The 260,528-nt window shown below is 42.7% G+C and overlaps 2 protein-coding genes across 3 annotated transcripts; both read right to left on the bottom strand.

Moving 5' to 3' along the window:
* Positions 1-37,090: 37,090 nt before the first annotated feature.
* On the bottom strand, positions 37,091-214,219 carry BIRC6 (baculoviral IAP repeat containing 6). Of its 2 annotated transcripts, none has more exons than XM_056853593.1 (74): positions 213,879-214,219; positions 201,139-201,320; positions 193,620-193,757; positions 191,921-192,114; positions 191,495-191,606; positions 188,534-188,616; positions 186,848-187,070; positions 186,600-186,760; positions 184,593-184,651; positions 181,337-182,731; positions 177,895-178,044; positions 177,264-177,489; positions 169,592-169,752; positions 168,284-168,415; positions 166,931-167,062; positions 166,532-166,710; positions 164,552-164,682; positions 163,419-163,580; positions 163,205-163,336; positions 161,120-161,217; positions 160,827-160,974; positions 160,188-160,321; positions 159,478-159,624; positions 158,398-158,585; positions 156,910-157,224; positions 154,824-154,923; positions 152,974-153,188; positions 152,653-152,861; positions 151,186-151,532; positions 147,569-147,788; positions 146,917-147,050; positions 145,211-145,348; positions 143,833-143,960; positions 143,067-143,198; positions 141,657-141,872; positions 139,709-139,892; positions 138,757-138,912; positions 137,198-137,331; positions 135,423-135,576; positions 134,659-134,775; positions 133,203-133,357; positions 131,781-131,907; positions 129,815-129,925; positions 128,728-128,861; positions 128,016-128,143; positions 125,994-126,556; positions 124,598-124,773; positions 123,263-123,359; positions 122,312-122,506; positions 120,848-121,048; positions 118,010-118,289; positions 115,688-115,944; positions 115,251-115,359; positions 112,774-112,995; positions 111,468-112,248; positions 108,095-108,238; positions 105,524-105,653; positions 103,809-103,940; positions 103,079-103,246; positions 101,458-101,631; positions 100,288-100,484; positions 98,166-98,466; positions 95,296-95,513; positions 91,155-91,319; positions 89,231-89,399; positions 56,462-56,672; positions 51,684-51,829; positions 50,951-51,061; positions 49,047-49,264; positions 47,996-48,157; positions 47,615-47,692; positions 44,805-44,993; positions 41,056-41,190; positions 37,091-37,946 (listed from the first exon to the last, which is right to left on the bottom strand). In XM_056853593.1, the coding sequence occupies exons 1-74, from the start codon at positions 214,123-214,125 to the stop codon at positions 37,767-37,769; spliced, it is 14,577 nt and encodes a 4,858-aa protein (XP_056709571.1). In that variant the 5' UTR covers positions 214,126-214,219; the 3' UTR covers positions 37,091-37,766. The 2 variants fall into 2 exon arrangements, with proteins under 2 accessions (XP_056709571.1, XP_056709572.1); XM_056853594.1 differs by having other exon boundaries at positions 159,490-159,624.
* A 6,486-nt stretch (positions 214,220-220,705) lies between these two features.
* Positions 220,706-232,293, bottom strand: YIPF4 (Yip1 domain family member 4). Its single transcript, XM_056852822.1, has 6 exons — positions 232,191-232,293; positions 228,740-228,902; positions 226,792-226,963; positions 226,175-226,252; positions 225,459-225,572; positions 220,706-220,899 (listed from the first exon to the last, which is right to left on the bottom strand). The coding sequence occupies exons 1-6, from the start codon at positions 232,291-232,293 to the stop codon at positions 220,762-220,764; spliced, it is 768 nt and encodes a 255-aa protein (XP_056708800.1). The 3' UTR covers positions 220,706-220,761.
* Positions 232,294-260,528: the final 28,235 nt, after the last annotated feature.

Raw genomic sequence — 260,528 nt, 5'->3', positions numbered from 1 at the left:
GCGTTTGTTTCCTTCATTTCTGACATATGTTGCATGCAAGCATGGCTGGGTAAATTCTCGTAGAGAAAGTGCTCCAATCGGGTTACACTAATATTACATAACCCCTTTCCCAATTTTGCCATCCCAATGTCCCGTTTTTGTCTCAAGGAAATATGGTCAGCCTACTCTATGTGTGTGTGTGTGTATGTGTTAAGTGCCGTCAAGTTGCTTCCGACTCATGGCGACCCTATGAATCAATGTCCTCCAAAATGTCCTATCTTTGACAGCCTATAGTCTATCTCTTTGACTCTATAGCGGTTCAATTTATTTATGTTCCTAAAGTCACGCTGACTTCCCAGGGAGTGGTAGGCGATATTTTTTATGAGATACAGCCATCCTTCCTTAGGAGGATATTGCTGGTTTCCCCTCCGAAAGGCACTTCGCAAAAGGCTTCGTTTCAGGCGGCGGCAATGTACGTGAAATTTACCCATAAAGGCTGTGGTGCCACTTGGGAGTGAGACCCATTGGAGTCCAACTTGCTTCTGAGCAAAATAAACCCTGAATTGTATGTGCACATTGGAAGATCAACATTGTATAGGGACTCGAAAAGCTTTTCTCCATGCATCTATAATTTTCACACCAGCAGCAAACTGGAACAGCACGGAAAGTAAGGACTGAAAGACAATAGAGATTGCAGAAGGATAGTGGATGGCATTACCATGACCTGCTGCTTAGCCCTTTGATTTTTATGCTATGGGATCCCACAGTGTTCCATCTTGTCCCCCATGCTGTTTAACATCTACATGAAACCTCTGGAAGAGATTGTCAGGTGATCTGGAGTAAAGCGCTGCCATATGTGAAGAAGAAAAAGAGTTGGTTTTTATATGCCGACTTTCTCTACCACTTAAGGGAGACTCAAACAGGCTTACAATCACCTTCCCTTCCCCTCCCCACAACAGACACCCTGTGAGGTAGGTGGGGCTGAGAGAGCTCTAACAGAGCTGTAACTTGCCCAAGGTCACCCAGCTGGCTTCGTGTGTAGGAGTGGGGAAACAAATCTAGTTCACCAGATTAGCCTCTGCCGCTCATGTGGAGGAGTGGGGAATCAAACCCAGTTCTCCAGATCAGAGTCCATTGCTCCAAACCACCACTCTTAACCACTATACCACGCTAGCTCCACACAGCTCTGTTTCTCCTTAGCACCTGACTTGGATGGGTCTGGGAAGGGCTGAACAGATACCTGGAGATGGTCATGGGATGGATAAGGCCATTAAACTGAAGCTCAGTCTAGACAAGAAAGACTGTGGTGTTACTATTCAGTGACAAAGCTACTCAAGGATTGAAGAGTCATCCTGTCCTGGAGGGGGTTGTTGGCCACATGGTGGCTATTTAGGTCACTGGAATCCAGGGAAAAGGAAAGGGCTCACAATCACTTCTGTCAAAGCATTTGGAACTATAACAAAAATGTTAACTTGATGTATGGTGGGTAATTTGGACAGGAAATTGGAATAAAGCTGTCAGCATCATAATGCTTTATATCTGGAATGCTATGTACAGTCCTGGTTGTCCCATCTCTAAAACCATGTGACAGAGCTGCAACAGAGCAATCAAAATAAACAAAAAGTTGGAGCACCTCCCTTACGAGGAGGGTTTGGGATATTTTAGTTTAAAAAAATGGTAAGGGGAGTGATATGATAGAATTTTATTTTTAAGTATGCTATAGCAAATGTGTCTCTGTGTGTAAAATGCTGTCAAGTCGCAGCCGACTTATGGTGACCTCAGCAACGGGTTTTCAAGGCAAATGAGAAGCAGATGTGGTTTGCCATTGTCTTCTTCTGCAGAGTCTTCCTTGGTGGTCTCCCATCCAAGTGCTGACCCTGCTTAGCTTCAGAGATCTGACAAAATTGGGCTATAGCATGAATAGTAGATTCAGGACAGACAAAAGAAGGAATATGATGGATTTAATTGCCACAAAATGTGGCGATAGCCTCTCGTTTAAACAGCTTTAAAAAGGAATTAAACAAATTAATGGGAGAGGTAGGTCCATCAACAGGCATTAACCATGGTGACTAAGTGGTACCTTCATATTTCGAGGCAACATGCTTTGGACTCCCAGTTGCTGGGAAGTCACAGCAGTGATATCTGTTGCCTTCTTGCCTGGTTTATGGACTTCCCAAGGCTATCTGGTCAGCCCCAGGGGAAAACAGGAAGCTACATTAGATGGACATTTGGTCTCATCCCACAGGGCTCTCACGTTTTTTCTAATGGTTTTGCTTTTGTTATCCTTTTGTGCACTAAGATGATAAATGACTCTTATGATCATAGAGAATAGTGGGCATGAAGACTACATATTAATCTTCAGGCTTTGGTTCCCCAAACCAACTATTGAGTGACTCTTCAGCAGAGTTTCCCCCCCCCCCCACATTTTTGGCCCAAGAACAAATTTTTGATCCATGGTTTGACAATCCCATAAAAAATGTTATGCTTACCCCAATTCTCTAAACAGTGAGCTGTTCAGGAGCTAGTGTAACCAGTGCAAAATTTCCACTGACAGAAGGGTGTGTGTGTGATTTTTTACCAATTCCCCTTTTCTGTCTCCCCTTTTCATGCTGTTCCTGCCCCACACAATCTCATGGGACATTTTGGGGTGCAGTGGGAGGGGGGGAGGAGAGAAATCCAGCTCCCTTGATTTTCCTTCCATCAGTGGAGGGGGGGAGAGAGAGAGAGAGAGAGAGAGAGAGAGAGAGAGAGATCCCACACAACCAGGTGCTTCACAAATGCTCAGTAGAGAGTGTTAGTCTCTCAGTATTCAGCTGATAGAGGCCAAATGTACTGAACATAACCATCCATATATGCCAAGCTCTTTTTAATAGATTTAGTGCAAAAGGACATCTGGCAATGCAACCTTTCCCGGCACTGTGAGGATCCAGCCTAGGGTTTCAAACTATGCACTGAAAAAGCTTGCTTTAATGTATATGATTTGGTTCTCCTCAAACCCAGCTGTGTGTTTACTGCCAACCTCTGAACCCCAAGTCATCTGAGGAGTTAAGGTTACAAACTACAAGCACTGGCAGCAAGCCAGCTTTATTGATACTGAACCGCCCCGTTAATCAATCAAAATTTTTATTTGCCTTTTTAAGTGGACCAAATAAGAGAGAAAAAATGTTCTTTTACTGATGGTTTTGACTCCATTCTAAATGAGTGCATCTCAAGGTTGGCTGTCTTATAACATTGACTAATGAGCCACATATTCATTGGGGGCGGGAGAAGAAAAGAATCTTGAACGCAAAGGAGGTCACAGTCCCTTTTCCAAGGCTGCCCTTCTTAAAGGTTGTCAGGGTCTTTGGTAAATGAGGACAGCTCATTGTCCTTTTTGCTATTAGACATGATTACAATTTGGCTAGAATCTGCTGCTGTTTTGACACTGCACTGTGGAATTCTTTAATATTCAATCTTAATTGCTTTGGGTGTTTTGTGTGCAAGGCAATGGTGTGTTACCTTCTTGGACAAATTATGCAATATTATTTTGTTAAACAAAGTTATAATATCTATCCATTATGCAAAGATTTTTCTGATATGAACTCAAATTTGAACAGAATCAAATTTGAACAGAGTGTGACAGAGTCCCAGTGTTGTGGACAGATCCTTCTCTGACGTAATTTTTTCCTTGAAGCATAATAATGGCCATTTCTATTTACATCTCATTTGAAGATTCTTTGTTAGCTGATTGCTTGTTTAAAATACTGGTTAATATTGAAGACTAATTCTGCTCAGATTATATTAAAAGACAGTGGCATCAAGATTCCCATAATTCTAGTGGAGCACATATCAATCAACCCACCAACCAACCAACCAATCCATCAATCAATCTTTATTAAAAACAGTCATAGACCAGCACAGCTCTTCACAATTTACCATTAAAACCCTTAGTGTTACGCTCTACCCACAGGTTAAAACAAACAGTAAAAAAGTTGTTTGTACTCTTTGCAAATTTTATAAACCATATAAACTACCCATTAAAATTATTGACATGCCGGTGTTCTCAGCAGCGTCTGACGAATTCTACAGGCCACTGCATAAAACTTAGCCGTTTCTAATGTAACCTGTGGATTTTCGTCTATAAGCAACATTTTAGTATGCTCCTGACCTGGAATGCCGACTAAGCCAGGGGGAGATAAAGTTAAAACGAACATCTTGATATAATGGACAGCGCAGCACATATAAAAGTTCAACCCAATGTCCTTCCTTGTCAGATACAAACAAACAGAGGCATATAATAATTACTTCTGTACTGAGGCACCTGTATACTTCTGTACTAAGGCACCTGTACTTCGGTACTAAGGCACCTGTATAGCAGTGCAATCCTAAGAACACAAACATCTTTCTGGAATACACCTGAGAAGGTTTCTGACTAGGTCTGCTTCATAGGACATGCATTTTCTTCCCATGGGAGGGCTAATGAAAATGGCCAAGGTTATGCCGGCACCCCACAGGGAAATGCAAGGGCAGGGCCAGGGACCGTGGGAACCTCTGGCCTGCAGAATTCATCACCAGAACCACCAGTTGCAGGATCGATGCAGGACAGCAGCAGGATGCCTCCAGGACATGGAACCTAACCCCCAGGAATGGCAGTAGACGATAGGGCCGAGCCCCATTTGGGGCCACAGGATGCAGGGAGGCCCCTCCACGCAACTGCTGCTTCTAACATGTCCCCCTCACCCACCATATACCCTGCACCAGGATGGTGGCTCTTCCACCTGCCACCCCCACCAGGGATCTACCTCATGCCTGTACTGTACGTCTGGGTGGCCAAGTGATGCCGCATGAGGTACTGTTCTAAGTGCTACCGTGAGTGTATCAGCACCCTGCAGCTCCCCAACAACACTTGGCACTACACTATAGGGCCAAGTGCCTGCCCCCAGGGCCACCCCCATCCTGTAGAAGGTGCTGTTGGGCCCTCACCTTGGGCTCGTTCCAGGCAGTGGTGGTCTTTGGAGAGCTGCTGCCTCCACAGCTTTCTGGATGCCATTCTGCTGTGCCTGCAGGAGCACATGTACTTCCCTGGGGGAATTGGAGCTGGCTCCATTCAATGCTTGCTTCTTTCCATTTGTGGGTTTCACCGAGTCCGTGGGCCTGTGGACTGCACTCATAGCGCTCCCCGCCCAGGGTGATCCACAGATCTACCCAAACTGACACCACTTCTATAGTTTGAATATCCAGGCCAGCTGCGACCACCAAGATGTCTTCATGGACTTCATGGCTGAGATTCTAGGCAGCATTCTTGATTCACAGATCTTTGCTATATCTGGCCTCAACTACTTGCTGGTTGCAAGTTGGTAAGTGCTCTGTTGGGGGTGGGGGCGCTCACTTGGCAGGGCCCCCCAACAGCTGTCCTTCTTCCTGCCGCAGGTGACCAGGGCTATCCCCTACTCGCGTGCCTGATTACGCTGTATGCCAGGGGCAAGCCAGCAGATTGTGCTACGTCTATTGTCTGCACAACTCAGGGAGCCACAGGGCCATGCAGCCCCTGGGCATTGCAAAGCTCTTTGTTGTATGTGCCATGGCCCACAACATGGCTGTCCACAAGCAGCTATCACTGCCCCCATATGGGGGGAGGGGAAGTCCTTTGGGCTGGGGGCATGAGAGGGGCAGGCTACCGTTTTTGCTGGGGAGAACTTTTAATCAAGGGCTGAGCAGCTTTTCTATCTGTTCAGTTCTACCCCCATGTCTTGTTGGGTAACTGATTGACTGTTTCTGTTGTATAAACTTTCCCGCGTTGTCCTGCTGCACTAGGATTCTGCAGTTTGCCCATTTCTGCTACTAGGCCAAATCTTCTGCATTTCTCTTTTTTATTTCTATTGTCTTGCATCTAAACATTCTGGACAAAGTTCTGTTGATCGGTTTCTGTTTATTTAAATGTTTTCTGTGCTGTACTGCGAAGCTTGTTATCTCCCACGTTTTAAGGGATAAAAAAGATAAGTAAGCAAGGCTCAAGTATTTGTGATAGCCAGATGCTCCTTCATTTGGTATGCAGGATGCTTCCAACCCTTGTCAGCTTGACAAATGAACTTCGTTCTAAATGTGTCCCTTGTTTACTTTAACCATGGAGTGTTCCTGTATTCCAAACTGTGTGTTCCCTTTTCATGCTGAAACCTAGCAGATCCACTATCAACAAGACTGCATATTTATTCCTTGCATATTCACTGTATTGCAGTTTACTACTTTCAATAATTGTTAAAATGATTGCCATAAATCAGGACATGATTATGGTAGTTTTCTGTGCCTCACCACATGCATGAACAGTCTTCTGAACCAGCTTTAAATAGGGCACTGACTCAGATTTTGTAAATAGGGTTGCCAGGTCCCTCTTTGCCACCAGTGGGAGGTTTTTGGGGTGGAGCCTGAGGAGGGCGGGGTTTGGGGAGGAACTTCAATGCCATAGAATCTAGTTCAGTGCCGGATTAACGTATAAGCTAAACAAGCTATAGCTTAGGGCCCCACTCTCTTGGGGCCCCCAAAAAAATTTAAAGAAAAAAAAAACTGGATGTGCATTTCCAAAATATAAGATAAAAAACAAATGAAATAAAACCTACATACAGAAACAGTGTTTTGTGTTGTGTAGGCTCCTATGATGTAAGTAATGGGCCCTGCCTGCTAGCCTGCTCCCTAAAATATCACTGGTTTGCTCATTTCTATATATAGGGTGCCTACATTCTGCATGGACTGGTTGCATGGCAACATGTAGCATGCAGCTGCAGAGTGCAGTGCAGCACAGTTGAATGTAGGCAACACAAAAAACAGTAACAATTTGTTGTTGACAAAATATTGTCGAAGGCTTTCACGGTCAGAGTTCATTGGTTCTTGTAGGTTATCCGGGCTGTGTAACCGTGGTCTCGGAATTTTCTTTCCTGACATTTCGCCAGCAGCTGTGGCAGGCATCTTCAGAGTAGTAACACTGAAGGACAGTGTCTCTCAGTGTCAAGTGTGTAGGAAGAGTCAGAGAGGGGTTGGGTTTGAGCTGAATACTGTCCTGCAGACGTAATGTGCTAATCATTGTCCTGTAAGTATCAAGATAATGTACTAATGAGAGTGTGGTATGTTAATATGGAAGCATTGTATCCTGAAATGATCTGGTAATGTGTGAAATCCAAAGCTAATCTGCATGGCTATTGTTGACTGTAGCCTTTGTTAGTCTGGAGGTTTTTCAGGGCAGGAGGCCAAGCCTTATTCATTCTTAAACTCTCTTCTTTTCTGTTAAAGTTGTGCTGATGTTTATGAATTTCTTTTTTTTTAATAATAATTTTATTGGTTTTTATAATACACATTTTCCATGATAGTAAACAACAATAAAAGCAATATGAAATTCAAATTTCTAACTCTATGTTGTTAAAGTTTCTTGAATTCATAACAAAAAAAACAAATTAGAGGAAAATTTATGACTTCCCCATCTCCTCTCTCCGCCTCTTAATAAAGTATTCATCCCATCGTAATTAGTCTGATCTTAACTATCATAAATTCATTTAACTTTCATAAAACATCTTCTATTAATATAAATAATTATAACTCTTAATATTAATTGTGTCCTTTAGATCAGATTAATAAGTATTCCTCCATTTTCCCCAGTTTTAATTCATATTCACAATATTTCATCCAATCCTCCCATTCCCCTAAAAATCGAACATTGTCTTTTTCATTTAAAATGGCTGTAAGTTTTGCCATTTCCACCAATTCAAACATTTTCCCAATCCAGTCTTTTTTCTCGGGAATTTCTGCCCCTTTCCATTTTGCTGCATAAAGCAGTCTCGCAGCTGTTGTAGCATAGATCAAAAAAGTTCTTTGCATTAGCAAGTCATCAGGTATCATACTTAATAGCATCATTTCTGGTGTTTTGGGTATATTTTTTTGTACTATTAATCTCAGTTCATTGTAAATCATATCCCAAAAATCTTTAGCTTTATCACAAGTCCACCACATATGATAAAAGGAACCAATTTCCTTATTACATTTCCAACACTTAGGGGATGTCACTTTATATATCTTTGCAATCTTCTTGGGTGTTAAATGCCATCTATACATCATTTTATAAATATTTTCTCGAATTGATTGCGCATTTATTCCTTTCAAATCTTTTGACCATAGTCTTTCCCATTTGTTTAAAGCAATATCATGTCCCATGTTTTGAACCCAGTTGATCATAGTTGGTTTAATTGTCTCCTGCTCACAATATATTGTTAAAAGTAGATTGTACATTTTCGAGATCAATTTCAAATTATTATCTAATAACATCTTATGGAAAGGGGACTTTTCTTTAGAAAATCCATTTTTCATATCTTGTACAAAAACTGATTTAATCTGACAGTATTGCAACCATTGTAGATCCTCTTTGAAAAATTGGAATTCTTTTAATAAACATTTTTTCCCCTCCCATTTAATTAATTCCTGGTAAATTATAAATTTGTCCGGTCTAAGTGGACGTAGTGTTAACATTTCTTGCGGTGAAATCCACATCGGCGTTACTGGTTCCAAAATATGTTTATATTTCATCCAAATACGCAATAAAGAGGACCTGATTATATGATTCCTGAATGATGCTTGTATCTTAATTTTATCATACCATAAATAGCCATGCCATCCACTAATATTATTAAAGCCTTCAAGCTCCAGTAAACGTGTATTTGATAAGGTTATCCAGTCTTTTAGCCATGTTAAGGCTACCGCTTCAGCGTAAAGTTGAAAGTTTGGTAATGCTAAACCTCCTCTAACTTTAAGGTCCACCAAATATTTATAAGCAATCCTCGGTTTTTTCCCTTGCCAGATGAAGTTTAAAATGTCCTTCCTCCAAGTATCAAAGTATTTAACATGTGATATTATAGGCAAATTTTGGAATAAGAAGAGCATCCTTGGTAACACATTCATTTGGATTATTGAAATACGTCCCAGTAGTGACAACTTTTTATTTGACCAAATAATCATATCAGTTTTTATTTTACCCCATAGTTTAAAGTAGTTGTTGGTTAACAATTCTTTGTTCTTCGCTGAGATCCAGATTCCCAGATATTTAACCTTGTTGGCCTTCTCCCAACCTGTAAACGAAATAAATTCCTGTTGCTCTATTTCTGATAAATTCTTGAATATTGTCTTTGTTTTTTCTTGATTAACTTTAAATCCCGATATTTCCCCAAAGTCGTCCAGTGTCTTTTGTAGTATCTTCATTGATTGTGTTGGGTTTTCCAGAATTAACAGGAGGTCATCCGCGAATGCTCTCAGTTTAAATTCATGTTTTTTAATTTTTAAACCGCGAATGTCCTCCATGCTCCTTAGTTTACAACATAATGTTTCCAACACCAACAAAAATAATAACGGAGACAAAGGACAACCTTGTCTAGTTCCTTTCTTAATTTGACAATTTTCCGACATTGATTCATTCACCAAAATTTTCGCTTGTTGGGATGTATAAATAGCCGATATACCTTTCAAAAAACGGTCTCCAAAATTTAATTTTTCCAATGTTTTTTCCATAAAGTCCCATGAGACCATATCAAAGGCTTTTTCCGCATCCAAAAATACAAAGGCGGCTGATCGTTGAATATTATGATCATAATATTCTAATGAGTCCAATAAAATTCTTATATTGTCTTTAATTTGCCTTCCTGGAACAAAGCCCGCCTGATCTTCATGTATAAGGTCTTTAATAAATTTTCTTATCCTATTCGATAAGACCGAGGGATAAATCTTATAGTCCACATTTAGCAACGAAATAGGTCTATAGTTTGATGTTTTTTCTGGATCTCTTCCTTCCTTGGGTATCAACGATATGTATGCATGCGACCAGGTTTCTGGGGCTACTCCCTTATCCAAAATTGTATTGCAAAGTAATACAAAAAAGTCTGCTAAGTTGTCACTAAATGTTCTATAAAATAGTGCAGTAATTCCATCTGGTCCAGGTGTCTTATCCGGTTTTTGTTTCATTATTGCTTCTTGTATTTCTTCCCTTGTAATTGGAGCATCTATCCATTCTCGTTGGTCTATTGAAAGAATATTCATCTGTATTGAACTTAAAAACTTATCTATTTTCTGTTTTGAAATATTTTCTTTCTGATACAGCTTAGTGTAAAATGAAACAAATTCTTTTTGTATATCTGTAGTTGAATGAACTGGTCCTTTAACAGTTTGAATTTTTGTTATAATCTTCTTCTGAAATGAGTCTTTCAGTTGTGTTGCTAAAAATTTCCCAGGTTTATTAGCATGTTCAAAATATTTTTGTTTGGCAAATTTTAAGTTTTTGTTCATTTCCTCCATTATAACCAAATTTAATTGATGTTTAGATACAGAAATCTTCATTTGTATTTCGTTTTTCTCATCTTCTTGTAACGCCATAACAAGTTTTTGTTCCAAATTTTGTAAATCCCAAAGTATATTATTGGTAAATTGTAGTTGAGTTTTCCTCCACGCTGCATGTTTCTGTATCATAAATCCTCTTAGAACTGCTTTAAACGCATCCCACACTATATTCAGCGTAGTTTCTCCATTAAGATTAACTTCAAAAAAGTCTTTAATCAGATCATATAATTCTTTTTGAATCTTCTTTTCCTTTAAAAGTTTATCATTCAATCGCCATCTAAATGCTTGTTTATTGTTCCACTCAAATGTAACCGGATTGTGATCAGAAAAAGTTCTTGGTAAAATATGTATTTTGCGTAATTGCGTAAAAATTGATTTACTAGACCAAATCATGTCTATTCTGGAGTGTGAGTCATGTCTCGCTGAATAAAAGGTGTATTCTTTGGCTGTAGTATTCATTGTTCTCCAGATGTCTTGTAATCCCAATTCTGTAGCCATGGTGAAGAAAGTTTTGGGTAAACATCCTTCATTTTCGTCTTTTGCTTTTGATTTTTTATCCAAAATTGGGAGAATAACGCCATTTAAGTCACCCATCAATAAAATCTGGTCATTGGCATACTGAGAGATCAGTTCATGCAATTGTCCATAAAATTTTGTTTTTCCTTCATTGGGAGCATATATTCCTACCACAATCGTCTTTTGCCCCAATATTTTGGTTTTTATAATTACAATTCTCCCTTCATTGTCTTTATATAGTAGTTCAGGACTAAGGCTAGAATGAGCATATATTACTACTCCCTTAGTTTTTGTTTTAGCCGATGCCACAAATGCTTGTCCAAGCATTTGCCTATTTGCCTATTTGCCTATTCTAGCCCTTTTAGTTTTTTCATTCAAACCATTCACATTCCAAGAAATTACTTTTGCCATGGTACAATGATTATTGAAGCAAAATATACAGTCTATAATTTAATTCCTCCTGCTGCTCCCTGTGATTCTTCTTCTTGTTGTTGTTGTTCTTCTTCCTCTTCCTTTTGATCCCCAGTTAATCCTTTAAGATCCGATTTATATTTCCTCAGAAATTTTCCCACATCTGCTGTAGATGTAATTGTCATTTTCATTTCTTTGTAGGTAAAAGCCAAGCCTTGTGGCATAATCCAGCGATATTTGATACCATTAGCTTTCAAAACAGACACAAATTCTTTGTAATTATTCCTCTGTGAGAGTAGATGTCTTGGTATGTCCTTTAATAAAATTAGAGGAATGTCTCCTGCTGACACCGGATTGTCATAGTGCATCTTCATGATCTTATCCTTAATCCTCGCATCATAGAACACTATCATCAGGTCTCTTGGCTTAGATCTTTTCATTCTAGCAGGTAATGGTATTCTGTATACTCTGTTAATAGCTTGGTTCAATTCTTGTTCGTCCATCTGAAACAGATAAGCCAGGTTTGGAACTACAGTTTCTTTGTTATCACCCATCATATCTGGAAGATTGCGTAGACGAAGGTTGGTCTCTCTCACTCTCATCTCCATCATGGCTATTTGATCTTTTACAGCAGACTGATTTAATTGTATTGTTTCAATCTGTTTTTCTTGGCTTGCTAATTTTTTCTTTGTGTCCTTATGCTCTTCCATCACTTTCTTTATTGATAAATCCATTGCTTGCATATCTGACTGCATGGTACTCATTTGAATTTTTACTTCTTTAAGATCTCCTGTTACTCCATCCAATTTGTGGTTAATAGCCTGAGATGCTTGACCTAGATTTGTCATCATAGAAGTTAACTGTGCCATCTGTGTAGACATCTGTGTAGACATCTGTTCAAGCTGCTTGTTTGTTGCCTCTGTTTGTTTGGCTAACATATCCTGTAATTTCTTATCCATAGCTGTAACTTGTGCTGAGTCCTTCAGTTTAGTATAGGCAGGGCTATGCAGTGAGCCAGAACGGGGTCGGGTTCCAGACATTTACATTGGAATAAGGCTGGTAAAAGTCATGTCCTCAGACAGGGCCCTCCAGATGGTAATTAATAGAAGGTAGTTCAGTGATCAGCTTAGTAAATTTTTCTGGTTGAAAAGAGCCAAATTTGGCTTTAAAATAGCTTAATAAAGTTTTGAAATACCAGCGAGTTTTAATGGACGCTCTAGGTCGGATCTACCAGGAAGTATTCCGGAAGTTGAATTTGCCAGGGACCTTCTACTGCCTCATCTCGATGGTTGTTTCCTTCAGGAGTTATTTCTGTGTTACTCAAGTGCGACGCGTATCCGGTCCTCCAGCTTACTTCCTGTTGTTGTGACTCAGATGATAGAGAGGGTGGTATAGAGGGTCTTCCGGTCTGATGAATCCCTTGCTGCTAACGTGGCAGGAAATTCTTTTTCACCAGAGAATCAGGAAGAAATTCGCCCTCCCCTTCCCTCAGAATTGCTTCTCATTGGTAGAGATTTTAGTCCGTCATCTAAGCGTCCTTCCAACTCTTTGTTTTGGTTTAAGCTGATCTATTTGATAAGGCTCCTGCCGCTAATCCTGATGGAATTTACAAATCAAACTTTCCCGATTAGGATAAGGGAGGAGCAGAGGTACTGGGAATATCTTCATCTACCCCCCAGTTATTCGAAAATGCCAGTAAAAGACGAAGGGTTCTTTGTACTCACTTAGGCATCGAGAGGTGAGGTTCTTTTCTTAAAATAGTCCTTATGTTGGTGTTAAGATGGTGGAGGGTAGAGCCTTATGCCAAAGTTGCGTTGTGGCGATTCCTTTCCCTATTTGCCCTCGCAGGACCGGCGTCCAGAGCTCTGGGGGGCTTATAAAGCTCCCTCAGAGTCTTTGGGAGGTCACACTGCGTTTGCGGGCTGCAGGGAGTTCCTGCTGTCTGACCCACTTGCAAGGGTCGGATTGGGGTGCAAATATCACCCCTAAATTAGCGCAAACTTGGATTTCCCCTAGGACAACCTGAGGGAACGTTTTGCTCGTCCCAGCGCACCACCGGAAGCCCCTGATGTTTATGAATTTCAATGGCTTCTCTGTGCAATCTGACAAAATAGTTGGTAGAATTGTCCAGTCTTTCAGTGACTTGGAATAAGGCCCCTGTGTCCTGTTTGTGTCAGTCCATGTTCAGCCACTGCTGATTTCTCAGGTTGGCCAAGTCTGCAGTATCTTTCATGTTCTTTTATCCTTGTTTGTATGCTGCGTTTTGTGGTCCCGATGTAAACTTCTCCACAGAAAAATAGTTGTTTAGATTTAAAAAAAATGAACTGTATTGAAGCTTTCTGTCTTTCTTTCTCTCTTAAGAAGGTTTTTTTTTACTTATCCAGCTGTTTGAATCTGCCTAGCCCTGCATAGCCAGATACATGCTGTAGGCGCTGGAGCCTTGGGGTGCGGGATCCCCTGCTCCTCTGCCACCTCCCCCAGTCGGGCCAATGGAGCTTCATCGGCCTCAGACCATGCGGAGGGAGAATCTGAGTCACTTTCTCCCTCCGATGCAGCCAGAGTCTCTCCACTGTCAGACGCCAGTAAAGGAGACACCTGACCTTCTTCCTCCCCGGCCTCCGCTCTTATGGCCTTTATAAAGGCCTGGCTGTGCTCCACCCCCCCTAGGCCCCCCCCCGAGACCTTATGAGGGTTGAGGGGCCCTCTTCCGGAAGCAGGTCGCCATCCTGGCCCTGCTTCCGTGCCTGCCTCTGCCTCCCGGCCGGTGTCTCTCTTCCCCTCCCCCTTGTTAGGGCTGAGGGAGATCCGCCGGCACGGGGCGTCACGGGACTGCCGCGGCCACGCCCGGGCCGCGCCCGCACGCCCGTCAGCTGTGCTGCGGGGAGGTCCTCCTGGCGGCCCGCGGGGGCGGCAAGACCCCCGTGCTCCCCGTGGCCGCCCGGAGTTCCGGCGCCGTCCCCCGTCCGCCAGCCCCGCTCTCCCTCTTCAGAGTGTCGGCCGCCTCTTCCCTCCCGGCCCGCCCCCCCGGGCTCGGTCTTCCTCGCGGGTTGCTCCGGCTCCGGCTCAACCCGCGAGGAACCCGGCCGCTGCGCCTGTAGGGACAAACATACGGACAGGTAAGACTTCAACTCCCGGGGTGTCACCCACCCCCTCCCGAGTCCTCCCCTCCTGCGCTGCCCTAGAGGCAACGAAGCTCTGTAGTCCCGGACGGACCGGGCGCGGGTCCGTCCCGGGACACATGCCTTCCATAAATCACTTCCCCCCTCTCTCCCTCCTTCCTTAGAACAAAAAAAAAAAATGCAGCCTGCTCCCTGCTAGGGTGCCGAATCCCGACGGGAGCAAGACACAAGGTTGGCTGCTGGGAAAAGGGAAAGGCTCATTGCTTGTGCTTGTTCTGTTTGGCTTCTTTCTCTGTGTTTAGTGTTTTGTTTTGTGGTGATGTAAAGAAAATAAAACAATTAAGCATGTGGAATTTCATATGGTGGCTGTGAAAGTGTAAACAGCGTAAGTTCTAAAAGTGGACAAAGGGGGGCTGTCTTCATGACAGACTGTTGTAATTTATGGGTCTTGGTTTAATAAACGTTGAAAAAGGTGGTAAAAGTGGTTTGTGTATTGAAAGCAAAGGAGACAATGTGAAAGGGTTATTAAAGATGATAGTCAGAAAGTGTTGCTGTGCAAATAAAAACAGGGAGGGAATGAGAAAGTAGAAAGGTGAGTTGTGTGTATTGTGCACGGAAGGTCAGGAAAGGTGTACTAACATAAAAGAAACCTATGTTTAAATTTTATAATTTGCTTTGCTAAAGAGCAAAGAGGTTAAACATTATTCTCTTATATTTTAATTAAAATTTCTAAGCTTGTTTTGGTTAAAAAGGACTCAGTCTTGGAGGGTTCAATGTAGGTGTTAAACTTAAAAAGTATTAAAATGTTGCTGTATATAGTAAAACAAAATTATTATAAGATTGTGCTTCTCTTATCTGTTGCTGGGTCAACAAAATGTTTTTTTTATTGTTTTAAAAATGTTTAGCTAAGAGTAAAAATAAGCTGTCAATTCCCTAATCACCAAACCCCCATCCTGCTCTGATGATTATGTTAATTTTGATGTTAAAAGTGTTGGTAAAAATAGTGTCTTTTGTCTTTTAAGCAGGTACCCACAGTATTCTTTAATTGTTGATGAAAAATAAAATGCAGGTTATCTTCAAGTTGAAAATTAAAATGCCTAAAGGTCTTACAAAGGGCATCATGAATCCAGCATTTTATAAGGCGGTAATATTTGTCTATTTTTGTGAGTTTATCCAGACTTTCATGTATGTCTTTTTAAAGGTTGGGAAATAATAATAATAATAATATACAGGTTGTTTAATTATAATGTCTTTGTTTTCTGTATAAATTACTGCATATAACAATTGAACTTGCAGTTTCCCCTGCCCTGCAATAGAAAAGGGGGGGCAGAAGCGGGTTCCTCTTTTTATTTCTAAAACTGTTGTTTACAGGTTAAGGATTCAGGGAATGCAGTTTTAAATATTGCATCAAATATACGTAAGGCTGTACATGTTCCCATTCAAAGTTGGCAAAGTGCTTTTCATTCTAGTTTTTGGGATACTTTGTTTAAAAAGTGATGGTGGAGGAAGTTTTTTTTTCTAAGATGTGCAATTCCTAAATTGTTGTTTCTGCCATTTATTATACCATGTCTTATAAGGTGTCTATGCTCTCCATAAATGCTTCTTGTCTAATTACATTGCCAGCTCACCAAAACCCTACTGGGGCTCCTGCTAAGTCTATGCTTCTTCAAACTGTCTCTCCTGAGTTTGTCCACCTCTGGGACTCTTAAATAAAGCAGTTTTAGAGAATCTCCAGGAATCTCCAGGAATCACCCTGAAGTTGACAGGAATGTCAATTAACAGGAAAAGGGGGGGAAATGAAGTGCCCCCAATAAAGGTCTTTTACCTGTGGCACTATAAACTGCCCCTGTGTACATAAACAGGTGCAGGTTTCCTCCTTTTAAACGTGACACATGTGTAGATAAACGCGTGTCAAGAACCCCCCCTCCGTTCTCTTTTTTTATTCTTTTCGTTTTACTTAAGGAAATAAGTAATAAAGCATAAAGCACCCACACATTCCTCCAACTGTAACAAGTAACAAATGCCGGCATTTAGCTCGTTATCTAGTTAAAGGAAACTCTGTTCGGACCTAATGCTTGAACAATTAAAAAAATCGCTCACTGCCAAAGTTGCTGAGTTGTTGTTAGACTTTTATTCCTAGGGGGAAGACTGGATCCTGGACAAAATAAGACATCAAAAGAGAAGCTTTGTGTGTTTGGTGCAGGAAAGTTGTCATGTGAAATAAATCTACCCCCACAAGCGGATCAAACAATGCAAGGTTGGAACAACCCCTCCATCCAGCCTTTAATGCCAGAAGTGTGGCGTTCAGGTACTTTTACTATTGCAGTTTATTGCAGGGTCTTCATCAAAGACAATGACCCCTTTGCAAAGATGTTTTTCCTGAGTCAAAAAACGTGGTTTCCAGTGCCTGACCCTCTTTCCAGCCTCTTCATCATTACTCTGGCTCTTATCCAACACTCACAAAAACAGACTCCTTTTTAAAAGTAAGGCTCGGACTTTCTTACTGCTGCAAAAAATGTTTGTTTTTACTATCTTTCTTAAAACAGGTCAAGTAATTAAAACGCCTAAAAACTCCTGAGGGCCTGTGCCAGATATAATGTCATTCCAGGCAAATGGGTACTGATACAGGAACTCTGTGGAGCTGATGGCCTACAACTGAGGTAGAGCAAATGTTCCAGGTACTTCTCAAATACCTTTTACAGCGGTCAGTCGCAGAAAAGACAGGGTGGGAACATGCTAGTCATGTGGAAAAGGTATCCCAAATGCCTGTTGCTGAATCAACAATAAAAATCTCAGGCCCTAAACCCTCACTTTGTTCTGCAGAGAGGGAACACAGCACCTCTGGACAATGGGTGCCCTTTCCTGAGTGTTTCCAGTGTGATTTCTGGAGGCGATTGACACTGACAGTTACAAAAAGACTAACTTTTGTTGTTTAAAAAGTTTGTGGAAACACTAAGATTGTGTTTGATTTTAATACGGACTTTGCCTACACACCTCCATCTTTCAGACTATACATCAAGAGACTAATTATATGGACCTTGCCCACATCTACAAGGTCATGTGTCTGTCAGCCCTGTGTTATCAGAAAGTGACTATTAAACTGAAACCATCAACTCAGGTGAACTAAAAAGATTGTGAAGATATCAACAACAAGTGTTTTCTAATCATCATAACCAGGACATATTTGGACTTACGAACCACTTAAAGACATTTTGCTTGTGACATTCGGTTTGATACTCTAAATCAGGGGTGGGGAACTTCAGGCCCGGGGGCCGTATGCGGCCCCTGAGGACATTTTTTGTGGCCCTCGGGAGCTCCGGGAACCCTGCCGCGGAGGCGGGGCGCAGGGTGGCCCTCCCCGAAGGTGTTCCTGGGGCCACGGCTTACAGCGCGCTTGTAGCGCCCTTTGGACCTCCTCTCACTGACTGTTGGTTGTTGGTCGGCGAGAGGGGAGGGGGAGGGACGCTTCCCCCAAGGCTGCCCCCTACAGTTGCGGCGTGCAGGAACACTGCGGCACATTGTAAGCCCCTCTCGCTGCCTGTCGACTGTTGAGCAGCGGAGGGGAGGGGAAGAGGCAGGCGGCTCCCGGTGGCAGAGCATGCATGCAGGAGCCAATTGGGCTTGGTTGTTTTTTTTTCATGGACTCTGGGGGGGAGGGCATGGAGACTGGGGCCCGGTTGCTTGGGGCTCCGTGCGCCGCCGGGTGTGTGTGTGGGTGGGGGAGGTGGGGAGGCTGGGGCCCAGTCGCGCAGGCCGGCATGCGCGGGTGTGTGTGTATGTGGGGGAGGCTTTTCTCTCTTTTCTTCCTCTTTTTCTGTCACTCTTTCTCCTTTCTCTCCCACTCTTTCTCCCTCTTTTTCTGTCTCTTTCTTTGTCTCCCTCCGTCCTTTTTTTCTTTCCCTCCGTCCTTTTCTTTCTTTCTTTCTCCCCCCTCTCCATTTCTTTCTCCCTTTCTCTCTCTTCCTCTCTCCCTTTTCCTCTTTCTCTGTTTTCCTTCCTCCCTTCCTCCCTTGCCAATCGACTGTGGGCTGCTCCCCCCTGGTGCCTCGTTTTCTGGGGGTCACCGCTGGCTGCCCTCCCACCTGGGAGGGGGGAGCGGGGGCGCCCTGCAGGCCTTCTCTGTGTGGCCTCTCCTGGGGTTGCCAACCTCCAGGTGGTGGCTGGAGACCTAGCAACCCTAGCCTCTCCCCACCCCCACCGGGAGATCTACACCTGGTATGGCCCCCGAAAGATGTTATAAATGTGTGAATGGCCCTTGGCAGGAAAAAGGTTCCCCACCCCTGCTCTAAATGAACAATGGACAATATTATAGGTGCAAGTGTTTCATGATGCATGTCAAATACGAACTGGGGATTTATGGGGGGGTTCTTAATATGTCTGCATACAAGGTTGTTTATTGCTTAATGATCCTTTTTGTTTTATTGTCTGCTGCTACCTACAGAACCTGCCCTCAGGTTCTGCATATATTGACACTTTAGCTTCAACTCTCATGCCTGTAGTTGCTCTCAGCACCAATTGTTCTATTAACCTGCTGATCCAACGCGCACTGTTGGATTACTCTGAATTACCTTCATCCTTAGGAATGTGTTTTCTACTTCCAAGATCACAAGACCTACTTCCAAGATCACTTGCTTAGAGACGCCTTCGGGCAATATCTATAGGCTATGCTAATTAGAGTGAAGTAGACACCTAATGTGCATTGGTGCTTTTGTGTATCAATCTGCTTGTCAGCAGCCACGGGCCTGCCCCATGTGAATCCATAAATGATAGTAAGCTTCCTTTGTTTCTCTGGTGAGTAACTCTGCATCTTATTTGTGGGTTATTTCACCCCAGGGTCTCTGTTTAGCTAAATAAAAAACTGTTGCTTTTAACCTCCTCCTAGTTGGCTTTATTGGACTCTATAAGACAACCAGGCACTTCACCGGTGGCAAAGAGGGACCAGGCAACACTAGCGCTGAAGTACTTGAAGGACTGCCTCCATTTGTACGGTCCATCGTGCAAGTAAATATCTTTTCCCTAAGCTCTGCTTTATGTATATAAATGTGTTGAGAACTGCCTGTGCAACCTGGACTGAGCATTAATATAATTTATCTTTTGTGCTTTTTATAAAATGGAAATGGAAACAGTTATTCCTAATTATGCAAATGTTTATACTTATATCTAATAAGCAATTATGCCACCCACTTGGGTCTAAAAGTTTGCCCGATGGGGCCTGCTAAGCCCTCTTAGGTTTGCAGAAATTCTGTAAAAAACAAAAAGAAGAAAACCTTCAATCAATCAATCGACCTTTACTGGCATATAAAAACCTTCAGTTAAAAGGGAAACATTTGACCCAGTGCCTGAAAGACAGTAAAGTACATACCAAGCAAGACTTAAAGGGAAAGGCATTCCATAGGTGAGGAACTATCCTGGAAACAGACTTATCTCTGGTTGCTTTCCTCCTCACCTAGGACTGCAAGGGTTCAAAAAATAGGGTTTAGATGAAGAATCTTTACTGGCAGGCTGGATGGGTATGAGTGCTTGCACATAGAAGTATATGATTTTGTTATTTTTCTCTTTGGTTTCTGAAAATGCAGTATACTTGAGATGTAAGTTGCCTGCTACAGTATAGGAAGATTACTGGGCCAACATCTGCAGAATACTTCAGGTTACTATCCAAGGCCTTACAATTCCATAGGCCTATTCTGTATATGTCTGTAATCAATGTATAAAATTCTAAAAAGTTATTATCAACTGACTAAGAAATTAACCAATATAAAATGTGAGGCATTTAATTCAATACTTGCATCATAATAGTATTTAGTATGTAAGAATACAGTGTAGGGAATAATCCCAGAGGGCTAACCACAACCCAAATCTCTTCCTAAGTATAGTATGGAATGGAGCCATTTAAACTCTGGGAAATGATCCAGCTGGAGCCCTGTACAGAGGGTGAAGACTTTCTGCCTAAATATCCTTCTCAATTCACTTGGTTAACACAAAATCACAAAAACGGATTGGTCTCACATTCCAAAGGACATAATATTTCTGTATCATTAATTCTATTTTGTTAGAAACAGCAATGGAGAACATAACTAGAGATGCAGGAATGGATAGTATTTGTTCAGTTTTCAGTCCTCAAGAGTGAAACATCCTATGAGCCACTGCATATAGTTTTCCGACATTGTGGCCACCACAGGTAGAAGAACATACATATGCTACAACATTTGAAGAAAGACATTAAAAAGTATAAAGTTTTTGTTAAAAAGAGGCAATGTAGTGATAAACAAACCTTTGCAGAAACTATTTTGATGAATTGTGTGGAACACCTTCTTTACAACAACAAAAGAAACTTGCAATGGGCTTTCAACTGTCATTGAAAATTCCTTAATCCTTGATAGTTAATACAAAATCAGAGAATGTGCTGAGTATTATCAGAACTTTAAGATGTGGGAGGATGTTTGAAAGTTATTTGGACAAGATGTCTACCTTCTGAAACTTACTGATTTTAATTATATTTACATTTCACTAGCAAATAAAAAGGGAATGGTTCTTTCTGACCCATGTATTGGGAGAGTACCTTGACTCACGTAAAAAGGATCAGGGCCTACAAATATTAATCCTTAGATATCTCCACAAAGAGCTTCTATAATTTTTGTACACATGATTGAATTCCAAACATCTGTACTCTAAATGGATTTGAGAACGAGAAAGTAAAATTAGTTTGATCTTTAAATAAAGCTAATGCTAGATCTCTCTCAACTGACATTGAAATGTTTTGAAGATGTAGATTAGTAGAGTATATGTCCTTGGAATATCTTTATTGGCACATTTCATCTAAAAGGTTTGCTACTTTTCCAACTCTCTAAAATGGTGCCTCAGATCATTAAGTCAAATAATTTCTGAGTCATCTTACTTTGTGGAGGAAGATTATTATTGTTATAATATGTGTTTATTTGTAGAGCAGGTGGGAAGTAATGAGGCACACAGATACACGCTGCTATTCTTAAAGTAGTATCTGTCTCCTAAAATCAGCAGTTCTAACTAACAAAAGACTCGATTGCAGAGTTGGGTGAATGGAGGGTGGATAAAAGGTTAGTCAATCCTTTGATAAAGACTTTTGATTCAGGTTGTGCAAAGATAAACTTTCCTTTTATGGGAGCATGGGATGCAGATATAACAGTGAGGTGCACCTTCACTAAAGAGTTAGCTAGGCTTTTATCTTTCAGACTAAACATGTAATCAAAAATTGATGAGACAGGGCAAAATGATAGGGTAAATTCCTACTTTAGCAATCCAGGCAAGGAATCTTTTCAATTTAGATTGGTAAGACAGTCTGTACATGTTTTCCAGCTTTTTGGCTATAGTTGGGACTGATGCTGGTCTGCCCCAAATATCCTTTGCCCTGTCCAGCATCTTTTGCATGACTGAGAAACCCACAAGAGTCACAGCTGCTGAGAGCAGGACCTTAAAGATATGATCAGTAGAAGTAGGAGCAGAGCAAGTAACCTCTGTCTTCTGGGATTTAGCCATCTGCACAAACTGTTCAGTGGACAGGCAAAGGTCTTCACTCAGAGAGATAGCAGTGTCTCCAGCAACCTCTAAAGGAGATGGTTTAGAGGCAATATCTGAATCACACTCAGATCTATGGTTACTCCAGCTGCATGGCTCTAGTGCTAGGCCTTGGTTGCCCACAGCCGTGTCTGGTTTACTTTGCATTGGAGATGGTGGTTGATGTTTGGATCTTAGTTCCGAGTGAGAACGAGGATGGTGAACATAATCAGAATGGTAAAAGTAATGGTGGTGTGGGTAATGATTGGAGGAACCTTAATAACCATAGTCATAGAGTGACAGAGATCCATAAGGTATCAGAACCATTGGTGATGTTGCTAAAGACAATGGGTTCCTTCACTGAATTGCTCTTTCTTCTGTTTAACATTAATCAATTTGCCCATAGTTTAAAATCGTTGTGTTGTGTTTGTCACATGATGGCTACAATAATCCATACAATAATCCAATAATAATTGTATCCTTTGTTATCTATTACTTCTGAAACACTTTGGGAGATTTGAAAACTGCCAGCCTTATGTCCTTTTGTCTTTTCTCTGTGGCAAGTAGACCTTGTTCTTTCATCCTGTCTTGACACAGTTTGCCTTTTGGCATTCCTCATGGTGTTTCTCTTAAACCTTTTTAGCTTGTGTGCAGTTCTTTCCTGCAAATGCCATCTAACAGAGGTTCTTTTAGACTGGTTTTCTCTAGCTGAAACATCAGTGAATTTGACAGAAAATGATTAAAACCGGGGGGAAAACTAGAGTGTTAAAAAAAAGTGCCCGAGCTTGCACTATGCAGAAAAAACCAATTTCATATGGCTCTACTTATTTGATTTCAAGCAGTTTTCCAGCTTTGTACTGCTGTAGCAAATGGGTCATCTTGTGGGTTTCAAAGTCCATTACATTTCGTCACCATAAAGAACAACAAAAGCTTGCAGACTCAGTTGCTGTTCCAAAACACAAGGCTAGGAATGGCACTAGGATGTAGCAGCTGCCACCTTCATTGAAGATTGATTTCTGGCAATTAGATTTTCCTTTCCCCCTTCAAGCTCTGCTTGAAAATAGTTCAATGAAAAACACTGGGCACGGTCCACCAGGGAATTCGCTTGCAAAAGCCTCATTACAACAAATGGCAATAGTGCAAGAGCATGGCTATCTTGGCGCTGACATTGTCAGTGCAGTCCTGAGCAGAGTTACACCCTTCTAAGCCTATTGAATTCAAAGGGGTTAGAATGGTGTAACTCTGTTTAGGATTGCACTGTGAATTGACACTTCTGATTACGGCTAGAAGCAGGCATTCTGCCCCAAATTGTAGTGTTCTCCCTCCTTTCCCCACAGCGTATAATGAAGGAAAGACACACCTTTCTTTGCTCCTGCTCCCCATAATGTGATGGTGCCATGGCATGCATCTCCTTAATTACACATTACAGAGAATTTAACATGGGGTTACTGATCTTGCTGGCATCACATCTAATTCCAGTGATAACAGCTTATTTGTTCTCTTAGGAGCATGACAAATGTTTACAAACAACATCCTTATAAAGAATGTAGTAGAATATTAGCGATCAGTGAACTCTGTAAATCTCACTGTTTTGCCACATTCTAAAACATAGCTTGGATCAACCCAAAGGTCTACAACGTATGGCATCACCTTTATATATTTATACATCTTTATCTCTTTAGCATCGAGGGCTAGGTTCTGGCAATTGCTGCTGATTGTATTCTGATTGTATTCTGATTCAGGTGTTCAGAAGTCTTGAAACAATTTTGGCACAATTTACCAAGCTCTGTGTGGGTTCCCCACACCTTATTTATTCAAGGGAGTTGCTCAAGAGCAGTACTGAGTGGGTTGTATTGGATCACAGAAGGTCTTTGTGTTTTATTTAAAGTGGTTGATGTGTTCTGGGAACATCTTGTTCCAAGTCTTGTGTTGTGACCGTCTATCTAGACCGTGTATGTGTGGTTGGGTGTGTGTGTGTGAGAGAGAGAGCATAAGCGTGTGACCCATCTTGATAAGCCTAGGATGTATAATTCTGTAGAAATTAAGGCATATAGCTCGTGCCAGCTATTGGCACAAAACATACCCATCCTAGCTAACCTTCAAAGCAAACAGTGTTCCCATAGGGATAATTTATTAGCATGTCTATTTAGGTGATCTGACATCAGACAGGACAATAAAGTGATTTACATGGAACAATCTATTACTACTGCTTTTAGGCAAAATGAGTTTATGGTGATTAATTACTTTCCTGTAAGGAAAAAAAGGTGCTTGAGTATAGCTAGCCATTTAAATGTGCCCTGTCTTTTTACATTCTCCCCACTGTTCTCTTTTAATTAATTCAAGAAATAACCTATTTTATTATAAGATACGTGAAGGATGTTTTAACTCAGACAAGCCCATTCCCTAAATTGAATAAGTGTGGCCAGAGATAGAAGATGCATAAAAAGTATGTTCCGTGCTCTTTCAGATGCCAGATTACATTTAGAAAACCTTCTTCTCTTGTACAAAGATTTCCACCCCCTCTTCCAATCACCCTAAGGATCTCTGGGGACCAATTCAAATAATAATTGTGAAAGAGTTGTGAGAAGAGGGTTATTCCCCACTATTTTGGCCTGATTGCTTATTAGAATGTACATATTTCATATGTCATTGATATTATATTTGTTATGAATGTTAGCTGTGAACCAGGAAGTCCTTGGTTCACATTTCACCTCACAGGTCCATCCACAGACTCACCAGGTGTTCTTAAATGAACTAGTGCTCTGTCTTCTGTAACTTTTCTTTTTGGACGATTGTATGTGAAGTGCCTTGAACACTTGAAACATGCTCTATAGAGACTACTATTTGTTTTTTTGTTTTTTGTTTTTTAAAGATATAGTTGTTGTGATCCTTTTAATTCCACAGATTTTTGTTGCCAGCATTCATGATTTGCTTGATTCTTTCATGGAATTTTATTGGATTTATATGCTATTTATAATAAGAAATTGTTGTAAAAACTAATGTTTTTAGTTAATTTTAACAGGAAAATTTGGCACATGGAAACAGAACCTGGCATGAAGTAAAGACTTATGTGTTCGGTTTGCATATGGGAGAATCAAAATGGAACCAGCTTTTTAAAGTTGAACCTCAGGGATAGGAAATTTGATGTTCAAGGACTAGTTTCTATTTTTTTGTATTCATTTCCAGTCTGATGTTGGAAAGGATATAGGGTGCAAAGGCACACCTGCCCGTGAAAGAAGAGGACATTTTTGCTGTTTCCCTTCTTCTACAGACAGCCCCACCCCCTATGCTGTTCCCGACAGTCCTAGGACTCCGGGAGAATCACTTCAGGAAGCTGAGTTAGCTGCTACAGGAGAGGCAGGTGGGAAAATTTTGTTCCCTCAGTGAAACTCCACTGATGGTATTTTGAATCCAGCCCATCATTTTTAGCAAAACATCTGTTAATAATAAAATAGTGTTTCCACGCATTCTGAGAATATGGATGAAAGGCAAGCTGTATCCATTGTCTCAAAATGTACCTACTTTCTGTAACGCAGTGAAGCAGCTTCTGCAGTGGGCCAAAGCAGGACAGAGACATGCTCTAGTTGGGCAGAAGTGCTCCCTTTGGTCGTGTTTAATAGTGATTGTCTTGCAAGCCAGAGTTCAGCACATCATGTCTACAAGACCGCAGGGAGATGCATCTGTCTGGAAATGAGAAGGTAAAGTTGAACATACAGCTTTTCTCTGTCTTTGGAAACACCCAAATCAACAGGTAGGTTGGTTTTATATAGAGTGTGGACTCTGGAAGAAAAAGACCCCTAGATTCATAAGTTTGTCTCAGCTAATATCGTAAACATTAATGATAAACATGTAAAAGGCTGAGCAATTGGTTGGTCTAAACATTACATTCATCACAGGAATCAGCATCTACGATAACAGAACAGGTCAGGAGGGTTCTTTCACTGGCCTCGTTTCTGAGGCCTTGTAATGCCTTTATTTTTTGGTTCTTGTAGGTTATCCGGGCTGTGTGACCGTGGTCTTGGCATTTTATTTCCTGACGTTTCGCCAGCAGCTGTGGCAGGCATCTTCAGAGGAGTAACACTGAAGGACAGTGTCTCTCAGTGTCAAGTGTGCAGGAAGAGTAATATATAGTCAGAAGGGGGTTGGGTTTGAGCTGAATCATTGTCCTGCAAAAAGTATCAAAGGTAATGTGCTAATCATTGTCCTGTAAGTATCAAGATAATGTGCTAATGAGGGTGTGGTATGTTAATATGGAACCATTGTATCCTGAAATAATCTGTTAACATGTGAAATCCAAAGCTAATCTGCATGGCTATTGTGGTCTTTGTTAGTCTAGAGGTTTTCAGGACAGGAAGCCAAGCCTTATTCATTCTTAAACTCTCTTCTTTTCTGTTAAAGTTGTGCTGATGTTTATGAATTTCAATGTCTTCTCTGTGCAATCTGACAAAATAGTTGGTAGAATTGTCCAGTATTTCAGTGTCTTGGAATAAGACCCTGTGTCCTGTTTGGGTCAGTCCATGTTCAGCCACTGCTGATTTCTCAGGTTGGCCAAGTCTGCAGTATCTTTCATGTCCTTTATTTTTTGTTTGTTTAAAGGAGCATTTGATAGATACAGATGCCATTTCCCCCCTGTTGCTACTGGTGTTTGGGGTGATTATAGATAGGGCAGGTTGTGTTTTACTTTTTATGATTATGCTTTGTTTTGTACCGTGTTTGGTTAGCATGGTTTTGTAAGCTGCCTTGAGCCAATATGGATCGTGGGAAAACTGGGGTTTAAAATATTTTAGCAAATAAAGATAAATGAGAAGCTTGGTTTCATAGGCATATTGTTTTTGCTCAAGCAGGACAAGAGTTAATTAACGCATGAAAACAGCCAGCAAAAGCACATGGACACATGAAGCTGCTGTATACTGAATTACACCATCGGTCCATCAAGATCAGTACTGTTTTCTCAGGCTGGCACTGGCTCTCCAGGGTCTCAGGAGGAGGTATTTTGATGGAATATTTGCAGAGTGCTCAAGGCACATGGCACCGTGGAAGTACCTGGTGTGTGTATACTGCTAAGGAAATAAAGTTACACATGGAGTCTTTATTATCTTAGCAAACCAATAAGATTCTAATATAGTCTAACTAGGATGGGATGGAGATGCAGGAGGTGTGTCCTGCGGTCATGGTGACAAGATGGAGGGGGGAGAGAGAAGGTGTTAGCTGGAAGGAAGATTGCCTGAGCAATCTGCCCATCAAAAGGATAGCAGTAAGAAAAGGAAGGACACACAGGTCCTGACCCATCTGTCTCTTTCTGGCTCTCTATAATGCCCTTCTGAAGTCCTTTACTTCCAACATCTTTCACATCACCTACTACCTGGCTTGTGCCAGGAAAGGGGAGGGTAGAAATAGAATAAAATAATAAATAAATACCTACTCCTTTTTTTACTGAAGATGTCAGGGATTGAACCTGAGCCTTCTGCATTAAAAGCAGATGCTTTGCCATTGGGCTTTTAAAATTCAGCTGTGAACACGTGACCCTGGTTGGTGGGATGGGCTAGCAATTGCACAAGTCGTCTTGTTTTGGGGCTTCCTAGAGGCACCTGGTTGGCCACTGTGTGAACAGACTGCTGGACTTGATGGGCCTTGGTCTGATCCAGCAGGGCCTTTCTTATGTTCTTATATTGCATCCTCCTCCTACACACATTGCATCCTCCTCCTGCACCTAGCCAGATTTGGTTGTCTGATCTTGAAGACAGCAGTACTTCCTTTATTATGGAAGAAACCAAAGGATTTCCAAATGAAACCAATACTTTGAGTGCATACTACAAGCAGATCAATTTCAGGACTAGATGATGAAGTTACAGGAAACGCTATGTCATTATATAAATTAACGACACAGCCAAACTTACAGCCCCATCCCAGCCAATCACATCCTTCCCTAGCAGCCAATCAGAGCCATCCCCAGCACTATATAAACCCAGCCAAGGCACTCATAGCTCAGATTATAGGGCACTATGGCATGAGGCTATATTTTTCCCGAGCCCATGTCATGCATGCTCTATGCATACAGCCTTGCACTTTGGTAGTGGGCAATGCACTTAAAGGGCATTTGATGCAAACAACTAACACCCTTTCCTCACTCACCTGACAGGTGTAGTTAATCCTGAACCCAAGGGTAGCAGACATCCCTTTCATCCAGCAGGTAAGGCCAGTACACCTGGCACAGGTGTATCAGGGAAGGGGAAGAGAGGCCCTAGCCTAAAAAGGGAGCTGCCCCAGTTCCAGATAGGCTCAATGTGCCCTTATCAGGGGTCAGCTATCAACCTGTATTAAACACAGGCCAAGTGTTTCCCCTTGCAATGGTGCCCCCCAGCCCTGAGCAGCACAATCAGAAGGCCAGACCTTAGTCCAACCACAGCATACCCACTGGAGCACACATAATCATAGTTAAGTTTACTTTGCTAAAATGGATCACAGTAATGCAAGTCCAGAAGAAAAGCCTGGTTCACAGAGCCCCCACAGAGGAAGGGCCATAGAGGAACATACAACCTCCTGCCTCACTAGGTCTGAACTGTACAGGGGCACAATTAGGTAGACCCCACAGTGAGAGGGGGAGCAGTGGCAAGGGTCAGAGTGCCCCCTGACCCCATTGATGGACTCATCCCCATAGTGTGCTCCCAAGTTAGCAGGCCAGGACCAAGGCCTGACTGAGGGGGGCAACCTGAGGTAAACTGGGGATAAACCAGACCAGCCAATGTTATCCCTCTGTGATGCTGGGCACACAAACAGTTGGGGTACCCATTTCCTTGGTCTTTGCAAACAGCAGCCAAGAACATAGGTGCATAGAGATCTATAGCTGTAGCAGCAATTTTCTTGAAGGACAAATGTGGTCTGGCAACACCCAGCAACTTATAGGTATGTGTACTCCTGGCTTTGGTACCTGTTCCCGTGTGGTTTGGAAAACATAGAGCAGCTTCCCTGGAAAGGGGCTGGGCAGAGGTCCGACACCACAGGGCTGGCTTGCAGCTGAGCCTTTCACGTATCGTATCACTTACAATGCATCTGTGGTGTACAACCCCCAGGCAGACATCCAACAGGAGCAGAGGGCAACACAGCCACTAGCTGTACCACTCTGCAATCAATCAGGACAGCGTAGCCAAGGCGCCAGAGGAGTCAACAGGCATAAGAACACAAGAAAGGCCATGCCGGTTCAGACCAAGGTCCATCAAGTCCAGCAGTCTGTTCACACAGTGGCCAACCAGGTGCCTCCAGGAAGCCCACAAATAACTGCAGCAGCATTGTCCTGCCTGTGTCAAGAGTCCTGTATTGATGCTTGGTGTGTGGTTGCCACTGCCCAGAAGGAACCATGACTCTGGGCCTGTGTGATGCTGCAGTGACATGTTCCTAGCCTGCCACATCGCTCCCTGTCACAGACACCTCTTGCAGCCAGCCTGAAATCTGTTATTTCACAACCCTGTAGCACAGGAACTGGAGCCAGGCCTTTGCTGTTTTGCCATCAAGTCACAACTGCCTTATGGTGACTTCATAGGGTTTTCAAGGCAAGAGATGTTCAGAGGTGGTTTGCCATTGCCTGCTTCTGTGTAGCAACCCTGGTGTTCCTTGGTGGTCTCCTATCCAAATATTGTCCCTGCTTAGCTTCTGAGATCTGATGAGCTCGAGCTATCCTGGGCTGGATAGTCCAGGGCCAGAGCAGGCTAGTCAGTTATAAGCCCCAGTAACAGGGATAGATACCAGCTGCTTCCCCTCAAATTATTTCTGCCATGTTAATTTATAGCTTTGTAAGCCCCTAATACCACAGATTCTACATTAATCAAATAATGAGAGTAACTTGCAGATAGCATCAAACTGCAAGCATGAAACACGATAACTGCAAGGAACATGAGGTAATCTCAGCTGCAGGATGTTTCTATGGTAACAAGGTTTTGCTAAATGACATCTTTCACTCTTGAAACCAGTTCGTTCTACCTCAGCCACGATCCTTCAGAAGGGTACTTGTTACGAGGGCGACGCCAGAAAGCCCAGCTGGTACAAAAGGCCCTTTACAAAAGGCCACATGGTAGGTAAAAAAGGCTGAAACGCCAAGCGAGAAAAACCCAACAGAAGGATGATTCTGGTAACAGTTTATGAAACAAGCGTGAACCTGAAAATGCCTCAGGCTAAGCAGCCCTGAGGTGACTGAAGTGCTGTTTTCAAGGCCGGGGATCATCAATGAGTGGAAGCTCGAGATTCTCACACACACAGGCTCACCACCTAGAATTAAGGCTATAACAGACACAGCCCAGCCTCTTCTTGGAATACTGTGTACAGTTCTGGTCCCCACGCCTAAAAAAAGATATTACAGAGCTTGAGACGGTGCAGAAAAGAGCCACCAAAATGATGAGGGGACTAGAGCAACTGCCCTATGAGGAGCGGTTAAAACGCTTAGGGCTGTTAAGCCTGCAAAGAAGGCGGCTGAGGGGAGACATGAGAGAGGTCTATAAAATTATGCATGGTTTGGAGAGAGTGGACAGGGAGACGTTTTTCTCCCTCTCCCATAATACTGGAACACGGGGTCATCTGCTGAAGCTGGAGGGATTCAAAACAGATAAAAGGAAGTATTTTTTTCACACAACGCATAAATTGTGGAACTCCCTGCCCCAAAATGTGGTGACGGCTGCCAACTTGGAAGGCTTTAAGAGGGGAGTGGACATGTTCATGGAGGAAAGGTGTATTCATGGCTACCAGTTAAAATGGATACTAGTCATGATGCATACGTATTCTCTCCAGGATCAGAGGAGCATGCCTATTATCTTAGGTGCTGTGGAACACAGGCAGGATGGTGCTGCTGCAGTCGTCTTGTTTGTGGGCTTCCTAGAGGCACCTGGTTGGCCACTGTGTGAACAGACTGCTGGACTTGATGGGCCTTGGCTTGATCCAGCAGGGCTTCTCTTATGTTCTCATACATAGGACCAGACAAACCAGAGGAAGATGGAAGGTGGTAGACTTTAAGGGAGAATCCTCCAGGTTAAAAAAAAAAAGATAAAAAGATTACACAGCTATTCTATTGGATCTCATTTTATGTGGAGGCTGAGAACTTTGTACAGGGAGGATCAGACCAGCAGGTGCTGACCAAATCTGGATACATTAAAAATGTACTGGTTCAGAAGGATTTGTACCCCTGGCACCTCAGAAACCCGGGGCTGGTTATTCCTTGCCTCTGTCCGCCTGGAAATGGCAAAGTGTGGCTTTCTTCAGTGCAACAGGACTTCTGCTTGTGAAAAGAACTCATGAATCTGATTTATACAACCATTTGTTTCTCTTGCCTCCACATATAATTCCTTACAGGTTTTTTTTTTTTTTTTTTACTAAGTTTCTGCATGCCAGTGAAAACAATTGAACTCTATTCCCCCTAATTCCTTTCACAGTGTCTGTTTTATTCACCGCCTCCACGATGGTTTAGGTGAGCATGTCCTTCATCAGGCTTTGTATCCTTTGTCCAAATTTCCAGTTATCAAATGAAAATTCCTAGACAATCACTTTCTACACTGCAAATGTATGAGGTCATTTCTTGGCTCCAAAGATCCTTTCTATGAATAGAAGGCCTAAGGCAGTCACTGTGACCACATGTGAGGTTTCAGAACCTGCAACACAGAATATTTACAAAAAGCTTATCATTGAAAGGAACAAACACCTGCCATAATACCATTATGCTCATCCACTCCCCCCCTCTGCTTTACTATAATCTTTTCGGAAAGAACACAGACCGATTACATTTGCAGACCACCTGGGCATGAAGGTGCACATTTTTTAAGGTCCCATCCGTATCAGCATCAATTTCCTTTTATCAGCCCCTCAGGCCTGTGTTATTGTCCCCATATTTAGCTTACCTATAGCCACCAAAGCTATTATTAGGCCCATTAGTGTTGAAGAATTCCATATAACACTGGCAACTAACCACTGTCTGAGCTAAGTTGTTAAACTACACATCCTCTACTGAAGGGGGAAAGTTTGTTCACTTACTGTGAAGTTCCCTTTTCAGTGGTCCTAGGGCAGGGCAATCATGACTCATGGGTGGAAGCTCCCCCTGGAGGCATGCAGGGTTATCAAACTTTTACTGTGGGCTTCTCCCACAATGCCCAGTTCAATCCAGAAGCTGTACTACTCTCATCACTAAAACTTATTAATTTATAATCTCCCAACAGTCAAAGATTATACTGAAAACAGAAAGAACACACAAGAATAGTAAAGAACAGGAGAGAGGGTAAAGGGCTGTCTCTGAAAGTTCTCTCACCAGGACTCCTGACAGTAGGGTGGGACTGTCTACCCCACCCTAGGACCACAGAGAAGGGAACTTCATAGAAAATGAACTAACTTGCTTTTCTCCAGTAGTCCAGGGTAGAACAGTCATTACTCATGGGACGTGAGGCCATGGGCTCGAAGAGAGCCTTGGACAGCGCCTGTAGGATGGTGTTTAAATTCCATGTGGGTAACCCTGTGGGCTACTAGTGGATTCAGAAGAGATGGTCTTCTAAGGAACAACATGAGGATGGGAGGAGAAACCGCGGCCTTTTTATTTCCACCACAGTAGAGATGGCTGCGCCCTGACCTGGATGGCCCAGGTTAGCCTGATGTTGTCAGATCTCAGAAGCTAAGCAGGGTCAGCCCTGGTTAGTATTTGGATGGGAGACCACCAAGGAAGTCCAGGGTTGCTGTGCAGAGGAAGGCACTGGCAAAACCACCTCTGTTAGTCTCTTGCCTTGAAAACCCCCAAAAGGGGTCGCCATAAGTCGGCTGTGACTTGACGGCACTTTACACACAGAGAGAGATGGCTGCCACCTGATATTTAAGGGTGGTAGTACTCAGGCCCTTATCCAGCCTCAAGTGAAGGAATCCAAGAACATCTCCCATTTTGGCTCTAAGAACTACATTCCTCTCCTCATACCAGGACTGGGAGACTCGCCAGGTGTTATTATACACTGTGTTAAGAACATAACAACATAAGAAAGGCCCTGCTGGATCAGGCCAAGGCCCATCAAGTCCAGCAGTCTGTTCACACAGTGGCCAATCAGGTGCCTCTAAGAAGCCACTAACAAGACGAGTGCAGCAGCACCATCCTGTTGGTAGACTTCCTCCTGGAGGTCATCAGGGTGCTGATTATCTGAGCTGAATAGCCTACTTCCTTGAATTGCTGCCACTCAGCCTCCAGGCTGGGTCTGTATGAGGATGGAGCCCAGGGAGAGAAGGTCCCTCCTGTTGGAGATGTGCCGGGGGTGGTGGTGGTCTGGAAGGCCATCTCACCAGGTCCTGGAACAATGCCCACTGAGGGCAGAAAGGAGCTTTGAGAACCACTACGGCTTTGAGGTCTCCTACTCTCTATCACCTTGTGGAGAAGTTGTACTGGAGGAAAGGCGTACAGGAGTTGGTCCAGCCACTGGTAGTTTGGAGTGTCCACTCCCAGATTCAGCTTCTGCTCTGACTGATATTGCTTTCTTCCACTTAACCAGTCGGCCACCATGTTGTTTGTTCCGGCCATGAGTACTGCCTTGATGGAACCTAGATGATTCTGCACCCAATGTAAAAGCTAGGCTGCCTTTGAATTTAGAGGCTTCAATTTGGCACCCCCTTGGCAATTTCACCATCATGTTGTCTTTGTAGATCACCACATGCTTCCCTTCCAGCAATTCTTGACCAAAGCATGGAGGCCCCATGGCATTCCTCCTATCCCAGGGAAAGAACCTCGGAGTGAAGGGGAAGGTATGCCAGAAAGGAGCCCCCTAATCCTACTCCAGCAGCAATAGATGGAGCCCCTCAAGATAGGCAGAGAGGTGAAGACAAAACAAGAAAACTGTGGAGAAAAAAGGAGTCACTGTGCTCTTTGAGCTTGCTGACAGGTGGTCATCTCACTGCGTTCTTTGAACACAGTGAGATGACCACCTGTCTGCTCTCAGTTCAACCGGAACCGGAACCTCCTCGCCTTACTTTTCCAAGGTTCTTGTCCACGTTCTCAGGTACAGTCAACCGAAACCGATCCATATCAACCTCCCACCTGTCTGCAAGCTGAACAGAGCTGAAACTGGGGATTATGGGAGAAACCATGCCCTCTGGGGCAGTGGTTCCCAAAGTGGGCAGTACCACCCCCTGCTGGGCAGTGGGATTACCTGTGCGTTAAGTGCCATCAAGTCGCTTCCGACTCATGGCAACCCTATGAATGTCCTCCTAGGGGCACTAAGAGGCAAGAGGGAAGCGGGTGGGTGCTAGAGGTAGGCCTCTTCAAATGTGTTGTTCACTAATTTACAATAGATCAAGCTATGGCACCATGCTGGCAAATTTGGTGGAAATTTCAGAATTTTTTTCCAGATTTTGAAGAGCTGGTGCCACTGGATCAAGTTCATCAGTTTGTTAATACATTTCAACTAAAAAGTTTTAATTTGATTTTGAATAGATGTGCAATTTATTGTTACTGTTCTGAAATTTTATTATCTTCTTTAGCGCGTCACGTAAACATTTTGAATAATGCTTTTTATAGGGTAGGAAGCCCTGGGGTTGAGTTTGCGGAACCAAGGGGGCGGTGGCCTGAAAAGTTTGGGAACCACTGCTCTAGGACAGTGGTCGGCAAACCGCGGCTCGCAAGTCGCATGCGGCTCTTTGGCCCCTAGAGTGCGGCTCTGCCACAAATGACCACATGCGGGCACGTCGGTCGGTCGGGTGAAGGGAAAATAAAAATTAAAAAAGCACGCTTTAAGCCAAAAGGCAAGTCCCAGTTCAAACCGAAAGCCCGGGCAAGCGGGTCACGAGCTCTATGGAAGCTGCCCCGCCCCCTGATCGGGGATTGGTTCTTAGCTCTTCAGGGGCAGAGCTTTCTTCTCCCGCCTATGGGAGTTAGTGGGGAGAGAGTGAATGGCGTCTTCCGGCTCCCTCCCCTCTCTTAAGTAGAAGAGGAAAAAAAATACTACGCCGTGCTTCTCAACCAAGCCTGGGTACCTCACCGTCTGGCTTTCCCGAGCCTGCAATGGTTTGAAAGGCAGGCAGGCTCTCCAATTGGGACGCGCCCCCCCAAGGCTCCAAGCGGCCTAGTGCCCAAAAGTAAGCGCACTCGCTGCTGCGCTGAATGAAAGCCGCCGCGGCTGGCGGGGAAAGGCGGGCTAGACGGCCGCGCCAGCAAGTTAGGCTGCCGGTGCCTCCTATTGCTGCTCCTGCTGCTGAAGGGGCTGGAGATGGGGATGGTCCACGCAGAGGCGCCGTCACGTGTTTTTCTCCTTGGAGTGAGACAGAGTGTTTTGTTTTGTTTTGTTGGCTGTGAGAGAGAGAAAAAAGTCGGCGGAGTGGCTGCTCCTGCGGCCACCCGGGGGGAGGCACGAGCCAAAGTCCGCGGCCGCCTCGCCCGCGCCTCTTGCCCGCCTTCGCTCTGGGGCGCGCGAGGAGGACAGGGCGCCGCCGCCGCCACCCTCCGAGACTTTCCCGACTGGAATGAACAAGAGGAGGAGGAGGAGGAGGAAGCAGCGGCGGCAGCAGCAGCACCCCCTCTCCTGAGGATGTCCCTTCTTCCCCTCCGCCTGGGCAAGGTCTCCTCTCCCCGACTACCACTCCGGCAGCTGCCTGCTGACGTTTGGTGTGGAAATGGCACTTTTCTCTCCCTAGCCCCTATATAGTTTAAGAAATTTGGCTCTCAAAAGAAATCTCACTCGTTGTACTGTTGATATTTGGCTCTGTTGACTAATGAGTTTGCCGACCACTGCTCTAGGAGAACCCTGCCTGCCTCCAGGGGGAGCTTCTACCCATGAGTCATGGTTGCTGTACCCTGGAGCACTGGAGAAAAGCGTGTTTTCTGCAAGATGCCCTTTGTTGACTGGACTGTGCTTTCTTCCCTAAATGACATGTGGAGTGGCAATTGCCTCTTTCAAAAATTCAGGTGGGTAAGTAGGGCTTGCTTAATGTTCATGTGTTTTCAGTGTTTTTTTCAGGGGAGGGTGTTTGTGTGAGAGCCTGTTGCAAATAACCCCCTCTCTCCCTGATTTTGCTTATCACCTGGTGCTTCATTGTAAACTGTTTTTGCCTTTTCTCCCAATTGGAAATAATCATGAATGCAGTGACTTCATGACACTAAACTAAAAATAGAAAGCATTGCCCTCATTGTAGATTAACTTTGATGATATCATGCGGTGTAGACAATCAGATCTGGTTAGCTGATGATGCCATAAAGCCCATTAAGAATGAGGGCAATACTTGACAAAACAAGTATGGGTTTTTAGCCATGTTTGCAGAACTTTTGCCTCACATTTCAGTACAGCCTGAGGTTCTCTTCTATATGCAAGGGAGAAGGGAAGTTTGGTCACCACAATGCTTCAAGTTAGCAGTTTTACTTGAGCTGCTGTGGCCATGTGCTATTTGAAAGCAGTGTGTATGTGGCCATGTACAAATCTATCTGTTGCTTCAACCACCTTGACTCCCAAGTTGCGTAAAAACATTTTGCATCCCTATTTCAGGCAACACCAGGAAGCAACACACACTGCAATAGCCAGTGTTATAGGCACAGAAGGAATATTAAAAAAAACTTGCCAACACATTAGGAAGTTTCTGCTTCTGTTTCCAATGCAAATGTACATCCATTTTTCCAATATTACACAAATCCCTGCTAAACTTACAGTAGCTACCAGCTTCTCGTTCACATGCAGGAGGATCCATATGCCTAAAAGCTTTGGCTCCACATAGGAAGCAAAGTATCCAAGTTCCCACCAAAGCCAGCTGGTACCTGGAGATACGTGGAAGAGAACAGCCCAATCACTTTATTGGAGTGCTACATCAAACCCTTCAAAATAAATACTTCTGGAGATTGGAGACTCTCCAGCTTCTTTTTTCCCCTTGACTTGAAGCTACACAAATTAGCTTAGACACAGGTAAGAAACTTTCATACTTATTGTATTGTTTCTGTACACCATTTTGTATGCCAGGGCCAATGAAAAATTAACCGACGTATTGCTCTAGGTACAAAACAGGTAGTAATCAAACATTCTATATTTTAATCATTATGCATGAATAGTTGTTAGTCATTAGGATGTGCCAGAAGGTAGCAACTCCCAGTGGAGTTATCTTTCATTATTAACTGTGTCATAAAATCCTTTGTCAAGAAATGTTGCTTCTGTTGCTCTTCTGCAGAAACGACCCGGCTGTTAATGGACACCTTAGAAAGACGAATTCAGCAGTCCACATTTTGGCTGAGGTAAAACCAGGTGCATTTATTTTCATCGGCATTTTAGAATTAGTAAGCATAAAATTAAATATGTTGACTGTAATAAATTCAGTCATACAAGTGCAAGTCTCCAGCTATAATGAATTTATGGCAGATTTTGAAAAAGGTACCAGTAAATCATAAGAGGGAGCATGTCCATTTGACCTTTATTGAAGTATACAGGAGGTTTTTCTTTAGAAATCAAATATGAGAATGGAGATATGGCCAAACGTAAAATCTATCAAATTCAGTGAAAACTGTCTGACTTTAAATAGTAGCTGTAAGAATGACCAATATATATTCTTTGTTACAACCGCCCTCACTCTACAAGTAAAAAAAAATAATAAACATTCAGTAAACATTCTTTCCTAAGGTAGTTTCCCTTATATATCAGTGATTTATCCATTCTTGTATACATAACTTTTTAAACATACCGATCAGTGGTTCTCACAATTTGAAAATAAAAGCACAAAAAAGTTTACACTCTTGTACAGGTAAATAAAAGATCATCTTGAATTAAACTGTATATCCTGAAGGGCATAGTATAGTTTCAATTTCATTACCTATTACATAATTAGCTTCTTAGATACAAATATTGACATATTTGGCTTGTGCTTCAAAGCCTTGTGTGTCTCTTAAGTCCATGTCAATGCAGCTCATAATTTGAAGTCACTCGGGAGGTCTTTGCTGCCGCTTGGCTTGACTTGCTCGTGCAACAGGGTGTCCTCAGCACTGGTCATGGCACTGCATTTCTCAGCTGGGTCATCAGCATCCGGGTCCAGGCCTTCCGGGCAGGGCAGTTTCTGAAGCTCTTCCCGAAGCTGAGCTGTGTGACGCTATGCACACATGGGAGATAATGGTGAATTCTCTTTTTCAACATTACTTTGGGGGGGGGTAGGGTTGCCAGGTCCCTCTTCTCCTCCGGCAGGAGGCTTTTGGCTGTAATTGCACTTCCAGTTTAGAACCAGAAGTGCCGCCTCGCAAGGGGCCTTATACCTCTTAGTTTGAGTGGTAAAGCGGCTCTTTACCACTCAAATGAAGAGGTACAAGGTGGAACTTCCAGTCCTAAACTGGAAGTGACGTGCACGTTTGTTCGCTACCCCTCAGGTGGTCGGTGGGCAGAGGGGTCAATAGCCGGAGGTTTACCCGCCACGAGCAGGCATCTGGCAATCCTGGGGGGGGAGGGAGGAAGTCATATTGTGATACTTTGTACACGGCAAAATGAAACCCATCTGTAATAAGAGCTTTACAGTCTTCACCTGGTGGTAAAAGGGTCTGCTTTTCACCGCTATCTCTGAGGACTAGGCATGCTGCAGCCTGCAGGAACATTCTTAATTAAGGGAGTAATTATGTACATATCACAAATTAAGAGCCAGACTGGGGAAACAGAACTGAGCAGGGCTCTTCTTGTATTCTTATTGATAAGAGCTCAGTCACACATGGAAGTCACTACTTGATGCTGCAGTCAAAGTGATCAACATGGACACGTGATCCCAGCCTTCTATCAAGAACACCATTATTCTTGACTGTTCCTTCCACTGTGCAAGTTGACATGGAATCATTTACAAGTGTTAAGGCAGTTTAATGTGATGTGTAGGCTTAAGCCAGAGGGTTGGTGGAGTTTTAAATGTTACATTTTCAAGTATTGTTAACTGAGCGAGCTAGGAAATATACCGTATTTTTCGCTCCATAAGACGCACTTTTTTCCTCCTCAAAAGTGAGGGGAAATGTCTGTGCGTCTTATGGAGTGAATGTGTGTGAATCCGGCCCCCAGGGAGAAGGGCAAAGCTGCAAAGGCCCTGGGAGCCACGGCCGACCCCCGGCTGAGGCAGCCCAGCGCAGAGCCAGCACGCCCTGGGAGCCGGCTAGGAAGCAGCCAGCCAGCTGGGGGGCGGGAGGCCCCTCCCAGCCGCCCAGCGCAGCGGCAGCGGGGTGCAGAGCCAGGCCACCCCGGGAGCTGGCTGGGACGCGGCCAGCCAGCTGGGGGGCGGGAGGCCCCTCCCAGCCGCCCAGCGCAGCCTCGGGACTGGGAAGCACTGGGGGGAGGTTAAACTCCTCCGCGCTGCCATCCCAGGCAGCACAGAGCACTTTCAAGACCGCCCCACCCGGCTTCTAGGGACTCCCTGGAAGCCCGGCAGGGGAGTCTTTAAACTCCGCGCTGCTATCCCAGGCAGCGCAGAGCACTTTCAAGACCCCCCCGCCTGCCTTTTCCCGCCTTTAAAGACCGCTTCGCCCGGTTTCCTTGGAGTCCCAGGAAACTGGGCGGGGCAGTCTTTAAACTGCTCCGCGCTGCCTGGGCAGGCAGCGCAGAGCAGTTTAAACCCCCACCGCCCTCCTTCCCGGGACTCCTGGGAAGGGAGGCGGTGGGTCTTTAAACTGCTCTGCGCTGCCTGCCCAGGCAGCGCAGAGCAGTTTAACCACCCCCCTCAGCTGAGCCTCGGGACCGGGAAGCGCCGGGGTGTGTGCGGAGGTTAAACTGCAAATACCCCCCTGCCCGGCTTCTAGGGAGTCCCTGGAAGCCGGGCGGCGGGGGGGGGGGGGTCTTGAAAGTTCATGCTGCCACATTGCTAACCCAGGCAGCGCAGAGCAGTTTAAAGACCCTCCCCCTGGGGTTCCAGGGACTCCCTGGAAGCCGGGGGGGGGTGTCTTTGAAAGTGCTCTGTGCTGCCTGGGATGGCAGCGCGGAGGAGTTTAAAGACCCCCCCCCCCGCCGGGCTTCCAGGGAGTCTCTAGAAGCTGGGCGGGGGGTCTTGAAAGTGCTCTGTGCTGCCTGGGATGGCAGCGCGGAGGAGTTTAAAGACCCCCCCCCCACGGGCTTCCAGGGGCAGTACACCATTTGATTCAGAATATATTTTTCTTGTTTTCCTCCTCTAAAAACTAGGTGCGTCTTATGGTCAGGTGCGTCTTATGGAGCGAAAAATACGGTAACTAGACTGATGACCAAAGTAAAACTACTGACATGACCATTGAAAGAGGCAGACTACTCATCTTTCCCTTCCTCTCTCCCTTTTAACATGTACTAAAGCATGTTGTGAAGGCTGGAGGGGATGGGACAGAATCCCCCTACAATGCTTTTTCCTCCTCCAAATTTTCCAATGGAAGAACTTGAAATTTGGGGGGAATAAGTGAAATACGTTAAATACAAGATTTTACTTACGTTAAAAAAAAATCTACATTTTGAGGAAGACTATTTATAGTACTAGATAATGCTACTTCCTGCATATACTGTAGACATATACACCATAATTTCAATGCTATGTTGATTGTTTAATTATAGAAAAAACGAAAGAGAAAAAGGTCCTCCAAAAATCTAGTCTAGGGACCATCCAGAAGGTCCACAAGTCAGGAATAATCAAATTATTGCCTTTGTTTACTATTTGCTTTGTAGTTGACTGCTCTGTCCAAAGCAGCACAATGAAAATCAAGTAAATATTGCATTTCCCCCCAGCCCCAGCCTTCAATGTTTCTGGAAATTTTACATCGCAACGCTTGATGCAATTACATTTCAGTGTATTGGCAGCTGTTTCGGGGGCAAGGAAACCTGCAATACAGTGATGTCTCCATACATGCTTTAGAGTATTAAAAGTTCGTGGTGGTGGAGAGGCAGGATTACGGCTTTTGCCAGTAGCTATATGCTGGCCTGACAACAATGCATTTGTAATATGTTTTGACAGCAAGAACTGGCACAACTGTGGAAAAAGGGAGGGAGGAAAGTTTCTCAATTTAAAATGTTTGGACTCTGAGGTTCAGCCACCTTCAGTGCGTCTCAGACCAAGCTTTTGAAATCTCCATTCACCACCTACTTTAGTGTACTGCAGACCTGGGAGCTTGAAATCTAGATTCCTTAATTATTATTTAGATTGTACATTCCTGTATTCAGGAATGTGAGAGTTTTTACTGAACACAAACCAGTACTAAGCAAGCAATTCCAAGAAGGAACCTCACCTTTAGAGCTGCAGCATGATGAGACATAGTCCTGCCTACCCGTTTGTCACTGCTATACTGCTGTATGTCTGCTATCCACTCTTCACACTGGGCCATGATCTCTACTCTCTTCAAGTAGAAATGTTTATGGATAACCTGTGAGAACAAATAAAAGGTTGGGGTGGGGGAAGGATCAATCTACAGCTTTCAAATTACTCAAACTGTGCAGCCTGTGCTAACAAACCAACAGGAATGTCACTATTATTCTCCTGGTGCATGAATGATAACCATGACACATGGCTCCCTTCTGCAGGCACCACAATGCAATGTTTTTTTTCTTTTTAGGGCATTGCAACCTTCTTTAAGAATTTACTCAGGAAATTATTTACTTTATCCTTCCTTTCCTTGCCTCAATCAAAACTTTATTTGAGTACATGATGCAAGCACAGACCTGGGAGCTTGAAATCTAGATTCCTTAATTATTATTTAGATTGTACTTTTGTAAGTCCTATAAGTTGGTTTAAAGGTGGACTAACAGTGCAATCCTGAAGGAAGTTACCTGTCTAAGCCCATTCAATTACTGGAGTAACTCTGCGTAGGATTGTACGGCAAGTTGTATGCTTTAAGAAACTACTTTCAGTATCTGAAACTCTGTATGCCTGAAGACTTTTTTAGTAATGAGAAGAATTGGAACCTCTGCATTTCTACAATCGTAGAATCAATCTCATATTCCAGTAACCACATGCTTTTATGCACCGCTGTTTGAAGTCTGATATTAATGTGATTTTATAATTAATAAGTAAATGTTGAGTGACTTCAGAGCATCTAAACGTCTCCCACTGAAAATAAGCAGCTAAACGACAGAACTCCTGTGTAAATAGTAGTGGTACACATCTGGCTTCCCCTAATTAAAGTCTGTTGATTTCAAGCTATAAAATCAGTTGGCACCCCAGGCAAATCTCCTGTAAGGGAGATTTAAAACATCACACATGACTGCAAGTTATGGTTCACTATATGAGGGGAAAACACCCTCCTTTTTCTTTGCTACGTTTCCTTCTTTTATGTAAGATTCACTATTATCATACATGTCAGAAAAGATTTAACAATGGGTGATCCTCCCAAAAATGTGTGAACAAACTGAGACAACTGGCAAAGCATGCTGTCTTTTCTGAGACCCGCCTTGAATTTGAGGAGTAAAATAAACTATTACATAGGGAATCTTGCAAGGGCTGAAATGCCCTTGGGTAGAAACTCAAGTGAGTGATTGTCACTTTTAATGAAAAACACATATTTATCACACGTCAATGGCATAATCCCCACAATATCATATCAAAAGGCAATTTTCTTTGTGGATTTGAATCACACTGAAATTGTGGCATTTTGCCAAAAAGAAAAGAAAAGAAAAAGAATCATCATATCTATTAAATGCAGAAATAAACATTACCATTGACACAGGTTCTAGCTAAGACCACACTGATATTACAATGGACTTGCTTTTTTCCCTTTTCTGCTCAGAGCGAAATACTCTAACGAGTACACAGTTTTCTTCAATTATTCAAATATTTCAAAAGTTAGTTTTCTCCTTTATACTTGTGTGCAAATAATAGATCCGTCAAGATCATCAGTAGTACTTCTATCATATGAACTAGCTCTCTCTCTCTCTCTGCATAGTATTATCTACTATAATAATTAAGAACTAAACAGTGTCCCCAAATCATACCTTTTTTTGTTTTTAGAAAAAAACTCTAATAATGATAAGTTATCCTTTTGATCTTTGAGAAATTTAATTTTACATGATTTCATAATGATAACTTTAAATCAAACTAACCAACCCACTCAACTTAAACCATTTTTAAAATTTCATCTGACCAAGAACATTAAGCTGCTTCAAATGCTTCCTGTGCATCTACCAGTTTTGATAACTGATTAGATAAACGGTTACTTTTAACCAGTAAATGTATTATTTGAGGTAAAGCATATGCTTCTGGCCCTTTATACAGTTATGGCCCAGTGTACTTGTAACTACGGTTAAGTTATGGGGTGGGTAAGGCCACAGGATAAGGCACTATCCCCCCCATATCCTTTGCCTTTTTACCAGGGTAAAATATACTTTCCACAGATACTTATTGAGTCACTGTTAACACTAACCTAGGCCCAAAACCAATTGCTATCAAACTATTGGTTAATAGTGAACCCTGATGCATCAAGTTGGCATCAAGTTAATATGACCTCTGAAAATATTATGCAGTGTGACTTTATATTCTCAAGACATCCTAGATAATATCTATTTATTAATCATTTTAGTATTTTAAACAATAAATATCTTATGAACAATGAAGGGAACTTGCCTTGTGTCCCAGAATATAACACAGAGTTATCTAAACATTACGGAATGACCACAAGAATTAGAGTGTGTACTATTTAGCATCACATGGACGGCAAATAAATGTGGAAAGGGATAAGATAATTTGTTACTGGGGTCTTGACAAGCCTAAAGGTAAAGGTAAAGGTAAAGGTCCCCTGTGCAAGCACTGGGTCATTCCTGACCCATGGGGTGACATCACATCCCGACGTTTCCTATGCAGACTTTGTTTACGGGGTGGTTTGCCAGTGCCTTCCCCCAGTCATCTTCCCTTTATCCCCAGCAAGCTGGGTACTCATTTTACCGACCTCGGAAGGATGGAAGGCTGAGTCAACCTTAAGCTGGCTACCAGAAACTGACTTCCATCGGGATCAAACTCAGGTCGTGAGCAGAGCTTGGACTGCAGTACTGCAGCTTACCACTCTGCACCATGGGGCTCTTCAGAATTATCTACTTCTGCCACAAATCCTAGCTTGCAAGGTCACTTCTAAATTCAGCCCCGAGCCAAGAGACATTACAGGGAGACTAAGAGCCAACTATGTATTTCATCAGAGTATCTTACGTATCTTTATAGCCTTAAAAAGCAGAAAATAGTGCCACTGGCAAGCCCTTGCTGTGCTGTTAAGGGTGGTCAAAGATATAGTTAGTGTAATACTGATGTTCCTAAAGTGCTACTTATAAAACAGTGATTCAGCTCCCCACTGCCCCCTAAAATTACAAATGCCTCAGGGAAATATCACAATATCACAAAGGAGGAAATCACAAGGGAGTGGCAGCGGACAGTGTGGTCTAATTACTTCTTCAGCAAAAAAGTAATACTAGAATTCTTGTAGTGCCCCCTCTGGCCATAAAATCAAGACCCCTTTCAATGTAAACTGACTTCTAGTCTAGAACACTAGTACAAAATTCAGACATGGATGGATAGGTTAAAATATGTAGGCAGCAATATGGCACCTTGAATCAAGATTTACAAAACAGGAAGTTCAGGAAATTTTCCTGGATATGTCCCCATCATTTAAATAAATAAATCCCTCTTACTATAATTTCTAAATCAGTTCTGGCCAAAATATTACATCTCCTACTGGAAAACAGCCTTAATTTCTCACATGCACACCTTTGATAATTCCGTGCTTCTAAATGACTACAAAGAAATTTTATGACCAATGTCAGAACTCTTGCTTGGCTGCATTATTAGCCAATTTATAAGCCATATTAAATATCATTGGGAAGAAAGTAGATCACAGTTCAGATGACATCTTAATTAAAATGCCGAAATAAAGGGAGATCTAGATGAATAGCCAGAAGTCACAGAAACTATATTTTTCTTTTCTTTTCAAATCTTTCTAGCATTGTACATTTCCAGCATTGTCACAAGCATGCAAGTCAAACTGTTGTACAAAACACAAACCTCTTTAAAACATGGTGAGGGATTTCTGATTTGTTCGAGCATAGCCCATTTGACTGTCGCTTGCCGTATATTTCCATCATATTCTCTGGAACTCTGTGTGCCACTAGGAGTCCCTCTAGAGCGTTCGTATCCTGGCTCATTGAAATAGGGCTCTGCAACTAATATGAGAGACTGCACAGACACCAGCACCTGTGGAGAAAAACGAGTCAGAAGGTTTGTAAATAATCAAAGGAAGTACATTACAAAGCATCTGAACATACCAAGGCAGTAAAAAGTACCCTGACTTCTCCTCTTAGTGCAGATGGTGACCCGCCGGCAATAGCATGATGCTGTATCCAAACATAATGGAATGTTTCAATTGTCAGGTAAGTTAAAGAGAATACACTAGATTTGCAGAGGGGACAGCATGTTTGTCAAAGAGCATAAAAATAAGTGAGCTCACACAATTGATGTATGGGTGGAGCTTGCCCCCCCTTTTTTGAAGGGGCCTGTATGTGTGTGTGTGTTCCTGCCCTGGACAGCCCAGGTTAGCTCAATCTCATCAGATCTCGGAAGCTAAGAAGGGTTGGCCCTGGTTAGTAACTGGATGGGAGACCACCAAGGAATACTAGGGTCACTACACAGAGGCAAGCAACGGTAAACCCACCTCTGAACACCTCTTGCCTTGAAAACCCAATGGGACTTGGTGGCAAAAAAAGGTGTGCTCCTGTGCTTGCTTGGTACAGAATTCAACAAGTTTTTTTAAAACAGCAAGAGTGGATCACAGATTAAGATCACTTATAGAGACGTTTTCAACCAAAGATCTCCAACATTACAGAATACCTCTGAAACCAGTTAATTATAGAAATGACCCAAACTTGCTCCAACAGCTGTCAAAACCAAATCAGAACAAGAGAAGGGGGCGGGGGGAGACTGACAATGTAAAGCAGCTCTAAGAATATTACATTCAGTTTTTGCTGCTGAAGAGGGGCAAGCTGCTCTTTTCTGGCTTGCTTTTTCAGCATAGGTAATTGTTGTGACTCAGATTCTCAGGCTCACAAAAGCTATTAGATTAACGTACATTTCGTTTGTTTTGTGTTATCAGTTATGGGAATCCCTCTTGAACCCCCATTTACCAGCTGCTGAAGGCTGCACAAAATCAGAGGCAAAGCTGCAGCTGTCCTGAACATAGTTGTACAGTACTAAAAAGAAGACCAGCACAACAGATATTGAAGAAAGTGACAAATATAAACACTCTGAAGCATGTAAAACCACCTCATTTAACTGGTGCTCAGGTCTAAGTTCATTTCAAAAGGCTAATTAGTTAATAGTGGAAAGCTGTTCGAAAAACTGAAATTATAGTGCTCTCCCTAAACAATTTAATATATAAGGCATGCAGCAGCAAAAGCAATTTGGAAGACCTGCTCAAGAACAAAACAGGTTAAAGAATCAAACCAGCTTTAAAAAATATATTAGAAGTCCAATAATATTAGCACACAGAAGCAGACAGAGTGGCTATCTGTATTTCAGGACCTGCTTCCTTTCCGCCAGGACCCTCAAGGTTTTCTGTTAGGGGTTTCCCATTGCTTCCAACACCTTATGGCCAGTGGGAGTGACCCCAAAAGCAACCGGCAAAAATACATGGGCGGTTGCTACATGGCTATTGAGCACTCTGTTAACTTCACACTTTTTATTCTCTAAAACAGACCTAAAGCCTCATACAGTCTGGTTATTTCAATTTTTATTGTAATAACGCAATTTTTAAATCTATCCACTATTTGGATTTTTATATTTATCACATGCAATCTCTGCGTGTGATAAATAATGAACCTAGAGATTAACAGAATGGTAAGACACGAGTCAAAAAGTGACCGTAATAATTGCCTCTTTAAAATGTGAGCAATTCAGTGTTTTCTTGCACAGCAATCTTTTGCTTAGATCTTTATCTGCTGTATTAAAAGTAAATTGAGTTGGCTTGCTGATTTACACCCAGATATAGAATTTTATCCATATACAGTTTCTAAATACATTTCTTTCATCCAATAAGTGCAAAGTATCACTTCAGCAAAGTATCTTAAGAATCTCCGACAAAATTTAGCAAGTGACAGGCTATCAAAGACAGGAATAACCTTTCTTACATGTATTATGCCTGGCCTGAATCGTGAATTCTTCTATAACTTGCCATTCATGATAAAAGCTCTTAACAAGTGCCCCAGGCAATCTGTATATTAATATTTCCCAAAGCAAACATGTCTGCAAACCACTATAGCCTATTAAAAAAGCCTACTACCCCTCATACATTCATTTTAAATGAGTAATCACATAGTATTATGCCATGACAACAGAACAAGATTATTATTATTTCCAGAATTTAATAAACAAATATGATAAATCCCACCTGGTTCATAAAGGTTTTGCTGTTGAGGTTCAGGCAAATTCATTTAAATATTTTATTTGCCAGGACTGTGTTTGCTAAATAAATTGGATGATTAAGCACATTAACATTAATAATAATAGCACCTAACAGCAATTGCAGTTGAACCGAAGGATTATGTTTACACAAAAGAAATTAATATTAGGCAAGCATGACTCTATGCTGAATATTTAGTAACTATAAATATCAGTGATGAATAAAGCAATGACCAGTGGATTTTATTCCAAATATTTAGATCAGTGATCTCCAACATCAGCAGTATCTGATCTCAATTTCATTAGCTATAGTGAACTTCTTGCCATTTTAATATATTCTCGAATTGGAAACATTACTATAACACCTTGCTTATATATATACACAACAGCACCTCCTTTGCTGAAGAAGTAAAGTCACATACCTGTAAAAAGCTTGATGTCTGAGGATTCCATTTCTCTTCCGGTCTTCCATGCCAAGTGTTAAGTATACTTAAACAGACCTAAAAATAAAAGTTCTGAACAATTAAATAAATCCTTCAGTACAAGATCACAAAACAATACATTAGGGTTCCAGTTCAAAAATCCACTCATGGAGGCCTGTTCTCATGCACAGGCTGTCCCGGCCAAGATTAGAGCATATGAATATGCTCCTGACTGTTAATACGCTTTTTGCCTGACATTGCCAGCAACCAGTACAGTACAGTACACCAGTTGGTTACCAAACTGAACCACTCCTATCCAAGACTGCCACACAATTTGTTTTCACCACATCGTCTGCAATGAGATAAAACCCAAATGCTTACCTTGCCATCATTGTAAAGGTTTGGATTGAATCTCACACTGTGACCTCCCGTTGTCTCCAGATTCACAAGTGGAGGTGAATTAGGATAATCTTGCGGAAAATAAACATCAAATTCAAAGCAGCCATTTGCATACGGTGTGTCTGCTGGGCCAGTTATCAGAACCTTAAAACAAATTATAATTAGAAGCTTAGAAAACTACTTCTCTGTATACAAGAAGCTAGACCTGCAGGCATCCACAGGGAAGTCTCTTGCTCTAGCCGTAAGTTTCAGCTACTGAGCCCAAAGCTCATCCTTATTTTTCTACTGCTTTTCTGCCTGTTTGGCTCCAGAGTCCAACAGCCCTTAACCTTCAATGCCGCAGGCACACTGACTCCCTTGGAGTGTACAGACAGTTTATCGGTCCAAAGACCACATAAAAAGTTTTCTTCCCATCTCTCATCCCAGCCTCTTTTCCTTCTTTGTTCCATCAGGCCACTGCCGCCTGTACCCGTCCTCTCTTGAATCCGAAAACATGGAACTGTTGATAAAACCAGGATTGCATGTATCTCACAATTCTGGAATTGGCAACGCATACAGTCAACTTTCGTATTAAAAAAAAAAGAAACAAATGTCTACCCCAAAGTATTGGGCAGCCCACAGGCCAAGTCTGGTCACCAGAGTTGCCAGCCTAGCAGCTGTTGCAAGTTGATCTGCCAGGACGCGACTTTGGAAGGAGGGTGTTTGTCTCTCCATTCCCACCCCCCATCCTGTTCTCACAGTAACTGGCCAAGTCAGTTGCTAAGCAGGACTTCAGCCCTTATGGCTGCAAACACAGGGTGAAAACCTCAGGAACGGATCTAGAGGAGCCTTCATGGGTCCCAGCTGGGCCGCTTGGGAAAGGCTCGAGTGATGGAACAGGATAATTAGCAGCCAAGGGGTGATGCTTCAGTGCCCTGCAGAGTTCCTTGTACCACAAAAGCAGAATAAAGCAAGCAAAACAAGCATTCGTCATAGTTAATTAGCATGATTTATACAAGTGGCCATTCTCCATTTTCTTTGCAGCTTGTTTTACCTTCATGATGTCCAGTCGCTCCTCATCACAGCGGACAAAGACGCTGGAGGAAGAGGAGAGTGGCAGCGATGTGGAAAGCGTTACAGCTTCTTGAGCCAGACGCCGGGCTCTAGCAGCACTGTTTGCATCACTGGCATTTTTCACCTGAGACATGTAGTGGTAATTTACTTTAAAAACCAGTTTTCCATCGTCATCTTCCGAAACCATTTCAAAAGTATCTAGAGAGAGCGATAAGTGTTACATTTGAATGTAGCAGGGGAAACTGTACCTATAAACGGGAAAAAGTAATGAAATTAATGGGAGGGAAGGCAGCATGGTATAGGCCGATCCCGTCAGATCTCAGAAGCTAAGTAGGGTTGGCACTTCGAAGGGAGACCTCCAAGAAAGACTCTGCAGAGGAAGCAAACAGCAAACCACCTCTGCTTAAGCCCTTGCTTTGAAAGCCCCTCGCTGGGGATGCCACAAGTCGGATGTGACTTGAGGGCATATTACAAAATCACAAAATCACACAAGGTTGGAAGAGACCACAAGGGCCATCCAGTCCAACCGCCTGCTGTGCAGGATCCCACAATCAATGCACTCCCGACAGATAGCCATCCAACCTCTGCTTAAAGACCTCCAAAGACGGGGACTCCACCCCCTCCCCGAGGGAGCCCATTCCACCGTCGAACCGCCCTCACCGTCAGAAAGTTCTTCCTACTGTTTAGGTGGAATCACTTTTCTCTTAGTTTAAATCCATTACTCCGTGTCCTAGTCTCTGAAGCAACCAAGAACAAGCTAGTTCCCTCATTAACATGGCATCTCTTCAAATATTTAAACATGGCTATCATGTCACCTCTCAACCTTTTCTTCTCCAGACTAAACAAACCCAGCTCCTTAAGTCTCTCCTCATAGGGCATAGATTCCAGACCTTTGACCATTCTGGTTGCTCTCCTCTGGACACGCTCCAAGATTTACGCACACAATTAAATTAATACCATACACGTTCTATCATTTTCCAAAAGACAAAACAATGGACTCGATGGCTCAGAGTCGAACCAAACTCCTCCTTATCACTTCAGGCACACAAAATGGCTCGTGGTCCTTGCTTATAGGGGCACTGTTCCAGATGCCCCTCATTCAAGAGTAAACAGGCAATAACGTGTAATTGAATTCTGGTTATGATGTTCACGCAGCCACAAGAGAAAGTGAATGATTTACCACATTATATTTTTAGATAGAAGGTTTCACCCGATCTCCTGAACAGAGTTTTTTTTGTCCTTTTCACTGGCAGAACAAAGCTGATTTGCTTGGCAGGTACTTGCACCTGCCTTGAAACAATGCTCGTGATTCCCTCCCTCAAACATAGAAGCAGTTGTTTCATATAATCCAAAACAAACCACTTCTAATGTGGACTGAGAGTGTGTGTGAAGCGTCTGAGCCTGAGACCCTGGAGAGCTGCTGCCAGTCTGAGTAGACAATACTGACTTTGATGGACCAAGGGTCTGATTTAGTAGAAGGCAGCTTCATGTGTTCATGTGAGCCTTCTACAAAAAATCACCTATTTGCTGTTATGCTTAACCAAATGGAGTTTTTTTTTTAAACAAAATAAGCAAATTTAATTACAAGGCAACGGACTTTCATAGATGTAGTTACAAAAGGATTTCTGGCTCAGTTTAAGCATGTCCCCTTGTTTGCTTTTCTGTTCAAACATTTTCTACAGATTATACAAGGTTAATACAGATAGAATGGAAGAGAATTATATATAAATACCTGGTTTTGACACATTAAGCTCCCAGTGTTTAAAATATACAAAAATATATATGCACTCCTAAAGCTACTCTTGAAACACTTGTTTGTGAGATCATTTCCTTGAAGGTGAAAGGCTGATTTCACAGAATTGAACAAATTAATATTAAACTTACCAAACTGGAGTTTTTTCATCACGACCACATATTTTTCTTCAAGGGATCTTAATACAGACAATGGCTTGGGCTTCACTGCAGCTTTTTTACAGAATTCAGCCAATTTTCTCTCTGTTGTAATAGTTTTAAGAAAACAGCACATTATTATTAAAAAGGTAAGGCAAAAACAGATTAATGTTCAAAACAGATTGATATTCATAAGGCGAAACAGATTAATCCAACTCCCCCTTAATGGATGACAATAATGCAAAATCTACGTCAAAAGTATATGCTCACAATGTCAGTTCAAACGTGGAATTCCCCTGAATTTAAAGGCATTTTTCCGTCTTGCAGGTGCAGGAGTCCCCGGCTTAACCTTGGGCCACACTTAATATGTATCTACCTTGGTCTAACTTCAGCCCACCCATCAATGTAACAGAGTTCCCTCCCCCCCAATGAAAAGCAATAGCACCTGGGTTCCCTCCCTCCCTCTCAGCATCCTATCTGGGGTGCCCTTACAAAAGTTATAACCATGTTAGTCCAGACAGGAGCAGGAAGGAAAGGCTACATGCATGTGGAAAAGAAATACTGGTATCTCTGTCCAGATGTGCAAATGAATGCCTGTGCAAAAGTTAAGGATGCATTCCTAAAAACAAGCATGTTCTCATTTGTTCTTGGATGCAGCCTACTACCAATTTACACATACGGTAGTTATGTTTGCTCTAACGATAACCCTGTCACTGAGCTACTTTACCATGGTTTGCTTGGCGCAAGCTTGTTGTAGCAGCGTAAACTATCTCAGCAGTCTTCTGGATATCTGGCACCAAAAGCGTCAGTCCCTCTGGTTCTTGATCTGAGGAATCTGATTTCACTCCAGCTTTAGCCTTGTCCTTTTTAGACCTGTAAAATAATGAAGTGGTCTCATACATTAAGAAAACCAACAGTTAAGTTTAAAATTAAAAGTACCATCAACAAAGACCATGAAAATGAAGGGTAGATATTTTAAAAGAGTCTCAGCTGGAACAGTGTGGTTTTAAAAACCCAAGTTGGATTCTTTTTGTTAGATTCAGACTAGATATTTCTGTGGCTGCAAGGATTTCTACTCACTAAGTGTGACCTCCCCTCCCACAGCCCTAAATGCTCCCTGAAATCCTGCTCTTGGGGGAAAGGATACTCCCAGGAACAAGATCTGAAGGGGGCATTTGGGGCTGCTGCCTGAGGGGGGAGGCAGTAAAATTCTGCTCCTTGAACAGAAATTCTTGCCAGCTGACATGTTAATCTGCATCTACCCATTGACCACATCAGTGTTAAAGGGGAACATGTTTGTTGGTGTAACCCCTCCTTCCAATTAACCTTCGAACCCCCAACAGGCGGGATTTTCCTGCCCAAATTACCTTCCCTTCACCTGTTTAATGGGTTGGGTGGGCTTTCAACTATTATACTGTGGCCATTTCCCCTTCTTATTTTCTTTAACATATTTTTGAGTATTATACTATGTTTTGTTTTCCCAACTTATGTTCATTGTGTTATGATTGACTGTCCCTCTTGGGCACTGTCTACCTAATCTTTGAACTTTAGTCTGTCCGCCTGTTTAGTTCTTCTGTTCCTGTTATTTGGAGGGATTTTAACATCCACACTAATTAGTCTCATGACCCCTCCTGAGGTATTTTTGGAGTATTTTCTTTCCAGCATCTTCTGTATTGAAGGCCATGTGTTGGATGTAATAATAACTTCCTTGCTTACCTCTGATGAAACAAAGTGGAAAAGGAGAATTAATAAAATCAGACCCTTTTACTAAACGTGTAGGGCCTCTGCATGCTAATTCCACCAGTGAGGCTATTTGAATAGCCAAGTTTAATCAGTCTTCCCTATTCATAACATTATTTCCCTCTAAAAAATGGACCCCAGGGGAAGTTATAATAGATTAAATATTCCACAAAAAACAAAATTACAGTAGCTCTGCTCTTTCTATTACAATTCATCCCTTCATTTTTATCTCATTATTTGGTAACAATGAAAAAGTTATTTAAAAATTCGACCTTATTTCCATATTCAGTATTTAGCAGACACTACTTTTCCTTCATTCCGTTTATCTGTCTGAAAAGGAGTGATCAATATATCGAATTCTCACTGGGGCCCCATCTGTGGTTTGCAGAAAAATCTGAAATCTAAAAAAGTGGCATCTGTACCTTTAATAAATGCCATCTGAGATCTCAGTGGTGGCACAGTGGTTAGAGTGTGGGAGAGCCGTGTTCAACTCCCCACTATGCAATGGGAGCTTATTGGGTGATCTTGGACCAGTCGCTCTCTATCAGGGTTGTTGAGAGGGTAAAATGGAGAGAAGAATTATGTCTGCTTCTTTGGTTCCCCATTGGGGAGAAATGGGGGGATATAAATGAAATAAATGAAGCTGAAGACCAAAGAGCACATCACACAAAGATTGGTTAGTGAACTGAAAGGAGGGAGGCAGGCGAAGGAAAGAGCATCTTGGGGTAGCAAGGACAGCTAGAGAAAACAGTATGGGGAAGGGGGATACAGGGCAAAATGAAGTGATCCGCACAAGTCACTCTGGGTTCCCTGAATGTCATATCCTGTTCCTCCTCTTGATCTTTTTGGGGTTTTCAATACTGTTAACCTCTTATTTTTAAACTCCTTCTGTGTGGAACTCTTTAATCAAGCCACTTTTCATTCAACTGATTCCTCCTCAAAAATATTTAAGACATATTTATTTCAGCTGTTGAATGTAGGGAGGAGACAATGGCAACTATGAAGGTGACAGCAACTGGGAAGATCAACAAGGGTTTTTTTCAATGGGGGGGATAGGATTTTTCTTCCTCTACAATTCTTGGTGGGTGTAGGAGACATAACACACACACAATATAAAGATGCTTCTTACCAGTTATATTCATCTTCAGAAATGAATTAACACAAAAATGTACTTCGGTTTATTCATTATCATCAGGGCTGGCATCAGCATATACTGAAGTAGAATAGCTGCTGGGGCTCAAGACTTCTGGCATGGCCCATACCTGCCAATCCCCTACCCAAATTCCTCTCCTGCCACCCACCCATGCACCGCCCCTAAATCATTCCACCAGTGCCACCTGCGCTTCTGGCTAAACATGCTCCCCAGCACCACCAAGGTGATGGTACTGAAAGCCTATGAGAGGTCAAGGAGAATCAACAGGGGCACACATGAAGCTGCCTTATACTGAATCCGACCACAAGTCGCTAAAGGTCTTTCATGTCACCTACTACCTGATCCTTTTAACTGGAGATGTTAGGGATTGAATTTTGGACCTTCTGTATGGCAAGCTGATGTTCTACAGCCCTCCTCACCACCATTTTACTGGCAATGAGCATAAATAGGGAGACCAAGGCTGTTCCTGTCCCAAGCTAGGCCTGAATCTGGATTAACACAGGTGTAGAAAATCTGCCTCCTCCACATAAAGCTGCCTGCTCGAACACCTTGCCAAAGAATGGAATGTTGGGCCACTTCTGCATGAGGGACTACACAACCACCTCTTTCAACGTGACTTGAACTACAATGTGCCTGTACATTTTCCAGGTCTAAATCCTCAGTTGCTGGGGATAAAAGCCCAAGGCCTGAGTAGCATCCAGGTTAGACTGTTGTAATACACTCTACATGAGGCTCCCCCTGAAGACAGTTTGAAAACTTTGACTGTTTTAAAATGCTGTAGCAAGAGTCCATGCCAAAGACTTATAAAGTCACAATAATTATATAGAACCAGAATTATTCAAACTATATTGTCTGCCAATTTGTTCCTGAGACCAATGATAGGCTCTGGTATTGACCACTAAAGCCCTAAATGAATTAGGGGCATGTGTACCTGAAAGTCTTCCTCCAATCATGCCAACCTGTCTAAGCCCTGAGATCCCTGAATCCTCTCCAGCAGGAATCAGCAGTAAGGGAGGTAAGGCTGGCCATGTTCCAGAGGACCTTTTCAGCAGCTGCCCTGAGATTTTTGAAAGCCTCTCCCCTTGGAAGTGAGACTGACACTGTGCCTTCCGAAAATGGGCAAAGATGTTTTTCAGAAGGCATCTGAGTTGTACTAATGGGTAGCAGCAGCAGATCTGATTACAGATGTTACTAGACCTTGAGACGGGAGATTTATTCTACTCATCAGTGACTATCTGCTGTATGGAGAATCCAACCAAATCTGGAAACAAATGTCTCAGCTAGAGGTGTCCTCCAGGATTAATGCCACTTGACTCCAAATCTAGTGAAGCCAATGCAGTAGCAGAAGAAAGGGCTTAATCAAGATGCTCTGGCCAGGAGGCAGTGGGAACACTGGTCCTATATACTAGGGATTGACAGCAAGAGACGAGCACCTCTATTTCACTTTCTTCTTCTTGCCTTTCAAAGAGATCTTTCAGGAGACTTCCCAACTTTACAATCTGCCGAAATAAGATGCAACATCCAGTTGGACTGTAATACTGTCTGCCAAATGAGGCTTGTTCTAGATTCTGTCCTTGAAGGTTGAAAGAGCCAATGTGACTGCTGGCGCTTCAGCTCATACAGGCTTGAATTGGAGCCAAAGAGTGTCACATCAAAACATCTTGGCTCACTCCTGCTTCTCTTTCCCAGCAACCCGGGGGGGGGGGGGATACAACTGAAATCAAAAGCAGTGCTGGGTTGATGGCTGCCTCAAGAGCCTTACTATTAGCTGTGGCTTAGGGGTGAATATGATAGTCCCCACTTTCTAGCTGTTTGCCAGACTTTCTGGAGAGGATGCAAGATGAAGACAAAGGAGACCACACGAAACAATGTGAAGTGTCCTTCAGCTACTGGATCCTATACCGCTCTGTTTCGCAGAATGGTGAGGCAGAAAGTCTCAAAGGGATGAGTCAAGAAAATCGGCTCCTGCGCTGGACTAACAGGGGATCAGAAACAGAAGGTCACATAATGAGAAGCCTTCAAGGCTATTTCCTCAAAAATCTTCCTTTTCAGTATCTCCCTGACCCCAACCCCTTAAGAACAGGAAGGAAAAGTTAGGAATACAAGTAATTAAAGAGAACCCCCAGCTGAAGATAAGAACTCAGAGGTGCTCTACAAAAACCTTGTTTCCTGACCAAAAGAAAGGGCAGGTAAAAGAGAATGGGAAGGTCCTCCCCTGGTAGAGTCAGAAGATGGTAGCTACTTTCCAATCAAGAGGCAACACTAAAGCAGATGTAAAGACATCTGGACACCTGTGAAAGAACACGGTAAATCTGTGAATGGGTGGAACCAGTTTGAATTGCAGATGGAAGCTCATATGACAATGCTCCTACACAGAATAACCCCACCATATAGAACACTGGATGTTAGTGAAAACAGATCTAGCCTAGGAGCCTCAAAACAAATATTTGAACAAAGACAACTAGAAGAGAAAGGAAGAACATTCAGTTAGGCAAGTTTCCACTTGCAACCTGAAGTGGTACAGTCTGGACACAACTTTAGCACCTCAGTGAGGTCACAGTAACATAGCACTGTAGTATTTCTTAATATTCTAGAATAGATTAAGGACATACCTTAGTCGATTAGTGTAGGTATCCACACATGTCTTCATTTTAGCCAACAGAGTACCGACAGAAGCTTGAGATTCCAACTGCTCTTCTTCCTCTTCTCCATTTTCCCCAGATAAAGGCAGCAACAACGGCACCATAGATGTGCATGAGGCAATAGCACGGAGAAGCTCTAACAGAGCTCTGTAGAGAGGGACATGTCTGGCCATATCCAAAACTATGCAAGAAAGAAAAAGAAAGAAGCTTTACTCATTTAGAGCCAGCTACCCAAAAGAGATCCTTACAAAGCAGGCACAATTACAAACTTGATCAATGCAAAGGTTAACTGGTACATTCTCATAGGGAAATGGTGTGGTTTTGTCCTTTACCTTGTAAAAAAAAGGGTATTTTTTAAATAACACTTGGAAATATTCGTTTGTCTCTTTGTCATACTAGGTAATACTAGTAAAGCTGGTATCAATTCATTTACATACTCTATTCAAACAACTGCAGTTAGCAATTAGGTTATCACACACACATTAGCATTTTAAAGCCATAATGCCAGCTTAACATAACAAAGAAGTAAATCCATAACAGAACTTCTAATTACATTGTTGTTTTTGTTGTTGAATCATTCCTTAGACTATGGCTATTAGGTGGATGCTGCTATTCAAACTTCTAAAGAAAGCCATGGAAGATCACCAAATGCACAAATATAAGAACAGGGAAAACTAATTAAGAGCAGCACATCCAAGATGGATTTTAAACTGGATAAATTTGCAAGTCAACAAGATAATAATACTGTAGCTCAAATGGCTGACGGCACTATAGGCTGCATTACCAAAAGCACCATTTGAAAGACCTGGTATACAACCGTGCTATTCCACTCACTGCTAGCAAGACCTTAAGGACAGTGTTCAGTGCACCTCTGCTGAAGATGTTGGCACTGTGGATTTAGGGAACAGCAGTTCCAATGAAGAGGGACTAGAAGCCATAAGATATGAGGAATGGCTTAAATAACTCGGTAAGCAGGAAGAAAACGTAATTAAAAGAACAAACATGAGCAAATGCAGAATTCTATCCACATAGGATAAAAGACACAGTAATCTCCATGGGGGGGACGACGACTTCTTAGCAGTTTATTTTCTTCTTTTATACCCGGTTTTCCTTCCTAACGGGGACCCAAAGCAGCTTACATCATTTTCCTGTTTTCCGTTTTATCTTCCCAACAAACCTGTGAGGTAGGTTAGGCTTAGAGTGTGTGACTGGCCCAAGGCCACCCAGCAAGCTTCCATGAGAGTGGGCATTCGAACCTGGGTCTCTCAGATCCTAGTCTGAGACTCTGAATCACTTTACCAACACAGCACACTGCCTAAGAACATGGTGGAATCTCTGTGCCTGGAAGTTTCCAAGAGGTTAGGTAGGCAACCCCCCCCCCCCAAAAAAAAATCCTTGTTGGATTTCTAGAAACACAATTTCTAGAAACAGTTCTAGAAACACAATTTAGTTTTTTAGACCTAGTATATAAGCACATTATGCATTTGAACACTAACAATCCAATCAGATGAGGCAGACCAAGGTAAAATCAAGCCTTGGCATTCATAATTCTTAACGTACTTAACATGCACCAGAAATTCAATCTTTCAGTACAGAAGTTCTGTGCATTGACCTGAGGCGTTTCCTTCTCATGATGGGTGAACTGTTCTAACTGAACAGTTGTAGATATCCTATTAATTGTGCTGAATACCTGGGTGACTGAAAAATATCTAGGGATATTCTGTTGCACAACTCAAACTTACCATTTTACAGTATTTTAAATATCGGATTTTTACCAGCAAGGGAACACAGTGTTCATTAGAAAGTTAAAAAACCCCAAAAACTTATACATGGGTCTACTTTAACAAAGAAAGTATTAATAAATCCCCATTTGCACACACTTATTTGTCATTATAAGTCTAGTGGTCTTTATAACACTCATCTTCACGCACACTGACATTAGCTTTGGTCACAGACAACAAAGCCTTTAAAGGAAAATTATTTTAGCGATACCTACAGATATATCCATCCACATATAAAAATCAAATAAGACTGGGAAGGAGTTCATGAACACTGAAATCAAGTGGGAGGCATCACTAATTACAAATGTTTGAACGACAGATAGTTTTAAGAAAATAGCAAGTCCCTGGTAATTTGAATGGCTCACTAAAAAGATTCAATGTCATTTCAGTTACCATACATACCATTAAATAAGTCTGCAAAATGTTTTAATACTCAGAAATGTTTCACAGTTGACTCCTCTGTCCCTAGGACATGCTATTTTTAACAACATTGCAGAGACAGACTGCTCTAATTCAAAATATTTAAAGGTGAATGAGTTCATAACATGTTTCTGCCCTTCTTACCAATGGGAAAGAAAAGCCAATAACGTACATTTTAAGAGGAGCAAAATCCCACAGGACTAAGCGTGTTTCACCCTTGGAGCTTATTTATAGCCAGCAGCTCTTCACATTCCGTTTTACATTGTGTGTAAAGTGCCGTCAAGTCGCAGCCGACTTATGGTCACCCCTTTCAGGGTTTTCATGGCAAGAGACTAACAGAGGTGGTTTGCCAGTGCCTTCCTCTGCACAGCAACCCTGGTATTCCTTGGTGGTCTCCCATCCAAATACTAACCAGGGTCGACCCTGCTTAGCTTCTGAAATCTGACGAGATTAGGCTAGCCTGGGCCATCCAAGTCAGGGCCCGTTTTACATTGTGTGTGTAAAGTGCCACCAAGTCGCAGCTGACTTATGGCGACCCCTTTTTTTGGGTTTTCATGGCAAGAGACTAACAGAGGTGGTTTGCCAGTGCCTTCCTCTGCACAGCAACCCTGGTATTCCTTAGTGGTCTCCCATCCAAATACTAACCAGGACCAACCCTGCTTAGCTTCTGAGATCTGACAAGATCAGGCTAGCCTGGCCCATCCAGGTCAGGGCCCATTTTATATTACTAACCCTTTAATTAACAAGGGGTGGCACACCCATGTCAATGCCTACTACTGGTTCATCCATTACATCTACACTGGTGCCAGATCATGCCATCATTTCATTGTCTTTGTGCAGGCTTAAGCAAATGTGACTGAACATGGGCGAGAACACATTACAGTGCCTACTCTGTGGTGGTAATAGCAGCCAAACAAGCTCACCTCACCACCATTGCTTCAGTGCACTTTTTCCAAACATTAACTAGGGCTTTGCCATATACATACCCACCAGTGTAAAGGGTGGTTCCCTCCAACCTCTCTTACCCCTGCAAGCGTTCATCTTTTTGTGTGCACATCTTCAGAGTGACCTGCTAATCCTCCAGTAGCATTTTCCTCGCTCTGTTTAAGTTTTTTTTGCTAATTTCCTACACAATTCCAGCCAATCATGGATCAAAGTGTTATATGATTAAGTTTAATTTTGCTACACAGCAATGTCACTGATGACACTGACCCCGCTCAGAATGAGTTTTTTTTTGGGCGGGGGGCAGCAGAGGAAGATGAGTCTCCATTATGGAGGCACTCAAGCCAAAACTTGCTGCAATGGTTTCAGTGCCTGCATAAAGCATAACATATTAAAACATGGGACATTTGCTTTGCTGCCTTAGTAAAAGGGTGGTAATCATGGAACGTTCTTCCACACAATGAAGAACAGTTCTGCTCTTTCAGAGAGCCCTAAGAGGGGAAAAAGAAGGGAGGGGGAATGATTTCAAAGCAGATGAAAAGTGTTCACCCAAATGTCTACCTGTTTTGGCTCAGTCCTAGAGTTGATACCACCTCCGGCCGGGAGGCGCAGATCAGTTTAAATGACAGCCCGAGCCTCTCCAGCGGAGCCCGCTGAAGGGGGGCGGGCTGCCCTTTAAACTGATCTGTGCCTCCCAGCCGGGAGGCGCATATCAAATGACAGCCCGAGCCTCTCCAGCGGAGCCCGCTGAAGGGGGGCGGGCTGCCCTTTAAACTGATCTGTGCCTCCCGGCCGGGAGGCGCAGATCAGTTTAAATGACAGCCCGAGCCTCTCCAGGGGAGCCCGCTGAAGGGGGGCGGGCTGCCCTTTAAACTGATCTGCGCCTCCCGTTTAAAGGGCAGCCCGCGCCTCTCCAGCGGAGCCCGCTGAAGGGGGGCGGGCTGTGCTTTAAACTGATCTGTGCCTCCCAGCTGGGAGGCTCAGATCAGTTTAAAGGGCCCCCGCGCGCCTTCAGGGAATCCCTCTGAAGGCGCGCTGGGGCCGAATTTTCCCCCGAACTCCGGATCCCCCCGAATTACCGGGGATCCGAAGCGGGGGAGTTCGGACTTCGGCACGTACCGAACCCACAAGGGTCAAATTCGGCCAAATCCGAACTGTACCGAATTTTTTTTTTTTGACAGCCCTACTGGAGAGTTTCAGACTGTAAGATGCTTACCAGGAAGCTGAAACTATAGTTTTTTGTGCCAAATGGCTTCATACCTCTGTCTGACCTTTTCCTAATAAACTGGTCAATACCTTGTTGAGGATGCCATATGTTAATATTTCTCCTGATTAAATGCTTGACCAGGATGGCCCAGGCTAGCCTGATGTTGTCAGATCTCAGAAGCTAAGCAGGGTCAGCCCTGGTTAGTATTTGGATGGGAGACCACCAAGAAGTCCAGGGTTGCTGTGCAGAGAAAGGCACTGGCCAACCACCTCCGTTAGTCTCTTGCCATGAAAACCCCAAAAGGGGTCGCCATAAGTTGGCTGCAACTTGATGGCACTTTACACACACACACAAATGAAAATAGTTAATCTAAATCATTCTTGATTATTCCAAGCAAACAAAAAATAATTTGGGATAAATTCAATTTCCCCCAAATTAATTTGCATTGCTGTTTTTTAAAATTAACATGTTGCAAAGATTAAACTTTAGGCTGCCTTGTTCTTTCAGAGGGTAGCCAAGTTGGTCTGCAGTAGAACAGTTCTTGATTTGAGTCCAGTGGCAATTTAGAGCCCCTGAAACTCTTGTTGGCCTCTAAGGTGCTACTGGACTCAGATCTAACTTGTTATTGCAGCCAGACAATAGAAAGACATTTAAAGGCTGATGTGTAATTCCATATGGTCACACTAAAAAGCCTGAAATTAGGATATTCAGAATACACAAACCTCTCAGAAAAGAAAGTAGCTGAGATGCTCAAGGATTATTATATAACAGCTCCGTTAACAATGCCGTTGGATTGTAAGGAAATGAGATGATGGAAAGGAAGAGATGCACTGACTCTGATAAACCAGAGCAAGTTCTTTTTTGTCGGCTGAAGCGTTTTTTGCTTGCGGAGAGCTGACTTCACTGTGTTTGGGATCCAGTCTGCACATGGGGAGCCACCCTTTGTGCTTCATGGATTGCTACTCTGGAAGAACTTTTGCATTCCCAGAAGAAATTTAAAGGTGTGTACTAGAGAGGGGAAGCGAGAAGACTCTGTGCACACACTGTAGCATGTAGGCTTTGGATCTTGGCCACCTCTTTTCAAAGCTGTACATCTGTCTTCCTGTTCAGTGAAACGGTTAGAGCAAATTCATAGGAGAGCTGCAACTAAACATTACATTTTCTAGGAATTTTGTCCCTGGTGGATTTAAAGTAAAGCAACCTTCTCTCTTTGCTGATGCTCTACCTGTGACCACCATAAAGCCCCTTTATTTGGCACGCTAACAATTGTCTTTATTTTCTTCATACTTGTCCTTGAAGTTCTTAAAAGAAAGCATATTGCGTTGACTGCCATTGACAGCATACTGTGTGCTTTTCCGTGCCCTCTGAAAGTAGATAAGATGCTTTAAACTTTTCCACTCTATTTACATGTGATTTATGATACTTTTTAAAATTACATGAGGCTCTTCATATCTAAGATATTGTTTCTGGTTGAATCATTATTGCCAAATGACAGGTCTCTAAGATAAACATAGCATCCCTGTCCACATCTGTTGCTTGCTAATCTGTCTCCCTCTTCACGGTTCTGCCCGCTACACCTGCAAGTGTCAAAATGAAAACTGCTGGATTAATATAGAGGTTTTTGAAGCAAGACAGTCCTCAAACTCAGTATGCTCAATGTCAAACTTGCAGGAGCCCAGATCGCAGTCCCCGTCCCCGTTTTGTGTTTGTCAACTAATTAGTGCTTATGGCATGGAAATTGTGATTTTAGATACATTTTAAGTTCCATAATTTGGAAACACATGATGATGGCAACTCTGCATTAAATCAGGTTATAAAACCCAACAAGAGAGGTAAGATAATACAATAAAAACTTTTCAAGAAAGCAAGAAAATGGATAAGATTTTGGGCACAGATCTGGTACATGAAATCAATCAGATATGGACACGATGGTCTTCCATAAAAACAGATTTACCCCCATACAAACCTATCCAATTCCTTATGACAAGGCTCCCCATCCTTGATGGGCCTGCAGGCATTTTTGGAATTTGGAATGACTGCCATGGAGGACCATATCCTTTCCCCCTATGCATTCTTTCAAAATAAAGGTTCAATTAAATGAAGCAGTCAGAGGAAAAACAAAAGATATGAGCTTTTAAAGGGGACCCAAAAAAGCTTACAGGTAATATCTTTCCAGTTGAAAAGCTATATGGTGGATTGTTGGTCTTACCATTTGAAAGTGATTGTGGGTCTGGCCGCAATTTGATGCCCCTATGTAAAAAGGATTTGCTTCAACAGGATGTGGTATATGCTGGTGTGTGTTAGTGAGAAAGGAAGAGAGAATTCTGGATATTGCCAGTAATTAGGGTGGTGGGATGGAGACTCAAGAAAGAGGGGGCAGAAGGAATGTGAATGGTGACAAAGGAAAAGAAGGAAGTGCGTGTGAATAAGTGAATGAGTACAATGAAAAAGGAAAGAATATGAAAAGGATCAGGAATCAGGATCATTGCCTGCATGTTCATATCAATTCTCAGCATTGTTCCATCTATGGAAACTTAAATCCAGATATCAGAGCCATGAACAGACAAGACAGATCTTTCAATAAACCATAAAAATTTCACAGCTTTGTAGCAAAGTCTGAAAAAAATAGATTGGGGTTTAACAGCCCCATACTAGAAACAGCACCCGTAGCTTTACAAAATAAATGCCCTCAGTGGTCACTGCCACGCAACCTCATGCTATTACCAGCCTTCAAGCATTGGCTTCTGTTAGTAAACGCCAGGGGGAGGGGCAGGGTTTTTGAGGGAGGACTCATCGGGGCTAGGCCTTGGGCCAGTGAAATATCCTCAGCCTAATTTACCTTACAGGGTTATTATGAGGATAAAATGGAGGAGAGCAGAATGATAGAAGAAGAAGAGTTGATTTTTATATGCCGACTTTCTCTGCCACTTAAGAATCAAACCAGCTTACAACTCCCTTCCCTTCCCCTGCCCACAACAGACACCCTGTGAGGTAGGTGGGGCTGACAGAGTGTGACTAGCCCAAGGTCACCCAGCTGGCTTCAATGTGGAGGAGTGGGGAATCAAACCTGGTTCTCCAGATTAAAGTCCACTGTTCCAAACTACTGCTCTTAACCACCACACCACGCTGCTTTGGGTCCCCATTGTGGAGAAAGGTGGGGTATAAATGAAATAATAAAAACAGCTGAAGTTGGGGGATGGATAAAAGGTAGGAAAGTTTGGTTGCTGGGCAGGAAGGAGAAAAGGAAGCAGCGAAGGGTGATGATATAGGGGTTGCTAGGAGGATGAAAAGAGGATATAGTGTGGGGAAAGGGATACAGAGGGAAATGACACCCCCCCACAAGCCATTGCGGTTTCCTGCTCAAACAATTTTAATAAACAACATGGCAAGTTGACTCATGTATTCCAAACCAGGATGTAAGCTGACGCAAGACGCATGGAAAACTATTTTCTGCTTTATCCTTTGTTCTGTTGGCTGGTTTATTCTTTGGATAAAGCAAAGCAAACTTTATCAGAACAACCGAGACTCTGCCAGAATTATTATTTATTCTCCCAGAAGGAAGGAACACTTTGGTAGAAAGATACAACCATGTGAACGTGCCCTGCTTTCTGATCTGTCTAAATTATTGCGAAAACGGTATTTTCATTTATACTTAAGGAATCCTAAAAGCACACTAAAATCTGCTTAAGTATGCAAGCAAAGAAACATTATCAGATTTGAATATATCCATTCAATCATGAAGTCTTAATCGTAAGAGATGTTAATAATATTTATCTCCCCAAGTCCGGAGATAGCATTGTTACAGATATAGCCATATCAATAAACTATTATTAGTTGCCCTAACACTGCTGCACAGAATCTAAGCCGTCATGGAAAAAAATCTAGTTATGCAAACACAGCACAATCATTACTAACCTAAGCATTTGAGTTTTAACATTTTAGCTGGAGGGATGAGGGAGTAATAGAATAATCTCAAATACTACAACTCAAAAGACTACACTGTAAACCCCAGAAAATCAAAAGCAGTAGATGGTAGGTATGGCAATCATGCAAGCACTTCTCTCCCCTGCCCCAGCAGCACAGCATCTCACCTTGATCAGGATAGCCCAGGCTAGCCTGATCTCATCGGATCTTGGAAGCTAAGCAGGGTCAGCCCTGGTTAGTATTTGGATAAGAGACCACCAATAAATACCAGGATTGCAATGCGGATTCAGGCAATGGAAACTACCTCTGAATGTCTCTTGCTGTGAAAACCTCACCAGGGGTTGCAATAAGTCAGCAGTGACTTAATGGCAATAGTAATAATAATAATAATAATAATAATAATAATAATAATAATAATAATAATAATAATAATAACAGGTCCAGCTCCTGGAGCAACAACATCCATAAATATTTTAATCCCAATGAAGAAAGACAACCTTTTAGTGTAAAAGCATCATCAGTATTTTTAAAAGTTTGCCAGCAAACATATTCAGGAATTGCTGCAGATCATTGAAAATCTGAGCCAAAACCATACATTAAATACAATTAACACAAATATTTATGGTCTTGCCCAACATAACTATTCCTTATTTACTGCAGCCTTGAAAACGCTTCATATAATTTTTTATTATTTATACCAGTCTTGACACATGTATTATGGATGTCTCTCGAACAGAAGCACCGCTTAAAATTATACATTAAAAGGAAGCATCTTTAAGATTCCTTTGCTCTCCTTTACTGTTCCAGGATACTCCAAACTAAGAATAACTAAACCTAATGGACCATTAAATAGATAATATTGAGCAGCACTAAATTCTTTTTCCAAGCCATTTAACATTCCAAATATAGCTTAATTGGCTACCGATGACAATATAAAAACCTTTTGTTTCCACTTATATGTATCTGAAAAGAACAACATGAATGGAACATATGCAACCATACTGGAAAACAAGGCTAACATAGGATATTAAACAGCATCACCTATTTATACCTAAAAACAAGTGTTAAGTAAGAGCTGGGTGGAATGGGCTACCTAATAAAGGTTATTTAAACAATAACAACTTCCATCAGTTACACTGGAAATTTTGGGAGATAATTAATTCATAAGGTGACCATAAATCGGGAACGGCTCGAAAGCACTTAACACACACTTATTTGTTTATTTATTTACATTATTTATAGTCCGTCTTTCAAATTTGGGCCCAAAACAGATTACACAGAATGAGTTAATCCAATCCACATGATGAGCTAACACAATCAACATGATTCAATAAACAATGAGACAGGATTTGGGTTGTAGAACCAACCAGAAGTCTAAAAGCAGAACTGTTAACATGACACATTAAATGATGCAGAATTACACAACAGGATCCAACCCACAGCAAACTATACACAGTAGAACAGACCACAGTCCCCAATAATGTATTCAATGCTAACCCTGTAGCCTGAATAGAAAAACCCTCTTGAATAATTCCGTTCTGCATAGTTTGTGGAAAACCAGGAGAGCTGGAGCCTTCTTGACAACCTCAGGCAGGCCAATCCACAAGGGAGGCACAACAGAGAAGGCACATGTATGGGCAGCTGTTGATTTTTGCCCAGTTGCAGATGAGCAAAGCGGTTGTGGCAGAGCATAGGGGGGACATGGTTTCACAGATATGAGGGGCCATGAAAGGCTTCGCGTGTAACAGCCTATACTTTAAATTGAGCCTGGGAACTGATGGGCAGCCAGTGGAGTGAATGTAGATGGGAGTAATATGCATGCTCAATCTGGCTCCCGATAATAGCCAAGCTGTGGCATTCTGCACCAACTGGAGTTTCCAAATTGATTTTGAGGCTCAGACCTTTGTGCACATTCCCCTACTTTGCGATTCAGGCCAACTCTGAAAGCAAAACTAGATTTTATAGTAAGTGTGAGGCTCTCGTCCAGAACTCACATGCCTACACAGCATATGGTAGGAAATAGTGATGTCATAACACTAAGAAAGCAGAAACGTGACTATTATAGGCTCATGTATGCATTCTGGTGCCTAGTATGGCCACAATACCCTGGGTGAATTCTGCCCACGCCACCTGTCCCTTGTTCTCTTTTATTTTCAGGCTTGAACCTTTTCTTATAACGGTTTACGGCAAGAGCTATATTGTGGAAAACTATGATATTGCCAGCCTATCATATTTGAGAAAATGCTATTTTTTTTACCATTCCTTCATTAAAATGTTAAGTATTTCCTTAAAGCAAAAGCAGCATTAATCTTTTGCACAAGAATATTCATTCAGATCATTGCATTCATCACTGAGTTTTGTGCTTCAACATAAATAATTGTACTGAAATTGAATCCAATCTGTCAACCATTTTATGCTGTAGAAGCAACCAGAAAATGTTCAGTGAACAAATTTATCTTTGTAACACAACACTCACACCCGGGTAGTTCTGAAGGATGACTTTACATATGAGGGAAGCTTTGCCAAGGAATGAAAGAACCTGAATAAACCTTTATCTTTTCCAGAAATCTGAACAAGCCTGAACCATTACATAAAAGTCTACTGATCCCAAATGGGAACTGATGTGGTAGCACACTTTCTAGACTTAACCAAAATGAGTCATAATTGCATAAAACCAATATAAAAAGCCTTCTATATATACCGTATATACCCGTGTATAAGCCGACCCGCGTATAAGCCGAGGTGCCTAATTTCTCCCCAAAAATGGGGAAAAATTAGGCACCCGCGTATAAGCCGAGGGTCGGCTTATAACCCCCCCCCCCGCAGACTTACCTTCTGGGCTCCTGGCGGTGGGAAGCGGCGGATCCGGCGGGGGTGGCCTTCCTGCAGCTGCAGGAGGCCCCCCCCCTGCCGCAGAGGGGCTCTAGAGGCCTCTCCCGGCTGAGAGAAGGCGGCGGGGGCGGCGGAGCGCCCTCCCCGCGGCCGCAGGGGGCCTCTAGAGGCCTCTCCCGGCCGGGAGAAGGCGGCGGGGGCGGCGGAGCGCCCTCCCCGCTGCCGCAGGGGGCCTCTAGAGGCCTCCCCCGGCCAGGAGAAGGCGGCGGGGGCGGCGGAGCGCCCTCCCCGCGGCCGCAGAGGGGCTCTAGAGGCCTCACCCGGCCGGGAGAAGGTGGCGGGGGCGGCCAAGCGCCCTCCCCGCGGCCGCAGAGGGGCTCTAGAGGCCTCTCCCGGCCGGGAGAAGACGGCGGGGGCGGCGGAGCGCCCTCCCCGCGGCCGCAGAGGGGCTCTAGAGGCCTCTCCCGGCCGGGAGAAGGCGGCGGGGGCGGCGGGGGTGGCGGAGCGCCCTCCCCGCGGCCGCAGGGGGCCTCTAGAGGCCTCTCCAGGCCGGGAGAAGGCGGCCGGGGCGGCGGAGCGCCCTCCCCGCGGCCGCAGGGGGCCTCTAGAGGCCTCTCCCGGCCGGGAGAAGGCGGCGGGGGCGGCGGAGGGCCCTCCCCGCTGCCGCAGGGGGCCTCTAGAGGCCTCTCCCGGCCGGGAGAAGGCGGCGGGGGCGGTGGAGCGCCCTCCCCGCTGCCGCAGGGGGCCTCTAGAGGCCTCCCCCGACCGGGAGAAGGCGGCGGGGGCGGCGGAGCGCCCTCCCCGCGGCCGCAGAGCGCCCTCCCCGCGGCCGCAGAGGGGCTCTAGAGGCCTCTCCCGGCCGGGAGAAGGCGGCGGGGGCGGCGGAGCGCCCTCCCCGCGGCCGCAGAGGGGCTCTAGAGGCCTCTCCCGGCCGGGAGAAGGCGGCGGGGGCGGCGGAGCGCCCTCCCCGCGGCCGCAGGGGGCCTCTAGAGGCCTCTCCCTGCTGGGAGGCGGCGGGGGCGGCGGAGCGCCCTCCCCGCTGCCGCAGGGGGCCTCTAGAGGCCTCTCCCGGCCGGGAGAAGGCGGCGGGGGCGGCGGAGCGCCCTCCCCACGGCCGCAGAGGGGCTCTAGAGGCCTCTCCTGGCTGGGAGAAGGCGGCGGAGCGCCCTCCACGCGGCTGCAGGGGGCCTCTAGAGGCCTCTCCCAGCCGGGAGAAGGCGGCGGGGGCGGCGGAGCGCCCTCCCCGCGGCCGCAGAGGGGCTCTAGAGGCCTCTCCCGGCAGAGAAAAGATGGCGGCGGTAAGTTCCCCCCTCCCCCCTCTACCGTATTGACCCGCGTATAAGCCGAGGCTGGCTTTTTCAGCCCTTTTTTTGGGCTGAAAAACTCGGCTTATACGCGAGTATATACGGTATATATATGTTACGTTTTCCAAGTTTATGTACTATGCCATTTCCAAGATCTGGAAATAAGCAGGAAAGACAGAAACCTGTTACTTTAAGGCTGCAATGCACAGCAGCAAATTATGAATAAATTATACATACATACACATACACACACACACACTGAAAAAAGAAGAGGATAGCATTATCATCCTCTTGGAGTAGTACTCATCTAGTCTCTGCAGTTGTGTCAGTTGTTCAAATATCTGTTTCAGGGCCAGAGTCCTTGCAACCCCTCTCACCTAAGGAAATGTTGACCTTGACCACTGACCCTGAGGAATGACTTTTCAGGGGTGTAGGGAGCTGCCTCTGGAAGACAGAAATTAAAACCTCTATGCACTAGCCCTTTGAAGTCAAACTATGGTTGCCAACATTTGATTTTAAAAATATTGCTTGCAGCTGGTACTATATTTTCAGTGGGCTAACTCCATTTTTTACTACTTCCTCCCAGAGTGTCAAGGATACAACTTGATAGCAGTGTCTTTCTAAATCTGCCATGTCTGCTCACTGTTTTGCAAGATGGATGGGGGAGACTTGTCTGAGCAGTAGTGTGTCTGAAAAGGATCTTGGGGTCTTAGTTGATCAAACACTGAACATGAGTCAGCAATGTGATGCGGTAACTAAAAAGGCAAATGCGGTCTTGGGCTGAATCAACAGAAGTATAGTGTCCAGATCACGCAAAGTGATGGTATCGCTTTACTCTGCTCTGGTTAGACCTCACCTGGAGTACTGTGTTCATTTTTGGGCACCACAATTTAAGGAAGATGTAGATAAGCTGGAATGTGTCCAGAGGAGGGCAACGAAGATGGTGAGGGGTCTGGAAACCAAGTCCTATGAGGAAAGGTTGAAGGAGCTGGGTATGTTTAGTCTGAAGAGGAGAAGACTGAGAGGGGATATGATAAGCATCTTCAAGTACTTGAGGGGCTGTCATATAGAGGATGGTGCCGAGTTGTTTTCTGTTGCCCAAGAAGGTCGGACCAGAACCAATGGGTTGAAATTAAATCAAAAGAGTTTCCATCTAGACATTAGGAAGAATTTTCTAACAGTTACAGCGGTTCCTCGGTGAAACAGGCTTCCTCGGGAGGTGGTAAGCTCTCCTTCCCTGGAGGTTTTTAAGAAGAGGTTAGATGGCCATCTGTCAGGAATGCTGATTCTGTGACCTTAGGCAGATGATGAGAGGGAGGGCATCTTGGCCATCTTCTGGTCACTGGGGGTGTGTGGGGGAAAGCAGTTGTGAATTTCCTGCATTGTGCAGGGGGTTGGGCTAGATGACCCTGGTGGTCCCTTCCAACTCTATGATTCTACAAGGTCTTGGAATCACAGCCTAAGACATCCGTTTTTTCTGCCCATCCGCTTTTTATTTTTGTAATATCCAACCTTAAAAAGAGTTCTGGAGAACATGAGAAGCTTGCACACTGTTTTGTGTTGTTTTGATTGGCCCTAATCAAAGGTATTACATGGCTTTTGTTCTTGTATATTTTCTGGAGCCACTGATGCTTCCTATGATCTAGCATTTTTGATGCGGAGATCAAAGACACCAAAATCACTCTCTGTACTCGTGTAAAGCAACATGTAAAGAGGAAAATTAGTTCTCCCTCAAACATTCCCATTCCTACACACAGATTACTAGTCTTGTCTCTGTCTGGAAACAGCTACTGAGGAACACTGTGAGATGTGGAGGTAAAGAGAAATCAGCCAAGTCCAGAAGAAGAAAAGGTCTCTCTTTCGTGGTCCCTGGTAATAACTTGCTTCCTACAGCCAAGTCAGCATTACTGTGGAAGGGCAGCAACTGAAAATATATTCCTTGCACACATATAATGGCATGTAGGGTTATCAATCTCCAGGTACTAGCTGGAGACCTCCTGCCATTACAACTGATCTCCAGCCAATAGAGATCAGTTCACCTGGAGAAAATGGCTGCTTTGGCAATTGGACTCTATGGCATTGAAGTCCCTCCCCAAGCCCCACCCTCCTCAGGCTCCGCTCCAAAAACATCCCGCCAGTGGAGAGAGGGACCTAGCAACCCTAAATGGCATATTCCCCATATTCACTAAAGGAGACTTCTTGCAAATTCCTCTCTCTTTTTTTGAAAATTTCAGTGTTCACTCCTAACACTTCAACAATACAGGAATATGTGCCACGTCATAGTAAAAAGAAAAGAAAAAAGAACAAGTCATAAAGCATCATACTGGAGCGTATGCACCACAGAATATGTAATAATGTTAGTAGCTATTGAAACCCACTCATTCAAAGGCTTTGAGCTAACACCACTAACAGGTATGAAACTCAGGGTCTGCAACTTAATAGCCATTTTTAAAATTTCATTCTGAAGATTTAAAATAGTAACTAAACTAGTTAAGAAGCTTCTTAAAATATCTAATAGCAAACTTGTTGCTACAGAAACAGCCAAACATTTAGCGCTCCAGAGAACATTGCTTTTAAAAGGTCAAAGATTTTGTTCCCTGTGTTTCTAAATAATTTAGAATTGTCAACTGTCCTCATCTCTACTTCCTTGGTGCACTCTTCTGAACATACGATATAAGAACCAAGTCCACGCTGGAGGCTATAGTGTCAGTTCTAAATATTTCATACTCTACTGCCTTTTGGTTTTCTATTTAAGCAACACCCAGAGGCAAGTCTGATAAAATGTCTAATTATTACTTTATATTCTGCTGCTTCTGAAACAAGAGATCACCCAGAGAAAGCTGCAGAAGATGAGCAGGACACCATTTATCTAATCAGGAGCAACCTGGGAAGTGAAAACAGCCCCGGGATAAGCCTAGATGGGCAGCCTCTACCAGCCAACATTTCATGGACCACTGAACTCAGTGGCACCAATAATGGACATCAGCTCACACTAATCCCACAAAAATGGCAGTAGTACAAGAGGAAACAATTGGTGATCTGACACTGATTATCAATAAAGGGTCTGAGCCAAGTGATCTGTGAGTAGGGTTGCCAGGTCCCTCTTTGCCAACGGTGAGAGGTTTTTGGGGTGGAGTCTGAGGAGGGCGAGGTTTGGGGAAGGGTGGTACTTCAGTGCCAAAGAATCCAATGACCAAAGGGGCCATTTTTTCCAGGTGAACTGATTTCTATCAGCTGGAGATCAGTTGTAATAGCAGATCTCCAGCTAGTACCTGGAGGTTGGCAACCCTATCCGTGAGGCGCTGACAAGCATGGTGGGGCTTGGCCACCAGCAGCTCTCTAGGGCAGGGGGGCACTGGGAAATTTCTCTGGAAGTTCAATAGCCAACCTAGGGGACCTTCCAACACTGGCCTTACCAGGTTAACTCTGCGTATGTTCCTTTATAATTTTTTCCTTGTTACCCCTTCCCATAATTTGTTTCCACTGTCGCTATGTCTTTCTGCCAGACTGTGTGCGCTTGCCTGGCTGGTTCTCTCACTCCAGCTCTTTGAGCCCCAGGAGGAATGTCAGAGAAGAAGTTTAACTCATAGTAAAAATGTGTAAACTTGATAGAATAGTATAGTACAGATACTCAACAAGATTAAATGTATTTGTATGGAGAATTTCTGGGCCAAACCTACTTTTACATACATAATTTGTTACACATATATTTTAGAGCACCATGATGCTTATACTGTAGCCTGACAGCAAAACGAAAAACAAAACAAAAATCCAACAGAGGAAAACTGCAGGCAGAACTGCAAGCTGTAACAGCAGGTGTGCTATTCACTTTTAAACCCCAGAGAAAAATAGAGAATCCTTACCTTATACTCAAGAGGCAGAAAATCACCTTTGAATATGTTTATATCAATACGGTCTATACACTGAGTAAAGAAACATGGCAAAGACAAACGGTGGCAGGTTTGGAGACATTAACAGATGAGCTGTTCTCATTCCTCTTATTCATCAACTGAATCCAGTAATACTATGTTATGTTGCAAATGTATCCATAATTTTGAATTTAAAATCAATTTTTTCTCTAAGTGCTCCAGAGATTTTTTAAATGGTTATTATGTAAAATTCTGAAGAAGCTAAAAGCAAAGTGATAATCAGGGACTGCTCAGTGCAAGTTTAGTTTTGGCACAGGTAAGCTCAGGAAAGAATACATCCATCCATCTACATTCTCCTTAGCTTTTTAGGTATCGCAACTATTAGCCAGTTCCACACCCTGTCGTTTACATTTGCCTCTTAGGGGCAGGACTACAGAGTCTAATACTCTGCACCAAGGAAAACCAACCATTGTGGATGTCTGACGCAAAAAGTTGAAATTTGCAACCTGTATGGAAATTATTGTTGCAAGTTAAGCAAATTGGCTTTTAATTCTGCTGTGTGTTGCTATTAAATTTATCCAATTTTTATTCATGTGGAAGAGAAGAGGCCTTGAAGCCCCTCCTGATAATAATTAAAATGGCACTGAGTAATTTCTGTAATTTCCAAGATTTCATCAGCCAATGCCCATTCAGTTTCAAGCAACCATAAGGTCTCGAAACTTGATAATAAGGTTAAGAAAGTGGAGGTGCTTAGGAAACTGAATACTGTGTTCCTCTGGAGTTGCAGTACATACTCAGCTCTTCCACAAGGGTTTTGTATAAAACTTCCTTTTTATGGCAACTATTTCTTTTCACAGAGTTAATAACTGTTCTAAGCCTTTTAAGTCCTCTTGCTTAATTTCACCACCCTCTGCAGTAAGGCATGGCTACATCTAGATTATAAAAAGTAACAGGGACATGAAATATTATAAATGCCGAGGTTATTGGCAAGCAGGTACTTCAAGATACAGGCCGAGAAGGTAACTGCTTCTTCCGTGATGGTTATTTATCCTACTTAATTACACTTCTGTTTACAGCTTAATCCCTTCTAGTCCCTTACACACAGAAACACACTTGAAAGATTTATGATGGGATTTACATCAAGCTTCTCTTTGCCCTCAACTATTCCCTTTCCGCCCGCCCCTCTGGTAACTTTACACATAAAAAACGTGGATTTTTAAAAATTCTTTTTCATAACCATCTGAAGAGGTGAGCTCTGACACACAAAAGCTCATGCTGGAATGAATGTTGCCAGTCTTTAAGGTGTCGCTGAATTTCTGACAGGAGAACGGCAATCACTTGAGCTGTGAGGAATGGCTGCCCAGAGAGATTTAAGATGAACAACAGGAGCGTAAGAGTAACTATGCTTTATTTATGCCTTCACTGTTTTTTCTGTGATTCTCAGAGACAGGCTCAATTAAGTTAGTAGAAAAGAAGAAAGCAAAGCCTTGTTCTAGGAAGTTTAATTACAAGGTTACGCATCTGTATTGCAGCTTCAAGTTCAAAGGTTCCGGCTATAATAGGCTGCCCGATGTACTTTCTTAGCTCTTTAGTTAACGCAGCTTAATCTCAGTTCTACCCGCCACTCTTTACACCTAGTCCCTACAGATTCTGGTGTGACTCCTATGTCCTGAGGTGCAACTCCGGTAATTTATTTTCCCTCTACACAGAATGTAAAGCAAGCATGTCTTCACAACTGTTTAATGAAATAATAGTCAGAAAAATATTTCAGGACCTCACATGTTTTTTCCACTTCCCTTCTCTTGTCATATTTTAAACAGTTCTCCTAATACTCCCACGTTTAACTAAATTGTGCAATGAAAAACAAGCAGTTCCATATTAATATAGGGCCAATGGAAAGTACACACTGTCTTTGAATGCAATATTCAAATTCCCAGCATATCACACCAATTGCGTGGTGGGGAACCTGCAAGGACTTGTGGGGAACACCTCGCTTTCCCCAGTATTCACCCTTCCCCATAGTATTTCCTCTTTCCCTTCTCCTGGCAGTCCCCATATTCTCTTCCCTTTCCCTGCTTTCTTCTCTCATCCTATCCACCAACCATCCTGTTTTTATCTGCCCCTCATCTTCAGCTATATTTATCATTTACTTACTACATTTACACTCTGCATTTCTCCACAATGGGAAGAAAGCAGCTTCCCAACATTCTCCTCTTATCCATTTTATCCTAACAACCACCTTATGAGGTAGGTTAGGGGGGGAGTGTATGGTGGGCCCAAGGTCACCCAAGGTAAGAGTAGGGATTCGAACCTGGGACTCCCACATCCTTGTCTGAAACCTCTAACCACTATACCACACCAACTTTCACAGGATGGCTGCTGTAGAACAATAACAAGAAGCCAAGCCTTTGTGAGTCATGGAAGTCACATGGTCTACTGGTGGTTGGTGTTGGGCCTGGCACCAACGACTCCTGCCTCAGAAGTTAAATAGCCTTGGATAGGGCCTTGCCCCCTCCCCCTGCCTTTACTGGCAGAAACCAAATCTCCACATTTAAATATCAAAAGATGGAGCCATGTTGAGAATTAGATATATTTATGAAATGGTATTAATTGTTAATGGTGGGTGTAGCACCCTTATATCAAGTGTATCAAAGGGTAAATTACTAAACTAACTGTTCTGATAAAGCAAGTCTAGAAATACAAGTTACATATCAGCACCTAGAGACTAATTCAGCATTATGTCATAAGGATGATTTCCTACATTTCTGCCAAACTTAAAACAAATCTAAAAACATGGCTTCTAGCAAATTAACCCAAATATCCCTATTTTTGGTAACATTATGTTTGCAAAAAGGTCCATGTATTTGCCAGAGCTGTGTTTTATCATTAGCATTCACACACAGATAAAACTGGAGACGGTTTCAGCATTCCGTCTAAAATTATCAAGCACCTTTGTTTTAAACAGTAACATTAAGGGAAATTACTACTAATATAGACTGAGAATATTTCCAATTTATCATAGATACCCCTTGTCCTCCCTCCTGATGAAACCTTTCAATCTGATCCCCAATCCCCTCTTAGTTGTTCTGAAGGGCACCCCCTTAAAAGCCTAAGTGCGGTAGGGAGTCCTAGGAAGTGTCTCAGAAAGAACACCTGTTCTGCCATGACCAAGGCACATTCTATCATGGAGGCATGATGTCAGTGTTATGCATAAGGCATTCACCTACCCCCCAGCTCCAAGGCAGGTGTAATACAAACATACCCCTTGATTGAAAGAATGCTTCATCAAAGAAATATGAACCATTTCATGTCACCCTTAAGTGTCACCTCCGATCCAACCACTGAACAAAGCAGTCTAACATCTGATCCACTCAGGACGATCCATCTAGGGGACAGTTTTACCACCGTTCCACACCAGGTTCTTTATAACTCCCCCACCTTGGAATGTTAGGGGTCGCCTCCTAATCTGCCTGCCAGATCTGGCCAGCAGTTACCTTCAGACTGCCCAGTCAAATTCACTACCTGTCTTCCCCTACATCCACTTTGCAGGATCCTTTTCCCTTTCTGCTTAATACTCTGCCACCACAGACTTCTGATGTACAGACTTCCTTCAAATCGCAGCCTCTCACATACCTTGGATCAGGTACTATCGCTCACCTTAACGTCCTCCCTTCCCTCCTCCTGCTTCATCCCTTATCCTTATCCCATCCATACAGTGTTTGTGTGTGTATTTGGGAAGGAGAGGGTGGTTTAGTGTGGATTATTGTGGTTCACTTCTAGTTTAGTTGTGGTTCTCAGGTTGTAGTTCTGCGTATAGTTCGCTTAAAGTAGTGTGATCAACTGTTAGTGAATAAGGGTTCCATTTAGTTTAAATCAGCTGGTCTACATTACTTTTCCCCTTTGAATATTGCTCTGGAATAAAACCTCCATACGCATAGACAAAAGATCCCTTGTTTAAACTTCTAGAGCCCCTTTTTACAGCTAATTTCCCCTCGCTGGGTCCAGTTCAGGTAACACCACTATTGCTTAAACAAATCTTAAACACCAACTGTGTTTTTAAAACATATATGTTATGTAATGGTAGCATTGCCTTTAAAGAAAAAATCCAAGCGCGCATAATATTTACCTGGGAGGAGGTAATTAATTTTATTGAATAAAACAATATTCAATGAAAGTAAGCATTGGTAGACAGCAGAACCCATTTAGCCACCATGATACTTATACTGTTCATAAAAAGCTGTCTTAATATGAGAAAACTATGTATTTGTAAATGAATACTAAAATACCTTTAAGTAACAAACACCTGCAAAAGGTAATTATAATCACTCACCTGTTATCTGAGCAAGTGTTGCACAAGTTCAGCACAACAACCTTCAACCATAACTCATGCACAATTATTAACTCCGACAATAGTTGACTGCGAACATTTCTTCTGAGAACAGGATGGATATTAAAAAGGTAATTCTATCCTGAAGAAACAGCCTACAAAAAGCAACACAATGGGATAAAAACCCCAACCCCCTAGCAACCCTGTTTCAGCTCAAATTCTTTAACGTTACTATTTGTTACACAGCCCTTGTTAACTTGGTTTTATTCTAGTCAGCACACTTTTCACAGTCGTTACCGGATTAAAATGTGCCTGGCCTGACAATGAAACAGCGGCACCATTGCAAATTGTTATGCAACTCTCTGTCTGTAAGGGTGACTTGTAGCTTGCTCTTTATTCAGCAAGTGCCAACTGCATGTTTAATCAATGTCACCACTCACTACAGGGTGCAACCGAAGCGACCATCATTCCACTCCTCAGATTTGACTGGCTGCTAAGTTATGCAACGCTCTGAAGAATGCCTTGAAATCATCTGTCAGATGCTTTGAATGCAGGTGTGCAACGCTCCTAACCCTACAGCACGCACTCACCCACACATACAAAGAACTTTGTTTTTTCTGGACTCAATTGTAAACAAACAGCTATCTGCTACCATTTGGATTTACAACCCAGCGACATGAGAAGAATATCATCTCCAGAGTCCACAAGATACAGAGCATGTTAAATGATCATTTAACTGGAATGTCTTGGGAAACAGCTACATACACAGGAGAAGCAGCAGGAGATTTTTAACTGCAAGACTGAATGGCATATTCATGGCCAATACAGAAAATGCCTCATCTTAAGGAAGAATTCAAGACTTAAAAAGGGAAGAGACATACAAACATGCGATGGATAAACCGAGCAGGGCTTCTTTCCTAACTAGGAGTCATTTCAGTGGATAACCGGACTAAGGCCTGCATCTGTTGGAAGATTTCTGTAACATTATTGTATCCTCATCTTAATTCATCAAGAAATTGTTCATGCATGCATACAATTTCTGCTCTGAGGGAAAAGAACAGCCCTCCATGAAGATAAGGCTGTTTCTCCACTGCAGTGAGGAGTAAGCAGCATGTCTGATGAGATTTTATTCCTGATGCAATGTAGGGTAAGAGAAGCTTTAAACAAGTCTTTATGCAAAACCAATGTATTAATTTAGATTCTGACCAGCATTCTTTTTGATATAATGAGCAAAAAAGCCAAACGGCACGAGACTTCCGGAGATATGAAAACTGCTGTAACATACAATGTCTTTCTGAATGTTGTGTGTAAACTAGCATGTCTGCTAGATGCTAAATTCTGATTAGATTAAGAACAGAATTTTTTACTGGCAACGTTTAAATGCAACAGACAGCAAACACCCAACACCAAAACTCAACTAACGGTCTACATATTTGAGGCAAATGCTGTCAGATGTATTTTGATGCCACAAAAGAAAAAATGTATATTCGCAGCAGGGCTGACAAAACATGTAAATCATATTAACAGTAATTACTGCTGCTGCTATACTACTCTCTGTAGGTATACTGCATGTAAACATCTGTATAACTAAAAAATAAAAAAAATCCTTCCAGGTCTACACTTTATACATTTTTAGTTATTATGCTAATATACAACAGTAAGGGTATTCATTCTCTCTCTCTCTGTCTCTCTCTCACACACACACACTCTCTCACACACACAGTTATGGATTCACAGGCATGAAGCCACGTTTTCACATGGAAGACCAACCAATTCATGACTTCCAGATGAAAATATGCAACTCAGTTACCTTCAACATCCCATCATAAACACCCTGGGTATTTCTGGTATATCAATTATAAGATCGTCCTTTGAGCCATATATTGTACCAACTTTGTTTTAACACAGGAGCTATACCTTTGCTCAAGTAGGATACAGGTTGCAAAAACATTAATGAAATTGGCTATTTAAAACAAACCCCACAAGTTTAAACCTCTCTGCAATAAACCCTGGGTGGGTCTGTATTAATTTTTTTGTTCTTTCCAGCCAGATGCCGGAACACTGGTGAAGATAGTTGCAGGAAAAATGAGGAGCTCTGCCATCACAACACTCGAAGATGTAAAAAAGCAAGAAGAGAGTGAAGAAAAGGAAGAATCTGTTTTAGCCCTGTTGGGAATAGTTGGAACAGTGCTGAACCTCTTTGTGATTATTTTTGTGTACATCTACACAACGCTTTGATGGTTTTTACAGCAACTCTGAGCATTCAGTGGAGACACCAGCAGTGGCAAGACAGATTTGTTAACACTACCCAAGAGGAATCAGTGTCTCAAAAAAATCAAACACATTCCAGAGTGAAGTGCCTAGTTAGAGGCATCACACCAGTGACGGCAAAAGACATCTGCGAATCCAGCTAAGTTTAATTATGTAAATGAAGACAAATATTCAACTGACGAAGCTCTGACAGAGGAAATGCATATGGTATTCTGTTGCCCATGAATATGCAAGACATTATTAATATAAACAAATTAAAACACAACAGATAATGGTGCCATAAAACCTTCCTACAAGATGTTTTATTTACTTGATCCCCATTATGTTTTTGGATTTCTGACGATGTACCACTGTGGAGGTGACAACTGGAGCGGAAAGGAACCTAGTTCATTTTTAAACCATCACTATGTGCTAAAATTTCCTCAGTTGTATAGTAAGTGTAGAAAGAAGAGCACTGTTAAGTACTGTATTATGAGCAAATAAAATTTTAATTGACTATCTTATGCAATACCTTTAAGTTTCATTTTGCTAAAAGATTTGTCAGATCCCTTTAAATAATCATCTAAATGTAAAATATTTTCCGAGCTAAAAACTACATTTAAAAATTAAAATATGTATTATAAAATATAAACATCAACAAGACATTTGGCATGGACGATCCAAGTCCTAAATTCAACTTGGTTTAGGAAAGGAACATGCTGAGATTAATTAGAGTTATAAGCTAATGGTTGTGGGGGGGGGGGGAACTTAAGCCATTTTATTATTATTCTGGTTCCAAGTGTCTATCATTAATGGCCCAGATTCTGCATGATCTTTAACACCTTCACTTAAAATTCAATTGCCCATCTAACTGCTATTTGTACCCATTTACTCTAACAAGATTATTTTCCACTTTTGAGAAAACATACAAACCCGTGTTCTAGTAGATGCATAAACAACTATTTTTTTCACATTCTACTTGCAAACCTAAGCTTTTATTCAAGAGTCATGATCTCTACTTGCAGATTTTAAACCCCCCCACAAAGGTTTACAGTTCAAAAATGAACTTTTGATACTTCTACTCCAACTTAAAAAAAAAAATCACATCTGAACACTGACTACTTTTGAAAAATAGTAATATTTTAACACAAACCAGCAGTCTTGGGGTTAAAATTTTAAGCATTTTTCAACAGTTAATACTATATTAAAATATAATCTTGATATGTAAGCATACACAAGGCAGTTTTCCTCTACTACTACGTAAACTTTTACATAGCAATTTCACTCAGAAAAGCACAAGATTACATATGAGGACCCTGAAATCTAGAGACAAAGGTAGGCTGGCCTTAAGTACTAGATTTAATCCCATTTCTCTAGACTATTTTCATTTAAACCATTTATTGTTAACAACTAATGTTTGGGAGACAAACCAGGGGCTTGAAGATATAAAGGGATCAAGGAGCTTTACTTCCTAGGCATGTAATGGAGAGGTCCCTATTTGGCATTATGGCAAGGAAGAGAGAAGAGGCCCCTGGAAGAAGACACAAACAGAAGCTGAATGGAAAGAACCCAAAAAGGAACCATTCTCATCAAAATGAAGGCAATGGGCATAAAAACACAAGAACGCAACAGCCCACTGTCTTGGAAATGAAAAACAGGTAGGCATATAAATTCCCCAAATAAATAAATATGAACTGCTGAACCTGAGGATATGATAGCGTAAAGAGTGGATGAGAGGAAAAGAGGACACATAAGAAATAATTTTTATTACTAGTATTTTATAAGCTGTGGGCTGTGAGAAATTGTGGGGGAAGACAAATGATTTTCAGGTCTTCAAAACTACAGGCTTTCAAGGGGTTCGGCAAGCCAATTCTCATCTCTCTCTACTTCCTCCTTTTCACGAGACTCAGCTGCTCTCAGCATTCTATGTCAGTCCTTGAACTGGTTTTGGAAACCCCTCTTTCCCCCTTTTGATTAATATTCAACCTTTTCTAGCTTGTTTGTGGATGGGCAGTTGTTCCTGCTTTTGTAGTTGGCACAGGCAATCCATTATTATTAGATACAGTAAAATAGTATGAGATGAGAAAGCCAAAAGGGCAGCATATGGCGAAATCCAAAAACCCGGAACATGATACACATAATACTTTTTTTAGACCAACCAAATCACACATAATAGTGTGTGAGCTTTCAAGTTCACCAGAACTCTTCCTTGGACTGGATGTTACAAATTTTCTTTTTAAAAAAATGTTTTTTAAAAAGGAAAATTCCTTAAGACATGAGGGTGAGTTCTTTTCAAGTCTGCACTGTGGGTTAGATGCAAAGCTGCTTGAAGTGGTGCTAGTTTCAAGTTACAGCCAGCTCTTTTGGGGTATGGTGAAGACATTAATAAAAAGAACAAGGGCATGCATTGATATGCACCAATTTTATAATTCCATTATTAGAGAAGTCTTAGGAAGCATAATCGGATGTATAAATTTTGGAATGAATATTTGGGATTCGCCCAAATATTGACAGTCCTTCCTAGCTACCTCTTTAGCAATCCTACTGCATTTTGCAATTAAAAAGAGCCCTCCTGGATTAGATCAAAGATTTACTACTATAGAATCTTGTTTCCCACAGTGGTCAACCAGATGCCCCCGGGAAGCGCATGAGCAGGACATAAAAATTCTCTTGCTGGTGCATACCCCCACCCCCAAAGATATGAGTTCTTTGGCATGGGCTTGTCTGGGTACTATAAGAAGATGTGTACAATATGCATATTTATTGAACTGATTATTATGTTGATTTGAGGTTTTCTTTTTTTAAAGAGCTAACATCTGCCAAGATTGGTAGCAATACACAGGAAGAATGGATGGTGCTGTGTGAAGTTTAATCAGGCAGGGTACAGAAGCCCCTGAAAGTTTTTTATTACTGTAATCTGTTTTCTTCTTCAGCAACTGAACTTTGAGCAGAAATTTCCATATTTGAATGCATGTTCTACAATTAAAAGAAATTTTCTCCTTTACCAGGACTTTAGAACACCCATTTTAAGAAAGCAAACTAAAATACATTCTGAACTAGAGCAAAAAAAAGGCATGTTTGGTGAAATATATCGACCCAACAAACAAGGCTTGGTGCGGCACATATGGGAGGTTGCACGCTTTCTTGTAACTCAGGCTAATATTTAGGGCTTTACAGGTCTGAACTGAGTTCTAAAGCCAACTAGGTTAACATGATTTGATTATTTGACTTCAGAATGAACGTAATATTATGTTTTTAAAGAGACAAATGTATTCATAGTCTTCAAATAGTTTAAAAAGGATAAACCAAGATATTACAATTGCGATTTCCTTCAGTCACTTCTGAGCCAGATCTCCACTATTATAAATGCTACTACTATTATTATACCACACTATTAGCATATTTTTACCCAAGAAACCCAAGCCAAGGCATCAGCAAAAAGCAGCAATTGTCAAACTTCTACCATTCTCGCCGTAGTTTCAATGTATGCAGTACCCACATCCACTGCTTCTGCTAAGCCCTATGAAGAGACTAAGTTTTCCTCAGCTCTCCAACAAGGCAGAGGACCCCAGTGTAAACAGTTAACAGTGAAAATCTGTGACCTGGACACTAATTGTGTCATAAACCTTTAGATGAAAAGCAAGTACTGTAAATGTGTTCTGGTTAGTATGTCAGTGGAATGAGCAACAGCAAACAAATGGAACACACGTACGTTAAACATGGAAAAAAATTGTAGTCACTTAGCAGCCACTGGAAAAGTATATATCTGGGAGTCTTTTAGGATATTTCTGCCAAAGTTAAAAAAGAGCACTGCCTTACAACTGAACAAGAGGGCATGAATCATAATGGCCATTTATAATTTAGGAATACAGGCTTTGATTAATTTGTGCAATTAATTGATTAAGCCACTTGTCGAAATGGCCAATCGCTTTGCAGGACAGGTGTTTAGAAGTCATTGCTGCAGTTAACTGATGCCATCTACAGACCAAAAACATTAATTTGTTTCTTTGTCTGAAAGCAATTGTGTTGCTGGTGAACCAAAGGCAGCCTTTCAGGTGCACATCTTTAACCACAGTGGGCCTTAAATGCAGCATGCACATCTGATGCAGATGTGATTAATGGATGTTGTTAAGTACAGGGGCTGAATTCAGAGAAACTCACCACCACCATCCCCTTTCTTGATACAACCATCTGCCCCACCTGAAACAACATCTGAGAGTTAGGAAATTCCTGAGAATGGCATCAGATGCGACACTGAGCATGTATTTTTTAGATGCCCCCTCTACAAGTCAGCCCACTTTAATATTATTGACCCTTTGATTAGGGAAATGGGCTCTGGTGATGAGGGTGAATGGACCAAAAGGTTTCTTCTGGGAGACAGCTCACCAATCACCACCCAGGTCGCAAAATATTGTGCAGTAGCAATGAAGCTACGTCGCCTTAATGTACATCCGTAATCTGTGGAAATGTAAAATTGGGCGATTCCTAATTTTGTTGGCCTTGGTTGTAAACTTCTACTCAGTATGGTCAGTTTCTGTTTTACCTGTTTTATCTGACATACTAGCCGCAAATAAAAGTTATTTGTTTATATTTAGGGAACTATAGCAGGAAGGAGACACTGGTTGCTCCTCCAACTCCTGCACAGAGTAGAGACTTCTTGAAGAGCTGGGATGATTTTTCCACCCAATTTCCTGCAGTGCTGCATCCCAAGCCATTACTGATGGTTCCCTAGTTAGCGAGGGTCACAGGGGCTGCAACATAAAAAAGCAAGGCGGCAATGATCCATTCCTTGAGTAGAGCTCAGCTTGCATTTCTCTGGATCCAAGCCAATAAGATGTCTCAGATGTAATATAATGTGATGTAGATATGAACGGTAGAAAAAGTTACAAACATTTGTAGTAACACCACCATAACTGTATTTTTACTCTTTATGAACAGCGTTTGCACGCAAAACAAATGCAGAAGGAAATTAAGGATTTTTTTTTTAAAAAATGGAATAGCAAGAACTTTTGATTACCTTGCCTATATAAGAGGACACAATAAGTGACAGAATCCGCATGGGTTAAATAATACTGTCAAAAACTATGTTTCTGATACAGTTTCAAAGTCTGGTCAGTAAGAAGATAAAATCTGAGTGATAACTCATGTATTTTTTTAAAAAAGCACTCCAAAATCCAAAAGGAGTCAAAGCACGTTATAATCTTAAGGAAACACATAAGCTTTTTTTACGGCACAGGATTTGTGATAAAAAAGCTTACATTTGAGACACTGGAGGGTGCTTATTAAGCATGCAGTTGGCTTCTGATGTTCTTTTTATTCTTTTTGCAACCTAACACTGCCTTTGTAAGTCGCTTTCAATACTCTGAGAAAAGCAGAGTATAAAAATTTCTACCAGTCATATCCTTCCTACCATTTTGCACAAGAACTTCTCTGCTTTGTTGTTCTGACAGTAATATATAATGCCTTCAAGAAAAGAAGAGTGCCTTTATATAAAGATTTATAAAATTTTATGCTGTGAACTAAAGAAATCTCTTTCATTCAGCAGCATTTAATCAATTCTGCTAATCTTGAAAATTCAATTAATATTCATTTGTAACCTGGGATCAGTTGCAATGTAAAAACTATTTTCTGCTTATGGTGATTTTAAACTGCTCAAATCAGTAGTAAATTATACCATTTTGTCTCTTCTGATGGCTCTGGGCATTTGAAGATACAAAGGAAGAAGGGGCCGGGACAGACAGTAAGCATTGTGCTGCTTTGTGCTGCCACAGACGTCTGTGAAATCAGAACTTCTACACCTTACTTCTATGTAAAACATGTATGCTGTCCTCAGAGTTGTGGGAGAAGTTGTGTGAAAGAGGAACGAGAGAGTTTACCATCACTGTTTGCAACCCAATTATCCTATTCGCACTAATCAATCAGCCCAGGTGTGTGTGCATTAAGTGCCGTCAAGTCACTTCCGACTTATGGTACTTATTTCTATTTGATTTTCCAACTTTAAAAAAATAGAAGAAAACCAAACCATTCAATTATAGAGTGTGGCAGGTGTACACAGCTATCTGTTCAAGTGTCAAAGTCTCCTTTCTTGAGTCTATGATCTTCTATGATCAAACTGTTGTCTCAAGATTCACACCTAGGCCATGTCTTGCCCTAAATGTAGACCTCACCAGCAGCAGTGCCATCACCTGTTTTTGTGTTTAAAACATTTTTTTTTGTAAAGAAAAGAACAGAAGGAGGAAAGAAAGAGAAGAAATACAATATAATAGATAGAAAAACAAAGGCACAAGAGTCGGATTCTGAATTTTAGTTTAGTGTTTAAGGTGATCGGAAAAGGCTGAAGATGAGTCCTTCAGTGTATCGATCTCAATAAAGCTTGCAAGAAATTGACAAACTTTCTGTAGAATTGTTTGATTTGAGTTTGACTTTAAACAACTGCTTGAATTTTATATAAACCTTAAAAGTAAATACTGTGGAATGCATAGCAAATGCAAAACTGCTCATACGTTACTGGCTTCTGGACAGTTGCTTTTGAGTGTGCAAAGGGGCAAACGAAAACACTGCAACCTGAAACACACTTAATTGCAGACTGCATGTAAAACAAATGTAACATGCTTTAGGATCAGGCTGTGCGATTTAGTAGAAGCCTAAGATTGTATATTAGATAAAATTTCACTTAAAATGAGTAATCTATGACTGCAAGGGCTAAAGTAGGAATGGTACATGCTTTCTGAAACATACTGGTAAGGGACTAATTGCAAACTGCTTTGGGCAAAATACACTAGTTCTGTAACGATCACATGGGAAGCATGGAGTGAACTGGGAAGAATACTGCCAGAGAACTGAAGCAGTTCCATTCCATGGAATGGAATGAAACACACAATCATGAATCAACCTTAAAAGCAGCTAGAGAATCTTAGCAAAAGGCTTGGGTGAGGACAAAAAGCCTCAAAAAACAACAGAATACATCATGAGGTACATACACAAGCAGAGAAATCTTGAAGCTAGGTACATAAGCTTCAACAACACATTCTGTTCCCAAATAGAAGACTGCTTCCCTTCAGGATAAAGGAAGACTAGATATAACGTCAATAAAAGATTAGAGCTACGTATGCTGTCTGAATTCAGCTCTAGCACCGGAGGATTCTGAGCCTGAACCTGGATTTTCTTAGGCCCACAACAACTTACCTGAACTGACGCACATAGCCCCCCTGAAGCACTGAACAAGAATAAAAGGCCAATTAAGGTGGAATACTTTCATCTCTGAATGGATCTTAATGGTTCAAATATTTTACTTAATTAGAGTTTAATCTCACTGCATCCCAAAGCTTGAGAATGGCTTACTATTGCATGTCAGTCCATTGCTAGATGCTTCTAAGGCTCCAGTTGTTGCACACTAGTTATTTATTCAAAACATTTATATCCTACCTATCTACAAACCGCAACTGTAACAAAAAATAACTGAAGTACCTAACATCATCATTTACATCAGCAGTAAAAATCAACACAAATCAAAACCATCAGCAAATGAACATATCAGATTACCGTATTTTTCGCTCCATAAGACACACTTTTTTCCTCCTCAAAAGTGAGGGGAAATGTCTGTGCGTCTTATGGAGTGAATGTGTGTGAATCCGGCCCCCGGGGAGAAGGGCAAAGCTGCAAAGGCCCTGGGAGCCACGGCCGACCCCCGGCCGAGGCAGCCCAGCGCAGAGCCAGCACGCCCCGGGAGCCGGCTAGGAAGCAGCCAGCCAGCTGGGGGGCGGGAGGCCCCTCCCAGCTGCCCAGTGCAGCGGCAGCGGGGTGCGGAGCCGGGCCACCCCGGGAGCTGGCGGGGACGCGGCCAGCCAGCTGGGGGGCGGGAGGCCCCTCCCAGCCGCCCAGCGCAGCCTCGGGACTGGGAAGCACTGGGGGGAGGTTAAACTCCTCCGCGCTGCCATCCCAGGCAGCGCAGAGCACTTTCAAGACCGCCCCACCCGGCTTCTAGGGACTCCCTGGAAGCCCGGCGGGGGAGTCTTTAAACTCCGCGCTGCTATCCCAGGCAGCGCAGAGCACTTTCAAGACCCCCCGCCTGCCTTTTCCCGCCTTTAAAGACCGCTTCGCCCGGTTTCCTTGGAGTCCCAGGAAACTGGGCGGGGCAGTCTTTAAACTGCTCCGCGCTGCCTGGGCAGGCAGCGCAGAGCAGTTTAAACCCCCACCGCCCTCCTTCCCGGGACTCCTGGGAAGGGGGGCGGTGGGTCTTTAAACTGCTCTGCGCTGCCTGCCCAGGCAGCGCAGAGCAGTTTAACCACCCCCCTCAGCTGAGCCTCGGGACCGGGAAGCGCCGGGGTGTGTGCGGAGGTTAAACTGCAAATACCCCCCTGCCCGGCTTCTAGGGAGTCCCTGGAAGCCGGGCGGGGGGGGGGGGTCTTGAAAGTTCATGCTGCCACATTGCTAACCCAGGCAGCGCAGAGCAGTTTAAAGACCCCCCCCCCCGCTGGGGTTCCAGGGACTCCCTGGAAGCCGGGCGGGGGGGGGGGTCTTTGAAAGTGCTCTGTGCTGCCTGGGATGGCAGCGTGGAGTTTAAAGACCCCCCCCCCGCCGGGCTTCCAGGGAGTCTCTAGAAGCTGGGCGGGGGGTCTTGAAAGTGCTCTGTGCTGCCTCGGATGGCAGAGCGGAGGAGTTTAAAGACCCCCCCCCACGGACTTCCAGGGGCAGTACACCATTTGATTCAGAATATATTTTTTCTTGTTTTCCTCCTCTAAAAACTAGGTGTGTCTTATGGTCAGGTGCGTCTTATGGAGCGAAAAATACGGTAATAGCACTGATTATAAATATCTTGAAGCTAACATTAAAATGAGCCTAACATGTCGGCATGAAAATATATAGCAAGGACAGGGTAGCTTGGTGTATCTTTCCTGTCTCTCCCTCCGCTCTCCGTTGGACTGAATACCTAAGTACAGCTCAGCACTTCTGAATGACTTCAAGTGTTACAGACTTCATCAGCCCAACATCTGCTCAGTGGTAGAGCCTCTGCTTGGCATGCAGAAGGTCCCAGGTTCCATCCCCGGCATCTCCAGTTGAAGGGACTAGGCAAGCAGGTGATGTGAAAGACTGCTGCCTGAGACCCTGGAGAGCTGCTGCCCGTCTAAGTAGACAGTACTGACTTTGATGGACCGAGGGTCTGATTCAGTATAAGGCAGCTTCATGTGTTCAACACTGGCTTCGTTATCTGTGAACCTGCAACTGAATTCAGGTTTCCTGAGGTGCAACTGACAAGCCACTCCTAACCCTATAAAGCAGCTGTAGGATTAACATGCGTATACAAATATAAAGACCACAATCGAGAACTTTATTTCATGAACATTCCATATAGTTTAATTTATTCTCTCTTACACCCACAATCACATGCAATAACCAAAACGGTCCTATGCTGAAGAGCCTTGATGCACAGAGAGAAACATTCCCATTTTCATTTCTTACTGAAACTTCTTGCATGGTTAGACACTATTCCAACAGGTCCCCCTAACTTCCAGAGCAGATTTGCAGGGGAGCAAATATATAACCTGCTGACAATTATAGACTAGAGATTGGATCCTGATACCCATTAGTACTGAATATGTAGCATTCCTGGAAGTTTTCTGTGTCTATCACTGCATAATGTACTTGCGATTATTTTATATAATATATTCTCAGAAGATAGATTTTTTTGAAAGCCCCAGCAACTAAATCATACTTCTATCCCTTCCCCCTCCAGTCAAGCGCATTCAGCTTCAAGCTCTCGTATTTCTCACACATTTTACAGAAAATTTAAATGCCCCGTTTGAACTTGATGGAATTCTTGGAAGCAGCTTTCATAAACTTCTAATTTTAGAATGTGCAGTTTTATAAAAGATTAGCACACTACCTGAATCATTGCGGAGATAAGATGACATTGCTGGAATAAGACATGATTGACTAAGTAGTTCTAGCAGAACTGATGGAAGGGCATTGCTGTTTTGTCCTCTGCTTTCATGACTGGACTGGACATCTTCATTTGATGTGCTGCCTGCAGGATTTATGTAGCTAGCCAAAACCTGAAAGTTGAAAATCGCACAACAAAATTATATTAATAGTGAAAAAAATTCCATTTGTAAGCTGCTCACAGAACAGAAAATGAGCTGACAGATTTATTATTCAGGGCTCTTGCTACATTGAAAAACAAACGCTCCTTGCTAGAGCTACAAACTCTTGCTCACCCTTAGCCCTTGGTATCTTTCCGGCTCTGGGCTCACTACCTAGCTACTTCTGCACCCTGACATCCCCTTTTTTGAGACGTCTTTTTATGCAAGCCCGTCTAAATTTTCTCCCCATGGCCTGGACCACGGGCAGATATGCCAGAGTCCCCTATGAGAAAAGGCTGTGTTCTTGTGCCTCTGGACAGGTTGAAACCGTGGCCCATGTCTGCTACACTGCAAGCATGGCTCACCTTTACGGGAACAGATTATTGAACCCCTTCTGACAGATTGCCCCGGTGGCACTGATAAGGAGTTAGTTCTATTTCTTTTAAGTGATATTTATTCCCAGGTTACTGCAGGGGTTGCTAGCTTTCTGGGACTTATATTAAAGTTTTAATTTTTAATGTTGTAAGGAGGAGATGTCCGTTCAAAGTTTATAAATCTCTTTTTAACCTCAATATGTATTTACTGTTATGCTAATAAAGGTGTGATTTGATTTGATTTGGCTCTTGCTACAAGAAAAATGCAAAATATCTGAAACTAAAACGGCAAAATCTTTTCAGTCACCAAGTAAGTCAAATGTTTAAAAACCGAATAAACTATGCAAATATCCTCCTGTATCGGGTGAATTTAGGAACTGGTACCGCATAAACGAACTTACATAAAACTTCTGATTTAATTCAAACTGTAAATAGGTAGTTCACATAGCAAAAACAACCTCAAAAAACATCCAAGAATCACCAGAACCCCATCTGGCTTCTTCCACTGATGGAACAACAGCATACTTGCACACACACACACACACACACAAATACACAAAAAGCAAATTAACGTCTCTTTCCTTCCAACCACGCCACTCCCCCAAATGCTGTAAATCCTACTCCCCCACCCACAAAAATTAGGTCCCTGTGAATTACTTTTTAAACTTTCAAAAGTGGCATGTCATGCAGAAAAGAAGCTTGTCTGAAAAGAAAAGGAGCAAGGAAGCCCAGAGGCATAAACAGAGATACTCTGAACACCACTCAAGTAAGGACCTTGCTTTCTGGAAGTGCCACAGAACTAGACAGAACACTTATTGCAAGGGAGACAATGAGCTATTTCACAAGTAACAGCCCGTTCCTGAGATTCTGGGCCGAAAGTCCTCAGGAGGCGTGCAAGACTGGCACGGACGGCAGCGTAGGGGCGCTCACACTGGCCTCCCTGGACTGCCGCGGCAGTGTGGCCCTGGGATGCTGGCTCGGCCTCACGCCATCGTCCCGATAGCACAAGTCTGTGCGCAGTCGTCCAGGGGGGGGGATGTTCTGGGGGGCGGAGCTGCTGGTAGGCAGCTTCCTGACCCCTTTTAGGCTGGGATTGGCCCCTCACGCCTCAGCGGTGCTGTGCCAGGTTTTTGCTGGCGCACCCTTGCTTTTCTCTTTTTTTGCTTTAATAATGTTTTTTTAAGCCTTGCGATGGCCGTGGAACCTCTTTGGAGGCACTGCGGCGACGTCTCGGCTATGCTGTCTCCGGCCGCCGCAAAGCTCAGGAATGGGCTGTTAGTAGTTCAAGGACTAAAATTTATTCAGCCCATAATTAAAAACAACGTTGGTAGCATGAATAAATATTGTACAGTACCTGTAACAGACAAGTGACATGCTCTTCCTCCAGCCTTTGTTTGGTCAAAGCTTGTTCCACATCCCATCCAGAAGCTGTGGAACCCGTTCCAAACCCAGTGCCTTTAGCCCAGTAAAGCTGCTGTTCTTCGGTTGCAGCGCTATTATGAGTGCTGGACACCTGTGGCTGGTAAAATGAGAACAGGTCATCCTACTGTTTGGGATTGCTTAGATTTCATATTTTGAAGTTAGAAGTAGATGTACATCCTATTAAATAGATCTCTCTATTCTGATTGTTGAATCATGGATGCTAAGGAGTGAACAAAGTGTTGAACAAATGTCTTTCTTACAAGGCCCATCCGCAGTACCAAACTGTCAAGAAGTTGAGGCCTCTCAATTTCTTGGATTGCATGATTTTTTGGTTCAGGCCTGGGAGGCCTATGAATTTTGTGTTACTGGGATTTTAGACCAGAAAAATAAGTTTCCTTTGGAAAACTGCTTCTGTGGAGGGAGTAAGCCCCAGCTGGTGCTAGTTAACCTTTCCCCTTTCTGGAATGCAAGGCCGTGCATTGCCCTAGTAACCAATCGGTCAGCCATCATGACAATGTCCAGGTGCAGGTAGTTCTGCAGGCTTCCTCACCTGAACACATCTGAGTGAGTCAGCAATTCTGACCAAGCGATTAATTAACAGCTAAGTGCTTGCGTTTTCTCAATTGGCCTCTATGAGCTCATGCCACTGAGAAAACGAATATAAGGACAAACCAACCCTTGAGAAAACTATGCATGCTTTGGGGTACAGCAGGAGAGCTGTGCTGGCTGCATCACAACCCATTTGATTTTGGCCCTACGGGGAAACTCTGGTCAAGCTGACCTGCTTGGAGAAACCTTTGGACAACCTTTTGAAACTCTTGAATGCTGGAAGCATCTTTGGAAGTTGGTAACTATAAACCTGATGCAAGAAACCTTTGCCAATCCTTTTGAACCAAAAAGGCTTTTGAATGTATTAGCTAGTTATGCTAAACAGTTTATTGTTTTCTTGCTTAACACTTTATGACTATTTCTTTCCTGTAAAGCAGCTTGAATCTTATAAATAAATTGTTAGCCTTTAAATGGCTTGTGTCTGTGATTTTGGGATTCCAAGCCTAAATTCTAAGTGCCTTGTGTGAGTGTAAAAACCACCTACCAAAAACCTAAGACATTTTGGGAGTGTAATCTTTCCCTGGCAGGTCTCAACCTTGCAGGGTAGCGTTACACTCAATTTTGGAGTGAGTTGGGAGAGGATTGCCCTTATCTTCCCCCTGGAGCTCAACCTTTTGAAAGGGCTGGTGGCAGCTACTCCTTGGACTTGGGGCGAAAGCCTGGAGTTCAAGGTTTTGTCTTTTGGAAAACTTTTGACCAAACCAAAGCAGCCTCCAACTGGTGGAGACAGGTTGGGGAGCTCTTTGACACAAACTATGTGATGAGACCTGTCAGAACAAGGGTAAGCAGCTTGCTTTTTGAAAGTGCCATACAACCAGAGAGAACTGTAGATTTCATACTAGGCTTTGCTTAATAGTCACAGAGCATTGTGGCTTACTTGCAGCATGCCAAAACTGGACCTGCTTTTCTATTCAGGCCAAATCGTACTTGGCATTAAACAGGTGTCGTGTGTGAATCTCTAGTCCAGCGCAAACCAAAATTCTGTGACCACAATCTGGAGATTTGCACATGCTTTGTTAAATCTCCTTTTCTGGTTAAGGAACTAAATATAAATCTGGATATTGGGATTTTTACAGATTTTTTTCCTTTGAAATGTGGTGTTGGAGGAGAGTGTTACGGATACCGTGGACTGCCAAAAAAACAAACCAGTGGGTTATAGATCAAATCAAGCCTGAACTGACCCTAGAAGCTAAAATGACTAAACTGAGGCTATCGTACTTTGGTCACATTAGGAGAAGACAAGAGTGACTGGAAAAGACAGTCATGCTAGGAAAAGTTGAGGGCAGCAGGAAAAGAGGAAGACCCAACAAGAGATGGATTGACTCAATAAAGGAAGCCGCAGCCTTCAATTTGCAAGATCTGAGCAAGGCTGTCAAAGATGGGACATTTTGGAGGACTTTCATTCATAGGGTCGCCATTAGTCGGAAGCGACTTGACAGCACTTAACACACACACACAGATTGTTTAAAATTGATCTGGCAAAACAAAATGAATGAAGCAAAATTCTCCATCAGAATCACCAGAGTTAATGCAAATAGTTGAAGAGGGGAGGAGAATTTTACTAATTTTACCACAGATCCCACTTTGCCCCCCCACACCTCTCTTCCTGAGGGCCTTTTGGCTCTCAGGAACAAAATTTCAGGGGCTCCGCAGGCAGTGGTAGTAATGGGGGGGCATGGGGAAGTCCCGATGTGCCAGCTGCATTCTGCTGGTGATAATTTGGATCCAGTCCTACATCTCAAATCAGACTGGAGAGCTACCTTAATGAGTTTTATGAGTGTCCATATAGCCCATTTAGTTTAAGTTGCAGTACTGCAGTCAAAAGCTCTGCTCATGACCTGAGTTCGATCCCGACGGAAGTTGGGTTCAGGTAGCCGGCTCAAGGTTGACTCAGCCTTCCATCCTTCCGAGGTCGGTAAAATGAGTACCCAGCTTGTTGGGGGTAAAGGGAAGTTGACTGGGGAAGGCACTGGCAAACCACCCCATAAACATAGTCTGCCTAGTAAACATCATGATGTGACATCACCCCATGGGACAGTAATGACCCGGTGCTTCCCAGGGGACTACCTTTACCTTTTACCTACAGCATACTCCTCAGTCTCCAACATAGGATCTGGAGAATGAGGCTGGTAACATCTTTATTTATTTATTCAAATTTATAGCCCACCCTCATTCCCAGCGAGCCAGGCTCAGGGTGGGTAACAACTACTAACATACATAAAACCATCAAACAGCAATAAAACATCAGCAACATAAATAAAACATCAATAAGAGCTTAATACAATGATAAGCAAGTGGCCTTAAAATTTTCTAGGTGCCACCGTGTGACAGGATTTCAGCAAGTCTAACCCCCACAGATGTCAAGAGTGGGGGGGTTTGGGGAGGCCAGTAATGATGGGTCCACTCGCGGCTGTCCTCAGTTATATGTCTGGCGGGAAAATTCTGTTTTATAGGCCTTGCAGAACTCCTTAAGATCCCACAGGGTCCTGATGTCACCAGGAAGATTATTCCACCAGGCCAGGGCCAGGGCCGAAAAAGCCCTGGCCCTTGCTGAGGACAGCTGCACATTCTTCGGTCTGGGGGCCACCAGCAGATTACTATTGGTAGAGCGTAAGGCTCTTTGGGGGGCATACCAGGAGAAGCGGTCCCGCAGGTATGATGCTGTACAGTGTATAACTGACAAAGTTGGACCGAACTTCCTTGGACTGAACTGCTCGGTCTTGGAACAAAGCCAAAGCTGGCATCTGGTCCACTAGTTCCAGGCCACTAGGCTCACTATAAAGAACTGCAGTGCCTATGCAAGCAGCGCTTGCAAAAATAGTAGCCACTCAGATTTCTTCTTTAGACTGGGCAAAATAACCTCAATTAGAGATTTAAGGACCTTGGGACAGGCACTTCAGGATATGGTAGACGGCTCAAACATTATCTATGGTGACAAGAGATAAAAGGAGCGATGCGGTTCAAAGAACATGCTGAGAATGCTTCCTGTTGACAGCTTCATTTGGTAAAATAATCCTCTAGTGAGAACAGTACTGTGGGAGGCTACTGCTGTATCATCTGTTCTATCTGTTTGATTCTTCTGGACCATTAAACAAAACAAGTATAACTTTAAATAATGTGCAGCACTTTTAAGTCCACTGCAGTAACCTTACACATCTAAGTATATTATATTTCACTGAGGACCTATAATATTTAAGCCTGTAGGAGCTGTATTACCTATACCTTGTTAGAAGCGTAAGGATCTTTACAGAAGGCATTTTCCACATGCCACAGCCTTAAGATTGTTTTAGAAGATACTACTTCCATAAAGCAAGTGTGCATTTCGACAGTACATTAGTACTGAAAACCTAATATAAGCAGCTTAATGGTAGGGTAAGCAGAAGAAAGGGTTGTGCTCAAAAGTTAGGTCCTTTATAACTTTGGAGACTACATTTCTAAGCTAATGAACCTGAAGCAAAACTGACCTCTGTCTGGTTGAGGCTAGAATTGGGAACTCTTGGAGCATGGTGACTAAGAGCGGACAGGCAGGCAAGGATGAGATGTATTGCTCCAATTTCCAGTGCCATCCGCCTAAGGAGGACTCCATCATCAGTAGTCAAAGGTGTGGTGCTGAACAAACTGCGCAGCACGTGAAATGGAAGGGTGGGAAGCACATTAGCTGAAGGCGATTGCAGAATGTGACCTGGATGGAGAGAAAATACACACTGAGCATTTCTGATACAAATTGTTAGCATAACGCATCAACCTTCAGTTACATTACAGGTACTTCCAGGTTTTAAAAGATTATTTCTGCGTTCTACACACAGGTAAGAATGATTCCAGTGGGACAGAAATAGAGAAATATACGATTCAACGTCCGGTACGGACATGATTCAGAACACAAACTTGATGTTCTTAAAAGGGACACAATATATGGAAAGCTCATTCGTTAATCCTACTGAGCTATTTGCTATTCAGATAACTATGAAACATGTTCCTTCTGGGTTCTAATAAACATTAGTTGATCTGAATGCACTGCATCATGGCTCACTCTTGCTCCATTCTTGCCACAGCATTACTTAGTCCACTCTAAACTTCCAGGATAGTTTATGAAAGTTTACTTCACTACAAAAAGATCAACAGATCCCTTCCAGATTTCACACTATATTCGTGTCAGGAAAATTAAGAGGCATTACCAGGTACATTTCTGAATCTTCATTTTACTAACACAACTGGGACACACAGACTTTTCCAGTATGAGTTATCAGCCGTAACACACAAAATTTGTTCCTGCTTGAAAGGAATATAATGAAATCATCATGAAAGTTTTTCAAAACTTTCACCATTGGATATGAAGAACACTTTGTTATACAAAATACTCTTTAAGCCTACTGGTGGAGATTATATAGGCACACCAAGGGTTGTAGACTCTGCTCAGCTAAGGACAGTGTGTTCGGTTGTCACTAGATGCGACCTACTGACACAAAGAGGTTCCTTTACCAGCAGTATGCACCTTATCCCATTGAAGTGCCAGCTGCCCTTAGAATATCAGAGTGATATGATACTATCGAAGACCTTAATTCCCAGAAAACTCCATTGATTCAATGTTTGCTTAAAACTATTTTGCCTCATGCTCAATTTTCCTAAATTTTTTAACTACAGTTAAGAGATCTGGAATACCCTGAAGGCTTGGATGTTCCCTCCCCCCAGCAAATGCCCTGCTCCCTTTCGGGTATTAGCCATACTTCAGCATTACATATGTTTATAGTTTAATTTTAATCTTATACAGCTTTAAATTAGGGTTAAAACCAGGATTTGAATCTGGTTTGCACAGACCGGTTAAAAGGAACAATGGTTGTGTCACATTTCTGTTTATTTGCAATATCACACCCTACTTAATACTGAAAAGCAAAGTGACAGAAGGATTCATACAGATAGGAGAAGGAACATATGACCCTAAGAGTTCTCCTGGCTGCTTAGCAATGCTTTAGGGACTGGGAAAACATTATGCCAGCACTAGAACTATGCAAAGGGAAGTTGACTGGGGAAGGCACTGGCAAACCACCCCGCAAACAAAGTCTGCCTTGGAAATGTCGGGATGTGACATCACCTCAGGAATGACCAGGTGCTTGCGCAGGGGACCTTTACCTTTTTTTTAGAACTATGCAAAGTGTTATGCAGTTTGAATTTGGAATGATAATTTATTCACCTGCACCAGAGAAGTCAAGTTACTTGGAAAACATCATTATTTATTGATATTGCTTGGACAGGCCTTCAATACTAGATCAGACCAGTCCATGTCACACCTTTGCTATTATTCCTGACTCTGAAGTACAACAGTTAACATGTTCATTTCATTTAAAAACACACACAGAGAGATTTTCGTTTGATTTTCATTCTACCAAAGAAATGCAAACCTTTCCAAACATGCATATCCCACACCTGGAAATACAAACCAAATTGCCAAGTAAGGGAAATATAAGTATTGAACCCTTGTCTTTACAGACCCACACTCACTGAATGTAAGAAGATGGAAAAATATTCCCATCTACTGGTAACACAGATCAAATTTCGAAGTTGTTCAGAGAGAATTTATATGCTGTGCATCAACATTCTCACACTGTATAAACGGAGATTGGCAAAAAGCAGAATGACAGTGGTCAAGAAGTAGGGAAGTGTTTTGATTACAATCCAGGATTGCCTATGCACACCAATTAGAAGGGTTATCTACCCAGAAACTGGTAACCTTGGGCTCGATTGTCTCCCACCCTGTGCATAACGTAAGAAAAACTGCAACACAAACCTAGGGAGAGGGAAGCAAAAGCAAAAAAACAACAACAACCCCAGGTGCCAGCTAAGATAATTTTGCCCTCTCTTATTGGATATGATAGCCTGTCTAAGCTTGGATAGGTCCAGATGAAAGGAATAAGAGAAATAACCCTCAGAAGCAGAAATAAGCTAATGCATAACATTTAATCTTTGCAAGGCCATCAAGATCCAGTTTATTTAACTAAAAAGGACAGTGACCACCTCAAAACCAATGAATCTGAGCTGAAAGGTTATTGCACCTGATCAAGGTCCCATTGGAAGCCCTGGAAACAATGTTCAAACTTTTCAAAAATGAAAAATCTATTGGTCCTGATCAATAGTTATCCTAAGCAATGAAGGAAGAATCAAAAGGTCTGTCCGAAAGGACCAAGTTGGACTTTCATATACTTTGGTTCCAAAAACCGGAAGAGATCAGGAATTCCACAAAAGCCAGCTCTATGTCTTGTCAAATACTTGTGAATTTGCACACTCAAGAGAAATATTTAAGTAGAAGTCCCCAAATATACTTAATAGTTACAGTACATACTTCCTTCACCATCATCTGTAACTCCCAACACCAATCTAAGCAGACACTGGGCATGTTTCCTCTCTTTAAGTAGCACCTCAGCATAGCCTGGGAGGCGAAGAAATAATCCAAAAGCAGCCAAAGAATGAGCAGGTATGGGAGACATAGTTTGGACTGTTGATTTGATTGGTGGTGGTTCTGCAGCAATTGTTTCTGGGGCTTCATAAACCAGTTCTCCCGACTGTTCAATGGTAACCCATTCAAACTGATCACTGTCCTTCTGCTTCTCCTGGGTGGTGGATGTAACCACTGGAGCACTCACCTTCAGAAAAAAAAGAAGAGGCTTAATACTGTTCTCAGGAGTAGCCATTGACAGTACTTTTTTGCTACAAATACTGTCACTAAGCAATACATAGAGTAATCGTTCAATAACAATAATAAAAATACTTCAATAGAACATCCTCAAACTGTATCCCAGATGAATTCTTTTAGACATGTGGATTATGAGAGGGTTGGTCACATACTGAAATAACTGAAGAATGATATATAAACAGTCATACTTTTTAAAAACCTACTGTAGGATAAGAGTATAAAAATAGTGAGGATTACTTCCAGCATTAGAATTACTGGACCATTTATTTCAGCATTAACATCTCGTGCATTATATAGTGTCTTAAGTTCTAAATCATCACTTAATACTCTTGAACAAAGCAAAAACAAAAACTTTACAAAATTATTTATATTGATAAAGAACAGCTATGAATAATTTTTTTAGACAGACAGCTTTAGCTTTGGATTTTAGCTAAATGACAATCCTACAGAGATTACTTATGTTTTCTATGTAGAAATTTTGTCTGCGTAAACAAGTGAAGCATTCAAATGTTCTCCCGTTTCAGTTTGTCTTCTGCTGTTTGACTGGCATGTGTACATATGTATGCATCCCCTCTCGGTCCCTCCCTGCAAAGCACTGCTATACTGGGTGGGCCTCTGTCTTGTGCTGCCTTCCAAATGGCAGCCCCAATCGCAACTTGTGCAATGTCTTCCACCTGCAAATGCCAAACAGGACCAGCTTCCTGACCTCCTACTGACATCAAAAGCTACTGCTCATCCCACCCCCCCGCCACATTATTTTACATTCTTCCTGACAATTCTGGACTTTAGACCACTCAGAGCTTCTGAAGAAGAGGCTGAGAAATCATTGTCTTAGTGCTTGATCCCAAGACTTGCTCCACGCCTGTCTGCTCTCTTACTAGGTACATGGTGATAGAGTACCTAGAATACAACATTCTCACTATACTAAAATGAAAACAGACAACCGGGTTCATCACTGTTCTCATTTTAAAGAATTAGGGCATTCTTTCAGTCATTTCTTTCTTTCAACCATCCTGGAGTTCATGGGTGGCATGTTTAGAGTTTCCAAACTGTCCCTTATCCAGGCAATGACATCCTTCATTTCAGTGAGTTCACTGTATCATATACCTTCAGCCACACTCTACTAAACCTGAGACAAACACATCTGAAACACTCCAAGACACTAAGTGTGAACCTCCCCTAGCTTGCTGATCTCCCCATTAAATCGCCTATTATTGCCACCCAGGTTTGTTTTGTATTGTTGTTTCCCTGCTTTCAGTGATTAAGGTTTTCATCTTAGTCTACCTATACTTTATTGTGTGGGTTAGGGTGCCATTGCTGTGTTTGTTTTACTGAGATGACAATTTTATTATGTGTAATTTTACATTCCATATTGTACTAATTTGTCTGATATTACTGTATTTATAGTTCTGTCTTGTAAGCCGTCCTGAGCCCTGCCTTGGTGAGGGAGGGAGGGATAAAAATCCAATAAAACAAACAAATAACCTCCCATGTATTTCCATCTTAATTACGTTTCATTCAAGCAAAGGGCTCAAAATCACCTACCATCTTTAAAGAGAAAAATTGAAATACTGCAAAACATTTAATCAAAAGAAAGATATAGTGTTTTTAAAACATTGGAACAACGCTGAACTTTTAACAAGAAACAGAACTACACTAAAAAGCCACTGGCCATAATCAAAACCAACATAAATACATGTAAGTTGCATTAATTTAAAAATGTTTAGCCTAAGATTAAGTCAGCTTCACACATATATATCCTTTTACTTACTTGTTGGATTACATCTGGGTACAGCATAGGAAGCCTTTCTGCGATGAGGGCCAACCCACCCATTCCAGCAAAAACTTGCAATGGAGACTGAATAGGGCACACTTCAAGAAAGGATTCATCCAGGACTGCATCCATGCACTCCTCACCTGGTGTGACTGCTTCATCTTCAGTGCAAGATCCCAACAAATCAGCATGCTCTACGTGCAGACCAAAAAACCCCACACTGTTCAGTGAAGTGTTATATTTAAATAAGATTTTTAAAGGTCTTGATTGTACAATCAGTTACCCTAAAGATAACCGGCTCACTTCTGTGGTATAAACAAATGTTGAAGTGATCTGGAGAGCTCCTAAATTAAAAACCAAACATACAGAGGAAAGGGGTGGGCTTGTCCCTATGCAAACTGGTTCATATATATGAGAAGAGGGGCTGAGAAATCTTGAAATTCCTTCGCCATCTAAGCAAGCTTTTGATAAAGGACTAGAATCGTGAAACAAAGCAGCGTAATCCTTGAGTACGTACATGAAGTCTCTAAAGCGGTCCTTTTCTGAGCATCAGAGGAGAATGCAAGCACACCAGAAGTTTAAATTTTTATTTCATAAATGCATGCTATTACAAAAGTGTTGTACATAAATAAATATAGGGTTGTCATTGCTGTGACATGAAGCTAATCCCTAATTTTAGACTAACTTTTCCCTTATTTCTCACAACTGATTTCGAAAGCTCGGTTTAATTGAATATTGGAGCCAGTATGGAAAGCAACTGGTTAAGAAATAAATTCACCCACCAACACTGACTGGAGTCAATTTAACATATCAACTAGCAATGACAAGAACTTAATGCCTGTATGTTGTTATGCCATACAACAAAACATATTCTGATGTGAAAAGATAAATAAGCTTTGTACTTTTCATTGACACACACTACAATAAAATCATTCTAAAATACTAGGCGCCGCAGTGAAATTTCTAGGTGCCCTGGCATCCGTGGATTTGTCAAGTCCTGACCTAGCCATTTTGAAATTTCACAGATACATAACATATGTATTCCCATTTATGCAAAAAACAACCCCCCTCCAAAAAAAATTTACAACACAGGCCAAAGAAAATCAACACAATACAACCATGAACCCAGAGACTATTGTGTACAAATATATATATATATATATATACCTTTTTCCGTATGGAGGCGCTTAAATGAATCTGTTTTTGAAAGGCTTGGGTCTGAGATCACTTTGGAACCAAGCTTAACTGCCAAGTCTATGGATCTGTATCCTTGAGGAAGTTTGCGGTCATACAGCAGAGTCAGCAGCTGGGCAAGTGTCATCTCAGGTGGCAGAGGCTGGCCTAAAGAACATTAACTAGATTACTTCCAGCAAGTAGCCATGTGAGAAATTAATGTCTAACAATTGTTGAAGGGAAGATACCATTATTCGGTTATTTTGAAGGATTTTGGTAAGCTGTTTTAAAAACCTGGTGGGACGTGTTTTACTATTTGTAATTTTGCACATAACTCTGAGTGAACATATTTTAAAAAAGGAAAGTTATACACATGCATACACTTACTTTTTAATTTAGGAAAGATTACGTTGCAAACAAATTTTCTAATGACAAAAGTAACATGGCTTAAATGTGAATCTTAAGAAAATTAAAACAGATGTTAACACTTATAAGATATGCAGAAAACAAAAGCTACACTAGTAGTGACAAATCAATGGTCAGTTTGTAAATAATATAAATTATAGATCAAGTATAAAGAAGGTATCACCTGGCAAGACTTTAAAATAACACAAATAAAACACAAAGATTCAAATTTTCTGGGAGCTTGAATCCACAAAAAAAGCTTTACTTCCCCAGAAAAAAAACAAAAATTGGGGGAGACTGATAAATGTAATGCACACTTATGGAATTTAGTTTTGTACAAATGCCTTAGTAATGCCTTAGTTTTCTACAAAATGGCAAATATACACAGTCCTTGAAAGAACTGCATGCAGCTGCACCAGGTGTTACCTTAGCACATGCCTTAATTTTTACCACTTGAGTCGTAGGAAAAAAATTAAAATTGAAAATTAAAAACAACTGGTCGTAAATAAAAGTGTATTATTTGGACAAAAACAGTTTCATACAGTTACAATGGCACTAGAAGTATATTTAAATATCGAGTTAACTCTTACAATTATGAACACATTAATTTCTTCAATAGTGTATTCTCATACACATGATAGCATATTAATTGTGAACAAAATTAGACACATTTAAACACATCCATGGAGGTTAGAAGAATTAATTCCAGACTGGAGGCATATGTGTCTCTTTCTTCCAACCTCCACTCCTGGTCACATAACAGGCAGTAGCCCAACCTACTGTTATTTCAAACTAGAAAACCTGACTCTTCACTTTCAAAATGTAGCCAATGAACCTTTACCCCACCATGCCAAGTGGGAAGACTAAACAGATGAATGTAACCACCAGCATTTCATTTGCTTCAGTAGATTATTAATTATTATTTTGATTTAATTTATACCCTGCCTTTCTCCCCAATGGGGACCCAAAGTGGCTTAAACCATTCTCCTACATTTTATCCTCACAACAACCATGTGAGGTGGATTAGGCTGCCAGAGTGTGAGGGGCCCAAGGTCACACAGCAAGCTTCCATGGCACGAGTGGGGATTCAAACCTGGGTCTTTCAGATACTAGTCCTACACTCTTAACCATTACTCCACAGTAGCTCCAGCTTTAGATTGCATTAGACAACAAGCATGCTGTCCCCAACCCCACCCACCCCCGACATTACCTGGTAGCAATTTATGGTAAAGGTGAAAAACGGGAACACTAATAGTTTTGCTGGAAGTGTCGCCCCCTGTAGAGGAACTGCCTACTTTATCTGCCATTACTCTGCCTCGTCTGGAGGGTGGACGAGGAGGCGTAGACGACACAGCCCTCTTCGATTGTGACTTCAAACCTATAAAAAATAATATTCTAAGAATAATAACAGTAGGCAATACCAACAGTAATATTAAAGATTCTGTGCGCATAAAAGGGCTTTATTCATACACAGTCTCAAGTTTGAAGATATTTTAACCCATGTGATAGTCCCTGTGAGTGTAAACTCTGGATGCAAATACTACTCCTTCTGGACCAGCTATACATGTAGGGACCAATGCTTGGTTAAGAATGTTTTTTAGAAGATGCTCGGCTGTGTGCATTCCTGCATGGGTAAGTGCCAAGCTGACTGTCTTTTTATAATCAGCCCTAGTTACATAACACATGCATCATTTTATTTCATTGCGCTACATGCTACTATCTTCCAGTGCTCTGGCTAATGAGTGCAAAGGCATGGGGGAAGGATAATGAGAGATGTTTTCGATAGCTTTAAGATATTAGATTTGTATTTTGTTTTTTGCCCTTTTTAAACGACCTGCAATGGCCCAGACTGGCCATTTGTACCCTTAAGCCGCTTCTCCCCCACCTTCCTCAAGACACCTGGAAGCTTTAATTCAAAGTTTAAAAGAGGGAACACATACCAGAAGCAACAACAACACTGTAATTGTCCTGAAACCCATTTTCTGCTTTAACTTTTTCTTTTTCTTCATAGTTCTTTTTTTCTTTGTCTTCTTTTTGTTCACTAATTAACTTGGCAGTTATACTAGGAGTATCTGAAGAACAAAATTTTACGTAAAATGTTAAAATCGTTATTTGAAAACTAGTTTACTCAAAATCAGTTTACTTGCCTAGTTACTAGTACTCCATCCTTGTGAACATGTCCAATTTGTGTGAATATTGTAAGATCAGGATTCACCAGTATATGTTGTGTTCCCCATCAATTGTGCACTGGATACCACATTTACATGTACAGATGGTGAACAGGTGTGTAGGCAGGGACTGTGCATTGAGATCCAAATGTGTAAACAAAACAAGGTTGGGGCCGGTACAACATAGTACTGTAGTGGCCCGTTTCAACCTTATACAGGTTGATTGTCTACACAGGACTATTATTTGGGGCTGATGACATGATTACTTCACATACCAATGTCAACCCTAACCACTTCATTCAAACAGGAACTTAGTGGCACAGGTACAGCTGTCTGTCTAAGTTATCTTTCTAAATGGGAGTATTCTGAGCAATATAAAATCTAGTGGGTCAAGATTTATGGGTATTGAAGTAAAGCACTTTGATAGGAGCATTAAAAATAAATACAGTTTTATTATATAGTAAAAGCTTATTTTCCCATCCAAGGCACAAGCCTTCCTTGGTTTTAAAGTTCGTTCATTAGTTATTGAGAGGTGATTATATAATAAAATGGAAAAATTATGTATTTTATTATAGTTAAAGTGGAAAACTAGTATTCAAGGTCCATCTACAAACAGAATCTGCATTGTGTCTTCCCCATGTGGCCATCATAATATACAGCATGAATTTTCTATACCAGAACCACATTCTTCCAGCAACAGCTGGTTCTATGCAAGCTACATGTAAAGAGTGCATAAATTTATAAACCATGGTTCGCAGCCTTAATCTTGGTTACAATTCACAGGAAGCTATTATTTAGTTAGCCAAGCTAAGCCCAGCTGCTGGAGCGTCCATACAGGGAAGCCTACATGTTGCAATCAGAGATGATGGAGAAGCCAGAAAGTTGCTTTAAGGATGGTTTGCTCATGTATGCTTCAATCAGGGTTAATGCAAACCAAGTTTTGCAAACCTAGCTAAACCATGGCTCCTCATTATAGTTTGTCGCCAATTCTAAAATAATGGTAAAAAGATGTAAATGCTTAACAGATTAAAGAAAACAACCCCATGATTAGATTGTTTTATTTTCTGCATACAAATTCCAAGACCCAGAAATTGTACAAGTTGAGTGATACTACTCTGTCAAAGTACTGGCATGGGATAAACATGGGGCTCCATTATGAGTAATGCACAAATCAGCTCTCAAAATACCCGTACATGCTAACCTATGCATCCTAACTTCTACATGGGGGGGGGGGAGCAGAGGGAGAGTTCTATAGCCCTCCCCCAATTTCACAGAATAAGCTGAAAGATACTTAGTTGACCATGAAGACCTACCTAAAACACTCATGTTCCAATTAAACAAATGGTCCAGTTACAGTTTATATACATACACATATATATTTGGAAAAGTTGGTTTTACTGATGTGATTGCAACCTAAATGTAAATTTCCACTGAATATAATTAAAGGCCAATTTTAAAATAATGATAAAAAATAATATGGAACTTGCCTGATACACGATCAAGAACTTCTGCCAATGTTGTTGAGACTGGTAAGAGAAGAGTGCGGAACTTGTGTCCTGCCCCATACATTGGATGTTGAATTACATGGCTGGTGGCATTAATTCTACCCTTGTACAACTAGATGTTAGGGGACAAAGAGTTATTTTAAGCATTCAGAAATAGTCCAACTACTAAGTTTCATATTATTACAAATGAAGCTCTAGGCCTTGGGAATATGACCCTTGGGAATGATTAACATTTTAGGGTACTTCACTATCTTAGAAAGAACAGGGTTGGATGACATTATTGCTAGGACAATCCCAGAAAGGTCTCTCAGGAATGGCTCACAGATAAAGACAAACCACGGTTTGCCTTTAGGGGAACAAGGCTGGGTATCCTCAGGCTGACACCCTCTCCCTTGAACACATCTAAAAAAAAAATTAACCACTATCATGGCAAATCAGTTGGTTGCCAGCCTCCAGATGGTGGCTGGAGATCTCCTGCTATTAGAGCTGATCTTCAAGCAACAGAGATCAGTTCACCTGGAGAAAATGGCCACTTTGGCAACTGGACTCTATGGAATTGAAGTCCTGCCCCTCTCCAAACCCCACCCTCCTCAGGCTCCACCCCCAAAATCTACAGGTGTTTCCCAACCCGGAGCTGGCAACCATAGTTACATCCAAATGGTTTGGTTCTTTGCCCTCCAGCCACAACTGGTGTTCATCTTTAAAACTAACACTTGGCCACATGCTTGGGAGAACACATAGAACAGGAACTTTAGCAAGGAACCCTGAATAAAGTTGCAATAAGATGAAGGAAATTGTTTACAATCAATTAAACATGAAGTTATAACGGTAAGAGTGGAGGAAAAAAGACCAATTGTAATATGCTCAATAGTCATCTGTGTCTATCAGATCTGTCGATTTCAGAACACAGTAAATATTCTAGTACTGAAGTGTCTACATGGACACCATCACTGCTCTCTACAGATTACTGTAATGTACTTTTCATGGGGTTACCTTTGAAAACTGTTTGGAAACTTCAGTTAGTCCAAAAAGCAGCAGCCAGGTTTATTTATTTATTACCCCACTTTCCGCCCCAACAGGGACCCAAAGTGGCTCATAACATTCTCCTCTCCTCCATTTTATCCTCACTACAACCTTCTGAGGAAGGTTAGGCTGAGTGTGCGTGACTGGCCCAAGGTCACCCAGCAAGGTTTCATGGCAGAGTGGGGATTCGAACCTGGGCCTCCCAAGATCCTAATCTGACACTCTAACCACTGCACCATGCTGGTTATTGTCAGGGGCTAGATACAAAGATCAGATCACCTCTGTGCTGAAAAATGTGCACTGGCTGTTTCAGGGCACAATTCAAAGTGGTCGTTCTTGTGTTTAAAATGTCTTAGGGGTCAGGCTCCTTGAAGGACTGCCTCCACCCATATTATTCAGCCTGCCAGTTCTGAAGCCTTGTGTTCTGTGTCTCTGTCTACATATGTGAGGCAGGTGGTAACCAGAGACAGGGATTTTTTTTAATGGTGGTGCCTCACCTGTGGAATGCCTTCCACCACGAGGCTTGCCTGGTGCCTTACAATACTTTCTTTTAGGCATAAGGCTGGAACATTAATTTTTACCCAGGCTTTCAACTGTGGGGTTTTATCTTTTAAACGTTTTATGGTCTGCCTGTGGCACAATGATCAATTAATCTATATGATTTTAGGCTGCTCGATGTGTATTTTGTGCTGTTATGCCGTCTTGTTTTAGTGGCATCCGCTTGGTTTTTAGAGGCTTGTTTTAATTAATCTCTTACACTGTTAATATACAGACCATAAAGAGAGTTATTCTTTATATGTATCAGAACACAAAGCAGTGATAATTTCTAATCATCACCTGTTAAGTTTGCAAAGCAATCAGAACATATATTTAAAAACCAAGACACGAAGGCATACAACACAACAGACTCAAATGAAGGGAAAAGATCTCATCAAGGCTTGGGACCATGTCGGTGTCTTCGCCCACACATTCCTGCCTGGGAACTAAGATCACAGGGAGAGGCTCTCCTTCCTGTCTCACCGATCAAAGGAGCTAGTCTGGTGAGTACACGAGAGACGGCCTTTTCAGTTGTAGCCCCACAGTTATGGAACAACCTCCCCAGGGAGGTGCACCTGGCCCCCTTGATCTTTAGGAGGCAGCTGAAAGTTTTATTTATGATTGCATTTGGTTAGAATTTCTGCCTATTGGCAGTTTTAAATTTATTATTTTTAATTACCTTTTTAATGTATTTTATTGCATGTTATTATTTTTTGTTGTAAGCTGCCTTGAGTACTTATAAGGTAGAAAGACAGTTAACAAATATTATAAGTAAAAAAATAAAATGCAGGAGTAGACATAATTATACTACTGTAGTTGAAGAATGTTTCTCTAAACTATCTAAATCATCAGGGCAGGAAAACTTTTCAAATACAATATTTTAAGCATTAACTCTAGTCAGGGCAAAAGAACATCAAATGCGAGCAATTATTAAGAATCTAGATATATAGATGGTCCCAGCACTGGAGCAGACTGGAATAAAATAAGGCTTACTGGGCAAGGTGACTGAAGAAACATGGTCACTTTTTCATCTTCCAGCATCAACTGCAAAAATAGTCTTCTAATAAACCCTGAAATGTTTCCAGATGTTGGAAGATTGCTTCTTTGAGGAGAGGACTGGAAGAGGTCACAAAGAACCTAAAAAATGAATAAAGAAAATCTCAATAACAAGGCATGAACTACACCCTTGCATAATTATTAACTATGGTCAGAAGATTTGTCTTCTACTCATCTTAAAAGCTAGCAGGACTTAAGCATCCTCTGCTTATGTCATGGTATGGTTTGAAATGACAATAAGAGGTTATATGAATAATTTGGAATAGTAAAATACAACCGTGTTACAAATAAACTTGCCACCTTTTTATTTCAGTTCTCTTTATATAAACATTTACACTTTAAAAAAATGGGGTTTGCCAACTGGTGCCACAGGGGCTATATCTGGCTGATGGAGGTGGGTGCCATCTAGCTTTCCCCACCATTTGCTATCACTTGCCCTTCCTCAATGACCTTTTGTGCCACACAGCAGGGCAGGAGCAGAATGATGGAAGGCAATAGCAGAGTGGTCCACGCAGGTGGGCATTCAAGAATCCTCTGCAACGTACATGCTCATTTCATACAGGGGCAGCCAGCCGAGCTCAGTGTCACAAAGCTCTTCCATGCTGCCTGTGGCCTGGCTGATGCTGCTGTGCTGCACAAAATGAAGCTGTGCTCATTCATGGACGAGTTTGGGCTGTTACAGCGCTATCCATGCTATGAGAGGAACCTACATTGCATTCAGACATTATGCTAAAACTAAATTGTGATTGTGCGTGAATCTCACTTGTGTGTCTTTGCTCCTCTCTTTTGCCTTCCCTTTTCATGTGGAGAACCCCATATAGAAAGTAATTTTGGTTACCTATGGCATACAAATGTAGGCATATAAAAAGGAAGAGTTGGTTTTTATAACCAGATTTTCTCTGCCTTTAAGGGGTCTCAAAGCAGCTTACAATCGCATTCCCTTCCCCTCCCCGCAGCAGACACCTTGTGAGGTAGGTGGAGCTGAGAGCTCTGTGAGAACTGTGATTAGCCCAAGGTCACCCAGCAGGCTTCATGGGGAAGAGTGGGGAAAAAAACCTGGTTCACCAGATTAGTCCGCCACTCAAGTGGAGGAGTGGGGAATCAAACCCAGTTCTCCAGATTAGAGTCCGCAGGTCTTAGCCACTACACTATGGTGGCTAGATTTAGTTTCCCTGCAGAAACTAAGGTTCTAATCCAATATATAATCCAAGTTTAAAATCCTGTTTGTGGGAAAGAAATTCTAACCAACATGCTTGCATTTGTACATCCTGGGTTACTGGAATTAATTTTGAACTAGGATTCCCTGCATGAGAAGAGAGGTGGGAGATGCGTGCAAGCCCAAATCGCAAGTACAGCTACTAGACTCTCCCTGAACTTTTTCAAATAATAAGGATGCCTCCAAGCGCACTGCTCTCACCACAGGCACAAGGACAGGAGATCAGGATTGCTGGGTGATAAGTATGACCAAGAGTAGAAGTACTACATATTGTTTGTAATGTTAGAACTCAGAGACTTGATGAATCAGATGATAAAGACTAAGAGGCTTATATGATAAGAACATAAGAAAGGCCCTGCTGGATCAGACCAAGGCCCATCAAGTCCAGCAGTCTGTTCACACAGGTGCCAACCAGGTGCCTCTAGGAAGCCACAAACAAGACGACTGCAGCAGCATCATCCTGCCTGTGTTCCACCGCAACCAAAATAAAAGGCATGCTCCTCTGATACTAGAGAGAATAGGTATGCAGCATGACTAGTATCCATTTTAACTAATAGCCATGAATACCCCTTTCCTCCATGAATATGTCTACTCCCCTCTTAAAGCCTTCCAAGTTGGCAACCATCACCACATTCTGGGGCAGGGAATTCCACAATTTAACTACCGTATATACTCGCGTATAAGCCGAGTTTTTCAGCCCCAAAAATGGGCTGAAAAAGCCGGCCTTGGCTTATACGCGGGTCAATACGGGGGGAGGGAGGAGGGAGGAGGGAGGGGGAGGGGGAAACTTACCGCCGCCGCCGGCGGGCCCGTGCCGCTTCCTGCCGCCGGGAGCGGCCTGGGGCAGCCTCCTGCAGCCGCAGGAAGGCTGCCCCGGCCCTCCCCGCCATTTTTCCCGGCCGGGAGGGGCCATGGGAAGCCTCCTGCAGCCGCAGGAAGGCTGCCCCGGGTCCCCCAGGCCAGCGCCGCCATTTTTCCCGGCCGGGAGAGGCCATGGGAAGCCTCCTGCAGCCGCAGGAAGGCTGCCCCGGGTCCCCCAGGCCTGCGCCGCCATTTTTCCCGGCCGGGAGAGGCCATGGGAAGCCTCCTGCAGCCGCAGGAAGGCTGCCCCGGGTCCCCCAGGCCCGCGCCGCCATTTTTCCCGGCCGGGAGGGGCCATGGGAAGCCTCCTGCAGCCGCAGGAAGGCTGCCCAGGCCCCCCCGGGCCGCACCGCCGCCGGACCCTCGCCGCTGGAGAGCCCTGTCAGGTAAGCCTGCGGGGGGGGGGGGGTTATAAGCCGACCCTCGGCTTATACGCGGGTGCCTAATTTTTCCCCATTTTTGGGGAGAAATTAGGCACCTTGGCTTATACGCGGGTCGGCTTATACATGGGTATATACGGTATGCGTTGTGTGAAAAAATACTTCCTTTTATCTGTTTTGAATCTGTCACCCTCCAGCTTCAACAGATGACCTCGCGTTCTAGCATTATGGGAGAGGGAGAAAAACTTCTCCCTGTCCACTCTCTCCAAACCATGCATAATTTTATAGACCTCTATCATGTCATCCCTTAGCTGCCTTCTTTTCAAGCTCAACAGCCCTAAGCGTCTTAACCGCTCCCCGTAGGACAGTTGCTCTAGTCCCCTAATCATTTTGGTTGCTCTTTTCTGCACCTTCTCAAGCTCTGTAATATCCTTTTTTAGGTGTGGTGACCAGAACTGTACACAGTATTCCAAGTGTGGTCTCACCATAGATTTGTACAAGGGCAGTATGGTATCAGCAGTTTTATTTTCTATTCCTCGTCTAATTATGGCCAGCATGGAATTTGCCTTTTTAATCCAATGATATATATGCAATTTAGAGCAGTTCATTATTAAGTGGAATTGATTGTATAAATGAGAGGTATTTGATCATTTATTGGCTTATTTGCAACTATTCACTAATCTTTTCAGAAGAAGTTTTAATCTGTATTCGTATTGTAATGGTTACATTTTTAATAAAATACATTTATTTATAAAAGATTCCTCCAGAGAGGCTCTTGCCCACCGATTTTTTGCCCGCCATTCAGATCCAAACAATCAATATTACCTGCACAAAAGGTTAATGCTTTTATTACCTGAGCCATCAGTCTCTGGTTATTAGGATGGCAAGAGATGCACTGCAAGAAGAATGCAACCGTTGCATTTTCGATAGCAGTCCTTTGCTGAGTGGTCAGCCCTGTTCCTGAAGCCGCAGAAAGTAAAGTAGGCTTAGCACTGGTCTGCTGCGTTGCCACACCATGTCCTCCAGAAGTAGCACCAGAATGGCACAGAAGAAATAAAAGTGCTGTCCACAGCGGGTTGACTTCGGAGCCACCCAACCAGTCCTTCATAAGGTGGCTGTTCCCAACTTCTGTCAGAAACCTGAGAACAGGAGCAACTAAGTCCGCTGTGATGGGCATCTTATTAAAGTGCTGTGGAACGTGATGTCTTCTGAGCCGGTCTTGGGAATTATCTGTTGACTGAGGACTGCAGTCATAGGCAGAGGTAAGGTTAAAGCAGAAACTAGCAAGGCTTCTTACAAGTAGTGAGGGCAAACCTGAGTCCAGCAGCTGTTTGATAGCTTCAGGAGACTGGGATGAGGCAGCGAGGGTGGCCAGGTGGGACTCCGTTAGTGCAAGAGGTGCTTGTGCATTTTTAGAGTCATCTGTCAGAGATGAACTAAGGTCCTGTTTTTTGCTGTCGTCTGTCATAGACAGTCTATGTTGCAACTGGACAGGGGGAGGAGTGATGCCCATCCAACCCATTAGTAAGGAAAAATAATTTGGGTGAATATGGCACATTGAACAAAGCAGACTGTCGACAGCTTTCTTCAAAACCATATTGCAGGGAAGAGACATGGACCAATTAAAGAGAGACCTAAGGACAAAGGGAACAAAGAGTAATTAGATCATGGGCCCATTTCTCCTAGCTAATTTAAAAATCATACATGTACCATACAAGCATATTTAATACAGCAAACACAAGCTAGCTACAGGATATATAAATCAGTAACACTGTCTACTGATGCTATGGAACTTGTGTCACCAAGAAGTCACACATCAAGAAGTCACACACTGGGAGGGGGCTGTGGCTCAGTGGTAGAGCATCTGCTTGGCATGCAGAAGGTCATAGGTTCAATCCCCGGCATCTCCAGTTAAAGGGGCTAGACAAGTAGGTGATGTGAAAGACCTCTGACTGAGACCCTGGAGAGCCACTGCTGGTCTGAGTAGACAATACTGACTTTGATGGACCAAGGGTCTGATTCAGTATAAGGCAGATTCATGTGTTCAAAAATAACAGCTGCAATGGATTCTGGGTACAGCAGAAAGAGCTGTGAAACAACCAACAACTGTGAAGGAGATACAGTTTGCTATATCTACCAGAAATGCTTACGTTACTTACTCAAAAAGCTCTCTGTTCAGCAATGCTGGTAAGTCATATTCTATGAGCAATTCATAGCTATGCCATAAAATTGCTGCTACACAGTGCAAATGGGAAGGAGATGGCATCAGAAGACCATACTCTCTTGTAGAGCTGTTTGGACAGACATAGTTGATCCGGCCGCTTTTCTTCATAGCAGCTACTCTTGCTGAATCGCTTACCCACTTCAGCAGGGCTTGAATTCTAGGAGATGGACACAGAGTAAACAGTACTGTTCAAGGTAAAATATCTTTATTGTTCTATATATTGGAGAGGAACTGGACTTTGGTAAACCAGTACATTTCAGGCAGCACACAAACTAAAAATAAGTGTTCACATAACTGACTCAAAGGAGTAAACATTTCTGTAATCCTTAGATGACACCCACCTAGTCACGTAGTATTCAAAAGGTAATTTTTATAAAGGCAATACTTCATGACTGTAGCCAAAGTGAATCAGACAATTTGAGTCCAACTGAATCGCAAGCTACTAGCTTAATTTTTTTTAAAAAACATTGTGCCTGAATTAAATGATTTGTGAACACCATTACTCATGGTTAGGAATTATTTTTATAGTCTTGAAGATACTACCTTGCATATCAGGTCAAGTGCTTTTGGCTCAATACAAAAAGTGAGCAAGGGGGAAAGGAGGCCAGGAACTGCTTGTGTATGATAAAATCCATTTTTTTAAAAAATGATACACATAAGAGTACTTCAAAAAATTCTCAGCTATGTACATGTTATTGATTTTTCACCATCAATAACATGAACACAAAACTGTAGGACTGCATAACTTAATTTATTCAAGTGAGGGATCCACAAGGACTTACAGGAAGCATCTAATTTTACATTGTATCCCTTCCCCACACTATTTTCTCTTTCCCATCTCTTTCAGCCGCCATGGCTTCTAACCTTTTCCTGCTTCCTCTTCACCATCCACCTCCCATAACTTCAGTTTCCCTCATTCCCTATCCCGGGCAGACCTGGGAAAGTTTGGCCAAGCCGAGAGGTGGCTGGGCCCAGTTACATGGTGGCTTCCACAGCTGGACCAGGCTGAGGCGTATGGGTAGTGTGTTTCTGGCAGTTGCTGCCTGTCCTGTCCCTGTCAAGTTCTCCCCTATCAGGGGATTAGTACAAACAAGGTCTTAATTAGACGTATAATAATATAACCTCAATTTTATTTACAAAAAGCTATCAGGTTCGTTAATAAGACAGGGGAGGGGAATGAGACCTTTTCCTGGGCTGTTTTGGCCCCCAGGTCCACCCTTGCTCCCCACCCCCATGGCTTTGCTATACAGAAACCAAGCTTGCCAATATTGTTGGGGGTGGAGGGAGGTTGCCAGGCTTTGTTTCTGTTATTTTGGGATGGTCAAAACCCCAATGTATTTTTTAAAGATTTTTCTGCAACCCCTGGACTTCCTTCAGGTTTGTAGAGAAATCCCCATCTGTCCCTATCTCCATTTTCGGCTCTATAAATCATATGACACAGATCGGAAACAGGTATACTGATACAAAATTACCATATATACTCGCGTATAAGCTGAGTTTTTCAGCCCAAAAAAAGGGCTGAAAAAAGCCAACTCGGCTTATATGCGGGTCAATACGGTAGGGGAGGGGGGAGGGGGAGAGAGGGGGAACTTACCACCGCCGCCGCCGGCCCGCGCGCCTTCCCTGCAGCCTGGGAGTGGCCAGCGGGGCCTTCCTGCGCGCAGGCAGGCCCCGCCGCCGCCACCGGTCCGCACGCCTTTTCTGCAGCCTGGGAGCGGCCAGCGGGGGCCTTCCCTGCCGCCGCCTCTGGCTGATCAGTGGGCCTCGTCCTCCCGGTGAGTAAGGGGTTCAGGGGCTCTTCTCCCCCCCCTAGGGTGGCGCTGGGGTGGGTCTGGAGGGCCCGGGAGGCCGGGCGGTAGGGCGACCTGGGGCAGGGGCATTGTGTAAGCCAACCCTCGGCTTATACGCGGGTGCCTAATTTTTCCCCATTTTTGGGGTGAAATTAGGCACCTCGGCTTATACGCGGGACGGCTTATACATTAGTATATACGGGTAAAGCCAATGGAGTGCCTTCTTTTAAGTTGGAGAGTAAGAACCTTCCCAAAAGTAACCACTTTAACAGCATATACATCTACAAGCCAATTTCCTATGGTTGTCACCCAGTTCAGCAACTTCTACACTTCTATACTTACACACACTGCTATCAGATTGCAATCCCTGCACCGCAGACACAAAAATTAAAATTAGACAGTAAAGAGGCTGGTATTCATGCTACAACTGAGGTGGAGTCCCATACTCCACCCCCAACACTTGGTAGGCCCGCTTCTTGCACCCTATGGATGTGTGTATAACAAGCTATGCAATGGACCACACCCAGATTACACAAATATACACTATGTCTTCTTTATACAGTATTCTTTACATTGGATTCCATTTTGGTATGTGCGCAAAGACCTAAATCAAACCATTTACCTATCTTTTGTTCCAGGGTCCTGAGTAGTCCCAAGTTGATAGAGAATATCAATTGTGGAATCTGATGATAGGCCATTTAATCTTCCAAAAAGCAAAGGACTATTCAAGTCTTCCCACATGGAAAGAAAATTGAAGTTTGATTAAGGGTGAGTTGAGAAATCTATGTCAGAAAATGCTTTTCAGTTGCCTTAAAAAAAACAAACCTCTGAACTTTATTTAAGAATTAAATCATAGCGATAAAGAAAAGCTTGAAATCGTAACAGCAAAGTGACTTATAAGGTGAAGAACTTAAAACAAGTATATTGCCGAAGTCTCATTATTTCTATATGCATCAGTTCTTCTGAGATAATGCACCACTTCCTACATAGCAACACCAAGCCTCTTTTAGCCACAAGCCTATTGCTTCAAACAAGACACGTGGCAAGCTCCATTCATACCTGTAGGATCACTTCCTGATGCAGAGCAGTTTCTTAAAAGAATGTCTATTAGCTTCAGGCCTATCCTGGTAGACTGAAGCCCGATTTTTACAAGCACCGCCTCAATGTTCGGAGAGTGCATGCCGCAGTACGGAGACATCAGCAGCGCAGCGCAAGTCTGCAGCAGATTGGCCGTGGGGGCTGCTGCGCTCGCCATCATTCCTTCCAGATCGCTTATGTGAGTGAGACAGTGATGCAACAGCCTCAACCATCCAATGCTGAAAAAGAAAGACACTAAGTTGGACCTATCAAGTTGCCACAGCCTTACTATTCATACAGACTCTTCCACAGCCAAACAAGCCTCTGGTGACAGTATAGGGTTAGAGTCAATCACAGCCAAATGGGCTCCCTGCATTCTTAAACTTCCACTAAAAAACAAGCACTGTGGAAGGACAAGCTGATGGAGTATGCTTTGATGGCAAGAATGACCCACGTGATAAGTACTAATAGTGATACCAGCCTCAAGCAACGTAACGAGATATGGAAACCATTTTACATACACATAGAAGATTAGTAAAAACAAGGTCTTAATTAGACGTATAATAATATAACCTCAATTTTATTTACAAAAGCTATCAGGTTCATTAACGTATCAACCATTTTTTTGAAAATATTTATTATTTAGTATGTGTATTCCATATTATTAGCCCAATTAATGAAGATTTTGATAATGCCGAATGCCTGTTTTGTGTTAAGAGTATTTTTTACTATTATTAATTTTTGTGTGAAAATTACATACTGGACAGGAGCCCCGTGGCGCAGAGTGGTAAGCTGCAGTACTGCAGTCCAAGCTCTGCTCACGACCTGAGTTTGATCCCGACGGAAGTCGGTTTCAGGTAGCCGACTTAAGGTTGACTCAGCCTTCCATCCTTCCGAGGTCGGTAAAATGAGTACCCAGCTTGCTGGGGGGGGGGGGGGGTAAAGGGAAGATGACTGGGGAAGGCACTGGCAAACCACCCATAAATAAAGTCTGCCTAGTAAATGTTGGGATGTGACGTCACCCCATGGGTCAGGAATGACCCGGTGCTTGCACAGGGGACCTTTACCTTTTACATACTGGATGTATATATTTCCCCCTCCCCTGTTTTCCTTCTGTACCCATCTCATATAATAAATATATATATATATATTTTTAAAAGTGCTGGATACAAAGGTTCCAGTTCCACAGTGGAGCTCTCCTCACACACCCGTGGAAGGTCCCACCATTTACAGAACCTGTACATCCAGCCCCAACCCTTAAATGCACAATACATCCAACCAACTTAACTCTTACATTGCACAACACTTGCAATTGGGTTTTCTCCTCTTCTGATCTATCTCAGCTGTCCCTGTAGCTTCTCTAGATTTCTCATATACACCTTCCTCTCAGGGTTCAGTGTGGCTTAGGTTTTGATTTTTAAAGCATACCCAGGCGTTCCAGATATCATTGTGCAAAGTTTAACGCAAAAACTGGGGGAAAAAATTAGGTGATAACCCACAGAACTGCAAAACAGCTGGGATTTGTGTAATGTTTACACAAAACAGTGTGTGGGCAAAGGAGGGATTGGTGTATGTGAGGATTTTCACCAACACAGACAGCCTGGAATAAGGGAGAAAAAGTTGGGAAACGATAGCTGTGAGACAGAAAATTGTGAGATGTTAGCTCACACAAACCTAAGATAATATCACAAGAAAAAACAAATCCTCTGTGCATTTTACGAAGGTACTAACTTAGAAAAAGAAGAGTGCTACGGGAACAGGACACGGGATGGTGTACGGCCTGCACAAACGAACTCACAACAGCTCCAGTACAAATAAAACAGAAGTTTGCTTATGAAGGCTTAGGTTTATGGTGAAGGAACAAATATATTCCATAAGAATGTTTACAAATAGATTTTGAAAAAAATATGAAAATGCACATAGGCTTAAGTAAAATTTTCAGCTTACTGCACTCTACACATATTATGCACTTTCCTTCCTTCAGGTACTAATCTCACCTCTGCTCACAGCCCCAGTTCTGGGCCCAAGATCCCTTTTGCCAAAATGGCGGCAGATCTTAAGCCCAGGAACTGTCTTTCTGAATCTTTCTTCCATGAATTTTTTTCGTATTTGGGAGAATCAACGCTATCCCTGTGTTCTCTATCTTGAAAGAGACAGCTGCTCGGACTTGTTTTAGTAGTAGCACGCCATTTGTACACGTTCTGAACAGGTAAAGGAGCGCCCTGGCAACGAAGCCTTAAAAGAAATGGTAAATAAGAACATCAGGATACTTCAGCTTTTCTTGTGTCCACTGACAACACATACCTTGTTTTGGATACCTGATCTTCAGAAGGAAGGAATGGGTTGTTGACTGTTGCGGATGAGGTGTTACCAAAGGCAGTGAGCCCGAGCAGTTTTATCTGAGAGAGGCCTAATGTGCTGGCATCTCGTGGGCGGTGAAGGCGAAGACAAACGGCTGAGGCAACTTCAGCTTTTACAAGCTGAATTTTTATGTAGGTAAGACCACTTGTGATAACAGGAGTAGACAAGGGCAACATGTTCACCCCGTCTGCACTTATTTCAACTGATACTGATGAAGGGCAAGCTGTGGAAACAAAATGTGCATACAACACACATACACAGGTTAGCTCTTGGTTACAACTTGATGGCAGAGATTTCATCCTTTTAAAGTAAAAAACATTTAACACATGAAACCATAAGGGAGCATGCAGGACACAACACCAACACAACACCACAACAGTATAGCTTAAAACAAGACAACGATATGCCAAATGCTTTTTACAAGAATAAGTAATTCTCCAGTGCTCTGATTTTTCATGGAAAATTTTCCATTTTTAAAAGTTCATTGTTTCATAACATAAACATTGAATGGATACCATGGCCAATACAGTACAGGTTGAGTATCCCTTAACCGGACATCCAAAAACCGGAATGACCCAAAAACCGGACTCCTAAGACAAAAACTGCTGTTAATGAGGCAGATGACTCTGGAGGAAACATTTCAAAAAGCCATCCAGCAGAACGCCTCCTCATCCCTAGAGGACCCACTTCCTGGTCCCTCAACTGCTTCTGATATTTCTTCTCACCCCCACAAAATATATATATACACACACACACACTGTGCACAGCATTATAGGTGGAGACTGAAAGTCTGCCACTGTTAGTTTGTTGTTGCTCTTGTTTAACAGCTAATACAGGTATTCTGGTGAGATAGTTACCCTTTTGCTTTCTGATGATTCAATATACACAAAATTATTACAAATATTGTTTAAAATTACATTTAGGCGATGTGTATATAATGCATATAAAACATAAATGAATTTTGTGTTTAGACTTGGGTCCCATCCCTAAGATCTCATTACGTATATGCAAATATTCCAAAATATTTTAAAATACGGAAAGATCTGAAATACGGAACACTTCTGGTCCCAAGGGATACTCAACCTGTATTAAGGCAAGCCTGGCAGTTTCAAAGTTACAATTACTGTTTTTCAGTTGATTATTCTTAGGAATTGAGGGAGAAAGAGCGTGCAGGTTTTACTGATTTGTAAACAGAGGGCTGGGGATAAAAACCCCAAATACATAGGAATCCAAACGAATCAAGATATGAATTCACCAACAAAGCTAAAAAATTTATTTCTATGTTGTCTTGCATGGTGGAAGGAATATTGTAATCACAAATCTGATGTAGAACTAACAAGCAATGCAAGTGATGCTAGGAAGAATGACTGAAGCTGAAATGCCTCAGTTAGCCCCACAGAAGAGTCAAATTTGATAGAAACAGATAGGTCAACAACCACACCCATGGCGTTTCATTATGCACAGTTCTTTGGGTCTGCTAAAATTAACCGTTCAATGGTTCAGCGCATTCGGGCTTGTCTGTTTTTCTTACATTTGAACAATGCAAAGGAAGCATGTTATATTGCCTTTAACTTTTATAAGTATTATTCCAAAAAAGTTTACTTCAACAAAGATTTGAATTTGTTTGAAAATAACATTTAAACCACACTTTATTTCCCCCCCTAAACAAATATTTCAATGTGAGAATGTGTTGCTACTGGGACATAAAAGTAACACGTGGTCCCTTTTAAATTTGTTTAGTAAATATGTCAAACACCTTTTAAATCAATCAGTTCATACTCTAATCTGTAGCAACGTCTAAGGTATGCCTTAGCTAACTATGAGATGACTCATACCATCCTGAAAATGTGATCTGGGCATTAGTAGAAATAATATACCCATATACAGTTAAAGTGCTGCTGAACTACTGTTTCCGTAGAGGGAACCGCTCACTTCCCAGATGCTGCATTCATTCCATTGTGCCCTACAGCACTCTCCTAAGATTCCATACCAACCAAGTCAAAGTCTGTGCTCCAATGTTCAGAGTATTTTGATGAAGAACTGATTAGTAAAGAGAAGCTAAGGTAAGAAGGTACGGGCTGAAGAGCAGAGATAAAAAGTCATGGAAGACAAGAAATCTGGAAGTTGTATCAGACACCTACCTGCTTATTTCATTAAATAATCTCTGTTACATTTAAATCACATAAAAAGGAAAAATTCTCTACCAGGGTCAGGGTTCCATGCCACGGGTTGTACCCAGAATACATTTCCACGAGTGGAACCAAATTTTCCTGCCTCCCCATTTTCACTGCAGCCCACTGATCTCCATCAAATGTTGCTTCTGAGGGATAGGGGACACTGAGGAACCACATGAGGGAGGTCTGCAGTGGGATGGTGGAATACAAGTCTGGAAACAAGCCCTGTGAGGTATAGGACCAGCCCTGGCTGTGTACCGCACTATAAAGAGCATTCTTATTCTTAAAATATTTTCTTATCTAAATTGCAAATTCTTCTACCCCATATAAGGTAAATGAAGATAGATCACGATGGGTAGCCGTGTTAGTCTGTCAACAGCAGTAGAAAAGAGCAAGAGTCCAGTAGCACCTTAAAGACTAACAAAGTTTTTGGCAGGGCGTGAGCTTTAGTGAGCCACAGCTCACTTCTTCACTTCTGAAGAAGTCTGAAGAAGTCAATTCTGAAGTCACTTCCGAAGAAGTCAGCTGTGGATCATGAAAGCTCATCCCCTGCCAGAAATTTTGTTAAGACTTCGAGGAAAATGAAATGTACTTCAATTATACTCACTTGCAAGAGATGCAAGATGAGGCTGTATGTGTATCTCTTTTAACAGCACAGCAGCAGGGAGATGAATTGTAAGGTCACACCAGGCTTCCTCAGGCAAAAAGATGTAAGACCATGCAGCCGACCGAGCTCTTCTATGGGGAGGAGTTGCCTGTAACAATACTTCAGCGGGCTGGGCTGTAGGGCTGCTTGATGTAATCGAACCTTCAAATAAACAATTGCGATTATTGTTTTGACAGTGGATGATACCTGATAAGAGTGTGGTTAAATATATTTCCCTATGTTTCCCTACACAGATATGCAGTGTGCCTCTGATCCGATACCAGCAGATCTATCCTCTGCCAAGCATTTCAATATGTCTCCACTCTCTTCAAGAGGGAAATCAATTTGAAATGTGTTTCAATCCTGATGAGCCATAACTGTAGTTAACATTAATGCTGATGAAACCATGGTTATTGCTGGTAAAAGAAGGGCAGTGGGAGAAGAAGAAGAAGAGTTGGTTTTTTGTATGCCAACTTTCTCTACCACTTAAGGGAGGTTCAAACTGGCTTACAATCACCTTCCCTTCCCCTCCCTACAACAGATACCCTATGAGGTGGGTGGGGCTGAGAGAGCTCTAAGAGAGCTGTGACTAGCCCAATGTCACCCAGCTGGCTTCGTGTGTAGGAGTGGGGAAACAAATCCAGTTCACCAGATTAGCCTCCCCCGCTCATATGGAGGAGTGGGGAATCAAACCCGGTTCTCCAGATCAGAATCCACCACTCCAAACCACTGCTCTTAACTATTACACCACGCTGGGAGAGCTCCAGAAGAGACATCCAGGATGGGTGGAGAAGAGCCCAATTCCATGACTGATCCTAGTTGTGTACCCATCTTTTAAGGAAATCAGGGGCACTACATATTAAGTTCACATCTACAGCCTTTCTTCAACGAGGCATGAAGCAAAAAGCCTGTCTCCCTGGGAGGTGAATGATTCCGGTTTTAATCTCAGTTGTCAAATAACTTCACTTTTTGCTGCTTAGCAGTAAGCAAACTTGGCAAAACAGTATGAAACAATAAATATTAAACGCACTAGGTTGGAATACATATTAAACACACATTTACACACAAAATAACAATCTATAACATCATACAAATGTACACTGCAAGACAGCAGGATTTGAAACAAACAAACAAACAAAAAACCAGCCTGAAAGGTATTTTAGTCAGTAGAATAACAAAGGAGCATTATATCTATCTTGTTTCAATAATTGTAGGCTGAAGTGAAACATGTTTATCCCTCCTTTCCTCCCAATCTCATTTGTGCTGCTATTCAGCCATGGACTCTTAAATACACCACCTTCTGCAACTGTTGAGATGCAAACCAGATTTACCGGTAAATGTTAGAAATTACTAAGCAAATAATGTAAAAGTAGTCCAATGTGATCCAGAAATTTCTTCTTGCCATTATACTAGTATATAACATACCCAATGGTGCAAAATTGTGGATTCCTTCTGCATTATCAGGCTCTGAAGCTAGAACTCTTGCTTTCAAACTACTATCTGTTGCCTTGCTAGGGCCAGAGTCTAGAAATTTCATAATAGTTGACACCATGCTTCTTGCTGTGTTTACAATGGCTCTCGTACTGGTCACCATGTTATTGCAAATGAGCTGAACACCTCCTGTAAGAAAAAGAAAAACTTAATGAATGTTTAGGCTAACCACATAGAAAACTAGAGTTAGGTTTGTCCACCTTTAATTAGGAGAGACATGCTTGATAGGAGGAGGAGGAGGAGAGTTGTTTTTTACACCCTGCTTTTCTCTATCTTAAAAGGGTAAAGGTCCCCTGTGCAGGCACCGGGTCATTCCTGACCCATGGGGTGACATCACATCCTGACGTTTCCTAGGCAGACTTTGTTTGTCTGTCTTAAGGAGTCTCAAAGCAGCTTACAATCACCTTCGCTTCCCCTTCCCACAACCAGCGCCTTGTGAGGTAGGTGAGGCTGAGAGAGTTCTGAGAGAAGTGTTACTGGCCCAAGGTCACCCAGCAGGCTTGATGTGGAAGAGAGTGGGGAATCAAACCTGGATCTCCAGATTACAGTCCACCGCTCAAGTGGAGGAGCGGGGAAGCAAACCCGGTTCTCCAGATTAGAGTCTGCCACTCTTAACCACTACACCACACTGACTCCCAGTCCTATAATGTTAACTTGCCAGTTCCTTGGGCTGAGATGTTAGGATTTACTCTTTGGAGTGGGACTCTGAACTCCTCCCCCAAAAGAAAAGCTGCTCCTTCAGGAGCAGCAGACTCTAGAGCAGCACGCACCACAGTGTGTGTAAATGCAACAGGCACGTGGAAGAACATTCTACTCGTTAAACTGTGCTGTTTAGATCTTGACCTTCATATTTTTCTAGACCTGGAGAGGGAAAGACACTCTTACCCATATCATGAAATGCCTTCAGTGCCTCACTGGTATCCAGAACTCTTAAGATGAACCACAGCAGGGGCTCAGACAACTGGCAAGTAGCAAGGGAACCCTACAGGAAACACGTGGAATTAAGCACATGATTACACAGGCTTGATTTCATACCAACAGACTGACCATTTCTGAAACTATACATATCTCTATATAGTTATTCATATATAAATGGAAGATACACGCCCACTTTGCATTTGTCACACGAAGCATTAAGCGGTACATGATGGAGCATTTAGCTCCTCTTTTATACTTTATCCATCAACTTGTGAAAACAAATGAATTAGTTAGCTCCTCAGCAGCTGTGTCATGAAACTGACAGATCTGATAATACCTTTACCAGTCATACATACAGGATCCTTTAAAATTACTACTAGTCAAAAAAACTAAGTAATATTTTTCATAGCAGACAAGGTTTAGGTTCTCTGTTTTAGAAAGCAAGGGCTAATATGGATTAATAGAGGCACAAACGGAAAGAAACGAAAGACCAACCATGCCAGTAATTCAATCTAAGGGTTCAATTATCCATCTGCCACCTATCCATCTTCTGTCTCTACCAACAGGTCAATCTGTTGGTAGAGGTCAACCCAGACAATAATGCGCTTCAAGAACAGACAAGGTGCTGGCAAAGCAAATAGACTCAGATGGCTCAAATCAGCTAGCCATGCCTGATGTTGCAGGGAAGGCAAAGCTCTTCTAAGATTGGATTGAATAATCTGTGTCAGGTTTAACGAGAAAATTTCCCAACACATACATGGTGACTGTTCATAAGCAAAACCAAGCTACAAAGTCATTCTAAAGATACTACTGAGCTCAAGCCCACACTACCCAACATTCTCCCTTTAGCGATGGCACTTTCTGATACTTTGAAGAACGGAATGAAAACATCAAACCAAGATGAGAGACTGCCTGAGAACCATAAAACTGTCCAGCTGCGTCCACGGAGAAAGAAGAGGGTATGAGTGAAATGAACAAATGAAGATGGGTACCCAGAAATCTACGTAATAATCCTTTCTTGTATAAAGGATATAAATAGTTCTTTCTTGTAAGCCCTACATATGAGAGCAGATGGGGTACCAGGGCCAGTGGGTGCCCAAGTAGGCAGCGCAGGTGGCCTTGCCATAGCCATTCAGGTATGTCCCAGGCATCCCACAACAGAGGAGGGAGGGACCTTTACCTCTGCAGTGCTCTGTAGCCTGGGGATAGGTGCCAGCAGTCCCTACAATATCATAGTACACACATGTGTGCAGTGTGGAAAGTGAGGAGATCAATTTATGTTGTGATGTACCGAACACTTACTTGTCTTCCCATATACCCACAGGCCATGTAGGTAAGAATTGGCTGAAGCATCACTTGCACCGTAGTGGCTTTTTTACTGAGCGTTGTTAATATAGTAAATAATCCATCTCCAACCGATATGGCATCCAATCCCCCATGAAAATTCTCATGTTTTGTAAGGTGTAAACCGCTTGCGCCTAAGAAATGCAACAGAATGTCCAGATCAGTGGGAGAAAAATACAATGAGAACACACAATACACACCAAGTAAAAAAACAACAGTTGTTTAATCTTTTCAAGTACTGTCAAAGAACAATGCAAAACTGGCAGCTCTTCTGTATGCTGCTGAAGAAGAAATTGCAGGCATGACAGTAACAGCCCATTCCTGAAAACCGCAGCGGACGGAGACGGTGTGGCCGCAGTGCTGCCGCAGCACCTTCAATGAGGTTTCGCAGCAACTGTGCGGGGGAAAAAAGGTTTTTTATTTTTAAGAAAACAAAGACAGGGGGGGAGGGAATCCCCATAGTAAACAGCGATGCTGTGTCACCGAAAAAGGCGGTGCAGCAATGCTGTCGCGTCAGGGGGAGTTCCCAGGCCAAAAGGGGTTAGGAAGCTGCCTAACAGCAGCTCCACCCCCGGGGGAACGGCTTTCAAAAATTTCATACAGAATCTCCTGTTACACTTAATGTAATGCACAAAAATTATGCATATAATAAAAGTCCTGTTTTATAGAATCCCCAAATTAATCTTATTCCAATACAGAATGAAAGGTCACCATTTAGAAATATTTTGGGGAATAAAGCTTATATGCTGCTATTTTTTTCCAATATTATAAAATAAACCACATTTTACTCAACCAAGCTTTAGTTTTTGGTAGTTTTTCTGTATCCAGTAGTGTACTATTAAAATTCTTACTGCAAACCTATTTTCTTTATTCACTTCCCTTGGGAGACATCCTAACAAAGCTATTTTAAGGTTCACTTGGGCTTTCAATTTTCACTCCTTCCTACCATGTTTTCTTTACAACAGGATATTGCCACCAGATGTGATCAAAGAATCCAAACTGTATGCCACATTATCAGTACAGTTTAGGCCCTGTAGCTGTGAATTCTAGCAATTCTTGCTAGATGTACTACTTTCTTACTCATATGTTACACAGCTAACAAAAAAAAGCCCAGCTACCTATGAGACCTTAATTTAAGAGGGCATATTTCTAATCACACAAGTATTCCAGTGGATATGAAGATAGCAGAAATAGGTATATTAAAAACCACAGCGCTTGCAAATACAACTGGTTTGGCCCTGCACTATGCCAGAACCAACCAACTACTAGAGAACTGTAAATCGCTCTGAGGATTTTACTGGAAGAGGACAGAAGTATAAGCACCGGAAAGCAAAATAACTCTTGAAACACTCACCAATTATCATTGCCATAGCACTGCTGTTACACTGCCCCAGAGCAGACAGGATCTGGCTCATGATTTGCTGGTTAGCCAAGACTAGGTCAGCCACATACGCTGTCGAGCCCTGAGTACTGCCACTGCTCCCATTGCTGTCCTTTCCACCTGAAACCTTTTCTTCATCTGAAACACTGTCCGTTGTGCTGCTGGCCACCTGAGCACGGGCGCTATATTCCCTGTTGCTGGAAAGCGGCAGCTGCACCAGAATGTTGACCAGCTTGAGCAAATCGAACATGAGCTGATCCCTTGTCATCTCCCCACACACGGCTTTGGCGTCCCCCGGCCGGATTATGTTGGCAAAAAGTCCTCCGAAACATGCCCGAGCACCCACTGAGCTGTCAGACCCGCTGCGAGACATCACTTTGTCAGCACACGTGATGTAGTGGTGCACCAAAAACGTGATGGATTCGATAACGGCTGAAATTGTGCTGACAGAAACAACTTCAAAATTCTGCTCAAGGGTAAACTCCAGAAGCTTCACTTGTGCATCCAGAGGCCCTTGGCCAGTCTGGAACGCACCCCTAAAGGTGATTGAAATGAAAAGTTAGGATTTGAGGACAGATTCGCACACAACATTCATGTAACAAAATCACTGCCAGTTCCAGCATAACACTTTGAAAATTCACGCTTGTTTTGGATGTCAGTAGTCACACCGAACATCTGCTTATAGATTAAAGCATGGTGTCTTTAAATAGGTAGCTGCAATTCTTTATCATCTACAACACATCCAGAAGCCCCAAGAGGAAGCTGAGTAACTGAAGGACTGCTTTGGGTTCGATCCCCACAAGCAGGCAGCAAAAGCAACCCCCTTCAGTTCAGCGTGGTTACCCACCCACCTCGCTATCGGGCAATGCTTGGAACCAGTACTTTATTAGCTGCCAGAGGCCACACGCAGAGGAGCAAAACCACAAAGACCTTAAACCTTTTTTTTTTAGAAACTCACCACCTTTAATTTTCCATAAACCCAGCATTACATCTTCTATTTCCCTGATACTCCATGTCCGTTGCTGATCCCTATCACTGGAACCCTACCTCGGGACAGTTCTTTGACTCCTTCCATTGATACATTTAAACACCCAATAAGAACACCACTTTTCACAACAGCAGTTTCTCATCTGCGTATGCAGACTGATTTACTCCTTCCTTCCACTCACCTTCCCTTGTGCATTTTATCCGACTTAGCCTGTAAGCCTGTTTTATGTAAAACGCCTAGCCTTTGTATGCGCTTAGAAAATGTGATACTTACTAGTCCAGTGGTTCCCAAAGTGGCCAGTACCACCCCCTGGGGGGCAGTGAGATTACCTAGGGTGGCACTAAGTGGCAAGAGGGCAGCAGGGGGGCGCAAGGGGTGGGCCCCTTCAACTGTGTTGTTCACTAATTTACAATAGATCAAGCTTTTGGAATTCAGAGGACTCTCACCATGCTGGCAAATTTGGTGGAAACTATCAGAATTTTTTTCCAGACTTTGAAGAGCTGGTACTACTGGATCAAGTTCACTGGTTTTGTTGAATAAATTTCAACTTAAAAGTTTTAATTTGATTTTGAATAGATACGCAGTTAATTATTCCTGTTTTGAAATTTTATTATTATCTTCTTTAGTGAGTCATGCAGACCCATATTTTGAATAATGCTTTTTATAGGATAGGTTAGGGGGAGCTGGGGTTGAGTTTGTGGAACCAGGGGGGTGGTGACCCGAAAAGTATGGGAACCACTGTACTAGTCTAATAAAATCAAACAGTTTCTAGCAATATGTTTGGAACAAGTCAAGCATTTTTCAGGGTGGCTTTGGAGGAAGCAAATGCTTTTTCCCTACCATACTGTCACTGACTTATTAATATTTCTACTCATCTCCATTATCACGTGTAAAACATGGGTGAACATACTGGGCAATCATTGGGAATTGATAAACATATCTATCTTTGGGTATATCCATCCATAACTATTTATATTTCAGAGTACCATTACTGAATAAAAAGTTACCTTTCAGTTGAAAGAATATGTATTAATTTTAATAAAAATTCACTGAAAATCTGAGGGCATGTTGAAGAAAGATGCACTTGTAAACGAGTAAGAAATTCTTGCATAGCTTGCGTGGCTGTGGGGCCAACCTGGGGAAGAGAAAAAGAATTAAAGAAGTATCTTAATTAATCACTGGTGAACTACATTTTCCGGAATAATCCTCTAGCCCTTGTCACAGGATGCTATAAGAGTCTTACATCTCGTTCATCAGCATGTTTATTCAGAAGTATGTTCCACAGATTTCAATTAGACTGACCTTTAAGTAACCATCTTATGGGGATTGCTGTGTTATTCAAACCTGCTGCCTACCCACGTAATTTCATTTAATTTAGTACAATAGTAGTGCAACATTCAAAACATGCTGAGACCATTTTGGCATGCCATACTTGCCATATAGATAACCATTTACATACTAGGTAGCTTAGGGAAAGCAATTCCTTCAAAACAAGCAACTTAATAAAGTTACTGCTCAAACCGTTCAAGATACAAAGTTCCTTGTTGGCAAATACACTCTTCTAAAGCTGATTTGGTACATAGCCAATCATAATGTTACTAAGATACAGGCAAACTGCTGTATATTTCAGAAATATTTCAGAAATACAATCCCTACCACTACAGTAAATTGAATGCCTGTCGTATTTGCTCATATCGTTATTGCACTTAATAATATTACCTGTGGACTGTGTTGATTTGTTCCATGAGGATTGGTTCCAGAAAGAAATTTCACTAGAACTTGAATGAGGTTGGGATCCGACACCAACAGCTGGGCAGTACTTTCCTGAGATGTAATGGCACTGCTGGGACCAGCTTTAAGACAAAAAAAAGTTGCAACATAATTATATTTTTGCACACATTTCAGATACACACTGTCTTCATATAACATTACCCAAAGGTATAGGTAAATTTCTATTTGGGAATTATTTTTTTGCTGTTGCTGTTTCAGCTCATTTTGCAACCTGCACAAGCTTCAGTATTTCCTGTTTGATTCTTTATTCTGACCTGCTATGAAGCTGACAGCTCTTTAAGATAGATTGATCAAGTGGATAATTTAGGCAAGATCTCTGCTAGACCCTAGAGCTAGTTATCTGCACACACCAATCCAAGCAGCCACAACCTTTAGACCTCCTTATATCCTTTCCACTAGAAACAAAAAAGCTAACATTGTTTTTCTATGTACAATATGGGAAGTATAACCAATAACTAAAGTTTAACTTCTCAGCAAATCAATGTTTATTTTACTGCATGCATTTGTTCAGGTTATTGCCAGCATATACAACTGGTGTCAGAGTGAAGGAGCCTTTTGCTTACGTAAAGTTTGGCAAAGTAGACCTGGAAAAAGAAGAAGAGTTGGTTTTTATATGCCGACTTTCTCTACCGCTTAAGGAAGAATCAAACCGGCTTACAATCACCTTCCCTTCCCCTCCCAACAACAGACACCCTGTGAGGTAGGTGAGGCTGAGAGAGCTCTAAGGTCACCCAGCAGGCTTCATGTGGAGGAGTGGGGAAACCAACCCGGTTCACCAGATTAGTGTCCGCCGCTCATGTGGAGGAGTGGGGAATCAAACCCGGTTCTCCAATTAGAATCCACCGCTCTTAACCACTACACCACGCTTGCTAATTTCGGGAATATCTACTTGCTTTATTCATACTGAACAAAAGTAGTTTCAATAATTTACTATCTTAAAGAAAAGTAGGTGACAATTACTAAGTTTTAAACTTAGGTTCCATTAGTGCAATATTCATAAGTGCAAGAAACTTACAGTTGAACTGCATGTTCGTCATGAGGGTTAAACTATGAAGTACAAGGCACCATGTTCGCAGTAAGGTGTTAGGATACCAGGACAGGACAGTCAGGAAGCTAGTTACTGATGCTGCAATAAACACACTAAGTTCAAAAACACTGCATATCATGACTGCAAGTTGCATTTTCTGTTTTATTGTAAATTTCCGTTATTTGGAAAGAAAATAATACTTTTTAGAAAGGGAAATGCTGGGAAATGCTACTAAGGCCAGAGATCTCAAAATCTCCCAAGCAGAATAATGCATTAAATGAACGAACGATGCTAGTAACAAGCAAATGTGCAGGAGATTAAATTGATGTGAGCAACGGGAGAGAAAAAGTACACTGACTCACCAGTACTTAACAGAAAACAACAACAGATGTCTTCCAGAACAGATGGCAGTGTCTGGCCCTAAGGGCCAAGCTTTGCCATTTGGATGAAGCCAATAGTATATTCCTGTATCTTTCACCTCGCTTAGCTTATGAGATTCAGTGTGTTCTCAAGCCAGCAACGAGACTAGAACTATTTCCATATGTGGTTTTTTCAGGGGTAGTATTAGAACTTCTGTACGTGGTGCCAACATGTTCATAACCTGTTATGATTTATCTGCAGGAATTAAGCAGTTCCCTACACACAGGTATCCTCCTATGTAGCAATTTGATAGCATGTGGATAAATCCCTTACTTGGGGAACAGACAGTCTGGCACACTGACAGAAACAACTCTCTGGCACCAGATTCAAAGATTCTCGGCCTTCTATTTACACCCAAGAACCACTCTTGTAAATCTATTAGTAGGGAGTAATGTAAGCACAACACTGAGCATATTTACTAAAATATTCGCACAACCTCCAGACAGAAGAAAACCAATCCTGGCCTCACGTTTCAAGAACTGAGAGGTGGTTAAGGGTCGACAGAGTACCTACACTGAGCAGAGAGAAAGCTTTCCTCCACTGAGAAGAAAAGTTAGGGAAGGACATATTCACTATTCCAGATTCAGCCACAATTACACACAGGTATGGGAACCCCTTTTCCTGGGATCTATTACATTTCTAGACTTCTGTTCCACCAAGAAGATACAGGCAGCACACACAGTTGTCCTATCCACCATATTACCCCTTGCAACAATCCTGTGAAGTATGCTCAGCCAGTAGGAAGAGAACCAAAACAATGTGATTTGCCTAAGATCATAATGGCTGAGTAGGGATTTGAACCCAGGTCTGCCCTAATGTAACACCCTAGTCTCTACATTACACTGATTTTCAGTCCCATGCTACTGGGAGGTATAAGCAAAAAGCACAATTATAGGGGCAAGTCTGTGTCTTTCCCATTCAATTAACATGCTGCTGGGAGGGGACCATGGATCAGCTGGAACAGATATCTGCACACAGGGCTGTGTGATATACAGACACTCACCCCATCAATGAAGGACCACATGATGGGAAAGCAACTACCGTGCCAGGGCATGTGTATACACACACATGCATTGCACACAGGTGCATGGTTATAAAAAACATTTACAGAGAATGTGGTGTATTAGGTTATCAACTCCTGCTTCTTATTCAGAAGATCTAAGCGGAATGCAGGCCAATTTAGCCATATAGCCCTAGTGTGAAGAGTACCAAAACAAAGTATTTGGCATTTCTGTTACAGTTCCCTTCAACCAAATCCAATAGAGATCTTATTTCAAGGGTTTTATGTCTCGCCTCCCACATAAACCGTTATCTCCTTTCAGATAGCTAATCCCTCTTCAGTATTGATATTTTTACATGTAGCGTGAAGGTAGATTCAAGATCTATCGCATAATTTAGCACTGAGCTAATCTATATGCCTCTTAATACAACAGAAATGTCATTGTTGATTTTAACAAGAAGGCCCGCATATTTTAAAATCCCACCTTAAACTGCTTGTGCAGTAACACACAAACACAGATGGATAGCAGCTCACCTTGATTTAAAGTAATGACAGGTGTCCGGTTGGCATTGTACAAGAAAACGTCACTGCTGTTGTCTTTAGTCCCAGTGGACCCAGAATTCAGGCTTAATGTGAGCCATAACTGTAGAAGGGACTCAAGCTAGGGGAAATTGACAGGCAGTTTAAAATAAACTAACAGCAGATTAACCATGAAACAAATACCGGAAGCTGTGTTATACTGAGCTCCTCTAGCTCAGCATCACCTATGACTGACAGTGGCTCTCCAGAATCTCAGGTAGAGAGAGGTCTGACTTTTCAGTATGGTATAGACTTTTCCAAGAGTTTATTCCATACCAATATACAGAAACATGATACATCACTCTGAAATAAACCAATTTTTTTTAAAGACCCTCTGCTTGCAAAAAGCATGTGATCTACCACTGAGCCACTTCCTACAGTTGAGAACCTGAGGAAGGGCAATAAGATGATAGCTTGAGATTTCATCCAAGCATCATTTATTCTCTGTTGTAATGCATCACAATCTCTGCGCCAAAGCCATAAAGCAGCAGCAAAGTAATATTTAATATCTGATATTGTAAGTTCTTATTTGAACACCAAATCGGAATACCTGTCACCCTTCTCCAGACTTCATCGGTAATTTAACCCTAACTGACATCTGCATGTTGAATCAGAAAGCAACAGAAAGCCTATCTGAGGTGGGTTTTAGAGAAGAAGTCTAGCCCGTAACACATGTTCATCTCACTATTTCCTTTGTTCTGAAACTTTATGAAGCTGTCTTATTGCTGGTGGTTTTGTGGATTGTATGTAGTTTCATATAATTATGATTGCTTTATTGGTGTCAGTAATTACTTTATCACTAGCATATACACAGTATATACATTTAAAAACATAAATAGCTTTTACTACACAATGGGTAATGTTTCCATTGTCCCTGTAACACAAAGGAATAAACCAACTATACAAAGCATGATTTCAAAGTTATTAACTTTTATTTTCCTTTAAAATTATATCACTCCTTTGCTATGTCTTCTGTCTCACTCTATGTATAACAATTATTCTTTGTAAGAGTTAACAGTAACAGAAAAATACTCTACTCTGAACTCAGTAAAAGCCATATTCCAGAGGAGCACTTCTCTCTGACCTGATTATGCTGGCTCCGTAACAATATTCTTTGTTCTAAAAATGAAAAATACTCCTTTAGGAACCACAACACAATTACATAGTTTGGAAATCAATCTCAAGACATTGTAACCTATTGTAAACTGCTAATATAATGCCAACTACCGTTAAGCTAAATGCTTTTCATTAGGACTACCAGCCAAAAGTCGCACTACACAGCAGTTAAACAAATAGTAATTGCCCTGCTTGGGTAACTGAGTCAGAGACCACCATGGCAAAAATGTGCTACCAACTTCAAGAGTGATAATCACTTACCTGAACATGATGGACTTGTAGCATGGAGAAGAGTTTGTTGAAACATGTACTTAACATTGGTATGGAGGACAGCTGGATAATAAACTGGTTGTTCTGACTTGCTGTATGCAGCCCCCGTAACAGCGAGTCATCTGTTCCACTAGGAGACTGAGTTACTTAAAAACAAACAAACACCAAGGTATTTTTCAGTTATCAAACGGAAGTTGCAGTTTTACAGTCTTGGTCACTGAACTCATACCTTTAATTTCCCAAAATACACAAATAAGTTCTGTAGCAGTCAAACTGAATACAAGAAACCCCCCCCCCAAAAAAAAAGATGAAAAGGTATCCCCTCAGATAAGCAGTCTGTTATTCAGGATATCAGTGAAATTTCATGGTTCTTGGTAACGACAATGTGCATTCTTAACTGCACAGCTGTTGATTTGGATTTTTCAGGGAGCCGCTTCCTTTGAAATATTTTCTATGAAGATCTTCAGTAAGAACCTTCTGGCCTTACCCTGACTATTGTGCCAGGACTCCAATTTCTGAAATTCCACTAGTAACCCCCCAAAAAACATCTTGGGAGTGGCTCACTTAAGTCACTCATTAGATCTGGACTCAAAAGAAACACATACTGGCTGTTGAAAACAACACTGAAGTTGTCACTCATTATCTATTTTTTCTTGCTACTTTGTTCTTCTAATTTCTTCCACCTACATGAGTCAACGTTTCCCTCCCCACCTTTTCTACTCACCCTAAACAAGCACAGGCAACCCAATGTTTCACTGAATAGTTACCGATTTGGAATGTTTAACTAGCATTATGAAATATTGTCAAACTTTTGACACTTGATACGTCCCGTGAATTATAAAGCTGCTTTTCATTTCCCAATTTCTGTCTACAGTTCTGAAGCCCGTGGTATTTGAAGCAAGAATAACCAGAGCGATTGGGTGGATCCAGCCACCTGCTCAGCAGGTGCCTTTCCCCAAATCTCAGACGCTAAGAAGAGCAGCTGGAGTCAACCTTATATATTGTCTTAGGTGAAGCAAACTACTTTCATCGAATCTTAGGGAAGTTTTTGGTGTTATCAAGAAACAGAATAAGAGATGGATGATACAAGACAGGGATGCTGCCTACATCTGTTCACTATGGAACGAATAACAAGCTTCAAATGAGCAATTCAAACCTTTTCTCAAAGGAGCGTTGACCTGAGAAAAGGAGCTCAAAATACACATCCTCTTGCTGCGACATGGGGCTCTCTTTACTGAATATATTTACACCATTCTTACATTATTCTACAAGATTTATGTCTCACTACTTGAAGAATCAGTTTTAAAATTGTATGTATGACTAGGAAGCTCAGATGTGCTCTACTTGGCTGTCATATTATGTATGTGAAACTTTAGAGCATCTGTGTTAGCAAGGAAAATATTACCATAACAATCAGAGATGTTTAGGTAAAACTGTGCAAAATTACATGTAGGAGATGTGTTGGTTAATGCTTGCAGAATGGAATCGGCTTCCAGAGTAGACATCATTTTCAGCATCAGCTCAGCTTGTTGCTCAAGTCCAACCTCTAAACGAGCATCTAAAGCTTTGGAAACAAACATAAAAGTCAATTTTTAGAACTACATCAAATAAAAACAGTCTGTATTCAAACAAAAAATATTTTTCAAATCTTTAAGAGACATATCTTAATGAATCAGAGTGTCAGCTATGTGTCACTGATACTTGCTGTAAAGGTAACCTTTTGCAATGAACTGACAGAATAATGTCGAATGCATGAAGAGTTGCAAAAATCAGGTTATCAAAATAATTACTGAATTGGAAAATTAAGTCAGATACCATCAGTAGATGTTGGCCACTGTGTGAACAGACTGCTGGACTTGATGGGCCTTGGTCTGATCCAGCAGGGCCTTTCTTATGTTCTTATGTTAATTGCAGCAATAAGATACACTGCATAATTTGAATAATGTTTGGGTCAAATACCAATTTAACGAGGCTTTTCTGATCACAACAGGGCTTTTAGACTGGGGCCACAATCCAAAGAACCATATGATTGCCCAACAGGGTGTTAGATCTGCATTTCCTAAACAACTGCCCCTTCTCCTAGATAAACCACATTGCTTTTTAAACATAGGGGATTTTCAAAAGCAGCCGGAGATGTGGCATGAGCACACCTTAAACGGCCCTTGTAAAAATAATTTTTTTTTCAGACCAACCGCATTCCTAACCGCTTACCTTGAGAGACTGATACGCTCACAGTTTGCGATCCATTCTTCTCAGCCGTAACTGGTGGTTTTGCCACAGAGATTCCAACACCTCCAATGTAAGGGTTGTAATTGTATGTACCATAGTCCGCACCCCAGTAGTCATACCACGTGCTGCTTATAGGCTTTAATTAAAATTTTAAAAAACAAAGTATGTAGTTATTTGTCTTCAATTCTACATTAAAAAACCTCCCCCCCCAGAGATACAATATATACTTTGTGCTTATGTATTTAGAAGTAATACTACATTGCTTTGATGGTGCACTGCAAGCCAGTGCAGAGATGCAAATGGAGAGAGAAATTACTTCCAAATAATTTTTACATTAAATCCCAATTTACATGCCAAGATGCAGGCTGAGCCAATCTTATAGCGTATCATATGAGGAAGGTGACATGCACACTGCTTTTCATGTACACCCAGCCTGAAACTCAACCCCACATGCATCCCTGCAAAACTTCCAAACGTGGAACGTTAAATGTGCACTGAGCTTTGAGCTGAGCACAAACTGAAGTCAATGCCACCCAGTCAGCTGCAATACAGATTTGACTCCTTTCAGCTGGGTCAGGCAAAATTATTGCAACCCCACAGAATGCAACTGTTTCTTTCCAAGGGTTTGTTTATGCCATCCAGATCCAGAGATTATCAAGACTGATAGGCTGAGAAACTGTCCAAGAGGAATCCCCAGGGCATGTTAGCCGGAGATTCTCTTTACCTCTGCTGGGTCATTAACAAGCCACTGTGTCCCTGTATTGAATTGCGAACCCCATCTTGCAGAAATACGCAACTGTATTTATATGATATCGGAGGTCAAAGGCAAGTCAAATGTCCTTAACCATGGACGTGGTTTTATAACTTTGTTTCGAGCACTGATTCAGTCAATGCACAGGTTAAACCAAAAAGATCAACTGAGTTCGACACCGTTAGTTAAAAAAAAAGACCATATAACAAGCTCTGTTACTGCTACGTTCACAAATGCTTCATGTACTAAGCTGGCCTGGTGCAACAGCCGGAACATCTCCAATCTCCTAGGAGTGTGCCACGGGTTCACAATGCTTCCGCTCATAAAAATTCCCACTCCCTCCCCAGGGTCTGCTTTAAGCAAATAATACGGGATTGCAGCAACCACAATTGCCTTTGTAACCAGACCTTGCAGTGGATGCACAGACCCCCTAGTTACAAGGGCATTTAGTTAGCGTTAAGGAAACTAATACAGTGCCGTCTGTTAAAGCAAACAAAGGAGGAAAACTCATACGTGACAGGAGTGGGAGGAGACATGTAACCCCTTAGTAGGCTGTGATCCCTAAGAATGGGAACATTACATCTGCACAAGGCCACTGCAAATGTTCCCACAGTAGCCAGTTAAGCTTGATGGATTTTTATTTTAAAGAATGGAATAAGGCAATTTAATGTGGAAGTAAAAGAAAGGCTGGCTCTGGACAGGAAATGAGAAGCACTTCTAGTCCAGCGCTGGCCAAATCTTTGTTCCTTCAAAAAAAAAAAAAATGAACCACCTGCCTCCTAGTAGATAGAAAGGAGTTGTTCCAACATCTGAACAACTGGACAGAGACAAGTCGAATGTTATGTGACATATCTATTTACAAGAGGAAACATTGGACTCTCATGATGTCCACATGCAAAACATAGCGTTTGGTATCATACAAGCAAGACAGAGATAGCAATAGAGCTTGGGGGAAAACCAGATTGTTACAGGTAGGAGCTATTTTGAAAACTCACGTGTTCCATACCTTGAAGACTTTTGCTGCGAGAGGATCTTTTTCCAAATCAATATCTAAAGGATCAATATCAACTTCCATCAGGTCTTGCAGTAAATCAAGATCAATGTCTTTATCTTTTTCCAAAGATGACAGAGGAGGAGTACCTTTAGGTGATTTAAAGAGCTTAAGACTGCCAAGTAATGTAAAGGCCCATAACAGATAAAACCGGCAAAATCTAGGTACAGGTCAATTTTAAAGTTGTGTACACTTCCCATATGGCATAAAAGAATGGCACCCCCACCCCACCCCACGCACTCAGGATGCCAGTGCTGCTACAGCCAAAGGAAGGCCTCTGCTTGCATCCCCATTCAACTGTCTCTACTTTGCTCCACCAACAAACATGAGAATCTCAAGGCAGGAGAACAAACCAGCTGTTGTTGTGCCATATGGAAATTTCTCAGAGAATGGTCATGGCAGACCTGATTGAGCCTTTAATGGTTAGTATTATTCGGGACACAAAAACAGGAAGAACAGCCTATTTTACTGGACCAGTGATTTAAAGGGTTGCCAAGCTTTCCAATTCAGATGGTCCTCATCAAACACTGCTTTAAAGTAAAAAAATATACCTATCTAGGCTGACTTGACACCTGGGTTAAAATGGCTCTCATGCTTCCTTTTTTTTAAAGTGAAACCCACTTCTAAACATACTCTTTCAGAAGCCACCTGCATAGCAGCGCCATACGCATTCTCCCTTCCTGATATAAAATGCAGGAATTCCACATCAGCCAACACTGAACACGTTTGCCTTTTATTTTTATTATTATTAATACATAGCTTTATTGAGCAATAAGCTATATTTCAGGGCTATGTCACATATCACATGTCTGCCTCTCTGATCCTCCCCTCCTTTTGGCTCACCATGTTCCACCTACTCCCTCAGAGCCTTGCAATCCACCTGCAGATTCATGACCCACATCGGGGTCCCCACGCAGTCAGAGAACCAAAGGAATCGAGTGAAAGGAGTCTTTATGAATTAACTCACAGGCAACATACGAATACAAGTGAACACACCTTTAATTTTTTTTTGTAAAAAAAAAAATTAGAAGAACTATTTTACTGGGAAATATAAAATCTGGTCAAATTGGAAGAGCCATCCTAGTCATCAAGAAGAAGAAGAAGAGTTGATTTTTATATGCTGACTTTCTCTACCACTTAAGGGAGACTCAAACCGGCTTACAATCACCTTCCCTTCCCCTCCCCACAACAGACATCCTGTGAGTAGGTGAGGCTGAGAGAGCTCTAACAGAGCTGTAACTTGCCCAAGGTCACCCAGCTGGCTTTATGTGTAGGAGTGGGGAAACAAATCCAGTTCACCAGATTAGCCTCCGCTACTCATGTGGAGGAGTGGGGAATCAAAACCGGTTCTCCAGATCAGAATCCACCGCTCCAAACCACCGCTCTTAACCAGTACACCATGCTGGCTCTCAAGTGCTTTTCTCTCAACTTTTTAAAAGCAGTGGCTGAATTGAAGTACATCTGCAGTTTAGGGGAAACAACCAAGGCCAGCCTACACGGTTATCTTTTCTTACCTGTAATGTCATGTGCCAAAGGCTCATCAATTGTTTCCACTAACTGAGCTGTAGACTGCTGAAGAGACTCATCAGGGTCCGCAGCTGAAGCTCCAGCCTCCTCTCCCATTGCAGCTTCCTCCATGGCTTCAGCAGCTATGGGAGCCAACAGCTCTCCTAACACGCACAGAACCAACTCGTTAACCAAAATAGCCAGATAAAGAATTTATTTAAATTGTCTGAACACTTGCAAGTACTTTTAAACTAAAAGTGGTTTTTGATATTTCAAGCACTGACATGCTAGAAGATGCTGAGCCCATTCTGAAAATTTGGGCCATACACATTAAATTAACAGTTGTTAAAATGAGTGTCTCCAATGGCATGATTTTAGAAAGCCTGCAGCAACACACACAGATTGTTGTTGTAGCATATTAATAAATAGTAATTGTGGCCAAGATTTGACTGTATACTAACCAACAACAGCTCCTGCCCTCAGCTAGGGTGCTTTTGTGCATAGTTCTGGGATGGAGGAAGGACAGTTAGCCAAGAAATGTGATGTTATCCAACATCAGCTTATGAATGGCCTGGGGGAAATGCCCACCACTCTCCAGTCCACCCACGGTCTGCAAGGAGGAAGAGAGACCTGGAGATGGCTTCAGTGTTGCCTTGTACCTCCAGTCCTCTCATGGTTCTTACTGCCCTATCAGATGTAGATATTTTAGATTTCACGGCCTTCTATCTGGCAAATTTTAAGCAGAACCATTGTATCTATGCCATTGGTTTTGTATTGTATTGGTTCTACTCAGTAGTACAATGTTAGCACCTCTGTCATCAATGCCAAATTTTGGGATTTGGCTATTCAGTGATGTTGCTACCTGTTTACACCCCTCCCTAGTGCACTGGACCTCTGTAACTGCTTCTCTGCACTGTGGGCAGAGTTCGCACTTGGCATAGAAACAAAGTTTTAACCAACCTGCCAGAATATCTTGCAGCATGCACGTCAGAGAATACTGAGCCCATGCTCCTCCCCAAGAGATATCTCCTCTGTTAAAGTCCGTCCCAACTAGAAGCAACAGCAGCCTTTCCAGCTGAGCTTCATTCACAATTTCACACAAATGAATTGTAGGCCTCGTTGCATTGGCGATTCTAGCGAGAACCTGAAATGGAATTTCAAAAATGAAAACTTGTAAACGTAATTCTCCCTGGAAAAGTTTATTACTACATAGGATGCAACACAGAAGCAAACTGGTAATGAGAATAAGGGGTTGAATGTCCATCAAGGAATTATTTAGCCTAATATGGTTCCAAGGCATGGATTCTCCAAGTGGGATCACAGAGCAATCTACACAACTATTCCACACGTTATCATTTATGGTAACTATACATGCCACTTTAACTTGTGCATATTAGTAAAATGTGCACAAATATCACACACAAGTTGTTTTACACTAATGTGTATTATACAAGAAGCTACAAATAAAGGTTGCAAATAAATAAATATGGCAGAACTTCAGAAGCTGACCATTAGAGGGTATTTTGTCCAAAGGAAATAGGAAAGTGGCAAAATAAAATTGTGCCAGAGTACAATATATTCAAAATAGAGATGCAGCTTTGATTATCTGAAATGTTGTACTTCCCCCGTTTCTCTGTTGTAATTAAGTTTTATTGAGTTGCTTATTTTATATACCGGTCTTTACTGCATTTTTAAATTAATCTGTAGTTCACCTTGAGTCTCAATCAAAATGGCAGATGATAAACAGAGTAAATAAATAAGAGTAAACTATGATTCCGTGGACTGCCCAAAAAACAAATCAGTGGGTTATAGATCAAATCAAGCCTGAACTGACCCTAGAAGCTAAAATGACTAAACTGAGGCTGTCGTATTTTGGTCATGTCATGAGATGACAAGAGTCACTGGAAAAGACAGTCATGCTAGGAAAAGTTGAGGGCAGCAGGAAAAGAGGAAGACCCAACAAGAGATGGATTGACTCAATAAAGGAAGCCACAGCCTTCAATTTGCAAGATCTGAACAAGGCTGACAAAGATAAGACATTTTGGAGGACTTTCATTCATAGGGTCGCCATGAGTCGGAAGCAACTTGACGGCACTTAACACACACACACACACACTCACACAAACTATGAAACCCTTCTATTCCATGGTATAGATTTTAAGGTTCATGCCTTCCTAGACTGAGCTGAGTGAGGTTTCTCTCAAAACAGACTACATTTTCTATGTCTGCACTCTAGAGTTTAGAAAGCCCTCCACAAAAAATTCAGCATTGATTTTCTTTTACTCTAGCGTGGGAGAAGCATGATCAAAGGCAAATCTCTGTTTAAAAAAGTTGTTCAGAGGATAAGTGACTTGATATGTATGTATTCATCAATTAACCATGTTTAGTGCAGGTACACAAACATACCTGTCTCTTAGATTCTGATCAGTTTGGGTTGTTTGACTGACATTTGCTTAAAATGAATGGGAATTACTTTTGGAGCATCACAAAATTCCCCAATAGCAAATATTTAAGAGGACACAAAATTATTTTCAAAAGCTTAATCAGATCCCATTGCCCAATTTGTCTCTTGTCCTTCCTCTGAAGGACTCAATTCAAGACCTCTTAAATATCTAATGTTATCCTCAAACTAGCGAAGTTTATTAGGATGAGAGATCTCAGCTGGCCCATAAATGGCCAGAACATTTCCTAGCCAACTAAGGATTTAAAGTCAGGTCTCTATGGTTCAACTCCAAAACTTGTCTGATTATGTCATTTATATACTTTAATTTGACTAGAGGCTATCAGGCAAATACTGAAAAGGAATTCCATGACAGCCACTGATCCAGCCTGCCACAGGCACACCTTAGGGCTGGATATATTGATATTTCCCCAGAGCCACTGGTTAATCGTCTAATATATTATGTACCTTGCACACAAAAAGCAGCAGATCTGCATGGCAAGTAAAATCCATCGACAACAGGAAAAGTGCCAACTTTTGCACTACTGAGATACAACGTTCATGTGCCAACGTAAACGGAAGGGGTTCAATTTCTGGAGTTTCTTTTGTAGTCGATACTTCTGTGTCTAACGTAGAACGAGGCCACTCTGCAGTCCGACGTAAACGAATCAGATCCTTAAAGTGCTGCAGAAGTTGAAAGCACAGAACACGCTCCTGTAATTTTCAGCTCATCACTAACATACATAGCATAGTACGCCTTAGAGCTGAAGAATGTACAATGTATAAAGAAAGCATACAGTGGAAAATCAATAATAACTCTTAACATGCAAGTGCTGTACTGTTCTTCAGGCCAGAAGTCTTCAACCTATGGGTTGGGTCGCAAGCCCTTTTCGCTGCCTTTTGAAAAGACCTGCTAAAGGGGAAGCATGGGGTGCCATGCCTCTGGCTTCTCTTCCCATGCTTGCAGCTCAACGGGTCCTGGGTTGCATAAGTAAAAGACCACTGCTTAGGCAACAAAGGTATGATTGACCTAATCGGTTTGTCAGACAGATTACAATAAAGTGATACCAGGTGGGACAAATATTCTAAAGGGGTAAAAGAGGAATTCAGGCTGGGGGAGGGGAGGGAACTGCAGAAATTTCAATCGTGTATCTCTTTATGGGTATGTAACTTTAAACTTCAGTTTACATGACTGAAGGAAATAATAAGTTGCAGAACTCCAGAAAAATGCAGGGTTTGTCACTGGATGATTAACTTATACCATAGGCTACATACCAAGAGCTACTTTAGGCTTGCAAAAGGCAGTACCTGGTGTGATTTTAACACTTTTTTCTTGAAGTAACAGCCTTCCATGCCATATCTCAAATAGCACCTAAAAAAGCAGTTTGCTATGCAGGGCTGCAATTGCCATTTTAAAAATCTCCCCATCCAGCACACACACACAAATCGTATTTCTTCAGCTCTCAACCCTAATGACTTTTTTAAAAAAAAATCCACAAATAAGGTGGGAGAAGGAAGAATTATCTGAACTCTTTAATACCACTTTTGTTACACACCATATCTTAGCAATGTTCTTCAAGCAGATTCATAAACAGTGCTGTTTATCAGTGCTATAATGAATGCCATGCTAGGTAAACACCCCAGATAGTTTTTCTATGAGGAACTAACAGGTGCCTATTTTGAACCAACTGAGGGGAAGTTCCAAAACCAGGTAAACGCATCAGGTGAATGAATTAGCAAACAGATCAAGCCTCAGGAGGCAGAATGAAATCATTTTTTGTAAAATAAAAAATAAAAAATGAACCCAGAACATATTTTGAATGTGCAGAATTAGATCTTTCTGCACAAGACAATAAATATAATTGCAGAACATCATACCTTTGACGTGGCCTGTTTTAGTTTTGCCTGTTCTACTAAAAGTTTATAGGATGATCCTTTGTTGCTTTGTATTTTCTCTTTTTCCATCTGTTCCACCAAAGCCTTCTGTTTTGCTTTTAGTAAGTTAAGTTGCTAAAAGAAAATGTTAACAGAAGTATATGAAAATGTAAGCAACAAGATGCAAACTAGATATGCACTTTCATATGCTGGTAATGTTAAATTATTATTTTTTAAATTTAGTTTTCATTTTAACAAAAACTTTAACAGGCTGCCAATGGAACTGAACTACAAAGCCAGTTTTAAATAAAAGATTTAAGTTTCCAGAAACTGGTGAGCTTTCACATATAGTGAATAATAATCAGTTGCCACCTGTTTGACCTCAAGGCCAAGCCTCTTAACTGGTTAAGAAAAGCAACAGTTAAATTACTGCCACCTTTATGTCAGTGGTTCCTAAACATTTTTGCCATGCTCCCTGCCCTGAGCGTCAGACTCATGTGCGCTCCTCTTCTACCCAGAAGGCAGAAATTTGCTTTCTAACCAACAGGGCACACATAAGGATCTCCTCAGGTCCCTTGTCTGCAATTATTATATTGTCAATATCCGTCACGCTTGTATGCTTTCAGGTAGGTTCATGGTTGCTGTGGGAAAACGAGGCACCTGGAATTTCCTCCAATTTGTCCCCTCACCTCAGTGCACTCAGGCTCACCTACATGTAAAAAATCAGGAATCAAAACCACTATAGGCTTAGAAAGTAAGCTAAAGTTACCTGTTTGTGATGAACAAGTTGCTTCCTGATCTTTCTGGAATATAATCTATCTAAACTACTATTGCCTTTTGAAGACCTATTAAGGCTCTGTGTATGTAGATTATTATTAATGAAACTCCATTGATTGCCTAAGAGAAAAGAAAGTAATAATTTTACCGTTTGATAATATCTCAACTTACAATACACAAACTGAACACTGGGTATGCATTTCTTGCAGACAAAGATGAATGGCTCTTAAATGCTTAAATCCTAGAATTGTACGATGGATTATTATGCATTTGCATAAATACTGCAAGAAATATTCAGAATTAACATTAATCCATGTAAATATATTCAGCCAGAAGCTCCTAAAACCTAGAGCATGAACCATTCTCATTAAGTAGGAGGGATCGCAATACTGGATAATGGAGTTTTTCCTTCTCTCCCCCTATGATCTTGGCCAAGTATACCACAATTTCCCCAGCTAAAAGGAAAACTACATAAGCACACAAACCCTGCATGCACAGCCTTAGGAAGAATTTTCTAACAGTTAGAGCGGTTCCTCAGTTGAACAGGCTTCCTCAGGAGGTGGTAAGCTCTCCTTCCCTGGAGGTTTTTAAGCAGAGGCTAGATGGCCATCTGTCAGCAACACTGATTCTATGAACTTAGGCAGTTCATGAGAGGGAGGGCATCTTGGCCATCTTCAGGGCACTGGGTGTGTGTGTGGGGGAGGTAGTTGTGAATTTCCTGTATTGTGCAGGGGGTTGAACTAGATGGCTCTGGTGGTCCCTTCCAACTCTATGATTCTATGCCACCAACACTGACTCTCTCCTTGATCTGGGATTTAGTGTTCAGGGTTTAACAGAGTAACAAATATATACACATACACTTGTATATCAAACGTTTAACACTAGTTTTGCAAAACTACTTTAGCACAGGGCTTCTTAAACTTTTTCCACTCACGTCCCCTTTTCGCCCAAGAAATTTTTACACGGCCCCAGGTATATAAAATAGGTATACAAATCAAACATTTACTGATAATAAATCATAAAGAATTTATTTTAAAACAGTTCTTTGGTATAGATATAATTTTACCATTTATTAAAGACAAAAGCAAATTTGCATACTAAGGAGATGGATGTGCTTGTTTCGCAACCCCCACATTCAGCTACGTGACCCCATAAGGGGTCACGACCCACAGTTTAAGAAGCTTTGCTTTAGCAAACATGTTACAAGCCCCAAGGCTTCAGGATACAAATGTAAACAGCCTAAAAAGAAATAATATACTCTTTTCAGTCTTGCTTAAAAACAACTCTTAGGACATGTTACGACACTGCATGACTGTATTTGGTCTCAGAACAGAAGCTTATTCTACCATTTAAAATATTTTGTACTGCACCTGTCAACAATCGCTCCCTGTCTTTTCCATTCAAAGGCTTTTTGGCTGTCGCTGCTTCATCTTCCACAGTTGCCACGTAGTCCAAGAGCCTGGACACCAGCATCACGACCCAACTAATCATAGGAATGTCTAGAACACCTTCAAATAGGACAGTTTGATTATTTGATTTTAGTTTAAATAAATGATTGATAATAAGAAAAGGCTCTGCTACAAACCTTATTAAGATGCATATACATTCATGCTGATTGAAGAGAAACCAGTTAATCATTGGTTCAGCCCTCCCCTACACCATTTCTGTTACCCACTGGGTATAAAATTCTCAGTGAGAACACCCTGTCATGTAATGGAACAAATTAAGGCTAAGGTAATGTTGTCATACACTTTTTACAAGGGTACCTGCGACAGTATACCCAAAGCACAATGACGACATAGTAGCTCAAGAACTAACTAGATTATGATTTCCCAATTAGAGCAGTCCTTGAAGTGTGTAGAAAAGATGCAAGCTCAGTTATTTAGGAAAGCATTCTAAATAGTGAAATTAACGTATTTTCCCTTGTATAAGACCTTTTTTCTTTAAAAAAATAGCCCCAAAATTTGGGGGGAGTTGTTTTATGGATGGAAAGTGGCTGTTGCCGCCGGCCCTGCTCATGACAGGTGGGCCCGGCGGCAACAGCCACCTCTTTCCCCGCTGGCTCTCTTGCCCCGTGTAACAGAGCCAGCGTGGCCAAAGAGTCTTGTCCCCTGGTGTCCAAACCAGTCGCTGCCCACCCAACCGGGGGGAGGCGACCGGTTTGAACGCCAGCGGCCAGGGGACAAGACTGTTCCCCTCGCTCTCTTTCTCTGCCCAACAAGCTCTCCCCCTCCCTTTCTTCTCCACCTAACAAGAGGCGGAGAAAGAGAGGAAGGGGAAGAGCTTGTCCTGTGGCCGAACCGGCTGGTTTAAATGCCATGTGCTGGCCGACTAGGGGACAAGCTCTTCCCCTCACTCTCTTTCTCCATCTAACAGCTGTTAGGCGGAGAAAGACAGCGAGGGAAACAGTCTTGTCCCCTGGCTGCCTGCGTCATGCTGGAGGCCGGTGGCCAGGGGACAAGACTCTTCAGCCGCTTGCTCGCTTTCTCTGCCTGTCAGCTGACAGCTGACAGGCAGAGAAAGAGAGCTTAAGACGCCCCCATGTATAAGACAACCCCTTTTTCTCCTTAATTTTAGTTAAAAAAATAGGGGTCATCTTATACATGGGGGCCTCTTATAGATGGAAAAATACGGTATCATTTTGTTACTAGGGCCCAGATCCAAAGGGCCAAAAAAAGTAGTGCTCTTTGTGGGGCCCCTAGTATCCCCAAAGTTCTGGAAAACCTGGAGTGCTGCTTTTTTTCACTTCTCCTAGCTTCCTTTCCCTATGTACATGCTAAAGTGTTTCCCACAAGCCCATAGGCCTCTTGGAATGCCAGTCCAGACACTCTGTGCAATTAAACAGCTATAGTCAAATTCAGTTAAAAACAAGATATGCAACCGAAAACATATTTTAGCTTCACATCTTTATCACATTAGATATTTTAAACACTATTCAAAATACACACGCAAATTAACAAGTGGAGATCAGAAACTTTGCACATGCTTAACCCTCCTCCCCCTTCCCCTCACCAAAGCAGAGCTTTAGTAAGAAAATCAATTTTGTGATAACTACAGAAATCTACAATAACTTTACCTTCAGTGCATCTGTACACTGGTAACTGAGGCTGAAGAGGGGACAACAGATTATCCAACAGATTCAGCAAACTTTCTAAGACGCCAGTGTTGCTAAGTGATCTTTGGCCAATGCAAGAAAGCAACATGAAGACCCTGCATGTAAAACACATTTTTTAGAATTCCAAGTTATTTGTAATTCTAATTTTTAAGTATTCTCATTTTTAAATACTATGTTGCTGAACTGGAAAGATCAAGACAACTAGGATAATGAGCATTTTCAGCAAAATAAAGGACGCCGTCACCATTCCTCCCCCCCCCCCCCCATATATTGTTGGCTCCTCTGAGTCAAGAACTAAATCACTATCTGCTGTAGGCATGTAAGGTGCAGAGATTTTAATGCCCTTATGATGGAAACATCCTGTGAAACATAAATCTAAAAGACCCGTATGCAAAAAATGAGAACAAATAGAAGAGGATCACAACCTTAACGATGACAAACACATCTTTGTCCAATACTGAAACAATTTTAAAATATGACATGCTTTCTACCTACTCCTGAATCCCAGTGATAAACAGAACCTTTCCAAATGCCATATTAAACAGTATTTTTCCAGTCAGGTGAGCCTGTAATGTAACTGATGAACAGCACAGAAAATTCATCTTAAAAATACCTGTCCTGTGGAAAAATGAGAAGTTGCTCTGAATTGTATAATTCCTGCAGAACATTTGAAAGAAACTGTCCCCACCATCTTTCGCCTCCACACAGCTGAACAAGGAGAAGGCCCGTATGCAAGCGTATCTTCGGAGTTCCGCTGATACACAGATGCTTGAACAACTCTTCACAAGCTTGAGCATGAAATGTACTTTGCAGAACCACAGGAACAGAATGCCCTTTTAAGAAATCAAGACCAACTAAATTAAAAAGGCACAAATTTCTGTAATTAAGCACAATGTGGATTAGCTAAAAGCTGCTTCTAATCAAGGTATATTACCGACTATAGATTGATGTGAAGTGTTCTCCTTTAATTTGTAAAACACCAACACCTATGGAAGAATTTCCCCCCAATGAAAGTGGATTCTTCAGATAACTAAATATCAGAGTAAATTGAGGTCTTGCCTGTGAATTCTCCTCCTCCTTTCTCAACACCCCCCCCCACACACACACACACACACTAGGAGTCTGGTATTTTGAAGAAATACTTAAAAAGTACTGAACTAGAAGATACCGCCTACTTTCTCCATAAATACTACCTCACGCCAAGCTTATAAAGCTCTATCATATTAAGACACCAATTTTCCCAAAAAGGTTGCAAAAAGGACTATATCTGGGGTTTCCTATATAGTAAATATGGGTCCAAATACACATCTCAGAGACCATTCATGGTTGGGAGAGAGGCTTCTGCTCAGTAGGTCTATTTCAGTATTGTGTACTCCTGAAATATGGATGGCCTGAATGGTAGCCTGATGTTTCGCTGCCCACAACTAAACTGTCATGGCCTCCTGATCTGAAGCCTGTACCTCCCCATTTGTTTAAATAAAATAGTCGTTGTATTGTCCATTTGGAGAGACTGGCCACAGAGAATATCCGATAAGGATTGGCCACAGAGAATATCTGAGAAACAGATAAGAGCATTACATACTGCTATTAGTTCTAAGAAATTAATATATAATAATCTTTCCCTGAACCAAGAACCCTTTACAGTGAGCTCCCCACACTGTAAGGGAGGCATCGGTTGTCAGAGTGAGGTACCCCGAAGGGATTGCCCTGATATAGATTATCTCTTAGTGACCACCAGAGCAGAGATCTGATCACAAGCCTAGGGATGGAAACCTGCCACTGTTGAGAATGGAGCTCTGGTCTGAACTGAGATATAAACCATAACTGAAGGGGATGCATGGAAAGTCTTGCTAGGGCCAGCACCACTGTAATAGAGGCCATGAGGTCCAAAAGCCATTGTATATTCCCAGAAGTCTGACAATGATTATCAATATGACCTTAATCCGGTCAGGAGGTAATGAATCTTTGGTGGAGACTAACACCGCACCTTTAAACTGTATATTCTGAGATGGAGTGAACCTCAATTTCTCCCAATTGGTAACGAGGCCTATATTCTCACAGGTTTGAAGAACAATAGACAGGTGTGACATTAAGTCCTCCCAAGAAGGGGCCACCATCAGTCAATCATCTAGATCTGGGAAGACAGTACAACCCTGGATTTGTACTTGAGCTATTACAGGGGCCATGCACTTTGTGAAGACCTTAGGGGCCACAGCGAGGTCAAAAGGTAGGTCAGTGCATTGATAAACCTTGCTTCCATAACGAAAATGCAGGAATCTGTGGGGATGTTCATGAACAGAAATGTGAAAAGAAGTGTCTGTGACGGACAGCTGACTGCCAATGCCTTATACCGATCTGAGAACCCTGACTGACAGGGGGTTAGAGTGGCAGTTAGAGGTTGGCACCTAGAGTGGAAGAAGGGGAGTATAGTAGGATCAAGGAAGATCCTGAGATAGGGAAATGAAACCTGTAGTCCTTCCCTGAGTGAAATAGCTCCAAGAAAAAGGGTGTGATCCTATCTAGTGTTAAAGATGGAAAATTGGAACCTGTATGTTCCTGCCTCCACAGACTTTAGAAATTTTGTGTCAAATAAGCTTATGCCTGTTTATCTAAGGAGTGACAGCCAAGGGATCTCTCTTGACAGTTACAAACACCTGTCGGTAGAACAAAACAGCAACATTCTTGTGACAAACTACTGTATATAGTCATACGAAGGTTCCCTAATTCCTGATGCCTTTTCATCTGCCAAGTTTAAACCTGAAACCTCCCTGTCAGTTTATGTGTTAAGAATTCATATCAGCCTCTCGTGTGCCATATTCAGACAAATACTAACAAAGGATTATTTAAGTTCCTCAGCTTCCTAAGTTGGGTCAGAACACATCTATACACATTTTATAGGTCTTGGGAGTTCCAACGGAACCAATTTAACTGAAGCCAAGGAAGACGACTTCGATGGACGTTGTGGAGCCAATGTTGGTTTTGAGAGGACATTGGTTGAAAGAAGGGCCTTCTCCCAAATTGCTGCCTTTAATTTTGATGCATGGTCACCCCTGGCTTTGGGTGTAAACTGGTGGCAGACTTCACATGCGGCAACACTTTGGCCCTTGTCCAGGCAGAGAAGACAAAGATCATGGTCATCCATCTGGGTCATTTTAGCACTACATCGACTGTACGTCTTGAATAAGGCCCTCTGAGACATGACAGAGCCCCGGGAGCCCAGCCCAGGTGGGTGAAGGGAACATCCAGAAGGGACAGAGTGAAATCTCTTCAAGCATTTGGAACCCAAATGATCAAGTGAAAAATTCACTGAGGCCCTTGTTAAGAAGAGTTCAAAAGAGCAATGAAGCAACAAATTCAGTCACTGAAGGAGAGCTTGCTGAAACAACCTACTCCTCGGCAGTGAAAACGGAACTGAGGGAAAGGGGAGAATGTGTCAGAGCATGTGACCTTTTAGGCGGGAATGGCTCGGAGTAGTGATGCATAGCACCCCCTGGTGGATTTTTAGCTCTATAGCCTCTCTGCAGCAAGCCTGCTCATACACAGTCCCAATGTGTGCTTGCACAGAAGATCCAAGAGGAAGCAACCATACTGCTTAGTTTGCCTGTGTTTTCACCAACTACTCTTATGGTTTCCAACAGTAAACAATCCTGGAATTGTACATATGCCTCTTATGCTCACTTGCCCACTGTCCTCATTGCCAAGACAATCCAGCCAATACCCTCAGACTATACAGAGATCTCTTGGCAGGTGGGCATAATATCCCTCTGTCACTAAGAGGAATTTGCTCTGACAGATTCCTGCACTGTAGCTAAGCCATATCTAGGCATTAGAAGCATGATGGTAAGGAACCTGGCTTGTAGACTGAGGTCTCAATTAAGAAAGCCACTGCCTGGGTACTTTCCACGTATTTCCTTGTATTTGAAGCAAGGAAGCCCAAGTGCAACCATTCTGTAAATGTGACAGGAGCCTGGGTGTCTGGCAGACTAAGTACAAGATGAGCAAAGCTTTCAGATTAAGCCTTGACTGTGCCTTCAGCCTGCTTCCAGCCTCTACACTACTCTTCTCTATTCTTTTACGAAGCATAACCTCTTTTCTGTTTTCTCTGTTTACACTGGAAAAATACTACTGTTGTGCATAGTGACTAGATCACTATGCCCAAGTGATACATTTATAACACTGGCACTGAAACAGCAAGCAAACATAATTCCAGATAATAAGCAGACTACCAACCATTAGAAGAATGGAGCAAGCTCAGTAAGGTATCCAACAGGTATCGGATAATTGTGCGCAACTGCTCTGTGGATGACATCTGAATCAACTCTTTGGAATCAGTTTGTTCTTTCAGAATTTTCCTGCTTGCACCCATAGCTACTTTAAGCCTCTGTACAGCATGATGAGCCAAGTTGAGCTGAAGCTGGAGCTGAATGCAGTCTTGATAAGCAGAAAATACTCGACTGTCCTCCTCTACTGCTTTATCAGGCTTTCGTAAAAAATACTGAGCATTGTTAGCACTGTTCAGCGGAGGAAGGTCAATGCTTTGCAGAAGTGTTTCAAGCCTATGGCAGGCTAAATTATACCTGTAAAATTTGGAGGAAAACAACAGCACACACTGAAGCTGAAATTCACTATTAAGAAACATGCCTCCTAAAAAATAACACATGCATGCATGTGTAGTGGTCCTAGGTACATATAGCTTAAAAAATACATTAAATGTTTGCAATGTATGCTAATTAAACAGTCTCCTGCCAGGAACCTGGCATGTATAATGAGGCAATGTTTAGATTTCACTGAAGGTTACCAGTTAGGCAGTATCAGAGTGAGTTCCGGCGTTCTGCCAATGCGGCCTTCGCTTATAAAAACAAAGATAAGAATGTGAAATCTCGTCTTTTTAAACCTTTCGGTGGGGGGTAATGGACTTGCATTATACTGAGTTAAGTAGCCTTGTTTCCCACATTTTCTATATAACCTTCTCTTCATATTATAATTGGTTTAACATTGACAATTTTATTATCTATCTACGTATATCTATATCAGAGAACCTTGCTAAGAAACCTTGTAGAGAAATCTGAAGGATGAATTTTGTTACGAGATCATTTTAAATCTTGGATGAGATTCAGTGAGAAGATTGTAATAGATATTCACAGATTAAGATTCCCCGTGAACAAAGGTATATAAAGGGTTAGGAATTGCTCTGTAGCTGGGAGTTCTTTGGCAGACTATGCTGCAATGCTGTCTGTGTCTAAAGAATCTTCCCCAGCAGCACTGGCCCATCCAGAGGTATGTGAACTTGGTATTTCTACTGTAATTTTTACTGAACAGATCTGCTTAAACATTGTAATATTCTTTTAGGTTATTCCCTACAATGTAACTTTCATATATTTGTAACTAATATGTTTTTTTGTGTTTTACCCTTATGTTTTTTTATACTGAAGTTTCCACAATAAAAAGGAATTTTTTTAATTCAAAGTACCACTACTTATGGGGTAACTGGTTAAGTAAGATAATGTATTTTTTTTTTTAGTAAAATACAACATCTAGAAACCTAATTACCTTTCACAGTATTGACCGCTTCACATGCTTTTCAATGTTTTATGCAGAGCAAGGAAGGGGTGTGTGTTAATAAGAAAAGGTTTTGAATGTTGCATTATACTACAATTGTAAGACAAATTCATCCTGCTTTCCAACACTTCATCCAACCTGCACTGTATGTCTTCCTGCAATGCAACCATCATGGCCAAGTGCTGATCGATGTCTGGCTGATTTGTAGATTCAACTTCTCCTCGCAAAGGGTCATGCATGATTTTCAGTTCACTTTCCAGTGGCAAGATGTACGTATGACCATAGTAAAACCCTAAAGGGATTTTGGCTCTAGCATTTGTGCTCCCGTAACGCCCAATGACTGTGATCTGGAATGAAAGAAAATACAACTTTTATGCTAATTCATAATGTTTTAAAGAAGAAGGAACAGTCAAATTTAGTGTATACAACTTAAAAGGAAACTTTAAAAAATATTTTTACCTTCATGAATCGACAAACTGGAGGCGGAATCAAATCATGCAGAATAAGAGAATGGGTACTAATATCTGTAGCCACCACCAATCTTCTTCCATCAACTTCTTCACCAAGTGTCCAAATATCAATTGACAAGGAAGCCAGATCTCCACAAGTTGGAATCAGTACATCAGTCAACAGTATGGGTCTGCCAAAGTCTAAGGTCACAAATCTCCTTGCACCTTGAGAAATAAAAGTTAGGCCTGATGAAATAAAGTACCAGGAAGGCAGCTCTATTCACAAAGTCAACACATGTATAAAACTGATGTAGTTGTCCATGCATTTTTAAACCGCCCATTCTCTAAGGAGCCTCCCCCATTGTATTCCCCAAAACACCTTGTGAGGCGTGTCAGGATAAGAGAGAATGATTGGCTCAAAGGTCACCTACTGAGTTTCCTTTCCCTAGATTGAACAGCCATTGGCTATTCTTCTGCCATTTCACACTTTTTAAAAGGGGGAAATGAAGATTAATTTTTTCTTGACACTATAAAAAGAAAAGCTGCCATATCTCTCACACAATTCACTGATCTTCTTGAAAACAGATAACACAGTATCCACTTCTCAGAAAGTGTCATTAGCTGTTTTATCCAGGGAGTGATATAATTATTTTGGGCAATATTTTGTGAACAAGCTAAAACAATGTGAGCTAGGGAGTCTAGTTGATCTGGACAAAATGGGCATTTGCGTTCTTCTGCCATAAGGTTATTATATTTCCCTACTGAAGTTTCATGGCTGAGTAGCAATCATGAACCTAGGACTCCTAGGTCCTGGTCTAACATGTTAATCACCACACCACTGCCCAGACAAGTCTCCCAAATTCTTGTCCTGAAGATCATGAATGAACCCTGCACAATTGGCTTGAAACCAAAATCAGAAATGTATTTCTGGTTCTGGCTTACTAGGCAAGCACTAACCATGGCTTGTTGATTTATAACTCGCACTAAACAAGAAACAGAGAGGGCAGCACAAGCCCATAGTTTGCTCCCAATACTCCAAGTCATGGTTTGAAGGGTTGTTTAAATTGAGTCATTGTGTAAAGACAAATAATGAATTACATGAATGTTCAAAGGATGACAGTCCAGTAGCCAATGGTAAAATAACCAACTGGAGGTTCTATGTTAGTTCTTGCACTATTTCCCCCTGCTTAATACATACCGTATTTTTCGCTCCATAACACGCACTTTTTTCCTCCTCAAAAGTGAGGGGAAATGTCTGTGCGTGTAATGGAGCGAATGTGCGCACAGAGCCGGCTGGGTGCGCCGGAACGACGCGAGCCGGCTCCCAGCTGGGAGGCGGGCAGGGCGCACAGAGCCGGCTTGGCACGCTGGAACGACGCGAGCCGGCTCTGTGCGCCCAGCTGGGAGGCGGGCGGGACGCACAGAGCCGGTTCGTGTCGTTCCAGAGCGAGCCGGCTTTCCCCGCCCCGATAGCCAGCTGCGGGGTGTGTGTGTGTGTTATGGTCAGGTGTGTGCTATGGAGCGAAAAATACGGTAGTTACTTTCATTTGACTGGACAGAGCAACAAATATTAGCTGGAATACAAAGCACTAGTTCCACAAATTCAAAAGGATTTTTAGGCTGCTGTTTCGTCTCCATGTCACAATCGCAAACGAAGCTAAGAGGGCTTTCAAAAGCAGTTGATAATTATGGTATAGGGATCTGCTTTTAAAACTAAGAGTCCAGAATTCCACTGGGCAAGCCTCAATCCTTGGCTATTCTTTTCAGTCCCAGCCATTATGGGTCAGTATTGACCCGGTACTTGCATGGGGGACTACATTTACCTAACAGGGTCAGTTTATAATAATCAGGAAAACCTACCAGAATGCATTCGTTCTATAATGATGGACTGATGAGGTGGAGGCTGAAGAAAATGTGAGGCATGAGATATTGCAAGAGCCAGTCCAGTCCCAAGTGGATTCTAGAAGAAGGAAAAATTAACCAGTGTATCATGTTTCACATACAATTTTTGTCACTACCTACTTCACATGCAAAAGAAAAGGGACAGCCTTGGAAAACTCAAGCTTGAAGATCTCAACATCAGTTACACTCTATATCCGTGTTGGCGAACCTATGGCACGCGTGCCACTTCCGGCACGCGTAGCCCTCTCTGCCGGCACGCGCGGGTGGGCTCCAAAAGGCCTCCCGGGTCGTCTGTGCCCCTCCCTCTCTCAGCTGAGCTCCCCCCCCCACAGTGCGTGCGTGGGCGCGTCAGCTTCCTGCCTCGCACTCACGCGGCTGGCTTCTTCCTCTTCCCCCCTCTCGCCCCCAACAGCTGACAGGCAGCGGGGAGGCCAGCAGCAAGGAGGCGGGGCCTCCTCCTCCAGGCTCCAGCTCCTCCTTGCCGCCTTCCTCCTTCTCGTCCCCCTCAGGCGGCTCCCAAAAGTCCCGCTCCAGGCTGCCGCCGCCATCGTCCTCCTCCTCAGGCGCCTCTCCCCCGGCTGTTTTCGCCCGCCGCCTCCTCCTTCTCAGGGCGCTCGCGGAGGGCCAGGCAGCCCCTCGGGAGTGGCTGCATGGCCTCTGCCTTCTCCCTCCCTGCCCCCTAAGGTCACCCGCAGGCTGGCGGGGTCGCGAGTGTTGGCGCGCTCGCCCTCGCTCTCGCCGCCCCCTCCTCCCCTGCCCCCTCCCAGCTGGGAGGTGACCGATCCTGCTGCGCTGGGCCCCAACAACTCCGCCATCCCGCACCATCGCCTCGCAGCCTCCCCAGAGCTGCCGGTAATGGGGGGAGAACTTCGGGTGCGCGCCCTGGAGCAAGTCCTGGGTTGGGCTTGAGGCCCGACCCAGGACACTTTCTTTCTTCCTTCCATCCTTCCTCTCTTTCATCCTTTCTTCCCCAGTTCCTTCCTTCTCTTTCCTTTTCCAGCTCCTTCCTTCCCCTCTTTCTTTTTCTTTCTTTCTTTGTCCCTCCCCCTTTCTTCCTTCCTTCCCCAGTTCCTTCATTCTCTTTCCTTTCCCAGTTCCCTCCTTCCCTCCCCCTTTCTTTCTTCCTTCCCCTTTTTCTTTCTTTCTTTCTCTTTCTTTCTTTCTTTCTCTTTCTTTCTTTCTTTCTTTCTTTATTTATTTATTTCTTCCCCTTTTTTCCTTTCTTCCTTCCCCTTTCTTTCTTTTCTTTTCTTCCTTCCCCTCTTTCTTCCTTCCCCTCTTCCCTTCTTCCTTCCTTCCCTTTTCTTCCTTCCCCTTTTTCTTCCTTCCTTCCCTTCTTCCTTCCTTTCTTCCTTTTTCCATCCCTCCCCCCTTTCTTCCTTCCTTCCTTCCCCAGTTCCTTCATTCTTTTTTCTTTCCCAGTTCCTTCCTTTCTCCATCCCTCCCCCTTCCCTTCCTCTACTAGGGCTGCCAACCTCCAGGTGGTGGCTGGAGACCTGGCAACCCTAGCAATAATGTCTGGTGGCTGAGCAGAGGACGAGTCCTGGAGAGATGCATGCCAAATACAAACAACTGTTTATTGAAAGGTAAAAGTTTGCATCATTGAAAGCTCTGTTATTGTGTTTTTAACGCAAAATATGTGAATGTATGAGTTGTTTTTTCTAAACTAAAACCTCAGTATTCAGGTTAAATTGCCGTATTGGCACTTGGCAATAAATAAGTGGGTTTTGGATTGCAGTTTGGGCACTCGGTCTCTAAAAGGTTCGCCATTACTGCTCTATATGGATTAGTTTATTAGCATTCCAATGGAAATTTTCAAAACGATGAGTTATCTATTTGTATTAAAGCTTCCTTATAAAGAGTTCAGCCTTAATAAGTTTGGGGATATTGTTTGTCAAGGGGATTCCATAGTTTCAGAAACACTACCTGTCACAACACACTGTCTATACTCAGGTAAACAGCCAAGCTAACAATCACTCAAGGTAGTTCCTGGCATTAACATTAATGAGACTGGAAGGTCATTAAAGCTCTTCTTTTTAGTTACCGTTCTGGACTTGTTTGCATTTTTGCTGTGTGCAGAAAGGATAACTGGTGGATGATCAATGACTGAGCCCGGGAAAAGTTGAGCAAGCTCTGCATTGATAGCAGCAGAAACTGCCTCATTGGGTGGAGTTAGAGGCGGAGTCATGAACAAGGGGGTTGTTTTAGGAGTGGGTGGGATGACATCCGACGGATGAATGAAGAACCCTGGGGCGGCTACTGAGTTGGAAGGCACAGAGTTGTGAACAGGACCAACTGCTGATGCTGCTGCAGCAGCTGCTGCTGTGGTCTGGTGGAGCTTTGCTTCCAGCTTTGCTTTCTGCAGGGAAAATAAAAGCAGCATATATGTACTGTCGGCCAGGGCTGCCTGGAACGGCATTAGCAATAATGTATTAAGCGACAAGCAGCATGAATAGAACAAAAACAAATTAAACACAAGCAAGTAGCCTCAGCTTTCATTTAAAGTCATGACACATTTTTTTTGTTTACGGAAAGTTGCAAGGTAGCTAAAAAAAAGCTAGAAAAAAGGGCAAGAAAAAAAAGTAAATTTTTAAGAACTAACATCTGAAAACTCACCCAAATTCAATTCCTACCCCCCAAAAAAATCTTGATGCAAACCATGTAGGCAAAAGTGTTCCAATTTAAGCCAACTAGCCTATCAATTCTATACACTTTACATGGAGACCAGCAGAACTCAATGGAATATATCCTCAAGTATGCTTGGGATTGAAGCATTAATAAAGGCTAGTTTGTCTACTCACAATAAAGGGTCCCTTGCATGCATACACACATTGTATGTGGAACTGGAGGGTTAACACTTCAATGTAATATCCTGTATGTTCATAAAACCCACAGTGCTGTTATACCCAACTGCGCATATGTCAGCACCTGATATGCAAGACTACATGGTAATTTTGGAAGAAATTATTAAAAAATGTAATTAAAATTGTAGCCTCAGCCTTGAAGTGTCTGAGCTGAACTGATTGTGGATTGATCTAAAAAGCATAAATTACACAGTTCAGATGTGGGTGGGTTACTAGTTTAAATGCAACTAATTCAGCCCAAGTGGCTTGCAACAAATAAACACACTTGGTAGAAGAGGAACCATTAATGCCTCCTTTCCAGCTGGATGACTGTAACTAAAGAGAAGACTGTTGATTTAAAAAAACCTTTTTTTAGAATAAAGCCAATTGCATTTTCCATCTTCAGACAAATTAAGTGCATCTCCACCCCACAAAGTATAAATTTCTATTAAAGTACTAAATTCCTGCCTACATGAAATATATGTGTAGGGCTTAAAGTGAAACCCATGGGTCGATCATGTGCATTTTCCGCGTAAAAGTCTAGTCATGTATGAAGCGGCCCTCTTCACTAGCTCCTAAAAACGTACTCTTGGTTGAACGTGTGAAAAATTTCAAGGCTTCTTTTCCCCCGGTAACTACTCTTTCAGCTTTTGAAGTTTAGAGACATCATGAAAGAGATGGCCTCCAACCTGTTGCTGAAGCTTCAAAAGCTGCTGCTGTTTCTCTTGTAGCACCTGGAGCTGTTGCTCGGCTGAGGCCATTGCATGAGAGAGAGACTGCAAAGCTACCTGGGCCGCTGAACTCAGGGCTGTCGAGGCTTCCCCAACTGTCCCAGACGAGAGGCCACCGACTGATGGGGTAACCCCGAAGGTACTCACTGGCATGAAACAAGAAACAAAAAACGTATTTGTAGAAAGGCGGCACACCAAGTATTCCCCACCTCTTGTCACATTTATTACATTTTGACCCTACCCTTCACATGAACACATGAAGCTGTCTTATGCTGAATCAGACCCTTGGTCCTTCAAAGTCAGTATTGTCTACTCAGACTGGCAGCGGCTCTCCAGGGTCTCAGGCAGGAGGTCTTTCCCATCACCTACTTGCCTAATTCCTTTAACTGGAGATGCCGGGGATTGAACCTGGGACCTTCTGCATGTCAAGCAGATGCTCTTCCATGGAGCCACGGCCCCCAGCAGATGCTCTTCCATGGAGTCACGGCCCCTTCCCTACAAGGAGCTCAGGGTAGCATCAATAGTCTCCCTCCATTTTATCCCCACAATAGCGGGGCGTAAATGTTAGACTTAAATAACTGGCCCAACGTCAATAAGTGAGTTTAAGGGCAAGGTGGGATTTGAGCCAGGATCTCCCCCCCAGGTGAAGCCCAACATTCTGACCACTACACTACACTGGCTTTCAAATACTAAAGAGGAAAGCAGGCTTGAAAGTCTGGTTATTTCCTTTCCTCGCAAGATTTACTTCCACCATCACAAGATTTACATTTTATGCAGCTAATGTTCCAATACTATTTGCAAAGCAAGCAGGGAAATGAAAATGCTAACATCCAATATTTACATTTTTTCTCTTAACTCACTAAATTTTAAATGACTCTGAGATCAGGGGGCTTAGTTTTGCCTCATTTTAAAAAAAACATTTACAGGGGCTCAAAATTAATCCTTTTATTCAAGAAGCTTATTTAGCCAGAAAGGTTTCATTGGCACAACACTCGCGCTTGGCTGTTTTAAGAAGAAATAATAAAATGTTGTATATACCAGTAAACGTACTTGCATCGTCCCTTTCTATCCGGGTTCCGTCACTAGTCGAAACACAGGTGAAGTGCAAAGGCTCGACTTCCAGGAGACCAGTGAGGGAAGTAAAACTGCCTTCAGCAGCCGCACAACTACTTATCTTGCCATTCCCTGAATTTAAAAGAAAAGCTTCATTCAATTTACTTTCATGACAATCTGTAAACTAAAATTAAATCACTGTTAACAGATACAGTTCAGACATACTCCCAACTATTAAGTCTGGAATAACTATCCCTAACACTAATGCTGACTTTCAGTTATTAGTTTTAAACTGAATGATACTAGGTCACAGATCAAGAAGGTGTTTCAGATGTCAACATTCTTACAGAACTCTGTGGCTGTGTTTCAAACTGGCACATTGTACAGTATCTGATTACAAAGAAAACTAGTGGATTTGATCTATCCAATTACATACCATCATGAGGGAGTTCTTGAACACCACACACTCAAGTAGTGGGCTTTCAAGAAAGTGCACACATTTGAATTTTAAGCAAAATCATTTGACAAATGTAATGCAACCATTTAGGAATTTTCAACCATAGAGTACACAAGGGCTACACAAATAGATAAAAACAATATGGTATAGGGTGTTTTGTGTGTGTGTGTGTGTGTGTGTGAGCAATTGAATAGGTTCTGCAGGGAGAAGCAGAAGTTCCTTTGATGTATGAGCTTACCTGAGAGGACATCAGATAAGTCAATCTCATCTGACTGCACGCCAATGCTGCTGTTGTATATATTCTTACAAGAAGAGCCACTCATTTCCAAATCAAAGAGCACTGGATCAAAGGGTGAACTATATAATCCATACCTATAAACAGAAGGATAACTCAATATTTTAATTGGAAAGGCATACCTGATGTACAGGGTAAGACTAATAAGGACACACAAATCTATATATCTGGTTTCCTAAAGGCACTCAAGTCCACATTAGTTGGGGGATTATTATATTTCTACACTAAAGAGAGGAGACGCAACTCAAAATTGAAGTGAGAATAAAAGGACCATTTATTACCAGATGAAAACCTGGAGTCAAAGAAGAGCTCTCTGTTCCTATATCCAAAGAGGACCAGAGACCACTCTCTTTTCTTCAGGATAAAGTTGAAAAACATGGCCCTGATCCTGACAGAAGGGAGCTCCTTATATTAATCACATGAGTAGGAAAAAGAGAATGCAATTGGGCAGGCAGATGAAAATTTGCACACTGACAATAGCATGTGTATGTACATGGAACATACAACTGGAGAATATGCCAGTAATCAGACTGTATTTATTTTTCCATTCTGAAAAAAATGTGTACAAGTTTCTTCTACTACCTTGTTTGAAGTAAAGCTTCCATGGGTGTTAACCGGTCTTGTAACTGTCTGGAAACCGCAGTGAGCAGGGATGCACAAGCAGTACTGCAGCCAGCTAAATCTTCATCCTTTACATAGTTCAGCAATACAAAATACCAATACACAGAACCTGGAAAAATGAGCGACAGTGTTTCAGTTCTAAGTCAACACTAAAGTAACTTTTGAATATATTCTTTATAGAAAAGGGGAGGTATACGCATGCACTTCTACCCATACACATGTCACTAAAATGCATAAGGAAAAAACAAACTTACCTCCTGTTGCAGCTGCAGGCAAATAGGATATATTGCCAAGCAAAGCCTTCAGAAGGACTGAGCCAAATCCTTGTTGACTTGGTTCAAATTTTCCATTGCTTAAAAAAAAAAAAATGCAGTGAATTTCATTTTATGATCATGCTGTAGCCAGTTAAAGCAAATATTCGACAGCAGCAATTCTCAAACTTCAGCAACATGAGGACTCCCATTTTAATTTTTTTCCTGAGCCCTCAAACCCTTCCCTCCTCCCTCACAAGTGAACAATGTGCCCTCCCTTCCTCCCTCACAAGTGCCCAAGATGCCCCAGACTGGCCCCTTTTTTAAAGGGCACATGGCAAGGTGCACATGCCTCAAAACAATGAAGTGAGAACCAAACCAGCTACAGTTTAAAAGCTGAAGTAAAATTTTTGTATTGTCTACATGGACTACATTCAAGGTCAGTCATCAGAGAGTAAGGTGAGTATATGGGGGCTACAACTCAAAAGGTCCTAACTCAAGTTGTAATTCTTCCCACCTGTTGAAGTTCTAATCCTTCCCACCTCTGCTAGAGACAGCAAGAAACTAGTCAGTAACCTCTAGCCAAAGGCCAGCAGAACAGAGGTGGAAAGGGATTGGAAAAGCTTCCAGAATAATGCATAGAAACAGAGAAAGATCAGTACTACACAACTCAACTGAAAAGTGCCACTCACTATTATTGTCAAAGAGTGTAGACCATGTCTATCCCTGTAGTGAAATCCTTTGCACTACAGTAAAAACCAGTTCAATTTTATGCCAGAAATTATAACAACTTAATTAGGACAGTACCATCTTGGTGCTACTCAACCAATTAAGAGTTCCTAGGGCTGAGCTACTGGTCCCCTGTCCCTTTCATCAGGTGGGACCCAGGCTAATGTTTCTGCAGATGCAAGGACATCCTCTTGGACAGCACAATTTTAATGTCTCCTACACCAGCCTGAAATCTCACCCCCCATCATGATCCTGAGGGGAGAGGAGAGACCCAGGAATAAGAGTTCTGGGGGCAGTGTCTGGCTGCCACGGAAGGGAGGAGGCAGGTAGAAGTCCTTGATCTCCAGATATAGTAGTCTGGGCCCAAGCCTGGCAGTTGTTCTCAGGTGATGTGGAAGCTAGGAGACTGGAAGCAGTGGTGGCTGAAACAGGTAGAAGTCTCCTCTCCTTCCCTTGAGGTGTAGACTCCCTGCCTTCGTTCCTAGGAACCCTATAAGACTCCATTTTCGTTTTAGCTGGATGGGAGTGGGAGAGATTCATCCTCTGTTTTTACGAAGAATTCATAGACCATGTGGCGCACCTCCGTGGACCTGGACCACAACCTGAGAAATGCTGCACTACGAAGCTTCTTACAGAGATGAGTGAACTAGGGGGAAGTTCTCTCTCTCTCTCTTTTTTTAAAGATATCAAATCACAGCTGACTTATGGCGACCCTGTAGGGTTTTCAAGGCAAGAGACATTCAGAGGTGGTTTGCCATTGCCTGTCTCCACTTGACGGCCCCGGTATTCCTTGGCGGTCTCCCATTCAAATACTAGCCTGGGGTCAGGGCCGAGTGTGTGTGACTGGCCCAAGGTCCCCCAGCAAGTTTCTATGGCACGAGTGGGGATTTGAACCTGGGTTTCCCAGGTCCTAGTCCAACACCTAAGGAGCCCCGTGGTGCAGAGTGATAAGCTGCAGTACTGCAGTCCAAGCTCTGCTCACAACCTGAGTTCGATCCCGATGGAAGTTGGGTTCAGGTATCCGGCTCAAGGTTGACTCAGCCTTCCATCCTTCCGAGGTCGGTAAAATGAGTACCCAGCTTGCTGGGGGTAAAGGGAAGATGACTGGGAAGGCACTGGCAAACCACCCCGTAAAACATAGTCTGCCTAGTAAACATTGGGACGTGATGTCACCCCATGGGTCAGGAATGACCCGGTGCTTGCACAGGGGAGCTTTACCTTTAGTCCAACACCCTACACCACGCTGTTTTGTATGATTGTTTCTATATTCCAGTATATTAAATCTTAACTGGCATATATAACTAAAGGCAATCATGAGATAACATAAATGCACTCGAATACAAATCAATCTTTACCAACCTTATGCAAAGAGCCAGAAACCGTGCACATTTGTGCGCTATACTTCGACCTGCTTCAAAGAAGCAAACTCGTACTATATCGGAAAGACACATCCTTGTTTTTGTCAGCAAGCTCTCATTTGTTTCTTTTGAGCTGAAAAACAAAAACAGCCTTTCAAGCAAACCCTTAAGATAAATAGTATTTATTAACAAATGGCAGAACTGAAAGTTTTTACCTGCCCGGTCCATTGGACTGAACTCCTGCCAGCCAACACAGAATATCTAACACAAGACTCTGAGCATGTTCTGTTACAATTCCATCTTCTGCCTTTTTGCAGAGAGTATTAAGAAGTCTTTCATGGAATTCTGCAAACTGTAACATAGCACACCGCTGAACTCTAGAAAAGGCAAAGTACAGGAAGGGAATTAATTACTGAAAATGTCAGTATTGAAGAAGCCAGGTTTTTAACACTGCAATGCTCATGCCCATGGCCAAAAGGGAGGGACCGGGGAAGAAACTGGCTCCATTTAAGTCTCTCATCAGCTATTTCAACAGGACCACCACCACCCCAGAAAACCCCACATTTTAAAAAGAAAAACTGCTTTGCTTTCGGTGTAAGAACTGCCTTTGAAAGGGGCTGGTATGTGTGTGCAATTTCCCCCTAAATTTCCCTTTAAACAGCTCTCATGTGATCCTCCTCTGAAATGGCAGTTTTAGTCTCTTGGAGTTCCTAAGCTTTGGTAAGCTATGTTGCACAAAACATGCCACAGAAACCCAGAAAGATGCACACACACTTTTCACAAGCCTTGCCCAAATATTCCATCCAAATCAACTCACGCATACAATGGGAAGTATAAATATGCAGCTCTCAAGAATGCAGATACAGACCCAGTCAATGAATTCCGTACTAGACATGAAAGGTTTCTTTAAATGGCTGATTGGGGGGGTTACCTGAAGAGCTACTGAGAGAGCTTTCCTAACTAGGTATGAGGATTGCAGTACAGGTTGATGTACTGGACATCCGATATCCGGACTCATCCAAAAACTGGACCTTTTGAGCCGGCATGCAGGCATTACTCACAGGCCCTCAGCAGTTCTACTGATGGTTCAATGTACACATAATTATTAAAAATAAAGTTTAAAATTACATTCAGGCTATGTGTATAAAGTATATATAAAACATATATAAAACATAAATGAATTTTGTGTTTAGACTTGGGACCCATCCCCAAGATATCTCATTATGTATATGCAAAAATTCCAAAATATGGAAAGATCCAAAATACGGACCCCTTCTGGTGCCAAGAAGTGTAGATAAAGGATACTCAACCTGTATTTATACATCAAAATTACAAATGATAAACAAACCTTTCCTTTGAAACAGATGATTTTTTAAATCTTCTAATTGTTACGGAGACTTCTTGAAGCAAATCGCATCCTCTAAGGTTATCTGATTTCCGAGATGAATTGCTGGCTTCAGTTTTAGTGGATGATTTGTCCTGCACATGTAGAAAAAGAATAAAAAAACCCAAACCCATTTGTTTCAAAGTCATATTGTGCTTGCAAAAGATTAAATTATCTCTAGCAGGAACATTTATATAAAATTAGTGTTACCGTATTTTTCGCTCCATAAGACACACTTTTTTCCTCCTCAAAAGTGAAGGGAAATGTCTGTGCGTCTTATGGAGCGAATGTGTGTGAATCCGGCCCCCGGGGAGAAGGGCAAAGCTGCCGAGAGGCCCTGGGAGCCACGGCCGAACCCCAGCCGCAGCAGCCCAGCGCAGAGCCGGCGCGCCCTGGGAGCCGGCTAGGAAGCTGCCAGCCAGCTGGGGGGCGGGAGGCCCCTCCCAGCAGCTGCCAAGCGCAGTGGGAGCCCGGCGTGGAGCCCACGCGCCCCGGAAGCCGGCTTTAAAGCCGCCAGCCAGCTGGGGGGGCGGGAGGCCCCTCCCAGCCGCCCAGCGCAGCGGGGCACGGAGCGCCGTCCACGTGCTCGGGGATTCAGGGCGCTCCCCCAGGCGTAACGTCCCCCCCACTCGTGCAGACGGGGCATTCAGGCACCAGCCACCGCACAAGTCCCCAGGGCGGGTCTCCGCCGGTGCCCCTCTTGGGGGGCAGGGAGTCCGGCCAACCTCTTTCAGATCCCAGGGTCCCAAGCTGCTTCCCAGGGCATAGATGCAGGGGCAGTACACCATTTGATTCAGAATATATTTTTTCTTGTTTTCCTCTTCTAAAAACTAGATGCGTCTTATGGTCAGGTGCATCTTATGGAGCGAAAAATACGGTAAGTTAAGTTTAAGTTGAATTTGGCCCACATGCCTGCCATTTCAAACATTAAAAGATACCTTTTTAAAGTGACACCTCTTGGTGTCCATATACACATACATTGGGCTGTATCTCACCAGTTTTTCCAGTGGTAGGAGGAGAGGGCCCCTTCTGACCACTGAAGAGGCTATGCTGAGGACTGTGGTATCAATTTGGACAAAGGCCAGACAGGATGGCAACCACAGTGTGGAGGACAATCAGAAGAAATTCAGCAGAAATGCTGGGGTGGGGGATGGTACCCAAACCTATTACACTGGGTTGGAAAAGCCTGTCAAAGGACTTGGGAGAAAGACAAGATCTGCTCTGCCCCTCCCCTCAGCAGACAGCTGTTTATCGCCCCCACAAGCTTAGTAAGGAGTAGCACCCTGCCAGCAGAGGTGGCTATTTCACATGTAGCCCTTAGTACTGTGGCATTAACAAAGGTCTGCCAACTCTCAGAGATGATTTTGGAGCCAAACAGCAGGCTGCTAGGCATAGGGGAAGGTGAAAAAAGAGCCACTCCACCCACTATTTCCACAAGATTTTCCACTGGATCCAATATATTGCTCCAATATATTGATCCAATATATATATTGTATAATGGTATACACAGACAAGTCAATTGTCAGAAATCAAATGAGTTCAGGCTCTATAAATTTTCTTCACAATTACTTTGTGGCAAAAGTTTCAAAAAATTGGCGGAAGCCAAAGGGCTGGATCCAACAAACCACAAACCGTTCAGTTCATGAACAGATCTTTCCTCTCTCACTCCATGCTACCCAAAAAGCTGCTCCTGAGGGCTTCATGACTCTTACGAATAGCACAGCATGCAGTATGGGGGCCTGCAGCTTGAGATGGAAATTACGGAGCTAGCAGAAGGGCCTTGTACAGCACTTTAACACCCAAGGCACCTTTTAAAGCAGCCCATTTGTTGAAGCCATTTTTTTGGTCATGCATTAAAAATGAAACAATCAGAAAGAAATTTCTGCAAGCAGGTAAGGAGAAGCATAATTCTGGCCATGCTTTCTTGATATGTTATTTAAATACCTTGCCTGCTGCAACTTTTGCCAGAAGAGAAGCAAGGGAATGACCCTTGCTATTTTGAGGCTTTAGAGATGGTATCCTTACAACAGGCCATATTCCACCATTGCAAATCTCTTCGGTTCCTCTGTCATTCACAGCTTTCACATGGATTAAAAATGAACGGTATTTGCCACCTGCCATCCCTAGAAGAAAACACACATAACATGTGAAAACAAAGCCTTTAACTTACTTTACATGTTTTTTTACATATATTGTTCAACACTTCACTTCTGAGACGACCCTCTAAAAGACATTTTAATCTTCAGCTAGGGTCATCTCAAGCATGCAGTTGTGCATCTGTTAAGTACTAAAAGAAACTCATATTTTGAAATTTCATTTCAAAGTACTCCAGGAACATTTTACCTTTAACAAGCTTTGGACTTGTTAGCGTCAACATTCCAGCATGCCCTGAAAGATCAAGTCCGGTAGCCAACCATACTGGACCACAAAGAATATCTTCTTTATGATCGTCTAAGAAGGAACATAATCGAAGACCTTTAAAAAAAAGTTTGAAAGAGTAAAATTGCATTGGCCTTTCACAAATGTTCACAAAGTTAACCTGGTCAAAGAGGTCTATGATACTGAATTAATAGCAAAGCACTGCATTTTTCACTACAGAATTATGGTTTAAAAACCCTACATATATACAAACTAAAAAAAAATTAAATTAAAGGAACGCTAGTGGGTTGGATACAAACTAAATCTTTCAATAACAGAAGGAGGGGGGGTCATTTCCACCAATTCCCTCTTCCGCTGCAGACTCCAATCTGTGCTCATGCTGTTTCTGAGCATCCCCTAGCTCTAGAAAGAGCCAACAGAGGAAGGCTGCCTTCAAAACAGACATGCAAGCAGGACTGGTGGACAGAAGTTATGTTGTGCCGCACTACCGAGTGAATCCTTCCTTCCCTCAATTTTTTTTATGGAAGATGCAAAGCTATAAGGCTGTACACAATTAGCGCAGTCTGGTTTCTAGCTCTCCAGACTCCCTGTGACCAAGCACTTTTGCCACTATACTGTAAACTGGGAGACACTCCGCATGACTGATCAGAAGCAACAGGAGTGGGAACTCGTTCAAGCAGCTACAATGATGTTTAGCTTGTTGATGGAATTAGGACAGTCCCAGTGGCGGTGGCCAACATCTGTGTCTTCTTCCCACAAGTGTGAGTGAAGGCAAAATGAGGCAGAACAGCACAGCACATTTCTTGGTAGTGGAACTCTTTGTTTAGCACTGCCTAATTATTTTTTTTAAGCGGGTAAAAAACCTCCCTATTTTAGAAGTCTCTGAGAGCATTGCTATAATTTCTGCTGCATTACTGTGCTCTTTGGTTTTAGCCGCTTGGGCCTGAATCCTATCTTAGGCTGGAGGAAGTTCCTCCAATCTAAGGGGAAGGCTTTTAACTTTGCTCAGTAGAGCCAACAGGATACATGGCAGTGCTTCTATTGAGGAGTTTCTTTCCGTTTAATGAAATTTTTATGCAAGCTGTTTTCAGAACTGAGTATTGGTCTAACAAGTGGGATGCAAGTTTTAGGAATGAAAGTAAATGAGAGAAATACCAGAACAGCTAAGCAGTAGCAGTTGACAAAAATTAATTAATTAATTAAGTATCCCAATTTTGTCTATATCTGCTACTACAACATTTACTTACAAATACTAACTGTCAAACTTGTAAGTGGCAAATGCGTTTTAAAGGAATGCAGTACTTCAGTGTAACTCACATTGCGACTCCTCTACATCCATATTTTGCATTTCTTCATTCAGATCATCTAATCCTGGTTTTCCATTCCTCTCCATTTCAACATTATGAGCCGGAGACAGAGGAAAAGTTATCTGCCTATCTACAGCTGCTTCTGTGGAATCCAAGAAACATACTTTTACACTTCTCTTCCAAACCCTTAACTTGCTGTTCCTATTATATTGTAATATTAAAATGAAGTATTTTCAATAAAATTTTGTTCCACAACAGTATTTAGATATACTATACAAATTCAAATAGTTGACTTTATGAAACCTGTCCTTGTATGATCAGTAACTAACTCCTGAAAGACAGCCAGGGCTTTAAAAAAAAGAAAAGAAAGCATTTTGAATTCTTGGGCACAATAACCAAATGTTTAGGATCAAGTATTAAACCTCTATCTGGCTGCTCTGCGCAAAGATTTGGGAAAGGGAGAGAAAATCCCTGACAAATCCTTTCAGTGCTGAATTTTAAGTGCCTAAGTAAATAAATGCTCAGGGATGCTCCTCAATGTTGCTGCCATTAGTTCCTGCCCACCCCAATCCTCAGGCATCACTATCCCAGCTTAGACAGTGTTACAAGAAAGTAGTGCCTGGTTAATTCTCTCTTCTGCTCCTAGAAATTTTTATTGCTAGCAGAAATATAAACAGGTATGCAGCTTGCAAGGCTACAGAGGCTGTCACCTGTTGCCAGTACTAATTATGGCAACAAAGCAGCTGCCTACAGCCAATTATTTGCCAAAGATAAATTGCCAGGCTGTTTTTCCCATTACCTACCAAATTCAGCTGTCTTTTTGTGTGTGTTACATTTTACAAATGTCCTTCTAGGTACAATAGGCATTAACACGGGTACAATTTGCAAACAGCTCAAAAATATAACTGGAATGGGATTCTCTCATTCAGAACAGCAAATCAAACTTCAGAAGCATTTCTCTTGCCATCCTAATTCACTCATTTATATAAATGGAAAAATTATACCCTGCTATTCCAGAGCATCACTGATGTCTCCCGAGCTGCTGGTTACTCAATCTAGTTCTACCACTTTTGTTTTTAAAACAGATCAGCTTTACCAAGTCAACATAAAACTTTCTACATTACATTCAGCAACAAAGTACTTTCTTGAATCCAACTTTGTTTTAATACAAATGATGAAAAATGAACAAAATTCAAATTTAAGGTATTGCCTTGGTACTTCCAACACATTAGATCCATTCACTACATAGATACATTTTATGAACCTTACCGTTAAATACAAGACATTAAAATAGACAATCTGTTCACTCTTGGCTTACCGCTGACTTTCCCTAAGCCTGGAGCTTTGTTTTTCAATAAAGTCACTTGAATCTGTGGAATGTTTGTGATGTTCGAATTCAAAACAAATTTGAAGTCCACATGTCCAACCATACAGGCTTTTGGCAAAACCAGTTCAAAGACATGTTCATCCCAGCTGTTGCTACAAATGGAAGAGGGAAAAGTCATGTAGACACTGATACGTATCTTTTATTTTATTATCAATCAAGTTTTATTTTGATACAATATCAGCTCTGAATAAAATCAAAGTTGGGTTTAAAATAATAAAATAAAATAATAAAAGTTGATGATTCTGGGAGGGATGATTTGAAGAGGAGGAAAGATCTTCTATGGGGAGGGGTTTTCAATTAGCTGTTTTATTTTATTAAAGCTATTCAAGTTAACTTTTGGTATGTTTTGTTACAGTGATAGAAGGAACAAATTGTGTAAATAGCTTTTGTCTGTACTTCCTGAAATGAATGGGAGATGGGAAGCTGCAAGCCATTAGGAGCTGAATCAGTTAAGCCATTCCTGACCAAATCCATTGTCATCTGCTCTGCCTTTTTCTCCCTTTGCTTGTCCTGTTTGTTTCAGTTGTGTGTGTGTGTGTGTGTGTGTGTGTGTTAAGTGCTGTCTAGTCGCTTCTGACTCATGGTGACCCTATGAATTAATGTCCTCTAAAACACCCTATTGTTAACAGCCTTGCTCATGGTCTTGCAAACCGAGGACCATGGCTTCCTTTATAGTCAATCCACCTCATGTTGGGTCTTCCTATTTTCCTGCTGCCTTCAGCTTTTCCTAGCATCATGGTCTTTTCCAGTGACTCTTATCTTCTCATAATGTGACCAAGGCAGGATAGCCTCAGTTTAGTCATTTTAGCTTCTAGGGACAGTTCAGGCTTGATTTGATCTAGAACGAACTGACTCTCTAATAAGTTAACCCAGACGGCCTCAGAGGCAACAGGACTTGTTTGAGAATGGGAGGGGAAAGTTTCACTTTAGTAGCAGGTCACTAAAGGAATGGTGAATCTGTTTAAGTTGTTCAAACCTAGGCCATGACAGGCCTGGGAACCAGTCTTAGCTAAATATTTGTTACCTTTTTTCCTTCACGTGTAGTTGCCTGCCCTGGACTTCCCAGTGGTGTTAAAAATCAACCACTGAATTAGAGGTTGCGGTTTTGTTCTTGTATTGTACAGTAGTTCCTGTCCTTTTTAAAAGTCCACAGTGACAAGTGAGACTATTAACAGAACACTGAGTGAGATTTGTAAAATTCGCTATTATATAGAGAGGTCACCTCTACTATTTGCAGAGGGGAATTGGCCTCAGGAATAGTTGAGGCCATGGGAGGGCTGGCAAAAGCAGAAAAATGAAGGCCCGGTTTAATTCACTCTGATACCTGGTTTTAATCATTAGTTGCAAACCACACTACTCTTAAAGCCTGTGTAAAGGAATGCATGCCTCTGAGTATGTTTGAGGATGTGTAGAATGCCTTTTAGTCACAAATGAAGCTCCTGCCCTCAACACCCATATACCCCACCACTGGTTTCAGGCTAAAATATTGAAGAAGCATAATGTCAGGCAGCTTTAAACTCAAGAACCTCTCCCTACAGCAAAGAAATTCTTCCCTGAAAAAGGCCAAACGACTGAAGAGGCACAATACCCAGGCAGCCGTTAGTCCCACCGCTTCTCAGCGGTATGTGGAATGGAGCCTTGGCTTACCTGTGAGGGTTCCTTCTTTCTCTGAGGGAAGAGGACATCTGATCAGCGGGTGTTTCCTTTTTCTATGCTCAGGGAGAGGCAGGATATTAAACCTTTTGCTGCCTGCCCTCTGTTGGAAACGCCCCGAACTGTCAATTCGAGGACTTCCATAGCAGTAAAAAAAGACAGGAAGCCCATAACACGTAATACAATAACATGCAAGAATAATTGGTTGTAAATACATAACAGAAGGTAACGTAACATGAAAAAAACAGTGATTGTTAGAACATTGGGTAATAACACTCGGGACGGAGTGAATGGTTACTGCACTTGTTGATGTTAGCGCATCGTAATCCTTCTCCTAATATTCTTCACCCTGGGCGGGCAAGATGTCCTCTTCCCTCAGAGAAAAAAGGAGCCCTCACAGGTAAGCCAAGATTCCGTTCTCTTCTCTGAAGATCAGAGGACATCTGATCAGCGGGATTTTCAAAAGCTGTGACATCTCGGTGGGATTAAGGATCCTTCGCTACTTGCTGCAGGACTTTTTTCCCGAATGCCGCATCCGCAGAGGCATAGGTGTTGATCTTGTAGAGCCTGACGAATGTGGAGGGGCTTGACCAAGTGGCTGCTCTGTAGATTTCTTCCACTGATGCCTGCGCATCAAAGGCCGCTGAAGTCGTCGCACTACGCACCTAGTGCGCCATAATCCCCTGCGGGGAGGACATGCCAGAATGCTTGTAGCAAAGTTGAATGCATTGTTTGAGGCACTTGCTTGGATTCGACATCTTGGATCCCTTGTTGGGTGGAGAAATTGACACAAAAAGGGCCTCCGAGTGTCTGAAGGGCTTAGTTCGCTTAAGATAAATTTGGAGTGCTCTCCTCAGATACAAGGTGTGCCAGTTCTTTTCTCTTGGATGAGTCGGATTGGGGCAGAAAGATGGCAAGATTAGCTCTTGTTGCCTGTGAAAACCAGAGTTCACCTTTGGTATAAAAGTTGGGTCCGGCCTAAGGACTACTTTGTCTGCGTGGAATACGCAAAGGCTGTCCCTGGATGAAAGAGCACCCAACTCCGAAACTCTTCTCACTGAGGTGACTGCGACGAGAAAAAGAACCTTCATATGTAGGAAGGCTAAGGCAACCTCTCTCAAATGTTCGAACGGTGGTTTAGTCAGGGCGTTTAAAACTAAGTTCAGACGCCAGGTAGGGAACCTGTGCACAGTAGGCGGTGAAATATAGGAAACCCCTTTTAGGAAGGTGGTGATGTGGGGGTGTCGAGTCGTGGCGTAGCCATCTAGATGGGTGATTACGGTGGCTATGGCAGCGACCTGTCTGCGAAGAGTGGACGCCTTTAGTTTTAGGTCCAGACCATCTTGTAGAAAGTGTAGGTTGGCTGTTGATATGGCCAGGGGGTCCAGTTTCTTTCTAGCACACCAGCGCACAAACATCTTCCTGGTAAAGTTGTATATGCGTTTTGTTGACAATTTCCTGGCTTCTAACATAGTGGACACTACCTGTTCTGAGTATCCCCAGCTCAGCATCCGCTGCCTTTCAAGTCCCAAGCGGTCAGTTTTAAAATGGGGCCTTGGTGAAGAAGGTCCCTGGGGACCGGGAGCCCCCATGGTTCTTGAGTGGATAGTTCTCTCAGCGCTGGGAACCAAGGACGGTGAGGCCAGTGAGGCGCGATCAGGATGACATGGGCCTGCTCTGTTCGAATCTTCCGGATAACCTTGGGGAGGATCGGAAGGGGCGGGAAGGCATATAGTGTCTCCCTTGGCCAAGGAGTCTCTAAGGCGTTGACGCCCTCCGCTTCTGGGTGATTGTACCCGGAGAAGAATCTCTGCAGTTGTCGGTTCCTCGATGAGGCGAATAGATCCACTGATGGACGACCGAATCTCGCATGGATGAGGTGAAAGATTTCCCTTTTCAGAGTTCATTCTCCTTCGTCCACCATCTGTCTGCTCAGCCAGTCTGCTTGCGAGTTTAGGGCACCTTTTATGTGTTCCACCCTTATTGAGGCGAGATGTTTTTCCGCCCAGCTGAGGATGGCCTCTGCATGGAGGGAGGAGGAATGAGACCCTCCTTGCCTGTTTATACATGCCTTCGCTGACACATTGTCCGTCCTGATGAGGATGTGTCTGTTCTCTACCATCGGCTGGAAATGAAGAAGAGCTTTGTGGATGGCCCTCAACTCTAGTCTGTTGATATGGAGATGAGTCTCTGACGTTGTCTACTGACCCTGCGCTATGTGATGCTGTATAGTTGCTCCCCAGCCTTCTAGACTCGCGTCCGTAAATATCTGAATCGCAGTGTCTTGTATGTACGAGAGTCCCTTGGCTAGGTTTGTCCGGTGTACCCACCACTTGAGGCTGCTCCTGACTTGTTGGGACAGACTGATGCGAGGGTTTTTCTTTTGGGAGATCTGTACCTGGTAAGGTTTCAGGAACCATTGAAGTGACCTCATGTGTAGACGAGTCCATGGTACCAGATCTATGCAGGACACCATAAGCTCCTGGAGACTTACTAGAGAGGAGAGACCCATTGTTCTCGCCATCATGGTGGTTTTGGCTAGAGCTATCAGTTTGGAGATCTTGTCCTGAGGAAGGAACATCTTGTTCTGGGAGGTGTTGATGATGGCTCCCAGGTGGTGTATTGATTGAGCAGGCGTAGTTAGATTCTTTGACATGTTCACCAGGAAGCCATGGTGGATCAAGGTCTGAACAACCTGGTCTGTGTGGAGGCGGGAGAGCTGTTCCGAAGGGGCGCCTACCAAGTTGTTGTCTAGGTAGGGGAAAATATGAATTCCGTTTCCTTAGGATTGCCACGATGGAGACCAGGACTTTGGTGAAGACCTTTGGCGCGGACGTAAGACCGAAGGGGAGGGCCCTGAACTGAAGGTGTAGTTGACCATAGGTAAAGCGTAGGTACCTGCAATGGGATGGGTGTATCAAGATGTGAAGATATGCCTCCGTCAGGTCGATAGATGTGAGGTATGCTCGAGATCGTAGAGCCTCCACAATGGAGCGGAGTGTCTCCATCCGGAAGTGTTTTTTGCTGACAAAGAGGTTGACATACTTCAGATCCAGTATTGCCCTCCAATCTCCATTTCTTTTGGGCACTGTAAAGAAAAAGGAGTATACCCCGTCTCGCCGCTCTGAGGTTGGGACATGTTCTATTGCTTGAATCTCTAAGAGGTATTGGATGGCTGTCTGGGTCTGAAGCGCTTTGTCTGGTCTTCGACAGATCGGAGAGATAACGTAACGATTTGGGGGGGGGTCTTAGAAATGCGATGCTGTAGCCTTGGCGAATTAGTTGTTGCACCCAGGCATCTGTGTGAGGAGAGGCCCAGGCGTTTGCAAAATAAAGAAGCCTGCCTCCTACTGGAATTGCTGAGGAGTCATTGCTTGTTTTGTTTGTCACCAAATCGGGATGACTTGTCTGCACCTTGGTTTTGGAAGGTAGATCCCTTTCCGAATCTTGAACCTCTCTCCTAAAGGATCCTCGGCCTGAATTCCAGCCGCCTCTTCGTCCATCGGATCTGGGGCATGCCATGAAGTGGGAGGTCCGAAAGGGCTGAAAGGAATGTGAAAAGGATGGTTTTCCATCCTTCTTGATGTACTTAGGTAATGCCTTCTTGTTGTCTTTGGTCTCTATAAGGATGTCATCTAGCTTGGGACCAAAGAGACGACCTCCCTCAAAAGGGTATCCCAGAAGTATGGATTTTGACCCGGAGTCAGCCGACCAGGATCTAATCCAGGCTGCCCTTCTGGCCACCGAGGACGCTGTCAAAGATTTTGCTGTGAAGGACATAGAGTCCAGGGTAGCATCGGTCATGAAGTTGGAGGCTTTTAGGAGCCGGTTTAGGCCGTCCAGCACTCTCTTGTTTTCCTGTGGAAGCAAGTCAATAATCTTCCTAATCCACATTATGCTAGCTCTTGCCACCAAGGCTGCTGTGGCTGATGCTTGGATAGACACAGCTGCAGTCTCATGTGCCTTTTTTGTGGCATAATCAATTTTTCTATCCAGGGGATCTTTTATGCTACCTGCCCCATCCTCTGATATTAAACCCGAGGACTGTAGGTCTGCCACAGGAGCTTCTACCAGGGGAACTTGTAGTAAGGTCATGGCTCTGGGTTCCAGGGTATACAACTTTTTTATTGAAGCTGGAACCTGCTTAGTTGACATGGGTTTTTGCCACTCTGCCTTAATTAAGTCTTCAAAGTACTCAGGGAAAGGCACTGAAAGTGGTTTAGACTGTAATCTAGCAAAAAATTCCTTAGAGCCCCTGAATTTAGTCTTGCTCTTAATAGTTTCAGTGTCCTCATCTTCATGGAGGTCAAGGGCTGCCATGACTTTACATAAGGAGGACTGGTAGTCCTCTCCCTTGAATAAACGTGGGTGGAGATCTTGGCCCTGGGCCCCCCCTTCTTGCTCCTCCTCTGAGGAGAACAGCCCTTCTCTCTCCTTGTCTTCAGAAGAAAGATTCTGTTGAGCTGCTTTGGAAATGTGTGGTGGGGGTACCTTTTTGGCTGCCTTCGTTGGCCAGGCAGAGCTGGAACCTTGGGCTGCAGGCTCTGAGCGCACAGAGCCTCTAGATGGGGAGGATGCCCTGGAACTCATTGGCCCTCTGGAAGACGATTCCCCAAGAAGAGCAAATTCCTCTCTTAAAGCCCTTCTCATCAATTCAAGCATCCCCTGTTCACTGCCCCCCCGCCGTTAAAAGGGAAAGGGAGGTTTGTACATTACCGCCTGCACTGCACGTAGCCGATTCTCCCCTGGAGCCGGCAATACGGGCGTGCTCTGCGCTCTCACCCTCGTCACCCTCCAGGGACGAACGGGGAGGCTCCGCGGCTGTTTTCTCGGCGCACGTCTTTTTCGCGCCTTTTTCTCCATCGCTTTCGGCTGGCTTTCTCTTCTGTCTAGCCACCACCGCGGGAATCTCCTGGCGCCGCTTGACCTTCCCTCCGCTGTTTTGTGCTGGCTTGTGCCGGTGGGAGGGAAGGAGCTCTGTGGCCACTGCCTCATCGCCTGAAAGGAGTTCCTCCCCAGATTGTTCTGGCGACACCGCAATTTTCCCCCGTGAGGGAAAATATGGAGGCGCGGGAGGAGGGGGGGCACGAAGCATAAGAGGACAAAGGCAGCCACGGAAGGAAGGGAATAACAACGGATGGAGGGAGACAGTTGTTAGGAGACGGAATTTAAGATGGTATGGTAGGGTTGAAAGAAGTAGGTTAAAATGAGTAAAGTTGTAAAAGCCTAGCTATGGAGCTCGCTCCGATGCTGCTTCTCCCTCTGAGGCAGGAGGAGAATTGACAGTTCGGGGCGTTTCCAACAGAGGGCAGGCAGCAAAAGGTTTAATATCCTGCCTCTTCCTGAGCATAGCAAAAGGAAACACCGCTGATCAGATGTCCTCTGATCCTCAGAGAAGAGAAGCACTACTATTAATACAACTATTCAATGAGACAGCTCCAGGCCCCACCCCATGACATCAGGCCCTGCCCAATCTCAGTTTAAGATGATGAAGAGATGAGAACCCTAACCTTCCCCGCTCCAAGTGCACTCACCCCTCCCCCAACATTAAATCTCTGGCTATGGGTCTGGGCACAATTCATTCTATCTCTTCAGTATTTGGCCACCTCATTATCACCTCATTCGGCCGAATGTGCAGATCAGATCTAATACATTGAACAAGCATACTACAACTTCAACTGTAAAAAGGACCCATGGTTATCTTCCTTTATGTTCAGCTTCACAGATCTGTGAAATAACTCTCAATGCTCTGCAGACTGATAGCCAAATGTGAGAAACAACTGAACCTTCTCAGACAAAATGCTATCTGGTGACACTAAGAGAGCTTTGGGACCAGGAGTCTTCCCCCATTAGCAAAAGCTTTGGATTACAGGATCTGGGAGATCCCACTTTTATACCAATTAAGAAATCTGTTGGCTCAGGTCTTATGTTCCATGCACTGATTTTTCACCTGTCTGTCTGTAATTTCCAAGTCCGTGTATGCTGGGCTGCATCCCCGTGATGCTGCTGATGCAAGTGCTGTGGATGCCGCCTTTGCTGCTGCTCCTGTTGGACTTCAACCCAGCACGGAGGGACGGTGGCAGAAAACCGTGGTGTCAAAGTCTCGAAACGAGTCAGCTCCACTAAAGATGTCAAGGTTTCAAGGGAAAACGGCTGGTCCACTAGAAGATCAACTCCTGTTTTAGAAATGGAAGGAAAGGATGCTCAATGGGTACTAGGCTAACTAATAATCAGTATGAGGATATAACACACAAATCACCTTTGATCACAGCATGATTTTGTGCATTACAGGTTATAGGAAGCCCTCTACTTCAGAATATAACACATTGAAAACTGCCGACTCTTTTAAATCACAGCAGTATTTTAGCAGGGCAGTACATTCTGCTAATCCTGAATCTTGAAAGCACAATTCTGCAAAATAAGCATATGCAATGTAATTTAGTTTATTCTGATTATGAAACACTCATTTTGCATTTGCTGTGCAAAATACAAAAGGGTTCTTAGTTGAACGCTGTGTGATTCGTTAAAGGTACATCAAAAACATGCACAGACCGTTTGCCAAACAGGTATTATAAATTTACCTGCGATGCCTGGACTGGAAGGATTTGATAAAGGCTTGGTGCCTTCTGTTAACTGCTCTGCCACTTTAGAGAGAGATGCATCCACAAGTATATCAGCTTCATCTACATCATCACAAGTCCCTCCAATCTGGAGGAAATGAAGTTCTCCACCTAAGCACAGTTCAGAATTCAAGCACAAGTTCAGAAGAGTCCAAGTTAAACAACAGTACCTTAATCTCAAACTTAGCAATAATGACAATTCCTTTTCTAAAGGTATCTAGTTACTGAATTCACAGTAAATGCGTTAGGGCAAAGTTAGAGATGGAAACTAGGTTAGGGGAATTTTAAAAGGATTAATAAAATTCATGAATGGGATACTTTCAGCCTGTGAGTTCAGAGACACATCTCCAATTGCAGCCATTGTAGGCAAAGAGCAGGGAACACTGCCATCGGACCCTTGCCTCTGAGCATCCCAAAGGCATTTAAACTGGCTACAGTTCTCACCTAATGCTCAGTCTGAACGAGACTGAGCCAGTACATCAATCTCTGTTCAAAGTATCTTCTTAGCAAGAATATAGACCACAGCTCCTTTGGAGCCTATGAGTTCTTAAAATTCTTGCTGATGATTACAAGACTCAGAACAAACCAATTATACTGAGACCCCAGCCACTTGTGCAACCATTGTCGTGATTAGCTTTAGTGGCTACACAGGGTGGCTTGGTAGAATAGAGCTTTCCAAGAGATTATAAGCCCCTCTTCATAGGGAAGATATTCCATCCCTGATCACCTTAGGAGGCCCTTTTTGTACCCTCCTTCCGATCTATAGTCTCCTTTTTTCAGAATGGCTTCAGCTGATGTTCATAGTGAGCTTGCGTGGGAGGGGGAGACCAGAGGAAAGGAGGAGAAAGGGTTTAATGGGCTATTTGAACTTTATCAGGAGAGTACTTATAGACAGAACTCTCTTCCTTTTGAAAGTCCAATGTTAGGAAGTCCACTACCGGGATTCGAGTAGGGACTTTAACTCAAGTTGTTTTTTTAAGACAATAGGTTGAAGCAACAACTTTTTCTCCCCAGAGATTCCAGAACACAGTTCACGTTCTTGCATTTATCACGCTTAAGACATTCTATAGTCTAAACACACCAACACTGATACAATTATTAACGAATGGTTTGGGAACCATGAAATGCACACTGGGTTTGATTCTGAATACAGACCATTAAATTCAAAAGCAATCCAAACTCAGAATAACAATTGTTAATTTAGATTTGACACACAACCCAGATGCTGGTCAAAATCACTTGTGCGTAATGAACCCACATGCTTTTTTATTCTGGCCTGTGCCAGCCCTGACACCTCAGGCAGACCCATTCCAGAGGGTGTCCCTGACATCTTCACAGATGTAAGGGGGGGGGGGAGAACTGAAAAGCCCTCATGTTCATGTGCACAGCCGACTCACCAGAGGGTACAGAATTTCAAATATCAATTTCCCACCATTTTACCATCAGCAGAATTTTAGTTTCATTCCAGGTGGAGTGAATTTGATGGTATGATCAGTTCAGACTACAGTTTCTACCTCTCAGATATTTATCAAATGCAAGCCAACCAGAACAGAATCAGCACACTTTGCACATATTCCGAATGTCAATGCATCATAAATGCTAATAAAACAATTAGTGGAAACTTTACAGGGGGGAGAATCATGGAACCCACCAGGTAAAAAACAAGTTAGTTGCAGCTTAAGGCTTTATAACTGCCTATTTTAATTCTATTCTGTTAATATTACTAAATCGTGGTGTACTACAGTTAGCTAACATTCAGCTATGCACTCAAATTTTCATTGTATATTCCTAGATTAAGCTCATGGCATGCACATAAAGAATACAACTGGCAGAAATGTAATTTACACATTCACAGGATATAAATCCTGTGTTATATACAAGATTTATTTTAAAAATAATAATTGAAAGACAACTCAAACTATACAATGCAGTACCATCTTTGCGGACACCTTCCAAACTATATTTGCAAATGTTCTGCAGAAGTCAACAGCAGGGCTACCGAAATACTGAAATACAGATACCCAGTCACAGAATTTCTCTGCCTCCCAGATCCAACTCAATCATATGAAAACAAATCACATGACTTGCCCAGACATATGGGCCTTTGGAATCCTGTCCAGATGGCCTCCACTCAGAAGTCCAGGTATTGGTTTCTTCCCACTGCAATTTCCAAGATTTTGTCCCATAATACCTGCCTTCCTTCTTGCTTTTTCCTTTGTTAAAAGAAGTACCTACGGGTTTTTTAATTATATGAAGACTGGCATGTGCCAACAATCTATTTTTTTAAAGCACGTGATATGAAAAATACTCATACATACAATCACTTTTGCATGTTAAATCACACGCAAGCAGAGATCTTATTCCCAGGTAATGTGTATTTTTAAAGGGAAACAAGCAACTTATACTAGTATGTACCTTTTTTCTCTGGCAAAATATAAAATGCATGTGTATCAGTAGCCAAACATAAAACTAAGAGCAGCCCTTTTTGCCTGGTATATTAATAATTCTTCTGGTTTTCCACAGGAAATATCAGGAAAAACCTGTAAAAGCATATAGTTACCAGCATCCTGTCTTATTTCTTTTTTCCCTGGGTAATGGCCAACCCAGTGAAGTGGCTATTTAGCAAGCAAGAAATTTCATTCTGACTTTATTTGGAGCTTTAGATTTCTTGATAATTCCCATACACAGCCTTCCTAAAGGCCAAGAGATCACTGTCAGAAATTAATGAACGGGGGGGGGGGGGAATCAGACAGCTAGCGTTGCATGTGCACAGGTTCTGCCATTGTTACACTGAAGAAAAGATAATATGGTTACAAAAACGCACTTGGTAAAATTCAGGGGAATTGAAGAAGCTTTCTGTAATTTGTCAAAACCTCAAGGCATGCGCTTAGAGAATCTCCAGACTGCAGCCCAAATTTCTCTTTCATAAACTTTGGAAGTAAAAAAAGCAGCAAAGGCTTCCCATCCCAACCCACATATTTCCTTTACAGTAAAAAGATCCCAGCTCAGCTCAGACAATGCTCCAAACCGTGGTTTGCCATGGCGTCGGAACTGACAAATCACGGTTATAGCCACTACTCCTGCTCCAGAGGCCACTGCCACAGAGACCGGTGCTGAGCAGATACAAAATGAAGGCCAACAACTGCACTAAGTTACAATCTGCCTGCCGATTTAGAAATTCAAACTATGGATTGGGTTCTAATGAAGGCTGTTAGCACAAACAGCGGCTTGACATGCCAGAACTGAGCCTTATCCTTTCTAAGAATGACTAACAACATGGAAAGGAACACTCTAGTGCATATTAGAAGTACTTTAACATCTCAATAAAGCATACATTACAAGCACATTATGTACTCAATTTCTGTTTTACAAATTTGACCACAGAATTCAATGAAGTTCTTACCTTTGGTGCATGCACACAGTCTATCAGTGCCCGAGCAGTATATTACAGACACAAATTTATCTGGTTCCTCAGTCCCCTCCTTTTTAGGTGGCTCCACTTTGGCCAGAATTTCAAAGTTTGAAAGGTCTAGTATTTTTACAAATCCTCCCTGAGTGGTTATTACCAGATGCCCAAGAGTAGAGATTTCTGATCTTTTCTCTCTCTCACTGCCATTCTTAGAAGTCACTTGTATTTCCTCTGCAGGCTCCTCACAGTCATCTTCTCGATTATCCAATATGTCTGGTGGGAGCAAAATCATTGAGGTAATGGTGTCCTGGGGGTCTTTGATATGCTGGATTTTTACCGGTTCTTCTTCTAGAGTCACAATCCTAGTGGCATAGTTCATCTTGTAAAGTACTAGGTAACCACCACTAGCACTCCGCTGCTCTGGTTGGATTATTAAAGGCATCTGCACATCTGCTGGTGACTCATGCTGGATCATACTGATATTTGCACCATTCACTACAGCAAGGCTAGAATCTAGCTCCCCCTTCCTTCGGTTACATAGTGCCGAGTTTAATTTATTTAAATTATTCAAGGCCTCTACTTGATTTATTGCACTCAGGGATTCAACTGGGCATGCCCGCAGTCCTATCAACAAATGAACTCCATCTGCACAAGGAGTGACTGAATCTACGCAAAGGTTCTCCTCCTCTGCAAACTTTGGCAGTCGCTGGCACTGAACCAAAGTCCCAGGCTTGGGAACCATAGAGCTCCACTTGTCAGAGTCTGGAGAAGTTAGGCTAGCTGTTGCATCTGCAAACTGCTGAATGTAAGTCACAGGGGGATCCTGCAACAGCAGCTGCTCCTGACTGTCCAGCTCCATCTCTATGATCTGTGGAACTGTAAAACCATCATCATGTAAACTTTTACTCATGATATTGTTCATCTGTGAAAAGATTTTTCCTGCTTTTTCATCAGATTCCTTAATGCTGTACAGCAGCAATATAGGCAAAGTCCTCCTTACCAGAGGAGAATTTAGTTCTGAATTCGTACAGGATTCGTTGTCAGTTGATCCCTGGTCTGACACGCTGCCACCTTGAGTCCTGCTTAAATCATCCAATGACCTCTGAGAATGACTACTAACGGGGGAGGTAGCAGGCGATTTGTACGTTAATAAACCTCCAGCTAATAAACAAGGAAAGGGAATGTTATGATGTTCCAGATGCTTTTCCTTCATCTTTTCACTCTTACAGTTGGCGAGGCAAGGATTTGCCCCAAGTTCCTCTAAATCTTTCACTGTATCTTCAAGTACGTTTGCCACTATTTCCCACTGAAGCTTCTCTGGCTGCTGAAGAATGCTGAGTGCTGTTACGTCGAGGCTCACTTCCATGGTTTCCTTTTGTGACATATGTCCTTTAAGTGGAGCAAATAGCATTAGAAAAAATAATCAAAAGCTATTCAAAGACCTATAATATAGACTGAAACTGACAGTTTCAATCAGGTAACAATACATTCTAAGAAATTCAGGCAAAATGGCACTTTTATTTTTTAAAAACATTTGAAGCTGCCTTTTCTGCCAAATTCAGCTTACAACATTTAACACAGTAACTTGAACTAATCTGTGCTCTCGCTAAAGCCTTCTTCATGATATGCTTGTCACCTGCTATCCTCCTCCACTCTACCACCATCCTAATATGGCCAGAATGAATAAAATTAAAAGCTACAAAGGAGTGAGGCTTTTCTTTACTGAACTGTGCTTTTTTCTTTTAAGGAAGCATATACTCCACTGGTGAATGCTGGATCCCTGACAAACATACTGGTACCTTGCATCTAATTGTGAAGTGTGCCTGAATCTGTGGATACTTTAATCCGTGGAAGAGGACCGCATTGGCACAAAGGAGACTTTTCCCCCAAACGTGTGTGTGAATCTGAAAACTGGGGGGGGGGAGTTGAGGGGAGGTTAAGTCCCCCAAAACAGAGGAATGCTGTCTGAGCATATGAACAGACAATGAAGCTACAATGGAACTCCTGCCTCATGGTGGAGGAAGTAGCATGACAAGTGGGGAGGGAGAGCTGTGGGCACAGCAGCTGGGAGGTAGGCAGGAGGTTGGGAGGTATGAGGGGGCAAGGCAGCAGCAGTCCCCACTAGAAACCCACCCCCAACTTACTTACAAGGTGGCAAAGGAGAAGACAGCCAGACAGAAAGAGGAAGGAGGAGCAATGTGAGGTGAAGGACGACCAGGTGAAAAGGCCCCAACACTGCCGCCTCAGCCACCCTCCCCTTGGCTACTGAAAAGGCCAGGCAGAGCTGGGGGGGGGGGGAGTCCACTCACCGGCCTGACTCATCCCCCCCCCACTCAGTAACTGACTCCCAGCGGAGGAGGGGGGTGCAATAAAGGCCAGTGAAGGGAGAGGAGGCAGCTGCACAGGTGCAGCAGAATGGACAGAGACAGATGACATTTGGGAACGAAACAAGAAAAAGAGAGAGTGTATATGTTAGAGAGAAGACACTGGAGGACAGAGCAAGAGAAAGAGTGACAGTGGGGGACAGAACAAGAAAGACTGACAGGCTGAGAGAAAGTGAGAGAAGGGATAGAGGGAAAGGGAAGAAGTAAAAGTGGAGGGAATGGGATGGCCGCTTCTGCAAGTTTCTTGCAGGTCCCCACTTCTGATACATATGTGAAAGAGCAAGCTGGTTATATTCCCGTTACATTTTTAGATGCACGTTTGAATCATGTAGCTGTCTGCCTAAAAACTTAATACCTGAGGTGCCCCTTAACGATTAGGGAAAGGCAATTGTCTACATTTATATGCTTTGCTCATAATATGACAAAAAGTAATGCATCTGATTAAAGGAAGCTTTATTTCCCATCACTACATACATACACTTTTCATGATTGTGTAGTTCAGCTCTCAACCTCGTCAAAACTGTTCAGAGCACAGGATCGAGATAGGCCAACACTTGCTTCAGTGCTGTGAGCCAGCTATGCTCTCTGCCCCAAAGCAGTAATCATCTACAGTACTACTTCATGGCAAATCAATGGGATTGGGAATGGGGGATTAGTAAAGCGGAATACGCTTCATGGGAGTCCATTTCTTTCTTCCCCATCCCCCAGCAAGGTTTCATGGGTCCCAATTTCTTAAATGTAATTCCATAATATTTTTAAAGATTTAAGGGTGCACATGTAATCCTAATCATTTGTTTGATCAAGTATCCTTTAATCCTTGTTAAAGAACTTATAATCAACATTCTATGCCAAAAATATGGTCCTACCAGTCACTGATTCTGATCTGGACTGCTCTTCACTGTCTGAATCTTCCAGTAAATCGTCACTAAAGGTAAGATAAAGAGTACAAAGATTGTGAACATAAGGCAATAATTTAACATAAACAAGTATGTATTTAGCAGTTAATTTATAAACACTTTCTCTATTTATGCCATGACAATTTTACTTCCTTCACTGTCACCCTCTCCTAAAAAAAAAAAAGATTCAGTTTTGATAAGAAGAAACCAAAACAGCTGAAAAGGCAGAAAAAAAATGAGTGGCGATGGGAAATACAGTAATTTGAACTACCATGGACCAAATCTTAAAAACTGAAGTTAATGCTAGCTGCTGGTGAGTCAGTGCAGTCATGTACTGGAGCTTGAATCTGATCTCAAATTTTGAATCTTTCCCTTCCTCTCTCCCTTTGCCTCAACTTCCCTTCTGTAAAATAGGAGCAACAGCAACTTAACACAGAGGGTTACTGCAAAATCAAATACAGTAAGACACTAATGCTGATGACACTACATTATTGGCAGAAAATAGTGAAGATTTGAAACAACTACTGCTGAAAGTTAAAAGAGAAAGTGCCAAAGCAGGACTGCAGCTGAACATCAAGAAAACAAAAGTAATGACTACAGGAGAATTACACAACTTTAAGGTTGACAATGAGGAAATTGAAATTGTTCAAGACTTTCTATTCCTTGGCTCCACCATCAACCAAAAGGGAGACTGCAGCCAAGAAATTAGAAGGAGATTGAGACTGGGAAGGGCAGCCATGAAGGAGCTAGAAAAGATTTTGAAGTGTAAGGATGTGACTCTGGCCACCAAGACTAGATTAATTCATGCCATCATATTCCCTATTACTATGTATGGGTGTGAAAGCTGGACAATGAAGAAAGCTGATAGGAAGAAAATAGATTCCTTTGAAATGTGGTGTTGGAGGAAAGTGTTGCGGATTCCGTGGACTGCCAAAAAAACAAACCAGTGGGTTATAGATCAAATCAAGCCTGAACTGACCCTAGAAGCTAAAATGACTAAACTGAGGCTGTCGTATTTTGGTCACGTCATGAGACGACAAGAGTCACTGGAAAAGACCGTCATGATAGGAAAAGTTGAGGGCAGCAGGAAAAGAGGAAGACCCAACAAGAGATGGATTGACTCAATAAAGGAAGCCACAGCCTTCAATTTGCAAGATCTGAGCAAGGCTGTCAAAGATAGGACATTTTGGAGGACTTTCATTCATAGGGTCGCCATGAGTGGGAAGCGACTTGACGGCACTTAACACACACACACAAGACACTAAAGCACTTCGCAAAGTTAAAATGCTGCACATGAAACACATTTAATTTGTATTATGAATGCAGAAAGAACAAAAATCTTTAGAACACTTGAGTTTTCTCAAAATTCTCTACCAAACTATCGTCTTGCCAAGAACTCTCACAACCCCCCTCCAAAACTGAACTTATATTCCATCTTTATATAATACAAGTTTTACTGTGTGGTATCAACACCCTTTCTAAATACATCTGGCAGAAATTCACGTGATTTACCTACATAAATAACTACCTTACAAATGACATACAAAGTCTTGCCTATTTTAATTCGTCAAACTACTATTTCTCTGATTGTACTGAGCATTCTTTCCTTCTGTACAAAAATGTTTCTAGGATGAGATTTTGGAAACTATGGCCTATGACAAACCTACGCAAACCCTACTTTTCAAGTAATGAAAAATAATCCAAAAATTCAAGTAAAAACGTGTTATTTTTGATAGTGAAAACAATGAGGTAGCTTAAGACTCACAGCATAACACTAAACAGAGTTCCATCCTTTTAAACCCACTGACTTCAATGAATTTAGAAGAGTGTAACTCTGCTAAGGACTGCACTTTTGTGTAGCTCAAGGAGGTAAGGAGGTGCTGGGCACTGATCTTGATGAAGAGAATTTTACAAAATGTTCAAGGAAGGTTTTAGCTGTGGGGCAGACCCCATACAGAGGAAGCTTCTTGAGCATACCTGTCTCCTTCTAATTTTGGTATATCTGAACAGCTAGATGAATCTTCTATCCATGCTAGTGTCGGCCTCCTTGACTCAACCCCTGAGCTCTGCTCACCGGACAATACAAGCTGCTGCACGATCACTGGGTCATAGGCATTGATCTCAAACTTTAAGTGCACCTAAACACAATCAAAAACATATTTCAATTTAGATAGAAATTCACATTTAGCACAAGCAACACCATCACTCTTAAAAAGATGAAGTACCTTCATAAGTTTGGAAACATCCCATATGCAGATCTTTCCTCGTTTTGTTGCAGCAGCTAACAAGTGAGGGCAGCTTCCAGATCCAAAGCAGACGATTCTGTCTGTGCCATCTGTGCAGGGAAACTGTGCTGGACTTGTTGCCAGCGTGACTGAGAGGGGGACATTCTGTGTGTGTTCACCTTTCACAAATGGGCAATTTGGGGAATGTCTCTCGTGTTCAGACCTTAAAGGAATAGAAAAGTAAATGTTAAAATGCCACAGCATTAGTTTCTCTTAATATATTTCTGGAAAAACTGATTAGGATCTGAGACACCTCCAGGCTTGGAAGGCTGTGAGCAGAAACCTGCCATGCCCCACCCAAGCCTAGGACCTTGTTCTACCACTAAGCTGCCCCCTCCCCTGGAGGTCAAATAGCATTTCCAAAGAGCTTTAGGAACTTTTATATCAATATGTTTTTTTTTAAATTAACACAAGCATTTAGGCATAGTACAAGATTATGTGGGGACAGGCTCCCTGCATGACACTAAAAAGGGGGTGTTCCTCAAAGGTCTCTGGGGGACAAGATGCATGACAGCTACCTGCAAGGCCAGCATGTCGACCAAGACCCCAAGAGGTAGACTAGGGAGGGGGGTTGCTGTCAATGGCTATTATTCTCCAGTCACGCATGCCTAGACCAGAGGAATCTGTAATCAGCAAAGTTATGGCCTGATTTTTTTTCCCATTCCACTGTATCTCTTAAGTTCTTCTCTCCCTCACTTTCTAGCTGGTCCCTGCTCTAGGGACAAGTTCTGTGTGTTAGTCCTGAATTTTTACTTCTGTCTAGCAATTCGAAAACTGATGCAAATACAGTTGCTTCAACAGGAAAGGTAGCAGAAGTTAAATAACGCCCACTGAATGGGACCACAGCATTTAACTTTGCTCTTAAGCACACCACATTTTTCAGGCTTGTTATCAGAAAACAGAACCTTTATTGGCATTAACAGTAACAAAAGGCTTGTTATCAATTTGTTGGTGAAAAGCTTAAAAAGCCAACTGGGCTGAGAAGCCTGTCAGTACATAAAAGGGGAAACTCTCAAGGTAAACGTGAAGCATCGGTCTGTACAGGAGAATGTCACTTTGGTTCTTCTATAATCTGTACTACAGCCACTACGGAAAAAAATAATGGGCTGCTATGATTTTAAATTCATAATAAAACTATATTTTATATATAGATATTGAAATGTAACAGTATGAAAACAGCACACTTGGGAAAGCCAGAACCTAGCTGGGAATAAAGTGAAGACCACTGAACCCAATACTGAATATCTAATTTGGTTCAAACTTTTTGACTGTTGAAACCTGATGCCCAGATAGAAGCTCTATCGTCATACCTGAATACTACTGGATTCCTGAGTACCTAGAAGTCTGCTGAAGCATCTTCAGAAAGCATTAAAAAATGTTTGTATTTGGTACATTTTAACAGTTATTAAACTAGATTTTATTTAGTGGGTTTTTCTAAGAAAGTGCTGTTCAACAGTTGAAAGTTTTCCTTTTCAGTACTGTTACCTTCCTTGAGTCCAAAATAAGAGGCTGCGAGCACCTTAAGTATAACTACACCAAATATCTCTCAGTGCTGATTTCTTATTTGAAAGCACTTTATTTAGAACAGAAAGCAGTATAGCTGTGCCCTAAGAATTTTGTTCTCACCAAGGTTCATCTGTTGGCTCCCAGCACACCAAGCACACACTACATGTGAAGCACATGGCTCGGTCATCCCCTGATGAAGCAGGCTATGAAAAAGAGGCAAAGTACTAGGTTAAAAGCAGTTATACACATTTGCTCTAAAAATTAATGGTGACCAGAATCCAAAGAAAATAAGTGCACTTCATGTGCTCAAGGGGACCTTGGATTTATTTTATAAACTTAACAATTCTTAGTGAAGCACAGAAAACCATGCTTGAAAACAAAAGAATATGCCCTAGGGACATGGTATCCAAGAAAAAGAATGCAAATAAGAATGTGCAAACCCTAGAGCCCACTTTAAAATCCCAAAATTTCAATGGGCAATGAGCCCCGTGGCACAGAGTGGTAAGCTGCAGTACTGCAGTCAAAAGCTCTGCTCACGACCTGAGATCGATCCCAACAGAAGTTGGTTTCGGGTAGCCGGCTCAAGGTTGAGTCAGCCTTCCATCCTTCAGAGATCGGTAAAATGAGTACCCAGCTTGGGGGTAAAGTGTAGACGACTGGGGAAGACAATGGCAAATCACCCGGTAAACGTTGGGATGTGACATCACCCCATGGGTCAGTAATGACCTGGTGTTTGCACAGGGGACTACTTTTACCTTTTAGGGCAATGGTAGGGAATGTATTGTCTATGGTGAAAGCTTAATCTTGACATGGTGGCACAGTGGTTTTCAACCTTTCTACCTTTGGAGTGTCCTTTCCATGTGATCTTCTTTCTCAATAAATACTTACAAGTCTGCAATGAAACCGCTGACATTGCAAAGAATTCTGGGGCATAATTGCAGACCCAAAGTAATTAACTTAAGTAGCCAGATCTGTGACTTGCCCTGCATGAACCAAGCATGTAACTTAGAATATTCCCAACAAGGCTGCACACTACAAGAAACATTAGTAGTGGGCCTTCCTGGGAAGCTTGTCTGCTATTACCGATCTTCTCCTTGAGCAACCCAGGAGTTCCCTGAAACACAGCTTGAAAAATCACTGTTGTAGCTTAACACTAGACTGACCTCTCTGACATTCAAGTGCAGTTAATTAAAGCTTAAGAACATGACAGCTGGATCAGACCAAGGCCCATCAAGTCCAGCAGTCTGTTCACACAGTGGCCAACCAGATGCCTCTAGGAAGCCACTAACAAGACGAGTGCAGCAGCACCATCCTGCCTGTGTTCCACCGCACCCAAAATAGGCATGCTCCTCTTGTACTAGAGAGAATAGATATGCAGCATGACTAATATCCATTCTAACTAACAGCCATGAATACCCCCTCTCCTCCATTCCCCTCTTAAAGCCCTCCAAGCTGGCAGCCATCACCACATCCTGGGGCAGGGAGCTTCACAATTTAAAGGTAAAATATACAGAAGGTTGCATAGTTGCATAAGTCCTCACAATTACTTTACAGACAAAGTCAGTATGTTACAATTTTCTTCTCCTCCTCCTCGATTAACCTTTCAGGGTTGACAAGTACATTACATTTAATTCAAAACTCTATGAAAAGACCATACATTTTCAAAAACAAGGCAAATTGTAAACCTTATTCTAAGGGCCACCTTCACAAGAAACAAGTCTAGCAACGTGAGCGAACATACACACGGCTAACTTTTTTCTTTTAAAAATAGTTTTCAGCGAAACAGTTTACTCTCTGAAACAGAGGGGGGAAAGGGGAAGTCAGTGACAGGTGCATAGTGAGAATCTTGATAATTTCTGTGAAATGTGACGTGTTTCCTGAAAATGATCATAAGGGGACTGACAGCAATCTCGACTGTCTATTGTGTGTGTGTGCTTCCCCTCTAATATGCACAGATTGCAATGCTATTTAATTTTAAATCAAGTGGCCTCAGATTCTGACAAATCATTTCTGTAGAGAAGGCAGTCTCTTATTTTTCCATTTGCTGCCAATAGAAATCTCACTGCTATTATCAGTCTAGAGCAGTGGTTCCCAACCTTTTTTTGACCAGGGACCACTAGGACTTTTTTGTTCAGTGCAGGGACCCCAAGGTTCAAAATAAAAATTCTGAGAATTTGAAAATAAACTTTAATCATAACTGTTAGTTAAACATTAAGCTTAGAATAATATTTGAATATATATATATTTATAATAGAGAACTTTTAATTGAAAATATTAATTTATTATGGGTTTATAACTTTGTTTTGCGGACCTTAATTTAGTTCTCACGGACCCCTGGGGGTCCACGGACCCCTGGTTGGGAACCAGTGGTCTAGAGGAAGAGAGCTGAATAAAGCTAAGATCTCATTTTCAATCCTTACTGCAAATGAAAGCTTATGTATACAATTACAAAACATTAATGAGGAGAACAGTTTGCCTGTATTCCACAGCAAAATATTAATCATGGATTAACTGATTCAGTTCAGTTGATTTATTTACAAGCTTTATATCCTGCTTTTCTGCCCTCACAAGAGCCACCAAGGCGGCTAACAAATTAAAACATACATGATAAAATCACATTTTAAAAACAGTAAAATCAGACCCCTGCAAACAAACATCATTAAAACAAATTAAAAACAGTTAAAATTAGTACAAAGACATAAAAACAGCAATTAGACATTTAGACCTTCGTATTCTGCTATGATCTTTATGGCCCTTCAGTCAGCAGCAACAAACACAAATTAAAGCTGGATTAACAGCCGAAAACCAAATGGATGAAATGACTGATGTGTGCAGCCACGACAGAAATGTTTGCACCCAAATTCAATTGAAGAAAAAGTGCTACCATTGGGGGAAAGTACGCAAGACCTAAACCTATCAAACACTTAATACAGTACCACAGGACAAAGGGATTACCACTTCTTTGAAGACAAGACCAACAGAACCCAAATTGCTTACTTTTATATACAGCATATCTGAACATTCAGTAGAAACAGTGTATTTCCATACAACTGCTGATATTCACAGTAGTTTTTGATTTACCTGATGGTAGAATCCAGCTTGAGCCATAGGATCTGGTTGCGCCCACCTATAACCTACATGAGGCCATGAGGTGAATGTCTCCCTTCTGTTAGCCTCACTATACATTAAAGACCTTCAAGAAAGAAAAAATGAATAGAATATTTCAACAAAGAATCCAGTACCAGGAAGAAAGAGAAGGAGCAAGGAAACCAAACAAATTAACCTATATATTTTGTAAGGCACTAAGACACTTTTTTATAATTTAAAAGAAAGGCAGGATATAAATACCCTAAATAAAGGTTTTGAAATCTTTAAACTCTTACATTCTTCAGTTCAGAAGCATTCAAAATTTCAAATTTTTTTCATTACAATCTGATTAAGAAATTATGCACAAATGAAAGACTGTAAAATATTTTTTCCTGTTAGTATTGATTCTCTTTTCCTTACCTATCCACTGATCGACCAGGCCCCACACCAAGTTCAGGTCGTGCACTGGGCAAGAGGTAAGATAATCTATCCATCACAGACGAGGCTACAGGTAAGGCAGCAATATTTTGATTTATCTTCTTGAGCTCACTGACAATGGCACTGGCGACAGATTTCAATACGTGATGGGGGAGATGGAATGTAACTGTTGCCCACTGCAGGAGAAAATAAAAACCCAACCTCTTGTAAATCGACAAAATTTTAAAGCACAAATGATACACAAGATGTCAGCCTCACATCCAATGACTATGCATTACTTAGGATACAATCTTGATACCTAGGCAAAAAAAAAAGTCACCAACATAGGTCAAGAGTTTCCAATATATACAATTTATATAATTTAATTACAGCTTGCCATCTTCTCTGTGTGGTAAGTTACACAATAAAGCAGATGTAGCACGCTTTGTTATTCTTGGGCATAAATGATGCCACATTGTTATACAAACACATATTAACAAGAGAATCCTCAAAAAACTTGTTAAACAGGGAACAACTTCTAAGCAGCAAAATCCCACTATTCTGGAGAGGAACTATTACAGATTAATCACAATGATTAGTCACAATGATTTCCCTCAGACATTTCATAACCTGCTGGACAAACCAGAAATGGAAGCAACCTAGAAAGTTGGAAAATAATTTGAACAGAAGTTTTGAAACTCTAGTATTGGTTTGGATCTAACTGGCCTCTGGGCACTCTGAAATTTTCAACGGTTTTTCTCCCTCCAAGCTATGAACACTTGTGCTGAGTCACATGCCAATTCCAGTACATACAAGTGGCTACAGGAGGAGAGCCAGGAAAGTCTGTTCCACTCACAGATCTCTGGATTCAAGACACTGTCTAAAACCTGTCCTTCTGGGTGCACATTCATGTTCTGGGATCCAGAAAATGATGAAGAAAAAAGTACGTAATTTTATTGACTAATATTAATCCAGAGTATGACTTTTCCTGATGACTGCTGAAAGCCATTGCATCTCAAAAAGGACAAATATACACTACTATAGGAATGCTGGAGTTTTAATACAGTAATTGCTCAGGTACAGTTTATTTAAAAAAGGTAAAGCACCCCTGTGCAAGCACCAGGTCATTCGTGACCCATGGGGTGACGTCACATCCCGACGTTTCCAAGGCAGACTTTGTTTGCGGGATGGTTTGCCAGTGCCTTCCCCATCAGTTTATTTAGCTACTGTTAAAAAACAGCCCAAGCTAACAAAATGCTGTGAAAGGACTGATGTGTGTGTGGGATACATTTCAAGAATATTAAAATCGGAACTTTTAAGAGCAAAAACTGTTAAGTAGAGAAAACTGCACAGTAGCTATATACCTGATGGGAAAGTAATCCATTCTTGAATGACCACTGCTTAAAATAACATTATTACAAGATTAATTCAGACAACTGCACAGGTGGATTCAAGCAATGAAAAAGAGTACCATTTTTTTTGCCAACAATAAAGTCCATAAGATCACATCAGACACTCAGAAAACCATGTTAAAAACTGTCAAGCTCTCCATCCCTTACTTGCTCCTATGACCAGGAGCATAAATCCTGAATAACAGATTTGTTGCACATTTGAAAAAAACTCGTAAAAAGCTGCCAACAGAGAACATAAATAGTCAAATAATAATCCCTCTAGCATTGAAACATTTGGAACATTTTCTTACCTTTGCAACTTTATGGTTTGCTGCTGTTTCGTGTGAGGTATTTTTTAAGCCATCTTTCAGTTGTGTAAGGAACAAATCATACCCCTCTGTGCTTGACACATCTACCTTCTCTATGCAAGCGGATAATAGTTGTTGAGCCTAAGACATGTAAAACAAGTTATCAATCCCTCAGAAACCAAAGAAAAGAGTCTTAGTTCTGCATGTGTATTTGCTTTATGTTTTCTATTTATAAGTTGCATTCCTATCAACAGGTGCTCAAGAAGTCTTGCAACCCACATTTTTAATATATGTGCAATCATGTTTTCAAAGTTCTTGCCCTTTTCAAAAAACAAGTTAAAGCTTTACTGATACTGGTTCTAGGTATGAATCCAATTTAAGAAAGTAGAAGCAAAATACTTCATATCCCACAAATGTTTTGAGGCACAAGCTACCTACATTGTGATGCATCAAAATAGTCAGATGGCAACCAATGGAAAAATTAGGCAGACATGCTCTCTCTTCCTTGCCTGATGTACAGATAACATCTGTTCGACAGCAAGTTGTCTGCAGCTAATAACTGTATATCTGCTCAAGGCAAACCAATACTATATATCTGGCTCAAGGCAAGTCCGCTATACCATGACAAGCTTACTACAAGTATTTAAAAAATAGATCCTCCAGAAGAAAGTCTATGAACAGTATAAACATAAGCTATTTCTGACTATGACAGAGCTGTGCCAGGCACCTGAACTCCCAGAAGGAGAAAGAGCACTGCAGACATTCACCAATAGCTTCCAACCAGGAAGGAGATCTGGCAAGAGGAACACAGGGCACCCACCAAAAGAAAACTTTTACCACCTCCAAAAGCAAAAATGGCCTTTCATATCAGCAGTAATTGCTCATTTATGTGCACTAAGGAAAGAACAAGTAGACAGGAAAGTCTTTTGTTTTTAATTAACTTGTAGCCCAGCTCAACATCCATATGAACTGGTCAAAGCATCTAAAAACCTAGCAGACACCCTGCCAGGTTCAACAAGCGCCATCAAAAGCCCGATCCAAACAAAAGGGTCCATTCTGAATGTACGAAAACATAGGATTTGGTGATGCTCCGCAGCCCTTTCAGGTCCCAAATAGGAAACAGGTTTTAAATTTGAAGAATAATCTCATAGCTAGAATATGGAAAAGGGCATACTAGCAACTGCAGCATTAAAAACTTTTTAAAGATACCTAGATAGTTAACAAGCCCTCAGATATTTATCTATTTAATTTATACCCTGCCTTTCTCCCCAGAGGGAACCCAAAATTCTGCTCTTCTCTGTTTTATCCTTCATTTCCCCCATTTTTTAAAACAGAAGCTCCATGGGAAATTGAGATACTTCAAGCCTATAGAACAGGACAATGGAAACAATGAAATAAATCTGACCAATTTACATAGCTTATAACTGTGTTGGCGAACCCATGGCACGTGTGCCACTTCCGGCACGCCAAGCCCTCTCTGCCGGCACACGCGGTTAAGTTGAGCAGCTGGGTGGCGGGGGCTTTGAACCGCTGGTTCAAAGCCCTCCCCTTCCCTGGACTCCCCGCCACCCAGCTCCCCTTCCCTGGACTCCCCACCGCCCAGCTGGGCAGCGGGGGCTTTGAACCGAGCGGTTCAGGGAAGGGGGGGAGCGGTTCAAAGCCCCCCCCCCACTGTCCTGCTCCGGGAGGCCAGGTCATCAGAGCTGGTAGACCTAGCCCCTGGGAAAAGCCATCCGCTGGAGGCCAGGTCATCCGGGCTGGTAGACCTAGCCCCCAGAGGAGGGAGGGGGAGAGAGAGAGAAGCAAGTGTTCCCTGCTCCGGGAGACCAGGTGTTATGAGTTGTTTTTTTCTAAACTAAAACCTCCGTATTCAGGTTAAACTGAAGTGGGAACTTGGCGATAAATAAGTAGGTTTTGGGTTGCAGTTTGGGCACTCGGTCTCTAAAAGGTTCGCCATCACTGGCTTTATAACCTTCATTTATGGTATGGTGTAATTTACCATGATCAGCAAGCTAGACATTTTGAACAACTAAGGCATAGGTTGGGTGCATGCCTTTAAATGTCACAGTCTGAATTATATTCAAATGCTAGCCCTTATTAATTCTTACTCCGTTGTTGTTTTTTAATGTTAGTCCACCTCCTTATGCATTTCAATGCAAATTATTATCAATGCAAATCATTCGCAGGACACAAACAATGGAACAAAATTCTGGTCCTACCCCATTTACAAAAATTCTCTGTCACTGGGAGACAATCTTCACTTAACTCAGACCAAACACACAAATGCCTGTTCTAACATATTCGTTACATGAATGATTTATGGAATGCACATGCACACACAAGATTAAGATTCACTAAAGAGCCTAAGAAAAATAAAGTTTAACATCTTTTAGCCATACATGACAAAAAATGGCCTAGCGTTTTAGAATGCCTAGCCTTGTAGTTTACAGAGTTCCGGACTCTACCAATACATAGTAATTTTTTAGTTAATATGTATGCTAAGTAGCAAGCTTACTCATACAATATAGGTTCTATTTACCTTTGGATGTCCCATACTCTAAAATCTGATGTGAAAAGAGGATGAACGGATTAAATTATTTTCAACACACTGATACACAAATCGGTTTAAAAATGACTTCATTTAAAACTATACCTGAATGTTATATTAACAGCACTTAAAACTGTTAAAATTGAATCCATGACTCTATATCATATTGAGTTACAGGCTGTTTGCTATGCAAAACAATGAATTAGGGAGTGAAGTGTGACTTGAGCTCAAGCATTATAAATAGGTCAGAAATTACAAGCCTGGGTCTGTGATGATTCGCGGGAAAGGAAAAGTCCCATGTCCTGCTTTTCTCACTCCCCCACTGCCCCCTTCCCCAGCTGCTTTATCTGTTTCCCCTAACAATGCTGCAAGAGGCCCGCAGAATCCCTGGGGAGCTTGCTTCCAGTACTTTCAAACAGGGTTTCTAACGGGAGTTGAGCTTGGGATTGGTGGACAAGGTGAAGAGGGGTAAGTGTGTGGCTGAATGCTTGAGTCCCTGCAGTTTCTGAGCTGTTTGGGGTGTATCTGTGTGCAAGTCCCCTTCTAGCTTTGGTGAGTGCACTAGAAGCACATGGTCCTGCTGGGAGGGACATCTGTTTGAGTGAGATGAGCCAGCTGCCTGCTATTGCTTTGTACAGAGGGCACATAATCAAATAAGTTAGAAAGTGTTAGGGGAATGAACTCCCCAACTGAAGCAATATGGGTGGAAATACTGGGCCTTAAGGGTTACTAAAAAGTGGAGGTGTACTATTGGCCACCGTATCAAACCACTGAGGCTGATCTTGAGATGGAGAAGGAAATAATGGAGGTGACTAAAGCAGATAATGTTGCGATACTGAGAGACTTCAACTGTCCTCACATTGACTGAGTAAACATGTGCCAGAGGCATGCTGAAGAAATGAGATTCCTAGACATTCTAAATTACTACACTGGAACACTTGGTCACAGAACCAATGCGAGGGGTAGTGCTCTTGGACTTGGTTCTAAGTAGGGCTCAAGACCTGGTGAGAGATTTAGAGGTTGTTTCACCAATGGAGAACAGTGACCATACTGCTACTGAGCTCAGCATTCACATCAATGGAAAGTTACCCCTAAAGTCCAAAACTGTAACATTTGATTTCAAAAGAGGAATTTTACAAAAATGAAGGTAATACTTAAAAGGAAGCTGAAAGGAAAGAGAGTCTACTCCCTAGAGGATGCTTGGAAGCTATTTAAAACTACATTAATTGTAGACAGAATGCATTCCCCAGGTTAGGAAAGGAATGCCAAGCCTAGAAGAATGCCTGCATGGTTAACAATGTAATTGAGGGAGCATATAAAAAGCAAAGAGGCTTCTTTTTAAAAACTGGAAGGTCTGCCTCAATTAAATGAACAGAATGGACCACAGGTTCTGGCAAAAGCAATATAAATTAATAATTAGGCATGCAAAATGAGAATTTGAGACGAGAACTGGTAAAAACATCAAAACAAACAATATGTCATTAATATATCCAGAGTAGGAAATCAGTCAGAAAAAGCAGTTAGGCCTTTCTCTTATGGATGAGAAACTGGTTAAGTGACAGGAAGCAAAGAGTAGGAAAAAAATGGACAGTTCTCACAATGGAGGGAAGCAGTGGAGTCCCACAAAGATCAGTATCAGGGCCAGTACTATTTCATTTGTTCATAAATGATTGGGAAATAGGGGTGAGTAGTGCAGTGGCCAAGTTTGCAGATGACACAAAATATTCAGGATATGAAAACCAAGGATAACTGAAGAGCTTCAGGAAGATCTCCACAAATTGGGTGAGTGAGCAACAATGGGCGAAAACACATGGTCGCTTTAGCCTCCTTTATTCCGTTTCAGCCAGGATTCAGCCAGGATCGAAAGCATGCGTTTCGCCGAAAGTGTGTTCGATCCTGGCTGAATCCTGGCTGAAACAGGGAATAAAGGAGGCTAAAACGACCATACATTTTTGCCCCGAGTGACAGATGATTTCAGTGTTGGTTAAGTGTAAGGTGATGCACATTGGAACAAAAAAATCCCAGTTTCAAGTATAAGCTAATGGGGTCTGAACATGCTGAGACTAAGAGGGTTAAAGATCTTGGGGGTCATAGTAGATAGATCAATGGAAGGGTCAACCCAGTGTACTGCAGAAGTTAAAAAAGGCAAAGTCTGGGATTATTAGGAAAGGGATTGAAAATAAAATGGCTGATATCTCAAAAAGGACACTGCAGAGCTGAAAAAAGTACTTTAGAGAGCAACCAAGATGATTAGGTGGCTGGAGCACCTCTCTTATCACGAAAGGCTGAAGAGTCTGGGACTTTTCAGTTCAGAAAAGAGACAACTAAGGGGGAGATGATAGAGGTTTATAAAATTATGCAAGGGTTAGAGAGAGTTGACAAAGATAACTTTTTCTCCTTTTCTCTAAATACTGGAATTCAATGGCATCCCATGAAGCTAATGGGCAGTAGATTCAGGATGGACAAAAGGAAATTACTCCTTTACACAATGAATGATTAATATGTGGAATTCACTGCCAGAGGATGTAGTGATGGCCACAGGCATAGACAACTTTAAAAAGGGACAGATTTATAGAGGAGAGGTCTATCAATGGCTGCTAGCCATGGTGACTAAAGGGAATCATCACGTTCAGAGGCATTCTGAATACCAGTACCATGAGGCAACATCAGGGGAAGGTCTTGGCCTATGCTCTGCTGTTGGACTTACAGAGAAACTAATCGGCCACTGTGTGAAACTGGATGCTTGGCTAGATGGACCACTGGCCTGATCCAGGAGGGCTGTTCTTGTGCTCTTAATGCTGATGGCTGGCATGATTTCCTCAATGTAAGGTACTATTTTGCCAGCACATTGACTGTCCTTGTGGAGCTGGTGCTACTGAAACATTGGCTCATATTTTCTTTGACTGCATGCTGGTATCCCCTTTGAGAGATTTCTGGATTCAGCCAGTGATTGCTTCTGGTGCTTCTTCAGTTTTTTTTAAAAAAGCAGAAACTGATTTTGGCATGCTGGCTGTGGCAAAAACTTTGGTTGTAGTGGCTTCAAGACAAGGGATGGTATTAGCGTGGTTTATGTTGTCCAAGAAAGCTGGATCATCTGATTATTTTAAAGTAAAAGTATTTTGCCACGCAAACTGCCACCCAAAATCCAGTCCCTCTCCTCATTTGCAGACATTGTTCCTAACAGTTTCAGAGAAGGTTTTATCCCCGCCCCCCCGGGGCCTGGATTTTTCTGCAAATCTGGAAGACCCTCCAGGTTTGCGCAACTTTACATTGTAGATTGGATGGCCCCACTGTGTGGACTTTCCATGCCAGAGTAATCCTGTTATATCCATTATGTCAGTAGTTCAGGCCACTGGGTGTTCAAATAAATGGTCTTCCTTAGTGACAGAGAAACAAGACCTCTTCCAACCTCCTGTGCAACCATTGTGCAGGACAGAAAGTACTTCAAATTCTCAATTAAGAGGTTATAAAATATAGAGAACAAAAGGCATGTAAGCGGCATGACCAGAGGTTTTGGTTTATAAAGGTAAAGGTCCCCTGTGCAAGCACCGGGTCATTCCTGACCCATGGGGTGACGTCACATCCCGACGTTTTCTAGGCAGACTTTGTTTATGGGGTGGTTTGCCAGTGCCTTCCCCAGTCATCTTCCCTTTACCCCCAGCAAGCTGGGTACTCATTTCACCGACCTCGGAGGGATGGAAGGCTGAGTCGACCTTGAGCCGGCTACCTGAAACCAACTTCCGTTGGGATCGAACTCAGGTCGTGAGCAGAGCTTTTGACTGCAGTACTGCAGCTTAACACTCTGCGCCACGGGGCTCCGTGGTTTATACACCTCAATAAAATAAAGGTTTTACGTAATTACAGATATGCTTAAATTGTTTCAGCAACCAAAGCATATGCATGCTTATTCAGAAAATATATGAATTGGAAAGCCATAAACTACATTAAAAACAAACAATACATCTAATTCTCCACGTAGCCCCACCAGTGGATACTTAAATCCATGGATCAAGGCCATGTAGAAAGAAGGATTTTTCTGCCACCCCTCCCCGGAAACAGAGGAATGTTGTCTGCACTTGCGTAGACAACGCCTCTCCATTGGGCTGGTGGCATCCACCTCCATCACATGTTGGAGATGTTGGAGGAAGGGGAGCCATCCATGGCTGTAGGCCAGGGGGAAGGGCAGCAGCTCCCCCTCACCACCATTGTTGTTCCCCTCAGAGTGCAGAGAGAACATATGATTGGCCTGAATGGCAGGGGAAGGAAGAATTGGCAAGGGGGCAGGTGGAGGCGATAGCAATGCAAACAGGGAGGCGGGGAGAATAGGAGTCCCCACCACCCCTGCCGTATCAGTCAGTTAGGCAGAGGAAGCAGTACTACAGGTGGGAGGTTGGCTAGCTGGTGAGTGACCAGCTTTATGAGGAAATGGGGCAGGTGAGTTAGCCAGCATGAGGGTGAAGTGGTAGGGAGGCAATAGAGCCCAGAAGAAAGCAGCAGGGGTCAGGGGGAAGCAACAGGAAGAGTGGAGGAAGGAGGCAAACCAAGAAGAAAAGTATCAATGGGGGAACAGGACAAGTGAGGGAAGCCAGTGGGGAGGGGCCAAAGAGATGTGAAAGTGTCGAATGTCCCTACTTGACATTAAAAAAAATTATTGACAATTCAGCGAATTGGTTTTTAAATGTCTTGATTTAAATCCGCCCTTCTTTGGAACGAGGCCAGCAGGTTATTTTGCACCATTTGTATCCAATATTCATCTTGAAAAATTAGCTTCGAAAGTAATGAGCACATACAAATAAGCAATAACTACATTAATCTTTCCTCTGGCAGCTGTAGCAGACTAGCAATGTACTCTAAAAAACTAGTTAATATTTTTGTTCTGATCCAGCCAGTTTAAAAATCTGAGAAATAGTGGGGGCACCAGCACTCCCCCCCACACCAGCAATAACAGTAACAGCTCTCAAATCAACAACTTACCTCTGTAACAGGCAATTCAAGCTGAACCACATCATCTTGCTTAGAAACAGGTGTTTGCAGAGCAGTGTCCAACAGCAAGATGCCATTCAGATCTTTCCTGCATCCAACTGCATAATCATCCACAAAGATGACTTTATCCACAGCAGAAATATACTGACATTTCACCCGTCCACCTGGCTTAGCTGTACAAGAGTAAAAAAGAGAATTTTTGTAAAGTTGTAGTCTCTTTTGATAGTAAAAGAGAGAATAACTACCCTTTCATTTCCAGGAACAAAAGCAGTTTATCTTATCCCACAGTTACATAAATTATTATGGATCAAGCTTATGATCATGCTTCTACCAATGTGGTGGAGATACATTCTACTAACCCCCTCACCCCCAAGCACAGGTGTTTCCAGTCTCCTCCTTTCAACAGCAGCTCATATGATACCTGACAAGCAAACATGTAAATTTGGGGCAGCTTCAGAAACACACAGGATAGTCAAGCCAAGGAACAAAACCAGATATTCCATCATGCATGTTTTTATATGAGCCTAACAGGGTTCTTCAAATTGCAGCCACTGTTTTTTAAAGATGAATGCTTAGTGTGTGCATTCATGTCTTAATTGTTTTGCATACTGTAACAGAGGACCTTTTTTAAACCAGTGGTGGTCAACCTTTCCAGCCAGTGCACCATAAATGAAATCCAGAACATGATAGTGGTTCTCTTTGCAATACAATATATATATTCCCAGTGTTCCAATGTTCCAATGAGGTTTTTGCCTCTAGTCTTCAAACATCTCTGACCTATGCCATTCAGAAGCGCCGCAATTTGACCACCCATGTTTTAGAAGATTAGTTTCAAATCTTTATATCAATTATTTTGATACTTTGTTTCATTCAATCCTCGAATACCTTTCAGACAGCACACACAAATCTCTCCTGAAGATGAAATGAAAATCAAGTCCAAGGTGTGACCCCTTTCATGTGCTGGACCCATTATAATTTGAGAAAGGCCCAGAACAGCCAAAGAAGCTATTAAATCCTGGGCCAGCCCTGGTAAGTAGTACTCAGCATGAATGTGGAAGTCTTCCAGAACAGTAAGTCTTGGTGTCTCCAGAACCGCACCAAAGAGCACCTCTGTCAGCTGAGACACAGTGCCCTAGGCAGCCAGTAAGCAAGCAGAATGCCTAATCTATCCTTAGTCCCTGACGTAAAGAACATACAATCAATGCCAGCTATAGTTTGTACTGGAACTCTGTGAAAATTCAAGGACTCACAGAGGGTAACAGACACCTCTCCTCCCTGGCCCCTAGAGTGGGCTGATGAAGGACCACATAGCCAGGTGGAGTTAATTGGGATGGACAAATCATGTTATCTTCTTCCAACCACATCTGTAATGCAAGCCAGGTCAATTTTATTCTGCTGTAGTAACCCAAACAGGCATCCAGTTTTGTGCTTCACCAATCTGGTATTGCACAATGTTAATGAAGATATGGAGGGAATCGAGGCCGTTGCATCATCATCTTTCTGGCTGCTATGGTGGTTAGATAAACAGTGAGCATTCTTGCCAAATACTGGCCTTCTTTGAACATAACCACCCCCATGTCTACCAGTTTTGAAAACAATACTCCCAAGTGAGGGCTAACCAAAGCAGAGTGAAGTGACACCATCACTTTGTATGATCTGGACATGGACACTACACTTATGTTGATGCAGCCCCAAATCGCATTTGCCTTTTCAGCTACTGCATCACACTGCTGACTCATGTTCCATGTATGGTCTACTAAGAATTCTAGATTCTTTTTTGCACATACTACTGCCATGACAAGTCTTCCCCAACCTATAATTATGAATTTGGTTTTTCCTACCTAAATGCAGAACTTTAGATTTATCTTTTGAAATTCATTTTGCTAGTTTTAGCTCAGTTTTCCAGCCTGTCAAAATCATCCTGTATTTTGACTCTGTCTTCTACTATATTTGTATCATTCTAAAGACTTATGGGTTGGTCCTAGGATTGCAGGTAGCAGACTGGTGTCTCTCTCCCGCTCCTATACTAGGGTGGCCAGTCTTCAGGCTGCGCAGGCCAGGGTAAGAGCCATGGGGCAAGAGTCCTTGTGCTCTCGCACTTTGGTTCATGTCCAGACACTCATGCCCCTAGCCAAGTGCTGGCCTGTTTAAGCTGGCTCCTACCCAGCTGGGGCTTACCTAGCAAACAGGGATTCCACATTGAGAATGGGAGGGTCTGTGTGGCCTGCTTCTTCCAATCAGTGGCAGGGACTGTACTACTGTCTTCCTATTGACCAAGCAGACCTATATCCTACCCAACGGATGAGGCAAGAGTCCTTGCGCTCTCGCACTTTGGTTCATGTCCAGACACTCATGCCCCTAGCCAAGTGCTGGCCTGTTTAAGCTGGCTCCTACCCAGTGGGCCTTACCTAGCAAACAGGGATTCCACAGTGAGAATGGGAGGGTCTGTCTGGCCTGCTTCTTCCAATCAGTGGCAGGGACTGTACTATTGTCTTCCTATTGACCAATCAGACCAATATCCTACCCAAAGCAGTATGGTCAGTTTATCTGTGTGGTCTGCCATTTGAGGAAGTTCTTGTTATCACCTTGATGTCTGCCTGAGCAGTACTTAGGAAGATTCAACCAGTTACAAATTACTTAAAGAAGCTCACTGGTACAAGATTTTAGAACTCCCACAAACAGTCCCTTTAATTTTTTCTTACTTTGACATTATTTTCTCACAGCATTAAAAATTATAAATATACTTGTTATCCGAATATCTGATGTATATCATAGATACCTCCTTTATGAAATAGTGTTCATCTTCCTTCACACTCCGGTTTTTATTCTATAAAATTGCCATGAGTGGCATATTTGCCCTGTGAATCAATTAACTTATGGAATTAGATCCTACTGAACATCCCTACTGATGGAAGGATTTCTGTCCATGCACCATGATCCCCCTCCCCCTTCTTGCTGCAATGCCCCCCCAACGCAGCTGAACAGAGGATCCCCAGCAACAGCATAAGGAGAAAGGTCAGATGTCTGCAATAAGAAAGAGGAAATGGTAAAAACTCCCCTCTTTCATCAGAAAAAATCCTCTGTGGGATCCAACCCAACAGCTTGTTCATTCACTTCATAAAAACCCAAGTTGATCATGACTTGAATCTGGTTCCCTTCTTCTGGGAGCACATCCCATACCAAACACAGCTGCATGAATGCTAGTGCAACTCAGCTCTGGTCAGTACAGTTTGCTTGGTCATTTACATATATATTTGTATTCTGCCTGTTATACTCAAAGCAACCAACAAATAAAAATATTACAATAAGGAAAACATTAATACTTAAGAAGTTAATAAATTCAAGCATTAAAATCCTCAACATTTCAGATATTACCCTAACTCACTAATCACATTATTTCTAAAAGAGGCCAGTAGCTTTAACAGGCAGATCAGTCAACTAAAGCTTTAGGTGCTTAATTGCAGACAATCAATTTTCAGCCCTACTGATTAAAATGAAGGGCAAACTTGTTTATCGACTTTTAAAACTATTTTGTTTGGATGTTGCTGCGACCAGAAGTAAATGAAACATTAAGAATGGCCTTTCCTTTCAACAATGGCTAAGTAGTACACAAATTTTGACTAGCCAACCAAAATTATGACCATTAGGACCTGCTCCAGAGGGATGGAACTCCCCCCCACCCCGAACTTCAGAGGTACCAATGTCCTACCTCTCCACTGAGCAAACTCTGTAGCCTTCCTCCAGCCTAAGGCTGGAACCATGTCATTGCCTCTCAAGAAAATAGGACAGTGTCATAATCAGTTGCATTGCATTGAAGTTTGGAGGTGTGTAAAGTGTGCTTATCATACGGGGAATTGCCTGCCCTCCTTCTGAGTTCGCGATAAGGAAAGGACCTTTTCTATTACTACTTCTTTCCTCCTGTGCCTATCCATCCCCCAACAAAGCTACTGAAACAGCAGCTACCTCTCCCATCCCAGCACAGCCACCACCCCCCAATACATAAACTGCCACTGCCCACCACCATTGACACCAGTCTGATAGAAAGGCTAAAAAAGATAGGGACATGCCAACGGCAGTTCAAAGAGTGAGCAACAGACGAGCAGGGAAGAGAGACGATGTAGCAACGAAAGCTTGCAAGCGTACAGAGATGCTTGCCAGTGACCCCCACAAAGACCAACAAAACAGAGTTGCACTTACCTGTAACTGTTGTTCATCAACAGCGCAGGCCTGCTTCCAGATAGTTTTTAAAGCTTCCTTGGACTCGAGGGGGGCACCCCTCCCATCCAGAGCCAACACAACGGCTTTTTCCCACCAAAAGCCATCATGTGCTCAGGAGGAGCAATGCCTCCTTTCTCTCAGTATATGCATGTCCACCGCAAACCTCTCAATGTCTTAAGGGGCACTTACTACCAGATGAGAGGGCTCACAGTGGGGCAAGAGGGAGGGAATGTGTGTCTGCACAGAATACATCAATAGACAACAGTTACCAGTAAGCGCAACTCTGTTTTCATCTCCCATCTTCACTGCAGCCTCACTTTGAGAATTTTAGCGAGGTACTCACCAAGAGATCGGGGTGGACTGAAGTACAGCTTTTCCAACACCTGCACCTCTCTTCGATTGCAGGTCCAGTGCATAATGTTTCACAAACATGTCCTCTGCTGACCAAGTCAGTGCCTTGCAGGTGTCTACAAGTGGCACCCTTTGATGGAACACAGCAGAGGAACCTTGTGCCCTGGTGGAGTGGGCCATGACATCAAGAGGGCAACACTTAACCACAGCCATGCAACAAGGGAGAACTGCCTCTACCACCCACCTAAAGAGCGTTTGGGAGAGAGGCAGCTTTCCCCTTTTTTAGGGCCTGATTAACAAATTAAAAAAAGAGTTGTCAATTCTAAACTTTGGTTTGGTCCTATCAATGTAATATAATAGTGCCCTTCTGATGTCTAATGAGCTAAGGGCTTTTCCGGCATCAGTCAAAGGAGATGGAAAAAACACTGGTAAAACAACTTCCTGAACCAGGTGGAACTTCAAAACCACTTTGGGGAGAAATTCTAAGCTAGAGTGAAGGACCACCTTTTCGTTGAAAACTGAAGAAAGGGGGATTGACTCTAAGGGCTATCAATTCACTCATTATTCTGATGGATGTAACTGCCACCAAAAAAAGTACCTTCCGTGACAATACAGGTAGGGGACATGAGGCTAGTGGCTCAAAGGGGGGGGACATAAGCTGTGATAAGACTAATGATAGTGACCATTGTGGGATAATAGTGGGCACAGGAGGAAAGGCATTCACCAATCCCTTGAGAAAATGCTTAGCCAGTCTCTGGGAAAAGAAAGAGGTACCCTCAACCAGGTTGTGGTATACAGAAATAGCTCAAAGGTCTGTGGTATACAGAAACAGTTCAACTTTAACAGATGCTGTGATTAGACCCTTATGAACTAATGATAACAGCTACTCCAAAACCTCGGGCAATGGGCATGAAACTGGGGTTCCGACATTGGAACCAACAGAATTGAACGGGTCAAGGAAGGCTTCTGTATCGACTCCAGAATGGATTTAGGCTAATCAGCACCTGACAACGCCTTTTCCCACAGAGCAGCCTTAAGCAGAAAGGCCCTATCGGACCTGGCCTTGGGGGTAAACATTCGACAAATGCTGCACGCAGTGACATTGTGTGCCTCCCCTTACCACATAAGGCACAGCTCATGCTGGCTGCTGTGGGTCATCTTGATTGCACACTGTGAGCATTTTTTAACAGGACTTTAGAGACATCATTTCGGGAGAGGGGGAGGCGGAGGACAGGTCAGCGAGAGCTTCCTCATCCCTACACAGTTTAACACAGGGGTGGGGAACCTTTTTCCTGCCAAGGGCCATTCGCACATTTATAACATCTTTCGGGGGCCATACCAGGTGTAGATCTCCCGGTGGGGGGGGAGGCTAGGGTTGCCAGGTCTCCAGCCACCACCTGGAGGTTGGCAGACAAAAGTTAGCATGCTGTACAGTAGTTAGCAACTATGAAACACAGCAACAATTGCAAAACTTAAATAATTGAAATAGTGTTATTCAATTCTCATATACACTATTAGCAACATCAAATTCACTTAACAAATAAGCTATTTTAAGCAAACAGTAACAAAAAATCAGTCCATTGAGTCAAGGTTCAAAGTCCTTTTGACTGTAAGTCCCATAGGTTGAGGAGGTTCAAGAGGTATGGTTGATTATGTTTCCATTTATACAGAAGTCCGGTAGTCTTTCTGTTTCGGCTTATAAAAAGCCTTCCTCAGCGACCACTACATGAGACAAATCATAAACACCCAGAGAAAGCCTGCAGGGCGCCCCCACTCCCCCCTCCCAGGTGGGAGGGCAGCCAGCGGTGGGCCCCAGAAAACGAGGCACCAGGGGGGCGCAGCCCACAGTCGATTGGCAAGGGAGGAAGGGAGGAAGGAAAACAGAGAAAGAGGAAAAGGGAGGGAGGGAGAAAGAGAGAGAAAGGGAGAAAGAAATGGAGAGAGGGGGAGAAAGAAAGAAAAGGACAGAGGGAAAGAAAAAAAAGGATGGAGGGAGACAAAGAAAGAGACAGAAAAAGAGGGAGGAAGAGAGGGAGAGAAAGGAGAAAGAGTGACAGAAAAAGAGGAAGAGAGAAAAGCCTCCCCCCCCCACACACACACACGCATGCCGGCCTGTGCGACCGGGCCCCAGCCACCCCACCTCCCCCGCCCACACACACACACCCGGCGGCGCACGGAGCACCAAGCAACAGGGCCCCAGTCTTCGTGCACTCCCCCCCCCCAGAGTCTATAAAAGCCCTCCCCAAGCCCAATTGGTTCTGCATGCATGCTCTGCTGCCGGGAGCCGCCAGCCTCCCCCCCCCGCTGCTCAACAGTCGACAGGCAGCGAGAGGGGCTTACAATGTGCCGCAGTGTTCCTGCACGCCGCAGCTGTAGGGGGCAGCCTTGGGGGAAGAGTCCCTCCCCCTCCCCTCTCGCCGACCAACAACCAACAGTCAGTGAGAGGAGGTCCAAAGGGCGCTACAAGGGCGCTGTAAGCCGTGGCCCCAGGAACACCCTCGGGGAGGGCCACCCTGCACCCCGCCTCCGCGGCAGGGTTCCCGGAGCTCCCGAGGGCCACAAAAAATGTCCTCGGGGGCCGCATACGGCCCCCGGGCCTGAGGTTCCCCACCCCTGGTTTAACAGAAAAGTCTATTGTGAAAATGAAAGTAGAGCTGGGATTCTCCTTCACTGGAGAACACTGAGGCCTACGACCAAGAAAGAGCGAGAGAAAAAACTGAAAAGTCCTCGAGAAAACAAGTGGTGGCAAAAAAGGAACTGAAGGAAGGGGGCACCACTCCACCTGAGCATGTGACGACTTTGTCCAGGAAAAGCCGTTGTGTTGACTCCGGAGGGGAGGGGCACCCCCCTTGAGTCCGAGGAAGCTTAAAAAAACCCTATCCAGAGGCAGGCCTATGAGTGCAGAGTCCTCAATGCATGGAAGACGGAAGATAAATATTGCTTATTAAACAATTATCACACTGCTCCTTCAGTATTTTATAGTCACCTTGCTGAAGCTTTGGCAATATGCAAATATACTCCATCTATTTCTCAAATTAGTTGAAAAGTAGATGATCAACTACAGTTACTGGTTGACAGATGTAGGTACAAAGTATCATGACAAGCATCTCTCAGAAGAAATTTCTTCAAAGACTTCCTAAAACTATGCAAGCTCTGCAGAATTTAGAAGGCAAGGGGATCACAACTGATAAAGCTCACCATTCTCACCTCAAAGATCTTACCTCTTCCACTAAGAGGATTTAGAGCAGGTGCTCTCCTGCAGATCTTAATGGATGGTGGCAAGTGTGTATGGTCGTGGGGATGGGTACTTATATGTAGAGACAATATGCCACTCATACAGGACTCTATTAGTACCTGATGGTTAAAACCAGCACTTTAAATTATGCCTTGAAGACAACTGGAAGTCCTTAAGGCTGACACCACGAGAAGGAGCCTGTGGCATTCTGTACCAGATGATGTTCCTGGACAGTTTTGTTAATAGAAAGAACCAATTTAGAATGCACTGCAGTAGTTAGCCCTTGAGATTATGAAGGCAGGAAAATTTGTAGCCTAATACCCATTATCCAGGAAGGGTGCACTCAGCATTCCAAATTTAACTGATAAAGGTGCCACAAGATACAATCCTGGCTCATTAGCAAACCAGATTTCCCAAGATAACTCCACTCATGACAGGTAAACCCATCCAAGATAGACTCCAAATACCAAGTGTTATTTCCACCTTATCCAGATTAAGTTTTGGCTCATTTTTCCTCTTCTGTACCTCTCTTGCATCAACATTTATTGTATAAGACTTATACACAATCTACTATCACAGGAACATAAACTTCAGTGCTATCAGCATACCGGTAACACATATACCAAATCTATGAAAATCCCAGACAAAAACTATTCACAGATGTCAGTAATGTTAAAAAAACAGATGTGGAAATCTCAAATAAGAGTTCCATGATAGAGAGATATACCTTTTATTGACATCTCAACATTGCTGCCAAAGTGATGGCAGGAACTATGCTGACTAAATTGCAGCTCCATATTCCCACATGGACTAGGCTAAACAGCCAATAGAAATTATTTCCAAAGAGATGTCTTTATGTGCAATAGGTTTATTTCCTTTAGAATTCAATTCTAGTGATTATGCTTATTTTACACCATAGAGTGCTAACGCCAATGTACATTTAAACTTTCCTGAGACATTGCTTCTTTGCACCATGCTGAGTGACTAGAAACAATAATATATTTAATACTGGGCATAGGCATGGGTGGAAACATGAAGAAACACACAGAAAAAAGCCAAATTAATGTAGTAAGCATACTACGTCTCCAGCTTGAGGCTGTTTCCAGGGGGGAAAAGGTACAGACTGTGAGGTGAGACAAATAAGCAGGCAAATAAACTTGCAGGCAAAGTGTTCTGCCTCCGCTAACACATGGGATTGTAAGACTGATATAAAACCATATGAGATGGAAGACAACAATAATCAATTCCAGTTCAAACATTTACAAAGCACACAGTGGGCAGGAGCTAAGGTCTGTTTCCAATACCACTTCCATAAGTGGGACAGAATGTTACTACCTTCTCCTTTACACTGCAACCCACTGAGCTCCCCAAAATACCGCTCCTGGGGGTCAGGAGATCCTCAATTACAGCATGAGGGGAGAACTGGGAGTCTGAGAGCAGAGGGTTAATAAATATTAACCTTTGCTCTAACCCAAGGTTTTTTAAACTAAGAAATCCCTGACCCGTTTTAATCCTGTGCTTGACATCAAATAGAAGAGCCAGTGTGGTGCAGGGGCTAGAATGTTGGACCAGGATCTAGGAGACCAGGTTCCCCATCTCCTCTCTACCATGAAAGCTTGCTAGGTAATGTTGGAATAGTTACTCTCCCTCACCTACCACCCAGGCCTGGTTGTGAGAAGATAATAGAGGAGGGGAGAACAATGATGTAAGCTGCTTTGGCTCCCCAAATAAGAGAAAAGTATAAATATCTAAATAAGTAAGAACACTAGTGCTCAGCTTCATTACCCAGTGAAGTTAATGCAACTTAGAGCTACTCTACAAAAAAGTACAGTAAATTCACCTTAAACTAAGTCAAAGTCTGCAATTTTACTTCCAAGGAGCAATGGTACTGTTACAAGTTCAAGTCTCATCTATACAGAAGAAAATAGTAGGAATGGGCAGTCAATCTTCAAGACTAACTTCAGCCCACTTCTATCTAAAGCATTCATATTCCTGCTGAAGCAACCCAAGAAACTCAAAGGTTGTTTTCCTGCTCAGGTTCACTCCTCTCAACAACTTAAAGGGTTGTTAAAATGCCAAATTACATCTTTGCTTAACTCCCTCCAAGATCTGCAATATAATTAATGAATCCTGTAAGGTAATAAATCATTGTTGATATACTAGAAAACCCAACTGAGGCCACCCTATTAATTATGTTATTTATTTTTAAGTATTTATACTCCACCTAGGCCAGAAGGTTCAAGATGGACATTGATACTGTTTGCTTTGCAGCTACCAGCACAATTTATAGATAAAGCAAAATTACCTCTAATAATGCAATCCTAAATAGTTACAACCTTTTAAATCTGCTGAAGTCAATGGGTTTAGAAAGGTGTAACTATTTAGGTTGATATTGCAGAATTGTTAAGACTTCGGTGTATTTACAAACATAACTGCTCACATTGCTGAAGATTTGCTTAAGTCACTGGTACTAGTGTACCGGCATAAACTGTAATAATGAAAATTAGCCCTAAAAATGGGATTAACGTTATGTGTAGTAAAGTACACACTATTAAGGACAAATAAATTACGACATTACCTGTATATAAAGGCTGAAAAACCCTAAATATTTCTAGTATTTTTAATGTGTACTACCACACGCAAAGAATTTTGGTAACAGTCTTTACACATGAGCTGAAAACTGTATCTTTACTAACCATTAAGTCACTGTGGTCTACTTGGATTTTTAGATTCCATCCCACCCCAAAGATTTAAGACAAACGACACAAACATATACCCAAAGCTACAGTAAAGTTGGCTAAATTAAAGAAAAAATGTATCTTTAATATTTTGTTCAGATTTAATAACTATATTAACTTTTAGGGCTATTTTTGTTCGTATTTGATCCATTTTTCCTCTGACATTGATTTTAGTGATTACCAATCCGTTCCTGATTAGACTTTCAGAAACATGGCAATTTCCACAGCAATTTCCCAAGTGTTCACCACTATGAATTTATAAAGAAAAATGGCTCATCTCAAATAACAACCAAGCAATCAATACCTCACACTATCCCACCAATATCCTTGTTGTGCTACAAATGAGATGTCCATAGCATACACAACAAAAACAAGAAAAATGTGGTACACAAATTATAGACAAACATTTTTCATGCTATCAGTTGTGCCATATTTGTTTCCTTTTCCTGGTACTACGTAAAAAATCTGAAAAACAAAATAAATTAAAAACCATAAGAACCCTAAAAGATCAAGAGCAGTAATATCTGTTGTTGAACAAGCATTCCACGTCTATCACCAGAACATGTTTGTTTTTATTACCACACAAATTAATATGCTTTACCACAATTCTAAGTGGCACCTTTAAAAGGTTATTAGGCAGGCTTATGCTGATTCAGCATAACCTAAAATATACTAGAAGTTCTAAAGGCTGTTTTTCATACATACTGTGAACATCAACACAAGAGGTTTCTAAGCAAACATTAATGACAGACTAGTTGAAAGAAGCATCTGTAACACTACTCAAGATTCACTAGCAGGTACTATGCAGATCTACTCAGATACAAGATCGATGGAGTTCAATGGGACTTCTCCCAAGTATATATAGGCTGGCCATCTCACTTCCTATACGGACGAACTTTCTGTGTGAGAAACAGTTTTCAATCTGCGTAATTACTTGTCCACATGCTGGGAAACGCAGAACCAATCGTGGCTTCCAAATACATACGAAGGCAAGAAAGGACACACATACAACATGTTAGCGCCACGCACACAGGTCATGTTATTTTCCTGAACAGAAGTCCCTGAAACTGGCTTTAGCGACACTTCCCCTCTCGGTGGTTACAAAACCAAGACCTTTCACCGGTGCCGCTGACAGAATTGGTACAGAAACTGGCTTGGAAACAAGCGGGACGACCGATTTTTAAAGCGAACAGTTTATGAAAGTAGTAGAAAAGGGCAAGAGTCCAGTAGCACCTTAAAGACGAACAAAAATATTTTCCGGCAGGGTGTGAGCTTTTGTGAGCCACAGCTCACTTCTTCAGTAGTAGAAAAGAGCCAGAGTCCAGTAGCACCTTAAAGACGAACAAAAATATTTTCCGGCAGGGTATGAGCTTTTGTGAGCCACAGCTCACTTCTTCAGTAGTAGAAAAGGGCAAGAGTCCAGTAGCACCTTAAAGACGAACAAAAATATTTTCCGGTAGGGTATGAGCTTTTGTGAGCCACAGCTCACTTCTTCAGTAGTAGAAAAGAGCCAGAGTCCAGTAGCACCTTAAAGACGAACAAAAATATTTTCCGGCAGGGTGTGAGCTTTCGTGAGCCACAGCTCACTTCTTCAGATACCTGAAGAAGTGAGCTGTGGCTCACGAAAGCTCCTACCCTACCAGAAAATATTTTTGTTCGTCTTTAAGGTGCTCCTGGACTCTTGCCCTTTTCTACTACTGCAGACAGACTAACACGGCGACCCACTGTGAGTTGATGAAAGGAAAAACAGAAAACAGAAAAACGAGAAGAGTGGGAGGCAATTCTCAAAGGGAAGGCCCGGATGACGGCAGGCAACTTTGGACTCTCAACTCCACCTTCCTACCGTACCCTCCCTTCCGCCCTTCCAGCCGTTTTAAGAGCGCCAGCCGGCCTCCTCGGCCTGCTTCGGCTCCTCTCCTTCCGAGAGCGGCGAAGGGACGGGGTCGGTCGGTCGGTCGGGGGAAGGAAAGGAAGGCGGCTCACCTTCGCGCTCGGTCAGTCCGGAGGCGGACTTCCAGGCCCCGGGGCCCAACGGCCGCCGAAAGCGCGGAGAGCCCTGACAGAGACCCCCACCCAGACGCCCCCCGACCCACAACAGCTTGTCCGTCCCTCGCTCGCCCCCGCCTACCCGGCCCAGTTTCTAGGCCTTGACCCGGCCGCTCCCCCCCCCGCCCCCGGTCCCGCCTCACCGTTGAGCGCCGACGCCTGCAGCGTGGCCCCCGAGGTGCCGTCGATGACTTTGATGGCGCCGCGGGCGGTCACGGCCAGGATGGCGTTGAGCGCCGGGTGGTAACAGAGGCTGCAGAGCCCGTCGGCGTCGCAACGCAGGCAGCCGTCCCGCAACAGCAGCCACTCGCAGAGGCCCGGCCCGGGGCCCGTCGACACCGGGCCCGGCGCCGAGGAGCAAGACGCTCCCCCGGCCTCCTCGGCCGCCATCGCGCAGGACAAGAGGCCCGGCGGAGCCGCTCAGTGACAGTCCCGAGAGCCGCCGCCGCCACCAGCCAGCATCCGGGTCCGGAGAAAGGGGGAGGGAGGAAGGGAGAGGGGGGGAAGAGAGAGAAAGGGAGAGAGCCTAGTGCCGGCGTAGGCAGGAAGTGACGTGATGGCGCCGGATGTGGAGCGGCGACCCGAGGAGCTGGCGCCGCGGTTGGGTGCTTTGGGGAAACCAAAGAGTTAAAATGGGGGCGGGGCGTCGGAGGCATTTTGTCAACTTCGCTCTTCCCCGCCCAGAGCGGGGGAAGGAACGGTTCCCGTTTGCGTCACAAGCCCAAGAGGCTCCGCCCACCGCTCTCGCTTTACGCAGATTTCCCCCCCCACAAGCCCAAGAGGCTCCGCCCACTGCTCTCGCTTTACGCAGATTTTTCCCGACAAGCTCTTTGTTTCGCAGCGGTAGGAACCGGTACGGCTGCCCGGCCTGTGGTTCTGGGGGAGGGATGTGCATTTTCCAGACCAACACACACACACACACAAAGGGCCTGCAAGGGCGAGGGAATAAAGCGTTTGCTGGAGGAGGTGCCTGTCTTCTTCACCACGCTCTTTCGTCTGGTCTTGGCCTTGTGACTGAGCTGTTTGGCCTCTCCTAATTGCCGCTGAGTCATCCCGTTTCGTTTGGCCTCCAGAAATGTGGCTTCCTATATCAATAATTCCGTGGACTGCCAAAAAAAAAACCCAAATCAGTGGGTTCTAGATCAAATCGAGCCTGAACTGACCCCAGAAGTTAAAATGACTCAACTGAGGCTGTCGTATTTTGGTCACGTCATGAGACGACAAGAGTCACTGGAAAAGACAGTCATGCTAGGAAAAGTTGAGGACAGCAGGAAAAGAGGAAGACCCAACAAGAGACGGACTGACTCAATGAAGCCACAGCCTTCAATTTGCAAGATCTGAGCAAGGCTGTCAAAGACGGGATATTTTGGAGGACTTTCATTCATAGGGTCGCCATGAGTCAGAAGCGACTTGACGGCACTTAACACTCACACACATATCAATAACACCAAGTATCAGTATCTCCACGCCTACTACCCCTCTGCATTTCACACCTAATCCAACCATGCCTGCTAATGTCATTTGCTTGCTTTTGACATTTACATTGCCACTGCTTGTCTAATTCACTCGTCTCTACTTAAGGATGGATGGAATTACATTCTAGCTGTGGCTCATGGAAGCTCATACCATGCCAGATGTTTTGTTAGTCTTTAAGGTGCTACTGGACTCTTGCTCTTTTCTACTACCAAGTATCAGGGTAGTCTTCTGAAACCAAAGGAGACTGGCCACAAAGCTTTGTTGTCCTCTCAACCCACTAGTTATGTGTGTACCATCGAAACATGGTAGTGTATAGGCAACGTCATCAAAATTAACCAGAATTCACCAGTGTAGCGTATTTTCAAAATTTTCCTCCAGCCTCCAATTAGCAACAGTTTTGTTATAACCCAAATATTACTGATAGCAGTTGGGAAGCTGCAATTTACCTTTTTTATTATTTCTTTCTAAAAACTTATTTAAGAAATTGGTATAATCTTGCTGGTCAAAACTGGACTGCTTATTTACTACTGAGCTGCTGTAACACACTGTACAAGGGGCTGCCTTTGAAGATATTTCAGAAGCTTTAATTGGTACAAAAAGCAGCAGTGAGTCCTCTCTGGGGCCAACCATTTGAGACACGTATCTCCAGCGCTCCTTCACTGGCTAACTATTCGCTGCTGTGCCCAGTTCAGAGTGCTGGTTGTTACCTATGAAGCCCTTTCCTGCCTTGGAATACCCCCATGTGCTGCTTACATTCAGCCTTCACCTGTCTATAAGGCAACCTTTACATCACAGGCTTTTCTGTAGTGAGTCCAGTCATTTAGAATGGCCATACCACACAGTGCACCTTCAGGTGCTACATTTGAGGATGGTGTGTCAGATAATTTGGTTCCAGAGAGCATCTGAGGCAGGATAAAATGTTTCAGCTTTGGCTCCATTGTTAATTCTGTGCATTTTCAATCCTGTAAATTGGACTGTTTTGTCCTCGCAACTCGGTGTTACATTGTTAAGATGCCTTGAGTCTGTGAAGGTGGGATGTAAATGTTTTTAGTTAAAATATTTATACTCACTACCACTGAACCATTAGTATCTTGCAATCCTGAACACATTTACTAGGGAGTAAATCCAACTGAACTCAGAGAGGCTTACTTCTGACTAAACCAGCTTAGAAACTTGATACAAATCTCCCTCGTTTGCTTTGGTTTTACAACTACAGATTACAAATGAATATATACTTACAGTGTGTGCACTACCCAAATGCTTACTCCCAGTATTTTTTATGCTTTTATCAATAAACTGTCTTATCTGTCTTACTAGCTGGTCTGAATAACTTCCATTCATAGTAGCAGGGCTCTTGGCATTCCTTTGTTGACAGTTCAAAATAAGTTAGGTAATGCAATGCTTTATCAATGGAAGCTAATGATTAAGCGATAATTGCCAGATAGGTTTGGATGAGATACCACCGCTTGGAACAGGTAATATCTCCAACTGATAGTAGAGACAGCTTGTGTGAGAAACAGTTGTAGGCACTAGGTTTGAAGACAAAGAAATAGAACTGAAAGTGTCTATCTGGAGTTAGTTGAGACAGATATGGGTGTGGGATTGTGCCTTGTAGGAGCATCTCTATTGCAGGACTATTACAGCGAATTGGGAAGCATGAAACAAATATTTATGGTATACTGATGACAGATTTAAACCTACTGCATTACATCTTCCTTCTGTTTTTTAAAAAATAAACTAAGGTTGCTAATGTACAGCAAGCGATTTTTAGTCGGTCAACTCAGAATCTTACTCTATTTAGCAGGGCTTATGCCCAGGAAGGCACTTGGGGAAGGCACTGGCAAACCACCCCGCAAACAAAGTCTGCCTTGGAAACGTCGGGATGTGACGTCACCCCATGGGTCAGGAATAACCCGGAGGTTGCACAGGGGACCTTTACCTTTTTTTTATGCCCAGGAAAAGTCCTTAGAATTGCAGTGAAAATCATCAACTGTATCATTATCAAATACCTATCCACTTGGTCAGCTTTCCCTCATGATTCTTTTCTGGATTCTGGACAACTGGAAATAGCATACTACTTTTTTCCTGGCTTGAACAAAAACTTGGGACTCCTCACTCATTACAGGTGTAAACAGTAAGACTTGGAGCTCCCCACCCATTGCAGATGTTAGCTAATTTAGCATAACTGTAAATCACATTTTTCTAGATTAATTTGAATTTTAGCCCTGGCCCTGCTGTTTGTTTTCATTCCCCCTACATAAATTGACTGCATAGCGAGGATCCACTCATTGCATCTGATGAAATGGGCTCTAGTCTACAATCATTTATGCTGGAATAAAATAATGTTGGTCTTTAAGGTTCACAATTATCCTATTCATATTTTAAAGCTATGTCACTGTCCCCAGTTATAATCTTTCACTGTAAAGCTTCACGAACATCTGCAATGTATACTTGGAACAAGCATGCAATTGCCTCATTAGGCAGCACAAATCTTTCAGGTAGATATATGTAAGGAATATGGAACTGATATGTAAGGAATATGGAACTGAGTTTAGAACATTATGAGATAAACATCCTCACATGAGGCTTTCATCTGAAAGCACCTTATGAGCATAGGGTGTAGAGTCACCTCTGTAAACTGGAACATTTAATATGACCCTAAAGCAGGTTTTAAGAGTATCTTTGTGGTAAAGAGAAGAGGTTCATATCAAAACCATTGCTTCAGTTTGAGGTGCAATATAAATGCTACATGTTTTCAAGTATGACAAAGCTTTATACTTTGAATAAACCTGAAAATTTATTTACATTCTTAGAAACACAGAAATTCAACATACGAAATGTGGATACATCCCTTGGTTTAGTGAGTATAAATAAGCTTTATATGTATTCTGCAAACAAATTTAAGTTCGAAATTTTTATAAAATACATTTTATGCTGTATTTACATACATGCTTAATCTAAGAACAGGAACTGAATATGTTATAAACAAGTACTGCTACTATTCAATAACTGTAGACATATAATTTTCTTTGCATAGGATATGCAGAGAGGTGGAATCTTTTGAAACATTAAGCAGTTCTGTTCATATATATGAAAACTTGTGATGCTGAATGCAAATATACACTAATTCAAACAGTATTCTGGAAAGAAGGCTTCAGAGGAAAACTGCTTTACAGGAGCCAGATAACTGTACCAAATATATTTAATTCTTAAATAGATTTGCTAACCCAATTGAATACATCTCCACCACCATCCCTTAATGGAAATATTCATACTGTTATTTTATAGTCATACTATACATATTGCAAAGCTAGAAAAGGGACAGTCAGAATTTCAATCAATTTCCTGGGCTCTAATACTAGTTTTAAATAGTTAACTAAAGTGAATTACTAACATTTAAACCATAAACAACTATAATATTTTGGTATACTTCCTTTCATGTAGCCTTCTCCTTTGCCACCCCCACCTCACCTAATTACATGACAACTCATTTTTCAAGTTAGAGGGGCACAGTCATAGACAATTACAGATAGGTAGCCACTTAATTTAGACATGGTTCTGAAAACCGTCACCACGGGATTGTATTACTGATAAGATGGGCTGTTTCAGTTAGGGATGAGCACCTTCAAAGCTTTTATAAGTTAATGTATCATTTAACAAGAAAGATGTTTATGCATGTGTTATTTCATGTATCAGATGCAAATATGTTGAGATTTTGCTCCTGTCCCAAGCAATTTTATAGAAAGCACTTATATGAAGTTTACTCATGTTTCTGTTTTGTTCATGGGGTTGACGTGGAGGAGCACATTCATGAAAGGATATTTTAAAGTAAGAAGTGGATGTACAAAGGGCACAATCCTACACTAAAAATTTAGATTTTTTTCAAATGACAGTCATAAGGTAATGTTTAGGACTGAGATTTAAACTTCATTCATAGCAGAAACCTTTTGATATCACAATCACGCGGGACAGTTTGCTACAGAAAAGTTACTCACATAGAGAATTAACACCATTAAGAATTAACACAGCAACCCCGAGATTTCAAATATCAGTCTATAGAGACTACAGGGCAAGATGTCTTTATTTTAAGCTAGAAAGCACTCTCTAATTTAAGTTGTACATTTGAATTAAATTAAATTAGAATAAAGAGTGTTTCAATACAACACGAGAGGTTTCTGTAGCAGTTTAGGAAGTTTCAGGTAGTCTAGTGCCTAGTAAGTAGTTGGCTTCCTATTATTCTTTCAACTAAAGGCCAGCTCTGTAACATAAGTAGCAGTTTTGAAAGACCAGGTTCATTTTTTCAGCTTTCCTAATTGTCAAGCTCTAGTCACGTGAAAGCAAGATGTTAAGAAATTAGTAGCTGTGTAAGAATGTGACTGTGGGGTGAACATTAGAAGGCACATCCCATACAATACCTCCATTTGATGTATATCCTATTTATAGTAGTGGCTCCCAATTCAGCGAACAATACCAAGTGCAGAAGTCTACTTTTGCATGTGTTTCACATTAAGTTAATTCATTGAAAATATAGTATGGAAGTGCTGAAGCATGTTGAACAAGTCATAACAACCAGGTCATCAAAATGAACATTTGATTGTGTTGCTAAGCAAAGCTCAAATGCTATCATTCTTCAGTCAAGCCCTTAGAGGATAAGTTTACGAAATAAAGAAACGTATTATCCCACACTGAACAGTATTAAGTCAAAACAGAGGAATAAGGTGTTACAAAAACCAAGTACAGTTTGGGAGAAGGACTGTTTATTCTATTGTAAGACACTGTTCAGAATCATAAAAGTTTTATTTAGCTTCTCTCCCCACTTCCTTGTTACCACTACCACTAAGCTGCAGGTTAAAAGAAGAGAAAACCTTGTTGAGATTTTTAAAATCAACACTGTAAAAAATGTAGTCCTATTGCACACATACACTACTGATTAAACGCAAGGACTCATTTCAACACTAGAATCTTCAAGTTGTTATGCAGTCTATAAAACCTCTTAACAATATCCTAAAGGTACAGACAGATGATAAACATAAAAAACACTTTTTAAAAGTCAGAGTTTATAGTAAATAGCCAAATCAAAAGTATGTGAGGCACCTCATTAAGAGTCATGTCTTGCTTAGTTTAGTCTGAATAATCAGGACTGATTCATAGATATCTAAAGAATCTGCTGTGCAGAACAGAAAAATTGAATTTTCAAACTATTACCAATAATAAGGATTCTCCTTAGCTTAATATGCCTATCTTTGGGCCCTGGTGCTTTTGGCACAGGTAACAAGCTGCAATTCTGCTACTTCATCTTATAAACACATTGTTCTTATCTTGTTCAATAAACTCTAAGAAGTCTTGAAACCCAAAACTCTGTTATAAATCTCTAACATAACTAAACCTGTTTAAATAATGTACAGAGATATATTTAAGTTTACCACTTTTTGAAACCTTGACAACCAGGCATGACGAGTCATTTATCCTTTCAGTTGGGATGTATAACCTGACATTTCATCAATCTTCATGGTAAGCGAGACTGTTCCTGTCCCAATTCAGTACTGCAGATCAGGCCCCAGTATACAAGGACAAAAAATAAATGTACAATAAGAAGATGGGATAGATCAGGAGGGGCTTCTTGGTCTTAAACTCTTCTCCAACTAATAACGAAGCAGCACTGTATGCAGCCCAAAAGACTCCAAAAAGCTGAAAGAAAATAAAATATGAGCTGTTACATTATTATACGTAGGAAGAAGTATCCAAATATTCCAACAGACCAGCATTTCTTCCTGGAACAAGGGGGAAGGGAAACCTCTAGAAGTGACAATTACTTGAAACCACTATCTGCTGAATTCAGTGGTACCCAGCAAATGTGTGTATTCAGGGGGTCAGGCATCCTTGCAGTTTTCTTTAATTAATTACCCTTCATGTTCTGAAATGGCAGGCCAATTCAGTCAGTTGAAGATGTAATCAATTCACATGGTTGCCCCCTGACGGTTGTTCTAGTAACGTAAAAGTGCATCATAAAAATGATTTGTGATGTATGAACAAAATGTGCAGCATCATATGACACTTAGTTGTCATGTGATCTTATGAACTGGGCAGTACCACATGATGAAGAAATACTGCAAATGAAGTTATTTTAACATTATATCATGACAACATTTATAGTTTCCAGATACTTCTACAGCATTTAATATGAATTGTACAAATAACACCATTGATATATTTAATTCTGAACAAAGGTCCCAGATCAAAGAATCCACAAAATAAGGCTATGTGCAGATGATGGAGAAAGTAACAAAAATGCGGAGGATAAATTCCCTCCCCCCCCCAAAAAAAAACAGGTAATGCCTACTGAGAAGTCAGGAAATGGCGGAAGATTGCAGATGGCATTCTGGGGAACCCTAACACCCCCAGCACAGAGAAGAGGCAGATGTGAGGGGGTGAGGAGAGAAAGTGATTTTCCTCCCCTGCGTGTCTCACTGGTCCCTGCTTGTATAATATTAACACTTTGCACACAGTCTTTCAAGATGAACCATTCATATCTTTTCTTTTAGGAACACAGGTTGTTAACTTGTGTTTCTTTCTCATGTTCTTTAGAAAGGAAGACAATTTAAATGGTTATCCTAGAACTCCAAACAAGTAGCATAGGTGAGTTCAGTTATTGTAAGCTTTAAGATTAAGCCACAATTAAAATATATCTACTTTCTGAAGAGTTTAAACATATCAATGTTAGTAAAAGTCATCTTAAAATAACCTGGTTTATAATCTGCCCTCCCCAGCAAAGCTGGGCTCAGGGTGGCTCATAACAAAATCATTCAATATAAACATTTAAAACAGAACATATAACAGACCAATCACAAACAAATTTAAAACAGATTTAAAACTGCCCCAAGGTCCTCATTAAATATAAAATAGTATATCGATGCCCAGACTCCTGGTTTCTGAGCATGGACATACTGATGGTGCCCATTGTGATAGAATCTGGGTTCCGAAGACCTGTGGGCAGTCAAGCTCCCCCCCACACACACACATAACACATCAGATAAAAAGATGGTAAAGATGGGGAAAGGGAGGCCAGTGCAGATTTAAACCGTGGCTGTCCTCAACCACATGCCTGGCAGAATAGTTCCATTTTGCAGGCCCTGCGGAACTCTTGAGGTCCTGCAGGGCCCTGGTCTCACTAGAGAGACTATTCCACCAGGCGGGGGCCAGGTAGAAGCAGCCCTGGTTGAGGACAGCCAGACAGACTTTGGGCTGAGGACCACCTGCAGATTTCAATTTGAAGAACGCAGCATCCTCTGTGGGGCACACCAGATACAACGATCCCAGACCATGTAAGGCTTTAAAGGTCAAAACCAGCACCTTGAACCTGATCCTGTACTCCAGCTAGAGCCACTGCAGCTGACGAAGCACTGGCTGAATATGCGCCCGTGGCGAGGTCCCCATAAGAAGTCTCGCCGCAGTATACTGTACCAGCTGGAGTTTCTAGGTCAGTCTCAAGGGCAGCCCTACGTAGAGTGAGTTACAGTAATCCAGTCTGGAGGTGACTGTCGCATGGATCACCGTGGCTAAGTCAGGGCGGGAGAGGTAAGGCACCAACTGCCGGGCACGGCAGAGATGGAAAAAGGCAATCCGAGCCACGGCTGTGACCTGGGCCTCCATTGACAGGGAGGTATCCAGAGTCACACCCAGGCTCCTAAAGGCGGACAAAGGTGTTAGTTGCATGCTATCAATAGCCGGGAGCCAGCACCTCAACCCCGAGCCGCCCCAGCTGAGCCACAGGACTTCCATCTTCAATGGATTCAATTTCAGCCGACTTTTTCTCAGCCATCCAGTCACAGTGTCCAAGCACCTGACTATGCTCCTGTCCAGGAGCATAGTCCAGATGGCCGTCCATCAACAGATAAAGCTGGGTGTAATCAGCATACTGATGACAACTCAGCCCGAAACTCTGGACAAGCTGGGCAAGGGGGCGCACGTAGACGCTTAACAACATAGGGGAGAGGATTGCTCCTTGCGGCACCCCACACACCAAAGGGCGCTGCTGCAATACCTCTTCCCCCAGCACCACCCTCTGTCCCTGACCCTGGAGAAAGAAGCGCTGCTTTAAAGGGCTGATCCCTGGATCCCAGTGTTGGTGAAGCAGTGATCTAACAGATCATAGTCGACCATGTCAAAGGCTGCTGACAGATCTAAGAGTATAAGCAGCCCTGACCCGCCTCGATCCAGCTGTCGAAGGAGGTTCTCTGTGAGAGTGACTAGAGCCATCTCTGTCCCATGGCCAGGGCAGAAGGCTGACTGAAATGGGTCTAAAACCGATGCCTCATCCAGGAATCCTGAAGCTGCTCAGCCGCCGCTCTCTCAACTACCTTACCCAGGTACAATAAGTTTGATTCCAGGCAGTAGTTGGCAAGATTTCTAGAGTCTAATGATGGCAGACCCATCACTGCCTCCTTCAGCCCCTCTGGGAAGGTCCCCGAACTAAAGGACAAGTTTGTAATCTCTCCTAGAGGGGCCTGTACCACATCCCGACTGGCCTTGACCAGCCAGGAGGGGCAGGGGTCTAAGAGGCAAGTGGTGGGTCTTACAGCTAACAGCATCCTGTCCACATCGGCTTGTGCGAGCCGACTGAAATGGTCCAAAACTGGACCTGAAGACGGGCAAGGGGCCTCCAGTTCTCTCACTGCGTCAAAGTTGGCAGGTAAGTCATGGCGGAGCAACAAGACTATCCGCAAAAAAGCTCAAAAATGCCTCACAGCTATGTGCCCAATTCACCTTCACATTTAGTTGCCCTTCTGATAGGGATGTGAGACCCAAGTGTTCTAAACAATTGTACTGGGTGAGAGCTAGCGGACGCAAAGGAGGCCGCACAGAACTCCTTTTTAGCAGCCTTCACTGCCATCTCACAGGTTTTCATAAACGTGCTATAAGATGTTCTTGCAGCTTCGTCATGTGTGCGCCGCTAAACTCGCTCCAGCCGTCTAAGCCCCCGCTTCATATCCCGGAGCCCCTCTGTATACTAAAGGGCCCGGATTTTACGGGGGCGAAGAGGGCATCTGGGTGTGATCTCATCAATGGCTGTGGAGAGTCAGTCGTTCCAATCCTCCAACAGCACATTCAGAGAATCACCAGGAGGGACAGGATCCCACAAATCTGTTTGGAATCCAATCCATAAGTCTTTGCGGGCGAGAATAAACCAGGTTGTTGCCCAAACAGGGTGGGAGTGCTAATCTATCCAGGCCTTCAGAACAAAGTGGTCTGACCATGGAACCTCCTCATTTGGCATCAGACCCACACCTGCCCCCAAAATCAGATCCAGTGTGTGTCCTGCTTGATGTGTGGGACCCAAAACTAATTGGAAGAGCCCCAGTGCCTCCATGGATGACAGTGCAGGTCAGAAGCCTGCGATGACAGAGCGGTACTGGCATGGACGTTGAAGTCCTCCAAAAACTATCAGTTTGGGAAACTCCAAGGCCCAGCTGGGCACAGCCTGTAACAATCTTGGCTGGGTATCTGCTGGTGCGTTGGGCACAGTGCAATCTTATATAGATTTACTCCAGTCTATGCCTATTGATTTCCTAGGACTGCACTGATGAAGTCCTAAAATATTTCAAAGTGTAACAGCCACTGTAACAGCCCACTGGGAAGAAAGGTGGGGTATAAATTATCAAGCAAATATATATAACTCTATTCAACCTAAACTGTATGACAGACCTACATAAATTTTAATCTCTTCAAAAATAAGGCTTAACGTATGTATTTGTACATTTTCAGAAACTTGCAGTATCTATTGCCTAGTTTACCATGAACATTTCATAAATCAAAGCCAGCATAAGGATTAAGAGTACTGACAGTATCACCATATACTTGGGATAAGCTATTTGACAAGCATTACGAATTCATATTATTCACAGTGAAGAAAGGACCACAATCATCTTCAAATATCTCTCCTGATGGGTCAAAATTTCCTGCCCCAGTTTTGCCTTCTCTCCTTTTCTTATTGCCTTCCTAGTTTTGAGGCCAGTGGATGATCTGTTCTAACATACCAGTGCACCTTTGTGTGTATACAGTCCACATGAAAGCCTTTGTAACACACACCCTAGATGTGCAGTCCATAGTGTAAGAGAGTATCGTATACCCGAGTATTATACGGAAGAGAAGGACAGAACACACTTCCTGAGTTAAGCCACTAAAATGTAAACCAGTGTGATTTTTAAGAAACAACTTCGACCACCTGTCAAGCATAACATTGCACTTACTTTTATTAAAGTAGAAACAACTTCAAATGATCCAACCACCAAGAGCACAGGTGCTATTACAATAAGAGGAAGTAAGGAATATCCGATCACTCCAAGAACCTGGCCGTATGCTACCTGAAAATTTGAAGTTAATCAAGTTATGGACGTCATCAACAACAGTTCAGTCTACCAACAAAAGCTCCAAAGGACTGCTCAACCCTGAACCCAGAAAGCCAATGTTTCATTATGTCTCTCTTTTTCAGCGAGTCTTCCTGCCCTATCACAGCATCATCCTATCACCCACCTTATTTCCATCAGTCTGTTATTCTCTACAACCTTGCTTTGTCAATTAACATTTGCTTTTACCTACCATATTTTTATCCCACCCTTCATCTAATGAGCGCAGGATGGCATACATGGCTCTTTCCCCTCTTCTGCAACATTATATCCTCACAACAGGACTGTGAAGTACCTTGAGCCAGTGACTCTCTCTCAGCAAGTTTCATGACTGGCTGAGGATATGAATCTGGGTCTTACCAGTCCCAGTCTGACTCTCTAACCCCTAACATCACAGTTGTGCTCTATGTCTCTAAGGTCACAGCCCTTCTGTATAGGTTCAGAATTGTTGGTGTTGCTATATTAGAGTTAAAAATATAACAGTTAAAATGCAATAGCTGGAACTAATTTTAAAGTAATTTAAGTTAGGTTCTTACAGTTTTCTATTTCAAGATTCTTACCTCTCCTCCAAGAACTCTGGCCAACAGAAAGATTGTCAAGGATCCAAATATCCAAATAGTTATAATCCAGGATACAACCTTTAAAAAAATTACAGTTCATTATGAATAGCTAATTTGATAGAATTACTGAGTGACAAAGTCTGACTAATTTCTATAAGCTCTCCACTTGTTGTTTGAAATACAAATTAAGTGAAGAAGGAAAAAAAGAGGAAAAGCGAAGATAATATATATGTTTTCCCTTCTCTGAAGGAGATTCCACAGCAGCAATTTGACGATGCAAGTCTGTGAATGGAAGTACTACAGACCTCTCATCTTGACCAATAGCAATGCAAACCTCTTTAAGCCCCTTTTTGTCTTTATAGTCAACACAGGGAGCCACATGTGGAAGGAAGAATGTGATGGTCTTGTGAACATGTACAGAGGCTTCTGTCGTGTTTACAATGCAACAAGTTGCAGTACAAATCTGTAAACTATGACATTATGCACCTACTCAAACCAAACAACTGCCAAGTTTACAAGAAAGGGAGCTGTGCATGCATCATCCATGCAGGTGGACACATCTTCGTCCACATCACAATGCACATTCAGGTGGAGCTTGACTGATTAGATTCACATACCTTGAATTGCCCATATAATGAGATCATTGAAAAGAACAGGACAACTGCCAGCGGACCCCAGAAGTCAGGATTATCTCTTACTACTTGTCTATTAAATCCAAGTGAAGGCATCGGCATCAAGACACACCGAATTTTGTAGTATATATCCTTCAGATCAATGTCTAGCTCCTCCCTAAAGTTATAAAAAAATATTTTCATTATATGTCTGAAATTATCTGAATAGAAGATTAACTCGGTTTATGAAATAACACAAGGAACCATCGTATCTGCGGGACTGCCTTTCCTGGCATATCCCTCAAAGAGCTTTACGCTCATCAAACAACTTATTAGCGATCCATGGCCTGAGAAGTACCTGGCTGTCCTCGACAGCCTGGTGAAACAATCTGTCAAATGAGACCAGGGCCCTGACGGACCTAGCTCAATTCAGCAGGGCCTGTAAGAGAGATGTTATGCCAGGCCTACGAGTGAGGACAGCAGTGGTTTCATCATAAGCTGGCCTCCCCGTTCCATCTTCTTTCACCTTTAGTCTATTTTATATGCCTGCCACTCTCCCACCTGAATTTTCCAACCACTGTTGACATGGAAGCGTCATTGATGTTATTGGATGTTGTGATTTTATTGGATGTTGTGATTTTAATTGTTTAATTAGATACTGTTATAGCTTTAATTAGTGTTATATTATATGAATAATTTTATGACTAGTTGTATCTATGCTGGACGTGGGCTGGCCTGAGCCCTGCTGTACTCATGTAATATCAGTTTGAACATAATACGCCCACCCAAGAGACCCAGTTTCAAGATGCACTGGCAGATACCTGACTTGCTGCTATTTTTTTTACATCATAAAAAGTAAGTAAAGGTCCCCTGTGCAAGCACCGGGTCATTCCTGACCCATGGGGTGGCGTCACATCCCGACGTTTCCAAGGCAGACTTTGTTTACGGGGTGGTTTGCCAGTGCCTTCCCCAGTCATCTTCCTTTTACCCCCAGCAAGCTGGGTACTCATTTAACCGACCTCGGAAGGATGGAAGGCTGAGTCAACCTTGAGCTGGCTACCTGAAACCAACTTCCGCAGGGATCGAACTCAGGTTGTGAGCAGAGCTTTTGACTGCAGTACTGCAGCTTACCACTCTGCGCCACGGAGCTCCTTTTTACATCATAGCAAAGTATTATTGGAAGCATACGAAAAATGCACTCAGAACAAGATTTCCCTGTTTGAGTCAACCTTAACTGCCACTGAACAAACAGAAGCACTGCCAGTTGTCAATAACAGCAAGACTCTTCCTGACAGCGCTATTAGCCCCAAGCCATAGTTACCAAGAATGTATTGGCTAACCCTAGTAATGGACTTACTTAAAGTCAATGTTTCTGCATATATCACCCTTGAATGATTAGGGAGTTGCAGGAAGAAAGCAGCTTGTAAAGGCAAATCATCATCTACCATGTCTTGTCTTTCTTAGCATTTAAAAAGCTGTCCTTCACATAATACCAATTCTACTGCAGATCTGAGTTCAAATGGAATTGGTATTCTCTGAGCACGTAAATTGAATTGGTGTTACCTCCAAATCATGAGATCTTTTGTACTGATCTGACAACAAAATTTTACCCAAGAAAATAAGAATAGTGAATGAGACTTTTATTAATGAAACTATTAAAGTGATTATACTTTGTTTCAATGCCAACAATCATGGAACTTTTCAAACAGTGGATTTATGTGTTTTAAGTCTGAATGCTTTTAAATGGGTTGTGTATTAAATCTGTTTTAATATTGTTAATTAGATGATGGTTTGTGTCTTTGCAACTTGGTTACTATATTGTTCACTGCCTTGAGTCCAAAGAGAGAAAAGTCGGATAGAAATATTTTGAATAAATTAAATAAATATTACTATTTTATTTACATAAAAAGACCACACTCAAAAACAAATAATGAGCTTCAGAATATTTACATACAAGAGAGGCTTATTATCTTCAGGGTCATCATCCTCTACTTCCAAAAGCCAGCCATAACCTCTCTGTCTTAAGAATGTAGTTGCAGTAGATTCTTTAATAAATTCTCCACTTCCTCCTCCAAGATTGAGCTTCACATCAGGAGAAGCTATTGAACCGCTAAGTTCTTAAGAAAAGAAATAAAGACACAGTTGTAAGAAACCACAAGCGTGGTTTTCCAATTCTAGAATGTAGGTAGACGAGTATTATTGACATAATAAGCCTTACAATTTTTAGTGTATTTTAGCTAGTTTACATTTATATACACTTGAAGTAGCTTACAAATACCAATATTAATACACATCATAACTAGCAGCCTCAACTAATATTAAAACAAAGTTATCAATTACCTAATAAGGATAACAGCCTGCCACTGCAATAAATGTCAGTCTATAAATGGCCTCCTGAAGACTTGCACTTTTTGTGAACGATTACTAGGGAAGATGCTCTGTGGTCCTCTGAAAAGCCATTCCATAATGTCAGAGCCAGAACTGAGATTGATCAAGTTCTTACCACTGTCAGGACCTTAGTTACCAGGCAGGTTGGTACAGGGAGAAGCAGTCCTCCAAGTATGTGAGTCCCAGGTTGTAAAGGGCTTTACAGTTAAGACCCAGCACCTTGAATGAGGCCTGGAAACACAAAGAAAGGGGGTTCATCCATTTCAAAACTGGCATGGTCTGAACACAGAAGCCAGTGCCCATCAAAAGAAGGGCATTAGCTGAAGTTTCCAGGATACCTTCAAGGGCAGCCCCTACATAGAATGTCATACAATAATCTATCACTGGTTACAGAAGCACGATTTTCCTTAGCTAGGTCAAAAGAGTCAATGAGAATAATTTATACGCCAGATGAAAATAGTATTTGTTTATTTATTACATTTTATCCCACCCTTCATCCAAGGAGCTCAGTGCGGTGTACATCACTCTTTCCTCCTCCCTTTTACCCTCACAACAACCCTTTGAGGAAGGTTAGCCTGAGAGAGTAACTGCCCCAAGGTCACCCACCAAGCTTCATGGCAGAGTATGGATTGAGTCTGGGTCTCCCAGATTCTAGTCCAACACTTATCCACTACACCAATGAGGGACTCTGGAAGGGAATCTTAGCAACATAATCTATATGCTCTTCTAAGAACAAGGTTCTTCATGGAACATACAAAAGTGGAATGTACTAAAATTACATGGAATGAGTAGTAGTGGGAACAGGCCAAAAAATTCTAGATCTAGGATCATGTTTCCCCCCCCCCCCACACACACACACCCTATCAACCACAGCAAAGCACATTAGTGAGGAGCCATATTATCAGCAGCCTGGGCATTTCGTAGACTACAGCCTGCTTCTGCAGATGAAAGCAACCTGGAAATTTACACGCACACACATTATGAACCTGCCTGGCAACGAAGGTAATCTTCAGAAGCCCTGCTCCATGTGCCCCATCTTCTGAGGCAAGGGTAAGAACAGAAGCAAAAGCTCTAGTAGAGCTTCTTTGTGTTACATTTCAAGAGAAAACTGAGTGCAACGCAAATGGAAGAATGAACCAACTCATACCTAGAACTCAGTCCTTCCAAATCATTTCCCCTCTGCTTAGTTTTAAGCAACAGATAAAAAAGTTTCTTTAAGGCAATCTATGAATGGGACGTTTTGCCTTGGATTTGCTGCTTTCTAGATGCACATTTTCCCCATCCGAAGTCTCAAAACTCAAAAATAAGTCCCCATACAGAGATTTGAGAATCTGAATGGGGAAAATGTGCATCTGGAGAGCGGCAAATCCAAGGCAAAACCTCCCATGCACAAATGGCCTTCCTGTCTCTTTGGTGATCTCCTTCCCTCTTGTTCAGCTTTTCGTTCTAATTTCATCACATTAGCTATTGTTTAATATTGTTTCCAGCAATTTCTTTTTTGTAATATTGGAAATATTTAACTTTGCCATTGCCAGAAGTATATTTCTGACATAGTTTACACACAAGATTTATACATGCTCATACTAGCTCAGGAGTCCCATTTGCCACATTCACAATCCTGCAAAATCGGATTTGGGTGCGTGCGTACGTGACAGAAAATCAGCAGCAGCCCGGAACAGAAGCCCTGAAGGTATTGACACGAATAGGATGCACTCAGCTCTTTTCCGGTGGCTGCACAACTCACCATGCAATCATATGAAGTTGTGTGTGTTAAGTGCCGTCAAGTCGCTTCCGACTCATGGCGACCCTATGAATGAAAGTCCTCCAAAATGTCCTATCTTTGACAGCCTTGTTCAGATCTTGCAAATGGAAGGCTGTGAAGTTACCCGAGTCTAAACTCACCGATTTTAAAGGGCCAGAATAACTCTGCCTAGGATGGCACGGGGGAAAAAAAAAAGGGCTTGGCGCCATCAGAAGCAGCCCTGTGGAAACGCTCCCTCATTCCCTTGGTCTCTCCCTGGGATAGTAGAAAAGGGCAAGAGTCCAGTAGAACCTTAAAGACTAACAAAAATATTTTCTGGCAGGGTGTGAGCTTTCGTGATCCACAGCTCACTTCTTCAGATACAGCTAGAATGTCAATCCATCTGTCTTTAAGTAGAGGAGAGTGAATTCAGACAAGCATTAGTATGTAAATGTTAACAGTATGTAAATGTGAATAGCAGGCGTGATGGGATTAGGTGTGGTATGCAGAAGAGTCAATGGGTGAAAACGCACGGTCGCTTTATCCTCCTTTAATCCCTGTTTTAGCCAGGATCGAACTCACATTAGGCGAAACGCATGCGTTCGATCCAGGCTGAATCCTGGCTGAAACAGGGATTAAAGGAGGATAAAGCGACCGTGCGTTTTCGCCCTGTGATGTCCAGGGGAGAGATGGGTGTGGAGAAACCAGCATTGGTCATGAGCCATGAATGCAAGGTCTTTATTCAGCCCAGGTAAATGCATTGTCTTTAAGTTTGAATATCAACTATAAGTCAGCCGTTTCTCTTTCCAACCTCCCTTTGAAATTCCTTTGTAAGAGAACTGGTGCTCTTAAATCTGCAACAGAATGTCCTGGAAGGTTGAAATGTTCTCCCACATTCTAGCTGTATCTGAAGAAGGGAGCTGTGGCTCATAAAAGCTCATAGCCTGCCAGAAAATATTTTTGTTAGTCTTGAAGGTGCTCCTGGACTCTGGCTCTTTTCTACTACCGCAGACAGACTAACACGGCGACCCACTGTGAATTATCTCCCTGGGATAAACATCCGTCCCGGCTACGCGCAGGGGCCTTTTGCCACGAAGACTGGGCTAGGCCAAGAGGCTTGGAGGCGTTCACACGGAGTCGTGTTTCCATACCCACCCTGGAGACACAACTCTAGACCGGGGCGCCGGGGGGAAGCGGACAGCGCCGGCCGCCCCCGCCTCCCCCTTCAGTAGCCGCAACCCTTCGGAGCCTCGCGCCCCCCCCCGCCCCCTCTTACCTTCCGCTTCGGCCGAGGAGACGAAGGTGAAGTCTCCGTTATGAGGCGCGTAGAGCGGCGGCGGCGGAGCGGGGGGAGGCTGCTGGGGGCCCGGAGGCTGCATCGCCTCGCCCGCTGAGGGCCTCGGAGGCCCGGCGGAGACGGCGGAGCGGAGCCACCGGGAACCCCCTCGACAGCTGCCCCAGGAGGCGGAGGCAAAGCGGCCGCCCACCTCCGGACAGGCAGGCAGGCAGGAAGACAGGCGGGCGGCGCGGCATCAGCGGGGGCCTCCGAAAGGCCCTCGCCGATTGGCTGGCGGTGACCTCGCCCTCCTGGCCCTCGCCGCCCCGCCCAACCCCATTGGTCCGACGGGTCGTCGCAACTGGTGATTGGCGGAGGGAGGAGGAAGAAGGAAATGGATTTGGAGCGGAGGGAGGCGGCGTTGTTTTCGGCCGCCTTGGGCCCTTGGGAGGCGAGCTGGCCTCCCCCCGCCGGATGTTCTTGGTTTGTGCTGTGTGATGATAATAATGTGGCCTTTCCCGGGCTTCGCTTGTTCGCACTGCTGCTTCTCCTGCTGCCCAGGAGGTAGGGTTGCCAACCTCCAGGCAGTAAGCTGGATATCTCCTGCTATGACAACTGGCCTGCAGCTGATGGAGATCAGTTCCCCCTATGGCCCAGTATTTTTCTAACTTAACTATACCCTCTCACCGTAGAGCATTTTTGTTGGTAGATTTAATATATTTCCTTCAGCTGTTGTTAGTGGTAGATACAAGGGAATACCACGCGAAGCAAGATGTTGTAGGTGTCAATGCAAAGAACCTGACACAATACAACATATTCTCTTGTACTGCCCCCTTCTCACACAGCTTCGATGCAGCTTAATTAGTTCTCTTCCTCAATTTACTACTGCAAATGACTACTAGAAACATAGGTCATTTATTGGATGACAAAAGCTTTGAAGTTACCACTCAAGTAGCCGAGTTCCTGGCCAAGGTCCTAAAGGAGGGAGAAAGAAGGAGGGGAACCCTCATTTAATTGTTTTTATAAAATTTACTGATGAACTCTGAATTCATTCCCTTTTTAGATCCATATCTAGCTGTTTGTTTTGTTACTGTAAATGCCAATAAAGGTTCTGTATTCTGATCAGTTCCCCTGGAGAAAATGGCCGCTTTGGCCATTGGACTCTATGGCATTGAAGTCCCTCCCCTTCCCAGACCCCGCCCTCCTCAGGCTCTGCCCCCAAATCTCCAGGTATTTCTCAACCCAGAGCTGGCAACCCTACCAGGAGGGGTGGGGGGAGGTCTCCAATTGCCGGTGGGCAATCGGCAGCCCTAATCTAGCAGGATCTCAATATGTTTTGGGGCAAGTCAGGCAAATGGGTCTTTGGAAAGTCTTAAGATGGAAAGTTACAATAGAAATATTAAAAACACATGAAGTGGCATTTCCAGTGAGCAGTTGTCTCATAATTTCTATTTGACTTCCTTGGTTCCTTATTTCATTTTAGGTGTGCGTATACGAATAGACGAACAATGCGTTTACTGCCTCAGGCACCTTACCATTTGCATCCATTGAAACTGAATAGTGGCAGATGCAGCCAAACACATCACAATTGGATTTATAAAATGGATGGACAGGTCTGTTAGCTAAAAAATTGTTGGGCATATGCTAGTAAATTCCAGAGACTAGAATGTAGTTTACCAAGATGGTGAAGAGCTTAATATGTCTTAAGCTTAATTAGGTTTATCAATGTCTGTATCTAAGCATTTGCAGTACTTTAGCTCTAGATAGGTACACACTCTGTGTTGAAAATGCTGCCTTTGCTGTAGTGGAACAAGAAGATGTTGTAATTTTCTCTAGAGAAAGAAACTATAGCTTCCTTAACATAAAAGAAGTTTGAAACAGCTTAGGGCTGTTTAGCTTGGAAAGAAGGCGGCTGAGGGGAGACATGATAGAGGTCTATAAAATTATGCATGGTTTTGAGAAGAGTGGACAGGGAGACGTTTTTCTCCATCTCCCGTAATACACGGGGTCATCTGCTGAAGCTGGAGGGCAGAGATTCAAAACCGATAAAAGGAAGTATTTTTTGACGCAACGCATATTCATGGAGGAAAGGGGTATTCATGGCTATTAAAATGGATACTAGTCATGATGCATACCTATTCTCTCCAGGATCAGAGGAGCATGCCTATTATCTTGGGTGCTGTGGAACACAGGCAGGATGGTGCTGCTGCAGTCGTCTTGTTTGGGGGCTTCCTAGAGGCACCTGGTTGGCCACTGTGTGAACAGACTGCTGGACTTGATGGGCCTTGGTCTGATCCAGCAAGGCTTTTCTTATGTTCTTATGAAATTCAAATGGAGGATTAAAGAAGCGCCTGTCATTTAGCATTTTTCCAGGCACCCTGCAACTACTATGTTTTATCCCCTTTCCCTCTAGGAAAATATTGTAATTTATAAGCTGTTTACAATATTATGTTATTTCTCCTTGCTATAGGCAACTTGAAGTATGTACCCATCATGCCTACTTTACAGATGGAGCTCACCCAGTGAAGGCTGCCTCTTCCATGATCAATTAAGAGTGTCCTTGACATTTATACACAGTGTGCACCATCACATGTGAAGCTGTATCACACTTTGTACAAATGCTAGAGAGAGAGAGACTCCCAATCATAACCCCCTGCTACATGTTCATACAGAAAAACAATTACATGTATTTATGTTCTTATAATTTATATCATGTAATTTATATTACATAATTTATATAATGGACCCAGTGTGGTGTAGTGGTTAAGAGCAGTGGGTTGGAGCGGTGGACTCTGATCTGGAGAACCGGGTTTGATTCCCCACTCCTCCACATGAGTGGCAGTGGCTAATCTGGTGAACTGGATTTGTTTCCCTACTCCTACACACGAAGCCAGCTGGGTGACCTCGGGCAAGTCACATTCTCTCAGCTTCACCAACCTCACAGGGTGTCTGTTGTGGGGAGGGGAAGGGAAGGTGATTGTAAGCCAGTTTGAGTCTCCTTCCAGTGGTAGAGAAAGTCGGCATATAAAAACCAACTCTTCTTCGATGGCAACTGGAAGACCACCCTTCATTAAGTTGGTGCTTTCCAGTAGTTCTGAATGATTATGAATAGGGGCTGCTGACAAGGGTTGTTCTCCATCAGTGGAGGAAGGTATCTTTGTGTGGACTGTGGCAGTCAGCAGCAGTCTATTTTTGAACAGTCAGTGGCAATCTATTTTTCCATCCTGACAGATCCAAAACAAAGGAGGGCATACATGCTAGCAAGATTTAACGTATTACCATCAGCAATATTACAGGGGAGATTTCAAAAAACACAGTAAGGTTATGCCCTTGTGGAACAAACTATTGCACATGTTCTTTATCAGATAATCCGCCTTAAGTTTATCAATCCATTGTTTGCTAGTAGGGTGTGGCAACCGGATGAGTGTAAGGTAGCCTTTCTTATGTCTACCCAGGATGTGGCTACAATTGACTACGCAGCCAAGTTTTTGCAGCTAGTAATGAGGATTCATGAATGCTATTGTAAACAGGAACAGGTGATCTTTTTGAGTGAAACTGTACAATTACGTTCTTGGCGGATGTTGTTTATGCCAATAAAGATATTGACATTGAAATTGTGTGGACTATGCTTCCTCGTAGCTCTGAGGGCAGAGCATATGCAAATTTCTTGCAAAGGTTTCCACTATTCTGAGGAGCTGCCCTGGACAGAATGCTCAGCGTCTCTCCTTCAGCTGCTGCTCTTCTTTCCCCTGCCGAAGCACTGGCAGGGATGGAGAGTGGACTGCAGGCTTTCTGCTGTTCTGAAGCACCAGTGGCAGACAGGCCCATCAGCAGAAACATTCTCAGCTCTGCCAAACTGATGCTACCCTCACTTCATCATCTTCACAAGGCCAGGAGGCCCCAACAAATATGAATACCAAAAGGGTATTCCCTTCCACCTCAACCCCAGGAAGGTAGCCCCAAACTGGTGAAGAGGCTTAGTAATCTCTTTTCTAAATGGAAACCCCTTAGTAACCTCTTTTCTGAACTGAAAAGTCCGAGACTCTTCAGCCTTTCCTGACAGGGAAGGTGCTCCAGCCCCTGTAATCATCTTGGTTGGCTTTTTCTACACTTATTCCAGCTCTGCGTTGTCCTTTTTTGATATATTGTAACCAGAATGCACACAGTATTCCAAATATCCACCTCATAATCTATAAAGGGGCATTATAATATTGACTTTCATTTTCAATCCCTTTCCTAATAATCCTTTTTCCTTTTTCACTGCTGCAGCACACTGGGCTGACATTTTCATTAAACTATGTACCACAACCCCAAGATCTTTTTCCCTCTCAGTCTCAGCAAGTTCAGACCCCATTAGCCTATACTTGGAAGTTGGGATTTTTTGTCCTAATGTACATTACCGTACAGTTACCAACATTGAACTTCATTTGGCTCATTGTCGCCCACTCACTCAATTTGTGGAGATCCTCCTAGAGCTCTTCATAGTCATCCTTGGTTTTCACCATCCTGAACAGTTTTATGTCATTTGCAAACTTGGCCACTACACTACTCACCCCTAGTTCCAGATCATTTACGAACAAACTAAATAGTACCAGCCCCAATACTGATCCTTGTGGGACCCCACTTCTTACTTCCCTCCATTGTGAGTACTGTCCATTTATTCCTACCCTTTGCTTCCTGTCATTCAACCAATTTTTAATCCAATTCTCTCCAATGCTTAAGTCCTGTATAATTGAACTAAACAGCAAACAAGTAACCAAAGACCCAGGTCATTTATGCATGGGGACTTGAACTCACGTTCGCCCCCTGTCTGACTCGGTTGTTCCTTGGAGTTGTGCACGTGTTTTCTGTCCAATGGAAATGACCTCACTGCCAGCCCTCACAATGTCTGGGTCTTCCCATTCCTCTGTTAACCCGACTCTTCCATCTGCCGAACTCAGCCTGGCTGAAATCTCCGTGCAGAAGGCAAAACATGGGCCACAGGAAGATTGGCATCTCTCACAGCCAATCACAAAGCAGCGTGTAAAGAGGCAGGGAGTCAAATGCTTCCTGCTTCCTCGGGGCTCTTTCTGAGCAAAAGAAAGGATTTTTAAAACCAAGGCTTGGATTCCCCCCCCCCTTCCTTTTAGATTGCTCCATTTTTTGTTTTTTGTTCTTAAAATGCTTTTTTATGCGGTAATTGGGTTTTGGGGTGGGGAATCTTCTCTCACAGTGAGCACTGCGAAGTAAGCCAATTACAAAGCAGCATTTAAAGGCATGGAACTTGATCAGAGCTTGGAGACTGCTGGAGTAGAGATTCCCAATTGGAAAGTGTGGGTCTAGCCAGCAACAAACCTCAGCAACAAATATATATGCACTTTCAACCCTGACTGTCAACTGTTTCAATTAACCAACACATGACAATTCCAACTTTAGGAGTTCTTAAAACTGGCCAGTTTCCACAGTCATAGAAGTCCACAGTCCAGGCATACCCAGTCTGCTTCCTTCAGAAGACAAAGGGCGAAAACGCATGGTCACTTTAGCCTCCTTTATTCCCTGTTTCAGCCAGGATTCAGCCAGGATCAGATGCATGCGTTTTGCCGAACGTGCGTTCGATCCTGGCTGAAACAGGGAATAAAGGAGGCTAAAGCGACTGCGTTTTTCCCCAGACTCACTCTGGATTATGACCACTTTTCCTCAGTATCATTAATCAAACTATTAGTCTGAGACAGACTTCTAGCACACCGATTTCCTCAGCTGTCAGATGGTTGCCTTCCCAATTGCAGTCTTCAGTTGATTCTCAATTTCCTTCATCCCACCCAGTATTCTAATATTCTCTTCCTCCTGAGTGTATGTTGCTAAGGCTCTGCATGGAGATAGGGCACATGATTCAGTGATAGGTACATGATACAAAGCAGGGCAGGACAGCCACCTGTCTGTCACAGATATCCATCAGAGTGGGGGATAGATCTGGAATACAAATGTCAAGCTACACTGACTAGATAACATGAGTAGTTTTCAAAGTGCACAAATGGCATGAGAAGCTCAGCAACGTTTTCCAGTGTCACGAGTAAAAACGGTGTTTGATTAGTAAGCTTAAAACCAGAGGTGTATATTTAGAAAGCCATGTCAGATTATGAGGGAATAAAATTGTTTGAAGATGTCTGCCTAGAACCCAGCCCAATATATAGGCACAGGTAGCCTTAAGAAAACAAAGCATGCCTTCGAAGACCAAAACAGTTTTAAAGCAGGCCTTTTGCTGCTGTGAGCTATCACAAAAATTACTGTGGAGTCTTCAGCTCACGATGGATATTGGCCAACGCATGGTTTTTGCAACCAGGAAGCGTATTAAAATGAAACCATCCAGGAACGAAGTGACTGAAAAATATGCAGAGCACAAGAAGTAACTAACACTGCTGCCTGTTGATTACATTATTTCTCCTGACACCTTTTGTGAGGAAGTAATTTTGCTGTCTTTTGATTTTATTTCTAACAAGCCTGTCATTCATGGGGGTGTTTTTTTTTTATATATATTGTGTTGGTTCTCTGAACCAATCTATTTTTTGCAGTTATTTTTATGTTTTTGTGATTTGACTTGTGGGGGGAGTGAGAGAGGACACTTGGGTACCCTTACTGTCACAAACATGGGAGCTACCATCCCCCTCGGCACCCTTTGTCTGGAAGTACCCCTAGGAGCCCCCAGATGTCAGCCAGACTTATGAGCGAGCCACCATGCAGCAGGCTCATGATGGCTTTGAAGGAATATACTAAACGCCCGCCAGTTATCGATCCCATTTTCATTCTGCTTGTCTGTAATTAGGGTAATTTCCCAGCTCTGGGTTGGAAAATACCTGGAGATTTTGGGGGTGGAGCCTGGGCAGGGTGGGGTTTGGGGGAGGGAGGGACCTTGCCAGGATATAATGCCATACAGTCTACCATCCAAAGTAGCCATGTTCTCCAGGGGAACTGATCTTTGTTGGCTGGAGATCAGTTGTAATAGTAGGAGATCTCCAGGTGCCACCTGGAGGTTGGCAACCCTATCTGTAATGCACAACGACCGACATCTGGGTTTTATGTATTTTCCTATATGGACGTTCCTCTACAGAAGTTCTTTCCATGCAGAAAAATCTTTGTCTGAAGCAGACATCACATACTGTCAGCTCCTACCCTCTGAAATTTCAAGGAAGCTATTGAAATAAGATTCCATCAAAAGACAGAAGGATCTGCACATAAAATACTCTTAACAGTATGAAAAATATAAAATATGTGTGTGTTCCACTAGATATTTTATTACATGTTCATTTTTTTTAAAAAAAGATTAAATATATTAAGAAAAACACAAGTGCAAAGGTCTGTATTTAACTCCAATCTTCCCATGAGGCAGTAGGAGGTAGTTGTTTCTGGCAGCAGATTCCAATTGAGGTATCATTTTCCAATATGGATGGGTCACTTTGATTTCACTATCAGTGTGGCATTGCTCACCATTAAATTGCTTGCTGATATAAAAATGTCATACCATGTCTCTGTTCTCAAGAAGAAGAGTTGGTTTTTATATGCCGACTTTCTCTACTACTTCAGGAAGAATCAAACCGGCTTACAATCACCTTCCCTTCCCCTCTCCACAACAGACACCTGGTGAAGTAGGTGAGGCTGAGAGCTGTGACTAGCCCAAGGTCACCTAGCTGGCTTCATGTATAGGAGCAGGGAAACAAATCCTGTTCACCAGATTAGCTTCCTCCGCTCGTGTGGAGTGGGGAATCAAGCCCAGTTCTCCAGATCAGAGTCCACCACTCCAAACCACTGCTGTTAACCACTACACCATGCTGGTTGGAAAAGGTGACTCTCAGAGCAGCTACCATTAATGTCTCTGCATGCGTCGTCAGGGTTTATACTAGATGCGAGAAGAGTGTCATGAGATTGTCCGTGGCTAGCTATAGAGATTGTGTTTTGTTTAATCACTATTGAGCATCATTTTTTATATTAACAATTACAAGCTAACTCAAACACATGGATAGTGTAACATGGAAAGCTACTCCAGGGTACACTGCAAATACTGCAACAGCTGAAAAAAAACCTACAAGATCCTTACAAAATACAGTATGGGAAAGTATTCTGTGTTATGCTTTGATCTTAGTCAATACATTATTCGCAAAAAGCATGTGGGGGGGAGGGGGGGTGTTGTTCATTACAAAAAGTCCCATAACTGCACTGTTTGTTGATGAGGTACTTTGAAAGGTACTATCATTCAGTTTCACTGGAATAATTTCAGCAGCATTTACTCAAACTATTTTCAGTTGAGAGCTTAAATATCCTCCTAAATATGAAAGAACTGATGCTCCCCTGGGAGGATAAGGCAAATTTGTGTCTCATTAAACTGCGAGAACAGCTAGAAAGAATGCCACAGCTCATGAAACTTGGGCTGCAAAAATGAACCAACACAGACTCTGAGGTTGGAATTCTTGGTAAGTAAGCAGCCGAGTAAAGTAGGGTTGCCAATTGCCAGGTACTAGCTGGAGATCTCCTGATATTATAACTGATCTTCAGCTGATAGAGATCAGTTCACCTGAGAAAATGGCCGCTTTGTCAATTGGACTCTATGGCATTGAAGTCCCTCCCCTCTTGAAGCCCTGCCCTCCTCAGGCTCCGCCCCAAAAAAATCTCCTTCTGGTGGCAAAGAGGGACCTGGCAACCCTAAGAGTAAAGTAAGGGCCAGACTAGTGTCCATGGGTCAGACCCATGGATGCTGCCTCCATTTTAAAACATTTTTTAAATACTGTGCCTAGTAGGCTTCTTTAATAAAATAATTTGCTTTATAAACAGAAAGGCTTGTCTGGTTCTTAATGGGGATGAGGTTTGTATGGTAATTTTAAGGCAATGTGAGGACATTGCACTCTGCAACATACCCAAGTTCCCTTGAGACAAGTTGCTTCAGAATTAGCATCAGATGTCTGCACTCTCCAACCCCCAAGTCTCATTGGTTGTAAACTACTGCTTTTGTGTGGAGATAAGCAGCTTTGAGGTTTGTTTTATTTGGACTATTTCCCACAAGAGTAATAAAAGTGTTCGTAATGCCCTTCAGAGGCTGTTTAATACGATTAGATGCAGTATTGTAACATTTGTAGATGACTATCCGATAAATGGCTAATCTGCTTTCAAGATGGGGATTGATGGAAAAATCACCCTTTGGTATAAATCCTGAGCAGTAGTAATTGTGAACTTTTAGCAGTTTGTAGCTATTAATGTACTTACTCAAAATATTATATGATGTTATACGATGTGTATATTATACGAAGTTATACAATGTGTATGTAAATTTTATTCATTCATGTAATATGTAATTTTTAGGCTTAGATTATTTGTAGTAGCAGTAGTAGCTGTTGTTGTGGTTTTCTTATCTATTGTGGCTGTTGTTTGCTTATTTTGGTTGGTTGTTTTTGCTGGTCAGTGACCATATTAATAAATTATTATTATTGATTGTTTACTGGTCTTGACCTACAGTACCTCTTATGTTTGCAGCAGTTGCATGAATTCAACATAAAGTCTTGGAATGTGCACAGTGTTTCCTTACTTAGATTCTCTCATGAGCAAATGGCATACAAGAGGGACATTAACTTGGCTTAAGAGATGCAGATGCAATGCTGTACTGGTTAAATTCTTTAAATTGGTTAAATTTGTTGAGCCAGCGTGGTGTAGTGGTTAAGAGAGGTGGTTTGGAGTGGTGGACTCCAATCTGGAGAACTGGGTTTGATTCCCTACTCCTCCACATGAGCAGCTAGGATAGCCAGGTCCCTCTTCACTACAGGCGGGAGGTTTTTTGGGCAGAGCCTGAGGAGGGCAGGGTTTGGGAAGGGGACTTCAATGCCATAGACTCCAATTGCCAAAGCGGCCATTTTCTCCTGGTGAACTGATCTCTATTGGCTGGAGATCAGTTGTAATAGCAGGAGATCTCCAGCTAGTACCTGGAAGTTGGCAACCCTATGAGCGGTGGACACTAATCTGGTGAACCAGGTTGGTTTCCCCACTCCTACACATGAAGCCAACTGGGTCACCCTGGGCTAGTCACAGCTCTCTTAGAGCTCTCTCAGCCCCACCTACCTCACAGGTAGGGTTGCCAGGTCCCTCTTCACCACCGGCGAAAGGTTTTTGGGGTGGAGCCTGAGGAGGGTGGGGTCTGGGGAGGGGAGGGACTTCAACGCCATTGAGTCCAGTTGCCAAAGTGGCCATTTTGTCCAGGTGAACTGGTCCAGCATGACTTTTTTTTAACGTTCTTATGTTCTTAAGCTGTCTTCACTTTTGTCTTCCTCAGTCTTTCTGAAAACTGTCTTTAGTTTAATTTTGGAAGAGTAAAAGGTCAGCCTGCCCTGACCTGGATGGCCCAGGCTAGCCTGATCTCATCAGATCCCAGAAGCTAAGCAGGGTCAGCCCTGGTTAGTATTTGGATGGGAGACCACCAAGGAAGTCTAGGGTTGCTATACAGAGGAAGGTACTGGCAAACCAGCTGTTAGTCTCTTGCCTTGAAAACCCCATAAAGGGTTGCCATAAGTTGGCTGTGACTTGATGGCACTTTACACACACACACAAATGGTCAGCCCAAACCCTATTTTTAAACCACCTAGCTTCAAATGTTTTGAAGCCCAGGTCAAGCTAATAATTTTTTTAAAAAACCTACGGTCCACTTAAGAGCCCCGTTGCACAGAGTGTTAAGCTGCAGTACTGCAGTCAAAAGCTCTGCTCACGACCGGAGTTCGATCCCGACGGAAGTCGGTTTCAGGTAGCCGGCTCAAGGTTGACTCAGCCTTCCATCCTTCCGAGGTCAATGAAATGAGTACCCAGCTTTCTGGGGGTAAAGGGAAGATGACTGGGGAAGGCACTGGCAAACCACCCCGCAAACAAAGTAAACAAAGTCTGCCTTGGAAACGTCAGGATGTGACGTCACCCCATGGGTCAGGAATGACCCGGTGCTTGCACAGGGGACCTTTACCTTTATGGTCCACTTAAAAAAAAAACACACACACACACAAATCTGACTTATTAATATTTTGGAAGCTTAATAAAAACTTAATTATTTTTTGGGGGGAGAACACTGAACTGTAAGCTGAAATTTATTTTGGGTTTTTTAAAATATCTAAACCCTTACCTACAGTTAACTGTTATTAAAACCTAACCAGAAATTTCCTTCAGAACAACTATATTTTCCAGAAGCAACAGGAACACCCCACAACTCCACTAAACCACTCCCCTCAAAAACACAACACAGAAATGTCTGTAAAATAACTGTACAACTGTAAACCTAAAACAATGCCAAAGGATAAACTTTTAAAAACAACAAAAAACTGAAAAATCCACCTCTCCAAAAGTATAAACACTTCTAAAATTCAAGTGCAAACCAGTTAAAATTAAAACTTCTAAAACAAGCCAAGAGACCCCCAACAAAACAGTACAAACCCTTAAACCCAAAACAGCACAAAACTAAACCAAAGAAACTATTTTTTTTTTAAAAGAACCAGAAAAAGAACACACAAACTGCTCCCCCAACTACAACCCATCAGGCAAAACCTAAAACACGGGAAATCTTGAAATAATAATTTAAATAGTATTTTAAAACAAAGTGTAGATATTGGTTCTTGTAGGTTATCCGGGCTGTGTAACCGTGGTCTTGGTATTTTCTTTCCTGACGTTTCGCCAGCAGCTGTGGCAGGCATCTTCAGAGGAGTAACACCGAAGGACAGTGTAGGAAGAGTAATATATAGTCAGAAAGGGGTTGGGTTTGAGCTGAATCATTGTCCTGCAAATTTCAGCTCAAACCCAACCCCTTTCTGACTATATATTACTCTTCCTACACACTTGACACTGAGAGACACTTTCCTTCAGCATTACTCCTCTGAAGAAGCCTGCCACAGCTGCTGGCGAAACATCAGGAAAGAAAATACCAAGACCACGGTTACACAACCCGGATAACCCACAAGAACCAATGAACTCTGACCGTGAAAGCCTTCGACAATAAAGTGTAGATACAATAAGATATTTGGAGGAGTATATATTTGGACCCAATATATCTAAGCACACATCCCTAACTGTAATGATGGCATCAGGCTGGTGCTATACCAGCTTCATTGGTTGCCAGATTGGTTTCGGGCTCAGTTCTGGGTGCTGGCATTGTCTTTTAAAGCCTTTAATGGCTTGGGTCCAAAGAACCTGAAGATCCCCCCCCCCCCATATCAACCTGCCAGATAGGACCGGCAATTTTAGCTTGAGAAATTCCTGGAGATTTGGGGACGGAGCTTGGGAAGGGTGAGGTTATATAGGCCTTCTCCATGTAAATCTCAGTGCCTGAAAGGGACCCTTGTCATAGATTAATAAATATACCTTTGAAACACTGATAGTACGGGTTGCCAACCTCTAGGTAGTAGCTGGAGATCTCCTGCTATTACAACTGATCTCCAGGCAACAGAGATCAGTTCCCCTGGAGAAAATGGTTGCTTTGGCAATTGGACTCTATGGCATTGAAGTCCCTCTCCTCTCCAAACCCCGCCCTCCTCAGGCTCCGTCCGAAAAACCTCCCGCTGGTGGCAAAGAGGGACGTGGTAACCCTAGTTATAGTACAGGAAGAATTTGAATGTATTTCTCATTGATCTTACTGGCCACTGGATGTCACTGTGTGTCTACAACTGTAGGCCAGAGCACCTGGGAACACGGCCCATTTGGAAGCTCAGCACCTTCGCACATTTACAACACTTGCAGCAATATGGCTCAAAACTATGATGTGATGTATAAGAAGATAATCCAGAAGGCCTGTTTCGGAGAAATGTGCTTTGCAGCAGACAATGGCATATCAGTACAATGCTAATCATGGCTTAAATCTCGTTCTCCAAAACTGAAACTAAGAAGAAGCAAAACAAGGTTGTGCTATAAAAATGTAAAAAGAGCTCTGCAGGATCAAACCAAGAGGTCATCGAGCCCAGCATTCAGGATCCAACATTTTAAAAAAAATTTATTTTAGAAAATGTACATGTTTTCTTTCCAGACACGTGCTCAAGGCAGCTCGCAAGCAGGCAGGGTTGCCAACCCTGACTTTGGAAATACCTGGAGATTTGGGGGCAGTGCCGGCGAGGCGGCGGGGGGGGAGAGTGAAGTTTGGTGAGGGGAGGAAGCTCAGCAGGGATGTGATTCCATGGAGTTTACCCTCCAAAGCTGCCATTTTCTCCAGGGGAACTGATCTCTGTAGCCTGGAGAGCAGCTTTAATCCCAGGAGACCTCCAGGTAGGGTTGCCAAGTCCCTCTTTTCCACCGGCGGGAGATTTTGGGTGTAGAGCCTGAGGAGGGTGAGGTTTGGGGATGGGAGGGACTTTAATGCCATAGAGTCCAATTGCCAAAGCAGCCATCTTCTCCAGGTGAACTGATCTCTGTCGGCTGGAGATCAGTTGTAATAGCAGGAGATCTCCAGCTACTACCTGGAGGTTGGCAATCCTACAAACAGGGCTGTTGAGAGCCACCATGCCCCCCAACAAAGTTTCCACCTTGGTCTCCCCATATAACCGTTGCTGCTTGTTGTTACCATGAACCTATAGTAATAAAATAATTGGCATGTCTGTCCATCTGTTCATTTCTGGCAGGTGAAACTCGTCAGAAAATAAAGCTAGGAATCTCAAAATTGGCTGCCTGCTTCAGGAAGATTGTGAGAGTTCTAGGGCCAACAACGAAAAGAATTGGACTATCTTGGTTCAGGTTATCTCCAGGACTACTCCTCATGCTATTTGACATGGAAGCTAAGAGTCTTGGCTTGTGGCAGGCTTAACGAGTGTTTGAAAACCGACCACCAGCCTTAGGATGATGATGGGAGCTGCAGTTGCAACACCCAAAATAAAGGGAATAGGAACATCTTGGACCGGGTTATCTTTATGAATAAATTGTAGTACTAGTTGTAGTAAACCTTACAGAAAGGCCCAGCCAGCAGAGTCAGAGTTAGTGCTGTTTACTGTTCTCTGCCTTCCCTGTGCCCCAGTGGCTGCAGCGCAGAACTGCACTAAAAGTAAAATAAACTGAAATGCATTTGCTGAATGCATTTTAAGCAATTTATCATGTGTTTCTAGGGTTGCCAAGTGCCTGGTGGTGGCAGGCAAACCCCCGTCAATCTACCCAGCTGCCGGCGACCAGCTGAGGGTTGACGGGCAAACGTGCACGCGCGCCTGCACACCACGGCATGTCACTTCTGGTTTACACCCGGAAGCGCCACATCATGAGGGGCCTTTTACCACTCAAACTGTGAGTTTGAGTGGTAAAAGGTCCCTTGCGATGCGTTTATACCCGGAAGTGCCGCATCACAAGGGGCCTTGTACCACTCAAACTGGAAATCAGTTGTAATAGCAGGAGATCTCCAGCCACCACCTGGAAGTTGGCAACCCTGTCTATTCAGTTGCCTGAAACGTGTTCTCAATTAACAAATTATTGCCTTCACAGAATTCTGTGAGTCACTCTCGTGCTTCACTTTGTGCTCCTAGTCCACATTTTCCCGACAATATTTGCTTCTACTTTGTTTCTTGCTTTTGCTTTCCAGTCATCTATGGTTATTAGCACTATTTGTTTAGGCGTGTGATCAACGTCTTCCAACCTAGACACTTACATAAATGCTTTCAATTTCATCTTCCTCAGCATCAGTAGTTGGGGCACAGGTCCAACAGTGCCCCAGTGTAAAAGCCAATGTAAAATGCAATGATGGTACAAGATGCCACATTCTGAATAATAATAATAATAATAATAATAATAATAATAATAATAATAGTTGGTTTTTATATGCCAATTTTCTCTACTTTTTCAAGGAGAATCAAACCAACTTACAATCTCCTTCCCTTCCTCTCCCCACAACAGACAACTTGTGAGGTAGGTGAGGCTGAAAGAATTGTGACTGGCCCAAGGTCACCCAGCTGGCTTCATGTGGAGGAGTGGGGAATCAAACCCAGTTCTCCAGATTAGAGCCCGCTGTTCTTAACCACTACACCAAGCTGCAAACAATGAGGGAAGCATCTCTGGAAGTCTGTACAGGAAAGAATTACAATATTAAAACTTTTGGTCACTAGTATGATTGGCTTCAGCAAGGAACTCTTGGGAAATTACAATATTAAAACGTTTGGTCACCAGTATGATTGGCTTCAGCAAGGAACTCTTGGGGAAAAAATCTTAAGCCACATTTTCCACATTGAAAATAGTGTAAGTTGTCCCTGATTTGGTCAAAATAATGGAATGAAGCTGTAGCAACATCAGCCTTTAAAAAAAAAGAGAATACCCCATTCTTGTCTTGGATATTCTGATACCATACATCAAATTCTAAAAGATTGTCATCTTTCCTCTCCACCACTGGACTTTCCAGTTATCTGTGTGGGGTAAACCCTCATCAAACACAGAAGGTTACCGCACTTTGCATTCCCAGCGATGTATTAAGAGTTTGAAAATGTTGTAAAAAACATCGCTTTAAAAGGGTTTTTGGATACCACGGCTTATAAATGGTTGGAAGACGTCTTCACAACTAAAGGGGCCAAACAAAGTGCGAACAGTATTTTTATGACGTTTTCAAACTCTTAATACATCGGTGGGAATACATAGAAAGTGCGAACAGTATTTTTTATAACATTTTCAAACTCTTAATACATCGCTGGGAATACAAGTGCGGTAACCTCCAGTCACACAGAGTTGCTGCCCGATTCTCCTGTATTGTGAGAGACTCCTTCTCCCCATTATCCATCAGTAATTCAATCAGCTCACTATTTCTCTTTTATCTCTTAGTCAGCCTTAGGCTGCTAGGGCTTTGGGTGGGTCCCAACAACCTCTACACACAATCCGCACCACATTCAGTGCTCACATATGGAGAGAGTTAAGTGCCAACCTCAGCAGACTTGCCTAAACATGCCTAGTGATAGGAACAGGGAAAACACATATTTCTGTTTCTGATAAGCCAACGAAGCAGCAATTCGTTGCTTCTGTTTCTACCCCTTGGCCTAGTTGCAATATTGGAGTACAAGCTGCATCACACCCTTTCACTCTTCTTTATACTTCCAGCCTTTCCCCCTGCCAGATGTGACATTTCTACTGACAAACCGCACTGAGTACTTAAATATCATCACATGCCTCCAGGCTATAGGACAAAGTGACATACCATGTAAAGAAAATCTCTCTGACATCTGTAGCTAATGTTTATTTCTTGCACTTGGAAGATTAAATCCAGCCCAAAGTCATATAGCCATGTTGTTTTAGCCATACAAATAATTGTACCTGATACGTGAGACACAACTGTGGAAAAATATGGTCACAATAACAGCTGGACATCTACTGCTTGAGTAGGAAAAAGTTTTTTCAATTTTTTTCAATTTTTTTAAAATTTCTTTCTTATTTGGGGGAGAGAGAGAGCTGTGAGTACAATAAAACTTATTTTGTGAATAACCGGAAGGATTTTCAGGATATGGCAAGACCCTTTGAATAGGATTACAATTACACATTATTGGGTAAGGGGCAACGGGGCAAGAAGGATATCTTGTTTCCATTTTTAGTCTTTGTGATATATATACAGCACTTTACACACACATTTCTTCCAGCAAATACATATACCAGAATGACCCAGGAAGTTTAATTTTCAAAACTGGATCAGAGGTTAGGCTGGAGTTGGTCTAGAATAGTTAGCAACATCCATGTATGATTGACGTAGAGTGGTCATGAATGTTTGCAAGCAGCCAATAGTTGCTGAAATTGTTAGGATCTAGACTAAAAATGAAGAAAGATGACAGGAAGAAAGTAGACTCCTTTGAAATGTGGTGTTGGAGGAAAGTGCTACGGATACCGTGGACTGCCAAAAAAACAAATCAGCCTGAACTGACTCTAAAATGACTAAACTGAGTCTATTGTATTATGGTCATATTATGAGAAGGCAAGAGTCACTAGAAAAGACAGTCATGCTGGGAAAAGTTGAGGGCAACAGGAAAAGAGGAAGACCCAACAAGAGATGGATTGACTCAATAAAGGAAGCCACAGCCCTCAGTTTGCAAGACCTGAGCAAGGCTGTCAAAGATAGGACATTTTGGAGGACTTTCATTCATAGGGTAGCCATGAGTCGGAAGCGACTTGATGGCACTTAACACACATAACAGACTAAAAATGTTTACTCATGACCACTCCCTTCAAAGCATCTAGGTCCATTCCTTGGGCTGGATCCAGTGAGTTTTTTGGATGGTGAACAAGAAAGGAGGGGTGCTCTTTGACCACCAAGAAAGGATATGCCGGGAATCATGGGACCTGCATTAATTTATTATCACTTTATTTTCCATTGCTTCCAAAGGGAAACACTTTTCTGGCTATAACTGCTATGTTTTCCATCCAAATTAGACCACATGTTCATATATTTACCCCTCAACCAAGGATCCTCCCTGCCAAATTTCAGAGATAGCAGAGAAAGAATCCCAATGTTGCAGGCAATTAACATCAAAACACATACCAGAAATAAATGAGCTGTTGGTGGATATAACTCTTGATTTCTCCTTATTTATTCCTTCCCTCCCTAACTAAATATACCAGAAATAAAAGATCCGGTTTACTTTGAGGACTGATTGAATGCTTTGTGCAAGACTCCTCTAGGAGGATACATTTCCCCCCTCCCCTTCATGAAATTTGGACAAGTAGCTTTCTAAATGCTACAGCATCCTTTAAAAAAAAGTTTCACAAGACTTCATTTTATTTGCCGGTTGTCTGAGCCCTAAGGGCCTAAGTATAAGTTGGACAGGAGGGAAAAAGGAATGTGTAGGTGAGCACAGGATTTTTCTTCCCTAGCCATGCTCTCAATTCTGCTTATTTTTGCCTTTTGCACTGGTGATGTCATGCAAGTGTGATATAACATTGGCACAACTGTGGTGGAACATCAGCATAAATCCAATATGTTAGCATATCTTCGTGGTACACCAGCATAAAGCAAGCTAGCAACAATCCAGTGAATGTAACTTGAAGATAAACACAGTTATTATCTCATTATTTTGAAGCTTTTGTGTGTGTGTGTGTGTGCGCGCGCGCTGGATTGACTACAGATATTTGTGGGGGTTTTTTCTAAGTTTGCTGCCAGCCACAATATCGTTCCTGTTGGTTCAGAACCTGAAAGCAAACAGCAGCAGCCACATCATTTTGATGTTTCTCTTTTCACTTAGCTATCATTCAGACTGAGCTAGGGGCTTTTTGTTGTCGATCATCTGTTACAGAATGCACTGTTTTCCCACATTAAAAATATTCAAAGTTAAATGGCGTTGCCTTATTTTCCTATGGGGCTGCTTCAGTTCCTGCAGTTTGCAGGTCTGTTTAGCAATAAGATTCACTGATACATTTGTTAAGCTAGACACTAAGCAAATAAAGGTCCCTTTTCATGGTATCACAGATTTCTATCACAGATTTCACTAGGCTCAACAACCTTCTCCAAATCAAGGCATCGCTAGCTCCTAAAATGAGGTTCTTCACAGACAGTACTATCCACTGAAACTCCCCTCTCCTTCTCATCTTTACCAAAACCAACAAACAAAACTAGCCCTGTGCCTAGAGTTGCCAACCTTCAGGTACTAGCTGGAGATCTCTTGCTATCACCACTGATCTCCAGCCTATAGAGATCAGTTCACCTGGAGAAAATGGCCACTTTGGCAATTGGACTCTTATGGCATTGAAGTCCCTCCCCTCCCCAACCCCCACCCTCCTCAGGTTCCACCCCAAAAACCTCCCACCACTGGCGAAGAGGGACCTGGCAACCCTACCCATGCCTCCTATGAGGCTGAAGTTGGTTCCCAGTTCCTAGTTCCTTATTTGCATTTCCTAGTTCCTGAACACTTCAGCCTCCTATGAACTTGCTCATTTGCTTCAAAGATAAACAGGAATGACTGAACTTGAGATACTACCTGGCACCCGGGGGAAGGGAGTGTTGCTCCCACCAGGAAATACTGGAGGGCCTGGCAGCTTGAGGAGGCATTGCCCCTGCTAGGAAATCCCACTGGGAGCATGAGCCCCACTGCCCCCCTAAAATTTAAGCCCCTGCTCCCCAGATTCCAGCCCCAGTTCCCCAGGAATTTCCATGCCCGGAGCTGGCAACCCTAAATTTCACCAATGTCTAAAAATTAAACCTGGGAAGGACTTAATAAACATTTACTTCCAAGGCAAACCAAAACATAATATGGGAAGCAGAAGTGCCTAAGGAAATTTACAAAAGAAGTTCAAATAAAGTCAAATGAAAGGAAATATTGTTTTGCACTTCTTATTTTCCGCAGCAGGAGTAAATTTCATGCAGATTTACAGCATCAGTTTCCTCGTGAGGACAGAGTTCTTAACATTTTGTGTATTATCTATTTACAAATAGTGGTCCCATTTCAGTGGCAAACCACATTCCAGTCCTCATGGAAATGTCATGAAACAAAAGTGCTCACACCCCAAGATTACCAAAATGGTAGAAGAAGAAGAAGAAGAGTTGGTTTTTATATGCCAACTTTATCTCCCACTTAAGGAAGAATCAAACCGGCTTACAATGACCTTCCCTTTCCTTCCCCACAACAGACACCCTGTGAGGTAGGTGAAGCTGAGAAAGCTGTGACTATCCCAAGGTCATCCAGCTAGCTTCACGTGTATGAGTGGGGAAACAAATCCAGTTCACCAGATTAGAGTCCGCCGCTCATGTGGAGGAGTGGGGAATCAAACCCGGTTCTCCAGACCAGAGTCCACCACTCCAAACCACCGTACTTAACTGCTACACCATGCTGGCTCCCCATTAAATGGTGCCATTGAAGTTGGAGGTAAATCCCCCCATTTGGGAACGGCATTATTATTACTCAGGGAAAGGAACAACTGCTTGCAGCGGTGTCCTCTTGAAGGGGCTTTCCTATACAAAAGTACTAGTTGGGGTGCCTTGATGCAGGGTTTGCATATAATATGCTGTTTGGGTCTCATTCAATTCAACCACACCACAAATTGTTAGGGACAGAGGATCTCACAAAGGCTGGAACCATGAGAACATTTAGGTATAGTTCACTGAAGCTCCAAAAGCTATTAACCTCAAAGATCAGCTTCAACAGTGCAGTCCCTATACAGCAGCCACTAAAAAGTATCTGCCACTGGGCATTCTATACATAGGGTTGCCAGCCCCCAGATACTAGCTGGACATCTCCTGCTATTACAACTGATCTCCAGCCGATAGAGATCAGTTCACCTAGATAAAACGGCCGCTTTTGGCAATTGGACTCTGTGGCATTGAAGTCCCTTCCAAACCCCGCCCTCCTCAGGCTCTGCCCCAAAACCTCCCTCTGGTGGCGAAGAGGGTCCTGGCAACCAACTAGGTTGGCTTCCCCACTCCTACCCATGAAGCCAGATGCGTGACCTTGGGCTAGTCACAGCTCTCACTCTCTCAGCCTCACCTACCTCACAAAGTATCTGTTGTGGGGAGGGGGAGGGAAAGTGATTGTAAGCCGGTTTGATTTGTTCTTAACTTGTAGAGAAAGTTGGCATATAAAAACCAACTATTCTTCTTCTTCTTCTTCGTCGTCGTCGTAAGTTTCCAAAAGTATTGCTAGGGGACATCTGCTCAATCCCATAGCTATATGCAGTTCTTCTGTACACTGTTTTCCTCATCCAGTTAGGCTGCATTTAGATTCCAGTATGCAGAAAATATTTGTGTGCATGCATAATAAATGACCCCAAAAGGAAAATAATCAGAATAATGATGGATGTTAGGATGATAAGGAAAATGATGATGTCATTTATTATAAATAATAACAGCTTGCCGGGGGTGCTGTCTTTGCTGGGCTCCTTGCCTTGATGGCAACGGGCTGTTCTCTTTTTAGCAATCTGTCTCTGCTCTGGAACAGCAGAAGTCAATGGGGCAAATGTGCTGCAAGAAACAAACTTTTATCCAGTAGTTCAAAGGCCCACATAAAAATGGTGCGGCCTTATCTGTCCACAGTGAGTTGGGGCAGCAGACAGCGTGGATGGAGCCTCAGCGTGACTCTTGGCCGTGTGTGCTGCTAAGTTTAGGGAGCATGAATAAAGGTATTTATTCCGAGGGAGGAAAAAAATACAAGACCAATTATTTTCTATGGAAACTGGAAAATAAACACCCAAGCTGGCAGCAAAACATCTCCCTTCTGTTTAAGAAAAAGCCCAAGTGAAAGGTTACTTTGTAATCTTCACGGCTATAGTGTTTATTCAGTTAAATTCCACATTAGCTTTTCTCAGACAAACAAGAGCTCGATAGAGCTCCCTGGGAAGTCAATGGAAAAAGTCCCTTTGGCTTCAGTGGAAGTTAGGTCAGGCCCATGGGGGCCCATTTCGCTGTGGATCAGCCAGCTTAATCCACAACCCATTTAAACAAATACTTGGGCTCGAGCCAATGTTGTGCCATTAAAATCCAAAGAACTCAGTTTTTTAAAAGCTAAAATCTTTGACAGCCTTGCGGACTGGTCTGTGTAAAAGTAAAAGCTGAGGTGATGGTAGGGTTGCCAACCTCCAGGTAACAGCTGGAGATCTCCTGCTATTACAACTGATCTCCAGCCGATATAAATCAGTTCACCTGGAGAAAATGGCCGCTTTGGCAATTGGACTCTATGGCATGGAAGTCCCTCCCCTCCCCAAACCCCGCCCTCTTCAGGTTCCACCCCAAAAACCTCCCGCCGGTGATGAAGAGGGACCTGGCAACCCTAGGTGATGGTGAGTGAAGGCTGTGTATCTGTTTCCCTGCAGATGTCTCCCCGACATAACGGATTAGAAAGTGAACTGGCTGAGACCGTTCCAAAGAAATCTTCAAATTCAAATTCTTCCTGGTTAAATTTTCATCGGTGATATTTTTACTACATTTACTATGTTTACTACATTTGGCCCAAAGGAGCTACAAAATGTTCGTATACAATATTTGCAGTTATCTTTTTGTTGTTGTTGTTGTTGTTGCCTGAACTGTTTAGATTTGACTGAATTTTAAAACTGTGCAAATGCATACCCCCAACTTTAAGCACGTTTACTCAGAGATAATTCCCACCAAATTCAATAGGGTTTAACCTCAAGTAAGTGTGTATCAAATTGCTTCTGTATATGTAGGTAAAGCAATTTATTTATTTTGCCCCTAACTGGTTGATCAGTTAATGTTTACGCTGTGAAAGCCTACATTAATCAGGCCATAGAAGACAGAGGACGGAGGATGTTTATATTCAAAATAAATTTATTCTACTTAAATCAAAGGTGAAGTTAATAATTTCAGCAAGTGCTATCCACATCTGAAATCAGTCGTGCCACTTCAAGTTCTGAGTAGTCATGGTTGGGACTGGGCTGCAAATAGGGTTGCCAACCTCCAGGTAGTAGCTGGAGATCTCCCGCTATTATAACTGATCTCCAGCCAATAGAGATCAGTTACCCTGGAGAAAATGGCCGCTTTGGCAACTGGACTTTGTGACATTGAAGTCCCTCCCCTCCCCAAACCCCGCCTTCCTCAGGCTCAGCCCCCAAAATCTCCAGGTATTTCCCAACCTGGAGCTGGCAACCCTAGCTGCAAAGCATGCATGCCTCTCTTTGGATCGTTCCCACTGAGCGACAACATAAAACAATCCAAAATGAAAACAATTTATTCTTCAACGCTAATCAAACAGGAAACGCTTAGCCACTGATAGACCTGTCCTCCACGTCTCTGTCTAATCCCCTTTTAAAGCTGTCTATGCCTGTGGCCATCGCTACATCCTCTGGCAGTGAATTCTACATTTTAATCACTCCCTGTGTAAAGAAGTATTTCTTTTTGTCTGTCTGGAATCTACCGCCCATTAGCTTCATTGGATGCCCTTGAGTTCTAGTATTTTGGGGGAGGGAGAAAAAGTTCTCTTTCTGAACTCTCTCCACCCCGTGCATAATTTTATAAACCTCTATCACATCCCCCTTTAGTTGTCTCCTTTCTAAACTGAAAAGTCGCAGACTCTTCAACCTTTCCTCACAGGGAAGGTGCTCCAACTCCCTAATCATCTTGGTTGCCCTCTTCTGTACTCTATTTAGCTATGCAATGTCCTTTTTGGGATACGGTGACCAGAATTGTACTCAGTATTCCAAACGAGACTGCCTGATAGATCTATTTCCCCCATCAAGTCACATCTGACTTATGGTGACCGGGGCGGGGAGGGGTATTTCAAGGCAAGAGACATTCAGAGGTGGTTTGCCATCGCCTCCTTCCACATCATGACAGTGGTATTCCTTGGAGGTCTCCCATCCAGATACTTGCCAGGGTCAACCTTCTTAGCTTCTGAGATCTGATGGGATCAGGCTAGCCTGGGCTATCCAGGTCAGAGCCATAGATCTATACAGGGGCATTATAATATTGTCTGTTTTATTTTCAATCCCTTTCCTAATAATCCCTAACACAGGGGTTTTGCATGCCTAATTATTGACTTAACATTTCTTTTGCCAGAGCCTGTGGTCCCTCCTGTTCAATCCATTGGGGCAGACTTTCTGCTTTTTAAAAGAAGCCTTTTTACTTTTTACTCAACACCCCTTTCGCTTTAAACATTGCTGTGGCTCAGTGGTAGAGCCTCTGCTTGGCATGCAGAAGGTCCCAGGTTCAATCCCCGGCATCTCCAGTTAAAGGGACTAGGCAAGTAGGTAGGGTTGCCAGGTCCTACCTCTCCTCCGGTGGGAGACTTTTAAGGCACAGCTCGGGATCGCGCGGCAACGCGTGGATGCGCCGACACGCGTGCGCGTCACTTCCGGTTTGAGTGGCATAAGGCCCCTCGCGAGGTGGGACTTCCGGTTGTAAACCGGAAGTGACCTGCAGCGGCGTGTATGTGCGTGCACGTTTGTCTGACGACCGTCAGCTGGTCGGTGGGCAAAGGGGCAAATTGCCCGGGGTTTGCCCACCACCACCCGGCACCTGGCAACCCTACAAGTAGGTGATGTGAAATACCTGTGCCTGAGACCCCGGAGTGCCTCTGCCGGTCTGAGTAGACAATACTGACTTCGATGGACCAAGGGTCTGATTCAGTATAAGGCAGCTTCATGTGTTCATGTGTACCTGACTATAGTTGACCAGGATTTAAACAAATTCATCTGCCACCGATGTGTAGTTCGGCCCTCAAGAAGATCAGTATAGCAATCCTTGAAATGCTGAAATAGCTGGCCAGTGACCTAAGTGCTGAATTGATGCTCTGGCACCTCATCTACTAACCATTAATATTTTAAACGTTGAACTAAACACAGACAAAATAATGGGGCCCATTTTACACAGAGGAACATACAAAAGAAAGAGAACATAGATTGCAGAGATGTTGTTTCCTCACCAGCTTAATGACTCGCATATTCTCGTTACTGCTATTCACTTAACATTGTCATTATTAGGACTACGGAGTTTTGTAAATTGCTCACCCCCCCCCTTTTAGGATTTTAGATAGAAAACCCTAATTTTGGAACGAGAGTGTTAAAGCCTTGAGCTCTTTTTCTCCATAACATAAGAGAGTGCTAAAGCCTTGAGCTCTTTTTCTCCATAAGAAACGCTCTCTGAAATATGAATTTACTGCAGGTTTACCAAGAAGCAAGCGTTGCCGGTGAAGTAATTTGTTTGTATAGGGGGTAGTTTGAAGTATCAGTCAAGAGGCCTTTGGACTAGTCGCACCAGCACCAGCGTGGCTGTCTAGAGAGCTCGCAGCACCTGTCAAAAGGCTGTTGCTGGAGCAACTGGATTCTCTCATGGGGCAGACTTTTTGTTGCGAGGCAACTGGCCCTTAAAGTGCGTCTGCAGTGGCTATTTTTCATGGGGCTAACAAGAAGGTAACTTTGGGGGAGGGGATTTCACATGATGAATCTTAACCAAACTTGACTAATAGCGACCTAATAAGATCATCAGTAAGATAAAAGAGAAGAAGCCCCTTCAACAATACCTCCTATTATGTGGTTCTCTTCTCTATGAGAAGCTAAGCTAGGCTGCGGAAAGGAAATTGGGGGTTGCGAGGGGCTTTCCTGTTCTGGTTTCCCACAGGGGCTTTTCTCTTGTATTTCATATGTGTTTGCAGATCGTGAAGATCTACAGATGGACCCTCAGTATGCACGCTGCAGTTTGTGGCTATCGCCTATGCTGCCACTTTCTTACAATCCCTTTAATTTTACAAGTTTTTTTTAAAATTAATGGCATTAACATAACTGATATTAGATATTTGGGAGAAATGGAGGAATTATAATATTCATTCTCAAAGGAAGTTAAAAATGATACCTATTATCTAATCCATTTTTATTATAAAAATAGTGCTTTTTATATCTGTTCTTTCTTTTTTATTTTATTTTCTTTATTTTAATATAGATAAATGAAATAGCAAATATTTAGATTATGAGTAATGTTAAATAAACAAAATAAAAAATAAAATATCTTATAAACGCTTATAACAATATTAGGATTAGAATCTTAAACTAAGGAGACTACAAATAAATGATAAGATTGAGGGAGGTGTAGGGGAAGTCTCTATATTTTGTTTTTTACCTATATATGTATGTATTTTCAACAATTGTTAATTAGAATTTATACTTTGATGTTTACCTATATTGATTGTTGAATACTTTGTCTAATTAGTATAGAAAAATAATAAAACTTTTTATTAAAAAAATACAAGTTTTTTTTTTAATGTCTGTCAATAATTGCAGCTGCACTATAAAAAGAAAAGAAGAATCTAGGGGCACTTTAAAGATTAACAGATTTATTGAGGTGACCTCAGTTGGCAGGAAAATACCAGTTGGCATCAAGAATAAAAATTGGATAGCGGGGTCCAAAGGGAATGAAACGCAAGAGCTTGGATTCTAAGGTGCCTTTGCATCAGCAAGGTGGTAGCTTTCCCTTCAAACTGACTTTTCCATCTGCAGAGGGAGGGATTTTTTTGCTGATTCACCACTTCTGCTCTTGATCCCTCCCCCCCCATAGGGAGTTCCTTCACTCCCAACCCTCATCTTTCATCCTCCCACCAGGCGTCTCCTCGCTGCCTCCTTTAAGGCCCTCCCCAACATCCAGACCCGTCCCCATGTTAGGAGGCCACCTTTTCTCCTCTGATCCCACACCTGCCGTAATTGTAAAGAGATCCCATCACCCCTCCCCCAGTCGCAGCTGCTATAGCTGGCCAGCCAGCCCTGCCCTATGGTGCTGATCCCTGGCCAGACCCTCCCCATCTGTGTCTGTGGGGTGGGTGGCTTGTCCTCTGGGTGAGGTGCCCGAAGCTCATTCTCTGCCCTGGCCTCCAGGACTAGGGTGATCCCACCTCACCCGGTTCCTTGCCAGGGATGCTGTCACCTGACTACCTCTTGTCCCAGGGCTCCTGGTAGGGTTGCCAGGTCCCTCTTCGCAATCAGTGGGAGGTTTTTGGGGCGAAGCCGGAAGAGGGCAGGGTTTGGGGACAGGAGGGACTTCAATACCATAGAGTCCAATTGCCAAAGCTGCCCTTTTCTCCAGGTGAACTGATCTCTATCGGCTGGTGATCAATTGTAATAGAAGATCTCCAGCTAGTACCTGGAGCTTGGCAACCCTAGCTCCTGGTCTACATAGTCTCTGCCATTTTCTTCTTAGTTGCTACTTGGCACTTGCAGCTGGAAAATATAGAAGTGCCCTCAGTGTCACTTTGCACTGGTGGATAAACATTTTCAATGTGCATTCTTGCACAGGCTACAACAGATCATCCCACCACTGGGCTTCACTCTATATCGGTGTATGATTTGCAAGTATTTCCAACATTACATTTGTGTGTGTGTGTTTGGGGCTGAGCTTCATTAGCTCTGACTGAGATTCAGTTGAAGCCTGGGAGTTTGTGACTGCAGTCACTTCTGTTAAGGGACAAAAAGCAAAGCTGGAAATAACTCTTGGAGTTGCTTGACCGTAGCATGTTTACTCAGATGCTTAAGTATGTATTAAGTGCTAAGGACTTCTTTGTTTCCCAAACAAGTAATTTCTGGCTCAAATCTACGGCACTACAATTCTGTCCTCTGGTCCTATGTGACAGAGATAGTTTTGTCTGTTCTCTGGAGGCCATTCTACAGCCTGTGCCGCAGGGGCACATGGTATATTTTGTCCCATGATTTGGCTTCCTCATTAATGGTCAGATTTTACAATAAGTGCTCTCTATAGGGTTGCCAGCTCCAGGTTGGGAAATACCTGGAGATTTTGGGGGGTGGAGCCTGAGGAGGGCAGGGTTCAGGGAGGTGAGGGACTTCAATGCCATAAAGTCCAATTGCCAAAGCAGCCCTTTTCTCCAGGTGAACTGATCTCTGTTGGCTGGAGATCAGTTGTAATAGCGGGAGATCTCCAGCTAGTACCTGGAAGATGGCAACCCTCGCCCTCTAGCAGGAAGGGCACCCCACTTGTGGGACTCCTGCACTCAGGCACACATAAAAATGTGGATGATCTCCATCTTTGACACCTTGAAAAAGTTTTTTTAAAGTATTAATCACATCTTGTTTAAAATTGGGTAGGTCCACCAAGAACCAGACAATCTGGCTGTAATGAATGGATGTGTCTACTGGGCTGCCAGTTGACCATCCCCAATATATGTGGTTCATGTTTCTGCTTACTTGTGCATCTTATGCCACTTAATGCTGTGGTATTTTTAGCTCTCACAAGCTAAGCAGATCAATATGTGGATGAGAATCCTTCAAAGGAAATCTAAAGACTAACAGTAATTATTGAAGCTGGTTATATGAAAGGTCACCCTGTCACCTGGTCAGAGAGGAGCTAGAGGAAGATGACAGAAAAGCAAGCTTTGCTCATTTTTGTGTCAATGTTTTCAGTATGAACAGAAAACTCAAGAACTGGATTGTATCAACTGCATTTACATTATGCCCCCAAATAGTTTGCACCTGGGCACTTGTATGCCCTGTTTTTGATTTTCAAGACAGGTGAAATGAAATATGACTTGAGTTTTTATCTCCCCCACCCCCAAATTTGAGAACCTGTATTAATGCACTGAAAATTAGAGTGATGTCATAATGCAGAAAGGTCAGATGTACATGCTGAAATGTGCCATGAGAAAACAATTAAAAAAAGGGGGGAGAAATTTTTTTCAACCCAGAACAAAGCAGGTAACCAAAAATGTTGAAAAAGAAGATGTATGTGAAAACATCAATGCCAATTACAATAAAGCTAAAATTATATTGAAGAGCCCCATGGCACAGAGTGGTAAGCTGCAGTACTGCAGTCCAAGCTCTGCTCACGACCTGAGTTCGATCCCCCTGGAAGTGAGTTTGATGTAGCCGGCTCAAGGTTGACTCAGCCTTCCATCCTTCCAAGGTTGGTAAAATGAGGACCCAGCTTGCTGGGGGTAAAGGGAAGATGACTGGGGAAGGCACTGGCAAACCACCCTGTAAAAAACACAGTCT

This window comes from Euleptes europaea, chromosome 7 (genome assembly GCF_029931775.1).
Source record: "Euleptes europaea isolate rEulEur1 chromosome 7, rEulEur1.hap1, whole genome shotgun sequence".
Lineage (NCBI taxonomy): Eukaryota > Metazoa > Chordata > Lepidosauria > Squamata > Sphaerodactylidae > Euleptes > Euleptes europaea.
This window is presented reverse-complemented; position numbering and strand designations above follow the sequence as displayed.

Bases quoted from the DNA above. Each gene is read 5' to 3' on its own strand.
- YIPF4 (XM_056852822.1), bottom strand. From the start codon at position 232,293: ATGCAGCCTCCGGGCCCCCAGCAGCCTCCCCCCGCTCCGCCGCCGCCG. The intron at 226,964-228,739 runs GTATGTAAATAT...TTATAACTTTAG, and splicing joins GAAGATAATAAGCCTCTCTT to GGAGGAGCTAGACATTGATC. The intron at 220,900-225,458 runs GTAAGTGCAATG...ATTTTCTTTCAG, and splicing joins TTGTTTCTACTTTAATAAAA to CTTTTTGGAGTCTTTTGGGC.
- BIRC6 (XM_056853593.1), bottom strand. From the start codon at position 214,125: ATGGCGGCCGAGGAGGCCGGGGGAGCGTCTTGCTCCTCGGCGCCGGGC. The intron at 138,913-139,708 runs GTTGGTTAAAAC...TGTGCGTGTTAG, and splicing joins GCTGCAAGATATTCTGGCAG to GAGAGCTGTTGGCTCCCATA. The intron at 103,941-105,523 runs GCAAGTTCCATA...TTTGTTCTTCAG, and splicing joins AGTTCTTGATCGTGTATCAG to ATACTCCTAGTATAACTGCC.